This window comes from Onthophagus taurus, chromosome 5 (assembly GCF_036711975.1).
Source record: "Onthophagus taurus isolate NC chromosome 5, IU_Otau_3.0, whole genome shotgun sequence".
In the NCBI taxonomy this organism is placed as follows: domain Eukaryota; kingdom Metazoa; phylum Arthropoda; class Insecta; order Coleoptera; family Scarabaeidae; genus Onthophagus; species Onthophagus taurus.
The window spans coordinates 10,066,055-10,297,852 of record NC_091970.1 but is presented as its reverse complement, the minus strand read 5'-3'; the positions used below and the strand labels follow the sequence as shown (position 1 = coordinate 10,297,852).

Below are 231,798 nucleotides of genomic sequence, written 5' to 3'. Positions count from 1 at the left end.
GCTGTACGACGGCAATGTTGGCAATCACGGATGACATTATGGTGGCTACAGACAGGGGCGATGTAACAATAGTAACGTTGTTAGATTACAGTAAGGCGTTTGATACGGTGAACCATAGCACTTTATTAAAAATTTTAAATTACTTTGGGCTTGGCGTGTCTGCGCAGCAACTCCTTGGTGATTATCTGTCCAATCGTTATCAAGTGGTTCAAATAGATAATTTGTTGTCTACAGCTAGACTGGTCGAGCATGGTGTCCCACAGGGTTCAATTATCGCGCCAATTTTATACACGTTTTACACTTCCCTTATATTGGAGTGCATTAGGTTTAACAACTTTCATATGTATGCTGATGATACCCAGCTCTATTGTAGTTTTAAACCGGATGAATATATCACAGCACAAGAGAAAATCAACTTGGACCTTCAAACCCTGTGGGATATTTCAAATTTACACCAGCTGAAAATTAATCCTGGGAAATCTGCGGTTATGTTGTTCGGCAATCAGCGTATCTGTTCTGAGCTGAAGAACTTAATACACATTAATATTGGTGGTTGCACTCTTCCCTTTATAGACGAAGCTAAAAGTTTAGGTCTTTCTCTATCGAGTGACTTTAGATATAGAACTCAGGTCGGGCGGTACATTAGAAATGCTTATTTGAGTTTACGGATGTTATATCCTCACAGGGCGTGTCTGCCTCCTCACTTGAAGAAGGGATTATGCGAAGCTCTTGTGCTGTCGCAGTTTAATTATTTAGTACCGGTCTACCACCCTGCTATTTGTTCTTCTGAAGCAAAACGCATTCAGGTAGTGCAGAACAACTGCCTAAGATTTATTTATGGTATCCGCAAATTCGATTCTATAACTTATAAACTGACTGGGGCGGGGTGGTTATCAATGGGTAACAGAAGGCAGCTCCATGTACTCATATTTTATAACAAATTAATAAAAACGAAAACCCCTAAGTATTTATATGATAAAATACGCTTTAATTTTACAGTTCGTGATCGTGATACGAGAGGGAAACACCACATATATCCTCCTTATCATAGAACCTCAATGTTTAAGCGTTCCTTCTCGTATCACATATATAAATCATATAATGAACTGCCGGATGAACTTAAGTCCGTGGGGGCTGCGCGGTTTCGGAGAGAGCTCTATGCAAAACTTTTCGATAATCAGACATTAATTATTAATCAGCGTCAGAATCTGAGTGTGATGGGCGATCAGGTCAGATGGTGAGTCAAGTTCGGTTGTTGTTTACCGGTCTGGCAGTTATAACTACTTTATTGCTTTTGTATGAACCCGGAATTTAATTTTCTTAATTTTGTAATTTTTAATTTTTACTTTCCTAATTTGTTTTTTTTTTTTCCCTAACTTTTTTGTTTTAAAATTGTTTTTCTTTTTTTTTTCGAGGTGACAATGGAAGATCAGGTGTTGTTCCTGAATTGTCACCTCGCGGTTGTGCAAAGAAGAGAAGTTATTTTCTATTTTTGCTGTAGTTGAGATGTGTTCTTTTTTTTTTTTTTTTTTTTTTTCTCTCTTTATTTTTGTTATAACTTTTTTCGTTTCTATGATTATATTTTGATTTTGTTTATATATATATATTGTTTTTTTTTCTTTATACTTCTTTGTACAATAAATGATTATTTATTTATTTATTTATTTATATGTAGGTTTATTTCTTTGATTACAGGGTATCAATGATGTAGTGTTTTGCAGGTGGCACTTTTGTTTTTGTTTGTCAATCATTTTGTCAATTAAGTTTTCTGGGAAATTATTGTTTCTTGTTATCTGTTTGATAATGTTCAATTCCTTCTTTAAGCTTTCCGGTTTTAAATATGTATTAAAGGCTCTATGTAAGTATGTTCTAATTGCTGCCATTTTATGAGTGTTTGAGTGAAATGAGTTATAGGGAATAATTGAGTCTGTTTGTGTGGGTTTTCTGTAAATGTTGTAATGTATGTCATTGTCCATTTTATATATTTCGACATCAAGAAAGTTTATTTTATTATTATTTTCAATTTCTGTGGTGAATTTTATGTTGGGGTGTAGTTTATTAAGGTATGAGTGCATATTTTCAGCTATGGAATGGTCTCGGGTATCAAATATTACTGAAATGTCGTCTACATATCGTTTCCATGTTATGATCTTGTTCCTAAAAGGGTTGATACTATTTATTGTATGGTCGTTTTCTAGTTTATTGAGGAAAATGTCAGCTATTAGTCCACTGAGGGGTGAACCCATTGGTGGACCTTCGTTGTACATATACATTTTATCATTAAACAGGCAAAAGTTTTGTTCGATGCATAGTTTGAACAAATTATATATTGTGTCTATTTCTCCTTTATCCTTTAGTTTAGTTTCCAATATGGTTCTGATAATTTCCAATGATTCTCCAGTAGGTATGTTAGTGTATAGATTGGTTATGTCATATGAAACTAGAAGGTAAGTTTCCTTTAACGTTAAGCTGTTATGTTCTGTTAGTAAATCGTTTCTATTTTTAACTGTGTGATTTGCTTGAAATCGAATGACATTTTTCATGAAGGTTATAAGGAATTTTGCTATTTTATAAGTGCTAGAATCTATTGAGGTAATGATTGGTCGTATGGGATGATTTTCTTTATGCAGTTTAATGAGGGAGTATAGTCGTGGTATTTTTGGGTTCATCGGAAGTAACTTATTGGGGTATTTTTCATATTTAGATAGGGTTTCTTTTATTTTGTTAATATATCTCCTAACCTTATTATTAAAAGTGACAGTGGGATTTCTTTCAATTTGTCTAAAGTTATTTTCGTTAAGGAAAGTTTCAGTTTTAACATTATATTCGTTTTTATCAAGTATAACCAAACCTGCATTTTTGTCTCCCTTGGTGATTATCACTTGGTTGTTCTTTACTTTTTTCTTTATGTTTTGTATTGTTGTTGTTTCTTTCTTCTGCTCTTCTTTTAATCTTCTCTTCTTCTTGTTCCCGTTCTGGAGTTTTTCTCTACCTCTTTTAATTTCTTCCGCGATCAATAACTGTTGTATTTCTCTTGAAATGTCTCTTTCATTAGGTTTACCTTTAATTGTGGCCTCAATTTCCAATGCAGTTCTTCGTAAGCTTGGTTCTTTTTTGGGGGCATATTTGTTACTTTTGTTGAGCATTTTCCTGAAGATGAGGACTGGATCCTCGAAACATGTAGAATAGAGACCTTAAATAAATATAACATTGAAAAAGTATAGAAAAAAGTATTTTCATCTACATTACTTTAGTTCCACTACCAACCACTAGATGGCGCGACTTTTCCTAGTTACTTTTTAAAAAGTCACCAGATCTAGTTAGTTTTCCAATACCAACCTAAATCTTGTTGCTTTTTAACCCCCTAGATTTAAGTTGGTCACAAGAGGACCGTAATCCAGAACTCTCGTTTCTACACTACTAGTGACCTCGGTTATTTTTGCTCTAACGGCAAAGATATTGCACCGTGATTTTGATGCACAAGTAGTTACTGTGGTTTAAGACAGTGGAAATGTATTTGTAACATGTAGAGCCATGGAAGTAAGCGACCTCTGCATTTGAGGTGATTTGAGTTACGTAATGAAGTCCATTACCGCATTGGTTTCATTACGTAACGCATTTTTAGCCCAATCGGAACAGATTTAATTTATTGAAACGAGCAACAATACAAAAGAAAAAGTGCTACCTATTTAAAGAGAATCAATACTATTTATTATAAACATTAATTGTTATGTTTTTACATTTTGAAACACTTATTTCAGATGTGTAAACAGGTTATTGAAACTGACATTAATTCAAAATTGTCAACAATGACTTCAAAATATTTTTATACATGTCAAAATAGACGTTTGTAAAGAAATTGATTTTTAAGCAATTTTTGCAGTCAATTTAGAGCATAATTAGAATACTCGTGTGATTACACAACTCGGTCGTACAGTAATTATGTTTCTAGCCCACTTGTAATGTATGTATGCATACATGTAGGCTTTCGCATACAGCACCTAGTCCCCAACGGGCCCCTTGTACATTCTCCAGCACTCTCTCCGGCTACATCAACCAGCCTAAGGAATTTCCGAAGGCTAGGATACAGCTCAGATGTGTGTTCTTGTGTCGAACCATCTCCTCGCTCTCTTCACAGAGGCGAAAGAGAGGACTAACAGCAAGCTTAAGGTTATAAAGATGCTTGTTTAACTTACAATGACCCGTGCAGTACACCCCCTTGTGGACAGCCTCGAGTAACTCCTCCTTGGAAACTGACATCGCCAACCTTAAGCTTAACTATCCCATGCAGGAGTCGGTGGAACATTATGCTCTAACAAGGCTTCGTTAATACCAGAGAAAGTTGTTTTATCAAATCTCCCTCTATATCTATAAAAACACCCAGGGCGGACTCCTTTAGGTCCAGCGCTCCACCAACAAAGCTGGTCACTGAGTGAAGAGCTGTTAGTGTGGACTTGCCCTGAGTGTAGGCGTGTTGATTAGGATTTACTGGTTTAGTTGGAAGACAGAAATCTCTAATGTAGCCATCACACAGTCTTTCCAGAGTTTTCAAAAGAAAGGAGGAGAGACTGATTGGTCTAAACGATTTCGGTGTGAAATAATAAAGCTTACTCGGTTTTGGTATGAAGTTCACCGTGACCTCACGCCACCGACTGGGTACATAGCCCGGCATGCCTGGAAGATTTCCACTAGGTGAGGTACTAAGTCCTTCAAGCCTCATTGTAAAAGGGCTGGTATAATACCGTCTGGTCCTGGTGTTTTGAACTGTTGATGGCCCACCGTATTTTTTCCTCCCTGCAGATCTCTTCGGCTGAAATCCAATCATCTGCAGTAGGTTCATGGTTGGTGTCCTCCAATGAAGACTCTCCAAAAGGTTGTCAGCATTTTTTAGTAAGCCAATTCGTCGTTCAGGGTCTGAAGCCAGAACCCGATTTAGCCGAGAAACTTCGTTGCAGGAGGAAATTTCCTCCACGTTTCTCGTTTTCTATGACGAACGCTTTTTTTGAACTTCGCTAATTTTCTTATATAAAGTTTCCAGTCGGAATCTAATTTTGAGTTTTTAGCTGTATAAAAGGCTGTTCGTGCCTCCTTTTTGAGTTTGCCGAGCTCAGGACACCACCAAATGGTAGCACACCCAGAGACGGCCTCTGATCGGAGGAGACAGGCCTTTTTATAAGCTCTAATTAAGGAATCACTAATGGTATATAGGTACACCTCAACTTCAAAGGGGTTACGCTTTAGGTTCTTTCCAATCTTTATGGTTCCAAGATCGAAAGTGATCCATCTATGGTCCGACATTGAAACGTTGTCGGAAACCGGTCAATTGTGGATCGAAGATACCCATCGAAGCGAGTGTGATGTCGATGACTGATTGACCTCTAATGATAAAGGTCGGCTCAGAGCCTCAATTAAGCATATCTAAATTACTTCTAAAAATGAATTCAAAAAGGGACTTACCTCTTCCATTATCATCAGCACTGCCCCACGCAGTTGAGTGTGTATTAGAGTCACATCCGATGACAAGATTCCACTTACCTTTCCTCGCGTCCTTGGCCAGCCTTTCCAATCCTTGAGATGCCATCGTTATTTCCTTAACCTTTCGGTTGATGGTACACCGTACTCTAATCGACGTAACGTTCTTCCTGTGTGCTGACGCAACAGACACGTCGCAGCACGACTCGCGTTGGCACAAACACGTGCGGTGCGGTGGCAGTTGCACAATTTTTCTCGCAACATGTGCTATGTGTTGGATTAGTTGTGTAATGATTTTGGACATATCGATACTAGAACCATCAAGGAGTGGAAATTTGGAAAGTCAGGACGAGAGATAACGTAATAAAAACGCAGAGTTAACTTAACTGGATTGTAATGGAAAACTTTCAATGGATGGTGAAAGAACTGTCGGTGAGCAACCCCTAGGTTTTATTGGAGATAATGGTGATGGAAAAAGGAAGCGTGCAACTGTATTATCACCTCAGACTCCAAATTTAACAGCACAGACTCCGCGGAAAAGGAAAAAGCACGGTACATCGACATCTTTGATCTTATAACTCGATCGATTCAACAGCGAGAAGAAAGGGCACGACAACAAGCGGAGGAACTCTTGGAGGAAAACGCAAACACGGACGAACCTCTAATAACTGTTTCCTTTCCATGCACCAAGTAACAAAAGGAACGTCTCCCCTTTATCAGCTTAGGGTCAGATCGCAAGTTTTTCAGGCAGTGTCTAGAGCAGAAGCAGAAATTATACACTTCTACGTGCTCTTCTTTTTATGACTCAAGTGCAACACTACTTTCCATCCTCCATACACCTAAGATAAAACAGGAGCCTGAAGTTCTTCCAGTGACCTCTACTGAACCCAAGAGTTTGAGTGCGATAAGTAATTTGTAATACTTCAAGTTTTTCTTCAGTCCTTATCGGCTTTCAATACTATCTTGTTAGATAGTAGCCGAAGAAGTAGTGTGAGTTCTAAAAAGGTAAACGTTAAAGCTTTTATTTAAGTACTATTAGATAGTGATCGAGATAACAGCGTTGCCGAGGTAGTAAAGTATAATTAGATGATATAAAGGGTTGCTGTATTTAAGATGCAAAAGATTTTTTTTAAATATATTACAATAAAGACAAATTAAGTATACAAGGTTAGTAAAAAAGTTATGTCGAAACAAAGTCACCTTTTCGTTAATGGAACATCCTGTATATTATTCCATATTTCGGTTCATCTCGAAATTCTAAACAAAATTCATGTAGCACATCATAAAGTTAAATTTTAAGTGTCGTTTTCGAGATATTGATATTTAATTTGTCTTTATTGCAATAAATCACTTTAAAGTTTAACTATTTCAAATTTGTGGACATGATAAAAATAGCAGTAGTCATGAGTAACTATCTAAACCTAGCTACTTTACGGACACTCTGCATAATATACACTGTGTAAATTAATGTAAGAAATAAATCTGATTAGACTTTTCCTAAAAAAAATGAATTTTGATGATTTATTCTTTATTTTACGTATACAGTTTGTATATAATACAAGAAACCCTTATACCGTTTAATGAAATAAGGTGTTGTTTATAAATCTGCAATCAAATATCAATTCTCGTTTCATCATGGAGTCGAGTGCTACAAGAAAATTAATAAGCTAGATCATGTGCTGGGAAAGACGTTCAAACTATGAAGATGAAGGAATTTAATTGATTTGGTTTTGTAAGGTTAACTTATAGTTAAAACAAATTAAAATAAAGTATTGCTAATCTTATTGTTGTTAACTTATCTTGTTGTTATTACTGTTTCTTAAAAAAATCCTAAAAAAAAAAAGTAATATTCAGTTTTAAAGTCCCTAGATTTACAAAGTATCGCGGTTCATGACGCCTGTTTTCGAGCCAAAATGGCGGTTTGACATCTTGTCACTGCATCTCACCACTTATTTACAAAAATATTGCCGTCTTGTTGCCTTTGGAGTTGCAAAAATAGCAGTAAGAAGGGCTTTCGACTCTTAAGAGTACCACGAGAAAAAAGAATGCAGTTTTGGCGTAATGTTAACAACAGAACGACAGAGTTTTAAATTTCCCGCTAATAGTAGTGACATCATAGTCTATATCTAGTGACATCTATCATTCAATAACAGAACTATTCCGCTATTGGGTAACAGATGTCGCTCTATAATTGGATTTTTAATTCAAATCGTTAGTCTGCGCCGAAAAAATTCGATATATTCGAATATTATCATTTTCATCACTGATGTCTTCTTGTAAATTTATTATAATAGGTTCTTGCTCACTTTCACTGAGGAGTTCAAATCAAGGTCAAACCATTTCAATGAAAATTCTTTATTGATATAACAACCGAAAATACAAAATAATCAGAATGCGTGATACGCTACAATTACTAATTCAAGCGAATACCAACACCAAGCTATCCCAAATAACATAATACCCATAGAATATATTTGAAATAACATTATTAATGTTATTTTGATTCAATCCGAATGGAACGTAATATTCATAAATCAAGTTGTAAATAACCTTCCATATATGTAATTTTCAAGATTTTATCCACTTATTTATTATTCGGGATACCGAATTCGTTAAAATCACTCAATAAATCAACCATAAATTCATCTTGACATCTAAATAATATATAAACATAATAAATTATTTTTCACTCAATTATGTGGGGGTAAAATCCCCGAAATGAGGTTGGGACGAACCAAGATTGATATTTACGGAAATACTCTTCCAAAATATATAAACCATTTCGAACGCACTAACTGAAATATCTAATGATTTTTCGTGTAGAAATGAGCCGTTACTGCACCGACGCAGTATTAAAAATTTAAGCGCCATGATTGATTTGTATTTTAACCAATCAGAATATAGAATTATTAAGGGGGGAAATACATTTAGGAACATGAAAATGGAAATTTCTTCACGGAGTTTTGCTTAAATAACGATCTCTATATAGGTTATTCTCTCTTGTTATTTTATTATTTATAAAGCATTAAAGCTTCTTTCACCGATATATTTATGTTAGGAACAAGATCTTTTGAACTTGATGTCATTTATTGTTTTCAAACACGTTAATAGAACGAAGAATATTTAATATGATACCATGGTTTTTTATTTCAAATTTTGACGTGTTCCTGAAGATGAGTAAGTTAAGTCGAAACCGGTTGAACAAAATTTAATCCATTACAAAAAAGTGCAAATTTCATTAGCATGTTTTCATCGTTTCTTAAGGCTTTTATTTTATGTTTTGTTGATATGGTATTAAATGTAAGTAGTATAGCTATGTGCGTTCTAAATCAAAATCCCATAAGATTTAACATTGGGGTTGAAAAGTACTTTTTATCCCCACCACTACCCCCTTTCGAGGGTGTGGCCACGCCCACATTTTAAATTCATCCAATCAGAGCGCAGCATTATCTAAGAAATTTGAATGAGTCAACCAGTCAGAGCGCAGCATTCTCCAGCTCCCCCTGCTCCTTAAGGATCGAAGGATCAGTCGACGCCCTTTCAACCCCATCTTAGTGTCCTATTGACCCCCTTCAACCCAACCCAAGCCAACCCCATCTTAGTACCCTATTGATGACCCCCTTCAACCCCTTCAAATATTTTTTATCTCAAAAACGGTTTGGTTTTCGAGTATCAATAAAGAGTTCCATTTCTCTTTAAAAATCTGCGGGGAACTCAAAAATATGCACAAACCATAAATTGAAGCAGTGGCGTAGAAGATACAGCGATTAAAATGAAGCAATTCGTGTTTTTTCAGGTTTTACTACGATTTTATCAAAATATCTTTTATCTCAAAAACGGTTTGGTTTTCGAGTATCAATAAAGAGTTCCTTTTCTATTTAAAAGTGTTCGGGGAATTCGAAAATATGCTTAAACCATAAATTGAAGTAGTAGTGTAGAAGACACGACGATCAGAATGTAGCAATTTGTGTTTTTTACTTTTTTATACACTTTCATCAAAATGTCTTTTATCTCAAAAACGGTTTGGTTTTCGAGTATCAATACAGAGTTCCTTTTCTATTTAACAATCTTTGGGGAATTAAGAAATATGCTCAAACCATAAATTGAAGCAGTGGTGTAGAATCTAAGGCGTTCAGAATGTAGCAATTCGTATTTTTTAAATTTTTTTTTGTACTATTTCATCAAAATGTCTTTTATCTCAAAAACGGTTTGGTTTTCGAGTATCAATAAAGAGTTCCTTTTCTATTTAAAAATCTTCGGGGAATTCGAAAATGTGTCAAACCATAAATTGAAGCAGTAGCATAGAAGATACCACGATTAGAATGAAACAATTCTTGTTCTTTTTTGTACTATTTCATCAAAAGTCTTTTATCTCAAAAACGGTTTGGTTTTCGAGTATCAATAAAGAGTTCCCTTTCTATTTAAATATCTTCGGAAATTCAAAAATATGCTCAAACCATAAATCAGTAAATTCAGTTCTCAATAGGGTACTAAGATGGGGTTGGGTTGGGTTGGGTTGAAGGCGGTCAATAGGACACTAAGATGGGGTTGAAGGAGCGTCGACCGATCCTTCGATCCTTAAGGAGCAGGGGGAGCTGGAGAATGCTGCGCTCTGATTGGTTGACTCATTCAAATTTCTTAGATAATGCTGCGCTCTGATTGGTTGAATTTAAAATGTGGGCGTAGCCACACCTTGGAAAGGGGGTAGTGGTGGGGATAAAAAGTACTTTTCAACCCCAATGTTAAATCTTATGGGATTTTGATTTAGAACGCACATAGCTATACTACTAATGTAACATCTCGCCCGCAGGCAACCTCGACTTAATACAGTGAAATCCTACATTTTAGTCGAAACCGTTATTTGTTACCAGTCATGAGTTGGTGTCAAATGGTATTTACTGTGTAGCGGCTCGGCCGCAAATGACCTCGGCTTAATACAGTATTATACAAGTAACATAAACATGTATTTTAGTGTACTAACTCACCCTCTGCTTATGGCAGAGACGGTACTTTGTACGACCACTACGTCATACGACAAAATATGTCGTGCGGTAAATGCTCTAAGAAAATTTCTTGTTATGGAGACAACATCGTTTGTGAAAAGTGATATATCATTCAAAGTGTGTGAACATGAAAGAAGATGAATTGATGTCGATGAGAATGAATGGAGAAGTTAGAAATTGGCAGTGTGAATTGTGTATGTTATGATCGAGTAAGAGATGGCGACTCCGTCTGGCGCGAGAGTGGGGGGAAACGGCAAGTAATTCTAACCTCACTCTAATAACCGTTATAATTATGCTACTATCTGGTTAATCGTTAATTAAGAAGATATTTGTCTTCACTACAATCTCCTCCGATACAACAAATTGGCGACGAGGGTAAAAAAGAAATAAATACAGAGGAAATACATTTCAAGGATGGCTATAAGGTACCGTATTTACTTCATTACATGGGTTCGGAGGCGTATGATACATTATAATAATAAATTGGCTCCCGAACAACCCGAAAAGAAAACTTACAAGGAAATCAATTCTACAACCCAGCACCTTCGGAAATTGCTGAGACGTTCCGGGTTAAATGCAGGAAACAACAAGAAGGAGAAACTATCCAGGAGTTCCTGTACGCACTACAAAAATTAGCGGAAACTTTTTAAAATTAGCTTTAAAAAATCAATTTGTATACAAATTCGTTAAATTCTAAGATTAAGAAACAAAACGTTTGTAAAACCAAAACGTGATGTAAAAAAATGTTATCGTTGCTGATAAAATAAATTTTACTTGTAATTTTTGTAAAAGAATGGGGTATTTGCAGATAGTATGTTTTAAAACTAAAAATTCGAAATCTAATATAAATGTAGTGGAAGAAATAGAGAACCAAGAGGAGGAAATACAAGAAATATGTACCATAAATAATGTTAACGAAGCTAGCAAATTGCTAGTTATTGATAAAGCAATGGAAATGGAGGTAGACAGTTTAATGGGCACGGATAATTTTGGAGAGGTTTTCGGGAATTTGCAATTAAAACATACGTTGTTAAGACTTATTTCTTATTGTAAAGGGATATGCCAGAGTTAAAGTACAGCATATACAGACTCAGCAAAAATATTCACAAATTGACAAAGTTTTATCAATATTTGTGTGGTAGAGGTTTTGTTATGATTACTGATTACAGATCTTTTCATCAGAAAAGGGTTTACCGGTGTTACACGGATGCAACATTATGCGTTGTTTTTACAAGGTTTTAGATATGACATTTAATAGAAAAGTATAAAATTACATCTAATCATTATCCAGATTACCGATAAAATCAGAAGATCTTACAATATTTGATGAACCAGACGTTTTTGAGATTTCACAGATTGAAACGTCACCTATTACTGTAAAACAATTAGTGGACGCTACAGCTAACGATGAAAAATTAAAGAAATTAGTCAACGCTTTAATTACAGCTAAACAATTATCACCCCAAGACAGATTTCTCTGCAATCTAATTGTATAATGAGAAGACAACGAGTGGTTATACCGACAACATTACAAAAGAAGGTTTTAGAACAGTTTTTAAGAAGTTTTTTAGAATTATGTTGTATAATTTTAAAACTGCACAGGTTGTATCGGCCATTGATAAAGCTTAGCAGGAAGTTTTTCACAGAACAATGACTTCCGTTTGGAGAAATTTGTAGCCACAAGCAGTAACCGACAAAAATGTCGAGTTTAGGAGCTCTATAGTGAAGGATATTGTTCCCCAAGGTTTATATATTAAAGGTTGTCTAAGATTTGATTGATTTTAGTTTGTGGGCGAGGAGTGTTTCGTGACGTAAGCGATCACGGATTGCGCACGCAACCTCATGGCCATGTGGTGCTCCATGCATTTGTTTAATTTGAATTGCTTGGCGGTATTATTTTCCACATGTGACGTAATGCGCAGTATGGTTGTGTACGAACCTAGACAACCTTTTATACAGGGTGATTTATAACATATGGAGCAGATTAAAAGAGCAAGTACTAGGGGCCAAACTGAAGATATGTTCTTAATAATGTTTTGACCAGAACGTAATAATCACAAAGATATAGAGCATTAAAGTTGAATTAATTGCCCAGCATTTCTTACGATATACGGTATTACACTACGTTTAAATTCAAATTGCGAATATTTCGGGGTTACTTAAGCAATGCCTGATTACCACCAATAATAAAATCTTTGTAATATGGCAGTTACGGCTATTTAAAAATTTGTTAAATCATTCAAAAACTGGTGTTTGTTTTTTGAGAACCGCTGATACCATGTTTTTATTGCTGTCAATCCAGTTGACTTGGTTACCTAGCAACGGACATGTCATTTAATTTTAATAATCAATGTCATTTAACGTCAAAATTAGAATTTTTACTAATTAAAAAATACAATGGTAATATACAGTAACGAAGAATACGTAGATATGCGTATTATTTATGGAGCCGCTGGAGAAAACGCTGCACACGCAAGACGTCTGTATTTAGAACGATATCCAAATCGACAGATCCCTTCTGAAAACACTTTTCTTCGGTTAATCCAGCGGGGAAGAGAGACAGCAAATTTGCAACCTAAGAAAGGTCTTGGTGGCGGTAGACTAAACAGACATGGAGTGAATGTGGAAGAAGAAATTTTAGAAATTGTGGAAGCTGATCGAAGCACGAGTACTCGTCAAATTTCTCACCAACTCGAGGTATCCCAGAATTTTGTTTGGCGTACGTTGAAAAGTAACGGTTTACACCCCTATCATTTTCAAAAAGTGCAAGGACTGACTCCCGCTGACTATCCTTTGCGGTTGCAATTTTGCGAGTGGCTACTAAATCGTACCAACAGAGAAGCAGATTTTGCGGACAGTATACTGGTAACGGATGAATGGTGTTCTAAATGTTCACAATTCCCATGTGTGGTCGGACGAAAATCCACACGTTATTCCTCAAGGCTCTTTTCAACAACGATTCAGAGTGAATCTAAGGGCGGGAATTGTGAACAATACGTTAATAGGACCTTTCGAATTACCAGGAACTCTTAATGGAACTTCTTATTTACAGTTTTTACAAGAAAATCTGCCAGTACTCCTGGAAGATATTCCGCGTGAGATGTGGTTTATGCACGACGATTGTCCTGCACATTTTAGTCGTAATGTACGAGATTTCCTCGATAATGCTTTTCGGCAAAAATGGATTGGTCGAGGTGGACCTATTCCATGGCCACCACGTAGTCCCGATCTTAACCCATTGGACTTTTTTTTATGGTTAATACAATCGACGAACTACGACATCGCATCATTGCCGCTACAGAGGACATACGTCCACGATTTCCACGATTATCGTTAAATTGGATTCGTCGTGCGCAGTTGTGCGTCGAAATGCAAGGACAGCACTTTGAACATATGTTATAAAGAGATTATTATTATTATTATGTTATTTTCTTGTTTTAGAGATTTTGTAATTTTGCATTTAAAACATTATTATTATCCGTTTCATAAATTAACATCTATTATTTCTTTTCATAAATTACGTATTAAAACTAAACAATTGAATTGTCTACTTTGACAGCTCCTTCAAAAATGAGGATGGCGTTGACAAGTATTTTAATTGTTCTTTAGTGAATATCAGCGGTTCTCAAAAGTTGACGCTAACTTATTTAAAAAATTAACATGCGATATCTATGTAACTATTAAGATTTTAACAAAACATTATTAAGAAAATCTCTTCAGTTTGACCTCAAGTACCTACCCATTCAGTCTCCTCCGTATGTTATAAATCACCCTGTATATAAACCTTGATTGTTCCCTGGCCAGATCCATGGAACTGGATGTATGTGATGATGATGTAGAAGAATTATTGGAAGAACATAATCAGGAACTGACCACTGAGGAGTTACAGGAAATGGAAAACGATGAATATCAGACTAGGACTCTCTTCTGACTCAGATGAAGAAGAGGTTACTTCAACATTAATCAAAGAAATCCTTACAAAATGGATGGACGAGAAAAATTTGCAGAAAAATACCACCCTAATCATGTTCAAACAAGTAACAGCATCGCTTGGAAAGACCAGACAATATCACATTTTAGAGAAATTCTAAAAAAAGGAGAATCACAATGTTCTTTGGATTAATATCAGATTTTTAATAAAACTTGCTGATCCTAGTGTAAAGTGAAAGAAGATAGAAAAGTAGCAAAAACCCAGAATGAGGTTCTTCTTCTTTAGAATAGAAATTTTTTTTATATTTATACAGGGTCCGGCAGTGATAAGGAAAGATTTAAAGTAGGGTTTGCAGCACGCCGCGAAATTATGTGGAAGAAAGTAGCCAACTTGCCCAGACCTGCATAATTTGTCATTTAGTTTACAATGGAGCGTTGGACCTACGCAGTTAAAGCCTATTTTCAAAACGGTGAGATTTCGTCAAATCATCGGTCCATATTTTCTTGAAAATGAGGCTGAAAATGCCGTTACAGTCAATTCTGTACGATACGTTGCAATGATTCAGAATTATCTCACACCACAACTTGAAGGCCTTCCAGGGAATGAAGACACACTTTTTCAACAAGACGAGGCAACAAGTCACACTACAAGAATTTCAATGAATGCTGTAATTGAAGGGTACAGGGGAAAAACATACTAAGTCACAAAAGTCAAGTTGCGAGATAATTGAAGTTTAAAGTTCAAAATTCTATAACTTTTTAAATATAGATAATGCTATTAATTAGTTTGAATAAGAAAGTATAACAGATTAGCCTTAATAAATACCCTTAGTATCATTTTTTTTTGAAATTTCAAATTTGTAGAAAATTCAATGTTGACAATTTTTAGCAATCATTTTTATGTGAAGTCTATTACTAATTATGACCCAAAGCAAAAAATATGTGTTTTTTTTTAATTATATTTTTAACGAAAGAACTAAAGTTAACATAGAGATTACATATAGTACATTTTAATCAGTATAGCGTCTTGTTTTTTGATATGGAGATCTTGATATCTAATTAGCAATTATTCAAGGTTATTATAAAATAACTTACCTCTAGAAATACATCCTCGCCATCTTCATCGTTATCTTGGTCAACGATTTTGAGATTTTGGTAGAACAGTTTAGCTTCGGGTCCGCAGAAGCGACTTAAAAACATTATGTTATCGAATTTCTTTTTTGGAATCGGAATTAAAGTAGTTTTGGTTCCTCTGCTTCTCGGTTTCTGTTCTGTTCAACACTCGTCTTCTTCTTCTTCTTGTCCAGTATAATGTGAGATTCCCAGCTCCCAGAATAAGATTCCCGTAACTGTACTGTCCGTGGATGTTGTTTTTCAAAGAGAATCTCAATAATGGGTCTGGTCTGAAAAGAAGCTTTTTTTTGTAGGACGTGGTCAAAACGTATTTACTCCAATGTTTAAAGAGGCTCCTATCGCATTCGATTACTCTAAATGGGGAAGGTTTTGAGCGTGATGTTCGTACATGTTCATTCCACTCTGAAGGCTGCTCAATTCTAACTTTTGTGTTGATAAGGCCCATATTTTTGTCACACTCCATGTAACTACACTGTTGGACATAATTCACGAGCACACCTTATATAATCTGAACGCGTGAAGGTAAATCCATGATATTTGCGGAGCACAAAGGTTTACTGTAGACGAGTTTATTCAGCGAGTTTCGAGTTGTTCCGTCGCGGCATTGTTGACTGAGCCGCTCTTCCAAGTGGAACATTCCGTCGCTATGGAGACAGAAGTGGATGGAAAATACCGGTCGTTTTTGGTGTGGTGCGAGGAACCACATTGTTATCGTACTCTGTGCGCAATGGATGGGCGATCGCGTTACTTAAGCGAGTTTGAGCGAGGAATGTTTGAGGGTATACACATTGAGGGTGTATCGTTCTGTGAAATTGCGTGTCGTCTCGACCGGTCGTTGTCGGCAGTGCAACGGGCATGGCGAGAATGGTCTGAGGTAGGACATAGCCCTGCGTGACCCCAGCACACGAGGATCGCACTCTTGTACTCAGCGCTTTAGCGTCGTGTGCGTCCTCCTCAAGGCAACTTGGAGCTGTTTGGCCACCGGCAGGGGAAGGCGCACTTACTACGCGAACTGTATGGCGGCGTTTGGTAGATAGTGGACAGCGCGCGCATCGTGCGATACAGCGGATTCCAGTAACACCCGAGCACCGCAGCATACGTCATCAGTGGGTCGACGCTAGGCATTAGTAGGTTGCCGAGTAGAGGGACATTTTGTTTTCCGACGAAGCAAGATTCGAATTGAGCACCGGTGATGCGCGAATTTTAGTTCGTCGGAGACGTGGTGATGTCTACTCGAGCAGTGCGTGCAAGAATGCCCTATCCATCGACAACCGAGCATTATGGTATGGGGTGCTATTACACATGGTGAACGTACACGTCTGCTGCGTGTATAGCAGACCATGACGGGTCAACGATACGTAGATGAGGTGCTACGGTCCGTTGTGCTTCCCTACGTTCGGCGGCGCCCAGGTCTGCTATCGGGCGTATTGTACAGACCTTTGTGGAAGAGCACCGTATACGAATGTTTCCTAGGCCGGCTCGTTTTCCGCATCTGAATCCAATCGAACATGTTTGGGACATGACTGGTCGGAGACTTCTACGTTATCCGGCTTCCTCGGCTAACGTTGAGGAGCTATGGAGGCGAGTTGAGGTGGCATGGTTGGCCATCCCTCTTGCTACAATACAGCGACTTATAGACTCCATGCCACGTCGTGTAGCGATGGTACGCGAAGCTCACGGGGGATACTCTCGCTATTGATGTTTCTCCTCCCAGCAGAGTTGTGCCGCTCTCCTTGTGAGAATAAGTTACACTACTTTAGTACTACTTCCATACCAAATTTTATTGCGCTAGACACACGCGTTCAGATTATACAGGGTGTGCTCGTGAATTATTTCCAACAGTGTATTGGAAACGTAACTTGAACTGTATCGAAACGATCTAGGTCATGAACAAGGTGATGAAGAGATCTGAATAGCGTATAATTTTTATTTTGCCCGGCACAACTGTCGCAAAATATATCAAGGTGTCTTACTTCAGGTGGCAAAATGTTTTTGCAAACGTGGTAAAGCATATAGGCCACATCATCTGCTCCCTTTTTTGCAATGGTCTGATCATATGTGAAAAAGTAAGATTCGGCGGTAGAAAGAACATGGATATTGAACATATAAAATGACAACTGACGTTTATAATATACGTCATTTGTTGAAATATTAGGCACCGGCAGATTCTTCATAAAATCCATGTAGATGGATTCATAAGAGGCAGATTTTCTTGCTTTTTTCTTTGCTAATCTTTTCCTCTTATAAAACATTTTAGCTTTTCTCAAATGTAACTCGTTAAGTATTCCGTATATCCTTTTTTTTGCGATGCACTCTTCTGGTGTACAATTTTCTTTTTCTTTTTGAAGGCATGACACCTTAGCCTGGAATTCGTCGCAGTTCAAGCAGGTGTCTGTTCTTGGATACCCAAATGAAATATTATATTGGGTTGTTACGGTTTTATTAGAATTTAGATTTGTTTTCCTTGTTTACATATTTGTGGGGTTATGTTTGTTTGTTTTTCATATCAATTCATCCTTTTGTTGGTAAGAGGGCGTTGTTGCCAGAATAAATAGTAATTTTTATTTGATTTGGGATGAGTTGGTATGAATAACTTGTGTTTTCGTATAAAAATGTGTTCCTTCTTCGTCTCTTCCTCTGTTTGTGAGTAACCTTGGTGGTGTCCAGTAAAAGATCGGATTGCTTGTGGATTATCGAAAAGCGTGCTGATTCTGAGAAGTGAACGGCGTGAAGACCGAAACTCAATTATCTCAATTGGGGCTTCTCATCCGAAGTATCGGGATCCAACGTTTTTTTTGTGACAAAAGTGAGAATACAAAGTAAAAAGTATTTTCAAGCGGAATCTCTTTTTTTTCCGGATTATTTTTCCGACAAGCCATAGCGATCTTCTTTTTTAACACCCTTGAACACAGGCTTCCCGGAGTGGAGGTAATGTTGTGATGTTATTGTTAATGTTTGTCTAATGTGTTTTATTTCCGTCTAGGCCTTTTTTTTTCTATCCCTTTTTTTTTGTATCAACTAAAAAACAATATTACCAACAATCCCGTCTGGCCGAAGAAAAAAAAAGTGAACCCTGAAGCCGGTTACGACGCGGACGCTTGGGAACGGGGGGCCAATTTGTGACGTCCACGTGTGGGGAGGTGAGGAAGAAACTACGAACCACTGTCTCTTTATTGGACCATCTATTTTATTAAGGTTTCGTTTATCAATTGTGAAACATTAATGGTACGTACCACATTTTTGTGTCGACCGTAATTTTATAATTTTTTGTTTACATTCATGAGATTTGTAAGGTTTAATAAAGGAGAGGGAACACATTTACTTCTATCATTTAACCTTCACCATCCACTGCGGGAGGGCGTCGGGTTGGCACCTAGCGTGGTCGTGGCAGGTCTCAGCGGTGAGTTTACGGCTAGTGTCCAATTGTGGACCAGGAATCTGCTTCCCCTGAGATTTGGGCTGACCGGGTTGAGTTCAGGAAAAAAGTGGTAGCAGGGTATTAACAATGTTTCTGTAACATTCGTATGACACGGGATTTTCTGGATTTATATCAGTGTACATATTGTGCAATTTTTTAATCGAAAGATCATCAGGTAAATATAAACGTTTGGAATCATGCAAGCTATAGTGTGATTTCCTACCTTTTAGAGACTGAATATGGCAATGAATCCTTTCTATTGTTTGGTCTGACAGTTTGTCAGTTGTTTACCCTGTTGTCGATTGGAGGATTTCCTGTTGTAATGAGTGAATGTTGGATAGTCCTTATGATCTGAGAAGTTGTCCCAAAAATTGAAAGAAATGCCTTCCTGCATATTGGAACCTCAATCGCACCTGTTTCACGTACCAATCTAACTTTGTAACAAAATGCATGTTACTGTCTGCTTCATTTTTTCGTGGTCTTCTACGTTTTATCTGATTAATTGAAATTAAGCTAGCTAAATAAGCACTTTGATTGTTCTCTTTCTTTAACGGACACTGTTTCAAAACATTTTAAACGCTTGCAGGAGCAACTGTCACCACACTCATGGCTAGCAACACGTAACCTCTTATTAGCAGAACGTAATCTTCCTGTAACTTTCCTTTTTTTGTATTTCGTCCAAAACTTACAAACGTCTTATTTTCGTCTTCACTCGACATTATTAACACTGTATTAAACACGATCAGTAAGTCAATAAGAAAATAAAAACTTCAAGCACAAACACATTACAACGAAATAACTTGTCACACTGACGCAATCTGATGCAAACGTCACATTTATGCAAGCCTGGTGGACTTAGAATGTTCTTTCGTTGCACACTCAAATTTCAAAGCCGATTTCTATGGACTAGGATTGATATTTCATTATATGGACTTGATACAAAGCTAGAGTCATGTCGTCGCTAACAGATGGCACCAAAATCTAAATGAATTTTTGTGACTTAGTATGTTCTTCCCCTGTACCCTTCAATCGCTTTGAAATCAGTTAGCCCCCGACCTAACCCCCTGCGACTTCTTGCTTGCAGAGCTTCTTTATGCAAAACTTTCAGACATGACTCCAAGAATGCATAAATTCTAACGGAGGACATTTGGCAGATGTAGTATTCAAAAAGTAATTTTTGCTACTTTCTTCCCCATCACTTCGCGGCGTGCTACAAACCCTACCTTAAATCTTTCCTTTTACCGAACCCTGTATTTTAGTAGTAAGGTTTTAACCACAGTTTGTTTCGTTTTAATAATTATTACTGAAATAATTAATTTAATATCATAACTTTAAAAATCTATAATAAAGTTAAGTTTTTTGCAAACAGTGTCTTAATTAATTTTTACATTACTTTATATGGGAAAGGTTGGTTATACGTCTTATTCGGTATAAGTCTAAATATAAGCAACGGATTATAGTCATCACTGTATTTCTATTTACAAAATAAACATTACAGTGTCAAATGGTATTAACTGTGTAGCGATCACGGTTTAATACAGTGTCATACAATACAGTATAATCATGCATTTCAGTGTATTAAACCAAGTTCGCTTGTGGCTTTGTTATTTCACACCAACCTTGTGTTGATATGATATGAAATGTAGCGCCTCGGCCGCAAGCGACCTCGGCTTAATATTTACATTAACTTATATTTCAGCGTATTAAGCCATTTGCGACCGAGGAGGTACGTTGTTTGACACTAACTTTGTGTTAATATGACATTAACATGTATTTCAGTGTATTAATTAGGTAACTCAATTATGCACGATTTTGTAACATAATAATAATAAGCATTAAGTTATAAAAAATATTATTTTCCAAATTTCCTCCGTTATTTCTCTTTGCAATAATAGTTATTCGATTTTCTAAGTTAGCTTGAACGATTCCAGATAAACTAACATATTTTCTAACCACATCTAAATCGGTAACTTCCTCGTGGGTTCGTTCGAAATCATTAAATTGTAAAAAATCGTACCCATCTCCCCCCTTCGAAAGAAACGAATTCGTTATTACCGTATAACTCGAATTATTTTTAATCGGCTCGAAATATGGCACATCACATTTCGAACACCTCACCATAACCTTAACGACACGTTGATTCGGTTTTTTGTTCATATCATAAACAATTTTTAATCCAGAAACTTGTAAAAATTCCCCGTAGGTTGTTTCGCCGTTCGATTTTACGGAATTTTCAAGCATTTGAAGTAACGTTGATGTGTTTAGTTGCAAAGTAACCAGTTTATCTCCGAATGGTAAAGCTGCGTATAAATCGGCGATTGTTATGTTTCCTTCTTGTTTGGTGCAATTTATGCTGGCTGAGAATGTACCCGCGTTGACTAAAGCGATCGGGGAATCGGTCCAATACAAATTTGATCCGACAAATTTATCTGCTTTGTATTCACAAAACGCGTCTGTCATTAAGTTACCAAAATTACACTCGTTTAAGCGGCAGTAATAACCACCTTGAAGGAAAACTCGGCTGATTCCTAACACTTCATTTTTTAAATTTGTTATGTTTGATCTGAAATTAAAATGGGAATGAAATTTTTTAATTGTTAATTAATATTTATTTAATTATAAATAAAATTAATATTACTAAATAAATACATTTTCTTCTTGAGATCCAAGGACGGTAGAATTGGTAAATTGTTGTCATTTACCTCGTCATCGAAAATATCATCTTCTATGTTTAAGACAGTATATTGTCTTGTCTTCGGAGCTGGTTGATCTTCATCAAATGACACATTTCTTATCACTTTTCTTAAGTTGTCTGGAACGTGCATGTAGGCGGTACTTCCATATACTTTCAAGTGATCCAAAAAAACCATTCTTCCCGTCCATAGCTTGTATGGTGTTATATTCGGGTTTCTTTTGTTTGTTGTACTGTTCAGAATGTATACAGCTGCATTCACAGCTTCTGCCCACAGCTAAGTCGGCAAATCTTTTGTATATGTCATAGAACGAGCACTTTCTACTATTGTTCTATGTTCTCTCTCCGCTTTACACTTTTGTTCATGACAATAAGGTGAACATGTTTCAAACTCTATTCACTTAACATTAAGAAATCTTGAAACTGCTCGTTTGTGTACTCTTTGCCATTGTCAGCACGAATAGTTTTGAATCTGTATTCAAACTTTCCACAATATTGTACGAATGTTTTGAAATGATGAAATATATCAGATTTGTGTTTCATGAAGTACACTTTCCTAAAGCCAGTAACGTGATCTTTAAATAGAACAAAGTACAGATGTCCATTTACGGAGGGAACGGACATGGGACCATACAAGTCCGTATGTATGAACTCTCCTGGTTTTTGGCATGGCCTAAACGTTCATGCCAAGTTTTTAAAGAAGTTGAGGAAGTTAATTTCTGGAATTATAGTTCGGATTGCTAATTTGTACAGATTTATAACAATTCTGTTCGCAACGGCTTTTACCATATTTATTTTAGCTTCATTTCGGAACATACCATACATCGTTCATTACTCATCTCCTCCAGGTAGATCCAATTAGCAAAGAGCACTCTATGTTCACTCTTCCAATACCTTTTACCATCAACTGTTCTCCATTACCAAGTTTTATACTTAAATTATCTTGTTTTTCGCAGGACGTCTTGCAATTTTAGATCTACAGCTGAATTGAAAGCTCCAAAATTTTTCGAATTGCTTGCAGTTTCCTGCTTTGATGCTTTGTTTTTGCAATGGTTGGCAAAATGACCTTTTTGCCTACAATTGTAACAGGTAATTTTCTTTTTATCAAACTTCTTTTCTGGTTTTTTATTGGAGGTTGCAGCTAAGGCGTGTTCGGCAGTTTCTGTTGCGGCAAGGTTGGCTTCTTCATCAATCAACCTTGACGATAAATTTTGAAGAGTTTGTTTTGTTTCATCTACAAACAACCAAGCTTGTCTAAAAGTTCTATATTTACTTGGTAGTGTACTTAGAATCTTTGTTATGACAGCTATTTCACTTATGTTGTCTCCGCTTTCTCTGATTTCCCTGGCGATGTCAAAGGCAGAACTGCTCGTTTAGAATTAGCTGCTGCAGCATTATTGGTAAAGTTAATAACATCAGTAAAAGAAGCTTTAAATGTACCCATAGATAAGACGTGGTATTTTTCTGATTCAAAAATTGTTTGACACTGACAATTGGTTGCATATGTCATCAAAGGATAACCCAGCCGACCTGATTTCTAGAGGAACCGATTCAAAAAGTATCAAAGAAAACAGTTGGTGGCACGAACCACATTGGTTGGAGATGCCTGCCGAGATGACAGAAGAAATTCCTGAATTGAAAACTACGAATTTAATGATAACCCAAAACACTAATGTCGCACCAATTTTTAATAGATATTCTAGTTGGTCGAAGTTGCAGAGGTTGCGTTTTAAATCAAATTGTTCTGAAAATAAGGACACAAAAAACCGAGGAGTTTTGACTATTGAGGAATTGGAGAAGAGTAAAAAGTTATTGGTCAAATTAGCTCAAGAATTTAATGACGATATATCTAATTTAAAATTAAACTGACCAGTAAGTTGAAAACTTTAGATCCATTCTTAGACGAAGATGGTCTTTTGAGAGTAGGTGGTAGATTGGCAAACACATATCAAATAATCAAATAATTTTACCCTCTAAACAAGTTAACTGAATTAATCATTCGTCATAAACATTTGGAAAATTTACATGCGCCAACAGCAACGCCAGTTCAAACTCTTCTTTCAATTATAAGACTTAAATATTGGCCGAAAAATGTGATTAAAAAGATATTACGTTCATGCACAATTTGTTTTCGAGTACAACCTGGATTGATTTTTCCAAAGATGGATATGTTGCCCAAAGAACGAACAATACCATTTACGGATGTAGGTGTGGATTATGCAGGTCCTATACTAATCAAGGATGGTAAATTAAGAAACCGAAGGTTTATTAAGTCCTACGTTTGTTTATTTGTTTGTTTGGCTACGAAGACATTACATTTAGAGTTCTGACATGAAATCTGACACATTTCTGAATACATTTAAAAGGTTTGTGGGTAGACGAGGTTTGTGTCGATGCTTATATTCCGATAATTCTACTAATTTTAAAGGGGCTAAGAATTTAATAGAAGACTTAGCTAGCTTTGCACTGATTATGGATTGTTATTTGGCGTTTGAAGAGGCGGCAATACTAAACAGTGTCACACTGCAGTGGATAAAGGGACACTCGACTCACTCGGGGAATAAACACGCCGATAGGCTGGCAAAAAGGGCTGCTGGGAAAGTGCCCTGTTCCCCTTTGCCAACAGTTGTCCCTTCTATGATATCTCATATTGAGTTAATCAAAAGCCTAACTCGCAAAAAGTTCCTTGACTGGTGAGATAGAGTTAAAAGGTGCCAGTTAGCTAAGCGGTTATTATTTTATCCCTCAGCTGACGCAGCACAGAAATTATTACGGGACTTATTACAGGTCACTGTAAGGTAAACAAACACCTTTATAACATAAAGTCTGTTGACAACCCTCTGTGTCGTGCTTGTGAACAAGACGACGAGATGGTGTATTACATCTTGTGTGACTAACCCTCAAGGACCTCAGATTAAGAGTGTTCGGGGAAGAATGCCCTACTACGGAAAGGCTGTATCCTAGCCTTTGATAACTCCTTAGGCTGGTTGATTTAACCGGAGAGAGTGTTGGGAGGATGCACAGTTGGGGTCTAAGTACTGTGTGAGTACTCATTCCCGCAAGAAGTGCTCACTTTGGTGGGATTTGAGAAGCTGCGTTTAAACGGATTAAGTATCATTTGATGGGAACAATTGGTGATGAAAGACTAAGCTATGAGACCTTTCCCACAGTTTTAATCCAAATTGAGTCAATCGTAAACTCAAGACCTTCACTTCCTTTATCCTCTGACCCTCAAGATTTGGAATTATTGACTCCAGGACATTTTTGGATTGGCACGGCCTTATTGGGAAGTATAAATTCCTGCAAACCGATTAACAAATTACGAACAACTCTAAAAATTACACCAATCATTTTGGAAAAGGTGGTCATTGAAGTATGTGCATACTCTACAACAAAGGACGAAGTGGAGATTCGACCGAGAAGATCTTGTCAAAGTTGGAAGTTCTGCTTAAAGATGACAACCACCCCCCAATGCAGTGGAGAACAAGAAGAATAGAAGAACTCCATCCTGGTCCAGATCCTGTTCTTATGTTCTATATGTTCTTAAGTTTCTTTATGTACTATTTTTTTATTTTTTGAAAGATAACTCTTTCAAGGCGGGAGTTATGTTGCGACTCTCGTTCATAGATGTCGTTAGTGAGAGATCGAAAGGGACACACGTGTCGAGTTGTTACCCGCGAAAAAGGATCACAATTTAAATAAATCAAGTAAAGTAAGTGAGAGTGATTTAATTTTGTCCTTCTAACAAATTGTGTCAGTTTTATGGTAATATAGCATTAATTGTAGCACCTCGTCCGCAAATGACCTCAGCTTAATCGATCAACATCATGCAGCATTGGTTATACATTTCACTTTATTTGGCCGAGGCGTTGTAACATCGACTGTTCAGGTGTGAAACTATAATATATTATCTTATGTCCTTATTAAGTTTCAAATTAACAACATTATAAAACACTAATAGAATAAATTAAGCATTTTGCTAATTATGTATGAAATAGTAGCTGCCTACCAATGCGTGACGTCATTAATTCGAGGTGCACCTGGTCCCGAACTGTATATAGTAGTGATGGGCATAATCGAGATATATGAATAATCGATTATTTTATTATTAATCGATTATTTTACAAGGGAATAAAATAAGTTGGGATATCTTTGAAAAAGTTTACTGTATTGTAACAGATAACGCTTTAAATATGAGAAACGCTATCACTGTTCATCTCAATAAGACTCACTAACCCTGTATAGCACATACGCTGAACCTATATACTATGGACGCCCTCAAACATGCCGATCTACAGCAATTGCTCGAGAAATGCAAAAATATTGTGAGACACTTTAAAAGAAGCACTGTAGCATCTGGTGAACTGGCCAAAATGCAGGATCAAAGGAAACTTCCTCTGCTAAAAGTGAAACAAGACGTTTCAACAAGATGGAATTCTTGCTTGGCGATGATGCAAAGATTAGAGGAATTAAAAGTTCTGTTGTCAGCAGCAATGCCCAACTTTTGTCATCGAAAGACTGGGCACTAATTAAAGACTGCATATGTATTTTAAAACCTATTGAAGCTATGACTTCCGAGTTGTCGGGAGAAAAATATATAACATTGTCCATTATCATCCCCTTAATTCGTGGTGTCCAACACGCTGTTGAGAATGCACAACCAATAACATCCACGGGAAAGATATTGCAAACTAATTTTCATGATGTTGAATCTTCAAAAATTTGTGCAAAGGACCCCAGATTAAAGATATTGGCCTTCGATAAGGTAATAAATGGTAATCAAGCCCTTAAATGGATTACAGAAGAAGTAGAGGATTTGATTGTGACTATCACTCAGCATCTAGAAACTCCAAATTCTGAAATATCTTGTACTCATTTTCGTTAAAAGTTTTTTTTTTGTTTGTTATTGCAATACTTCGATAATAGAGTATATTTGAATATAAATTTTAGATTCCAGCAAGAACAACCAAGCTAGTTTACTTTGGGAGCATTTTGATATAAAGGCTAAGCAGGAATTCAGCGACACATTCTGCCGAAGCACAAATGAAGCAGTACCTAGACCTACCATTGGTAGATAGGAAGCTGAATCCTTTAGACTTTTGGGAGTCCAAGAAGGAGATGTTCCCGGAACTATATAAACTTGCAAATAAGTATCTCTGCGTGCCAGCAACATCAGTGCCATCTGAGAGGGTATTCTCAAAAGCAGGCGAGATAACAAAGGACGGAAGGACTAGGTTAAGCAATCATCTTTTTAAATAGTAATATGTAGTGCGATAAATATTTTCTTTGAAATATGTATTTTGACTGACTTTTTACTTCATATTAAACAACTAGTAATGAATACAATCATAAAACGTGGATTCTACTAATCATTTGAGTCTCTATTTAATTTAAATATTAAAGCGAGAACAACCAAGCTAGTTTACTTTGGGAGCATTTTGACATAAAGGCTAAGCAGGAATTCAGCGACACATTCTGCCGAAGCACAAATGAAGCAGTACCTAGACCTACCATCGGTAGATAGGAAGCTGAATCCTTTAGACTTTTGGGAGTCTAAGAAGGAGATGTTCCCGGAACTATATTAATTTGCAAATAAGTATCTCTGCGTGCCAGCAACATCAGTGCCATCTGAGAGGGTATTCTCAAAAGCAGGCGAGATAACAAAGGACGGAAGGACTAGGTTAAGCAATCATCTTTTTAAATAGTAATATGTAGTGCGATAAATATTTTCTTTGAAATATGTATTTTGACTGACTTTTTATTTCATATTAAACAACTAGTAATGAATACAATCATAAAACGTGGATTCTACTAATCATTTGAGGCTCTATTTAATTTAAATATTAAAGCGAGAACAACCAAGCTAGTTTACTTTGGGAACATTTTGATATAAAGGCTAAGCAGGAATTCAGCGACACATTCTGCCGAAGCACAAATGAAGCAGTACCTAGACCTACCATCGGTAGATAGGAAGCTGAATCCTTTAGACTTTTGGGAGTCCAAGAAGGAGATGTTCCCGGAACTATATTAATTTGCAAATAAGTATCTCTGCGTGCCAGCAACATCAGTGCCATCTGAGAGGGTATTCTCAAAAGCAGGCGAGTTAACAAAGGACGGAAGGACTAGGTTAAGCAATTATTTTTTTAAATAGTAATATGTAGTGCGATAAATATTTTCTTTGAAATATGTATTTTGACTGACTTTTTACTTCATCTTAAACAACTAGTAATGAATACAAACATAAAGCGTGGATTCTACTAATCATTTGAGGCTCTATTTAATTTAAATATTAAAATGAGACAATCGGAGAAGTCGGTAAATTCCAAATCTATTATTTTTTAGAATAATCGATATCTCAAATGATCGTGTATAATCGATTATGGTCATTCGATTATGCCCATCACTACTATATAGCAGTCCTCTTACAATTAAATTCTACCGTCCTTGACACCAAGAATTCTTTTACTATGCGTTCTTCGTTTCGTTCGAACTCTATCTTCTAAACTAGTATTAATCGCATTACTTTCTAAGTATTTAATTAATACTTCGTTTATCGTTTCATTTTCTTCGATTAAATCGGCTGTATCTTTCAAAACGTCGTAACCATCACCTCCCATCGCTAAATATTTCGAGGTTAGAACCCTATAAATCCCATCATTTCGTATTGCTTCGTAGCGGGGCACATCGCAATTCGCGCATCGAATCAACACCTTATCGACGCGGTTAAATGACGGTTTAAGCAGATTATAAATCACTTTTAATCCGGATACTTGTAAAAATTCTCCAAATGACGTTTCGCCGTTTGAGCTAACAGAAATTTCTAACATTTTTGTAAGACTCGTCGAGTTTAATGTGATTGTGATTAATTGGTTGGAAAACGGGAGTGCTGCTAATAAATCTGCTTTAGTGACGATTCCTCCGAATTTAGAAGCGTTTATGCTGTTTCTTATTGAACCCCCGTTTATGACAGCGATGGGGGTGTCAGTCCAAAATGGGCCATTATTTAAATCGGCTTTGTATAAGATCATTGCGTCTGTTAATAAGTTGCCTAAGTTGCATTCTAATCTGCGGCAAAATAATCCACCTTGCAGATAAACTCTGCTTTTTCCAATCGCTTCGTTTAATAACGATTCAACTCCTGGTCTAATTTGTTTTTGGGGAATAAGATTGGTGATGATTAATGATTTTTATAGTTACCTATAAATGTTTAATAATTCCACAGCTTCTTTATCATCCGGGATTTTATCATCAAGCAATACAGGCTTGCCAATAAATTCCAAAACATTTCCTTCTAAATCCAAGGTGAGGTTTAAAATCCCCAAATATTTTCCACCGTATCCTACTTGAACAACGGGAATTTGCGCTCCATTTAAATTTTGAATTACAACCGGATAATCGCCGTAGGCTACATCATTAGTAGGGGGATCCCCGGTGTATAAAAAAGTGTGGGAATGCCCCCCAACGACGACATCAACACCATCGATAACTCGCGCGATTTTTTTATCAGTCTCAATTCCAGAATGACCCAAAGCGATGATTATTTTAACCCCTTTCGATTTTAAAACATCAACTTCTTTCCTCACAGCTTCGATTTCATCGGAAAATTTAATTTTTCCCACTTTCGTTAACGAACCGGTTTTAGAATTTATGTAACCAATAACTCCAATTTTTAATTTGCTATTATTCGGGGTTATTATCACGCTTGGTTGGATACATCTCTTTATATTCACTTCTTGTGAGAAATCTCCGTTTGCACATAACAAGGATTGATTGATTTTATCGCAAAAATTCTCCAACCCATCGAGACCTTCATCAAATTCGTGATTACCTAGCGCCTAAAATCGAAAATGTTTTAAGAAATTTTTAAAAACACTAATTCTTTTTTTACAAAAGCATCTGCTCGCATTAATTTAACAAAATCGGCTGCTATATTCGTTCTATGGATGCTATACCAGATGGTTCCCGTGAAAATATCACCCGCGTTTAAGTAAATTATTGGGTTATCTTCCGTTGAAGTCGATTTTATTTGTGTCACTAAATGCAACGTTTTTGGAATCCCTCCAAATCCGTCATCATCACCGGCGAAATTACCGTGGATATCGTTGCTGTGTAAAATCGTTAAAAGAATCGTTTTTGATAAATTAATTCTAAAAATGTTAAATAAAATTATTAATTTTATAGCGTTCATTATTTTTTTAAAATTTGAACTGTCAAAATTCGTTTATTTTAAATTGTCAAAATGATATTTGATCTAATGGTCTTATTATCTAAAAATTAACGCGCCATCTATTACAGAATAGATGTACTTGATACTAATATAATAATTAATAACAAGTTAGTTGTAATGTTAATGAAAAAAGTTCAAATTGTCTCAAAATGTATTTACGTCAAAGTAAAATATATAAAAAGTGGGATTAAAAACGAAAAATAAGGTTCGTAAGAATGTTGGTAAAACAGATATCGTTGTAAACAGCTTGGATATCATAACAATAGAAAAAAAAACCGATTCATACCTTCAAATTTTTAATTAAACACCACTACTGCTGGTAATTAAATACCAGACTTAATCAAGAAATATTAATAAGTTTATTGGTACCAAATCAGCAATACATTCCACAAACAATTAAATTTTAACCATACTGCAATTACATATATCACATTACAATACAATACATTTTATTTCCTATCCTACCCCTCCCCATCTCCTCCCCGCATCTCCCTACGCTGCCTAGTCGCCACCACCTCCCTCATCCATTCTCTTCCCTCTGCCCCCTCCCCCAGCACCTGCTTCCAGCCGATCACCTCCTCTCTTAGCTCGTCACACTCCCTCAGTAGGTGCTCCAACGACTCCCACTCCCCCCCACATAGCCTACAACCCCTCTCATCCAATACCTATTCGCTCTCTCCTCATTGCCGCATCTGAATCTTGCCACCATCCTCTTCCCCTCCTCATCTCCCTCCACCGACAGGTACTTCGGCAATCCCTCCGTTATTATTTCCTCGTACTTAGGGTTGTACCTGCTCTCCCTTATCTGCCCCCTTCTTTCTTGCCTCTGTACATCTCTGTCCCTGCTCTCCAGCTCTTTCCACATCTCAATCCCTTCACTCCTTCTATCATCTATCGCTTTCACTGAGTACCCCACCCTTCTGAAATATTCCTCCCTCCCTCGTTGCCCGTAACCCCCTTTCCCTGCCTTAATCTCTTTCCAGCACTCCCCCAAAATTTTACATTGAGACCTCCCTTCAACCCTCTCCTCAAAACGTACCGCCCTTTTACCCGCCTCCACTCTTAACTTATCAACCTTCACCTCTTCTCTGACTATGTACTCCGGCGTCTCTTTTGCCAACCCCAAAACCCATCTCCAGTACCTAGCCTGTACGCCTTCCAACAGCCCTTGCTCTTTCCACCCCCAAAGCTCCGCCCCGTACATCATAATATTTCTAATCAAGCACTCGAATATCATCCTCCTTTTTCCCATATCCCTTCCAAATAATCTCTCTCCCCACCACCAGACCTGCCCCATCACCTTATTCGCCTTCTTTGCCATTGCCCTCACACGCGCGCCTTCCTTGTTGTCCTCTCTAAAGCTGTACCCCAAATATGTGTACTCCCTCACCTCCTCTATCTCCTTCCCTTCCCACCTCCAGTCTTCGCTCTTCCTTCTACCCCCTTTACAGAACTTCATAACCTTTGTCTTTCCTACATTCACCTCCAGAGCCTTCCCCCTAAAATAACTCTCCAAACTCCGCATCATCGCCTTCATCTCCTTCGCCTCTCTCGCCACTACCACCAAATCGTCCGCGTAAGCCAGTGAATGCACCTTCCTCCTCCCTACAACCACACCTCCCATCTGCCCACCGGTCAATCTGTCTTCCATGTCTGCGGTATACAAGGCAAACAGAGCGGGACTAAGTTCGTTGTCCAGAACCTATCCGTTAACTCGTCCCCCACCTTTACCCTAGCTATCGTCTCTGCGTATATCTCCCTCACCCTGTTTATTGTCCCACCAGTAATCCCTCTCCTCCTCATATCCTCCCATAACTTCCCTCTATTCACCTTATCAAACGCTGCCTTTAGATCTATGAATAGGGCGTAAAGCTTCCCTCCATTCCCTTCCAGTTCTTTATCCACCAAGTGCTTCAATATGTACACGTTATCTATCGCGCCCCTTCCCTTTCTAAATCCTGCCTGTCCGTCCGGTAAGATCCCTTTCTCTTCCATCTCTTCCTCCAACCTCTGCAGCAGCACCTTCGCATATATCTTGTACGCCGAGTCCATTAAGCTAATTTCCCTATAACTTTCCACTACTCCCTTCACTCCCTTCTTGTACAAGGGGCTTATTATCGCCGTCCTCCATCCAATCGGAAACCCTTCCCCTTCCCAAACTTTATTCAGCGCTTCCAACAACTTTCCCCTCACTTCTCCCGTTGCCTCAAGAAATATTGAAAAATCCATTGATCTTTGAATGTTCTGCGTTTATTGTCTGAAATAGTGCGCAAAGTCTGAAATTGCAATAGTTATAAACTAGACTTCAGCAAAAAAACAGGAGTCCACATGAAGTCTGAAATTACTAATCAGAGAAAACAAAAAATTTATTATATGAACAAGAAGCCAATGGACTTGTCTTGTTATTGCACAGGACAGGAAATCACCAATGCGGAAACTTTGCCAATGCAGGATAAGCACAAAAGCAAAGTAACAGCTTTAGAAATGAGGTACCGGGTGGTACAAGATCCATATAGATAATAAGAGGCTCCCAAAACGATGATGGTCTATACCCCCAGAAAGAAGTAGCTGTCAGTATGAAGAACAAAACATACATAACGTTGGCAGAAGATTAGATACTGCTTTCTGAAGACTAAAATTGCTTTGTGGAGACTAAATACTGCTTACTGAAGACTAGATACTGCTGACAGGTCTAAGTACTGCAAAAGAAAGATAAGATATTGTTGGAGAAAACATATATAACGTTGTCAGAAGACTAGATACTGCTTCTAAAAGACTAAATACTGCTTTCTGAAGACTATATACTTCCGACAGGTCTAAATACAGCGTCTAGAACACTAAATACTGCCTTCTAAAGACTAAAATTGCTTTGTGGAGACTAAATACTGCTTTCTGAAGAATATATACTACTAACAGGTCTAAATACTGCAAAAGAAAGATAAAATATTTTGGAGAAAACATACATAACTTTGGCAAAAGACTAGATACTGCTTCTAGAAGACTAAATACTGCTTTCTGAAGACTAGATACTACTAACAGGTCTAAATACTGCAAAAGAAAGATAAAATATTTTGGAGAAAACATACATAACTTTGGCAGAAGACTACTATCCGTGCAAAAAGTCAAGGCCCCTCACTTTATAGACCGATATCTTCGCAACCGCTCCATAAAAAAAATTGCAACAAAGTTTGTTGTAATCACTGAACATTTCTACGTAACTTATGTTAATCTGAAAATTTTCGGATCCACGGTTTTCTTTTTACCGCGAGTTAAATGAAAAATTTACCCGATTTTTTACGGAATTGGCAACTTTATCAACTTTGCGATTTTTTTTCTCGAAAATTATCGTACGAAAAAATTTTAATTTTGAACAGGGAGTAGTCTGATATGTTCTCAATGAGTGGCATATTTTATTTTTTCGATATTTCATACAGTTTCGCGGTTTAGTAAGACGCCGTTATGTCGAAAACGGTTGGGTGGATTTCCTCTCGGATTTGACCAAAATATGTCAAATAATGTCTATTTTTTTAAGAGCGATTTAATGTAATTACAAATTAAAAATAAACAGAAATAAGCTCTGCGGGGTGACGAGGGTTCCGGCCAATCGGAACAGATGGTGCGTCCCAGACAGGACGTCGCGCCTTATTTCTTTATGTAGGCAAGATAAAGGCGCGACGTACTGTCTGGGACGCACCATCTGTTCCGATTGGACGGATAACCTTTTAGAGTATTCGATAAATAAATAAATAATTACATACATTTTATTATAAATTAATATTAACGATTTTTCGCTCTTAACTTTTCCTAAATTTGACAATGTTTGACATATAATCTCCATTACTAACCCAACATACATTTAAATGTATGTGGTGAAATAATCTAAGTCGTACGTCCATATCTTGATTCATACCATTTTTAAACGTCAAGTCACTGCCAGCTCTCGTGGTTTCTACTATACACATATTTTTTTAATAATTAGAAATCGATCTTTAAATTGATAAAAAAATCACATCATAATTAAAAATATAATAAAAAATTTATTAACAATAAACACAACAATAAAACCACTGAAATAATCGTACTAAAACGACTAGAATCCTCAGTATACTCAATAAAAGTGATTCGTTCTTGAACCTCGGGAAAAATATCCTTTCTACTTTGAATGTACTCAATCAAATTTAAGGCCAAATTTGATGCGTACATCGGTTTGATGGTTCTCGCATTAATTGCAAGTTGCGTGTATCCATCTCCTCCTAAAGCCATAAATTGACTCGTTATGATCTTATAAATCATATTTGACGTGATATCCGAGTATTTTGGTACTCGGCAATGCGCGCATCTGACTAAAATTGACTCCGTATGATTGTAATCATAAATTGCATAAATTCCGGATACGGATAAATATTTTTGATTCATTTCTTTTTCTTCTTTGATCGAGTCCGATTTTAACATTGTTAAACCATAATTTAAAATTTCTCTTAGATATACACCTTCTAATTCGATTAAATATAATATTTCGTTGTTGGAAATCGATGAAAGGATGTCGATTTTTCTTAATTTATAATTATGCGAAGTGGTGTTTATACTTTGTTTTAATGAGCGCGCGTTTATTATCGCGATTGGGGTATCGGACCAATCTAAACCTTTATAACGAATTGAGCGATAATAAATCATTGAGTCTGCCAATAAATTTCCAAAGTTGCATTCTTGTTTCCAACAGTTTTCGCCGTCTAAAAAAACTTTACTCGTCCCTATAATTTCTTCGTTAAATTCTGTTACGTTATCTACAAAGGGTTGGATCATTTCAGTATATTTTTCATCTACTTTACTTAAAGCAACCTCATAAACTTCAGTAAAAACTTCATCATCCTTTATATTTATTTCAAAAAATCCTAAATTTGTCGCAAAACATCCATCAGGCATCGCAGTGTTATTCTTAAAAAATTGTGCGTGATAACAAATAACATTTTCATCTTCGGGATTTTTTAAATATTGACCGGAAATGACAGCGTTCACACCATCTAATGCGATAACTTCTAAATTAAAAGTATCCGATTCATGATTCATTACATGGCTTAAAACGATCACGATATCTACTTTATCGATCGTTTTTAATGCTTCCAAATGGGTTTTAATCGCATATACGGGATCTTCGAATTTTAATTCTTTCAATTTATAGATTTTGTTAACGTCGGGGTCGATAAATCCAAGAATTCCGACTTGTTTTGCCCCCATTTCCAAAACTAATTTCGTTTCAATCAACTTTTCAAACTCAGATGTTTGGTCGTCGTAGATAATATTTGAAACGATAACGGGAAACTCAATTTGTTCAAGATACCATTTTAAACGATCAAGTCCCAAATGGAATTCGCTAAAACCTAAAGTCTTCATAAAAATTAATTAAATAATTTTTAATTAATAATTTTGTAATTATTTACCACCGCGTCTGGTTTTAAATAGTTCATAACAGCGGATGTAACATTTATGCCGTGTACGAAGAATAATTCGGTGCCGATGAAAACACCTCCTGCGTCCAAATAAAGAGATGATTGGTTTTTAGCTCTCGTTTCGGTCAGATAGTGCGAAATCTTCGCCAACCCACCTTTCTCCTGATCGTCGAATCTTCCTTGAATATTACTCGTGTGGTAAACCGTTAAATTATACTCATCGCTCGTTTTATTCGTACCGAATTCTTTCATTGAACCCAACAGGAAAATTAAATGGATAAGATGAGGGAACATTTTTTTGAAACGATTTTAAAAAGGTATTTTTGACAATCATTTTTTCTATGGGGTTATATCATATTTAACGTCAAAAATTTCAATCTTAGTTTTAAAGAATGACGTTGTTCGTGATTGGTTGAATTTAAAAGTGTGGTGTGATACTTTAATTTAATTAAATGACATTCCTGGTATAAAAAGGATTCTTCCGAATCTTTTCCATCTTCCCACCCACTTGGCCAGCGTAAAAAATTATTATTTTTTTTTTTTTTTTTATTTATTTCATGTGGGTACAGAAACAGGTCGAACCCAATAATACTGTACCACAAACAACCAATTGTATACAAATAAAATAGAATTACAGTTCACAATAATAATAATAATGAATTAACATTAATAGTACAAAAGGGATTCAAAAGGAAAAAAAACTAAAACTAAGTTTAGGTGATATAAATATATCATATATCAAATGAACGCTCGAGGCAACACACCAACTGCAGCAAAGAGCAGTTTTTTAAATGCATAGAAAGAATGCTGAAACAGATCTATGTTAACACGATTTGCCGATCTTGCCATTCTCAATAAAGGAGAGTTTTGACAGGCATTGGTTCTAGGAGTAGGTGTCATAAATAGAAAATCAAAGCGAAGTAATCTCGGAGGAACGTGAACACATATAGAACCAACAAGCATTGGAGAATCACACTTGTTGTTCAAAAGTTTGTAAAAATATAATATATCCCCACAAAAGCGACGCTGGTTGAGGGTTAACATACGAAAACAAGTGCAAGTTGATTCGTAATCAATGTATTGAATGGAAAATTTAAAACAAAGGTATTTGAGGAATTTAGATTGAATACGCTCAATTCTAGATTTATACGAGAGATACTGAGGATTCCAAACAACGCTGCAGAAGTTAAGTGTGCTGTAAACATAGGCAAAATAGAGATTTCTAATTGCAGCAATGTTTGAAAAAGCTACCGTTGATCTCATAATAAATCCTAACATACGCCAGGCTTTGGAGACAACAGTATCGATATGTTTATCAAATAATAATTTATAATCAAATGTAACACCCAAATCTCTAATAAATGAGACACGTTGCAACCTCTCACCAGCGACGCTATAATTGTAGTGGATTGTGTTCACCCTCCTAGAGAAGGAAATAACATTACACTTTGATAAGTTTAATGAAAGGCGATTATTTAAGCAAAAAGCATGTAGATTGTTTAAGTCAGATTGCAGTTTAGAACAATCAAGAGGTGAGGAGATACGGAGAAAGAGTTTTAAATCGTCAGCATACATTAAACATTGGGCATAATTAACGACGTCAAATATGTCGTTAACATAAATATTAAACAGTAAAGGGCCCAGATGGCTACCCTGTGGAACACCAGAAGGAACCGACACAGGATTAGAGAAAAAACCATTAACCGAAACAATCTGGCATCTCTCCTTCAGATAGGAAGCAAGCCATTGCAGAAGATTTCCCTGAACACCAAACTTCTTTAGTTTGGACAGAAGTAAGTTGTGATCCACCCGGTCGAAAGCTTTACTAAAATCCGTATAAACTGAATCAACCTGACAAGAATCATCCAGAGTAGATAAGATATACTGGGTATATTCAAGCAAGTTACTCTCCACCGAGCGACCAGCAAAAAAACCATGTTGTCTAGAATTGATTTTAGACTTAAGGGCAAAGAATAGACGTGCATGAACTACTTTCTCCAACACTTTCCCAAATGCTGGCAAAATAGATATGGGGCGGTAATCGGATATAGCACCACGGTCCCCAGATTTAAAAATGGGAAGAATAAAAGCCCGCTTCCACAATAAAGGAAAGACACCCACTTTCAATGAAGCATTAAATAAAATAGTTAAAGGAAGGGACAGAGAGTGTGAACATTCCTTGATTAAAATTGATGGAATACCATCAGGGCCTCCTCAACCTCAATTCTGTCAAACTGCATCTGACTCAAAGGAAGGGTATCCATTTCTATACAATCGACATTCTGCTGGATTGGAGCAGGATCCACAAAAACCGAAGAAAAGAAATCAGCAAACAATGAGCATACTCTGACACCATCGCCGACAACAGTTCCATTCCATGACATCGTAGAAGGAATGACATCCGCGCGCTTCTTAGACTTAGTAAAAGCCCAAAACACCTTTGGATCAGATTGCATATTACTTTCAGCTCTTTTAACATACTCCATGTAATTGTGATGGATTAGATACGTTGCACGACTCCTTAGAATTGAAAAAGTGAGGTAGTCAAGTCGGTTTTTAAAACGCTTCCATCTACAGTGCGCCCTCCTTTTCTCTCGAATTACTTTAATGGTACTATATGAAAACCAACTGGGAAAACCCTTGATAGCTTTGCGTTTTAAAGGGACAAATTCGCGAATAGCAGTATTAACATAGTTATAAAAAATTTGAACAGCGTCATTGATATCACGACCAGCGAGCTTTGATTCCCAGTCAATTCCATTAAAGTACTCATTCAATTCAGGAAACTGGGCTTTTCTAAAACAAAAAGCATCACCATGATGTATAGATAATGAACGAGTAAATGAAATTGAGCAGGAAAACTTTAGAGTGGAGTGCGCACTGTCCTCAGGAAGCAATGGATCACTACAAAGAGATAATTGATGTACATCAGCAGAATTCGTAATAACAAGATCAAGTGTGTTTACATAAGAATTTTTATGATAATTTAGTTGGTTAAGTCCGCAAAGGGAAAGAACATCCAGAAATTCACTGGAGCGGGCGCTGACGGATCCGGAAGCAGTGGCGAAACCGGAATCCAAGTCAAGTGACCAGTTTAATTCAGGCAAATTAAAGTCTCCACAAATTATAAAACGATCATTAGGTTTACTTTCGATAGTTAAGGTTAATTGATTTAAAAAATTATTTAGGGAAGTAATATCGTGAGGGGGAATATAAACGCAACAAATATGAATCGTCGTGCATCCCGAGCGCAACGTTACACCGACAGCGTCAACACTAGTGAACCAGGCGGACTGAAGAATTGCAGGAAGATACGCTGCAACTCCAATAAGAACACCCCCACCGCGCAAACTGTTGTCGGCGACGTTCGGGCGATCGCATCTAAAAACATTAAAGGAGGAAGGAAACCCTTCAGAGGAATAAATACCGGGATGTAACCACGTTTCAGTGAGGCACACGACATCAAAATCCGCATTCAAGAGGTTATTATGCAAAGATTGCAGTTTGGTGCGAAGACCCCGAACGTTCTGATAATAAAAAGATAAAGCCATTGTACAAATAATATCATCGAGAAAAAATATACAGTAAAAAAGCAGAAAAATTAAAGTTTATCAACATCGGTGACTTTCCTAATTACTATAGGGCGCGCAGTTTCATTCTTACGGACGTAAACTCTACAATCACGCGTCCAGACAAACTTGTAGCCCTTCTCTCTGGCAACCTTCCTTACATTACTTAACAAAAACTTATTCGCAGGCGTCAGATGTTCGTTGATGAAACAGCGTTCAGAGACACCATCAATAGACAGGCCAGGTGGCGAACCCGGAGGACCAGAACGCTTCTTTAGCTTTGCAGCAGCCAGAAAGTTATCTCTGGTGAGACGACTACAAAACCTTACGATTCGTTCCACGATTTTGATTTTGATTTCCAGGACCGTGCGGGACACGATGAGCTGCGTCCACATCCGTTGAAGACACAGGAACCCCAATAAAATCACCCATGGTTTTCAACACCATCAAAAGGTCTTCATTATCTTTTTCCGGAACGCTCTGTAGTTCTAAGTTATTTCTTCGGGAGTACTGTTCCAGGTCACCAACACGACCAGACAAATCATCTACTTGTTTGCGCAGCGACATATTTTCGGCATTCAGCTTATCTATAATCTTCAATTGATCCTGAAAGCGTTTCACAGTCGCCTCAAAATCTGTTACCCGCTGACTACAAAATTGTACCGACTCAACCAATTCATCATATCGTGAAGTCATTCTCTGCATTTCTGTTCGCATTTCTCCAATCATCTCGCAAACAGTTTCAAGGGTGACAGAAGAAACATGATCGGCAGGAGTACCAGAAGGGGCACCAAAGGAATGAGATAGGCGTCGCGACGCCACCGGCGGTGGCGATCTGCAAGTGGAACACCTCCATGATGCGCCAGCGACCGATAAGGCGACCGCAGACTCTCTGGCGATATCCACGCATTTGGCATGAAACCACGCCCGGCAAGCGTCACACTGAACTCCAGGGGTGTCTCTCCCCACCAGTTGACTACACCTCCCACAAAATTTCTTCTTCACTGGCATAACGACCGGTTTTATCGAGAAACAAGATTTACCGAAAATGAAGGCGAAAACCTTAAAAACTTTACGCCCGTTTTAACGAAAACTCTCAAATTAGAGAAGATAATCACTAAATCACCGCAAATGCATACCAACTCATTAACGTATTTGTATACTCGCAAATCAAAACTACGCCGTCAAACGCTATAAATCATCCAAAAAAGACGGAGCACGAGAACAAACGTGTATTGAATCGCGAACTGTTTTCATTATGACCAATAAGCATTCCAAACATGCCGAAGATTAAAACTAGGGGAGGCAAAATTTCGCCCACAACTCCAAAATCACCGAAGTTTTAAGGAAGTGTTAAGTTACACTTTGGCCATCGGAAGTGTTAAGTTACACTTTGGCCATCGGAAGTATTAAGTTACACTTTGGCCATCGGAAGTGTTAAGGTACACTTTGGCCATGGGAAGTGTTAAGTTACACTTTTTCTATCGGAAGTGTTAAGTTACACTTTGGCCATCGGTGCGTGGTTACAATAACGCTGAGCAATAGAATTGTTGTTACAAATGAAATACATAAGTAGTCAATAATTCTAAGCGAAAAGAATTCGTAGCCACATAGTTACACAATTATGAACACAATAGAGATGTAATAAAGTAACATAAATTAGTATCATAAAAACTAAAAAGTGTTTAAATGATGTCGGAAATAAATACACTCTCATGTTAAAAGACGAATATTTTACTCTTCTTGGACAGGGAAATGATATCGCTTCCGGTTATGATCACATTACAAGGAAACTGCTAACAAGTCTAGATCTTAACATCCACGGCTTTATCAGGAAAATAATTAACTTTTGCCTTACGACTCAGCATTTTCCGCGCGACTGGAAGACGTCAATTATTACTTGTATTCCCAAGAAAGACTCTTCTCTTTCTGATCCAGTAAAATACCGCCCCATCTCACTGCTTCTCGTAGTTGGAAAATTTTTCGAAACGCAGTTGAAAAACAAGCTCCTGGCTGCTGTATCAAAAAAGATTCTGCCTTACCAATTTGGCTTCCAATCCGGAAAATCAACGTCCCAGCCTAACTATTCTGGTTTCCAACTTCGCAAGACTCTATACAATTCATTCTGCCACGATTTTTAACCTTTAATCCACCTTTAATCTCCGTACATACACACTACTTTATGCCGACGACACATCATTGATCTCATACGGTAAGGAAGTCGCTTCTTTGGTCTATAAGCTGCAGACGCTCATAAATGAAACGGAAAATGAAAGTAAAGACACGCGCGAAGCACTTTAAATCCCTCTCTTTCAGTGGTTGTGGAATCTCTACCTCATGTGCCTCACACATCTACAAGACCATATGCAGGCCCATCATAGAATATGGATCAATAGTGCTAAGCGACGCACCAAGAAGAACGAAGTACCACCTGTAAGTGGCGGAAAGATCTATCACCCGAATTAAGAACCCCCATAATCCCCTCTTTAACCCTAGCAATGAGTTCCTATATCAACTTACCGAAATCCATGGTAAGTTACCTACCAATGCCTTCCAACACATGCTTATATCGCCTCGATTACTCCACCCTGTCAACAATCCACATCTTCCACTATCATTACTCCACCCTCTCAACAATTGCATCAAATCAGATAAGGCATACCCGGGTGCGGACTTCTCAGTGGCGAGACACTGGTAAGATATAGAAAAGAAAACGGCAAGCTGTTTTTCAAGACCATAAAGAATTTTAGAAGTGGCAAAGCAGAGTACTTGAAACAAAAAAAGGACCAGGAGGGAAACATATTGGATACATAAATAGAGACAGTCAATAGCATGATTCCACGATGATAAAATTTATCTTATTTGCTGGCAAAACGCTGATCCAAGTGATTTTTTACCTCCTCATTTCAAGGAAAGGTTTTACCGACTAAGAAATTTTGTAGATTACATTACATTACATTACATTACATAGAATACATATCGGGTAGGCGGACCAACCAACCTTGCACCGCGACCCTAAGGATCTATTGTACCCCAATAGATATAGTTATCAAATTTCACCGTGCAGTCCAATGCTCTTAACGAACATTAATACCTTGCTCGGCGAAAGGTCATTCAGATCTTTTGAGGAGATAAACTTCCGGCCCCACAAACGCTTCAGCGCTGCTATCTCGTGCTAGCTTATCTGCCGCTTCATTGCCAGCAACCCCAGAGTGACCCGGGACTCAGATCAGAGAGACTCTGTTATCACAACTCAGTGTGTTTAATGTTCTCTTACAATCATTAACCAGAGCCGACACCGTTTTCACGGCTTGCAGCGCCTGGAGAGCGGCTTGACTGTCTGATAAAATTCGTACTGTCATGTTCTTCACCCCTCTTTCAAGAAGGATTTTAGCACCCATGTCAATAGCAAATACTTCCGCCTGGAATACAGTACAGTACGTACCCAGGCTGTAGGCTTGCTTAATTCGAGGTGTCTGGCAGTATACTCTTGTTCCTACCCCTTCAGGCGTTTTTGATCCATCTGTGTACAAGCAAATGTCTGCCCGAACCAGAGAATTTTCATTTTCGATCCAGGACTGCCGCTCAGGCAGTATAATCTGGTATCGAGCATTAATCACTGATAGTGATACCGCCAAATCTGACGGCATTGATAGCACAGTATCAGTGCTTATAATGTCTTGCGCAGCCCATTGGTAGGACATGTCGGAACAGTTTTTAGCATATTGCTTAAATCTGTAAATGGTTGTTCTAGCCACTTTCTATATATGCAAATGCAGAGGAGATAGGCCAAGCAGAACCTCCATTGCTAGAGTTGGCGTTGTGCCTATCGCACCAGAGATTGCCAATCCAGCTACTCGTTGAATTCGTGAAAGTTTACTGATAACTGAAGTCTGTCGGACTTTCCTATACCAGGCTGCTGCTCCGTATGTGATCATAGGTCTAACCACAGTCACATAGAGCCAGTACAGTCTTTCAGGGGTAAGACCCCAGTTTTTTCCACAAAGACTGCGACAAGTCCACAAGGATAGTCTAGCTTTGTGCAAAACTCCCTGCAAATGTCCATTCCATGACTGTCTAGGATTACTCCTAGATATTTGACTTCCTTTTAGAAAGGAATTTCTTCACCTTGGATAGTTGGGCGGATTAGTCCATCCAACTTTCGCTTCCTGGTGAAGGGCACAACAATTGTCTTTTGCGGGTTTATTGAGAGGTTCTCTCCCTTACACCAAGCGCAAATGGTATCTAGGGTCACCTGGAGGACTTTAGATATCAAATGTTGTAGATACCACTATCGCATATTGTATCATTTTGATGTTTTGCAAAATTTATGGAGGAACCTTTGGAGATGATTTTCGTTCTCTGCTATAATTAGTATTTAAATCGTCTGCATAGCAGATTATCTTTACCTTATTGATTCCCATTTTGCATCTATGCAGAATTTGACCTCATCTATTACCTTTTCCATAATTAGATTGAAAAGAAACGGGCTCAAAGTGGTATCGTTTGAAACGATTTGAAACTCACAACTTTATAAAATATAAATAAATTAATCATTTTGCTAACTTAAAGTTTGTGTAATAATGGTTGCCATCCATGCATGACGTCATTTGCATCATATTTACGTCCTTCTAGATTTACCACAAAAATAAAGTATTCAAAATCTTTAAACAGTACATCATGTGTTTTATCTATATATCTCCGAAACTAAAAGAGATAGATAAAAAGTAGCTTACATGTCATGATCTCGTTTTTCGAGAAAATGCTAATGCCGAAAACTCCGAACAGCTATCGTCTTTTGTTTTCGCCCTATCGGCAAAAACTGAAAATTTTGCAAAAACGACAATCGCGAATATCTCACTTATTATCAAAGATGGAGTATTATAAAGACAACATTATATGGGCAACTTTTTACGAAGAATTCAGTGGCGTAGGTAGAATTTTTTTCCCATCTTTTATTTTCGAGATTTTAGACGTAACTTTATTTTTTTAAATGGAAGCCATAGTTGGCTATGACTTAAAATAATTTATTATTTTCTTCTGATAACAAATATATATAGTTTGTGGGGTATATTTCTTATAGTTATTGAATAATTAACAAAAATTCATTTTGTTCCATCTAAATCTAAGGCACGCAACTTTTGTAACAAAAGGATACGATTTCCTCCCTCCACTTGTTCTCAGTGGCTTCCTAGAAAACAAACCCAGAAAACTAGCCAATGAGAACAAGTGGAGGGGGGAAATCGTATCGTTTTGTTACAAAAGTTTCGTGCCCTAGTGATAACCATACTATGATGGAATATAATGTATCAATTTTTTTTGTTCTTTCTAAAACTATTGTATGTATTTAAAACTTAATGTTGTTATGGTGATAACCATACTATGAGGGAAAGCATTGTTTCCAATTATTGGCAAAGTTTGTAGCAAGAACAGTAGAATCTAACAGGACTGCTACATCCATTGTATTTTTGTAGTCGACTACGGGTTGGTTGCCCGCATTCTACGTCACATTATTTGCCACGCCTGGTAGATAACTGTCTATGTTTTTAGAGGTTATATGATAGACATTAATACGTCTAAAAACATAAAACTTCAAAACTAATATGAATACGTCTAGGATATAACCTCTAAAAACACACAGCAAACGCATAGACCATAACAACAGCTGGGCGTGGAAAATGGTGTGACTTAGTTTGCGGGTAGGCTGTCACAACAATGGATATAGCAGTCCTGTTAGATTCTACTGTCCTTGAGTTTGTAGTAGTATTTAAAAATTCACTAACAACTCTGGCATTATGTGCTGGTGCTCCGTCATATTGAAAAATATATCATTTGAGACATATTTAGTGGCAAATTGTCGACCAAAGGCTCAATGTGCTGCCTTAATATATTGAGGTATTTCCCTGAGTTTAAGTTTTTATGGTAGATACTATATGCCAAAATTCTATTATCTAAAAGGGCACACCATACATTGAACCCCAATCTTCTTTGAACATTCAGAGACTTCATCGGTCCAGATAACATTTTGAACAAACAGCAGATTATTTAATTTTTTTAAATATCATCTACAAAATGTAAATAATGAGTTAGTCCCGCTTTGTATGGTTTATACTTATTTTTCTTTCATATTCGGGAGCAGCGGCTTTTGCGTCAGACGTCTTGTTGCAATTTCTCTTGCAGGTCATTTTGGTATGTTTTTGTATGTGGTTTGGGGAAGGACCAAATATCTATTAAATTTTCTGCTAACCGGCTGCAGGTTCTTACGTGCGGTTGTCTTCTTTCCGGATACCTTGTGAAATATAATTCCGCGAATAATGTCGCATTCTTATCTGATAACATATAGCATTCCATCATGTTACATTTTTCATAATTTTCGAAATTCATTGCAAAGTTTTATTTAGTTTTGTTATACTTTGACACTTAACATGCTGGTGCATCGTACCAGCACATAATGCCAGAGTTGTTATCGAATTTTTAAATACAAGCTTTGGCAATTATTTGATACATTATGTTCCATCATAGTATGTATTGTTATCACCATAGCAACAGTAACTTTTAAATACATACATTAATTTTAGATAGAACAAAATGAATTTTTATTAATTATTCAAGAACTATAAGAAATATACCCTACAAACTATATATATTTGTTATCAGAAGAAAATAACAAATTATTTTAGGCTATTGCCAACTATGGTTTCCATTTAAAAAAATAAAGTTACGTCTAAAATCTCGAAAATAAGAGATGGGAAAAAAATTCTACCTACGCCACTGAATTCTTCGTAAAAAGTTGCCCAAATAATGTTTTATTTATAATACTCCATCTTTGATAATAAGTGAGATATTCGCGATTGTCGTTTTTGCAAAATTTTCAGTTTTTGCCGATATGGCGAAAACAAAAGACGATAGCTGTTCGGAGTTTTCGGCATTAGCATTTTCTCGAAAAACGAGATCATGACATGTAAGCTACTTTTTTGCTATCTCTTTTAGTTTCGGAGATAGCCTATGCGGACATCGAAATTGGGACACCCTGTACATACGTTAATATGTTATAGATTTGTTCATTTTAAGCAGAAAAGTTCCTAAAAAAATGTGATCAATGGCCAGTTAATGCATAAATTGTGTCGACTAAGTTGTTGATAATGATATTGACTCATGCAGAATATGCTATTACGGTTTCTGCAATGGAAACTGGAGTATAGGAGACAACATTTACTCGAACATTCAACAGATTACATGAAACCGGTTCTGTTCCAAATACAAATATTCGTTCTCAACGTGCAGGTGTGCAAACTCTGAATGAAGTTGAACAAATTCTTCAGTCGGCAGAACGCAGTCCATCTACCAGTACAAGAAGACTTTCTGCTCGTCTTGGTGTTCCTCATGTAAAAGTATGGAGAACATTGCGTACTGATGACTTATATCCATTCCATGTTCAACCAACATTCCAACATTAAAGTTGGAATTTTGATATTTTATGTACACGTTTAAATAAATCAGTTGCTGCATTAACTGGCTGTTTCTCAGTTATCTTTGAGAATTGAGCACATGTTTTTAGGAACTTTTCTGCTTAAAATGAACAAATCTATAACATATTAACATATGTACCATTCCTCGTGAAACATCCTGTATAAAAATACCTAACTTGTCTTACTCAGTTTTTTTATCGAGTACATCTAGTCAGCAATAGATGGCGCTACATAACTTAATTTTATGGATACAATCTAATAAAATATTCCTCATGAAAAGAAAAATTACTAATAATTTTATTTATTGGTTCTGTATTGGGTTTTGTTAATAGAGTAATAATTAAGAGAACTTCTAAAAATAAATTCATCAGTTCAAAGAATTAAATTTTAAGTATTATAGTGAAACAATAGTTTAAAATAAACAAACACAAAACCTTAAACGTGAACTTGTATACAAATTTTTATAGTGTAAATTTCCTAGCGTCCTTTTGTATTTACTCCTACTAGTTTAAAAACAAGGTTGTTTTTATCTAGTAATGAAAAGACGACCTTATCTTTGTTGCACAATTGTGAAAGTCAATGCTAACGCATAAATCCCGCGATAAACTCGGATCAAATGTGGGTCAAATAAGATCGAGAAGAACTTCTTTTAAAACACCAAGAAAAATTGTGTTAAATTTTTAAATTTTGATGAGGCGAAGAAAATAAATATAAAGTAATCGTTATTGTTTCAACACCATGTGTGCTCTTATCGAAGTTTTGAAATATATGACATCACCATCTTCGTTGTGGAAAATATGAGGAATAATTAATCGAAGTTAATCAATAAATAACAGTTAAAAAAAAAAAAAACTAAAACTTTAACAGTTAAAAACACCAACGTCTATATCCTGTATTAAAATAAATCCTGACCCAATTAAAGTAGAAGACATGAATACGAACAAAATTATGACACAAAATCACTTAAATTAACAAAAAATAAAAAAAGCAACATGGATGAGGAATGGACATCATTTAGACGAGATGTCGAAAGAATCTCATAGATAGAAAGCCGGAACAGAAAAACGGAAAATTGAAGCCTATAATAAGTAAACGCATGGAAGGAAAAAGAAAGAGAGAGATAGCTTGAATAGGGAATTCCAGAAAATTGAGACACTCAGGAACCAATCAGAAAGCAGAAAATTCTGCCAGAAAATAAATAGTAGTAGAAGGGAATTTAAACCAAGCACAATACTTCTGATAGTATCTCTAGGGTACATCTAATTAGAGCAATGGCAGATCTTAAGATACCCCCTCACTTTATTTCATTAATCAGAGAAACACTCAATAGGGTGACCTCTATCATGCAACTTGTTCAACATCGTACTCGAGAAAGTCATAAGACTCGGCAATTAAAATAAGAAAGACTATAACAAAAATCAAAAAAAAATCAACAAAAATGTCCAGACCTTGGCCTTCGACATAATTGCTACGACGAGAAGGCATATAATAGAAGCTTTTAACCTAATAGAACAAGCAACGATGAAAAGTGGACTAAAGGTACACCAAGCAAAAACATAACGGTAGGCGAATACGGTTATAAACGTGTACAATTCGTATATTTGGGCTCATTGGTGACCTCCGAGAATGATACCAATGCAGAAGTTAAAAGACGGATACACTTGGCATAGGGCGTATAATCGTCTGATTAAGCACGTAAGATCGGACGGCCTAACAAGACAAAACGGACAGGATATAATATGGAGAGTTGCGCAGAAGATATAATTTCGAGCTTCACTCAATATACAGAAAGCCTGATGTTATTAACTTTATAAATCATTCGCCTGCGCCCTGAAGGGGATATTGAAACAAATTCCCGTCGGAACAAAGCATAGGGGGCGAACCAACACAAGATGGAGGACTACACCACAACCCATGGGCATCGTTAATTGCAGAAGGATGTTTTGTGACAGGTCGGAAAGGATTGTCGGGACTTTAGAGAGTAGATTGCAACCTCTTTTGATGGTAAACACATGTTGATTTTCAAGCCATTAACATGTATTCTCAACTTTGATGTCATTACAATGCGTCAACCTCAAGCAACCTCTAGTTTGTGAATTAATCCCATATACAGGGTGTCTCAGCGAGACCGGTCATTAGACGTTTCTGGGGTTCTGGCCAAACCAAAAATTTGAGAATGCAGACTTAAGTATTATCAATTACGTTCTCTTTATCTAAAATATTTTCAGATTTCTAGCACTTCCGGTTATACCGGAAGTCGCCACCTACTTTATTTTTTTAACTGGAACATCCTGTATATTTTTACATATTTGGATTTGTCTGTTTTCAAGGTTTATAAATAACTTTCCTTTTTGCAATTTGATTCGGCCGTTCTCCAGATATTTGATTTTTTCTAGAAAAATCTGCTCCAGCGGACATTTGTTTAAAAAATCATAGAACATTCAATTTTTGAGATATCAATTTAGGATTCAGAACATGCTTAAACAACATGATGGAGTATGTTTTGGTGCCGAGAACGGCTGTCTAGATCGTTTGGTCACTTTACTATGGCACGTTAACTTTTCGAAATTTGGAAGTACCATAACTTCATTTTTTTAAATGGCACCACCCATACTTTATTACTTAGTCGTCTTCGGCGTCTCATTTTACATCTTTTATATTCCATATGTCCTATGCCTAACATTAATAGTTTGAGAAATAATTAGGGTTTTTTGAAAAATGCTCACATATCATATGGATATTTAGCCTAGTGTGCCATGAAAAACAAGCCTTCTCAATGAGTTCTTGTCAAAGACTCACTTGTTTACGTCACTTGATGCATGTGAGCTAATAATTATCTGTTATGTCCCTTAATATTAGTACTCCATCATGTACTCCCCAAAAATACTCCATCATGTTGCTTAAGCATGTTCTCAATCCTAAATTGATATCCCAAAAATCGAGTGTTCTCTGATTTTTTGAACAAATGTCTGCTGGAGCAGATTTTTCTGGAAAAATTCGAATAACTCGAGAACGGTCGAATTAAATTGCAAAAAGTAAAGTTATTTATAAACCTTGAAAACAGACAAATCCAAATATATAAAAATATACAGGTGTTGCATTTAAAAAAATAAAGTTGGTGGCGACTTCCGGTATAACCGGAAGTGCAAGAAATCTGAAAATATTTTAGACGAAGAGATCGTAATTGATAATACTTAAGTCTGAATTCTCAAATTTTTATTTTGGCCAGAACCCCAGAAACGTCTAATGACCGGTCTCGCTGAGACACCCTGTATATAGGTTGCTTACGAGAGAGGCATTACAAAATGTAGTCATAAGTTTGATGTCAGTTTAGACACAGATTGGGCGGTTACCGAAATCTCACAACCGCAATAATCGTGGCCTAGTCGCTGCGGTTTGACCGCCAAATGCGTATCTTGCCTTAATGTGGAATTTATTGCAGATCCTCGACCGCAAACAACCTCGGCTTTGTAAAGTAACTCTATACATTTTTTGTTTTAAAGATTTGTAGAGGTTGCTTACAACCGAGGAACTACAACATGTGCTCAGCAGCTTGATGTAGATATGGAATTTATTGCAGTACCTTGCTCACCAGCTATCTTGGTTTAGCGAGACAAAATCACAGATTTCTTGTATTAATATTTGCCGAGGTCGCTTGCGGCCGAGGCAGTGCAACATGTGATCACCAGTTTGGTGTGGATATGGAAGTTATTACAGTGCCTTGCTCGCCAGTTATTTTGGTTTAGCGAGACAATATCACCGATTTCTTGTATTAATATTAGCCGAGGTCGCTTGCGGCCGAGGCAGTGCAACATGTGGTCACCAGTTTGGTGTGGATGTGTAAGTTATTGTAGTACCTTGCTCGCCAGCTATCTCGGTTTAGAGAGACATTATCACAGATTTCTTGTATTAATACAATATTTACCCACCAGTTTGATTTAGATATTGAAGTTTTTGCACTGCCTCGGTTTAGCGAGACAATATCATAGATTACTTGCCCTAATATTTGCTGAGGTCGTTTGCGGCCGAGGTGGTATGGATATGGAAATTATTGCACTGTGTAGCGTGCTGTGGCAGCAGCTCCATTTAAAAACATAAAATTGTATTTCATTTGTTATTATTTTTATATTTGCACACAATTGTTTTTGATGCAAAACACAACAGACGCAAAATAAAAGTCTGCCAAAAGTTAATTTTATAATTTTATTATTATGTTGGCTAATACCTCATAGATGTTTTTGAATCAATTAATCGTTTGTTTTTAACATCAACCAAGACACCGAATCAAGCCTTTCTGCAGCCAATGGTACTAAAATTAACACTTACGGAAAAAAATTACTCACGGTTTCGCTGAATTTAAGACGAAATTTTCCATTCGTCTTCACCATTGCGAACGTTAATAAACCAATAATTGGCGCAGACTTTCTTCATAAATTCGGTATCTTGGTTGATGTTAAAAACAAACGATTAATTGATTCAAAAACAGAATTATACTCAATTGGTACCAGTATCAAAACAAATGAACCAACACCAAAACTTTTTTCTTTCGAATCCATATATACAACCCTTTTAAAATCATTCCCAACACTAACCTCTACACCGGATTTTTCTTCACCAGTCAAACATCAAACAACACACAAAATTATAACTAATTCTCATTTACCGTTTTGTCGTCCTCGACGTTTAGATGTACATAAACACGCAATAGCCAAAAGGGAATTTGATCAGATGGTAGCCATGGGAATATATCGACCCTCTTCTTCTTCAACAGCATCGCCTCTACACATGGTCCCCAAAAAGGATTCCAATGATTGGAGACCATGTGGAGATTATCGACAATTAAATAACGTTACTATTCCGGACCGATATCCCCTTCCACATATTCAGGATTTCAACTTACATTTGAATGGATGCAACATTTTTTCAAAAGTGGATTTAGTAAGGGCATATCATCAAATTCCGGTGGAAGAAGAAGACATTCCCAAGACAGCTATCACTACTCCTTTTGGTCTTTTCGAGTTTATTCCTTTGCCCTTTGGCCTCCGTAATGCTGCTCAGACCTTTCAGAGATTCATAAATGAAGTTCTTTCGGGTCTCAACTTCTTATTCGTTTATTTAGATGACATTCTCATTGCAAGTCATAACGAAGAAGAATATTATGTACATCTCGAGAAGTTATTTGAACTGTTAAGTACATTCAATATCAACATCCAACCATCTAAATGTGTTTTTGGAGTTACTTCCATTGATTTTCTTAGCCATCATATCACTAGCGATGGTATTCAACCTTCTAAGTCTAGGATTGATGCTATTTCAAAATTTCCCAAACCAAAAACATTGAAGGAACTACAAAGATTTTTGGGCATAATTAATTTTTATCATAGATTTTTACCTATATATATTAGATTTTATATTTAGATCTTTCATCATCGCTTTATTCAATTAAACAAAAATTAATAACATCTTAGTCAGATGAACATGAAATTTCCTTCGTAACAGCTAAAGATCTTCTAACGAAATCTACCGTTCTGGCTCATCCATCTCCTCACGCTTCGCTGTCACTTACCACAGACGCTTCTAATACAGGTATAGGAGCAGTTCTGAGCCAAATTATTGATGAAAAACCGCAACCATTAGCATTTTATTCACATAAACTTTCTCCAAGTCAAGTTAAATATTCAACGTTCGACAGAGAGCTATTGGCAATATATTCTGCCATAAAAATTTTTAATCATTTCCTACATGGAAACAATTTTACAGTTTTCACCGACCACAAACCTATAACTACGGCAATATTTTCATCAACAGAAAAAACACCAAGACAAACCAGGTACCTAAATTACATAACACAACATACATCCGATGTGAGATACATTAAGGGAAATTCCAATATTGTTGCAGACGCTTTGTCCAGGACAAATATTGAATCCCTAAATTCTCAGTACCCCGACACACTTACACTTTACAAAGCTCAACTCACAGATATCGAATTGTCGAACCTACTACATAAACAATTTTCTCGCACTCACACTACAACACCCTATCAGTTATTGCTACAACCCACAACGCTACCTGATATCAAATTATGGTGTGAAATATCAACGGAATCTCCGCGAATCTACATTCCGCAGCAATTTAGAGAAATAGTTATACAAAAATTTCATGGTTTATCTCACCCTGGCATTCGAGCAACCATTCATTTAATAAAAACAAAATTCTTTTGGCCTCATATGTCGAAACAAATTCGTATTTGGACAAAATCATGTTTACAATGCCAGAAAGTTAAGATACAAAGGCATACAAAATCGCCAATTCTCAAAATCAAAGTTCCAAAAGTTCGATTTGAACACATTCACATTGATTTGGTTGGCCCACTTGTTCCATCTCTTGGATGTACTTATCTGCTCACAGTCGTTGAGCGTTTCACGCGGTGGCCAGAGGCTTTTCCTCTAAAAGATATCTCTGCAGCCTCTATTGCAGATACTCTTTTCAGGCATTACTTCAGCCGTTTCGGTATTCCTACCATGATCACTCACGATCAAGGACGACAATTCGAATCACTATTATTTCCAATTATTTTTAGGTACTCATCAAATACACACATCTGCTTATCACCCACAAAGTAACGGTATGATTGAACGATTTCACCGTACTTTGAAATCAGCGATTATTGCTCGAGGTAATTCTACTAGATGGAACAATGACTTGCCTTTGATTCTCCTAGGTCTCAGGTCATCCCTAAAGGAGGATTTAGGTTGCTCATCCGCTGAATTGGTTTATGGTCAGCAACTCAGATTACCAGGAGAATTTTTCTTACCTACCGAACCATCAATTGAAACTGAACCATTATTATCACGTTTAAAATCATCTTTTGCTGACATTAAACCAGTTCAGTCAACCATACATTCCAGCCAAAAACCTTTTGTTCACAAAGAATTATTCAGGTCAAACTTTGTATTTGTTAAAATTACTGGAATTAAACCTACGTTGTTTCCTAGGTACGAAGGTACCTTCAGAGTGTTGAAGAGATTTTCAAAATTTTTCGTTGTATTGAAAGACAGTAAAGAAATAAATTTAAGCCTCGATTTGCTGAAACCGGTTTTCTTTCTGAACGAAAACGTTTCTCCTGAAGTCAACAATTTAATAATTAATAAAACTAAAAAAGTACATTTTAAATTTTAATTCAAATTTTTGACTAAATGTTATCCCTCTTTCTGTTCTTTCTTTATAGGAGGGGAAGTGGATGTAGCGTGCTGTGGCAGCAGCTCCATTTAAAAACATAAAATTGTATTTCATTTGTTATTATTTTTATATTTGCACACAATTGTTTTTGATGCAAAACACAACAGACGCAAAATAAAAGTCTGCCAAAAGTTAATTTTATTATTATGTTGGCTAATACCTCATAGCCACACACTGCCTCAGCCACAAACGACCTCGGCTTAGTAAAGCAATCCCATACATTTGTTGTCTTAACATTTGAGGAGATTGATTGCGTCTGAGATAACTATGAGCTCACCTGTTTGGTGGAGATATAGAATTTATTGCAGTGCATGAACCGCAAGTCCCTTAATAAATAGATTTAAATAAAAATAGGTTCCCAGCAACCGTGTGTTTCAACCTACTTATTTCTTTTCTTCACTCTGCATGTGTAAGATTGATTTTAAATAGTTTAATTTTCGTATATAAAAGATACAAATGTAAATTCGTTATGATAGCCTAATATTTGGTACTCTATTTTCTATTGAACGGATAGTGGTTTCAAAGGAAAAGCTAATTAGGGTAAGGGATCGAATGAGAGAGTCTAGGAAAATGGGAATAGTCTCGTTTTATCAGAGTGGAAGCGGGTGGGTTATGGTTCTGCTGCTAGGGAATTTGAAAGGAAATAGTAGTTTTTTGTATAAGGCTGGGTATGATCTGGTCATTAAGAGTTTGTAATTGATTTTCTCTTAATACTATTTATATTCGTCATGTTAAAAATCGAAATTTTATCTTTATTAATCCTGAATAAAAGAGAATACGATAAGATGACGAGCCTTTTGGATCCAGCCACCTATAAAAAATAAAAAAGTCCCAACCAAGAAGATAGTAAGGAAAATGAAAGAATTGGTCAAATCTACAGGAATCCCAGCAGAACATTACTATCAGCTAGCCAAACACCTGTCCAAGATTCTGTCTTCTTTTACATGTAAAACAGAATCATATTTTAGAGATTCTACACATTTTGTGGAATCAATCAGGAGTATGAAGTTAGATCCCCAGGATATCGTAGTACCAGAGTACCAGTCCAAGATGCCGTGGATGGTCTTCGCCAAAAACTCATCATAAGGAGCTTGCCGGAGTATGTCCCAGGACTAGTGGAGTACTCGATATATTTTAGGTCGATTTAAAGTCATTGTTAGATGTATTGGTCACTAGGAAGATAGGAAGTGGGAGTGCATCGTAAGCAGACACATACGAACAAGTATCTGCAGGCTTTATCCCATCACCACCCACAATAGAAGAGGTTCAAACCATATTCCAGCGAGCAGAAAGGATATGGGACAAAGAGAACTTAAAGAAAGAATCCTACTAGAAGTACTGCAGAAGAAAGGTTATACGATGAAGGATATCGAGCGAGCAAACAAATAAAGCAAATAGAGAACCAATTTTATCTGCGTTATTTATATTTTATAGGTGAATTACAAGGTGCCTAAAGAAGAATGGTATCGTGGTACGATAGGAATGATGGGAAGTATCGCATCATGAGAGGGATTGCTACAATATCTATCTTATCGAAAATTTTTTACTCTTTCTAGTGGTGTCTAATAAGAAGGAAGACATAAGAAAATAGATAGGAGATTACGAGTGAACAGAGTATACAAGTTAACTCAACGAAATCTTCTCCGCCCGGATTTGTTTATCTTTTCATGTTCAAATTTTAACCGATTTCGTCACTTTGAACTTGTTTTTGAAGAAGGTTGCAACATGGCAGCCCAAACGTTAAACATTTTTGCAAAAGATTTAACCTAAGAATTTCTAGGTCTAGTGATAGTTTTAGTTTTAGGTTAATTAACACCGGCCGTGAAAGCCTTCGTACTTATTTTATCTTTATTAACCTTCCTATTTTTTTCTTCTCTCTTGATTATTCATGTAATTTCTCTTCTAATCATTTTTTCGATTTCTGTACAAGAAGCAGTGGGCTTCTAATCCAATGGCAAGGTGTAGTAATAGTATTTTTCTTCACTTGCTCTGTTGAATGATGTTGATGCAGTGCGTAAATTAAACAATACGAAAGTGTTATAAAAATGACACTACCCACACAAAAACCAAATATTCCTCAAAAATCTAATGGAAAAGAAAATGAGAAACCTGAAACGCAAACAAAAAAATGTTATAATTGTAATGAAAGTTGAAGACATGGGTTATAATGATGAGATAACTGAAGATCTAGAAACAATGAAACACCTGAAGCAGAAGAAAAAGATATCCAGGATAGAGCTATGTAATAGATGGTGACAGTTTGTTTAAAAAGTTGTAGAGATAGCGTTGATAGTGTTGTTATAGCAACCAAAAATAGTGTCGTCATGAACCAGGGCCATAATTAAAAACTTGCGCACCCCGACAGGAAACGGAACAGCACTCTCTAAAGACTTCTTATCTCGGTTGTTATCTCAAATGACTAATAACTGCCTGGAAATAAGAAATATTCTTTCCAAAAGGCTACCAGATGCTAGACACTGCTGCAAAAAGACTAATAACAAAGAGTAAAAGGACTAACTAACACTAAACCTAGAACTAGAAAGTTTCTACGTTACTAGAAAGAAGAATGAACGAGGTTCGTTATATCGAGGTATTACTGTATAATCAAAGTACTTCGTAAATTTACACCTAAAGAGTTAAAATTATATACAAGTATACAAAACTAGAACTACCCCTCTTGACTAACAACTGCTTGAAATTGCCAAAAACCACCATCTACTTCTAACTGCTTGGAAGAAGTAGATACTGTTTACCAAAGAACTACTTACTGCTTCCAGAACGTTAAATATTACTGGAAAAGACTACTATCTACTTGGAAAGGGAAGATACTGTTTCCTAAAGTTACCGTCTGCTTCCAGAATGGTAGATACTGCGGGCAAAAGACTTCTAACTGCTTGAAAGAAGTAGATACTGTTCCCCAAAAAACTACTTACTGCTTCCAGAACGCTAAATACTGCTAAAAAAGACTACTATCTACTAGGACTAATAATGATGACTAATAACTACCTGGAAATAAGAGATATTCATTCCAAAAGGCTACCTACTGCTTCCAGAATGCTAGACACTCCTGCAAAAAGACTAATAACAAAGACTAAAAAAACTAACTAATACTAGACCTAGATCTAGAAATTACTACGTTTTTCTTTCTTCGATTCTCTAAGTTTGTTCAGCTTCTTCATCTTTTTTCTCCATGCTTCTATACCACCATAATTGGGTTTCTTTATTATATTACGAATCTCTCTCCAAGTGATGTAATTTTTTCGTTACAGCTCCATGCTCTTTGGAGGTCAACGATCAAGACGTAATATGTTAACATTTTCGAATGGCAGGATCGTATAACTTTATATCATTGTATCATACGCAGCTGTCAAGTCCATAAAGACCACGGATAAGCTTTCCGATAAGGTACTTTTTGCTCCAGAGGTTTATTTGGTTTTAAAAAGGCTATTATTAAGGATCTGTTGAAAGGTTTTACGTGCCAGTAGTATGCGATCATAGAACTTAGGTAACCACCGTCCAAGGTTAACAAGAAATGCAGAATGCATCCCATCAAAACCTGGGACTTTACCTGATTTAATATCTTTCAGGGCCTCTCTTAGCTGATTTTATTTATTTATTTATTGATATCGGGGAGCAACAACAGGACAAACCCAATAAAGTTGCTCCACATAATTATTATATACGAAAACCTTAAAGTAATATTTAATATGATTACAAATATGTTGTTATCTTAAATTAACATTATTAACATTATTAAATATTTAAATTACACATGATGTGCGCAGTCTTCACAGCCTCGCGGACCGCAAACTTAATATTTCGTGGGTTACTTGAAAAAAGATCGCAACTCACCCGATCCGCGGTTCTTTCCATCCTCAGAATAGGCGAGTTACGATATGCGTTTGTTCGTGGAGTGGGCATATAAAAAAGGAAGTCGTACCGTAACTGACGAGGAGGAACATGAAAATCAATTCTCGCCATCAGCGATGGGGAATCAGTATGACCATTGACAAGCTTGTACAAAAATAAAACGTCATTATATGCTCGTCGCTGGGAGAGCGTTAGCAATCCGAACATTTCACAACCAGACGCATAGTTACTGTACACTTGTTGGGTTTTATAACACAAATATTTAATCAGTCGTTTCTGGATTCCTTCTAACCTAGTGATATATACGGAATACTGAGGATTCCAGATTACGCTACCAAAGTTTAAGATGCTGTTGACATATGCATTGTACATACTTATAATTGCGTTGTGGTTTGTGAAATCCTCGGAAGATCGCTTTATAAAGCCCAGCATTCTGTATGATCGAGCAACCACAGCAACCATCTACATGAACATCGAAACGTAGTTTTTGATCTAGTGTTACACCAAGATCAACTGTAGATGTAACTCGACGCAACTTATCATAGTCCTGGTGAATGTGATGGTGTGACACTTAGAAAAGTTTAAGTGTAATTGATTACTTGTACAGAAATTGCAAATCCTATCAAGATCTGCCTGTAATTTAACACAATCGTCGATGTTTCGAATAGAAAGGTAAATTTTTAAGTCGTCAGCGTACATCAGGCAACGCGAATTAAGAATATTATTAAAAATGTCGTTTATGTAAATTAAAAACAGTAAAGGACCGAGATGACTGCCTTGCGGCACTCCGGATGTAGTGTGAATTAAGCGTGACTTATAGCCACCAATATGTACAGACTGAGAGCGATCGGACACGTATGAACCAAACCAACGCAACAAATTGCCAGAAATACCAAAAAGTTGCAATTTACTTACCAACAGAGAGTGATCAACTTTGTCGAAGGCCTTACTAAAATCGGTGTACACTGCGTCCACTTGAACATTTTCAACGAGCGACGCAAATAGAAAATCGGTATATTCTAAAAGATTAGTTTCGACTGAACGCCCGGAAAAAAAACGTGCTGATTAGTATTAATACATCCACGAATTTGAAAAAATACACTGGCGTACACCAACTTCTCAAAGACCTTTCCAAGTATGGGTAATATAGATATTGGACGATAATTGACAACGAAGTGTCGATCACCTGATTTAAAAATGGGTGCAACGTTGGCTCGCTTCCACACATCCGGATACACTCCCAGCTTAATGGATTTATTATATATCAGCTGTAAAGGAACTGATATTGCCTGAGCACAGTTTCTGACCAGTATAGCAGGTATACCGTCAGCACCAGGACCCTTATTCAAAGCTACTTGACGCAATGCCCCCTCCACTTCAATGAGATCAAAGTCATGAATGAGTACGCGCGGAGAATCAACCGTCCCCACCGCATCATAATGGGGAGCAGACGGTGCTGCGAAAACTGCACTAAAATAATTCGCAAATAACGAACAGATGGCATCGCCGCTCGATGCCTCAACCCCATCCAGAATTACAGTTGATGGGATACCCGTACCGCCTCTTCTGCGTTTGAGATATGCCCATAACTGCTTTGCGTCCAATGCAACACCATCCTGCACACGTTTAATATACGCCTTATAATCCTGATCAATCAGGTATTTAGAGCGTCCGCGCAGAAGACGAAACGTTAAATAGTCTGATTTTCACAACGCTTCCACTTTTTATGCGCTTTATACTTTTCCTTTATTACTTTTATTGTGCTCTTAGAGAACCAAGCCGGGTAACCATTCACAGGATGGCATTTGTGTGGTACAAATTTTTTAATGGCTAAAGACAAATGATTATAGAAAATATCCGTAGCAGTGTTGACATTATTTACATCTGCAAATACGGTTTCCCAATTAATGTCATTAAGGTAATCACTGATATCATTAAAAGCAGCTCGTTTAAAGTTATAAGTAGTAGGAAGTCGTTCAGTGAGGTTGATTACAGGTGCAATACTGCACGCCAACTCAAGTGACGAATGAGCTACGTCTTCTGGAAGTAGAGAAGAATCGCTTAGTTGAATTCTAGATACAGTTACAAAGCGTTCCAAGACCAAATCTAACGTGTTGCCAGATATGTTTTTAAAAGAGTTATGCTGATTAAATTCACAAAGTGAAAGGACGTCTAAGAAATCAGTTGAACGTGGGCTAGCAGGAGAGGCAGTACACATTCCAAAACCATCGATATTCCAAACTATCTCGGGCAAGTTGAAATCGCCACAAATCAAAAATTTATCATCACGGAAGCGGTCAACAATGTGTCTCAATTCATTACAAAATACATTTAATGCAACATTATCATTAGGAGGAATGTAGATACAACAAATATGCAGTTTGCTTCATTGCAATAGCTTCATTGGCTGGAAACCAGTCTGACCTCTGAACACTGCGAAGACTCGCACTAACACCTATCAGCACACCACCCCCCCGAGACACACCACCCGGAACCGCACCAACACGATCTCTTCTGTAGATGTTGTAGGAAGTAGGAAGAACCTCGGCCGAATTGATACCAGGGTGGAGCCACGTCTCCGTTAGGCATAGCACATCGACGTTGGTATTTAGCGCATTATTATAAATAGTAATCAGTTTGGTACGAACGCCACGGACGTTTTGATAATATACTGAAAGGCCAACCATTTTTGAGCGTTTGTTTTATTAATTCTTTTTAATTATTATATTAAATTTCGATTTATTGTAAATTCTTTTGAAAACTGATTTTAAATGATTTTAAAATCTTCTTTGTATGTTGTAAGTGGCAAGGAGCTCTGGATAGTGTTCTTATTCTACTGCGGTTTGGTTTTTGAGTCATCAGTGATGATTTTGATATAACTCATCGGCTGTCGTTGAGTCCCCAGAATACAATCAACGATCTAGCAACATCGCTCGCTACTTTCTCTGAACCCCCTCCATCCTCGATCATTCAATGTTTGTATATTCTGACATTACCAGATCGTTAAGTCCATTATTCTTTCTGGTATCTTCTAGGCAATTTCTTCTTGGCTATTGTTATAACTGCATTCACAAAATTATCGTAGTTCTCGATAGTTATAGTTTCTTTACTCTTTTACAGGTTTCCACCTAATTAGCAACTATGTATGATGTTATAGTACTCTAGTGATGTATGTAGTTATTAGTCAGTGTCGCATATCGTACCTCCTCTGATGCTCTCAACAATTCTACATGTACAGAGGTTGCTCTCCTTCAAACCGAGACGATGTAGGTTCTGACAGATCGGTCCATCAACACCGTTCATTCTTTAAGTTTTAGTATAGACTTCCTCTTAGTAACATCATGCTCGTCTTGGTTCTTGAAATTTCTAGTTTATTGATATCGATCCATTCGTTGTACAGCCACATGAACCCCACTCTCCAATACCAGGATGTCATCAGCGTCCACTTCAACCTTGCCAAGGTCCAACTCTAGCAACTCATCAACGATCACATCCTAAAAGCGCAGAACCAGAGCAGATTCCTGAGGGCATCCCCTGGTCATTCTTTGCGTTACACTATCAACAATCGCCGATATTTCCGAGAGATTAGCCTATACCACTTAAAATTCTGCGGTGCGTTCTTCTTATTTTTAAGTAGCCGCCTGAACATACACTTTCACATATTGTACAGATCTCTTAAATCTCTTTACTGCCAAGGAGCACATTTGTCCTCGCAGTGCCAGCTATCAAAAGAAGTTATCGCCACATGCACGCTAGGTTGTCCGGAGTCTGATGGTTCATGTCTTGGGCAGGCTGTTCTGGATCGGGGACGGTGTAGGATTGTTTTCCACGTCATCTCTTTTGCTCAGCTTGTATTCCTCCACTCTAGAAAGATGATACCATCTTATAAAGGACCGTATCTAGTAAACACCGTTCTGGGAAATGATAGATATCATTTAATCGACATACCAGGCGAAAGTTCAGCTAAATTTTTGCTGCAGATCTCATGAAACCATGATGCTAAATACCGGATGACATCGACGATGGAACCGAGAACAATTGAAGATTCTGGTGCAAGAATGGGATAAGTAACAATATGTAAATTGTTCAGTAAAGGCAACAAATTTTCTACAAACGTGTTTTTCTTGACAACTATTGCTGTCATCAAAATTTTGTAAGAGACCAATTGATAGATAATTGATCACTTTACACGCGTAGAGAGCAATGGCGTAGACAATATTTTTAAAAAAGTGTTTTTTATTGCAGATAATGTTTAATTTTAAAGAAACATTGATCCGCTATATCTCGCCAACAAGACATTTGCGACCCCATGTATATTAAGTCTATTCATGTACTCTAGAAGTCTGTCAGCGGTTTTTTGAATCATCCTGTATAACTTTGTTTTGTTTTTCTCTTTCATCTTTCTTCTCCACGCTTCTATACCACCATAATTGAGTTCTTTTGCTTTCTCTATTATACAGGGTGATTCACATAAGAACCGACACAGAGCAGGGACATGTGGAAGACAATAAATTAAGATGATTTATAACTTACCTCTATACTAAATTGTACACCTCAGGAGTTATAGGCCTTCAAAGTTGGCTCTTAAATTTTTAAAAAGTTCAATATCTTCGTAATACATTAAGGTAGAAAAACCAAATTTGGTACACGGTTTTTTTAGTTCATAATAAACAATTTATTCCTAAAAAACTTTTCTCCATCACCTTTCATCCTTGAGTTATGATCAATTTTAATACCAAAAGTACTCAATTTTGATATTTCGATGATTTTTTCTTTATCACTAGAAAATCATTATACCTAAACTGAATTTGTTTATGGATGATGTTTTTTAGTTCATAATAAACAATTTATTCCTAAAAAACTTTTCTCTATCACCTTTCATCCTTGAGTTATGATCAATTTTAATACCAAAAGTACTCAATTTTGACATTTTGGTAATTTTTTCTTTATCACTAGAAAATCATTATACCTAAACTAAATTTGTTTATGGATGATGTTTTTTTAGTTCATAATAAACAATTTATTCCTAAAAAACTTTTCTCCATCACCTTTCATCCTTGAGTTGTGATCAATTTTAATACCAAAAGTACTCAATTTTGATATTTCGATGATTTTCTCTTTTTATCATTAGAAAATCATTATAACTAAACCAAATCTGTTTATGAGTAATGTCCTTTTAGTTCATAATAAACAATTTATTTCAAATAAACTGTTCTCCATCACCTTTAATTTTTGAGTTATGATCAATTTTAATACCAAAAGTACTCAATTTTGACATTTTGGTGATTTTTTCTTTATAACTAGAAAATCATTATACCTAAACTAAATTTGTTTATGGATGATGTTTTTTTAGTTCATAATAAACAATTTATTCCTAAAAAACTTTTCTCCATCACCTTTCATCCTTGAGTTATGATCAATTTTAATATCAAAAGTATTCAATTTTGATATTTCGATGATTTTCTCTTTTTATCATTAGAAAATCATTATAACTAAACCAAATCTGTTTATGAGTAATGTCCTTTTAGTTCATAATAAACAATTTATTTCAAATAAACTTTTCTCCACCACCTTTAATTTTTGAGTTATGATCAATTTTAATACCAAAAGTACTCAATTTTGACATTTTGGTGATTTTTTCTTTATCACTAGAAAATCATTATACCTAAACTAAATTTGTTTATGGATGATGTTTTTTTAGTTCATAATAAACAATTCATTCCTAAAAAACTTTTCTCCATCACCTTTCATCCTTGAGTTATGATCAATTTTAATACCAAAAGTACTCAATTTTGATATTTCGATGATTTTCTCTTTTTATCATTAGAAAATCATTATAACTAAATCAAATCTGTTTATGAGTAATGTACTTTTTGGTCATAATAAACAATTTATTTCAAATAAACTGTTCTCCATCACCTTTAATTTTTGAGTTATGATCAATTTTAATACCAAAAGTACTCAATTTTGACATTTTGGTGATTTTTTCTTTATCACTAGAAAATCATTATACCTAAACTAAATTTGTTTATGGATGATGTTCTTTTAGTTCATAATAAACAATTTATTCCTAAAAAACTTTTCTCCATCACCTTTCATCCTTGAGTTATGATCAATTTTAACACCAAAAGTACTCAATTTTGATATTTCGATGATTTTCTGTTTTTATCATTAGAAAATCATTATAACTAAACCAAATCTGTTTATGAGTAATGTCCTTTTAGTTCATAATAAACAATTTATTTCAAATAAACTTTTCGCCACCACCTTTAATTTTTGAGTTATGATCTATTTTAATACCAAAAGTACTCAATTTTGACATTTTGGTGATTTTTTCTTTATCACTAGAAAATCGTTATACCTAAACAAAATTTGTTTATGCACGATGTTTTTTTAGTTCATAATAAACAATTTATTCCTAAAAAACATTTCTCCATCACCTTTCATCCTTGAATTATGATCAATTTTAATACCAAAAGTACTCAATTTTGACATTTTGGTGATTTTTTCTTTATCACTAGAAAATCATTATACCTAAACTGAATTTGTTTATGGATGATGTTTTTTAGTTCATAATAAACAATTTATTCCTAAAAAACTTTTCTCCATCACCTTTCATCCTTGAGTTATGATCTATTTTAATACCAAAATTACTCAATTTTAACATTTTGGTGATTTTTTCTTTATCACTAGAAAATCATTATACCTAAACTAAATTTGTTTATGGATGATGTTTTTTTTTTAGTTCATAATAAACAATTTATTCCTAAAAAACTTTTCTCCATCACCTTTCATCCTTGAATTATGATCAATTTTAATACTAAAAGTACTCAATTTTCATGATTTTCTCTTTTTATCATTAGAAAATCATTATAACTAAACCAAATCTGTTTATGAGTAGTGTCCTTTTAGTTCATAATAAACAATTTATTTCAAATAAACTTTTCTCCATCACCTTTAATTTTTGAGTTATGATCTATTTTAATACCAAAGGTACTCAATTTTAACATTTTGGTGATTTTTTCTTTATCAGTAGAAAATCATTATACCTAAACTAAATTTGTTTATGGATGATGTTTTTTTAGTTCATAATAAACAATTTATTCCTAAAAAACATTTCTCCATCACCTTTCATCCTTGAATTATGATCAATTTTAATACCAAAAGTACTCAATTTTGACATTTTGGTGATTTTTTCTTTATCACTAGAAAATCATTATACCTAAACTAAATTTGTTTATGGATGATGTTTTTTTAGTTCATAATAAACAATTTATTCCTAAAAAACTTTTCTCCATCACCTTTCATCCATGAGTTATGATCAATTTTAATACCAAAAGTATTCAATTTTGATATTTCGATGATTTTCTCTTTTTATCATTAGAAAATCATTATAACTAAACCGAATCTGTTTATGAGTATTGTCCTTTTAGTTCATAATAAACAATTTATTTCAAATAAACTTTTCTCCATCACCTTTAATTTTTGAGTTATGATCTATTTTAATACCAATAGTACTCAATTTTGACATTTTGGTGATTTTTTCTTTATCACTAGAAAATCATTTAACCTAAACTAAATTTGTTTATGGATGATGTTTTTTTAGTTCATAATAAACAATTTATTCCTAAAAACTTTTCTCCATCACCTTTCATCCTTGAATTATGATCAATTTTAATACTAAAAGTACTCAATTTTCGTGATTTTCTCTTTTTATCATTAGAAAATCATTATAACTAAACCAAATCTGTTTATGAGTAGTGTCCTTTTAGTTCATAATAAACAATTTATTTCAAATAAACTTTTCTCCATCACCTTTAATTTTTGAGTTATGATCTATTTTAATACCAAAAGTACTCAATTTTGACATTTTGGTGATTTTTTCTTTATCACTAGAAAATCATTATAACTAAACCAAATCTGTTTATGGATGATGTCTTTTTAGTTCATAATAAACATTTTACTTCAAAAAAACTTACCTATCTCCATCACAATTAATTTTTAAGTAATGATCGATTATTAGTTTCACTATGCATAGTCATTTTCAAGGTTGTAAATAACTTTTTTGTGCTGCTCCATGGAATAAATTTAGGAGTGTTCCTGCAACCTGTTGAAGCAAATTTATTCTCATCTTGAATAACTCAAATCGTTTTATGGAATCGCCAAGCTGGGTGATCACTTTAAGTAGTGAACAAGAAATCGGTTTAAATTGTGAAACGAATCTTACCGTTTATAACGTTCTCTGCTGGCGATTACAGAGTTAGTACGTCGAGAACCTCGGTCGAGGCCGCTTTAACAAAATTAACTTCATCTTTTAAAACTAAATAGAAAATGTTATTGTAAAATCGTTTCTTATTAAACTTAACAGTTTTATTTCGACGCCCCAAATTAAATTTATTTCAAATTTTAATCAATTAAGTTTAGTGTCCGGATTTCAAATTTGGTTCGCAACAAAACCAACAGACAAAAGTAAGTTTAACCTTCAATTAAAATATGACCAAAACAACATTTATTATTTATTTATAGATTGTATTCGTGTCGCTAAATTCGCGTGCCGCATTTTCCTCTCGCGTTATTCTATTTATTTGGCCGTTTTTAGTTAGGTCTAATTTAAATTTAATCTTTCTTAATAAAATTCGTTATTAATCGAACTAAATGAAAAAAAACAGAAAATTTATGTTCCTATTACAATGGAAAACGAGGAATTGCGCAAATCTGTAATATCACGATAAGTTTTGTGTGATTACGTAATTTCGTACGATTTTTAATCGTTTTTGCAAAATACTTAAACTTAAGAATGTCTTACGTGGTCGTTATTTTTTTGCTACGAAGTCATATTGCATAATATTTAACGTGTATTTTCTTTTTTAATAATCAAAACATTAATAATTCATTGTCAATGTCAAAACATGAAATTTCTTCTTTTCTTATTAATGTTATTAATTAAATCATCGAAAGGAGCCTCTCATTTTCGATTAACACTGCATCACAATACCGACATGTATTCGCATTTCGAAGAAACGTTCGATTATAAAATGAATAAAATAATCGGGGGGTTTTCTGGGTTAGAAAAGATACTGAAAATGGCTCGAAAAAACGATATTTGCAAATTTGACAATGTTTTCTTTAATACTGGTTTTCAGGAAATTTTATTAATATTATCATATACTTTTTATATCATATCATAAACTACAAACTCCAAGCTTCAATTTAACATATATATCATATCGTTACCACCAACAATAGACATGATATGATTTCTTGAAAATATGTCGTTTTATATTTACAAATTTGACAATGTTTTCTTTAATACCTTTTTTCAGTAAATTTTATTAATATTATCATATAGTTTTTATATCATATCATAAACTACAATCTCCAAGCTTCAATTTAACATATACTATATCATATTATTACCATTAAAAATAGAGATATGATTTTTTGAAAATTTGACGTTATTTTATATTTGCAAATTTGACAGTGTTTTCTTTAATACCTTTTTTCAGGAAATTTTATTAATATTATCATATAGTTTTTATATCATTATCATATACATTATATCATTATCATTAAAAATAGAGATGATACGATTTTTTGAAAATATGACATTTTATATTTGCAAATTTGACAGTATTTTCTTTAATACCTTTTTTCAGGAAATTTTATTGATATTATCATACAGTTTTTATATCACATCATAAACTAGAATCTTCATGCTTTAATTTAACATATACATTATATCATTACCATTAAAAATAGATATGATATGATTTTTTGAAAATTTGACGTTATTTTATATTTGCAAATTTGACAATGTTTTCTTTAATACCTTTTTTCAGGAAATTTTATTAATATAATCATACAGTTTTTATGTCACATCATAAAGTAGAATCTTCATGCTTTAATTTAACATATACATTATATCATTATCATTAAAAATAGAGATGATATGATTTTTTGAAAATTTTACGTCATTTTATATTTGCAAATTTGACAATGTTTTCTTTAATACCTTTTTTCAGGAAATTTTATTAATATTACCATATAGTTTTTATATCATATCATAAACTACAATCTCCAAGCTTCAATCTAATATATATATCATATCATTACCATTAAAAATAGAGATGATATGATTTTTTGAAAATATGTCATTTTATATTTGCAAATTTGACAATGTTTTCTTCAATACCTTTTTTCAGGAAATTTTATTAACACTATCATATAGTTTTTATATCATATCATAAACTAGAATCTTTATGCTTTAATTTAACATATACATCATATCATTACCATTAAAAATAGAGATGATATGATTTTTTGAAAATATGTCATTTTATATTTGCAAATTTGACAATGTTTTCTTTAATACCTTTTTTCAGGAAATTTTATTAATATTATCATAAAGTATTTATATCACATCATAAACTAGAATCTTCATGCTTTAATTTAACATATACATCATATCATTACTATTAAAAATAGCGATGATATGATTTTTTGAAAATATGACGTCATTTTATATTTGCAAATTTGACAATGTTTTCTTTAATACCTTTTTTCAGGAAATTTTATTAATATTACCATATAGTTTTTATATCATATCATAAACTACAATCTCCAAGCTTCAATCTAATATATATATATCATATCATTATCACCAAAAATAGGGATGATATGATTTTTTGAATATATGACGTCACTTCATATTTGCAAATTTGAGAGTGTTCTCTTTAATACCTGCTTTCAGGAAATTTTATTAATATTATCATAAAGTTTTTATATCACATCATAAACTAGAATCTTCATGCTTTAATTTAACATATACATCATATCATTACCATTAAAAATAGAGATGATATGATTTTTTGAAGATATGACGTCATTTTATATTTGCAAATTTGACAATGTTTTCTTTAATACCTTTTTTCAGGAAATTTTATTAACATTATCATACAGTTTTTATAGCACATCATAAACTAGAATCTTCATGTTTTAATTTAACATATACATTATATCATTACCATTAAAAATAGAGATGATACGATTTTTTGAAAATATGACTTTATATTTGCAAATTTGACAGTGTTTTCTTTAATACATTTTTTCAGGAAATGTTATTAATATTACCATATAGTTTTTATATCATATCATAAACTACAATCTCCAAGCTTCAATTTAACATATATATTACATCATTACCACCAAAAATAGAGATGATATGATTTTTTGAAAATATGTCATTTTATATTTGCAAATTTGACAATGTTTTCTTTAATACCTTTTTTCAGGAAATTTTATTAATATTATCATATAGTTTTTATATCATATCATAAACTACAATCTCCAAGCTTCAATTTAACATATATATCATGTCATTACCACCAAAAATAGAGATGATATGATTTTTTGAAAATATGTCATTTTATATTTGCAAATTTGACAATGTTTTTTTAATACCTTTTTTCAGGAAATTTTATTAATATTATCATATAGTTTTTATATCATATCATAAACTACAATCTCCAAGCTTCAATTTAACATATATATCACATCATTACCACCAAAAATAGAGATGATATGATTTTTTGAAAATATGTCATTTTATATTTGCAAATTTGACAATGTTTTTTTAATACCTTTTTTTAGGAAATTTTATTAATATTATCATATAGTTTTTATATCATATCATAAACTACAATCTCCAAGCTTCAATTTAACATATATATCATATAATTACCACCAAAAATAGAGATATGATTTTTTGAAAATATGTCATTTTATATTTGCAAATTTGACAATGTTTTCTTTAATACCTTCTTTCAGGAAATGTTATTAATATTATCATATAGTTTTTATATCATATCATAAACTACAATCTCCAAGCTTCAATTTAACATATATATCATATAATTACCACCAGAAATAGAGATGATATGATTTTTTGAAAATATGTCATTTTATATTTGCAAATTTGACAATGTTTTCTTTAATACCTTTTTTCAGTAAATTTTATTAATATTATCATATACTTTTTATATCATATCATAAACTACAATCTCCAAGCTTCAATTTAATATATATATCATATCATTACCACCAAAAATAGAGATGATATGATTTTTTGAAAATTTGACGTTATTTTGTATTTGCAAATTTGACAATGTTTTTTTTAATACCTTTTTTCAGGAAATTTTATTAATATTACCATATAGTTTTTATATCATATCATAAACTACAATCTCCATGCTTCAATCTAATATATATATATCATATCATTATCACCAAAAATAGAGATGATATGATTTTTTGAAAATATTACGTCATAAATATTTGCAAATTTGACAATGTTTTCTTTAATACATTTTTTCAGGAAATGTTATTAATATTATCATATAGTTTTTATATCATGTCATAAACTACAATCTCCAAGCTTCAATTTAACATATATATCATATCATTACCACCAAAAATAGAGATGATATGATTTTTTGAAAATATGTCATTTTATATTTGCAAATTTGACAATGTTTTCTTTAATACCTTTTTTCAGGAAATTTTATTAATACTATCATACAGTTTTTATATCACATCATAAACTAGAATCTTTATGCTTTAATTTAACATATACATTATATCATTACCGTTAAAAATAGAGATGATACGATTTTTTGAAAATATGACATTTTATATTTGCAAATTTGACAGTGTTTTCTTTAATACATTTTTTCAGGAAATGTTATTAATATTATCATATAGTTTTTATATCATGTCATAAACTACAATCTCCAAGCTTCAATTTAACATATATATCATATCATTACCACCAAAAATAGAGATGATATGATTTTTTGAAAATATGTCATTTTATATTTGCAAATTTGAAAATGTTTTCTTTAATACCTTTTTTCTGGAAATTTTATTAATATTATCATACAGTTTTTATATCACATCATAAACTAGAATCTTTATGCTTTAATTTAACATATACATTATATCATTACCGTTAAAAATAGAGATGATACGATTTTTTGAAAATATGACATTTTATATTTACAAATTTGACAGTGTTTTCTTTAATACCTTTTTTCAGGAAATTTTATTAATATTATCATACAGTTTTTATATCACATCATAAACTAGAATCTTCATGCTTCAATTTAACATATACATGATATCATTATCATTAAAAATAGAGATGATACGATTTTTTGAAAATATGACATTTTATATTTACAAATTTGACAGTGTTTTCTTTAATACCTTTTTTCAGGAAATTTTATTAATATTATCATACAGTTTTTATATCACATCATAAACTAGAATCTTTATGCTTTAATTTAACATATACATTATATCATTACCGTTAAAAATAGAGATGATACGATTTTTTGAAAATATGACATTTTATATTTACAAATTTGACAGTGTTTTCTTTAATACCTTTTTTCAGGAAATTTTATTAATATTATCATACAGTTTTTATATCACATCATAAACTAGAATCTTCATGCTTCAATTTAACATATACATGATATCATTATCATTAAAAATAGAGATGATACGATTTTTTGAAAATATGACATTTTATATTTACAAATTTGACAGTGTTTTCTTTAATACCTTTTTTCAGGAAATTTTATTAATATTATCATACAGTTTTTATATCACATCATAAACTAGAATCTTTATACTTTAATTTAACATATACATTATATCATTACCGTTAAAAATAGAGATGATACGATTTTTTGAAAATATGACATTTTATATTTACAAATTTGACAGTGTTTTCTTTAATACCTTTTTTCAGGAAATTTTATTAATATTATCATACAGTTTTTATATCACATCATAAACTAGAATCTTTATGCTTTAATTTAACATATACATTATATCATTACCGTTAAAAATAGAGATGATACGATTTTTTGAAAATATGACATTTTATATTTACAAATTTGACAGTGTTTTCTTTAATACCTTTTTTCAGGAAATTTTATTAATATTATCATACAGTTTTTATATCACATCATAAACTAGAATCTTCATGCTTCAATTTAACATATACATGATATCATTATCATTAAAAATAGAGATGATATGATTTTTTTTAAATATGACGTCATTTTATATTTGCAAATTTGACAATGTTTTCTTTAAAACCTTTTTTCAGGAAATTTTATTAATATTATCATATACTTGTTATATCATATCATAAACTACAAACTCCAGGCTTCAAGTTAACATATATATCATATCATTACCACCAAAAATAGAGATATGATTTTTTGAAAATATGTCATTTGATATTTGCAAATTTGACAATGTTTTCTTTAATACCTTTTTTCAGTAAATGTTATTAATATTATCATATAATCTCCAAGTTTCAATTTAACATATATATCATATCATTACCACCAAAAATAGAGATGATATGATGCTTTGAAAATTTGACGTTATTTTATTAATTCATTGTCAATGTCAAAACATGAAATTTCTCCTTTTCTTATTAATGTTATTAATAAAATCATCGAAAGGAGCCTCTCATTTTCGATTAACACTGTACCACAACACCGACATGTATTCGCATTTCGAAGAAACGTTCGATTATAAAATGAATAAAATGATCGGGGGGTTTTCCCGGTTAGAAAAGATACTGAAAATGGCTCGAAAAAACGATAAAAACAACGTCCTCTTTTTAAACGCGGGAAATACGTTCGGAGGAACTTACCTTTATCACGTTCATGGGTGGAAAATCGTTTCAAAAATGCTAAAAATCTTAGAACCAGATGCCATCGTAAGTATTTATTATTTCCCAACGAATTTGTTTTAAACAAATTACTTTTAAGACGTTGGGGAGTCAAGAATTCGTCGACGGGTTAAACAATTTAGAACAATTTTTACAAGACATCGATTTCCCAATCGTATCATGCAACATCCTCCCAAAAGTGGGTTCAATTTTCGAAAAGAAAGTGAAACCCTCCATGATTTTAAACATCTCAAACGTCGAAATTGGTTTAATTGGGTACACCGGAAAAGACACAGCGACGAAATACCCCGTTGGAGATTTAGAATTTAAAGATGAATTAGAATCGGTTAAAAGCGAATGCAAAAAATTAACCGAAAAAAACGTTAAAATCATAATCGCTTTGGGAAATGCGAATCTCGAAACGGATTTATCCATAGCAAAAGAAGCCGATTGCGTGGACGTTTTAATCGGAGGCGATTCAAGTCTATTTTTATGGAACGATAATCCCAACAAACTCTTAGAAGATAATCCATCATCAACGTACCCCTTAATAATTCAAAACGATAAAGGAAAAATCATCCCAATTCTCGAAGGATTCTCCAAAACCCGATACATAGGAAAAATCGATTTAAAATTCGACATCGACGGCGATTTAATCGATTACAAGGGGAATCCCATGTTACTCGACGCAATTATCCCAAGATCCGGAGTTGCAGATAAAATTTTACTTAATTTTACCGCAAGTTATGAAGGTAAAGGTAACGATAACGATATTTTAGGCGAAGTTCCCGTTTATTTAAGTGCTTCGAAATGTCGCGAACGCGAATGTAATATCGGAAATATGATAGCGGATGCGTTAATTCATTACAAAGCGACGAAATACAAAGGAAAGTATTGGACCGATACCCCAATTGCGATTTTTAACGCGGGATCGATTCGTAAATCGATTAATACTACAAAACGCGATCATAAAATTACCCAAAAAGATTTGTTGGAGGCTTTACCGTTTCATGAACCTTTAATAACCGTCGTTTTGGATGGACGAGATTTGAAACATACTTTAGAAGTTGGGGCTAGATATAATGGTGAGACGAAACGTGGAGAATTTTTAATGGTTTCCGGTTTAAAAGTGATTTATGATTTTCATCGGCCCCCTTATTCGAGGGTTTTGAGTGTTTCGTGTCGTTGTGGAAATTGTAAAACACCGAGTTATTCACCGATCGTTTATAATGAGTATTATAGAATTGTAACGACTGTTTTTTTGGCGAATGGAGGCGATGGACATACTGTTATAAGGAGTGCTTCGCTTAGTTTTGTCTTGGAAGGTGTCACCGATTTGGTAGCGACTAAAAATTATTTACTATCGCAGGGTAAAATTCGACCGGAATGCGATGATAGAATCGTTCATATGAGGTTTATGCCGACGACGTCAGGAAAATTAAATGTTTATAATCATCAAGATTGCATCATTTCATTTTTTATTATTAGCCTAATTTATCTTATCTCTCAATGAAATATAAATACGTTAATTCGAAAGTTACTAATAAATTCCGGTTGCAATGTCAAAGATTATTACACTTATTATTTAATATCAAATATGTGGATGGGCAAATTTGGGTGTTATTATGAAACTATAAAGGTGTGCCCAAACATTTTTTAAATACAAACTAGGATAGGAGCACCGTTTTTGGCCGTAAGTGCATTACAGGGCTCTATCACACCATAATTCAAGACAAACGATGTTAGATGGCGCTTCAATTGAACCAATTTGAAAATGTTGTGTTTCTGTAAGTTGTGACATAAATTTAATCACAAATACTAGAGTCAAAATGATGAGTTTGATTAATTATTATTTATTATATTTTATATTATTATTTTTTAATATTAAGAAACTTGGGAAAAATTCAAGAATCATTTTAGTCTATTATATGATAACTAACTTCAAGTGAAAATGCCAACCTCAATTTTGACATATTTGCAATCTTCATTAAAAATCCTTTAAAATGAGTACAAACATGACATATTTCCTTCATTATATTTTCAAAAAATCATATCATCTCTATTTCTAATGGTAATAATATGATATATATGTTAAATTGAAGCTTGGAGATTGTACTTTATGATATGATATAAAAAGTATATGATAATATTAATAAAATTTCCTGAAAAAAGGTATTAAAGAAAACATTGTCAAATTTACAAATATAAAACGAAATATTTTCAAAAAATCATATCATCTCTATTTTTAATGATAATGATATGATGTGTATGTTAACTTAAAGCATGAAGATTCTAGTTTATGATGTGATATTAAAACTGTATGATAATATTAATAAAATTTCCTGAAAAAAGATATTAAAGAAAACATTGTCAAATTTTCAAATATAAAATGACATAATATTTTCAAAAAATCATATCATCTCTATTTTTGGTAGTAATGATATGATATATATGTTAAACTGAAGCTTGGAGATTGTAGTTTATGTTATGATATAAAAACTATATGATAATATTAATAACATTTCCTGAAAAAAGGTATTAAAGAGAACATTGTCAAATTTGCAAATATCAAATGACATATTTTCAAAAAATCATATCATCTCTATTTTTGGTGGTAATGATATGATATATATGTTAAACTGAAGCTTAGAGATTGTAGTTTATGATATGATATAAAAACTATATGGATATATTAATAACATTTCCTGAAAAAAGGTTTTAAAGAAAACATTATCAAATTTGCAAATATAAAATGACGTCATATTTTCAAAAAATCATATCATCTCTATTTTTAATGATAATGATATGATGTATATGTTAACTTAAAGCATGAAGATTCTAGTTTATAATGTGATATAAAAACTGTATGATAATATTAATAAAATTTCCTGAAAAAAGGTTTTAAAGAAAACATTATCAAATTTCCAAATATAAAATGACGTCATATTTTAAAAAAATCATATCATCTCTATTTTTAATGATAATGATATGATGTATATGTTAAATTAAAGCATGAAGATTCTAGTTTATGATGTGATATAAAAACTGTATGATAATATTAATAGAATTTCCTGAAAAAAGGCATTAAAGAAAACATTGTCAAATTTGCAAATATAAAATGACATATTTTCAAAAAATCATATCATCTCTATTTTTGGTGGTAATGATATGATATATATGTTAAATTAAAGCTTGGAGTTTGTAGTTTATGATATGATATAAAAAGTATATGATAATATTAATAAAATTTCCTGAAAAAGGTATTAAAGAAAACACTGTCAAATTTGCAAATATAAAATGACATATTTTCAAAAAATCATATCATCTCTATTATTTGTGGTAATTATATGATGTATATGTTAAAGTAAAGCATGAAGATTCTAATTTATGATGTGATATAAAAAGAATATGATAATATTAATAAAATTTCCTGAAAAAAGGTTTTAAAGAAAACATTATCAAATTTCCAAATATAAAATGACGTCATATTTTAAAAAAATCATATCATCTCTATTTTAAATGGTAATGATATAATGTATATGTTAAATTAAAGCACAAAGATTCTAGTTTATAATGTGATATAAAAACTGTATGATAATATTAATAAAATTTCCTGAAAAAAGGTATTAAAGAAAACACTGTCAAATTTACAAATATAAAATGACGTAAAATTTTCAACAAATCATATCATCTCTATTTTTAATGGTAATGATATGATGTATATGTTAAAGTAAAGCATGAAGATTCTAGTTTATCATGTGATATAAAAACTGTATGATAATATTAATAAAATTTACTGAAAAAAGGTATTAAAGAAAACACTGTCAAATTTGCAAATATAAAATGCCATATTTTCAAAAAATCGTATCATCTCTATTTTTAATGATAATGATATAATGTATATGTTAAATTAAAGCATGAAGATTCTAGTTTATGATGTGATATAAAAATTGTATGATAATATTAATAAAATTTCCTGAAAAAAGGTATTAAAGAAAACACTGTCAAATTTGCAAATATAAAATGACGTCATATTTTCAAAAAATCATATCATATCTATTTTTAATGTTAATGATATGATGTATATGTCAAATTAAAGTATAAAGATTCTAGTTTATGATGTGATATAAAACCTGTATGATAATATTAATAAAATTTCCTGAAAAAAGGTATTAAAGAAAACACTGTCAAATTTGCAAATATAATATAATAATTGTAATATAATAATTGAATGTTTCTAGTTTTCGTTCTAGACCGTTTTAGACCTAGAACTAGAAAGTTTCGGATTTAGCCGTGCGTCTTCAGACGATACATCGATACTTCAGATGATACATCATAACATTAGCATTAAAAATAGAGATGATATGATTTTTTTTGAAAATTTTACGTCATATTATATTTGCAAATTTGACAATTTTTTCTTTAATACCTTTTTTCAGGAAATTTTATTAATATTATCATACAGTTTTTATATCACATCATAAACTAGAATCTTCATGCTTTAATTTAACACATACATTATATCATTACCATTAAAAATAGAGATGATATGATTTTTTGAAAATATGATGTCATTTTATATTTACAAATTTGACAGTGTTTTCTTTAATATCTTTTTTCAAGAAATTTTATTAATATTATCATACAGTTTTTATATCACATCATAAACTAGAATCTGCATGCTTTAATTTAACATATACATTATATCATTACCATTAAAAATAGAGATGATATGATTTTTTGAAAATATGATGTCATTTTATATTTACAAATTTGACAGTGTTTTCTTTAATATCTTTTTTCAGGAAATTTTATTAATATTATCATACAGTTTTTATATCACATCATAAACTAGAATCTGCATGCTTTAATTTAACATATACATTATATCATTACCATTAAAAATAGAGATGATATGATTTTTTGAAAATTTCACGTCATTTTATATTTGCAAATTTAACAGTGTTTTCTTTAATACCTTTTCTCAGGAAATTTTATTAATATTATCATAGAGTTTTTATATCACATGATAAACTAGAATCTTCATGTTTTACTCTAACATATACATAATACCATTACCATTAAAAATAGAGATGATATGATTTTTTGAAAATATCATGTCATTTTATATTTGCAAATTTGACAATGTTTTCTTTAACACCTTTTTTCAGGAAATTTTATTAACATTATCATACAGTTTTTATATCACATGATAAACTAGAATCTTCATGCTTTACTTTAACATATACATCATATCATTACCATTAAAAATAGATATGATATGATTTTTTGAAAATTTGAAGTTATTTTATATTTGTAAATTGGACAGTGTTTTCTTTAATACCTTTTTTCAGGAAATTTTATTAATATTATCATACAGTTTTTATATTACATCATAAACTAGAACCTTCATGCTTTAATTTAACATATACATCATATCATCACCATTAAAAATAGAGATGATATGATTTTTTGAAAATATAACGTCATTTTATATTTGCAAATTTGACAATGTTTTCTTCAATACCTTTTTTCAGGAAATTTTATTAATATTATCATACAGTTTTTATATAACATCATTAACTAGAATCTTCATGCTTTAATTTAACATATACATTATATCATTACCATTAAAAATAGAGATGATATGATTTCTTGAAAATATGTCATTTTATATTTGCAAATTTGACAATGTTTTCTTTAACACCTTTTTTCAGGAAATTTTATTAACATTATCATACAGTTTTTATATCACATGATAAACTAGAATCTTCATGCTTTACTTTAACATATACATCATATCATTACCGTTAAAAATAGAGATGATATGATTTGTTGAAAATTTTACGTCATTTTATATTTGTAAATTTGACAGTGTTTTCTTTAATACCTTTTTTCAGGAAATTTTATTAATATTATCATACAGTTTTTATATCACATTATAAACTAGAATCTTTGTGCTTTAATTTAACATATACATTATATCATTACCATTTAAAATAGAGATGATATGATTTTTTGAAAATATGACGTCAATTTATATTTGCAAATTTGACAGTGTTTTCTTTAATACCTTTTTTCAGGAAATTTTATTAATATTATCATACAGTTTTTATATCACATCATAAACTAGAATCTTCATGCTTTAATTTAACATATACATCATATCATTACCATTAAATATAGAGATGATATGATTTTTTGAAAATATGATGTCATTTTATACTTGCAAATTTGACAGTGTTTTCTTTAATACCTTTTTTCAGTAAATTTTATTAATATCATCATATACTTTTTATATCATATCATAAACTACAATCTCCAAGCTTCAATTTAACATATATATCATATAATTACCACCAAAAATAGAGATGATATGATTTTTTGAAAATATGTCATTTTATATTTGCAAATTTGACAGTGTTTTCTTTAATACCTTTTTCAGGAAATTTTATTAATATTATCATATACTTTTTATATCATATCATAAACTACAAACTCCAAGCTTCAATTTAACATATATATTATATCATTACCACCAAAAATAGAGATGATATGATTTTTTGAAAATATGTCATTCTATATTTGCAAATTTGACAATGTTTTCTTTAATACCTTTTTTCAGGAAATTTTATTAATATTTTCATAAAGTTTTTATATCACATCATAAGCTAGAATCTTCATGCTTTAATTTAACATATACATCATATCATTACCATTAAAAATAGAGATGATATGATTTTTTGAAAATTTTACGTCATTTTATATTTGCAAATTTGACAGTGTTTTCTTTAATACCTTTTTCAGGAAATTTTATTAATATTATCATATCAACATTTCTTCCTTTTATGACTAATCTTGTGTAATTATGGCGATTAGGTATACTATAAGTTTATTACTAAATTATTGCATCTTAACACCTGTAGACTTGGCAAAAACTTGTATGGGAGCTGTTTTTAGTAATAAATTAATTTCTCGAATGCAATTTTACTTGTTTCACTTTAAATTAAACTTTAAAATTGGAAAATCAATCCTTAGTTGAGGTTTAGCCCCAATTTTATTGCAATTCTTAATTTTTCAATTTTAAAACCTTTAAAAGTAAAATAACCCGCCGGTAAAATAGAAATCTAAAAATTGTTACAAACCAATAATCAAAGTTTTTTATGATGTGTTCATTTCAATTAAAAGTAGTAACATAATGATATAAATAAATCCTATTTTAGTAGGTGTTTAAATATATCCTACGTTTAATTTAATTAAAAGTGGTTTGGAAAATATTGTAGGTTGGCACCTCTGAAATTTGACAATTTTTTAGTCCGATGTTTATGTCATTCAAGGTTTAGAGGTTATAATGACTTCTTGTATAGTTTACCGTTTATTTCGTAATAAGTAACTTAAATCAGCTCGTTTTATGACTTATTATAGCTTCTCAGCGATTAATTAAACACTTTTTTAGTTTGGAAGTTATTTTCAACGTGAAATTAAAGTTGGGGGAGTTAGGTTATGTTGTTTCAAGATTGTTTATAACAAATTAAAATGCTTTGCATAATAATTAATGGTATTCTGAAGAAACTATGAGTTCTAAAGCAGTTAATCGAACCTATAAATGAATGAGTTGGTAACGATTTGTTGGATTATAACGATGTAATCCTATTTTTATTACTTTTTTACAAAGTTTAATAATTACAAATGAATTTTAGATTAAATGTGGATCAATACCATACTGAAATTGTATTGGTATAAATAATCTTTATAATGACAAATTGGAAAATGATTTATGTTAAAAATTATAATTTACAAGATATTCTGCAATAAATTTTAGAGAAATTTGAAGAAAATGTGGTGTTGGGGTCTTAATGGAAGATTAATAAAACGACAAAAACCTCTTCTTTGTTATTTATTAATATATATGGGGCTAGATTTGAGCTAAATACCCATCTTTACCCAAATCTATAGACACAACATATAAAAGATTATACAAAAACCCAATTAATATGTTCATTCCTTACTTATTGTCAAAAATTAACTAATGGTAAAAATATCTTGGATTTAGATGTCATAAATTTGGCTGAAGATGGGTATTTAGCCCAAAATTTGGCTCATAATATATTAATAAATACCAAGGAAGAAGTTTAATACTTATTAATTTGCAAGATGGATACAAATATTAATTAGGTAATGGAAGATGTGCAACAAATTTTATTATAAAATTTAAAATAAATTTGGTATATTATCTTAATCCCCAATCTTTTATTATTAGATAAAACAAAAAATCATTACTTAATCTACCCATTATAATTTAATTAGTAACTAATTTGTATTAAATTTCTTTTTCAGAATGCTAAAATTTTTATTAACATCACTATTTATTCATCAAACGCTTTCAAACACAATACATAAAAGGGATGTAGGTGATTTTGAATTTTTAATTCTTCACAACAACGATATGCACGCTCGATTCGAAGAGACGCGCGAATCATTAGGAGGTCGATTAGTGGGGGGATTTGCTCGAACTTCCTATTTGATTCAAGAAGCACGAAATGCCAGCAACGAAGGAAGAGGTCCGCCGGTTCTTTATTTAAATGCTGGAGATACTTACACAGGAACGGTTTGGTTTACTGTACACAAAGATAAAATCGCTACCGATTTTATGAACGCGTTAATGCCAGATGCTATGGTAAGAAACTTTAATTTAATTAAATTAAATATCATATCTGATCCTTATGCCTGATGGTGTTGTATAAATCTTTTCTTATTCCTCCATCCACGTCTATTTTCTTTTTAATGATATTTCGGATTATCCCATGCGGTTTTATATACAGGTGTCCCACGTAACTGTTTATTTTTAAAACTTTTTTAGTTTCCACTATTCCATTTTTATTCCACTATTATTAGAGATTTGAAACTTTTGACAATCTTTTCTTTAATACCTTTTTTCAGTAAATTTTATTAATATTATCATATACTTTTTATACCATATCATAAACTACAAACTCCAAGCTTCAATTTAACATATACATTATATCATTATCATTAAAAATAGAGATGATACGATTTTTTGAAAATATGACATTTTATATCTGAAAATTTGACAATGGTTTCTTTAATACCTTTTTTTCAGGAAATATTATTAATATTATTATATACTTTTTATATCATATCATAAACTACAAACTCCAAGCTTCAATTTAACATATATATCATATCATTACCACCAAAAATAGAGATGATATGATTTTTTGAAAATATGTCATTTTATATTTGCAAATTTGACAATGTTTTCTTTAATACCTTTTTTCAGGAAATTTTATTAATATTATCATACAGTTTTTATATCACATCATAAACTAGAATCTTCATGCTTTAATTTAACATATACATTATATCATTACCATTAAAAATAGAGATGATACGATTTTTTGAAAATATGACATTTTATATCTGAAAATTTGACAGTGTTTTCTTTAATACCTTTTTTCAGGAAATTTTATTAATATTATCATACAGTTTTTATATCACATCATAAACTAGAATCTTCATGCTTTAATTTAACATATACATTATATCATTACCATTAAAAATAGAGATGATACGATTTTTTGAAAATATGACATTTTATATCTGAAAATTTGACAGTGTTTTCTTTAATACCTTTTTTCAGGAAATTTTATTAATATTATCATACAGTTTTTATATCACATCATAAACTAGAATCTTCATGCTTTAATTTAACATATACATTATATCATTACCATTAAAAATAGAGATGATACGATTTTTTGAAAATATGACATTTTATATCTGAAAATTTGACAGTGTTTTCTTTAATACCTTTTTTCAGGAAATTTTATTAATATTATCATACAGTTTTTATATCACATCATAAACTAGAATCTTCATGCTTTAATTTAACATATACATTATATCATTACCATTAAAAATAGAGATGATACGATTTTTTGAAAATATGACATTTTATATTTACAAATTTGACAGTGTTTTCTTTAATACCTTTTTTCAGGAAATTTTATTAATATTATCATACAGTTTTTATATCACATCATAAACTAGAATCTTCATGCTTTAATTTAACATATACATTATATCATTACCATTAAAAATAGAGATGATACGATTTTTTGAAAATATGACATTTTATATCTGAAAATTTGACAGTGTTTTCTTTAATACCTTTTTTCAGGAAATTTTATTAATATTATCATACAGTTTTTATATCACATCATAAACTAGAATCTTCATGCTTTAATTTAACATATACATTATATCATTACCATTAAAAATAGAGATGATACGATTTTTTGAAAATATGACATTTTATATTTACAAATTTGACAGTGTTTTCTTTAATACCTTTTTTCAGGAAATTTTATTAATATTATCATACAGTTTTTATATCACATCATAAACTAGAATCTTCATGCTTTAATTTAACATATACATTATATCATTACCATTAAAAATAGAGATGATACGATTTTTTGAAAATATGACATTTTATATTTACAAATTTGACAGTGTTTTCTTTAATACCTTTTTTCAGTAAATTTTGTTAATATTATCATATACTTTTTATATCATATCATAAACTACAAACTCCAAGCTTCAATTTAACATATATATCATATCATTACCACCAAAAATAGAGATGATATGATTTTTTGAAAATATGTCATTTTATATTTGCAAATTTGACAATGTTTTTTTTAATACCTTTTTTCAGTAAATTTTATTAATATTATCATATACTTTTTATATCATATCATAAACTACAAACTCCAAGCTTCAATTTAACATATATATCATATCAGTACCACCAAAAGTAGAGATGATATGATTTTTTGAAAATATGTCATTTTATATTTGCAAATTTGACAATGTTTTCTTTAATACCTTTTTTCAGGAAATTTTATTAATATTTTCATAAAGTTTTTATATCACATCATAAGCTAGAATCTTCATGCTTTAATTTAACATATACATCATATCATTAACATTAAAAATAGAGATGATACGATTTTTTGAAAATATGACATTTTATATTTACAAATTTGACAGTGTTTTCTTTAATACCTTTTTTCAGGAAATTTTATTAATATTATCATACAGTTTTTATATCACATCATAAACTAGAATCTTCATGCTTTAATTTAACATATACATTATATCATTATCATTAAAAATAGAGATGATACGATTTTTTGAAAATATGACGTCATTTTATATTTGCAAATTTAACAGTGTTTTCTTTAATACCTTTTTTCATGAAATTATATTAATATTATCATACAGTTTTTATATCACATCATAAACTAGAATCTTCATACTTTAATTTAACATATACATTGTATCATTATCATTAAAAATAGAGATGATACGATTTTTTGAAAATATATCATTTTATATTTGCAAATTTGACAATGTTTTCTTTAATACCTTTTTTCAGGAAATTTTATTGATATTATCATACAGTTTTCATATCACATCATAAACTAGAATCTTCATGTTTTAATTTAACATATACATTATATCATTACCATTAAAAATAGAGATAATACGATTTTTTGAAAATATAACATTTTATATTTGCGAATTTGACAGTGTTTTGTTTAATACCTTTTTTCAGGAAATTTTATTGATATTATCATATACTTTTTATATCATATCATAAACTACAAACTCCAAGCTTCAATTTAACATATATATCATATTATTACCATCAAAAATAGAGATGATATGATTTTTTGAAAATGTCATTTTATATTTGCAAATTTGACAGTGTCTTCTTTAATACCTTTTTGCAGGAAATTTTATTAATATTATCATACAGTTTTTATATCACATCATAAACTAGAATCTTCATGCTTTAATTTAACATATACATTATATCATTACCATTAAAAATAGAGATGATATGGTTTTTTGAAAATTTTACGTCATTTTATATTTGCAAATTTGACAATGTTTTCTTTAATACCTTTTTTTCAGGAAATTTTATTAATATTATCATATCAATATTTCTTTTGAATCTTCTGCCTGCTCTTCTAATTTCCTTTTTATCTTCCCAACCTCGTTCCATATTCTCTCCTTTTGCCCGATATCTTTGTTCTCTTTTTGGACTTACTCACTACCTCTTTTTGGTCTATTTCTTCAATTATCAGTCTTACTCCTTTCTATTTTTTGTCGATTCTATTCCAGTTTTGCTTGTTTCTCTGAGTCTTTTCACTTTCCATCTCTTTCTTGTTTTAGAGCCTCACTTATTGCCTTTCAGTCTTATTTCTTTTCTGATCAATCTCCTCCTCTCTGTCTAGTTCCCATCTTGCCTTTTCAGTCTCTTATAAGTTTCTTTTCGTTCTGTTCCATCTCTTTGATTCATATTAAATTAAGTCTTTTAAGAGACACTGTTTAGTCTGCCGCCTCATTACCTAATTTTTTCCTTCTCTATCTAGTTTTCAGTCAGATCAATCCTCAATTAGCTGATCCTTTCCAGTTATCTGCCTCCTTGTCTTGTTTCTTTCTTGATTTTTCAGTCATCTTCCTGTTTCTGTTCACTTTTTTCTTACTAAATTTCTTCTTTTCTTTATCTTTCTGATTTTCCTTCCTTTTTCTTGCAAACTATTGCAAAATGGTTTCTTCCACCACATTCTTTACAGGTTAGTCTCTTTTTGCTATACTAAGGGTGTTCAATCATCAAATCTTTCTGAACTTTCTTAGAGTAGTCCTCATCTATCCATATAATCGTTCCTTTCAACTCTTTAGCATTTTTTAGGATATCCATCCTTCTGCCTTCCTTTGCATCCTTCCTTTTCTCTCCATTCATCTCCATTCTGATGTCTTCCTTTATGTCTCTGAACATATTTTCAATTTTTTCCATATCTGATCTATCAAAAATCTATGAAATATCTTTATCATCATTTATTTTTCTTTTTCCAGTCTTTTGGCAACCACGAATTTGATAATGGAGTAAAAGGAGTAATCCCTTTCTTAGAAAACATAAAATTTCCTTTAATAGCATCAAATCTTGATTTGTCCAAAGAACCCCAATTGAAAAATTTAGTTCAAAAATCGATAATTTTAAATTTACACGGTCGAAAAATCGGAATAATCGGATACGTAACTCCGGAAACTCGTTTAATGTCTTCAGTTGGCAGTATAGGATTTAACGACGAGATTCAATCGGTTAGAAAAGAAGCGGAACGTCTCACGAAAGAAGGGATCAACATCATCATAGCTTTAGGACATTCCGGGTTCAAAATGGATAAGAAAATTGCTAAAGAAGTGAAAGAGGTCGATATTGTAATTGGTGGGCATACAAATACTTTCCTTTGGAATGGTGTTGAACCGGATAAAGAGAAGGCAGAAGATGCTTACCCGGCGGAAGTGGTTCAAAAAAGTGGCAAAATAGTTCCTGTTGTACAAGCATACGCTTACACTAAATATTTAGGAAAATTATCTGTAAATTTTGATCGAAACGGTGTTTTAAAAACATTTAGGGGGCAACCAATTTTTATCGACGAATCCGTTCCTCAAGATCCTCAAGTATTAAAACTTTTAGACAAATATCGCCCTGATATAATCGCATTAAACACAACTATGATTGGAAAAACGAAAGTGTTTTTAGAAGGAGATACTTGCAGAGAACGTGAATGTAATTTTGGAAACCTCGCAATGGACGCTTTTATAAATTACAGATCATCGCGTTATCAAGGACTTTATTGGACGGATACTGCCATAGCCTTAATGAATTCAGGTTCAATCCGTCAAAGTATTAATTCAACATTACGAGATCATCAAGTTTATAAAGCTGACATTCTCGGGTCGCTTCCCTTCGGCCAATTACTTTATTTAATCGAATTAAAAGGTGAAGATTTATTGAAATCGTTGGAAATCGGGGCAAGATCCAACGGGGAAACTTCGAAGGGTGAATTTTTATTAACTTCAGGTTTAAAAGTGGAGTATAATTTCAAAAAACCTGTAGGAAATCGCGTGATTTCCGTTAAAGTGAGATGTGCAGCTTGTGATGTGCCCAGTTATTCCCCGATTTCAAAGAACGAATATTATAGGATTATAACAACGTTGTTTTTGGTGAAGGGCGGCGATGGGCACTCTATAATTAGGGATAAACCGAGGAATTATATTCCTTTGGATGCGGTTGAAGCGGAAGCTGTGATTGAATATTTCCAAACGGTGAATGTTGTTACTCCAGAATTAGATGAAAGGACAAGAATAGTGATGGGTTCTTCCAAAGGGGTTAAATTTGATTATAATCTGTTTGTTGTAGTGATAGGATTAGTTTTAAACTGTTTTTGAAGTTGTGAAATTAAATTTGATTTGATACAAAAAGTATTAATTTGTCTCCAAAAATAAATCTTGTATACATAACCTCACTTTATTAATAATTTTATTGTAATTATTAATTCTTCCTTAAAAGATTAGATTCAAATATAAATTTGAAAAGAATTTCTTACTCATTAAATTTCAATTAATTCTTATTGATTTTCAAATTATTTAATTTTTTAATTAATTACAGTTTTCTTTTTGACTGTCAAAACTTGTTTTTGATCCAAGTAGGCGATGCTCAACTGTTTCAAAATAACCTAAAAAAACAGCTGTCATCGCCTGATCAAAAAGTGCTCGGTTTTTGATGTAATTTTTCGTTAATTAGTATAATTGTTAATTGAATTGAGTGAAAATTTGTGTGGAATGAATTGAACTCTCCGAATTCATCAACATTTCGATCCTGATTAATAAATCCAGAGCAAAATCAAACCAAACAAGGTAAGTTGTATTATTGTATAAGTTGTTTATTACGAAAGAGCTACGTATAATCTTTTTTGCGCATTTCACGAACGATATAACGGGTTTACCCCTAAAACTAATTATTTTACTATTAAAGTTGTCAAAATTGACATTTATTTTATAGGTTAAATTTAATTGAAACGTCAACTTTTAAGTCTTAAAATTAACTAATATACAGGGTGTAACAAAAGGAAATACGCCATGTGTGATTTATTTATGACATTTTCGAGATTATCTCAATAATTATTGATCGTATCAAAAAATTTTATGAACAATATTTGTACAGAATCCAATTATAAACAACTTTTAATAGCAATATTTTTTAAAATAACACAATTAAAATTTCCCTGTGAACAGTACGGTTTTAAAATTTTTGTTTTTTCAAAAAATGTTTGGAGCAATATATGCTTAAACTGTGATTTGAAATCGATTATTTTAATAAAAAAAATTGATATCTCTACTAGGTGGCGCTGTATACTAATATATATAACATATTTATGACATTTTCGAGATTATCTCAATAATTATTGATCGTATCAAAAAATTTTATAAACAATATTTGTACAAAATCCAATTATAAACAACTTTTAATAACAATATTTTTTAAAATAACACAATTAAAATTTCCCTGTGAATAGTACGTTTTTAAAATTATTAATTTTTCAAAAATTGTTTGGAACAATATATGCTTAAATTGTGATTTAAAATCGATTATTTTAATAAAAAATTTTGATATCTCTACTAGGTGGCGCTGTATACTAATATATATAACATATTTATGACATTTTTGAGATTATCTCAATAATTATTGATCGTATCAAAAAATTTTATAAACAATATTTGTACAGAATCCAATTATAAAAAACTTTTAATAACAATATTTTTTAAAATAACACAATTAAAATTTACGGTTGTGAAGTTAGCCATAGATTCTAGCCATAGATTTAAAAATCGAAAAATGATCGATTTTTGCAACTCGAAACGCAAATTAAAATTCATATTTGAGTTTAGCGGTCTTAGAATAACTCGTATACAAAAATTTACGGGGGGGTGTTTTCATTTAAGGGAGTAAAAAAATCCCAAAGTTGTGAACATTGCGTGCGCGCGTATACTGTTCGACCAAAATCGAAAAATGACTAATTTCTGCAACTCGAAACGCAAATTAAAATTCATATTTGTGTTTAACGGTCTTAGAATAACCGGTATACAAAAATTTAAGGGGGGTGTTTTCATTTAAGGGAGTAAAAAAATCCCAAAGTTGTGAACATTGCGTGCGCGCGTATTCTGTTCGACCAAAATCGAAAAATGACTAATTTCTGCAACTCGAAACGCAAATTAAAATTCATATTTGAGTTTAGCGATCTTAGAACAACCCCTATACAAAAATTTATGGGGGGGTAATTGTAATTAACGTTTTTAAAACATATGCTTCGTTTTTGATTTTTTCTATTAATTCATCCTTAGAGTTGACTTGTGTAAACATAGGGTGTATGTTAGGTGTATGTTCTTTCATGTGGCCCCACACATAAAAATCAAGGGGCGTCAAATCAAGACTCCTTGCAGGCTATGGAATTAGATCTCCTCTCCCAATCCAACCATTAGGAAACATTTCATTTAATGAATTTTCAACATTTTGGGAATAGTGTGCAAGGCATTCATCTGGAAAGCCACATTACATCTGTTTTCTAAAGGTACATGGTCAAGCAGGCCTATTAAATTGTTATGTAAAAATTCATTGTATGCTGCGCTAGTTAAACCATCCGGCAAAAAATAAGGACCAATTAAATTATTTCCAATGAGCCTCATCCACAAGTTTACGCAAAATTTTCTTTGATTGTTCATTTCCCTTGTTAGATGCGGATTTTGAATACGGTGAAAATGATTTAAGAATACAGTTCATTAATGGATGTCCGAGAATTGTTAAGAAAAACTAGTAACTTCCCAACGAAAAGAGTACAACATATACTATCAAAACAAATTTTTTACTTTGGTCGATGCATCAGACTTTGATATTATTGCTCTCAGTGAAACTTGGGTCAAGAAGAGCGTCCTAGACTACGAGATCTTTCCAGACAGGTATGACGTTTTTAGATGTGATCGATCTTTCCATAAGGGTGGAGAGATGTTACTGGCTGTTAATTCCGGAGTTGCTACTTCGAATATCATGATTGCCTCCTGTCCTATTGAATCAATTGACTTGAAAGCTGTACGGATTGACTTTAAAAAGACGAAATCGGCCTTTAACATTGTTGTCTGCTATTTCCCACCTGTTACACCTGGAGGAATGTATGTATAGTTACACCTTCGATTACATTGAATCAATGTTGGATATGTCTTTGGATACCATAGTCATGGGTGATTTTAATATTGAAGTAATAATGACTTTCTGCAATTAAATAATGTAATGAATATCATTGATAGAACTCTTGATTTGATACTTGCTTCCTCAAACTTGAGTTTCAAATTAAACAGTGAGACTTTACATTGGTATGAGAAGATAATTACCAATCGGCATTACTACTTACTATTTCGGTAACGGTGCCTACACATTTGATAGCTCGAGATGTTATCTTATCTGCCTGACATGTACGAGGTACTGCTTAACATCGACTGGACTCATCTATTTACGTTATCATCGGTTGAACAATACTGTAATGTTTTTTATGAAGCATTATACAACGGCCTGGACGCTCACGTACTTAAATCTGAGGGCAAGCATGCAAGCTCGAAATATCCTGTATTGCATTCAATTAACCTAATAAGAATGCTTAGATTAAAAAAACACCACCATAAATTGTATAGAAAAACTCATTGCAGATATCATCGCACAAGTTTATGTCAAATCTCTGAGGGACATAAGAAAAGAACCAAAAAACGTTTGGCGTTTTGTTAACATAAGCAGAAACAATATAAGATCTCCAGGCTCTCTTAAGTGTGTCCGATTTGCCAACAGTAGTTAACTTATTTGTCGATCATTTTGAGGCTATGTACTGTCCTGCATCATTTGGTAACCTACTGGTAACGATCACGCTGTTTATGATACTTATTCTGTCACCTTTGGTATCTCCGAAGTCAGTTACGACGAAGGGTTGAATCTTTCAAAAAATTCAAGACAAAGGCTACAATTGGCCCAGATGAGATTCCTACATTTTTAGTCAACGATTGCGCCCCTACACTCTCACATCCGTTCTTACATATTTTCAACCTAATAATCAAAAACTCTGAATTTCCAAGCGCGCAGGCGATGTTCAGAACTTTGTGATTTTTTTACTCCCTTAGATGAAAACACCCCCCCGTAAATATTTGTATACGGGTTGTTCTAAGACCGCTAAACACAAATATGAATTTTAATTTGCGTTTCGAGTTGCAGAAATTAGTCATTTTTCGATTTTGGTCGAACAGTATACGCGCGCACGCAATGTTCACAACTTTGGGATTTTTTTGCTCCCTTAAATGAAAACACCCCCCCGTAAATTTTTGTATACGGGTTATTCTAAGAGTGCTAAACTCAAATATGAATTTTAATTTGCGTTTCGAGTTGCAAAAATCGGTCATTTTTCGATTTTTAAATCTATGGCTAGAATCTATGGCTAACTTCACAACCGTTTAAAATTTCCCTGTGAACAGTACGTTTTTAAAATTATTAATTTTTAAATAATTGTTTGGAACAATATATGCTTAAATTGTGATTTGAAATCGATTATTTTAATAAAAAATTTTGATATCTCTACTAGGTGGCGCTGTATACTGATATATATAACATATTTATGACATTTTCGAGATTATCTCAATAATTATTGATCGTATCAAAAAATTTTATAAACAATATTTGTACAGAATCCAATTATAAACAACTTTTAATAACAATATTTTTTAAAATAACACAATTAAAATTTCCCTGTGAACAGTACGTTTTTAAAATTATTAATTTTTAAATAATTGTTTGGAACAATATATGCTTAAATTGTGATTTGAAATCGATTATTTTAATAAAAAATTTTGATATCTCTACTAGGTGGCGCTGTATACTGATATATATAACATATTTATGACATTTTCGAGATTATCTCAATAATTATTGATCGTATCAAAAAATTTTATAAACAATATTTGTACAGAATCCAATTATAAACAACTTTTAATAACAATGTTTTTTAAAATAACACAATCAAAATTTCCCTGTGAATAGTACGTTTTTAAAATTATTAATTTTTCAAAAATTGTTTGAAACAATATATGCTTAAATTGTGATTTGAAATCGATTATTTTAATAAAACGTTTTGATATCTCTACTAGGTGGCGCTGTATACTGATATATATAACATATTTATGACATTTTCGAGATTATCTCAATAATTATTGATCGTATCAAAAAATTTTATAAACAATATTTGTACAGAATCCAAATATAAACAACTTTTAATAACAATATTTTTTAAAATAACACAATTAAAATTTCCCTGTGAATAGTACGTTTTTAAAATTATTAATTTTTCAAAAATTGTTTGGAACAATATATGCTTAAATTGTGATTTGAAATCGATTATTTTAATAAAAAATGTTGATATCTCTACTAGGTGGCGCTGTATACTGATATATATATAACATATTTATGATATTTTCGAGATTATCTCAATAATTATTGATTGTATCAAAAAATTTTATAAACAATATTTGTACAAAATCCAATTATAAACAACTTTTATTAACAATATTTTTTAAAATAACACAATTAAAATTTCCCTGTGAACAGTACGTTTTTAAAATTAACTAATATACAGGGTGTAACAAAAGTAAATACGCCATTTGTGATTTAAATGAAAAATGTTTCAAATACAAGTTTCCTGGTTAATTATGAGACATATTCTGGCTAAATTTGTTTATTTGTATTGCTCTTAGTTTCGTTTCTATGGTAACCAACATTGTTGTCTTAACACTTTATCGTCACCCTAATTACTCAAATTAGCAAAGCTCGGGTGAAAAAAATGATAGAAATAGTTTTGTTGATGATCAGTGTTTACTTATTTAAAATTAAACAAAAAGGTACTTCAAGATAATATAAAAAAACATATATATTTCTCAGAAATAGCATTAATTTACTTAAAATTAAATATGTACCTACACACTCGACCATAAACTGTACTACGAGTAAACTCAAAATGAATTACGTAAAGCATACTATGAAAAACAAAATTTTAAAGATGATAACTTACAGCTATTATAGAATGCGTGGTAATCAGACAACATAGTGGTTTTTAATGCCTGGAGATGTTGAAACTCTCATTAAATTGTATGCCTAAAGGTACCTTTTTGTTACCTCTAATTGGGGGAGGCTGCTAGTCCTCAGTGTATCGAAGCTTAAATTCAAGTGTACCATTTGGGTTATAAATAACGTAATTCACGCAAGTCAGTTACAGTAGGATCTCCTGATCTTTTTCCTGGCCTAATAGAAAGTATAGACTGTATGCTGTTAAAATTTCGGAAAAAACTGTACTCTAAATATTTTACTTGATATGGTTCTGGTCGTTAAATTAGTTCTTGTCCAGATTGAAGATGTGGCAGCCGGGTTTCTGCAAAATAGCAAATTATTGTAGAAAATTCATTTGCACCCACCGTTCCTTCTATTTCGCTCCATAAGAAGCAATATCCAGCATGTGTTTTAATATCGAAAATAGTGAAGTTGTGTGCAGCTAACTTTGTTTTATAATACAAGCTTGAGACGATTGGTGATTGATTTTGGGAACAAAAGAACTACCTGCATGTCCATAGTATACACTTTGTTGCCCTCACTGCTTTTATCCTACTCCTATTTCCGGCTTCTTTTTTCTTTTCTTGATGCTTTATGTATTCTTCTTCTCAAATATTATTCGCATTTTTAGCCACACATAAGCCATATTCGTCCTTCTTTCTTTGAAATAGACTCAAATTCATGTCGTTGAAATAGTGGTCAAAATAAGTAGTAGAAAATGGCTCCACGTTCCTTTGATGACACCAATCTTTACTGTAGAGTTCATACAATTGTTGTTTGGACTGCCATTGTGGTTCCAGATATAATTTCTTAGATGTTGATCTACAATAATGCGACTTAATTTTTGGTAGAGTTTTTTCGTAAATAGTCTTCTTTTCGATCTCTGTGTCGTTGAGTTTCACTCAATTTCATATTCAGCTGCACAAAAAGTATCTATTCATTCCAACTCAATTTCCAAAAACTGTCGAATTCTGATTTTCTGTCCTTCTCAGAAAATAAATAACATTTTGAAGTAGGCTTTTTTGCTAAACCTTGATTTTTGGTAGATATTTTGCACGAATATGTCTTTCAGAACTCGCTGTTGCTTTGGAATGCTGTATTCCCATTTCCCATTAACTATCTTTTTTCCTTTATACGAGTCGCCTAGCTCTCTTGTTGTTTTATTCTTCTCCCTCTTCCAGTTGCCTTCTTTAACGTATCTTCTTTTAGTCTTTTTCTTCTTAAAGGCTCTTGGTTTTCCGCATTTTCTTCTTCGCTATGCAAGTCTTCAGTAGATCGATCATATCTGTTCCATAGATCACAATTTCTTCCATAGAAATATCTTCCGATGAGTTAGGCAGTAGACTTTGAACTACAATTGATAATCTGTGTCTTCAATTTGTAACGCCTCTTTGGAATTTTTCTCAGTAACTTCTATGTTTTCGTCTTCCAAAGTATCTTCAGATAAGAAGTATAACTTCACTAGCTTCTACCTCCACATCTTGTAAATTCCTTGCTGTGTTCTGTTGATTAGAATTAGAATTTATCTCTGTTGTACTGTGTTCTTGAACTACAGTATATTCCACATTGTTAGGTAGTTGAGAATCTACGAAAATTCAAGAGCCATGTCTAGAATTTTTCGTGCATGGGAGTTGGCACTTTACAAAAGTAAATAAATTAAAAAAAAAAACAAGCTATAAACTCTTCTGGAGTAATGCTGAAGACTTGGGTCTTCACTCAGGAGATTTTGTCATATTTGCAGCTATACAAGCTATACAAGTTCCGTCCGTATTTTGAAACGCTTAACCGTCAGCTCTTCAGTTATTATCATGGCACTAGGCAGTTGGGTGTGTACGAATCCATGATAATCTTCAAAGGGAGGTCAAGTATGAAACAATTCAATCCCATGAAGCATTATTACAAATGGAAGGATAGTGAGTGCGTGAAATTTTGCTCTCATTTTCATGGAACAGAAGAGACCACCAGTTTCAAGAGAACGAAAATTAATGATTACAATAAAAAGATGGGTTTAGTAGATTATGCCGATCAACTATGAGCCACAGATGACGATACCATATTAAATGAGCTCTTGGCTGTTCAAGAACAACCTCAAAATTCTACAAAAGCAAGTCCTTCCTCAAATTCAATGATTAAAAAAAAACAAATTAATGATTTTATTATTATTGCAATTCTCTCTCTTAAGTCATTTAGGTTTCACGATCGATTTCTATACACCGTGTCTTTTAAGTAACCCCACAAAACAAAGTCCAATGGAGATAAATCAATGTCTGCCAATCCATTTTCCAGGAACACGTACATTTACGTACTGCCACCTGAACACCATAATGCAGAGGTGCTCCATTTTGTTGGAAGATGATATCTTCATCGATTCGACCATATTCTTCTGATAATAAAGTTTCAATCGCAGACATTATTTCATTTTGCAGTAGACTTAAATGACTTTCTGCATTAAGGGTAGTATTTATAAAAAAGGCCCTATAACCTGTCCACGAAAAATGCTAGCCCAAACATTTATTTTGTATACTAGCTATATTCCATACTTTTTGATGACAAACCTCTTCATCATCTCCAAGAATTTAGATTCCACAACAGTTTAGACAAGCAATTTTCGACAAAATTCATAGCTTATCTCATCCCGGAATACGTTCCACCATTCATGTAATCTAAACTAGATTATTTTGGCCACACATGTCAAAGCAAATTAATATTTGGACCAATGCCTGCTTAAAATGTCAACATGCAAAGATCCAAAAACATACAAAATCGACAATCATCAACATCAAAATACCTAAAATTAGATTTGATCATATACATATCGACTCACTCCGTCCCTAGGTTGTACTTATAGTTATCGAACGCTTCACTCGATGGCCAGAAGCTTTTTTAGGATTAAGAACGACTCTAAAGGAAGATCTAGGTTGCTCCTCAGCAGAACTGCTTTACGGATAACCATTAAGATTTCCTTGAGAGTTCTTCTTACCTACTAATCCATCTATAAAATATGAGTCTTTCCTCTCCAGTTTAAGAGACACTTTTTCCAAATTAAAGCCTATCAATACGTCTTGTCAGTCTATTTAAGACTTGCATAAATCAAATTTCGTTTTATTGTCATTATTTTGTTTTTGCTCATCCTTCTCAGCTGTCCATGCCACTTAAGTTGTTTTTTCTCTTTGGAATCTTGCTATACTTGTGCTCTAATACTTTTGTTTCACCACGTCTCGTTTTTCCTGCTACCCAACGTAGGTACTTCATTTCTGACTCAGTTTTTGTATTTATTAGTTGATCTTAGTCTCCTAATATCAATGTTATCTTGTAACTTCTTGCCTGTTTACATTTTCTACAAGTAAATATACCTGTATAAGTCCTACTTTCTCTTTCAGTTGTAGTTACAGTGTTATGATTCTTGAGTTTGTGGGTTCTCATCACTGTTACCCTTGTTTCTAGTGCTTCGTTTAGGATTATGCCAACTTCTACTGTTGCTGAGAATCTTAATGCATATCCCTTATCTAAATGTTTTGTTAAACTTTATATTTTTCCATCTCATCCACTTCTTTCCCAGTTAAGGTTGTGATATTCAATGTTCTAAATTCCGTTCATTTGATTTCTCTAAATCAATACTATCTACAGTGTGTTAATTAATTATCGTACTCGACGTCATCATTGCAAGTATGCAACCAATATCACAGTATTGGTATTGCAATACGCAAATCGTGATATTGGTTGCATACCTGCAATGACTCCATTTATTCTAGTTTGTGAAAAACAGAGTTTGGGTCAAATGTTAGGCTCATAATGACTGAGTTTCTTGTTGTTCTTATTTATTATAAATTCTTTTGAGAACTTGGAGCTGGTGCTATGTAGGATCTACCTAAAATAGACCAATTCAACTCAACCCAACCCCATCATGTTTGTACTCGTTGTAAAAGATTTTCCATGGAGATGGTTATTTTAATTTTAATATTTGAAGTAAAATTGCAATTGACAACGTCAAAAATGAAACGATATCATTTACTCATTTTACTTTATTATCTTTTTATTCTTTCAAAAAAAACTTACCAAGAAGGAGAAACAACAATAAGCAATGTCGAAGATTCAGATTCCCATTTACAACAACAATCAACAACCGAAGATGAGCCAGAACCGCAATCAAAATCATCAAACGAAGTAACTCTAATTCATTTTGGAAATATGAGATTGATTTTTGATGACCTCAAATTACCGAAAGACCAAGAAGGTACTTTGACGCGTTTACACGATTTTTTGGAAACCGAGCGATCGTTGAAAAAGAACGTTTATCTTTTCAACGTTGGTAACTCAAACGTTGAAACGTTTCTACATAAAGCTTTAAGTTTTCACATATTATCTCAAATAATGAATCTTTTAAAACCGGATGCGACGACAGTCGGGGCAAAATCTTTTATGGGGGCCCACGAAGAAATTTTCGAGTTTATCAAAAAATCGAATCAAACTTTTTTGAGTTGCAACACAAATAATTTAACAAATTTTTTACCATACAAAATTATACAATTAAAACACGACAACGACGTTAATTTAGTTGTAATCGGGTACATTTCCATGATTATTAACGATTTAAAAATACCAATACTCGCGAGTGATCCAATAAAATCGATTAAAGATACATTAAAAAAAATTGATAAAGAAAAAAAGATTAAAAATAAAATAATCATCATTTTGGGGTGGTCGCACGACGACCTCGAAGAGAAAATGGCCAAAGAAATCCCAGAAATCGATTTAATAATCGGCGAAACATCGGTGGTCGAAAAATATCCAATCGAAATTAAACAAAAATCGAAATCGACGTTTATTTTGAAGACTTTTAAAAAATATTTGGGAGTTTTTAATTTCACGATAAATAACGAAGGTAAAATTGCAACATTTAAAAGTGGTTTAACAAACATGACGTTTCATAACGAAAATAGTAAGAAATTAAGTCAAATGTTAAAAGTTTTTAAGCCGGTTATGGACAAATACGATGGGGAAATCATTGCAAAAGCAAGAGTTAATTTCAATCCGCAGTGTAAACGATATGAGTGCAATTTGGGTAATTTAATAACGGATGCTTTTGTTGAATATAAAGCTTCAATTTACAAAGGACCTTATTGGACTGATACCGCAATAGCTATTGTGAATGCTGGATCAATTATGGAAGGTATAAATTTAGATATGAAAAATGGTGAAATCACGCGAGCTGATATTATGGAAGTTTTACCAAGAAAGGAATATTTAGTGACTTTAACAATAACGGGAGAAAATTTATATAACATTCTCGAGCAAGGTATGAAAAATTGGGAAACTCAGGACGACAAGGGTTCTTTTTTGCAAATATCCGGCTTGCATATAATTTGTAATAAAACGATGCCACCCGGAAATCGAATTCAATTTATTCGAGCTCGTTGCGCTAAATGCGTGGTGCCCTCTTATGACCCCGTCGACCCCAAAGCCGAGTACAACATCGTAACGAACGAATTTTTAGCCAAAGGTGGTGATGATTACAAATTGTTAAAAGAAGGTAAAAATCACGTTTACGAATCGATAACGGATGTTGACGCCGTGATGCAATATATACAAGAACATAGAGTTATCACGACAGAAGTTAATGAGCGAATAGGATCGATCGTTTTATTAGAAGGAAATTTTTATCGCCCGAATTGTTATGTTGTTATGATTTTATGTGTCATCATTTACTTCATTTAAAGAGAAATAAAATTATTTTGTAATTCGAATCTGTAGAAATTTCTGAAAATAAAAGTCTAAATTTGGAATTTGGCAAAGACTTAAGCAAAATTAAGTGATTATCGCAAAGATTATATTATTTATCAACACCGTTTTGAGTTGTATGTAGTATGTATGTAGTTTCACGTGGGGGTGAGTTACTCACAGCACTTAGGCCCCAGCGGACCCTTTGTACGTCCCCACAGTTTACTGTTCATTCAAGGGTCAGAAAACAAGCTCAATCTTTTCATGAACGTTAATATAGAACAGAAAGGTATGTTCCTTATATCCGAAATTTGGAGCCATGGTACTCCGAAAATAGATTCCCTTAAGTACACGAGGTTTGGACAGTCACAAACAGTATGACTTACCGTCTCGTCTTCCATTTCACACCCTCTACAGAGGGGTGTATTTGTTAGAATAATTTAGTTGATAATTATTTTGATCAACGTTTATTTTATAATAAGTATTTAGATCACTTTACCTGTTGATAATTTATATGTTGTAAGCATAGTGATATAAAAAAGTTGTTGTTTACGATTTTGTCATATACAAGATGTACAAGATTCTGCTTTAAAATTGGCAAAAATAAAATTCCCGCAAAAGCCATAAAGTTCGTTTAATTATTCAAGAAAGTCCATCAGGTTATGGGCCCAGATCGCGGGTTATAAAGATTGAAATATTTATATAGTATAATATATAATAAGGAGATATAACAGAAAGATTTCAAGATGGAAAGCGGAAAGCATATGGGTCAAATAAAGCTAGGCATATATTAAGATTAGCTGTCCCTCTTAAAAATCGATGAATTTTTTTTTAATCGGTAGGAAATGACTCAAAAGATGTGTTAATGATAAAAAAAAAGTGCGGAAAAGTGTAGTACTTACCGAAAAATCACTTTAAAGTTGCGATTTGACGTTTCTTTTTGGAAGTTAAAAGCAATGTTAAAATTGAATTTTCGTATTAAATTCTAACCTGAAATTGTTTAATTTATACCCACGCACAAAATAAAAAGTTATTTTCACTAAACTTGTTGAGATTACAACATATTTTCGGATGAAAACCTTGTTTCTTAGGCTATCGATGCAGAACGACAATTAAATGGCGTTAGATAGAATTGTTTCTACCAAATGTGTATTAATAGACTTTGTGTTAATGGATTGTGTATTAATTGATCTGTCAAATGACTGAAAGCTCTTTACAATCTTTATGTTGTAAATATAAATGATAAATAAGTATAGTAGCTTATTTAATAGTAGGTTAGTTAAATTAAAATAGTTATTAAAAAAGACATGGTTACAAAATAAAAATAAATAAATGGCCCGTGTGACGATAGCAACAAACTGTGTATTTAACCAAATGACAATTACAACTGACAACACAAGCAATGTTAACCATGTATTTTCTCGTATTAAATCCTAACCTCAAATTGTTTAATTTATACCCACGCACTAAATAAAAAGTTATTTTCACTAAACTTGTTGGGATTACAACATAATTATTCATAATGACACCTATGTGAAGTTAGCCCCCAATTAAACAGAATTTTACATGTATAGTATTTTAATTATAACATGAGAACCAGTGAACCGATTTCGATAAACAATGTCTCATTCGAAAGCTTAATCCTTGGCCAATACGAAAGTGGAAATTCCCGATTGACGATGTGACGATAGCAACAAACCTTCCAACAACAAATTTTTATCCGCAATTTCCTATCTATTTCTTAGCTGATATCTTTCTTATTATTAGATATAGCAGAACACTAAATGCACCATATGAAAGCTTGATTCTTTCTTTACGAAATCGTCGGTCCTCGTTTGCCGATATGTTAATATTAAAATCAATAAGAGATGAAGAACACCGCTCTGTACGTAAAATTGCTTAATATTACCAAACTTCAAGCCCTTGTTTGTTGTTATCAAATCGAATTTTAAAAAACTGTGTTCACAATCAGAAAGAACGCTCCTTCAAATATCTTAATCCGGGTTTTTGTCGGTCAATATCTATTAGCATCATGGTTAAATCACCTTTAATATACATCTCTATATACAGAAACATTTAATTGCTCTACCTTTAAACAACTTTCTTATTTGATATGAGGAAAACTATAGAAGTATATCATGAAGTTATAGACTTACACAAGGACGTTTTTGGTCAAAAAATTGTAGATAAGATAGATCTATACTTCTATAGTTTTTTCCCTATCAAATAAGAAAGTTGTTTAAAGGAATAGTAATTAAGCGTTTTTGCGTGTAGGGATGTATATTAAGGGCGATTTAAGCATGACGCCGATAGACATTTACCAACGAAAACCCGGGTTAAGATAGTTTAAAGAGCGCTCTTTCCGAGTGTGATAATAGTTTTTTAAAATTCGGTTTGATAACAATTGCACAAAGGCTTGAAGTTTGGTAATTTTAAGCTATTTAATCTAAGTACAGAGCCACCGCTTTGTAGTTTAAGTACAGATTGATCCTAGTATTAACTATCGACAGACAAAGACCGGTTTTAGATAGAGAAAGAATCTCTAATTATTATCTCGAATTATCTTTAATAATAAGAAAGATATCAGCTAAGAAAGTAGATAAAAAATTACGGATACAAGTTTGTTGCTATCGGACAAATGTGGAGGAGGCTGAAAACTAGAAACATAAAACTAAAGAAAATTCCAATATTTTTAAGCACCACATAAAGACTGAACATAATATAAATTATGGAGGAGTTGAGCTTTTTCATTCGTGTAACAAATTATAAAAATAATAATAACTATCTACTTATGAATGAACAAGTTCAACTTTCCCATATGGGTTTATACCCATCTTCGTATAATTTTACAATATACATGTTGCTTAAAAATCGTCAATCTTGTAATTATCGATGTAATATCGCCCAAATAAGAATTTTGTGTAGAAATTAGATTTTGAGTTAGGTTAATTTACGTTTAAACTAGCGAACATTTCCCAAATGTCAGATTAGATATGGAGAAGGGTGTGGGTCAAATATAAACACCAGCTATAAAAATAAGAATAACTATTTATAGGAACTCAATCTGTTTTTACAATTGATGACTATTGTTTATTCTGTTCTTAAGGTGGTCCCACACGACTGGTGTAATTGGCAAGTACGCAAGTAGGCAAATATTTGTGTAAACATTGGATGGATACTCATTTGCGATTTCCTCGAGGTCCCGTTGCTCAGCTGGCTTCATAGGGTCATACTTACATAATCGCAGCTATTCGATAAAATTCCGCCGCCTTATCAAGCTTCTTCGCTGTGCACGATTTGTGGAAAATATATCTGGCAAGATTCCCTGGGAGATGACTTTTAGTACGGCCAGATGTTGACATATGTACTACCCTTCGCATGACGCCAGGTGGATTCGATGGATTTGTAACTTAAAATATGCAAAAAAGTTGCCTTTTCGAAACGATACAACCTTACAGCACCTTCCATCTTTTTTGTTTCCGAGTGGAAACGTGCCCATTACACACCCACAAGTACCCATCAATTGCATTTCTACCTTAATCTTTTGAATTTCTCCAAAATAAGGTTTATTATTCTTCTCTTTCAGATTTGACCAAAGGATTTGACGAATATTTCACCCTACGTTATGACCTTTTGATGTTAAAACTTTGTAACTACTAATGCCCGACTCGAAATCTCTCGCGGGGTAATTTCAATGGTTGTACGTACATAATTAGTAAATTTTGAAATCGGGCATTTCCACCTTCGCATTCATTGCAGATCATACTTTCGACCGAGATTTTGATGACTAAAATTGGTCAATTAGTTACGGAGATAATTGATGTGTTTAATTAATTCGTTTGTTGTGTTTTAATCAAAATCCTTAAATATTTCGAATCGGGCATTTCGACAATAGCATTCAGCCAGACACAAACTTTCGATTGAGATATAAAACATTAAAATCCGTCAAACTGTTCTCTAATTATAGTCGATTTAGTTTAAATTAATTTTTTAGCACGAGCGTTCACACGTGCATAAACAACGAGCCGAAGACGGTGTCATTCCGAGGGCTGTATAAACTTAGCAGGAGAGAATTGAAATCGAGCATTTTGTAATTTCCATAGAAGACACTATGACGAATCGAGTGACGTATAGATCTTGATCATCGGGTACATTGTTTACGAGTTATCACCACTTAAAGAAGGTCAATTTTGTGTTATTTTCGTGTATCTTCGCATTATTTTGGCGTTTTATCGAAATTCGAAAGAGTTTTCAAATCGGGCATTTCCACTTTCGTATTGGCCAAGGATGAAGCTTTCAAATGAGACATTGTTTATCGAAATCGGTTCACTGGTTCTCATGTTATAATCAAAATACTATACATGTAAAATGCTATTTAATTGGGCGCTAACTTCACATAGGTGTCATTATGAATAATTATGTTGTAATCTCAACGAGTTTAGTGAAAATAACTTTTTATTTTGTGCGTAGGTATAAATTAAACAATTTCGGGTTAGGATTTAATACGAAAATACATGGTTAACATTGCTTATGTTGTCAGTTGTAATTGTCATTTGGTTAAATGCACAGTTTGTTGCCATCGTCACACGGGTTATTTTTTTATTATTATTTTGTAACCATGTACACGTCTTGTTTAATATTAATTTTTAATTAATTAACTATTTTAACTTATGTAAGGTACTATTAAATAAGCTATTATACTTATTTATCATTTATATTTACAATATAAAGATATTTCAGTCGTTTGACAGATCAATTGATACACAATCTATTAACATAAAGTCTATTAACACACATTTGGTAGAAACAATTCTATCTAACGACAGGTAATTGTCGTTTGCATTGATAGCCTAAGAAATAAGGTTTTCATCCGTAAATATGTTGTAATCTCAACAAGTTTAGTGAAAATAACTTTTTATTTTGTGCGTGGGTATAAATTAAACAATTTCAGGTTAGGATTTAATACGAAAATGCATATTTAACATTGCTTTGAACTTCCAAAAAGAAACGTCAAATCGCAACTTTAAAGTGATTTTTCGGTAAGTACTACACTTTTCCGCACTTTTTTTTTATCATTAACAAATCTTTTGAGTCATTTCCTACCGATTAAAAAAAAAATCATCGATTTTTAAGAGGGACAGGTATTCTTTAATTATTCCTAAAGCTATTATCTAACAACAATTATCAGACATGGAAATTTCGAGTTGAGATGTTGTTAATTCGGGAAAATCTTTGGGAAGTTGTGACAAATGAACCACCAACTCCAAAAGAAGACATGTGGGACCTTACAGATAAAAAGGCTCGAGCAACAATTGGATTATTAGTGGATGATACCCAACTGAAGCTTATAAAAGGAAAACCAACGGCGAAAGAAATGTGGTTGTCATTAAAAAACTTCCATGAAAAGTCTACATTAGGAGTGACAACCAGACTACTCAAAAAGTTATGTAAAAGGGAACTCTCAGAAGGTGGTGACATGGAGATTCACATAAGGGAAATGGAGGAACTATTGGAGCAATTAACAACTGCTGGACATATTTTTCCTGAAGAAATGATTGTTATATTTTATTTACAAAGTTTGCCAGCTAGTTATGATCATCTTATAATTGCATTAGAAAGCAGAACGGACACGTTGACAGCGGAATTTGTGAAACAAAGACTTCTGGAGGAGTATGAAAAACGAAAAAATCGGGACGTCGACGAAACTTCAAAGGCCATGAAGACACTGCAGTATTCTAGAGGTATAGAGAAGAAAAATATTGAATGTTTCTTTTGCAAGAAAAAAGGACACATGAAGAAAGATTGTCGAAAGTATATAACTTGGTTGAAGAAACACAAAGCCAAGATAGCAGAAGACAAGAAAGAAAATTCAGACAATGAAAAGGAAGAGTATTTGAGTTATATAGCGAAGGAAAATACCATAATTCATCATTGCAATAAATCCAACACTATAACAGGACAGCGAGACGACCAAATGTGGTACATAGATTCTGGAGCAACGGCCCACATGTGTAACAATCCAGAATTATTAGAACATATTAATAAAAACGGTGCCACAGTAGTTAGTGTAGCAGACGGTCGTAAGTTAAATGTCAGGGGTACAGGTACGTGCGTTATTAGAAGCTAATGATAATAGTAATATGGTTATAAAGTTAAACAATGTTTTATATGTACCGAATTTAGATAGCAATTTAATTTCAGTTAGTAATCTAGTAAGTAAAGGGTTAGAAGTTATATTTAATGAAAAGGGAGGTTTTGTTAAATGTAAGGATAATATAATAATGAAATTTAATAAGTTAGGTAAACTATTTGTGTTAGATTTTGGTGAAAAAACATATAAAATATCATTGCCAATAATTAAAAGATGCGTACATGAATGGCATAAGGTTTTAGCCCACCGAAATTTAACTGATATAAAGAAATTACAGGTATTATATCCTGAAAAGATTAATATTACAAATTGTAACTGTTCAGATTTATGTGAAGAATGTTTAAGAGCAAAGATGACGCGACAGTTATTTATTAAAAGTAATAAAACCGAAAAAACAAATCCGATAGATTTACTTCATTTAGACGTTTGTGGTCCAATAGAAGTTGTAACGAATCAAGGTTATAAATACATACTCAGTTTAATTGATGATTGTACAGACTATACAACTGTTTACTTAATAAAGGAAAAGAGTGATGTAGCAAACATAATTAAAGAACATATTAGTATGTTGGAAAATATATTTAACAGAAAACCAAAAATAATACGAAGTGATAGAGGCGGAGAATATATGTCTAAAGATCTGAAACATTATTTTAGACAAAAAGGAATTTTACATCAGACATCTTGTCCTCGAACACCTCAACAGAACGGTAAAGCAGAAAGAAAGAATAGAACCTTAATGGAAGCTGTTAGATGCTTACTTATTCAATCAAAGTTAGATAAGTGTTATTGGGGTGAAGCAGTTAAAACTGCTTGTTATATTTTGAACAGAATAATTTCAAATAATAATAAAACACCGTATGAACAGTGGTATAATCAAATGCCAACATATAATGATATGATTTCATTCGGAAGTACAGTTTATTATTATAATGATCATTTAGACAGACGAAAACTTGATGATAGAGGAGAAAAAGGTATATTTACTGGATATGAAGAGAACACAAAGGGTTACAGAATACTTGTTAATAACAGAAATGTAAAGATTACGAGAAATATAATTTTAGCCGACGAAAAATGTAATAAACCAAAGATAACCATTGAAAAACCTTGTAATGAAAAGAATATAATTATGATAAATCTGGAAAATAATGAAGATCTACAAGAACCATTTCGAATTCAAAAAAATTTGAATGAAGAGGTACAAGAAGAAAAACAACAAACCGAAGAGGAACATAGATACCCAACAAGGAAAAATAGAGGTATTCCACCTAAGAGATTTATTGAAAGTGTAAAGTATGCAGAAAATATATTCGAAGATGATCCAAAAACCTACGAAGAAGCGATAAATTCAAAGGATAAAGATAAATGGGTACAGGCTATGAATGAGGAATTGGCAGCTTTTCAGAAAAATAACACATGAATTTTAATGGAATTGCTATTGGTACAAAATGAGTGTATAAACGTAAAACTAACGAAAGTGGAGTTAAAGAACGTTTCAGAGCACGATTAGTAGCACAAGGTTGTTCACAAAAATACGGAATTGATTATGATGAAGTATTTGCACCCGTAACTAGATCAATTACTGTAAAAACGCTTCTTGAATTAGCTAGTAAAAAGAATTTACAGGTAAGACATTATGACGTTGAAACAGCATATTTAAATGGAGACTTAAAACACGAAGTATATTTAAAACCACCGCTTGGTTTAAATACCACTAAAGTTTGCAAATTGTTAAAAAATTTGTACGGATTAAAACAAGGTGCTAACGAATGGTTTAAAAAATTACAGAAAATTTTGATTGAAAATAATTTTAAACAAAGCGAAAATGATCATTGTTTATATTTTAAAGAAGTTAATGAAGATATGTTATACTTAGCTATCTATGTAGATGATATATGTTGTGTAGCAAAATTTGATAAAACTTTTGATAATATGGAGCGAGCACTAAATAATTATTTCAAAATTAAATTGTTGGGAGAAATTACAGAATTTCTAGGTGTTCAAATAGAAAGAGATGGTCAGCATTTTCAACTACACCAAAGAAAATATATATCAAGAAAATTAAAAGAATTTGGCTTAGAAGACGCTAAGAATAGTGATATACCAATGAACACAGGAAAAAAAAAAAGATGATTTAACCGGAAGCGAAAAATTTGACGAAAAACAGTACAGAAGTGCAATTGGAGCTTTACTGTATATGGCAAATAATACTCGACCAGATATTTCGGCTTCAGTACCTATTTTAGCACAGAAAGTGACGAATCCAATGAAAAGGGATTGGATAGAAGTGCAACGAGTATTTAGATATTTGAAAAATACCATTGATTTAAAATTACAAATAAAATCAAGCCCAGATCAATCAACGGATCACCTAATTGCATATGTGGATGCAGATTGGGGATCGAATTTAATTGATAGGAAATCAAATAGTGGATATTGTGTATTCTTAAATGGCAATTTAATGACTTGGAGCAGCACAAAACAAAAATGCGTAAGCTTATCGTCTACTGAGGCGGAATATGTTGCGCTAACTGAATTAACTACAGAGCTTGAATGGTACACGAGATTATTATCAGAAATAGGCATTAATGTAACACCGATAATCTTCGAGGATAATCAAAGTTGCATAAAACTTACCAAAAATGACCAGTTAAAGAAAAGAACTAAGCACATAGATACGAAATACCATTATATAAGGGATTTAGTAAATAAAAATAAAATAAATATAAAATATTTACCTACTGAAGATATGATAGCTGATATACTGACTAAACCGTTAGATAAAATAAAACTTAGGAAGTTTAGGAAAGGTTTAGGATTAATTTAATTAGAATATTCATTATAAACGTTGAGGGAGGGTGTTAGAATAATTTAGTTGATAATTATTTTGATCAACATTTATTTTATAATAAGTATTTAGATCACTTTACCTGTTGATAATTTATATGTTGTAAGCATAGTGATATAAAAAAGTTGTTGTTTACGATTTTGTCATATACAAGATGTACAAGATTCTGCTTTAAAATTGGCAAAAATAAAATTCCCGCAAAAGCCATAAAGTTCGTTTAATTATTCAAGAAAGTTCATCAGTATTCTCCAGCTTCATGTAAAACATGTGCTTACGTAACCTGCAGTATCCGGTCAGGAAGTGGGTAAGAAGCCTCAAGTCACTTTTCGATTTTCCCAGAAACTGAGTAGATGTCTTCCGGTCAGGGTAGAGCAGAGTTTTCTTAGCAAAGGCACCTACTGCCGTCCCATCCCATCTATCGCAAAAAGCTCGATGGGAGATGGAGTTTATCAGTTTTGATGCTGTATTAACAGCTAGTGGTACAAACGGTTCAGGGGAGATCGGTGACTTGTTAGCCGCCCGTTTCATCATGTCCTTTAATTCCGATGTGTCCTTTTCGCCATTTTATTGTGACGTTGTTGTATACGTTTGTCTCTTCGAGTGATTGCCGACAGGACTTCACCAACGATGATGCAGTATGATGCCTGCCAACCGCCAACATAGCCTGTCTGCTATCAGTACAGATTACAACGTTTCTGCCGACTTTTTTGGAGTCGATAATCGCATCGGCTGCTATATTTATAGCAATTAATTCGGCTTGAACAGTCGTGCAATACGATCCTAACGAAGTGGAAAGGTGCAGCTGGAGATCGTGCGAGAAGATTCCCGCTCCGGAACCTCCAGCCTTCTTTGATCCATCAGTGTAGATGGTCAGCGTTTTGCCCGAGCTTGAGTTGCTCTGGGGTATCGTTTGAATGCTAAAGTGTGGCTTGCCGAAGAAAGTAGATGCGAGCTTTAAGGAGGGGTTGTTTACTAACAGCCTCACTCCAGAGCTTGCTCCGGACTATTCCCATTTTAACAACCTGCTTTTCATTTACTGATCGCAACCGAAGCAATACCATCACGGCCACCTCCCTGATAAAAATATCTAGGGGCAGCACGTTTAACATAGTCTCCATTGCAATCGTAGGTATAGATCTCATAGCGCCTGTGATTCCAGTCGTTGCAATTGATGCAGCAATGTAGCTTTATATGCATGTTTTAGTGCTGAGCACCAGACTATGGCTCCGTGAGCTACCATGGGTCTTATCACAGAAGTGTAGATCCACATTGTAACTTTCGGATTTAATCCCCAAGTATTCCCAATAGCCCTTCGGCACTGGGTCAGTACAATCGTTGCTTTTTTGATTTTGCAACTAATGTGTGATGTCCAAGTTAGTCCTTTGCCCAAGATAACACACAGATATTTCACCTCTGGAGCAATGGTTAATGGATTATTGCAGAAATTGGGTGGCGTTAAGCGTCACAGTTTCTTCTGTTTAGTGAAGAGAACAGTCTCTGTCTTTTTAGGATTGACAGAGAGGGTATGTTCTTCACACCATCGTTCAACGAGTTTAAGTGCCTGCTGCATTCTGTAACAAAGAAAATTGTCAGGTTTACCTCTTAACAAAATAGCCACGTCGTCTGCGTAACCAACTGTGAAGAGATATTTATTATTTAACTCACGAATGAGATCATCAACTATTAAGCACCAGAGAAGCGGTGAGAGTACCCCACCTTGTGGGCAACCCTTAACCACAGCTCTCTGTACTGTGTGTCCTTTCGCCTTAGTCTGAACAAGTCTGCTTGCTAGCATTGTTTTAATCCAGCCCGCGATAACCGATGGCACTCTTCGAGATTCCAGTGCCAGGTTAATGCTACTAAAGGTGGTTTTGTCAAACGCTCCCTCTATGTCAAGGAAAGTTCCCAGAATGGACTCTTTCCACTACCATGTGTAGGGCGCTATCCACAGATTTACCTTTGATATATGCATGTTGGTTGAAATGCAAAGGAAACGCTTTAAGTACATTCTCTCTAATGTAATGTTCACATAGTCTTTCAAGCGTCTTTAAAAGAAATGATGAGAGACTAATTGGTCGAAAGGCTTTATTCCATTCTTTGGTATAAAGGTTACTGTAACCTTCCTCCAGCTGATGGGAACGTAGTTAAAGGCTAAGCAGGCCTTAAAAACTCTCATCAAGTGTATTTTCATATCCTCTAGACTCCATTGAAGAAGAGCAGGAAATATACCGTCGGGTCCGGGTGTTTTGAAGGGCTCAAAACTGCCGACGGCCCACTCTACCAACTCATTCCTTACAACCTGGTTAGCTATCTGCCAGTCCTGGCTGCTAGGAGAGTTGTTAAATTCCACTTGGTGTAGAAGCATTGAAAAATCTTGCAAAGAACCTGGAAAATGAACATCCATTAATAAATGCAACGATTCTTCTGAATCCTTGGCAAAACTGCCATCAGACTTTTTTAGAATGTCATGACTTATGTCATGACTGTGCTTTTGGCCGCGAGATAGTATTTTGTTTAGGCGTGAGGCCTTACGTTGCACACTGGGCTGAATACCGATTCTAGCTGGACAAAATTATTTTATGGGTAAATATCCGGGTAAATATGTATTATTGAACAGTGTACAAACTTTACTTTAAGTGCGTTTTGCATCACCTGCATCGTACCCATACATTATTAATATTTGGATTCTTTGTCGTTCGCTTAATTGCGCCATATTTGTTTAAACTGTCAATTTTTTTACATTTAAAGCTGTCAACGGCGTTATTTCGGCGCCTACTTTGATTGTAATTTGCTGATTTAAGACTCAAAAAACGCATTTTTTCTCAAAACCATATGATTTGATATGTTCATCGCGTAGAGGGATGTATGCTCTATTCAAATGTGCAAAAAAACATATGCATCCCATTTAAAATAACAATGTTGGTTGCCATAGCAACGAAACAAAGAACAATGTAAACAAGCAAGTATTGCCAAAAAATGCGCCCCAACTAATAAAGAATTTTTTATTTGAAACATTTTTCTTTAAAACCACAAATGGCGAAGTTATTGCCTATATTTCAGACATTTGACACACCTTGTATAAAGTGATATATGTTTAACCAGCGAGCCATTGTAACACTGATGTTAGAACGGTTATTACTCTACATTTAGTAATAATTAAGTTTTTTACAGTGTCTTATTTGCGTATACTGCGACGTACCATTTCTGGTAGCATGCAATTTTTATAGAATGATACCAATTTTGGCAACATAACATCTCGCCACAATTTCACATCGCGTTCGATGACTTCAACAAATAGAGGTTCTTTAACGTTGATGTACACGATGAAATAACAGCGATCCTTTTTACAAACATTTAATTGACCCTGTATCTAAAGTAGAGTGCGGAAATTCGCGGTTTAGTAGGATGCGGTTATTTCGAAAACGACATGGCGGATTTCAACGCGGTTGAAACAGAAATAAACTATTCGGGGAGAGGAGGGTTCCGTCCAATCGAAACAGACGGTGCGTCCTAGACAGTACGTCGCGCCTTTATCTTACCTACATAAAGAAATAAGGCGCGACGTCCTGTATGGGACGCATCATCTGTTCCGATTGGACGGAACCCCCGTCATCCCGCAGAGCTTATTTCTGTTACTCATTAATTTGTAATTCCATTAAATCGCTCTTAAAAAATTAGGGAGCTTTAATTTTGAAAAACTGATAACGGAATCCTACAACCGACATTATTTGATATATTTTGGTCAAATCGGTCGCGAAGATATCGATCTCAAAGTGAGGGGCCTTAACTTTTTGCACTGATAGTAGTAGTGGGAAGAATCGCTTCCAAATGCGAATTTTATTTATTTCCTCAAATCTGGCTTGGCGCGACATCTGTGAACGACAAGATTCCTAGTCAAACCGATCTCGAGTTTTAGAGGTCATCTCACGAACGTTCAACGTTTCACGTGGTCTTAACAAGGGCTAGAATAGCTTAAAAAAATATATGAAGGAAAAACTAGATGTTTTAGTTCTCAGAACAGAATTTTGAGGTTTTACACATATCTTTTAGAGAAAAATTAGTATAAAATAAAATAGAAAGAAAATAAATGCTAATTTAGTTTCTAGTAAAAAGAAGAACTATTCATTTTATTGTGTTTTAAGACATCTTCCTTTACACTAGTCATGGATTACTTAGTGTTAACAAAAACCTCGTTGAGACTTTTGTAATCTGCAAAAATTAGTCCGAATATCATGCTTGCCTTTCGTGTCATAATGATGAAAATTAGAAGAGATATCATTGGAGTGTTTATTCTTATTGGCATATAAAATTGCTTCAAATATAAATTCTGATGGAATAGTTAAAATGTTTTGCAGTTCTCCGTAAAACCGACCCCACCAAGCACACGGATAACTCTACGCTGGAGCTTGAAAATATGACTACTAGCTGGAGTATTTCCCCATGCCAATATATAATATGTCAATAGCGAGTGGACTAAAGCATAGTATGCCATTCTCGCAGTTTCAGGAGGAACCGTATCAACTACACGTTTCAGTGCGTAAATGTTTCGGCTCACCCTGGCCACTACAGCTTGAGCATGCTCGTCAAAACTTAATTTTGGAGCAGTTACAATTACGCCTAAAAACTTAGTGCCGCTGGGATTCTGAGGGGGAAGATCTCTAAGGCCAAGTGACATATGTACCGTTTTAGAGTTATTAAGAGAAAGTTCATTTGCCACAGTCCAATCATGAACTCTACGCATCATATTATCCGATATACGGTGTAAATCATTAATGCATGGATTACGGATCAACAGGGTAGCATCATCAGCATAAAGAAAGCATTCAACATTGTTCCCAACATACGATTACCTTCAACGTAATCATATATACGGTTAAAGACTATACGCTCAAAAATTTTAGAAAAAGCAAGTAAGATACTAATTGGCCTATAATTGCCAGCATCCTGCACATCAATTGATTAGCTTTGTTAATGGAAAAATTTTTCTTTAAACATCGCATTGAAACGCCATAGATATCTTTGGTACTACTATTTTTCGAGGATTGCAACAATTGACGCACCTCAGTTTGAGAAACCTCATCCAGCCCCAAACATTTTCTCGTGAATAGAGGCATATTGATATTACACATGTTTAAAGCTGAAGATGATACAGTTGGAAGAGACTCAACTAACTTTTCCGGTAAATCAACCAAGTACCTATTTAATGTATGAGGATCAAAGGTAGCTGAAGATTTCTTTCGATGGCCTATATTTCCATTTATTACATTCCAGTTAGCCTTCATCCTATTGGTTGATTGTTTTATATACTGTGAAGCTGCCTGTGTTTTGGCAGCCCCTAAGGCTGTCCTGTATTGAGAGCGAATTTGATTTTTCAGGGTTAGCAAATTACCTGTCTTGTCCTTTTTATATAAATTGCAAACAAATTGAAAGCTTTGTCTCATTTTTCTTAAAGAGTCATTAAACCACAATACCATTATCTCTATTTCTCGATTGGCATTGGCGTTCAGGATAGCTCGTAGTAAAGCATTCCATAAATTTAAGATGAAAAAGCTCGAACTTGGCATTCATTTCTAAATATTATTATTATTATTAAGAGTTTATTGTATACAGTAATTGTTTACAATTCTTTACATTATTCAAATATTACTTTCACTCTCTACCCTCTTCCTCCATTTCCACGCCCTCGGCTCCTCGGCCCAATCATCCCCTCACCCATCCCTTTGTCTCCTCACCCCCATCACCATTCTCATCCATCGTTTCCCCTCTCCCCCCTCTCCTAAGATCTGCCTTCGGTCCATCTCCTCCTCCCTCAACTCACTGCACCCATTCACCATGTGTTCTAACGTTTCCCATTCCTCCCTGCACAGCCTACACCACCTCTCCTCATCGGCCATCCAGTATTTGTTGGCTCTCTCCTCGTTTCCACAACGGAACCTAGCCACCAACTTTTTCCCTTCCTCATCTCTTTCCAATAACAAGTATCTAGGCAGCCCCTCTGTAATTATGTCCCTGTATCTTTCGTTATACCTTCCCTCTTTTATTTGTGTCCTTCTTTCCTGTCTCTGCACATCTCGGTCCCTGTCTCTCAACTCCCTCCACATCTCCCTACCCACCCTTCGTCTACTATTTATCTCCGTTACCGAGTAGCCCGCTCGTCTATAATAGTTGTCTCTGTGTCCTTTCCCATATCTGACCTTTCCCTCTCTAATTTCCCTCCAACACTCCCCCAGGATCCCGCAGCTTGGCCTCCCTTCTATTCTTTCTTCATATTTCACTGCCCTCCTGCCCGCCTCCACCCTGACCTTATCCACCTTTACCTCTTCCCTCACTATATACCCCGGTGTTTCTCTCGCAACCCCAAGCACCCATCTCCAATATCTAGCCTGCACGTCCTCCAGCGGTCCCTGCTCCCTCCATCCCCATACCTCTGCCCCATACATCATCACACTGCTAACCAGACCTTCAAACATAATCTTCCTCGCTGCCACATTCCTTCCAAAGACTCTCTTCCCCCAACCCCATACTTGTCCCATCACCTTATTCGCCTTTTTTGCCATAGCTATCACATGCGACCCCTCCCTGTTATCCTCCCTAAACACATACCCCAAGTAAGTATACTCCCTAACCTCCTCGATCTCCTTTCCCTCCCATCTCCAGTTTTCTGTTCTTTTTCTCCCACCCTTACAAAACTTCATCATCCTTGTCTTCCCCACATTCACTTCCAGCCCCTTCCCCCTAAAATATCTTTCCAATGTCTTTATCATCTCCTTCATCTCCACCGCTTCTCTCGCCATGACCACGATGTCATCCGCGTATGCTAACATATGCACCTTTCTACCTCCCACCACCAATCCTCCCATCTGCCCCTTCCCCAATCTTTCCTCCAGGTCCGCCGTATACAGTGCAAACAGACTTGGGCTCAGCGGACATCCCTGCCTCAGTCCCTTCGTCGTCCAGAACACGTCGCTCAACTTATCTCCCACTTTTATCCTAGCCATCGTCTCCATGTATATTTCCTTCACTCTAGCAATTAGGTGTTCCGTTATCCCCCTCCTCCCCATCTCCTCCCACAACTTCCCCCTATCCACCTTATCAAAAGCCGCCTTCAAATCTATAAACAGGGCGTACAATTTCCCTCCCTTCTTATCCAGCTCTCTATCTGCCAAATGCTTCAACACATACACGTTGTCGATTGCTCCCCTTCCCTTCCGAAAGCCTGCCTGCCCATCCGGCAAAATTCCCCCCAACTCCATCTCCTCCTCCAATCTTCCCAGCAGTATCTTCGTGTATACCTTGTATGCCGAGTCTAGTAGGTTAATTCCCCTGTAGCTCTCTACACTTCCCTTATTACCCTTTTTATATACTGGGCAAATTACCCCCACTTTCCATCCCTCTGGAATCCCACCCCCTCTCCATACGATATTCATCCCCTCCAACAACTTCACTCGCACCACCCTTGATGCTTCCAACCATGCTTCGTTATATATCCCATCTTCACCTGGCGCCTTTCCCTTCTTCAATCTCCTAAGCACCGCCTCCATCTCCTCTCCTGCTATCTCCTCTCCCCCATCTCCCTCATATCCTCCCAACCTCGTTAGCCTCGTTTCAACCCCTCCCAATAATCCCATAAAGTAACTCTTCCATTCTGTCATGTGTATTTCGCTGGTTATCGTCTCCCTACCCTTCTTTCTTTTTTTCAGATACCTCCAGACCTCCCCTTCCCTTGTTATCCCCCTAATCTCTGCCGCCTCCTTCTCCCTCAATTCTGTTTTCTTTCTACTGCATAACTCTCTGTATTCTCTCCTGGCTTCCCTATATCTATCCACCCCTATCTTCCCCCGTCTCCACAGCCTCAACCTCCTTCTCGCCTCCCTCTTCGCCTTCTTGCACTCGCCATCATACCAGTCGTTCCTCCCCACTTTGTCCCCCCTACGTACACACTCCCTTTTCAGTGTTGCCTGCCGCACTACCTGGGTAAGCTCTTCCAACCCGTTGATCTCTTGTATCCTCTGTTGCCAAGTGTCGAGGTTTCCCTGTAGAATGCTACCCCTTCTTCCGACCAATCTGTCCTGATGAACTTGCTACCCAGTTCCGCTCGCCTTCTGCCGCCCACCCCCTTTACCTCCACCTCCAACGGTTGGTGATCCGACTCTACCGCTTCTCCCACTTTAAACCTTTCCACCATTTCTAAATAATCGTCATTCAAAAAATCCCAGCACTAAATTAATTGAAAAAACTTATAGTTCCAGCCTCAGTTATTGGCCGAAACATCAACTATATCCTCTTCCACTGAATTCGTAATTGCCTCAAGACTCAGTGCTGGGCTCTGAATCGCCTAATGTCCTAATTCTTTGCCTCTATAAGCTGCCCTATTGTAACCAGGGTCGCCCTCGGGATAACATCAAAGAACAAATAACCAATTCAATTTTTATTATATATATTATATACCTAATTGTATCTTAATTACATATTAAAATCAAAAATTAAATGTACGCGATTTTTGGCTAGCAAATTCTTCAATCGCTTCGTGAATATTTAAAGAATAAGCGATTTCACTTTCAATTGCAATAATTGAAAGATTGGTCAAACGTTCTTGAATCATTGACGTTCGTAAGTAATTTTTAATTGTGTTTAATTTCGAAAAACTTCGCTCTCCAAACTACTGGAATTGTCAGTATAAGTTTTAAACTTGTGGCCACATTTGGGAAAGAATTTTCTAAGTTGTGCTTATATAAATACTTTATGAGTTCTTCGGGCTGCTTTCTATCTTTTATGGTTATTTTCAAAGAAATCAACTCTTCATATAATTCTACTCCGTTGATATCGGATGATCCATCTTTGAATTTATTATTGTCAACAAATTTGTATATAAATCCAAAAGATTGTTCATAACTTGGGTGATAACAGATGAAATGGCTGTATCTCATATGGTACGTACTCACCACGTGCTCACGCATGCCTCTTGAGTACAGTGTGTTAATTAATTATCGTACCCGACGTCATCATTGCAAGTATGCAACCAATATCACAGCATTGGTATTGCAGTACGAGATTTGCGATATTGGTTGTATACTTGCATTGATGACGTCGGGTACGATAATTAATTAACACTGTGTAGAATAGACATCACTGAGACAGATGTATATATATCTCCACTCTAGCCTTGACACTCTTTTGCTGCCGTATTCAGCGATATAGGAGATAGTATACAGGGTGATTCTCAACCTATACGCATAAACTTCGGGATTTATTTCTTATGATAAATAATGACTAATAGGTGATAAAAATTGTAGTAAAAGATTTTAGTTTCCTAGATATCCAATATAATCGGCGACATCTAGATAATGGGTTTTGGTGATCGCCCAACCTTAATCCTCTTGATTTTATTTTTGGGGTCACTTAGAAAGTATAGTGTATGCCACGGAAATTAATACTGAGCAATATTGCAAAATCGGATACATGCTGCTTCCGCGCTTTTTGGCCGCGCTAGTGGGAGATCGTAGATTCGGGGAGCCCAATTGTGTATAAAAAATATCGGAAATAAATTTGAAAACTTGCTGTGTTGTTATTTTAAAATGTTCTATGTATTCTTGATTTGTTGAGAATCACCCTGTATATATGGGTACGATAATTAATTAACACACTGTAGCTCCACAAACAGTTTGTTAGTTCTTTTTTTTTTTCTTATCATAGTCATAGTGAGCAACTTGAGGAAGTTTGTTTTATAAATACCTGAAGAATACTTCCAAATCTAGATATTAATCACTTATCAACTCCTGTCTCTGCAGCGGTTTCACTTGCATGCTTAAAAAATCGGCTTGACTCGCTCCCAGTGTTGGGCATCCCACTTCCTTGAACTACTTTGTCCACTTTTACAGTGTGCGCTGGAAGGCTTCCTATATCGGCCATCAATGACCTCAAAAACTCCTAAGATATCAAGTTTTGCGTAAATTATCCTTTTTCTTGCAATTTTAGTTCTCTATGCACATAAGGAAACGGTCAGTTATCTCTTAAAGTAAGATAGCTAACGAAAAATGTTAAGATACAAAAGTTTTAGTAGTTTTTTAAAGCTATAAAAACAATAAAGACAAATTAAGTATACAGGGTCAATCAAAAAGTTATAACGAAATAAAATTACGTTTTCTTTAATGAAACATCCTGTATATTATTCCATATTTCAGTTCATCTCGAAATTCTAAACAAAATTCATGTAACACATCTATGTCTATGATGTGTTTAACTTAATGGGTGTAACTTAACCGTTTTCTAGATATCGAACTTTTAAAAGTTTACGAATTTATTTCATTACGTAATTAATCTTTGGGCGCAAATTATTTAAACTAAGATTAGAACTAACACTAGAAACTTTCGGGTTTTGCCGTGCGTCTTTTAATAAAAGGTTTGACGTTTCGGATGCCATGTTGCAACCTTCTTCAGAAACTGGTTCGAAGTGACGAGATCAAAAAATCGGTAAGTATACATAAGTCGGAAAAACTAATTAATAATCAGTTAACGCTAATTACAAACTAATTAATAACTAATTGCGTCGCGTTCGGTGTGAGGCGGGAAGAGGTCTTCGTGTTCACCACCATCTTCCATGTTCTACTAAGCTCCCAGCCATCCTCTCTGTTGACGTTATTTTTATGTCGGTGAATCTCTATGGCTTCTCTTGTCAGTCTTTGGTAGTATCTGTTGTCCCTAGCCAGCACCTTTGATTGTTCGAAGTCTATTCGGTGCCCCTCTGCATGGCAATGTTCCGCAACCGCCGACTGCTGGATCTTCTTCAGCCTTACATCCCTCTCATGCTCCTTGATGCGGCACTCGACGTTGCGTCCAGTTTGGCCAACATAAACCTTCCCACAACTACACGATAGTCGATAGACTCCCGCTCCTTTTAATGGAGTTAGTTTGTCCTTGGCTATCGGGAGTGTGTTCCGAATTTTGCTGACCGTACCGTACCGCACTACGATGTCGTTCTTCTTGAGGTGCCTAGCAATTTGTTCCGTTACACCTGAAACATAGGGAAGACAGATAAATCCAAGTGGTTTTGTACTTACCGTGTCCTCTTTCTGCTTTCGCTGCTTGATGGCCTGGTTGATGTCCCTCGAAGTGTATCCATTCTTCTGCAGCACGCCTCGTAGAAAGTGTTGCTTCTTCTTCAAGTTCTCTCCTTCACATAGTATCGCTGCTCGCTGAAATAATGTACGGACCTCTTCTGTTGGGGATGATGATGTGAACATGCCTGTAAATACCTGTTGGTATGGGTCTTCTTTCGGTATACACCAAGTTCTATATCTCCATTTGTCGTCCTGGTGACCAACACATCTAGGAAAGCTAGGTTTTTGGCAGTTTCTATTTCCATGGCGAACTTAATCATAGGATGTTGAGAGTTCAAGTGATCCAAGAACTCTTGGAGCCGTTTTTGACCATGTTGCCATATCACAAACGTGTCATCCACATATCGGAGCCATAGTTTTGGTTTCCACTGGCTCTTCTTCAAAGCGTCCTCTTCGAATAATTCCATGTACAAATTAGCTATAACTGGCGATAGTGGAGATCCCATGGCTGCCCCTTCAAACTGCTCGTAAAATTCTCCTTTCCAGCTGAAATACGTCGACGATAAGCAATACTCCACCAGATCTGGCACGTATCCTGGTAAACCCTCCGGAATGAGTTTTCGGCGAAGACCCTCTACAGCATCCTTAACTGGTACCCTAGTAAAAAGGGATTCCACATCGAAACTTACCAACATATCCCCAGCATCCAGCTTTACACCTTTTACCGATTCCACAAAATGTGTAGAATCCCTGACATACGATTCCGTGTTACCTGTAAAGGGGGACAGAATCTTTGCAAGATGTTTAGCCAGCTGGTATGTTGGGGAGTTGATGGCGCTGACGATAGGGCGGAGGGGAACGTCTGGTTTGTGTATCTTCGGTAGTCCGTAGATTCTTGGTGGTACCGGCGCCTGCACAAACAAACATTTCTGTTGTTCTGCTGGAATTCCTGTGGATTTTATCAGTTCCTTCATTTTTCTAACGATTTTGTCTGTGGGGTCCTTCTTGATCTTCCTGTAGGTGGCTGGGTCCAGTAAGTTCATCATTTTGTCGTCGTATTCTTTCCTGTCCATAACAACGGTGGCATTCCCCTTGTCTGCTGGTAACACGACGATTTCTGATTTTTCTTTTATAGATCGGAGTGCCTTCTTTTCACCAATCGTCAAGTTGGATTTTGGTGGTTTTGCTGACTTCAATACTCTCGCAACTTCTTGTCGGATCTCTTCGGCTTTCAGTGCAGGCATCCCTCGAACAGCTGCTTCCACTTCGCAGATGATTTCCTCCTTTGGGACCTTCTTCGGGGCGCTTGCGTAGTTCAATCCTTTGGCGAGCACAGAGGTTTCGTCTTTCGTTAGTGGGACATTCGATCTGTTAATGACGATTGTTTCTACTGGTAAACTATTACCTTTCTTCTTTTGCGACCGGCGTTCCAGAGATTCAAACTTCTTGATGTGTGTGTCACGGGTCTTCTGAAATTCGCGATTAGCCTTCTCCATTGTTAGTCTGTCCACTTTGTCCCAGTCTTCTCCGGATATACAATTGGAAAGTGAGAGGTGGAGTCGTAGTAACTTCTCACTTATTTTTTGTAGATCATTGAAGGTCTTGTGGATTCTTTCTCGTAGCAGTGCTTGTTCTGTCCTAATCAAAATTCTACGTGCTGCAGCGGAGTCGATGTGGTGCTTCACCTTCAAGAAGGTTGGCGTTACTTTCTTCTCTCTGCATCTTCGTAGAAAGGCCAAACTGCTCAACAACTTGCGTTGTCTAATTCGTGAGTTATCCAAATCCTTGATTTGTTTGTTGATATCCTCCCCATAAAGGTTAATAATATAAGTACGAAGGCTTTCACGGCCGGTGTGAATTAAACTAAGATTAGAACTAAAGTCTTCGTACTTATATTTAAACTATTTTTGTATTTTTAATGTGTTATGTCATTGCGTTGTTATAGAGGTGAGAAACATTCAAAGGTAACTTGATGGAATTATGAACATAATCGACAAAAATATTTTTGTGTAATTTATAAGTGTAAATTTCAAAGTTCAATATCTTGAAAACGGTTAAGTTTATGTTTACGATGTGCTACATTAATTTTATTTAGAATTTCTAGATGAACCAAAATATGGAATAATATACAGGGTGTTCCATTAAAGAAAACAACTTGGTTTCGTCATAATTTTTTGACTGACCTATAGATTTTAAAAAACACTAAAATTTTTGTATCTTAACATTTTTCACTAGGCTATCTTACTTTAGGAGCCTTACTCCAAGCTTTACATTACTACACAATGTAAAGCTTGGAGTGAGAAAATGTTGTTCCATAATTATAGCAAATTTCAAGTAAATCAGCTTTTAATAACTGAACTTCACCCTCGACTTCGTCAGTATCAATCTCTTTATTATCATAAACTGCCATTAATTCGATTAAATCATCCTCATCTAAAGGACTTTCTCGCAACTTTTCATGGATATCGGCCTCTTGCATGTTGTTAAAATCTTTGCCACCAATTACATTTGGTAAAGTTATAATTTCTGAACACTCAGCTGACTTTTGTACAACGAAAATTCCACTTTTAACACATGCTGCCAAATTTTGTTTCCAACAAGTACAGTCATCATTCCAAGTATGCAACCAATAACGCGATTTGCGTATTGCAATACGACTAATGTAATATTGGTTACATACTTGCAATGATGACGTCGAATACGATAATTAATTAACACAGTGTACATATTTATTAACGCAAAATTTGATGTCAAAAGAAGCATGTGTAATATTCTTCAATGTATTTATAATAATAATAATAATAATAAACTGCTTTATTGTTCTCCTAGCATACCAAAAAAAAAAAATCATTGCAATAAATCATTGAAGAAAAAACAAAAAATAAACAGTAAATAAAATTAAATAATTGCCAATAAAAAACATAAAAGATTCATACATGAGAACAATCTTATGGCATGGTTCAACTAATGTTGTTCTTCCACCATACCATAAAGAATTTAAACATTAATAGAATGCGCATTAACTGTAACATACAACAAAAAAAAAAACATTATGCAGATGTAAAGCCATTTTTACAAACGTGAAGGTCACTGCCATCCATGCAAATAATTTAGCACGTGTCTTTTAAAAGTTATTGATGATGCACACACTGTCCACTCAAGAGGAAGTTCATTCATTGTCTTAGCGATCTGATAGGAAAATGACTTTTTGAAAAAAGCTTTATGAAAAATAGGTGGAGATAATCTCCCTTTAAATCTAATATTTACAGTGTGTACATCCCCGCGAAAACTTATTTTGTTATAGAGGTAAGGTGGCTTATAAAGATGGAGGACCCGGTGGTAGAGACATACAGAGTGCAGCACCCTCCTTCCCTGCATGTTTAACCATTTTAATTCCGGCAACTTATCACTTACATGTTCACTTCGGTGAAGACCAAACAGTAAACGTATACAGGAATTTTGTGTTTTTTGAATTTTTTCTTTTAAGACATAGGACAAAAAAGGAGAGTACAGAACATCTGCATAGTTAAAAAGTGAGAGGACCAGACTTTCACAGAGATATTTCCTTGTTTTATGGTTCAAATAATGTCTGTTCGAGTAGATAACCTTTTGTATGCATTTGTTGATGTGATCATTAAAAGTCAAATTCTCGTTTATTAAGACACCCAAGTTTCGTACTGTTTTATGGAATTGTAACGGTTCATTGTTCACAAATAGATGGAGGGTGTCTGCAACTTGCTGTCTGAGGCTCTTTGGACCGAAAACAATGGCAAGAGACTTACTCTGATTTATATGAAGCCCATGGCGGTCGGAAATATCACATAAAGCTTGCAAATCACTATTTATATCTATACCCGCTTTAACCACCTCAGACGGAGGGAAGGCATAGTACAGCTGGGTGTCGTCTGCGTAAAAGTGCGCCTTACAATGTGAAATGGATTTGATAAAATTTGATGTGTATAATGCATACAAAATAGGCGAAAGAGTCGATCCCTGCGGCACCCCCGATCTCACTTCCAGAAAATCAGAGCAATCAACCCCTACCGATACTGCCTGTTCTCTACCTGTCAGAAAATCATTTAACAACTTTTTTGCATTATATTCAAAACCAATATAACCTAGTATTGCTGAGAGTGTTTCATGATCAACTGTGTCAAATGCCTTGGAATAATCCAGCAAACAGAGTACCGTCATCCTACCCCTATCACTTTCCCGCAGGATATCATCGATAATGTGAATTAGTGCTGTAGCACAACTAAATCCCCTTCTAAAACCGGACTGATTTACGGGTAGAATATTATTATCTTCCACATAACTATTTATTTGTTCAAATAAAATTCGTTCCATAACCTTTGACAACACCGGCAGCACACTTATTGGCCTCAGATCACTTAAAGCAGTTGGTGCGTTCGATTTAGGCAAGGGCTTTATCAACGCTTTTTTCCAGATGGTAGGGAATACACCACTAACAATACAAGTATTAATGAGATTACAAAGGTAAGGTGTAATATGTGAACAACACAAATCAATACATTTAATATTGAGGTAGTCATATCCGGAAGCTTTACTTTTGATAGTGCTGATAGCCTTTTCAATTTCGAACTCATCAACAGTATGAAAACCGAAGGTTAAATCATTTAGTTTATTGCAGTTATAAAAGTTTAATAATTCATGATCAGGACTATGACTTCTGGGTATTGCATTGACAAAAAAGTTGTTAATAGCGTTTGGGGAACCAAGGTGTTTAGGTATTGAAATAATATTTCTTTTAAACATTCCGGCATTTCTCAATGAATTCCAGCTGTTATTTGTAATTCCCAATTGAAATTCAAAGTATGCCTTACGTTCTAGAATTATTGATTTATTAACCAAATTACGCAACGACTTGTAATAATCCCATTTAGCAGATGTTTTATTTGACTGATAATTTGTAAAGGCTTTATCTCTTAAGCTTTGCATAAATTTTATATTCTGTGTTATCCAAGGTGACGGGGGACCAGTATGTGTACTTACTTTGACAGGTGCATGGAGATCTAAGATATTAGTTATCTGTTCCATTAAGAATTCGGCTTTGACGTTAGACTCTTCTATATCAAAGATATAAGAAAAAGGAACTTGCCGAAGATCATTTAGAAAACTGTCGTAATGAAAGTTTCCGAATGACCTGGCTATATTTTGAAAGCTTGATTTGATATGTGTTGCGCCCTTAAGGTTAGAATAAATTATATTGTGATCTGAGATACCATGGGTGGTATACACACCACTTACGTTGACTATATGGGGTTTCGAAATATAAAAAACGTCAATTAATGTAGAAGTCTGGCCCGTCACCCTTGTGGGGTCATTTATAAGCTGTACCAAACCAAAAGAATCACAAACATCTGTTAAAGCCATGGTTGACACGTTGCCCGGTATTAATAAATTAATATTCAAATCACCAGTAAACACAACAGTGTCCACTGTCGGCACCACATTTGCAAACGTATTCTCCAACTCATTTAAGAATGATCTATAGAAAAACTTAGGTGGCCGATAAGCAACGCCTACAGCAAAAGCGGTACCACCCAAGCGAAATGACAACCATAGCTGTTCGATAACATCAGTAGTATCAAGCACTCTATATTTGTAGTTTATAGTACTTCAACAAGAGACAAATTTCTTTCTTCTACTTATCGATAATATACAGGCTGTCTCACGTAACTGGTTCGTTAAACTTTTTTAGGTTCCACTATTCGTACAGTTTTGAAATTTTGGTAGCATGGATTGTTTATTCGGAACTTTCGATCTACAATATTTTCAAGATGGCTGCTACTTCCGGTCTACCGGAAATAGACCATAACTTCGTTATTTTAAATGAAATGCTATAGTTTTTATTACACCTTTTTCGTCTTTCGTTTTCGAGTTATTTTGATTTTAAGTTTTTTCTTTGGCAAATTTCACCATGCTCTTTAAAACCCCATATCCCATGCTCTCTCTTTGACTATCTAGTCCTTGAAAAAGCAGGGAAATGTTTAGGCCACTTATAACGATTGCGACCATAATAGTATTGTGGAGTAGTTTCACTGTTATCAACTTGACTTTGACTTTCCTTATTTGATTTAACTTGCTCCATCGCTCAAGTCGTCATCATATTCACGAGGCAAAAGATATAAGGCAAAAACTAGTGTCTGGGATGCCAAAATATCCCACGCTAGTACTTAAGGGTTAAACGATTTCTCATTCAAGTGTTATAAGTACATTTGGTTCACTTTCCAATACATCAAATCAACGTTATTATCTAGTGTCGTCGAGATGGCTTCCGAACATGACGGTGCATCTCATATCATAGCTCCTAAATGGAAAACCCCGTTAAGTTGAGGTTTGTATTCATAATGTATCAGTTACTTCGGCGTAATTTTTTATTTATTAATTTAAACAACTGTCTAAATGTTTTAATAAAAATACAATGTCCAGATTATTTATACATACAGAAATAAGAATTAATAAATTTATTAAAACGATTTTGGTAATGCCACATCAACCGAACTAACACTTTATGAATATTAATCTGAACTCAATGAGGTTTTGCATTTAAGACCTATGATATCAGTTCCAGCGGTCAATGACACATTGTGCTCTACTTTTTCGTAATAACTAGAACAAATCGAAGAATTTTTCCTAAATCGATGTTAAAAGATCGTATTGTCAAGTACAGTGTGTTAATTAATTATCGTACCCGAATACGCAACCAAATAGGCAAATCGTGTATTGCAATACCAATACTGTGATATTGGTTGCATACTTGCAACCACGATAATTAATTAATGCAGTATAGTTGTACATTGATGTATTGATGAAGACAGACTTTATACATATAAATCCGCATTTTGCATGGAGTATTTACGATTATCTGCAGTACTTTACTTTGCCACGTCTATAGATCATCTTCACGTTGCTATTACTTGAGCATTCCCAAAGTTAAATACCATATACCCAGATCGACACCTTCTATTTCAAAGGTTCTACATACCATTATCGGTACCTGGCCTCCCTCAATTTTTTTTCCAAGCCACCAGTTTCTGGACCAAAGCATATCTCTGGCGTATTTGTCCGTCGCGTCCTTCCATCTTCCTTTCGGCTTTTCGCTCCAGTTTTTGTGAAATAGTTGCTGCAGTATCCTTCCCTCCGTCATTACGACATAGTCCTGGCCATTGTAAGCTTTGGATCTTGATGTACTTTATGAGCATTGGTTCCATGTAGGAGTTGTAGGTTTCTCCTGATTCTTCTTCTCCATATATTAAGCTTACAATCCTTCTCGTCGAAGACGATCTTCCTCTTAATGCTGTTTACCAGTTTCTGAGTTAGTGTCTAGAACAAACAGCCATTTGTCACTATAAGCCTTGAAATTGTTTTATAGATCCGAAACTTTATCTTCCTGCCATCCCTCGCTAGCTCCATTCCAAGAATACGAATTGTAAGACCACCTCTTTATCATTCTTCATGTCACCACCCACGAATCTGCCTGATTAGTATTCTCTATATTTCGTTTATCTAGTAGATAGTCTATGTCATTATCTTCTCCTTTCTTCCAACGTGTAGTAGGTAGGCTCTGCCTGTTTTCTTCCTATACTCCTTCAAATGTAGACTTCATCCTTTCCAAAAGTGGTCAGGCTACCAAAACGCTTTTGATAACTTGACTCTTTCATGTTTTTCTGTTTACGTGCTTGTTTCAGCAGTTTCTTCGGCTTCTTGTCTATTTTATCACGTCTTGTATGTTGCCCTGTTGTCGTCGGTCTTCACTTTTGACTCTGTCATATAGTGATTTTTATTTCACTACATATATGGCACTAGAACGCTTCTGCATTGGCGATATTTAGTTTTATGGCAGAGATATTTAGTCTTCTATCAAACAGTTTCTGGCATTTCGTGCATATTTTGATAAATTTCGCAATATAAAGGAAACTACAATAAATAAGCATAGACCATGTTTATAGAGGATTTGTAGAGAATTAAATTGTCACCCTGTATAAGATACTCTGCTACAACAAATAACAATCTACGTATCTCGTCTTTGATAACATCTCAAGAGTAATCGTACCAATTTAAAGCTTGAATGAACGTCGGATTCGTTTAAATTCAAATCTCGTTTTCGGTGGCTTTCAAAGACCCTATTTCAAATGTAAAATATTACTGAAAACAGGAGCCTTTAACCCCGGAAACAAATCCGGCACCGTTATAAATCCCAGAGAAAATCCGCCCCACGTCAGATGATACATGTAATTATTACATCCTATCTCGTATTGTTGAAATTGAATGTTTTTTAACCCCTCATCGTTTTAAGTAAACAAACAGAAAAAAATTGATTCATTTTAAACGAACAAACAGTAAAAATAATATCTCAGACGATTTTTAATTAAAAATTCCGGAGTTCGTAGAAAAATAGAAACAAAAAGAACTAAATTAAACGTTAAGATAAAAATTTTTATTTAATACGATACAAAAATCAATGTTTCGAATGAGCTTTAACTGGTTGAAAAGGAACGTTTTGGTGCAATTCGTAACAAAGGGTGACTGGGGAGGGGGTGGGGAGCATCGAAACACCCACAGATGTCGACGACGTGTGCTTAAAATAGGGGTGTCCAATTGTTCCACAACGTTCCACCCTCAGTTGACATCATATTCTGCTGGGTGTACCTCATTTTTTTTTCAAAGCATGGACTCGATAAAACAAATCAAAACCAACGAAAACCCAACTGAAATTGTTTTCAACAACGCTTTAATAGAAGAAAATCAAGTATTGTTGGCCGAAAATGTTTGGAAGAAAATTTTGATTGAGGGAAAAATCGAAAATCACGAAGATTTGAAGTTGATGTATTTAAAATGTTTTCAAGGGTGCGATTTGAAATATTTAATGAGTGAAAAGTGATTTTAAATAATTATTTTTGTTTTCTATAATAATTCTATACAAAAAAATAATTATGTTTTATTTGAAATTGTTTATTTTTATTTGCAATAAAATTTTTTTAAAAACTCGAATTATCTAATCTTAATAGTTTCTTAGGAAATGAAAAATCCTTTAAAATGAGCCCAAACTCGATATATTTAGGTGTTATCATACTCAAGATATCTTTTTTTATAAAAATAAGATGGCGGAAATTAAAAAAAAATAATTAGCCATCTATTTGGCAAAATCTTAATCTCCATTGAATTTCCTTTAAATTAACTCCAAACACGATCAAGTTATCTCAAAAAACAACCAAGATAATCTTATTACAACATTATTTTGACAGTTGATGTTTGACGTTTGACATTTTTAGGTTAATTTACAAAAACAAATATTTTTAAAGATAAACGAGTCGTGTTTGGATTCATTTTACAAGATTTCTTTTTCTTAATAACTTGCTAAAGATAAAAAATAATATTTATCCAATTCCGGTTTTTTAAATTTAAAGTTTTTTAATTAAAATTCTTAATCTCCATTAAATTTCCTTTAAAATAACTCCAAACACGATCAAGTTATCTTTAAAAGCAACCAAGATAATCTTATTACAACATTATTTTGACAGTTGATGTTTGACATTTTTAGGTTAACTTACAAAAAGAATTATTTTTAAAAATAAACGGGTCGTGTTTGGACTCATTTTACAAGATTTCTTTTTCTTAATAAGTTGCTAAAGATAAAAAAAATTTTTCTCCTCTTCCGGTTTTTAAAATTTCAAATTTTTTAATAATAATTCTTAATCTTCATTAAATTTCCTTTAAAACAACTCCCAACACGATCAAATTATCTTTAAAAACAACCACGATAATCTTATTATAACATTATTTTGACAGTTAATGTTTGACGTTTGACATTTTTAGGTTAACTTACAAAGAAAATTATTTTTAAAGATAAACGGGTCGTGTTTGGACTCATTTTACAAGATTTCTTTTTCTTAATAAGTTGCTAAAGATAAAAATATTTTTCTCCACTTCCAGTTTTTAAAATTTCAAGTTTTTTTAATAAAAATTCTTAATCTCCATTAAATTTCCTTTGTAACAACTCCAAACACGATCAAATTATCTTTAAAAATAACCAAAATAATCTTATTATAACATTATTTTGACAGTTAATGTTTGACGTTTGACATTTTTAGGTTAACTTACAAAAAAAAATATTTTTAAAGATAAACGGATCGTGTTTGGACTCATTTTACAAGATTTCTCTTTCTTAATAAGTTGCTAAAGATAAACAAAAATTTTCTCCACTTCCGGTTTTTAAAATTTCAAGTTCTTTAATAAAAATTCTTAATCTCCATTAAATTTCCTTTCTAACAACTCCAAACACGATCAAGTTATCGTTAAAAACAACCAAGATAATCTTATTATAACATTATTTTGACAGTTGATGTTTGACGTTTGACATTTTTAGGTTAACTTACAAAAAAAATTATTTTTAAACATAAGAGGGTCGTGTTTGGACTCATTTTACAAGATTTCTTTTTCTTAATAACTTGCTAAAGATAAAAAATAATATTTATCCGCTTCCGGTTTTTGAAATTTCAAGTTTTTTAATTAAAATTCTTAATCTCCATTAAATTTCCTTTAAAACAACTCCAAACACGATCAAGTTATCTTTAAAAACAACCAAGATAATCTTATTATAACATAATTTTGACAGTTGATGTTTGACGTTTGACATTTTTAGGTTAATTTACAAAAAAAATTATTTTTAAAGATAAACGGGTCGTGTTTGGACTCATTTTACAAGATTTCTTTTTCTTAATAACTTGCTAAAGATAAAAAATAATATTTATCCGCTTCCGGTTTTTGAAATTTCAAGTTTTTTAATTAAAATTCTTAATCTCCATTAAATTTCCTTTAAAACAACTCTAAACACGATCAAGTTATCTTTAAAAACAACAAAGATAATCTTATTATAACATTATTTTGACAGTTAATGTTTGACGTTTGACATTTTTAGGTTAATTTACAAAAAAAAACATTTTTAAAGATAAACTTGTCGTGTTTGGACTCATTTTACAAGATTTCTTTTTCTTAATAAGTTGCTAAAGATAAAAAAAAAATTTCTCCACTTCCGGTTTTTAAAATTTCAAGTTTTTTAATTAAAATTCTTAATCTCCATTAAATTTCCTTTAAAATAAGTCCAAACACGATCAAGTTATCTTTAAAAACAACCAAGACAATGTTATTACAACATTATTTTGACAGTTAATGTTTGACGTTTGACATTTTTAGGTTAATTTACAACAAAAATTATTTTTAAAGATAAACTTGTCGTGTTTGGACTCATTTTACAAGATCTCTTTTTCTTAATAAGTTGCTATAGATAAAAAAAAATTTTTCTCTACTTCCGGTTTTTAAAATTTCAAGTTTTTTAATAAAAATTCTTAATCTACATTAATGTTCCTTTAAAACAACTCCAAACACGATCAAATTATCTTTAAAAATAACCAAAATAATCTTATTATAACATTATTTTGACAGTTAATGTTTGACATTTGACATTTTTAGGTTAACTTACAAAAAAAAAAATTTTAAACATAAACGGTTCGTGTTTGGACTCATTTTACAAGATTTCTTTTTCTTAATAACTTGCTAAAGATAAAAAAAATTTGTCTCCACTTCCGGTTTTTAAAATTTCAAGTTTTTTAATAAAAATTCTTAATCTACATTAATTTTCCTTTAAAACAACTCCAAACACGATCAAATTATCTTTCAAAACAACCAAGATAATCTTATTATAACATTATTTTGACAGTTAATGTTTGACATTTGACATTTTTAGGTTATGTTAAAAAAAATTATTTTTAAAGATAAACGGGTCGTGTTTGGACTCATTTTACAAGATTTCTTTTTCTTAATAACTTGCTAAAGATACAAAAAATTTTTCTCCACTTCCGGTTTTTAAAATTTCAAGTTTTTTAATAAAAATTCTTAATCTACATTAATTTGCCTTTAAAACAACTCCAAACACGATCAAGTTATCTTTAAAAATAACCAAAATAATCTTATTATAACATTATTTTGACAGTTAATGTTTGACATTTGACATTTTTAGGTTAACTTACAGAAAAAAATATTTTTAAAGATAAACAGGTCGTGTTTGGGCTCATTTTACAAAATTTCTTTTTCTTAATAAGTTCCTAAAGATAAAAAAAAATTTTCTCCACTTCCGGTATTTAAAATTTCAAATTTTTTTAATAAAAATTCTTAATCGCCATTAAATTTCCTTTGTAACAACTCCAAACACGATCAAATTATCTTTAAAAATAACCAAAATAATCTTATGATAACATTATTTTGACAGTTAATGTTTGACATTTGACATTTTTAGGTTAACTTACAAAAAAAATTATTTTTAAAGATAAACGGGTCGTGTTTGGACTCATTTTACAAGATTTCTTTTTCTTAATAAGTTGCTAAAGATAAAAAAAAAATTTCTCCACTTTCGGTTTTTAAAATTTTAAATTTTTTAATAAAAATTCTTAATCTACATTAATTTTCCTTTAAAACAACTCCAAACACGATCAAGTTATCTTTAAAAACAACCAAAATAATCTTATTATAACATTATTTTGACAGGTAGTATTTGACGTTTGACATTTTTAGGTTAACTTACAAAAAATAATATTTTTAAAGATAAACAAACTTAATCTCCATTAAATTTCTTTTAAATCGGTCAAAACATGTCACGTTATTAAAAACACCCGAAATGTCACTTTAAATTTATTTTGACATTTGACGTTTCAATTTTTAGGTTAACTTTTTTATTTTTTAAGATAACCATGTCATGTTTGGGCTCATTTTAAAGGATTTTTCATTTCCTTTAAGAAAATGATTAAAAGAATTAATGATATAGAATTTGCTTATTTTTATTTATAATAAAATTAATTAATTTTTTTTTAAATTACTTATTGGAACGTAATGCTCATTAAAAATCCTTTAAAATGAGTACAAACTCGACGGGGGTATTTTTAAAAACAATCGAGATACAATCAATTAAAAAATGGCGTTCGTCGATTGTTTTTGGTTAATTTTTGTTGTATCTTTTTTGTTTTTTGAGATAAATGGGTCGTGTTTGGGCTCATTTTAAAGGATTTTTTATTTTCTCCAAGAAAATAAGGTTTAAATTAAAAAAAAAATAAATTTTTAAATTATTTTTTTTTATTTTACAAAAAATTTCTTAATAAAAATGACTAGTTCGTTTTTAATTTCTTAAATCTACTGATATAAATGACTAGATTAAATCGAAATTCTAATAAATCCTTAAGCAGTCTCTAAATAAATGACTAGAATACAAAAAAAGACGATGATAAATTATGGTTTTGGGTTTAAAAATTTTTCTACTAAATTTTGCATGATGGGGTGATTATTTGGGAGTCCTTGCTCGGTTAGAAACCTCATTGCTTCATTCGCGCAAGCAGAATAGCCCTGCTCAAAAGTATCCTCAAATTCGTCTTTTTCCAAATCTTTTTGTAACTCGCAAACTTTTTGTAAACAAATTCTCAGTAATTCATCCACTTTTTCTTTGCTATTGTTATCTTTATTTCCATGTTTTCTCGTCTGAAATTAATCATTTTTAAATAAGTCTTAAAAATGAACTCGAATTAACTCACTCTTTGCCGACTAGATTTACTCGAACAATTTGGTTGTTGATTTTTTTTAGGCACTTTCATTTCGACGAACAATTCACCCGGATTAAAAAATAATTATTAATTAATTTAGTTCTTTTTTAAGGTTATAATCCGCGAGGTGTACACTACAACACGAAAACTAAAGACTATTCTGCTCCTAAAATGTGAGGCGTAACTGGGCAGATGTTTACCTTCTCGAAAACAAAAAAAAATGTAAGGTATTCTGACCAATGAGAGCGCGATTTATGCTGTTGATCGCCGGCAGATGTTTCCCGAACAGATGCCTACCGTCAGCGACGGTCAGCTGTTGCTAGATTTCCTATCTTTGTCATTCAAGAAGACAGGTGTTAATACTTAATAGTTTTGATTATTTTAAAATAATAATTTTATTTTATTTTTTATTAAAAATTCGTTATCGTTGTGAGAAATCGCGTGAAATGAGCCCAAACACGATGGGGTTATCTCAAAAAACAACGGAGTTACGACAATCTTTAAAAAAGCGATCGTCGATTGTTTTTAATTTTTTGTTGTTGTATCTCGGTCGTTTTTTGAGATAAATTAGTCGAGTTTGGAGTTGTTTTAAAGGAAATTTAATGGAGATTCCGAAATTTTATTAAAGAACTTGAAATTTTAAAAACCGGAAGTGAATCCATTTTTTTTTAATTTTTAGTAACTTATTAAGGAAAAGAAATCTTTTAAAATGAGCCCAAACACGACCCGTTTATCTTAAAAAAATAATTTTTTTATAAGTTAACCTAAAAATGTCAAATGTCAAACATTAACTGTCAAAATAATGTGATAATAAGATTATCTTGGTTGTTTTTAAAGATAACTTGATCGTGTTTGGAGTTGTTTTAAAAGAAAATTAATGTAGATCAAGAATTTTTATTAAAAAACTTGAAATTTTAAAAACCGGAAGTGGAGAAAAATTATTTTTTGTCTTTTGCAACTTATTAAGAAAAAAAAAATTGTAAAATGAGTTCAAACACGACCCGTTTATCTTTAAAATTAACTTTTTTGTAAGTTAACCTAAAAATGTCAAATGTCAAACATTAACTGTCAAAATAATGTTATAATAAGATTATCTTGGTTGTTTTTAAAGATAACTTGATCGTGTTTGGAGTTGTTTTAAAGGAAATTTAATGGAGATCAAGAATTTTTATTAAAAAACTTGAAATTTTAAAAACCGGAAGTGGAGAAAAATTATTTTTTGTCTTTAGCAACTTATTAAGAAAAAAAAAATTGTAAAATGAGTTCAAACACGACCCGTTTATCTTTAAAATTAACTTTTTTGTAAGTTAACCTAAAAATGTCAAACGTCAAACATTAACTGTCAAAAAAATGTGATAATAAGGTTATCTTGGTTGTTTTTAAAGATAACTTGATCGTGTTTGGAGTTGTTTTAAAGGAAATTTAATTTAGATTAAGATTTTATATAAAAAAACTTTAAATTTTAAAAACCGGAAGTGGATGAAAATTCTTTTTTATCTTTAGCAACTTATTAAGAAAAAGAAATCTTGTAAAATGAGTCCAAACACGACCCGTTTATCTTTAAAAATAATTTTTTTTGTAAGTTAACCTAAAAATGTCAAACTTCAAACATTAACTGTCAAAATAATGTGATAATAAGATTATCTTGGTTGTTTTTAAAGATAACTTGATCGTGTTTGGAGTTGTTTTAAAGCAAATTTAATGGAGATTAAGATTTTTTATTAAAAAACTTGAAATTTTAAAAACCGGAAGTGGATGAAAATTCTTTTTTATCTTTAGCAACTTATTAAGAAAAAGAAATCTTGTAAAATGAGTACAAAAACGACACATTTATCTTTAAAAATAATTTTTTTTGTAAGTTAACCTAAAAATGTCAAACGTCAAACATTAACTGTCAAAATAATGCGATAATAAGATTATCTTGGTTGTTTTTAAAGATAACTTGATCGTGTTTGGAGTTGTTTTAAATGAAATTTAATGGAGATTTAAAATTTTCATTAAAAAATTTGGAATTTTAAAAACCGGAAGTTGATAAAAATTCTTTTTTATCTTTAGCAACTTATTAAGAAAAAGAAATCTTGTAAAATGAGTCCAAACACAACCAGTTTATCTTTAAAAATAATTTTTTTGTAAGTTAACCTAAAAATGTCAAACGTCAAACATTAACGTCAAAATAATGTTATAATAAGATTATCTTGGTTGTTTTTAAAAATAACTTGATCGTGTTTGGAGTTGTTTTAAAGGAAATTTAATGGAGATTAAGATTTTTTATTAAAAAACTTGAAATTTTAAAAACCGGAAGTGGATGAGAATTCTTTTTTATCTTTAGCAACTTATTAAGAAAAAGAAATCTTGTAAAATGAGTCCAAACACAACCCGTTTACCTTTAAAAATAATTTTTTTTGTAAGTTAACCTAAAAATGTCAAACGTCAAACATTAATTGTCAAAATAATGTTATAATACGATTATCTTGGTTGTTTTTAAAGATAACTTGATCGTGTTTGGACTTGTTTTAAAGGAAATTTAATGGAGATTAAGATTTTTTATTAAAAAACTTGAAATTTTAAAAACCGGAAGTGGATGAGAATTCTTTTTTATCTTTAGCAACTTATTAAGAAAACGAAATCTTGTAAAATGAGTCCAAACACGACCAGTTTACTTTTAAAAATAATTTTTTTTGTGAGTTAACCTAAAAATGTCAAACGTCAAAGATTAACTGTCAAAATAATGTTATAATAAGGTTATCTTGGTTGTTTTTAAAGATAACTTGATCGTGTTTGGACTTGTTTTAAAGGAAATTTAATGGAGATTAAGATTTTTAATTAAAACACTTGAACTTTTAAAAACCGGAAGTGGAGAAAAATTATTTTTTGTCTTTAGCAACTTATTAAGAAAAAAAAAATTGTAAAATGAGTTCAAACACGACCCGTTTATCTTTAAAAATAATTTTTTTTGTAAATTTACCTAAAAATGTCAAACGTCAAACATTAACTGTCAAAATAATGTTATAATAAGATTATCTTGGTTGTTTTTAAAGATAACTTGATGGTGTTTGGAGTTGTTTAAAAGGAAATTTAATGGAGATTAAGATTTTTTATAAAAAAACTTGAAATTTTAAAAACCGGAAGTTGATAAAAATTCTTTTTTATCTTTAGCAACTTATTAAGAAAAAGAAATCTTGTAAAATGAGTCCAAACACGACCCGTTTATCTTTAAAAATAATTTTTTTTGTAAGTTAACCTAAAAATGTCAAACGTCAAACATCAACTGTCAAAATAATGTGATAATAAGATTATCTTGGTTGTTTTTAAAGATAACTTGATCGTGTTTGGAGTTGTTTTAAAGGAAATTTAATGCAGATTAAGATTTTTTATTAAAAAACTTGAAATTTCAAAAACCGGAAGTGGATAAATATTATTTTTTGTCTTTAGCAACTTATTGAGAAAAAGAAATCTTGTAAAATGAGTCCAAACACGACCCGTTTATCTTTAAAAATAATTTTTTTTGTAAGTTAACCTAAAAATGTCAAACGTCAAACATTAATTGTAAAAATAATGTTATAATAAGATTATCTTGCTTGTTTTTAAAGATAACTTGATCGTGTTTGGAATTGTTTTAAAGGAAATTTAATGGAGATTAAGATTTTTTATTAAAAAACTTGAAATTTTTGAAACCGGAAGTGGATGAAAATTTTTTTTATCTTTAGCAACTTATTAAGAAAAAGAAATTTTGTAAAATGAGTCCAAACACGACCCGTTTATCTTTAAAAAATTTTTTTTTTGTAAATTAACCTAAAAATGTCAAACGTCAAACATTACCTGTCAAAATAATGTGATAATAAGATTATCTTGGTTGTTTTTAAAGATAACTTCATCGTGTTTGGACTTGTTTTAAAGGAAATTTAATGGAGATTAAGAATTTTAAAATAATAATTTATTTTTCATTAAAAATTTGTAATGTTTATATAAAATCGCGTTAAATGAGCCCAAACTCGACTAATTTATTTCAAAAAACAACAATTTTAATTTTTTTTTGTTGTATCTCCGTTATTTTTAGAGATAAATTAGTCGTGTTTGGGCTCATTTAAGGCGATTTTTCATTTTACACTCAATTTTTTTTGCTAAAACAACTTTGGCTTGAATATAAATTAGTTTATGTTTGCTGAAGTACCTAACTCGTCTGGTAAATATTGTCGGGCCACTGTACTATATGAAATTAACGTCAAAGTTTCGCGAATACACGAGTTTATTGAAGTTGTAATTAGAAGGAACTTTGACAGGAAAACTTTAATATAACTTTTACGTCTTGATGATGTTTTTGTGTCACTTCTTTCGCGGATAATCTTTTTTTTTGATTTCCCATTACGACTTCTCGTTACCATTTCTTGGAAAATTGCTAAAGTTTGATTTCAATCGTCTCCCGGGAAATTATTCGATCGATTTCGATTAATCTCATCCGGTTATTACAATGACGTAATCTTATTGAATTAACGGTTGAATAAATAAGAACAAAACTTTTTAAGTTGAAGATTCAAAGCGATTAATTTCCGCCAAAGAAAGTTTTAACGAGTTTTTGAACGAAATCAAAACATTTTTTTCGTGATGGCACAATAAACGAGTCCCTTTACCATAAAATAAATATGGTAATAGTTGGGGTTTTCTAAAACGCGTTGGGATCTTGTGTTGGAAAGGTTTAGAAACTTAGATCATTCTTTCCTGCTTGGGCAGCTTTTCCACGTTCCGATCAATCAATAAAATTGATAGGTTTCAGTGCTGGACAAAACCTTCGGCGTCCTTGTTCCATTTTTGTTCTCTTCTTTGCACTATTTTTTGCTTTATCTGGCTTCACAGAGAACGCGGGTTAAAATTGATGAAGAACCACCTTCTTATTAAAGCAACGATGTAATTAGAATTAAAAAAAAATAATTTTGTTACACTTTTTTATTAAAAATTGATAATAATAATAAAAAGAGACGTATTGGAAGCGTTAAATTCGCGTGGCAACATTCTGAAATAATAATAAAAATGTTCATAAAATCGCTATATCGACCGGATGTATCACTGTATATCATCAGTTTATGAGGAAACGCGTTGCAATAAATCCGATACCGAAAACCTTTTAAATTTAGATAGTATTAGGAAAAAAATGGTTTAGAAATTCTTTAATAATTTCGTTTAAAATCTATAATCCGCGTGATGAATCCTAAAAATGCTGTTTTGATATAAATCCGAGGATGAAATCTGAGAACGAAAGATATAAACACGTTTCGATAACATTTTCCAATATCGCTTTCAATCTTTCGCTTTCAATTCTTGTGGCAAAAAATGAACGAAAATAAACACCGGTATTTCTTTTTCTTTAGAAATCGCTTTTCGCATTCTGCACAACAAAATATAATATCGATCATATATATGAAATTTCCTATAAAATTGCATCAATATCTTTGAGATATGATTTTTTCAAATTTAGTACTTATAACTTCAAATTGTCAAAAGTGGAAATGAATTAAAAATAAAGAATTGATTTTCTACCCATTAAATGTTAATTAAATTTGCTTTAAAATGGCTTTTATGTTATCATGATATCTCATTTCGTTCTTGAGATACGATTATTTAAAAGTCATCTTTATCAATATAACCTCAACTATTCCATTGAAAGAATCGTATCGTCGAAAATTATAGGAACGAAGGAATTATTTTTGGTGCATTAAAACTAGATTAAATTTGCTATAAAACTGTTTTTAAATCGCATCGATATCTCAATTACTTTTTGAGATATGATTTTTTTAAATTTAGTGTTATAACCATTATAACCTCAACTTGTCAAATGTGGATGTAGAGATGAATTTAAAAAATCATAACTGCGGGGTTTATAAACATAAAGAAACGAGTTTCTTTATATTAAATATTAAATAAATTTGCTTTAAAATGGCTTTCATTTCATGATGATATCTTGACTCGTTCTTAAGATACGATTTGTTAAATGTCATGTCATGTCAAAACATTAATTTTTGGATATTTTTTGATTTAATCACCCATAACTTTTTTAATCCAACTTTAATAATAACTTAGCTTTAGAATCTTAGAATCTACACTGTTTTTATTGCAAGTTATGCAAATTTCATAATTCCAACACAATTTTCCAAAGACTTAGAAACTTTCATTTCCTTTAAAACATTCATTTTTGTACATTTTTTGATTTAATCACCCACAACTTTTTGAATCCAACTTTAATAACAATTTTGCATTATTTATTAGAATCTACACTCTCTTTATAACAACTTGTCCAAATTTTATGATTCCATCCCGAGTTTCCAAAGACTTGCAAACTTTCATTTCTCTAAAATATTAATTTTTAGACATTTTTTGATTTAATCACCCATAACTTTTTTAATCCAACTTTAATAATAACTTAGCTTTATTTATTAGAATCTACATTGTTTTTATTGCAATTTGTCCAAACTTCATGATTCCAACCCAATTTTCCAAAAACTTAGAAACTTTCATTTCTCTTAAAACTTTTATTTTTGGAGATTTTTTGATTTAATCAACCATAACGTTTTTAATCCAACTTTAACAATAATTTAGCTTTATTTATTAGAATCTACACCCTTCTTATTGCAAATTATGCAAATTTCATGATTCCAACCCAATTTTCCAAAGACTTAGAACCTTTCATTTCTTCCAAAAACGTTCATTTTTGGACATTTTTTGATTTAATCACCCACAACTTTTTTAATCCCACTCTAGCAATAATTTAGCTTTATTATAGAATCTACACCTTTCTTATTGCAAGGTATGCAAATTTCATGATTCCAACCCAATTTTCCAAAGACTTAGAAATTTTCATTTCTCCTATAACGTTCATTTTTCGACATTTTTTGATTTAATCACCCACAACTTCTTTAATCCAACTTTAACAATAATTTAGCTTTATTTATTGGAATCTACACCCTTCTTATTGCAACTTGTCCAAATTTCATCATTCCAAGCCGATTTTCCAAAGACTTAGAACCTTTCATTTCTCTTAAAACATTCATTTTTGGACATTTTTTGATTTAATCACCCATAACATTTTTAATCCCACTCTAACAATAATTTAGCTTTATTTATTAGAATCTACACCCTTTTTATTGCAATTTGTCCAAATTTTATGATTCCAACCCAATTTTCCAAAGACTTAAAAACTTTCATTTCCCTTAAAACATTCATTTTTGGACATTTTTTGATTTAATCACCCACAACCTTTTTAATCCAACTTTAACAATAATTTAGCTTTATTTATTGGAATCTACACCCTTCTTATTGCAACTTGTCCAAATTTCATCATTCCAAGCCGATTTTCCAAAGACTTAGAACCTTTCATTTCTCTTAAAACATTCATTTTTGGACATTTTTTGATTTAATCACCCATAACATTTTTAATCCCACTCTAACAATAATTTAGCTTTATTTATTAGAATCTACACCCTTTTTATTGCAATTTGTCCAAATTTTATGATTCCAACCCAATTTTCCAAAGACTTAGAAACTTTCATTTCCCTTAAAACATTCATTTTTGGACATTTTTTGATTTAATCACCCACAACCTTTTTAATCCAACTCTAACAATAATTTAGCTTTAATTATTAGAATCTACACTCCTTTTATTGCAACTTGTCTAAATTTCATGATTCCAACCTAATTTTCCAAAGACTTAGAACCTTTCATTTCTTCCAAATACATTTATTTTTGGAGATTTATTGATTTAATCACCCACAACTTTTTTAATCCAACTTTAATAATAATTTAGTATTACTTATTAGAATCTACAATCTTTTTATTGCAAGTTATGCAAATTTCATAATTCCAACCCAATTTTCCAAAGACTTAGAAACAGTCATATCTCTTAAAACATTCATTTTTGAACATTTTTTGATTTAATCATCCACAACTATTTTAATCAAACTTTAATAATAATTTAGCATTACTTATTAGAATTCTACACTCTTTTTATTGCAACTTGTGCAAATTTCATGATTCCAACCCGTTTTTCCAAAGACTTAGAAACTTTCATTTCTTCTAAAACATTCATTTTGGAACATTTTTTGATTTAATTACCCATAACTTTTTTAATCCACGTTTAATAATAATTTAGCATTATTTATTAAAATCTCCACCCTTTTTATTGCAACTTGTCCAAATTTCATAATTTCTAACCCAATTTTCCAAAGACTTAGAACTTTTCATTTATTCCAAAAACATTTATTTTTGGAGATTTATTGATTTAATCGCCCAACTTTTTTAATCCAACTTTAATAATAATTTAGCATTACTTATTAGAATCTACAACCTTTTTATTGCAAGTTATGCAAATTTCATAATTCCAACCCAATTTTCCAACGACTTAGAACCTTTCATTTCTTCCAAAAACATTCATTTTTGGACATTTTTTGATTTAATCACCCACAACTTTTTTAATCCAACTTTAATAATTATTTAGCATTGTTTATTAGAATCTACACTCTTTTTATTGCAACTTGTCCAAATTTCATGATTCCAACCTAATTTTCCAAAGACTTGGAAACTTTCATTTCTCTAAAACATTAATTTTTAGACATTTTTTGATTTAATCACCCACAACTTTTTTAATCCAACTTTAACAATAATTTAGCATTATTTATTAGAATCCACACTCTTTTTGTTGCAACTTGTCCAAATTTAATGATTCCAACACGATTTTCCAAAGACTTACAAACTTTCATTTCTCTTAAAACACTCATTTTTGGTTATTTTTTGACTTAATCACCCACAACTTTTTTAATCCAACTCTAATAATAATTTAGCTTTATTTATTAGAATCTGCACCCTTTTTATTGCAATTTGTCCAAATTTCATGATTCCAACCCAATTTTCCAAAGACTTAAAAACTTTCATTTCTCTTAAAACAGTCATTTTTGGAGATGTTTTGATTTAATCACCCATAACATTTTTAATCCAACTCTAACAATAATTTAGCTTTATTTATTAGAATCTACATCATTTTTATTGTAACTTGCTCAAATTTCATGATTCCAACCCAATTTTCCAAAGACTTAGAAACTTTCATTTTTCTTAAGACATTCATTTTTGGACATTTTTTGATTTAATCACCCACAACTATTTTAATCCAACTTTAATAACAATTTAGCATTGTTTATTAGAATCTGCACTCTTTTTATTGCAACTTGTCCAAATTTCATGATTCCAACCCGATTTTTCAAAGACTTACAAACTTTCATTTCTCTAAAACATTAATTTTTAGACATTTTTTGATTTAATCACCCACAACTTTTTTAATCCAACTTTAACAATAATTTAGCATTATTTATTAGAATCCACACTCTTTTTGTTGCAATTTGTCCAAATTTAATGATTCCAATCCGATTTTCCAAAGACTTAGAACCTTTCATTTCTCCCAAAAACATTCATTTTTGGTCATTTTTATATTTAATCACCCACAACTTTTTTAATCCAACTTCAATAATAATTTAACATTAATTATTAGAATCTACTCCCTTCCTATTGCAACATGTCCAAATTTCATCATTCCAATCCGATTTTCCAAAGACTTAGAACCTTTCATTTCTCCCAAAAACATTCATTTTTGGACATTTTTAGATTTAATCACCCACAACTTTTTTAATCCAACTTTAATAACAACTTAGCTTTATTTATTCGAATTTACACCCTTCTTATTGCAAGTTATGCAAATTTCATAATTCCAACCCAATTTTCCAAAGACTTAGAACCTTTCATTTCTTCCAAAAACATTCATTTTTGGACATTTTTTGATTTAATCACCCACAACTTTTTTAATCCAACTTTAATAACAACTTAGCTTTATTTATTAGAATCTACACCCTTTTTATTGCAATTTGTCCAAATTTCATGATTCCAACCCAATTTTCCAAAGACTTACAAACTTTCATTTCTCTTAAAACACTCATTTTTGGTTATTTTTTGATTTAATCACCCACAACTTTTTTAATCCAACTCTAACAATAATTTAGCTTTATTTATTAGAATCTACACCCTTTTTATTGCAACTTGTCCAAATTTCATGATTCCAACCCGATTTTTCAGACTTACAAACTTTCATTTCTCTAAAACATTAATTTTTAGACATTTTTTGATTTAATCACCCACAACATTTTTAATCCAACTCTAACAATAATTTAGCTTTATTTATTAGAATCTACACCATTTTTATTGCAATTTGTCCAAATTTCATGATTCCAACCCAATTTTCCAAAAACTTAGAAACTTTCATTTCTCTTAAAACATTCATTTTTGGACATTTTTTGATTTAATCACCCAAAACTTTTTTAATCCAACTTTAATAACAATTTAGCTTTATTTATTAGAATCTACACCCTTTTTATTGCAATTTGTCCAAATTTCATAATTCCAAGCCGATTTTCCAAAGACTTAGAAACTTTCATTTCTCTTAAAACATTCATTTTCGACATTTTTTCATTTAATTACTTTTTTAATCCAACTTTAATAATAATTTAGCTTCATTTATTACAATCCACATCCTTCTTATTGCATTTTGTGCAAATTTTCCCGATATTTTTTAACTTTTTATTTTTATTTCATTTTTCTATATTACAACAAATAGTTTAAAAATTAAACTTTTAAATAGTACAAAATTGAATTATAATTTAAATTTCAATGAAGCACGGTCGATTAATATAACGATATCCGTTCAGGCGCGAAAATTAATATTCTAATTACTTGGTATCCCAAATTGAATCGATTTCAATGAATATGTTGATCAACTCAAACTTTGACTTGACTTTTTAACGTTTTTCTTTTTTAATCAATAAAGGACAAATAAAAAACAAATTACGATATAGACAACATTTATAATTATTTACGAACCATATAAGTTATTAATTAATTATAAATTAAAATTATTTTCATTTTTCGTGACGAAACGATATGTTTTTTTCTTTTCCTTATTATTTATTTTTTATTTAACAATCATACATTTTATTTTTTCCAATAACTTCCTTATTTTTTACATTACTTAGTGGTTCCATGCTAACAATCGTTGCTTCACAACATTTTTTGTTCGTCAAAATCGTGTTTTTACGCTTTATACAAAAAGATTCGACCGTCGTTCCCTAAAACAATCAAAAAGAATTTCTTAATTTAACCCCCAAACAAATTAATTCATTTAATCTTAAAAAAATTATGTTACAACGTTTACCAAATCCCACAACAAGCTCGGAATTAACAGAGATAAAGCCCATTGAAGTGGTTTCTCGTTGTTTACTAACCCCTTCGATTCACAACCACGAAAGGTTTATTAGTTTATGATTCAAAATTACCTGCGTGGTGTTTTTTCTGTAAGTTGAGTTAAAACTTGTTTCGCAATTACCAAGTAAGGATGAAGGTGTCGTTCTTTGCAGTCTTCTTTGGTCCTTGCAGAATAAGTAGCGGTTAAAATATTGTCGGAAAACCCCACTTACGCAGTATAAAGCGACTGGGTTAACACAAGAACTAGAAAAACTACAACAAAGAATTATTAGGATAAAAAGATTGTTTTAAATTTTTACCTCAAACAAAATCCAACGATTTTGAGAGTGTGCCAATATTCGTTATAATCAGATTCCGCCGTTGGGTGGAAAAAAAACCATAAGAAAAAGACGTGGTAGGGAAGAAAACATATAAAAAACACTAAAAAAATTAAAAATCAATCATTTGTGATTCCATGATTTGAATGCTTACAAAACACAAAACATAAAACCATTCTAGCCACATTTCTTCTAGCTCGTATTTGAGATAAACTCTGCCCCTGTAATTGACCGGGGATTTCGTTAACGCTCGCGTGAAGTTTTTTGGCCATCAAAATGTAAAAGGAAGCGATTACAAAAAGCGGCACGATGTAAAACACCAACGCTTTTCCTGCAATTATGTATTTTTTGTAAGCGGTCGTTACCGTTGCGGGAAATGGGGTGCAAATGTGAATCGCATTCGACGAAGAATTTTCAGTGTACGAAGTAATATCGGTAAAAATACCATCGGGAATTGATAAAATTATAGCTAAAATCCATATTAACACCGCAATCATCACCGTTAAGGGTTTCGTCTAAAAATAAACCAAAAAAAAAAGATTAAAAATTAATTAATTTAATTTAATTTTACCTGCAATCGTCTTAAAGGATTTACAATAGCACAATATCTTTCAGCTGATAAAGCTGTGAGTGTAAAAACGGAAACGCCCGTTGAGATATCTTTAACTACCTCGGAAGTTTTACATAAAATAACCCCCCATGGCCAACTTTCCACCGTGTAAATAGTCGAAGTAAATGGGACACAAGTTAAAATTAGTAATAAATCAGCCAAAGACAACGAAAGAATATATCTAAAAGAAATAATTAAATAAACCGAATTAATTAATTGATTAATTAATATTTACGTATTTGGTACATTTCGCATCGGTTTGTGTCTTAGAAATACAACGACCAAAGTTCCATTTCCGAGAACTCCAACCACAAATATCATGAAGAACAGCGCCGGAACTATGTACGTTTCAGGGCGTTGATCATATGGTACATATTCGGAACCTGGGGTTGTTACTAGGGGTGGTAGAGATGATAATGATGTGTTTAAAACGGACTCATCCATTTCTAAAAAAAATGGGTTAAGTAATATTATGAAGTAGCTTATAAAGATTTTTAGAGATTTGGAAATATGAAAATCTTTGCGGAAAAACTATTCGGAAACGAGGTCACAAGGAGATATGAAAATGACGAAATAACTGGTCTAGGTATATCTAGGAAGGAGATAGAAAAAGGAATTTAAACTAGAAAAATTTCTTTATGTCAACTGTTTAGCACAATTTATGATATTGGTGCAATCCTTAACAATGGCTATAATTTATCATTATCGCAGTACGTAAAGTAAGAACTTGAACCCTAAAAATCTTCTTAAAATAATTCATCATTCAAGCAATTAATGGTAATATTCTGGAATCGGAGTATGTTACAAAAAAACTTTTAGAGCAAAAGTTGTAGCAAATTTTATTCTTAACAATATTGCTCTCTTGCATTTTTGCTCTAAGATGTGTAAATATCGAGAAAAATACGAAAATATGAAAATTTGATGAATTTCGTTTTTTTTTTTACAAGCAATGGTAATACTCGGGAATCGGAGTGTGTTACAAAAAAACTTTTAGAACAACAATTGTAACAATTTTTATTGTTAACAATATTGCTCTCTTTCATTTTTGCTCTCAGATGTGTAAATATCGAGAAAAATACGAAAATATGAAAATTTGATGAATTACGTTTTTTTTTATAAGCATTGATAATACTCGGGAATCGGAATATGTTACAACAAAACTTTTAGAACAACAATTGTAGCAATTTTTATTCTTAACAATATTGATCTCTTTCGTTTTTGCTCTAAGATGTGTAAATATCGAGAAAATACGAAAATATGAAAATTTGATGAATTTTTTTTTACAAGCAATGGTAACACTCGGGAATCGGAGCGTGTTGTAAAAAAACTTTTAGAATAAAAGTTGTTGCAAATTTTATTGTTAACAATATTGCTCTCTTGCACTTTAGCTCTTAAATGCGTCAATATCGAGAACAGTACGAAAATTTGATGAATTTGTTGCTTTTTCAAGTTATTAAAGGTAGCACTTCAGAATCGGAGCTTGCTATAAGAAAACTTTTATAACAAAAATTGTTGCAAATTTTATTCTTAATAATATTGCTCTCTTGCACTTTTGCTCTCAGATGTGTAAATATCGAGAAAAATATGAAAATTTGATGAATTTCGTTTTTTTACAAGCAATGGTAATACTCTGGAATCGAAGTGTGTTACAAAAAAACTTTTGGAACAACAATTGTAGCAATTTTTATTCTTAACAATATTGCTCTCTTTCGTTTTTGCTCTAAGATGTGTAAATATCGAGAAAATACGAAAATATGAACATTTGATGAATTTCGTTTTTTTTACAAGCAATGGTAACACTCGGGAATCGGAGCGTGTTGTAAAAAAACTTTTAGAATAAAAGTTGTTGCAAATTTTATTGTTAACAATATTGCTCTCTTGCACTTTAGCTCTTAATGCGTCAATATCGAGAACAGTACGAAAATTTGATGAATTTGTTGCTTTTTCAAGTTATTAAAGGTAGCACTTCAGAATCGGAGCTTGCTATAAGAAAACTTTTATAACAAGAATTATTGCAAATTTTATTCTTAACAATATTGCTCGCTTGTACTTTTGCTCTCAGATGTGTAAATATCGAGAAAAATATGAAAATTTGATGAATTTCGTTTTTTTACAAGCAATGGTAATACTCTGGAATCGGAGTGTGTTACAAAAAAACTATTGGAACAACAATTGTAGCAATTTTTATTCTTAACAATATTGCTCTCTTTCGTTTTTGCTCTAAGATGTGTAAATATCGAGAAAATACGAAAATATGAACATTTGATGAATTTCGTTTTTTTTTACAAGCAATGGTAACACTCGGGAATCGGAGCGTGTTGTAAAAAAACTTTTAGAATAAAAGTTGTTGCAAATTTTATTGTTAACAATATTGCTCTCTTGCACTTTAGCTCTTAAATGCGTCAATATCGAGAACAGTACGAAAATTTGATGAATTTGTTGCTTTTTCAAGTTATTAAAGGTAGCACTTCAGAATCGGAGCTTGCTATAAGAAAACTTTTATAACAAGAATTATTGCAAATTTTATTCTTAACAATATTGCTTTCTTTCGTTTTTGCTCTCAGATGTGTAAATATCGAGAAAATACGAAAATATGAACATTTGATGAATTTCGTTTTTTTTTACAAGCAATGGTAACACTTGGGAATCGGAGCGTGTTGTAAAAAAACTTTTAGAATAAAAGTTGTTGCAAATTTTATTCTTAACAATATTGCTCTCTTTCATTTTTGCTCTCAGATGTGTAAATATCGAGAAAAATACAAAAATATGAAAATTTGATGACTCGTTGTTAATGGTAACACTCGGGAATAGGAGCGTGTTGTGAAAAAAACTTTTAGTGTAAAAGTTGTTGCAAATTTTATTCTTAACAATATTGCTCTCTTGCACTTTTGCTCTCAGATGTGTAAATATCGAGAAAGATACGAAAATATGAAAATTTGATGAATTTCGTTTTTTTTACAAGCAATGGTAATACTCGGGAATCGGAATATGTCACAACAAAACTTTTCAAACAACAATTGTAGCAAATTTCATTCTTAACAATATTGCTCTCTTTTATTTTTGCTCTAAGATGTGTAAATATCGAGAAAAATACGAAAATATGAAAATTTGATGAATTTCGTTGTTAATGGTAACATTCGGAAATCGGAGCATGTTGTGAAAAAACTTTTGGAGTAACAGTTGTTGCAAATTTTATTCTTAACAATATTGCTCTCTTGTACTTTTGCTCTCAGATGTGTAAATATTGAGAAAAATATGAAAATTTGATGAATTTTCTTTCTTTTACAAGCTATTAATGGTAAGATTCGGGAAACGAAGTATGTTACAAAAAAACTTTTAGAACAACAATTGTAGCAAATTTCATTCTTAACAATATTGCTCTCTTTCATTTTTGCTCTCAGATGTATAAATATCGAGAAAAATACGAAAATATGAAAATTTGATGAATTTCGTTTTTTTTTTACAAGCTATGGTAATATTCGGGAATCGGAGTATGTTACAAAAAACTTTTGGAACAACAATTGTAATAAAATTCATTCTTAACAATATTGCTCTCTTTCATTTTTGCTCTCAGATGTGTAAATATCGAGAAAAATTCTAAAATATGAAAATTTGATGAATTTCGTTTTTTTTTGACAAGCAATGGTAATATTCGGGAATCGGAGTTTGTTACAAAAAAACTTTTACAACAACAATTGTAGCAATTTTTATTCTTAACAATATTGCTCTCTTTCATTTTTGCTCTCAGATGTGTCAATATCGAGAAAAATACGAAAATATGAAAATTTGATGAATTTCGTTTTTTTACAAGCAATGGTAATACTCTGGAATCGGAGTGTGTTACAAAAAAACTATTGGAACAACAATTGTAGCAATTTTTATTCTTAACAATATTGCTCTCTTTCATTTTTGCTCTCAGATGTGTAAATATCGAGAAAAATTATAAAATATGAAAATTTGATGAATTTCGTTTTTTTTGACAAGCAATGGTAATATTCGGGAATCGGAGTTTGTTACAAAAAAACTTTTACAACAACAATTGTAGCAATTTTTATTCTTAACAATATTGCTCTCTTTCGTTTTTGCTCTAAGATGTGTAAATATCGAGAAAATACGAAAATATGAACATTTGATGAATTTCGTTTTTTTTACAAGCAATGGTAACACTCGGGAATCGGAGCATGTTGTAAAAAAACTTTTGGAATAAAAGTTGTTGCAAATTTTATTGTTAACAATATTGCTCTCTTGCACTTTAGCTCTTAAATGCGTCAATATCGAGAACAGTACGAAAATTTGATGAATTTGTTGCTTTTTCAAGTTATTAAAGGTAGCACTTCAGAATCGGAGCTTGCTATAAGAAAACTTTTATAACAAAAATTGTTGCAAATTTTATTCTTAATAATATTGCTCTCTTGCACTTTTGCTCTCAGATGTGTAAATATCGAGAAAAATATGAAAATTTGATGAATTTCGTTTTTTTACAAGCAATGGTAATACTCTGGAATCGAAGTGTGTTACAAAAAAACTTTTGGAACAACAATTGTAGCAATTTTTATTCTTAACAATATTGCTCTCTTTCGTTTTTGCTCTAAGATGTGTAAATATCGAGAAAATACGAAAATATGAACATTTGATGAATTTCGTTTTTTTTACAAGCAATGGTAACACTCGGGAATCGGAGCGTGTTGTAAAAAAACTTTTAGAATAAAAGTTGTTGCAAATTTTATTGTTAACAATATTGCTCTCTTGCACTTTAGCTCTTAATGCGTCAATATCGAGAACAGTACGAAAATTTGATGAATTTGTTGCTTTTTCAAGTTATTAAAGGTAGCACTTCAGAATCGGAGCTTGCTATAAGAAAACTTTTATAACAAGAATTATTGCAAATTTTATTCTTAACAATATTGCTCGCTTGTACTTTTGCTCTCAGATGTGTAAATATCGAGAAAAATATGAAAATTTGATGAATTTCGTTTTTTTACAAGCAATGGTAATACTCTGGAATCGGAGTGTGTTACAAAAAAACTATTGGAACAACAATTGTAGCAATTTTTATTCTTAACAATATTGCTCTCTTTCGTTTTTGCTCTAAGATGTGTAAATATCGAGAAAATACGAAAATATGAACATTTGATGAATTTCGTTTTTTTTTACAAGCAATGGTAACACTCGGGAATCGGAGCGTGTTGTAAAAAAACTTTTAGAATAAAAGTTGTTGCAAATTTTATTGTTAACAATATTGCTCTCTTGCACTTTAGCTCTTAAATGCGTCAATATCGAGAACAGTACGAAAATTTGATGAATTTGTTTCTTTTTCAAGTTATTAAAGGTAGCACTTCAGAATCGGAGCTTGCTATAAGAAAACTTTTATAACAAGAATTATTGCAAATTTTATTCTTAACAATATTGCTTTCTTTCGTTTTTGCTCTCAGATGTGTAAATATCGAGAAAATACGAAAATATGAACATTTGATGAATTTCGTTTTTTTTTACAAGCAATGGTAACACTTGGGAATCGGAGCGTGTTGTAAAAAAACTTTTAGAATAAAAGTTGTTGCAAATTTTATTCTTAACAATATTGCTCTCTTTCATTTTTGCTCTCAGATGTGTAAATATCGAGAAAAATACAAAAATATGAAAATTTGATGACTCGTTGTTAATGGTAACACTCGGGAATAGGAGCGTGTTGTGAAAAAAACTTTTAGTGTAAAAGTTGTTGCAAATTTTATTCTTAACAATATTGCTCTCTTGCACTTTTGCTCTCAGATGTGTAAATATCGAGAAAGATACGAAAATATGAAAATTTGATGAATTTCGTTTTTTTTACAAGCAATGGTAATACTCGGGAATCGGAATATGTCACAACAAAACTTTTCAAACAACAATTGTAGCAAATTTCATTCTTAACAATATTGCTCTCTTTTATTTTTGCTCTAAGATGTGTAAATATCGAGAAAAATACGAAAATATGAAAATTTGATGAATTTCGTTGTTAATGGTAACATTCGGAAATCGGAGCATGTTGTGAAAAAACTTTTGGAGTAACAGTTGTTGCAAATTTTATTCTTAACAATATTGCTCTCTTGTACTTTTGCTCTCAGATGTGTAAATATTGAGAAAAATATGAAAATTTGATGAATTTTCTTTCTTTTACAAGCTATTAATGGTAAGATTCGGGAAAGGAAGTATGTTACAAAAAAACTTTTAGAACAACAATTGTAGCAAATTTCATTCTTAACAATATTGCTCTCTTTCATTTTTGCTCTCAGATGTATAAATATCGAGAAAAATACGAAAATATGAAAATTTGATGAATTTCGTTTTTTTTTTACAAGCTATGGTAATATTCGGGAATCGGAGTATGTTACAAAAAACTTTTGGAACAACAATTGTAATAAAATTCATTCTTAACAATATTGCTCTCTTTCATTTTTGCTCTCAGATGTGTAAATATCGAGAAAAATTCTAAAATATGAAAATTTGATGAATTTCGTTTTTTTTTGACAAGCAATGGTAATATTCGGGAATCGGAGTTTGTTACAAAAAAACTTTTACAACAACAATTGTAGCAATTTTTATTCTTAACAATATTGCTCTCTTTCATTTTTGCTCTCAGATGTGTCAATATCGAGAAAAATACGAAAATATGAAAATTTGATGAATTTCGTTTTTTTACAAGCAATGGTAATACTCTGGAATCGGAGTGTGTTACAAAAAAACTATTGGAACAACAATTGTAGCAATTTTTATTCTTAACAATATTGCTCTCTTTCATTTTTGCTCTCAGATGTGTAAATATCGAGAAAAATTATAAAATATGAAAATTTGATGAATTTCGTTTTTTTTGACAAGCAATGGTAATATTCGGGAATCGGAGTTTGTTACAAAAAAACTTTTACAACAACAATTGTAGCAATTTTTATTCTTAACAATATTGCTCTCTTTCATTTTTGCTCTCAGATGTGTAAATATCGAGAAAAATTATAAAATATGAAAATTTGATGAATTTCGTTTTTTTTGACAAGCAATGGTAATATTCGGGAATCGGAGTTTGTTACAAAAAAACTTTTACAACAACAATTGTAGCAATTTTTATTCTTAACAATATTGCTCTCTTTCATTTTTGCTCTCAGATGTGTAAATATCGAGAAAAATTATAAAATATGAAAATTTGATGAATTTCGTTTTTTTTGACAAGCAATGGTAATATTCGGGAATCGGAGTTTGTTACAAAAAAACTTTTACAACAACAATTGTAGCAATTTTTATTCTTAACAATATTGCTCTCTTTCATTTTTGCTCTCAGATGTGTCAATATCGAGAAAAATACGAAAATATGAAAATTTGATGAATTTCGTTTTTTTTTTACGAACAATGGTAATACTTGGGAATCGGAGTGTGTTACAAAAGAACTTTTGGAACAAAAATTGTAGCAAATTTCATTCTTAACAATATTGCTCTCTTTTATTTTTGTTCTAAGATGTGTAAATATCGAGAAAAATACGAAAATTGAAAATGTTATGAATTTCGTTGTTAATGGTAACACTCGGGAATCGGAGTGTGTTGTGAAAAAATTTTTAGAGTAAAAGTTGTTGCAAATTTTATTCTTAACAATATTGCTCTCTTGCACTTTTGCTCTCAGATCTGTAAATATCGAGAAAAATACAAAAATATGAAAATTTGATGAATTTCGTTTTTTTACAAACAATGGTATTACTCGGGAATCGGAATATGTTACAAAAAAACTTTTAGAACAACAATTGTAGCAAATTTCATTCTTAATAATATTGCTCTCTTTTATTTTTGCTCTAAGATGTGTAAATATCGAGAAAAATACGAAAATTTGATGAATTTCGTGTTTTTACAAATTTAAAAATACATAAGCTGTTATGTATCTTCAACAAACATTTAGACTAAAAGATTATAAAATTTATTAAGACAGTTGAAAATAGCAGGTGCAATATGATAAGAATTTGGCTGAGTTTGGACATTTTATGGCAATGTATTTATTAAAGACAAATAGTTTGTATAATAGAAGTTTTGTCAGAAACAGATTGTCAGATCTGTGTGTAGATTTAGCAATTTTGTGTTATAACCTTCTGCATTTCGTGGGGAAGAAGATGATTTTTTTAATTTTCCTGCAACAACTTAAAACTATTCTAAATACTTGGAGTAGGAATCTGAGGTTGCACTATGTCGTTCGAGTAGCTCCTCTAGTACAGATCGATATCCCCTGATTGCTCTGAAACTTTTAGTGATATTTAGAGAATAACCTTTCAAGTATATTCTCAACACAATTAAATTTGCTCCAGATTGTAGAAGTTTTGAATTAAAACGATTTTTTATACATAAAAGACGTAGAATTTTTTTCTCAAAAGTTAGAAACTGTGGCAACCTAAATATGCTTTAGATAGTTTGAGGATTAGGAACATAACTTCAGCCTAATTTCGTATTTGAGAATCAGATGTCGAAGATGATCTTGATAGTTATTGGGAAAGAAGTTAAAAGAGAGTAGGAGAGGATTGAGAAATGTTCAGGATAACATTCCGGGGAATAATTAAATAAAGTTTTAACTGGTTACACTCTACAAAAATAATTCTCAATCCCTAGAAAGGGCGATGTCGCACGCTTTTTATACAGATTAAGATCCCTTCGTTTTGTTTTCATCATAAAATCTGAATTAATCTAACTCTTTAAACTTTTTTTCAATAATAAATTTTAATGTATTATAACCAAGAAAGGGAATTTCTTTGGATTTACTTTAAAGCTGTAAGTTCTTGTTAACAGAGACAGGATTTGTATTCTTACAAGGATCAGCACTTTATCTGTCTTTTAAACCTGAAAAGAATTGAATTGAATGGAAAAATTGTTGGATTTGAATCTAGTTAAAAAGGTTTTTTATTTTATAACTCGGAATGTTTAAAAATTCATTTTAACCTTTTTCTCGATAAAATTTGTTGTTATTCCAACAAATAATTTAAATAAATAAAATTTTCTTACTTTATATTAGAAATTTTCCTTTCGATTTTTTCTTTTCTTCCAATTCAATAATCACTTCAATTTTAAATAAATAAATAATCCACAATTTTTTAAGACAAATCACAGAACGATAAATTTTTTTATTCGTATTCAAAAAAGGGGAAAAATAAACACAAATAAATTAGAATTGTATCCCGAGATCCTTCTATTCGCGATGTTTCCGGGATACTGGAGTGTTCCGGGACGGACAAGAGCAACTCTGGGTATGGTTACTGCACACGAATTCAACCATAGAAAATTGGGTAGAGGGGAAATCAACTCAACAAATCACCCCATTAAATCAAAAAAGAACTTTTATTATACTTTATTATACTAAAAAGTGTTCATTTTTAACTAATTAATTTTAAATTATTTCATAAAATTGTAATCTTAAAGAAAAGAGAGAAAGAAAGAGAAACTCTCTGTAGGGATGATAATTTAAAGTGAAATTTTCCCTCGAATTCAGGAAGATCTCCATCAAGCGTGTCTTTATTACATTCGACGGTTTCATTCGACATAGAACGTAGAGGTTGCGAGAATTCAAGTTCTCTTAAATGTTTATGTTTCGAATTACACGTGAAAATTGTTTTATTCTTTTTTCTTCCTAAAAGAATAAAAGTTAAATCTATAAATTAAAAAATCTGTCTGTTGGGGATTGGTCCTTCGAGCCGGATCGCATTCCGGATTTATTTTCGTTATCATTTTCATTTATTTTTCTTATTATTTTCATTATTTTTCGTCATTACGCTGTTCATTTCACGTTTCCTTCTTTCATCCAAGCGTTTTCTTTTGATCCTCCACGTTCGACGTTTCGAACATCTGGCAACTAAAAACTTGGATACAGCTATTTTTAGCATTACCTTTTATGGTAAACAATTTGGTCCCTTACCTCATTGGTCGCAATCGTTTCGTTTTAAATCGTCCTTACGAAAATCATCCTAAGTATTTTATATACGTATACCTCGTTCCTTCCACAAGTCTCTCTCTCACTCTCTCTCTCTAGGCTTTCTTTCACTCTCTCAAACATTCTCTCTCGCTCTCATCAATCGAGTTACGAATCATTAAATAAATTTTGTTTCTATTCTATTTTTAAACAAAATTACTTTATTATCTCATTATGAGCGAAAAACTTACAAAACTCACTTTACGCCGTACTGGTTTCTATAACCACCTACTTGAATGCCTAGCCCTGGGTCAAGATACCTCTTCCGATCCTATAAAAAATAGCATTTTTCTTGAACGAGCACAAGACATTGATGGCATTTATAAAGATTTCCAAACGGCTCATAATACAATTATTGGACTGATTGAAGAAGCTGACTTTGACGAGCATGATAAAGTTAGAAAAACAGCAGCTACTGCATACTATACAATCAAAGCTCTCTTTCATCAACGTTCACCACCACCAGCCACAACTAGTAACGTTTCTGCACCATCGTCACCAAAATTGAATAAAATTTCGTTACCTACTTTTGATGGTAATTATAAGGAGTGGCATACATTTTATGATTTATTTCGTTCTCTGGTCCATGAAAACAATTCTCTGTCGTCTATCGTTAAATACCAGTATCTGCTTACATCCTTAAAAGGAGAAGCCTTTAATCTTTTAAAAGGATTGCCTGTTACAGAGGCTAACTATGAAACGGCCTATAAAACCTTAAAAGGAAGATATCATAATAAACGGCATTTAGCCACTTTGTATTTTCTTGAAATCCTTCATGTGAAACCATTGAAGGACGAGTCTGCAAAAGGTTTTCGATCACTAATTGATACCTTTCATGAAAACGTTGAAGGTTTTCGTACCTTGGAATTCCCCGTTGACAATTGGGATTTCTTACTTTTCAATTTAATGTTGCAAAAATTAACAGACGCCATCCGAACAGCCTTTGAAGCGGAATATTCTCATGTAGATATTCCAACCTATGTACAGCTGATGTCCTTCCTTGAAAAAAGAGCAAAGGCAATAGAGTCAGTTTTATTAACGTCGGGAGATAAAACTTCCCTTGGGCGTTCAAAACCCACCACTCGATCAGTGAATTTAAAAATTGAAAATCATTCGAAGACTTCATCGCTGAAATGTATCTTATGCTCAGACTCTCATCCTATATATCGCTGTCACGTTTTTAATGGCAAGTCAGCTCTGGAAAGATTATCAGTTGCAAGAGAACACAATTTGTGTCGGAATTGTCTCAGTCAAAAACATGCAACCCACAATTGCACCTCTACTCGTACCTGCCGTCTATGCAACCAACATCACCATTCATCCTTACATCTGAAGGGTCAAGGTTCTTCATCTGTTCACGTCGGGACATCCTTCCATGAAATGTCTTCTAATATAAAAGAAACAACTCACAAGGTTATTCTACCCATTATTCAAGTCAACACTCCGGATCAATTTGGAAAACTACATACCGTAAATGCTTTAATTGACTCCGGAAGTATGTCAAACTTTATTTCTGAAAGACTCTCAAAGAAATTACATCTTCCTCGAGAATATACATCATGTGTAGAGATTCAAGGACTAAACTCGATGACATCTCTATGTAAAAAGGGATCAATTCATTGTTCCGTTCAACCCATCCATTTCATCCATTACCTCCATGTATTCACACCTAAAACACTTAAACATAAATCCAGATAAAAACCTTACCACGATATCCGTCGATCTCTTATTGGGAGCTGAGCTGGTGCCTCAAATATTTACTGATGGTCGCATTCAGGGCGGACCTAATGAGCCTATTGCGGTTAATTCCGTTTTCGGGTGGATCATAATGGGAAAATCTTCTATTTCCAATCCAAATCATCACTCAACTTGTCTTTCAACCACCAATGCCTCGCTTGAAAAATCGATTCAAAGATTTTGGGAATTGGAATCCATACCAAAAGAAACATCATTATCAAAATCAGAAGAAATGTGTGAATCTCATTTTAAAAAGAACTGTCAACTTACCTCCTCTGGTCGGTTTATGGTTTCGTTGCCATTCAAAACAAAGGAACCTGTTCTTGGAAATTCTTATACTATGGCGTTAAAACGTTTTTTGTCATTGGAAAATCGACTCCTGAAAAATCCTGCATTAAAAGATGATTATGTTAAATTTATGAAGGATTATCTTGAATCTAATCACATGACACGTCTGTCATCATTAAAATCTCCTTCTGAAAAATCCTATTATATACCACATCATTGTATTGTTCGACCAGAGAGTCTTTCTACAAAACTTAGAGTGGTTTTTGACGCCTCTGCCATAACGTCTAATGGCATATCATTAAATGATAATTTATTAATTGGGCGCAAGCTTCAGCAGGATATCGTAAAAATCTTAATGTCATTTAGATGTTTCAACTATGCATTCATCTGCGATATTAAGCAGATGTATCGGCAAATTTTGATATCCCCTTCTGATCGGCCGTTTCAGAAGATCTTATGGCGGTTCTCTCCTGCAGAACCGATAGAGGAATATTGTTTAAACACAGTAACGTATGGCGTAGCGTCGGCACCTTTTCTGGCTTTACGGACCTTATTGGAATTGGCCAACAAATATGAGAATTACTATCCTAGAGCAGCTACGGTTTTACGCAACCATGTGTATGTGGATGACATCGTTGCAGGGGCCCAATCGATAAATGAAGCTTTGAAAGTACAGCAGGAATTGATTGATCTATTGGGAAGAGGAAGCTTTGAGCTAAGAAAATGGGCGAGCAATTGTAAAGAAATATTACGTTCTGTGTCTAATACTGACCTTTCAATGCCAATATCCTTGGATTATGATGACACTCATTGCGTAAAAGTGCTTGGATTACAATGGAATCCTACCTCCGATCAATTCCAGTACTCTTTCTCCTCTCGTCCGGCTCCTTGTACCAAAAGATCTATATTATCAGAGATCGCTCGAATATACGATCCCCTAGGGTTTCTTACTCCATGTACCCTCAAAGCAAAAATTTACATGCAGCAGTTATGGCAACTAAAAATATCTTGGGATGAAACTCCTCCGCTCCATGTAACTGAAAATTGGAAAACATTTAAAAACAATCTTCCAGTGTTATCCGAATGGAGTTTACCTCGATTAATGATTCCAATTAAAACTCAATCGGTGCAACTTCATTTATTCTGCGACGCTTCTCAACAGGGGTATTGCACAGTTGCCTATTTACGCTCTCAAACTGACACCTCCATAACCACATCTTTCATATGTGCTAAAGCTCGTGTCGCACCTCTGAAGACGATTTCAATTCCACGTTTGGAATTGTGTGGCGCAGTTCTTCTTGCAGACATGTTGCAAAATATTAAGGAAACATTGTCTCCACTTATAGAATTTAAATCAATTACCGCCTGGTCGGATTCGCAAGTCACCTTGGCGTGGATTGCTTCCACCCCAAGTCGTTGGAAGGTTTTCGTCGCCAATCGTGTGTCTCATATAAATAACATTCTGCCGTCAACTTCTTGGAGATACATTCCCTCGTCCTCTAATCCCGCTGACTGCGGATCTAGAGGCATGTTCCCAGATCAACTAATTGCCACAGAATTGTGGTGGAAAGGTCCCTCATGGCTTAATAAATCCCCAGAATATTGGCCATCTATCAATAAAATTCCTGAAACAGAAGATATTCTACGTGAACAACAACAGAAATTCGTTCAAACAACTGAAATTAAAACTAATATCATTGATATTCTTTTGAATAAATTTTCCTCACTATCAAAAATTCAACGTATCCTAGCATACATTCAAAGATTCCTAAGTCTATGTCAAAGGCAAAAAGGATGTTCTGGTATAAACTTATCTTTGTTTGAAGTTCAGCAGGCTTTAACCACTATGCTCCGCCACGTTCAGAATCAACACTTTTCGTCACTGTTCATTTCCATAAAAAATAACCAATTACCCCCTAAACCTCTTCGAAAATTGGCTCCGTTCATTGATAGAGAGGGTTTAATTAGGGTGGGCGGGCGTTTAAAATATGCAGTGATACCATTTGATCATAAACACCCAGTGTTGTTACCAAAAACTAATCGGGTCAATGAACTGTTGGTGGAAGAACTTCATAAAAAACATCTTCATGTGGGTCAAAGAACCTTACAATCGCTGGTGATGCGACAATATTGGATTCTTGGATCGAGAAGTTTAGTGCATCGTGTTGTATCCAGATGTATCCGTTGCGTAAAATGCAAGCCTCGTTCATATGCACCATTGATGGCGGACCTGCCAGCATTTCGAGTAGCTGAAGCTAAGGCCTTTTCCAGGGTAGCTGTGGACTTCGCAGGACCCCTTTATACCACAATCAGTCGATGTAGAGGAGCGAAGTGTATCAAATCTTATATTTCTGTATTTGTGTGTACGTCTACAAAAGCCATACACTTAGAATTGGTTTCAGATCTCTCCACAGAGGCCTTTATTGCGGCTTTGAGAAGATTTACATCCAGAAGAGGTCGATGTACACTCATTCTATCGGACCAAGGAACCAATTTCGTGGGCACATATAATAGACTTCAAGAAATGGCAAAGATTTCAGGTCAAAGGCTAGAACTCACGTGGCAATTCCATCCGCCAGGGGCTCCGCATTTTAATGGATTGGCTGAGGCGGGTGTAAAATCGGTTAAGTCACATTTAATCAGAGTCATCGGAGATCAGAAACTTACCTTCGAGGAGGTCTATACAGTTCTTACACAGATCGAAGCTATTTTGAATTCGAGACCGCTTTCGGCGATCACCAAAGATCCAAATGATCTTCAACCATTGACTCCCGCCCATTTTTTATTACTCGAACCTCAAAATACTTCTGTTTTAGATTTAGATTGTACTCAATTACCCCTCAATCGCTTGGACCGTTGGAAGCTATTACAAAGAATGGTCCAGGATTTTTGGAAACGATGGCACGTTGAATACTTACATTCGCTTCAACAAAGAAGAAAATGGAACACTCCTGATTCGAGTCCGTCTGTTGGGGATCTCGTCACCATTAAAAATGAATTGCGCCCTCCGTTGCAGTGGGAAATGGGTAGAATCGAGGCGCTTCATCCTGGAGTTGACGGCGTCATACGTGTGGCGACCGTTAAAACAACACGTGGTCACGTGACTCGACCGTTGGTGAAGATTTGTCCGTTGCCCACTTAAATTGAAATACGTAACTTACATTTAATGTCGATTAATTTCTGGTTAACTAATTACCAATTATCATTACTTACCTGTTTATTTCCATGTTCATTTAACTAAAACTTTCACGCTATTATAAAAAAAAAAAAAATATCTATATTCCTGTACTCTGTTTATATTTTTGTTGGTGGGCGGAATGTGTGAGCGCCATCTTTTGGGCGCCGGTAGAAATTGAACGTTAAAAGGATAAAATTGGATCGATCTTTTGGATCGATCTCTTATCGTCGCCACCCTCAATGCGATAACACGCGAGTTGTTAGATTTTGTAATTTGTGAAAGTAAAACCTTTGTGTGATTTGGGGAAGGGAAAGAGAATTGGGTAAATATAGCAAGAATTTCTTTAATTCAGTTTATTTTTTATTATTTCTATTAATTTTGCTTTGAATCAGCACCCCTCTTTTTTTTAATTTTGTCCCGGCATTTATTGCTGCGCGAACAAATTCCTCTATTTAATGTTAATTTTAATTTCAATTATGATTGGATAAGTGGAACATTATATACGGAAATACATACTCCCATTACATCCATTATTCGAGTACAAGTTTCATCATTACCAGCTATTATAGCTGCAATCGACGCCTCCACCAAGCTTCGGCAATCAAAACCACACCATTCACATATATTATCTCTTACTCCTCCTTGTTACAAGAAATTGAAGTTGCATTTGGTGAATTATTGATTCTGTAAACGTCCAAAACATTTCATATTACTAGTTATTGTGACTAGCTACTGATAAAAATGCTTTATTGCTGTCAGAATAGGTAATATGCAAGATAATAATTTTCTGCGTGGTGATTTGTATAGTGGCTGCAACGTTTTAAAGTATTCCAAAAAAAAAAGGATGTAGAAAATAGGTGGGTGAATTTGGATTAGAGGTCCTTCTTTTACAAGCAATGGTAATACTCGGGAATCGGAGTGTGTTACAAAAAAACTTTTAGAATAATAATTGTAACAATTTTTATTCTTAACAATATTGCTCTCTTTCATTTTTGCTCTAAGATGTGTAAATATCGAGAAAAATACGAAAATATGGAAATTTGATGAATTTCGTTTTTTTTATAAGCAATGGTAATACTCGGGAATCGGAATATGTTACAACAAAACTTTTAGAACAACAATTGTAGCAATTTTTATTCTTAACAATATTGCTCTCTTGCACTTTTGCTCTCAGATGTGTCAATATCGAAAAAAATACGAAAATATGAAAATTTGATGAATTTCGTTTTTTTTACAAGCAATGGTAATAATCGGGAATCGGAATATGTTACAACAAAACTTTTAGAACCACAATTGTTGCAAATTTTATTCTTAACAATATTGCTCTCTTTCATTTTTGCTCTAAGATGTGTAAATATCGAGAAAAATACGAAAATATGAAAATTTGATGAATTTCGTTTTTTTTACAAGCAATGGTAATACTCGGGAATCGGAATATGTTACAACAAAACTTTTAGAACCACAATTGTTGCAAATTTTATTCTTAACAATATTGCTCTCTTTCATTTTTGCTGTCAGATGTGTCAATATCGAGAAAAATACGAAAATATGAAAATTTGATAAATTTCGTTCTTTTTACAAGCAATGGTAATACTCTGGAATCGGAGTGTGTTACAAAAAACTTTTAGAACAACAATTGTAACAATTTTTATTCTTAACAATATTGCTCTCTTGCACTTTTGCTCTAAGATGTGTAAATATCGAGAAAAATACGAAAATATGAAAATTTGATGAATTTCGTTGTTAATGGTAACACTCGGGAATCGGAGCATGTTGTGAAGAAACCTTTAGAGTAAAAATTATTGCAAATTTTATTCTTAACAATATTGCTCTCTTATACTTTTGCTCTAAGATGTGTCAATATCGAGAAAAATACGAAAATATAAAAACTTTATGAATTTCGTTGTTAATGGTAACACTCGGGAATCGGAGCGTGTTGTGAAAAAACTTTTAGAGTAAAAGTTGTTGCAAATTTTATTCTCAACAATATTGCTCTGTTGCACTTTTGCTCTCAGATGTGTCAATATCGAGAAAAATACGAAAATATGAAAATTTGATGAATTTCGTTTTTTTTTACAAGCAATGGTAATACTCGGGAATCGGAGTGTGTTACAAAAAAACTTTTAGAACAACAATTGTAGCAATTTTTATTGTTAACAATATTGCTCTCTTTCATTTTTGCTCTAAGATGTGTAAATATCGAAAAAAATACGAAAATATGAAAATTTGATGAATTTCGTTGTTAATGGTAACACTCGAGAATCGGAGCGTGTTGTGAAAAAACTTTTAGAGTAAAAGTTGTTGCAAATTTTATTCTTAACAATATTGCTCTCTTGCACTTTTGCTCTCAGATGTGTAAATAACGAAAAAAATACGAAAATATGAAAATTTGATAAATTTCGTTTTTTTTACAAGCTGTTAATGGTAATATTCGGGAATCGGAGTGTGTTACAAAAAAACTTTTAGAACAACAATTGTAGCAAATTTCATTCTTAACAATATTGCTCTCTCTTATTTTTGCTCTAAGTTGTGTAAATATCGAGAAAAATACGAAAATATGAAAATTTGATGAATTTCGTTTTTTTTACAAGCAATGGTAATAATCGGGAATCGGAGTGTGTTACAAAAAAACTTTGAGAACCACAATTGTTGCAAATTTTATTTTTAACAATATTACTCTCTTGTACTTTTGCTCTAAGACGTGTAAATATCGAAAAAAATACGAAAATATGAAAATTTGATGAATTTCGTTGTTAATGGTAACACTCGAGAATCGGAGCGTGTTGTGAAAAAACTTTTAGTGTAAAAGTTGTTGCAAATTTTATTCTTAACAATATTGCTCTCTTGCACTTTTGCTCTAAGATGTGTAAATATCTAGAAAAATACGAAAATATGAGAATTTGATGAATTTCGTTTTTTTTACAAGCAATGGTAATAATCGGGAATCGGAGTGTGTTACAAAAAAACTTTGAAAACTACAATTGTTGCAAATTTTATTTTTAACAATATTGCTCTCTTGTACTTTTGCTCTAAGATGTGTAAATATCGAAACAAATACGAAAATATGAAAATTTGATGAATTTCGTTTTTTTTACAAGCAATGGTAATACTCGGGAATCGGAATATGTTACAACAAAACTTTTAGAACCACAATTGTTGCAAATTTTATTCTTAACAATATTGCTCTCTTTCATTTTTGCTCTAAGATGTGTAAATATCGAGAAAAATACGTCGAAACAAATTGCTAGGCACCTCAAGAAGAACGACATCGTAGTGCGGTACGGCACGGTCAGCAAAATTCGGAACACACTCCCGATAGCCAAGGACAAACTAACTCCATTAAAAGGAGCGGGAGTCTACCGACTATCGTCTAGTTGTGGGAAGGTTTATGTTGGCCAAACTGGATGCAACGTCGAGTGCCGCATCAAGGAGCATGAGAGGGATGTAAGGCTGAAGAAGATCCAGCAGTATAACTATAGACTTCGAACAAACAAAGGTGCTGGCTAGGAACAACAGATACTACCAAAGACTGACAAGAGAAGCCATAGAGATCCACCGATATAAAAATAACGTCAACAGAGAGGATGGCTGGGAGCTTAGCAGAACATGGAAGATGGTGGTGAACACGAAGACCTCTTCCCGCCTCACACCGGACGCGACGCAATTAGTTAATAATTAGCTTGTAATTAGCGTTAACTGATTATTAATTAGTTTTTCCGACTTATATATAGTTACCGATTTTTGATCTCGTCACTTCGAACCAGTTTTTGAAGAAGATTGCAACATGGCATCCGAAACGTCAAACCTTTTATTAAAAGAGTTTTAATTTAATTCACACCGGCCGTGAAAGCCTTCGTACTTATATAATATATTACACTGTTCAAAAGATCTGAAAATATTGAGAATTACACTGACCAACCTTAAAACTGCCAGAAAAAGTTCATGATAATATTGGCCAAACTATACATTGTCAGAAAATGTCTATGATTATGCTGATCAAACTCAAAATTATCAGAAGAAGATCAAAATTATATTGGTTGAACTGTATACTATCAGAAAGTATTCAAAATTATATTGGCTACACTCTAAATTGACAGAAAATGTTCATAATTATATTGGTCAAACTGTACACTGTCAGAAAATGTCTGGGATTATACTGACCAACCTCAAAACTGCCAGAAAAAGTTAATAATTATTTTGGCCAAACTGTACACTGTCAGAAAATGTCCAAGATTATGCTAATCAAACTCAAAACAGCCGGAAAAAGTTCATGATTATATTGGCCAAACTATACATTGTCAGAAAATGTCTATGATTATGCTGATCAAACTCAAAATTATCAGAAGAAGATCAAAATTATACTGGTTGAACTGTACACTATCAGAAAGTATTCAGAATTATATTGGCTACACTCTAAACTGACAGAAAATGTTCATAATTATATTGGTCAAACTGTACACTGTCAGAAAATGTCCAAGATTATGATAATCAAACTCAAAACAGCCGGAAAAAGTTCATGATTATATTGGCCAAACTATACATTGTCAGAAAATGTCTATGATTATGCTGATCAAACTCAAAATTATCAGAAGAAGATCAAAATTATACTGGTTGAACTGTATACTATCAGAAAGTATTCAAAATTATATTGGCTACACTCTAAACTGACAGAAAATGTTCATAATTATGTTGGTTAAACTCTATACTGTCAGAAAATACTTGGGATTATACTGACCAACCTCAAAACTGCCAGAAAAGTTAATAATTATATTGGCCAAACTATACACTGTCAGAAAATGTCCAAGATTATGCTAATCAAACTCAAAACAGCCGGAAAAAGTTCATAATTATACTTACCAAACTCTAAACTGACAGAATAGGTTCATAATTATGTTATCGAAACTATGCACTGTCAGAGAGTTACTGGAATGTTTATTGCATAAAAATAATAAAAAATGTTTTATTCAAAGTAATGCCATCGCTAGCTAGCTATACATTTTTTACCATAAGCTTGGGAGAACAGCCAAAAGCACCAAGTTTAATTAATTTTCTTGCCATATATTGGAGATATTCTTCGTTCTGGGCTGCTATCACCTGGTCGTCAGCAAAATTTAGGCTGTACAGCGTTGTTTGTTTATCAAGTTCCAAATTACTCTACATTTCTTTATAGAGCAATCAGCACTTTTTGATTGTTTATGTATACTGTTTCTTCTACTCAGGGCCTTCTATTCTATGTGTTTCTGCGGTTTGCGTTATGAACTGAAGTCTTTGTTCTGTCAAGTCGCTTAATAAGGAAGGATGTGTCTAGTTTTTACACTTTTTGTCTCATGTATCATTTTTTTTTAAATATTTTTCCCTTGTTCTCTGGTCTAACCTGATTCGGCCATATCTGGTATGCTTTTTGTTGTATCTTTTTTTGTTTTTGCAGATCTTCGTTCATATAATTTTGCTTTCTTTACTTTCTTAGCTGCTGTGTGTTGCGTTAAGGAGTTCTAAATATATATGCACTGCGTTTTGCAGCCTTTACATTTTTTTTTGTATTTTGCCTAATCTTTTTTGGTATAGAGTAGGTTGGTTTGTCTCTGAGCCTTCCTTTTTGTGTGTGTTGTATAGCTTCTTGATTATTATTAATTTAGTGTTCAGAAAATGATGATCTGATCCGCATTTTAGGTTTCTGCAAACTTTTATATCTTGAGTTGCTTTGTTTTTTGATGCCACATGTATTTATGTATTTCGTTATGTTTAAAGAAACCATTTTGAGCTTATTCGCTATTTTTCAATTAATAAAAAGAAGAGTTTTAGAAAGGAATGCACCAAGTGATTAAACTATTTAATATGCATGGGGCGAAAAAGCTTTGAGCTTATTTTTTTTGAATGAATATTTAAGGTAACCCCTAATTGCCTGGAAACCCCTTCCATTTATTAAATATACATCATATAATCCATATATGATAAAGTTTCAAAGTTTTTTTGTTCGATAGTTTGGTAACTTTTTAATCAAACTTTCTACCACGAAATTATTATTTAAACAAAAAAAATCCTCGTGAAATCGCCATTCTCGTACATTAAAATGGAGAAGGAAGATCGCGATTACTTCAAGTTACAAAAAATCATATTAAAAGCGATGGGAATTTCTTTGTACAAAAACAACGGATTTTTATACAAAATTTATTCGATTCTGAGCTTAATCATCGTGGTTTGTTTTTACACGTTAATTGAATCGTACGGAATGTACGTTTTTTTCGATGATATCGATAAATTGGCTTCGTTGGTTTCTTTGGGAGTAACCCACATTCTTGGTAAATAAATAAAATAATTTATAAATCAAACTAATCCAATTATTTTAGGAGCAATAAAAGTGTTTGTGCTATTAAAAAATAAAAAGAAAATTCAAAAAACGTTGGAAAATTTAGAAGAGGGCATTTTTAAGCCAAATAAAGAACGCGGTGGGGGTTATTTCGAAAAAGAATTAATTTCAAATTGTATTAAAATCACTCAAAAACAAAGTTTTGCTTATTACACCCCCGCAACGATCGTTTGGGCTTTCGTAATGATTCGGCCGATTGTTACAAAGATAAAATATGAAGATTATAAGATGTGGCAAACTCCGGGGGTGCCGTTTTCACTTTTCGAATTAAAAAAGAGCCCTGATTTTGAATTGGTTTCGATTTTTCAAGGGATTTGTTTGACGATTTTCTCTTACATAATTAGTTCGACTGATCTTTTAATCGTCGGGTTTATAGCACACATGAAAACGCAACTTTTAATGTTACGAAATGCGATTAAAAGGGTTACTCTTCATGCGGCAACTTTAGCCTTAAAGGTTTTTAAATCCTCTTTTATTATGAAAATTAAATTAAAGTCTTTCTGACGTTACGTAACGTCACTTTTTTTATAACTAGTGGTGTAATGATTTCATTACAACACTAGTGATGTAACTGTCACTAATAGAATAAGTCAAGTTTTGAACAAAAATTGCTTTTTTAATGGAGTTAGAAATGATAAATATTACGTTCGTCAAATAAAATTAGTCTTTTCATAACAGGTTACGTAAATAACTATTATCTACGACTGCATGGATAAGTCATCATTACCGCACTCATTTGAGTTACGTAATGAAGTTCATTACCGCACTAGTTTCATTACGTAACGCATTTTTAGCTTAATCAGAACAGACTTAATTTATTGAAATGAGCAACAATACAAAAGAAAAAGTGCTATCTACTTACAGAGAAACAATACTATTTATTATAAACATTAATTGTTATGTTTCGAAACTGACAATTCAAAATTGTCAACAATCATTTCAAAATATTTTTATAAATGTCAAATAGACTTTTTTAAAGAAATAGATTTTTTAGTAATTTTTAGCAGTCGTAGATAAAATGCTGTATATCACACGTGGGTTAGAATATAATTACAGTACGAGTGTGGAGAATTGACACGAGTTTCTAGCCCACTTGTAATATAAATAACTATTGTGCATAATAAATAGGGCACGGAACTTTTGTAACAAAACGATACGATTTTCCCCCTCCACTCGTTCTCAGCAAGAAAATCTTGATTAAAAGAACAGCATACTATTCAGAGGGAAATTAAAATTTCAAGTTAACAAAAAATTGTATTAACAAACACTGTTCCTGTAGTAATTCTAAACAAATTTTGTTTACAAAATTTTTTGATTAAATCAACAATAAGGATATAACCTCAAAAATATTAATTTTTGTACCATACTGTTCAGTGGGAAATTAAAATTTCAAGTTACAAAAAAATTGTATTAACAAAAATTGTTCCTGAAACAATTCTAAACAAACTTTGTCAACAGTTTTTTTTGATTTAGTTCATAATTAAAGAGGTAACCACAAAATAATAATTTTTAAATTTTTATCATAATTATACTTAGATGCTTAATTAATAGAGATGTAAAAAATTTTTATTAAGATAATTGATTCAAAATCGAAATTGAAACAAATTTTATTTAAAACATTTTTTGATAAAAACAATAATTATTGAGATAATTAATTTTGATAGCATGCTATTCAGAGGGAAATTAAAATTTCAAGTTAGCAAAAAATTGTATTAACAAACACTACTCCTGAAGTAATTCTAAACAAATTTTGTTTACAAAATTTTTTGATTAAATCAACAATAAGGATATAACCTCAAAAATATTAATTTTTGTACCATACTGTTCAGTGGGAAATTAAAATTTCAAGTTACAAAAAAATTGTGTTAATAAAAATTGTTCCTGAAACAATTCTAAACAAACTTTGTCAACAATTTTTTTTGATTTAGTCCATAATTAAAGAGATAACCACAAGATAATAATTTTTAAATTTGTATCATAATTATACTTAGATGCTTAATTAATAGAGATGTAAAATTTTTTTATTAAGATAATTGATTCAAAATCGAAATTGAAACAAATTCTATTTAAAACATTTTTTGATAGAAACAATAATTATCGAGATAATTAATTTTGATAGCATACTATTCAGAGGGAAATTAAAATTTCAAGTTAGCAAAAAATTGTATTAACAAACACTGCTCCTGAAGTAATTTTACACAAATTTTGTTAACAACATTTTTTGATTAAATCAACAATAAGGATATAACCTCAAAAATATGAATTGTTGTACCATACTGTTCAGTGGGAAATTAAAATTTCAAGTTACAAAAAAATTGTGTTGACAAAAATTGTTCCTGAAACAATTCTAAATAAACTTTGTCAACAATTTTTTTTGATTTAATCCATAATTAAAGAGATAACCACAAAATAATAATTTTTAAATTTGTATCATAATTATACTTAGATGCTTAATTAATAGAGATGTAAAAATTTTTTATTAAGATAATTGATTCAAAATCGAAATTGAAACAAATTTTATTTAAAACATTTGTTGATAAAAACAATAATTATCGAGATAATTAATTTTGATAGCATACTATTCAGAGGGAAATTAAAATTTCAAGTTAGCAAAAAATTGTATTAACAAACACTGTTCCTGAAGTAATTCTAAACAAGCTTTGTTAACAAAATTTTTTGATTAAATCAACAATAAGGATATAACCTCAAAAATATTAATTTTTGTAGCATACTGTTCAGTGGGAAATTAAAATTTCAAGTTACAAAAAAATTGTGCTAACAAAAATTGTTCCTGAAACAATTCTAAACAAACTTTGTCAACAATTCTTTTTGATTTAATCCATAATTAAAGAGATAACCTCAAAATAATAATTTTTCCGTTTTTATACATAATTATACTTAGATGGTTAATTAATAGAGATGTAAAAATTTTTTATTAAGATAATTGATTCAAAATCGAAATTGAAACAAATTTTATTTAAAACATTTTTTGATAAAAACAATAATTATCGAGATAATTAATTTTGATAGCATACTATTCAGAGGAAAATTAAAATTTCAAGTTAGCAAAAAATTGTATTCACAAACACTGTTCCTGTAGTAATTCTAAACAAGTTTTGTTAACAAGATTTTTTGATTAAATCAACAATAAGGATATAACCTCAAAAATATTAATTTTTGTACCATACTGTTCAGTGGGAAATTAAAATTTCAAGTTACAAAAAAATTGTGTTAACAAAAATTGTTCCTGAAACAATTCTAAACAAACTTTGTCAACAATTTTTTTTGATTTAATCCATAATTAAAGAGATAACCACAAAATAATAATTTTTAAATTTGTATCATAATTATACTTAGATGCTTAATTAATAGAGATGTAAAAATTTTTTATTAAGATAATTGATTCAAAATCGAAATTGAAACAAATTTTATTTAAAACATTTTTTGATAAAAACAATAATTATCGAGATAATTAATTTATATAGCATACTATTCAGAGGGAAATTAAAATTTCAAGTTAGCAAAAAATTGTATTAACAAACACTGTTCCTGAAGTAATTCTAAACAAGCTTTGTTAACAAAATTTTTTGATTAAATCAACAATGAGGATATAACCTCAAAAATATTAATTTTTGTACCATACTGTTCAGTGGGAAATTAAAATTTCAAGTTACAAAAAAATTGTATTAACAAAAATTGTTCCTGAAACAATTCTAAACAAACTTTATCAACAATTTTTTTTGATTTAATCCATAATTAAAGAGATAACCTCAAAATAATAACTTTTCCGTTTTTATACATAATTATACTTAGATGGTTAATTAATAGAGATGTAAAAATTTTTTATTAAGATAATTGATTCAAAATCGAAATTGAAACAAATTTTATTTAAAACATTTTTTGATAGAAACAATAATTATCGAGATAATTAATTTTGATAGCATACTATTCAGAGGGAAATTAAAATTTCAAGTTAGCAAAAAATTGTATTAACAAACACTGCTCCTGAAGTAATTTTACACAAATTTTGTTAACAACATTTTTTGATTAAATCAACAATAATGATATAACCTCAAAAATATTAATTTTTGTAGCATACTGTTCAGTGGGAAATTAAAATTTCAAGTTAGAAAAAAATTGTGTCAACAAAAATTGTTCCTGAGACAATTCTAAACAAACTTTGTCAACAATTTTTTTTGATTTGATCAATAATTAAGGAGATAACCTCAAAATAATAGTTTTTCCGTTTTTATATATAATTATACTTAGATGCTTAATTAATAGAGATGTAAAAATTTTTTATTAAGATAATTGATTCAAAATCGAAATTGAAACAAATTTTATTTAAAACATTTTTTGATAAAAACAATAATTATCGAGATAATTAATTTTGATAGCATACTATTCAGAGGGAAATTAAAATTTCAAGTTAGCAAAAAATTGTATTAACAAACACTGTTCCTGAAGTAATTCTAAACAAGCTTTGTTAACAAAATTTTTTGATTAAATCAACAATAAGGATATAACCTCAAAAATAATAATTTTTGTAGCATACTGTTCAGTGGGAAATTAAAATTTCAAGTTACAAAAAAATTGTGTTAACAAAAATTGTTCCTGAAACAATTCTAAACAAACTTTGTCAACATTTTTTTTTGATTTAGTCCATAATTAAAGAGATAACCACAAGATAATAATTTTTAAATTTTTATCATAATTATACTTAGATGCTTAATTAATAGAGATGTCAAAATTTTTTATTAAGATAATTGATTCAAAATCGAAATTGAAACAAATTTTATTTAAAACATTTTTTGATAAAAACAATAATTATCGAGATAATTAATTTTGATAGCATACTATTCAGAGGGAAATTAAAATTTCAAGTTAGCAAAAAATTGTATTAACAAACACTGCTCCTGAAGTAATTCTAAACAAATTTTGTTAACAACATTTTTTGATTAAATCAACAATAAGGATATAACCTCAAAAATATTAATTTTTGTACCATACTGTTCAGTGGGAAATTAAAATTTCAAGTTACAAAAAAATTGTGTTAACAAAAATTGTTCCTGAAACAATTCTAAACAAACTTTGTCAACAATTCTTTTTGATTTAATCCATAATTAAAGAGATAACCACAAAATAATAATTTTAAAATTTTTATCATAATTATACTTAGATGCTTAATTAATAGAGATGTAAAAATTTTGTATTAAGATAATTGATTCAAAATCGAAATTGAAATAAATTTTATTTAAAACATTTTTTGATAGAAACAATAATTATCGAGATAATTAATTTTGATAGCATACTATTCAGAGGGAAATTAAAATTTTAAGTTAGCAAAAAATTTTATTAACAAACACTGTTCCTGAAGTAATTCTAAACAAATTTTGTTAACAACATTTTTTGATTAAATCGACAATAAGGATATAACCTCAAAAATATTAATTTTTGTACCATACTCTTCAGTGGGAAATTAAAATTTCAATTTACAAAAAAATTGTGTTAACAAAAATTGTTCCTAAAACAATTCTAAACAAACTTTGTCAACAATTTTTTTTGATTTAGTCCATTATTAATGAGATAACCACAAAACAATAATTTTTAAATTTTTATCATAATTATACTTAGATGCTTAATTAATAGAGATGTAAAAATTTTGTATTAAGATAATTGATTCAAAATCGAAATTGAAACAAATTTTATTTAAAACATTTTTTGATAAAAACAATAATTATCGAGATAATTAATTGTGATAGCATACTATTCAGAGGGAAATTAAAATTTCAAGTTAACAAAAAATTGTATTAACAAACACTGTTCCTGAAGTAATTCTAAACAAGCTTCGTTAACAAAAATTTTTGATTAAATCAACAATAAGGATATAACCTCAAAAATATTAATTTTTGTACCATACTGTTCAGTGGGAAATTAAAATTTCAAGTTACAAAAAAATTGTATTAACAAAAATTGTTCCTGAGACAATTCTAAACAAACTTTGTCAACAATTTTTTTTGATTTAATCCATAATTAAAGAGATAACCACAAAATAATAATTTTTAAATTTTTATCATAATTATACTTAGATGCTTAATTAATAGAGATGTAAAAATTTTTTATTAAGATAATTGATTCAAAATCGAAATTGAAACAAATTTTATTTAAAACATTTTTTGATAAAAACTATAATTATCGAGATAATTAATTTTGATAGCATACTATTCAGAGGGAAATTAAAATTTTAAGTTAGCAAAAAATTGTATTAACAAACACTGCTCCTGAAGTAATTCTAAACAAATTTTGTTAATAATATTTTTTGATTAAATCAACAATAAGGATATAACCTCAAAAATATTAATTTTTGTAGCATACTGTTCAGTGGGAAATTAAAATTTCAAGTTACAAAAAAATTGTGCTAACAAAAATTGTTCCTGAAACAATTCTAAACAAACATTGTCAACAATTTTTTTTGATTTAATCTATAATTAAAGAGATAACCACAAAATAATAATTTTTAAATTTTTATCATAATTATACTTAGATGCTTAATTAATAGAGATGTAAAAATTTTTTATTAAGATAATTGATTCAAAATCGAAATTGAAACAAATTTTATTTAAAATATTTTTTGATAGAAACAATAATTATCGAGATAATTAATTTTGATAGCATACTATTCAGAGGGAAATTAAAATTTCAAGTTAACAAAAAATTGTATTAACAAACACTGTTCCTGTAGTAATTCTAAACAAGTTCTGTTAACAAAATTTTTTGATTAAATCAACAATAAGGATATAACATCAAAAAAATTAATTTTTGTACCACACTGTTCAGTGGGAAATTAAAATTTCAAGTTAGAAAAAAATTGTGTTAACAAAAATTGTTCCTGAAACAATTCTAAACAAACTTTGTCAACAATTTCTTTTGATTTATCCATAATTAAAGAGATAACCACAAGATAATAATTTTTAAATTTGTATCATAATTATACTTAGATGCTTAATTAATAGAGATGTAAAAATTTTTTATTAAGATAATTGATTCAAAATCGAAATTGAAACAAATTTTATTTAAAACATTTTTTGATAAAAACAATAATTATCGAGATAATTAATTTTGATAGCATACTATTCAGAGGGAAATTAAAATTTCAAGTTAGCAAAAAATTTTGTTAACAAACACTGCTCCTGAAGTAATTCTAAACAAATTTTGTTAACATCATTTTTTGATTAAATCAACATTAAGGATATAACCTCAAAAATATTAATTTTTGTACCATACTGTTCAGTGGGAAATTAAAATTTCAAGTTACAAAAAAATTGTGTTAACAAAAATTGTTCCTGAAACAATTCTAAACAAACTTTGTCAACAATTATTTTTGATTTAATCCATAATTAAAGAGATAACCACAACATAATAATTTTTAAATTTTTATCATAATTATACTTAGATGCTTAATTAATAGAGATGTAAAAAATTTTTATTAAGATAATTGATTCAAAATCGAAATTGAAACAAATTTTATTTAAAACATTTTTTGATAGAAACAATAATTATCGAGATAATTAATTTTGATAGCATACTATTCAGAGGGAAATTAAAATTTCAAGTTAACAAAAAATTATATTAACAAACAATGTTCCTATAGTAATTCTAAACAAGTTTTGTTAACAAAATTTTTTGATTAAATCAACAATAAGGATATAACCTCAAAAATATTAATTTTTGTACCATACTGTTCAGTGGGAAATTAAAATTTCAATTTACAAAAAAATTGTGTTAACAAAAATTGTTCCTAAAACAATTCTAAACAAACTTTGTCAACAATTTTTTTTGATTTAGTCCATTATTAATGAGATAACCACAAAACAATAATTTTTAAATTTTCATCATAATTATACTTAGATGCTTAATTAATAGAGATGTAAAAATTTTTTATTAAGATAATTGATTCAAAATCGAAATTGAAACAAATTTTATTTAAAACATTTTTTGATAAAAACAATAATTATCGAGATAATTAATTTTGATAGCATACTATTCAGAGGGAAATTAAAATTTCAAGTTAGCAAAAATTGTATTAACAAACACTGCTCCTGAAGTAATTCTAAACAAATTTTGTTAACAACATTTTTTGATTAAATCAACAATAGGGATATAACCTCAAAAATATTAATTTTTGTACCATACTGTTCAGTGGGAAATTAAAATTTCAAGTTACAAAAAAATTGTGTTAACAAAAATTGTTCCTAAAACAATTCTAAACAAACTTTGTCAACAATTTTTTTTGATTTGATCAATAATTAAGGAGATAACCTCAAAATAATAGTTATTCCGTTTTTATACATAATTATACTTAGATGCTTAATTAATAGAGATGTAAAAATTTTTTATTAAGATAATTGATTCAAAATCGAAATTGAAACAAATTTTATTTAAAACATTTTTTGATAAAAACAATAATTATTGAGATAATTAATTTTGATAGCATACTATTCAGAGGGAAATTAAAATTTCAAGTTAGCAAAAAATTGTATTAACAAACACTGTTCCTGAAGTAATTCTAAACAAATTTTGTTAACAACATTTTTTGATTAAATCAACAATAAGGATATAACCTCAAAAATATTAATTTTTGTACCATACTGTTCAGTGGGAAATTAAAATTTCAAGTTACAAAAAAATTGTGTTAACAAAAATTGTTCCTGAAACAATTCTAAACAAACTTTGTCAACAATTCTTTTTGATTTAATCCATAATTAAAGAGATAACCACAAAATAATAATTTTTAAATTTTTATCATAATTATACTTAGATGCTTAATTAATAGAGATGTAAAAATTTTTTATTAAGATAATTGATTCAAAATCGAAATTGAAACAAATTTTATTTAAAATATTTTTTGATAAAAACAATAATTATCGAGATAATTAATTTTGATAGCATACTATTCAGAGGGAAATTAAAATTTCAAGTTAACAAAAAATTATATTAACAAACAATGTTCCTATAGTAATTCTAAACAAGTTTTGTTAACAAAATTTTTTGATTAAATCAACAATAAGGATATAACCTCAAAAATATTAATTTTTGTACCATACTGTTCAGTGGGAAATTAAAATTTCAATTTACAAAAAAATTGTGTTAACAAAAATTGTTCCTAAAACAATTCTAAACAAACTTTGTCAACAATTTTTTTTGATTTAGTCCATTATTAATGAGATAACCACAAAACAATAATTTTTAAATTTTCATCATAATTATACTTAGATGCTTAATTAATAGAGATGTAAAAATTTTTTATTAAGATAATTGATTCAAAATCGAAATTGAAACAAATTTTATTTAAAACATTTTTTGATAAAAACAATAATTATCGAGATAATTAATTTTGATAGCATACTATTCAGAGGGAAATTAAAATTTCAAGTTAACAAAAAATTGTATTAACAAACACTGTTCCTGAAGTAATTCTAAACAAATGTTGTTAATAAAAATTTTTGATTTGATCAATAATTAAGAACATAGCCTCAAAAAATTTTTTTTATTGAGAAAATTGTTTTAGAATTTAATTTAGAACAACTTTTGTATGAAATTTCCTGCTGAGAACGAGTGGAGGGGGGAAATCGTGTCGTTTTGTTACAAAAGTTCCGTGCCCTAATAATAAATTAATAATTAATTTGGATTTAGGATGGTTTTGGTGTTGATTTGGAGGATCCCTCAACAATTCCAAAAAATTATCTCAAACTCGCTTTGAAAAAGATTGTAATTTACCACCAATCGATAATAAAATTAGCGTACGATTTCGAAGATCAATTCAACGTGTTAGTTTTAACCGTTTTCTTGGCGAACACCGCAATATTATGTTTCACAATGTACCACGCATCGTTATATCCGATAACGAACGAACGTTCGTTGCAAGATTTCGCTTTTATCGTGACGATTTCCACTCAAGTTTTTCTTTATTGTTATTGGGGAAATGAATTGGCGTTGGAAAGTGAAAAGGTAGCGTGGACTTGCTATGAAAGCGATTTCGTCGGGGCGGGATGTTCGTTTCAAAAATCGCTGGTTCTAATTATGAATCGAAGTCAAAAACCCATTTTATTAACTGCCGGAAAATTTACAAATTTAAGTTTGATGACTTTCGTTGGGGTAAGTCAAAAATAAAATCGAATTAATTGCGGTTTTGGTGGATTAAATTTAGTAACTGATTGTGAAATTGGAATTAATTAATTTACGGTGCGATGAAATTCGATAATAATCAATCTTCTCCTATTACTGTTTGATTGACTTCATTTAGGGTTAAATTATGAATTTTAATAACATTTTTTTTGTAGATTTTGCGACTTTCTTATTCGTATTACATGGTTTTAAGAAGAAATAATGAGCAAAATTAATAATTATTATTGTTTTGGGTAGAAAGAAGGAATTTATTATCTATTTGTTAATAAAACTAAATTATGCAATGAATTAATGATTAAATGAATTTAATAAAATCAATCGAGTACAAAACTCGAGTAAAATCAACCCGCATTTCATTCTTATTCCACAAGAGAAATCTCTAAACCGCATAGAACTAGTATTAAAATGGGCTGAAATTCAAAATAACTATGTTATTTCCTTTAATAGAGGAGAATTTTTCTTAAAAAGCAAGGCTACGAAACCTCATGTAAAAATCTTACATGAAGAAATAAAAGATACACCCTGTATATTGCTATACAGGTGTTTCTAAATTGATGCGAAAGATTTCAAGGGTGATTTTTCAGCAAAAATTAAGGAGTGTCTTTCATATAACTTTTTGTTCAAAATCCCTTCTCTTCCAAATTATAGCCCCTCTAAATTTAAGCGAAAAAATCTGTAACTTTCTTATCTCTTGAGTTTGATCACAAAAAATAAAATAAAAATGTAGACGCATTAAAAAGTTCTGATACAAAGTATTATAGTGTAATAATGTAATAACATTTTCGGGTTATAAAAGTTGCATTTTATTAGAAACAGTTATCTGCTAAATTTCATTCTTCTAAATTCCTATATAGTGGATTTATTAAATAAAATTAAATAATTATTCGTGAGACCATCTTTTTTATAATAAGAAACTATTTTATTTCATACTAATATTTCGATCTTCGTCAGATGATACAAAAGCAACTACAAATAACAATGTTACAATAAAAGTTAATTACTCACAAATTATGTTTCTTAAGGAAATAACATAAATGAAGCCATAAAACGTTTATAACAATAATTGGAGATGTAAAAAGTTTATGAAAAATAAAACGTGAAAAGTGACAACTATATTAAAATAAACAAATCAGTACTCGTCAAATATATTACGTCACAAATAAAATTCATTTATATATACAGGGTGTCCCGTTAAGCGTACGGAGCGGCTGTATCTCTAGAACGGTAAGGCCAAGAGGTTTGGGAAAAAAATCCTTATAAGCAAAGTGACCAAGAGAAATAGCTAGAAATTATTTTGAAGTTCGTAATTCGACCGCTAGGGGGCGTAACTGCCATTGAGAAACATAAAGTTGCCGCTATCTCAGAAACTTAGACGATGCGCTATAACTTTGACAACATCATTTAATAGCTTGGATAATACCGCATCGTTTTTGTTTTGCGATATTTCTCATATCTGTCATAATAAGGCGTTTTCATATGTTTACATTTTAATATCTCCTAGACCATTCAACCGATTTGAATGTTTTCGGTGTTGTTTGAAAGAGCATTTTATGCTCTTTTTAAAGATATTTTCAGTAAGACCGTCTGCTTTAAAACAAATGAGCTAGAGGACGTTATCTGCAGCGATTACATATTTTTGTGATTTTTGAAGAAAAGTTAAATAGAACGATACTATTTACTTCACAGACCCTTAATCACCTTAAAATTTGCTAAATTTTAGTGAAAACCGCATCTCGATATCGCCACCCGTTCTCGAGTTATAGAAGAAAATGTTAAAAACTCGAGTGCCATCAATCGGATTCAGTTGCCTCATCGAGAAAAGCAAATCATATTACCATGGTAACTGTAAGCATGTTATTTACTAACATGAAGCGTATGATAGAGCGTATGATGATTTATTTTCAATGTTTCGAATACGATGCAACTGCATGGCAAAAATGTGCAATGCAATTACGACAAAGAAAGACATTTTTCTCTAGAAGTGTTTTTAAGATTACGGAAAACTGGCAACGTGTAGCCCATTCAGACGTCTCTATGAATTCGTAAATCATATTGGTGCGCAATGTGATCTGATCCCACATAATCTGGGAACTCCGAAAACAATTGTCCACAAGAGTTCTCAAGAGAATAATATCTCCACCACGTTGTTTTACATCAGGCCTTAAAAGATACCGATTATGATAACAGACTGAACTATTACCATAATGGTAATGAAGAGCAGACTTTCTATATGCATTTTGTCCAAAATTTGAAATTTTTAACTAAAGATGGTGTAACAATCTAGAAACAGTTTGCTATCATTTTATATATGATAGGACTTTCTAAAAGCATTATCTCCCAAGTAAAATAGATTATGAAAACCGCTTGGACTATCTATATGCTGTATGTCCATATGCAGTGGACAAACCAATGGTAGTTTGTCCTATGCTGTGGACTAACTGCTATTTGATTGTCGCTATCCGTTAAATGTCACTCGTTAGTATTCTGTTTTCGTTTATTAACCCTTAATTAGCTAAGTTGATCGTTCACATAATGAATGAAACCGGTGAAGCACAGCATGTAGTCGGTGATGTTGACCGAGGAACCAGAAAGCGACAAAGAAATATTACTGCAAAACAGCGTAAAAGTGAAATTAGGTAAGTTTTAATAATTTTGTTGGTTATGTTTTTATTAAATATATTGTTTTTTTTTATTTTTATCATTTGTTAAGGCATTCAGACCATTTCCCTAATTTGGAACACATTAACTTTTCCTGTACCCATAAACGTAAAGATTTTCGATGTCATGAAATAAGCAAAGACGATATTATAAAAGAAATTAGAAATAATTTTTTTAAAACTAAAAATAAAAATCTTCAAGATAATAAACTAGGAACTTTTATAGCTATTGATAAACCAAGGAGAGTTAGAAATCGAAAACCTGAAAAAAAGATATCTCATAATTTCACTATAAAATACTTTGTAAGTTTTATTTCGTATTCTTTTTCCATCTGCAAGATGGAAAAAATACTATTAATACTTTTTGTAGGTTTGGAAGGATCAGGAAAAAATTAACATTTGCCAAAAACTGTTCCTAAAAGTATTCAGTGTAACTCAGAGACGTGTTAATACTATTGCTGAGAAAATTCAGTCTGGTTGTGGTATTGTTGAAAAACGTGGGGGAGACAAACGCTCTTTCAAGAATGTTGATAGACTTGAAAATGTGAAAAAATTTATAGCCGGATTAAAAGGACATGAGAGTCATTACGGGCGGGCTAAATCTCGCCGAATTTACTTACCATCAGAACTGAATATCACTGTGTTATGGAAACTGTACAACGCAAATACGGTAGAAAATTTAAAAGTAAATTACAAGTACTTTAGCAGAATATTCAGTAATAAGTTTAACATTGCATTCGGAAGCTCTGCCACAGACGTGTGTGGTTTTTGTGTTAGAACTCAAACTTCTATTACCAATTGCAAAGTTAAAAATGAGATAGAGAACTTGAAAATTGCCCTACGTGTACATAAAGTGCGAGCTAAAGAATTTTTTAAACTAATGAAGGAAAAACCTACTCACAGTGCTTCATATTGTTTTGACCTCCAACAAGTACAAGTTTTACCCAAAGTTCCTATCCAAGCAGCATTTTATGCTCAGCAATTATCTTTTTATTGTTTTTGTGTTACTGACGTAGATATTAAAAAACCAATATTCTACACGTGGATGGAACACCAGGCGAAAAGGGGATCTGCAGAAACAAGTTCGGCTTTACACGATTTCCTTAATAAGGAAGAATTTGGGCCAGATATTAAGCAAATAAGGCTATTCGCAGATGGATGTGCCGGACAAAATAAAAACGGGCTTATGATGCACATGCTTATGCTATGGTTATACAGGGATGCTCCGAGATCTGTTGAATCAGTGGTAGTGATATTTCCAATACGGGGACATTCGTATTTGCCAGCAGACCGTGTTTTCGGGCAAGTTGAAAAAGTTATACGATCGTACACCACAATAAAGTCTCCTTTAAAATACTATGAAATTTATTCAAAAAAGGGAGAAGTTCGAAAGCTCGGTACAGACTGGATTGTTTCCGATGTCAAGGTCGCATTAAATTCTTTAAAGAAAATTGAAGGGATTAGTGCTGCAAAACGAATAATTATCAAGCGATCTAAAAATGATAATATTATTTTACTTAAAACCGAGTTGTTTTATAGAAATGATGATCCTTCTAAACCATTTCAGACGCTATTAAAACGTGGAAAGAAGTTGAGTACTATACAATTACCGAATGTTGCACTTCAAAATACTATTAAACCAAAAAAGCTTAAGAGCCTTTCAAATCTATTAGTGGAACTCTCAGGGGCAAACTGGATCAATGATCCTGAACTTACATGGTTACAGTCAGTTTTCTCCTACCAGGGCGGTGAGACTGATAACGTTGATGGGCAAACGGGCAACTCATTGGCGGCTCGTCACCTTACGGTAGAGACTCGGGCCACATCACGCCACACATAGTATACTACGCCACTGGTTGAGTTTTAGTCGGACAATCGGCCAAACACGTATTGAACGCAGCACCGCAGAGAACCCCCCCAAATTTTACATAGGCCAGCATTCAACCAGTATCGTTACGTTGCGGCACATCGATGTGCTTGATAGAAGCATGTTACTACTACACTATAACCCGTTCGCTGCTCTATACAGATGGTGACATCAACAGCCCGAAACATCGCGGCTCTGATGATAACCAACTAGATGCTGAAGAAGATAATGGTATTGAAGAGGGTGATATGTTATGCGATTGCAATAACGAGGAAGAAGAACCTTACGGCGTATAGTATGCGATTCGTTTATTTTCTTGCTAGTTTTTATAAAAATAAATAAAATATTTTTATTCCAAATGAATTATTATCTTCTTCTACCATTATTAAGTTTTAAGCTTTTTTGTGTTATTACACCTCTTCAGTCCGGTTTTATAAAGCTCAATAAAATTTAATTAACATTCGATTAATTTCCATGATTAAACATATTTCCGGTGAACCCAATGGTTAAAATATGCGTATCCATGGTAAATAATCGCACGCTAATATAATTTGAGCCTTATAAAACTAGACCACAATAAATCAGAATGGATTTTGTTTCTGAGTGACAACCTAAATGCAGTTAGTCCAAGCGTTTTTCAACTTTTTTGGGAAATAATTGAAACTAGATTTTTTGCATATAGGTATCGTATTTACACGATTTTTTATATGTTTTTTAAGAATATTCATTTATTACTAAATGATTCAGCAGGGATGCAACAAGTTTTGTTTATTTTGGAAAAATGTAAATAATGGACAAAATGCATATAGAAAATCTGCTCCTCCATTGACTTTTAAATATGATTTGGGCAAATCCAAACCTTTTATCACAAATTCTATGGATGCATGAAGCATCTGTCCACAAGCTGATGTAAACTTGCATAATACGCATTCTTGGTTCGAGAAAAACCCACATTGCTTTCACCCCTTTATCTATTAGGTAGACTAAACGACCTGACTTTTCAAGAAAAACCAATAACCAGGGAAAATATGACATAACACTAAATACCAGTAGAAACGTATCTAGGGTCGAGACTTAAGCAGCGCTTTTTTTTTCGTCGAAACTACATTAAATAAATGCATCGAGGTTTATGAAAGGCATTTAGCACATTAGTGAGTTATTTTTGCCAAAAATTTAAGTTATTCTAAGTGTTTTGGTTTATTTTGTTTTATTATCATTGTTGATGTTTCATTGATCCGTTGGCTTTTCAACACGCCTCAAAAGTAGTTTTGAAGCAGTTCTAAGCTTGGATAAACTGTTCTAGAAGGTTCTAGATAATAAAATTATTTGTTTCTTAAGGTAACTTGATCCGATTAAGATATACGAATTTTTAACATTTTCTTTTATAATTCGAGAATGGATGGAGATATCGAGATGCTGTTTTCACTAATATTTAGCAAATTTTATGGTGATTAACGGTCTGTGAAGTAAATAGTACCGTTCCATTTAATTTTTTTTCAAAAATCACAAAAATATGTAACCGCTGCAGATAGCGCCCTCTAGCTTATTTGTTTTAAACCAAGCGGTCTTTCTGAAAATATCTTTTAAAAGAGCATGAAATGCTCTTTCAAACAAGACCAAAAATATTCAAATCGGTTGAATGGTCCAGGAGATATTAAAATGTAAACATTTGAAAACGCATGGCCTCCCTTCCCTTATTATGACAGATATGAAAAATATTGCAAAACAAAAGCGATGCGGTATTATCCAAGCTACTAAATGATGTTGTCAAAGTTATAGCTCATCGTCTAACTTTCTGAGATAGCGGGAATTTTATATTTCTCTATAGCAGTTACGCCCCCTAGCGGTCGAATTACGAAGTTCAAAATAATTTCCAGCTATTTCTCTTGCCCACTTTGCTTATAAGGATTTTTTTCCCAAACCTCTAGGCCTCACCGTTATTGAGATACAGCCGCTCCGTACGCTTAACGGGACACTCTGTATATAATAAATATAATAGATATGAATAAATGTTACTCAAATTTACAATATTATTTTCAGCGTTAATATGAAACATTTCATGCAATAATCTATTATGATAATTTGATTCTTTCTCCAAAATTATTGTGTTTTCAAAATTGAAGATATGGTTATGGTCGACATGATGTTTTTTTTTTAATTTAGTGTCACTTTTGTGTTTATTAACTCTACTTTTTAAGCATTGTTTAGTTTATCCATTACAATCTTTACAAGTAATGCAATATATAAGTTCCGACTCTCAAAATTTTTCTGTTTTATCTTTTAAAGTTGAGAAATGTTTATTTAATTTTTTTGGGTATATATTAATGAATGTTAAATTCTGTCAATTCGGGGAGTTATAGAATTTTTTTTATATTGTTTTAATTGTACCGATGTATTAAAATTTTTACTGATGTTATGTTGTAAATTAGTGAAAAATAGTAATTTATTAAAGAGTTTTCTTGGATAACCATTATTTTCAAACATATTACGTAAGATTTTTAGATTTTTATCTTTAAACTGTGGTTCGACTATAGTACATATTCGATGTTTCAAAGTAAGCACCGTAGCAAAAGAAAAATAAAAAAAATATTATTATGAAATAAAATAGTTTCTTTTTATAAAAAAGAGCCTGTATACAGGGTTGTGCAAATCTCTTTGCATTTATTTCTTCTGCTGCTGTATAAATATTGTGGCGCAGTTCGGCACGATTTTTAATCGGTTTTTAATACACTGTTTTTTTATGCATTCCTAATAAAAAAATCAAGGAGATTTAGACCCAGAGAATGAGGAGGTCACGTAATCGAACCACGACGCCCAATCCATTTTTCTGGGTATTCTGTATGTAATCCCGTACAGGACAAGCATAATGAGCTGGGCAACCATCTTGTTGAAACCACATTTCTCTGTAGATATTGAGTGGCACATCTTCTAACAAAGTTGTTAAATCATTTTGGAAGAAATACAAATAACACGAAAGTATGATTTTTTTAAATAACGCGTTTTGGCAGAAATACAGGCAATAATATTTTTTAGGAAAAAAGAAATGGTAAGTGTTATACCATTTTGGAATCTTGACTAAACAGGCTATCTTTCAAAATAACTTGCCAAGGGTGTTGTACTAGTCCTTTGTTTAGAAATAGTGTATGAAACTTAATAAACATAAATTCTTTCAACCTTATCTCAATCAAACTAATACATTTTCTTGCAAAACTAACGACTTTTGTTGTTCGATTTCTGACTGCTATAGTAGCATAGTTCATGTGGAGTACATTATTAAAAAGATCACTATTAAATTGCGAATATTTCTGACCGTAGTATCTAAAGATATGATGTACGAGAACGATTTTTAACATTTTCAAAAATATGTCTATTACGTCCCGAAACTCAACGTCCGCTTGACGTTGAGTTTCGGGACACCTGTATATTGATGAACTCAACAAACCTACCAACTCAGATAGACAAGAATTGCGGCCCAGGCGATAGTTATAATATGTGATAATAAATTTTGTGTTAATATGTTATCAATAACACTGCCTCGACTGCAAGTGGCTAATATGTTGCTTACTCCAATCGTTGATTTTAGTAGATGATAATTAATTTTAGGGTGATATGGTATCAATAGCACTGCCTCGGCCGCAAGCGACCTCGGCTTTATCCCACCAAGATAGATTTTCTGCTCTAAATTTACTAAGGTGCTGATTTTAGTAGCTGGTAATCACTTTTGGGTTGATATGGTATCAATAGCACTGCCTCGGTCGCAAGTGACCTCGGCTTAATCCCACGAAGATAGATTTTCTACTCTAAATTTACTCCAGGCGCTGATTTTAGTAGTTGCTAATCACTTTTGGGTTGATATGGTATTAATAGCACTGCCTCGGCCGCAAGCGACCTCGGCTTAATCCTACGATGACAGATTTACCGCTCTAAGTTTACTTCAGGCGCTGATTTTAGTAGCTAGTAATCACTTTTGGGTTGATATGGTATCAATAGCACTGCCTTGGCCGCAAGCGACCTCGGCTTAATCCCACGAAGATAGATTTTCCGCTCTAAATTTACTCCAGGCGCTGATTTTAGTAGCTGGTAATCACATTTGGGTTGATATGGTATCAATAGCACTGCCTCGGCCGCAAGCGACCTCGGCTTAATCCCACGAAGATAGATTTTCCGCTCTAAATTTACTCCAGGCGCTGATTTTAGTAGCTGGTAATCACATTTGGGTTGATATGGTATCAATAGCACTGCCTCGGCCGCAAGCGACCTCGGCTTAATCCCACGAAGATAGATTTTCCGCTCTAAATTTACTCCAGGCGCTGATTTTAGTAGCTGGTAATCACATTTGGGTTGATATGGTATCAATAGCACTGCCTCGGCCGCAAGCGACCTCGGCTTAATCCCACGAAGATAGATTTTCCGCTCTAAATTTACTCCAGGCGCTGATTTTAGTAGCTGGTAATCACATTTGGGTTGATATGGTATCAATAGCACTGCCTCGGCCGCAAGCGACCTCGGCTTAATCCCACGAAGATAGATTTTCCGCTCTAAATTTACTCCAGGCGCTGATTTTAGTAGCTGGTAATCACATTTGGGTTGATATGGTATCAATAGCACTGCCTCGGCCGCAAGCGACCTCGGCTTAATCCCACGAAGATAGATTTTCCGCTCTAAATTTACTCCAGGCGCTGATTTTAGTAGCTGGTAATCACATTTGGGTTGATATGGTATCAATAGCACTGCCTCGGCCGCAAGCGACATCGGCTTAATCCCACGAAGATAGATTTTCCACTCTAAATTTACTCCATGCGCTGATTTTAGTAGTTGATAATCACTTTTGTGTTGATATGGTATCGATACCACTGCCTCGGGCGCAAGCGACCTCGGCTTAATCCCACGAAGATAGATTTTCCGCTCTAAATTTACTCCAGGCGATGATTTTAGTAGTTGATAATCACTTTTGTGTTGATATGGTATCGATACCACTGCCTCGGCCGCAAGCGACCTCGGCTTAATCCCACAAAGATAGATTTTCCGCTCTAAGTTTACTTCAGGCGCTGATTTTAGTAGCTAGTAATCACTTTTGGGTTGATATGGTATCAATAGCACTGCCTTGGCCGCAAGCGACCTCGGCTTAATCCCACGAAGATAGATTTTCCACTCTAAATTTACTCCATGCGCTGATTTTAGTAGTTGATAATCACTTTTGTGTTGATATGGTATCGATACCACTGCCTCGGGCGCAAGCGACCTCGGCTTAATCCCACGAAGATAGATTTTCCACTCTAAATTTACTCCATGCGCTGATTTTAGTAGTTGATAATCACTTTTGTGTTGATATGGTATCGATACCACTGCCTCGGCCGCAAGCGACCTCGGCTTAATCCCACGAAGATAGATTTTCCGCTCTAAGTTTACTTCAGGCGCTGATTTTAGTAGCTAGTAATCACTTTTGGGTTGATATGGTATCAATAGCACTGCCTTGGCCGCAAGCGACCTCGGCTTAATCCCACGAAGATAGATTTTCCGCTCTAAATTTACTCCAGGCGCTGATTTTATTAGCTGGTAATCACTTATGGGTTGATATGGTATCAATAGTACTGCCTCGGCCGCAAGCGACCTCGGCTTAATCCCACGAAGATAGATTTTCCGCTCTAAATTTACTCCAGGCGATGATTTTAGTAGTTGATAATCACTTTTGTGTTGATATGGTATCGATACCACTGCCTCGGCCGCAAGCGACCTCGGCTTAATCCCACGAAGATAGATTTTCCGCTCTACGTTTACTTCAGGCGCTGATTTTAGTAGCTAGTAATCACGTTTGGGTTGATATGGTATCAATAGCACTGCCTCGGCTGCAAGCGACCTCGGCTTAATCCCACGAAGATAGATTTTCTACTCTAAATTTACTCCAGGCGCTGATTTTAGTAGTTGCTAATCACTTTTGGGTTGATATGGTATCAATAGCACTGCCTCGGTCGCAAGTGACCTCGGCTTAATCCCACGAAGATAGATTTTCCGCTCTAAATTTACTCTAGGCGCTGATTTTAGTAGTTGATAATCAGTTTTGTGTTGATATGGTATCGATACCACTGCCTCGGCCGCAAGCGACCTCGGCTTAATCCCACAAAAATAGATTTTCCGCTCTAAGTTTACTTCAGGCGCTGATTTTAGTAGCTAGTAATCACTTTTGGGTTGATATGGTATCAATAGCACTGCCTTGGCCGCAAGCGACCTCGGCTTAATCCCACGAAGATAGATTTTCCGCTCTAAATTTACTCCAGGCGCTGATTTTATTAGCTGGTAATCACTTATGGGTTGATATGGTATCAATAGTACTGCCTCGGCCGCAAGCGACCTCGGCTTAATCCCACGAAGATAGATTTTCCGCTCTAAATTTACTCCAGGCGATGATTTTAGTAGTTGATAATCACTTTTGTGTTGATATGGTATCGATACCACTGCCTCGGCCGCAAGCGACCTCGGCTTAATCCCACGAAGATAGATTTTCCGCTCTACGTTTACTTCAGGCGCTGATTTTAGTAGCTAGTAATCACGTTTGGGTTGATATGGTATCAATAGCACTGCCTCGGCTGCAAGCGACCTCGGCTTAATCCCACGAAGATAGATTTTCTACTCTAAATTTACTCCAGGCGCTGATTTTAGTAGTTGCTAATCACTTTTGGGTTGATATGGTATCAATAGCACTGCCTCGGTCGCAAGTGACCTCGGCTTAATCCCACGAAGATAGATTTTCCGCTCTAAATTTACTCTAGGCGCTGATTTTAGTAGTTGATAATCAGTTTTGTGTTGATATGGTATCGATACCACTGCCTCGGCCGCAAGCGACCTCGGCTTAATCCCACGAAGATAGATTTTCCGCTCTAAATTTACTCCAGGCGATGATTTTAGTAGTTGATAATCAGTTTTGTGTTGATATGGTATCGATACCACTGCCTCGGCCGCAAGCGACCTCGGCTTAATCCCACGAAGATAGATTTTCCGCTCTACGTTTACTTCAGGCGCTGATTTTAGTAGCTAGTAATCACGTTTGTGTTGATATGGTATCGATACCACTGCCTCGGCCGCAAGCGACCTCGGCTTAATCCCACGAAGATAGATTTTCCGCTCTAAGTTTACTTCAGGCGCTGATTTTAGTAGCTAGTAATCACTTTTGGGTTGATATGGTATCAATAGCACTGCCTTGGCCGCAAGCGACCTCGGCTTAATCCCACGAAGATAGATTTTCCGCTCTAAATTTACTCCAGGCGCTGATTTTAGTAGCTAGTAATCACATTTGGGTTGATATGGTATCAATAGCACTGCCTCGGCCGCAAGCGACCTCGGCTTAATCCTACGATGACAGATTTACCGCTCTAAGTTTACTTCAGGCGCTGATTTTAGTAGCTAGTAATCACTTTTGGGTTGATATGGTATCAATAGCACTGCCTCGGCCGCAAGCGACCTCGGCTTAATCCTACGATGACAGATTTACCGCTCTAAGTTTACTTCAGGCGCTGATTTTAGTAGCTAGTAATCACTTTTGGGTTGATATGGTATCAATAGCACTGCCTTGGCCGCAAGCGACCTCGGCTTAATCCCACGAAGATAGATTTTCCGCTCTAAATTTACTCCAGGCGCTGATTTTAGTAGCTGGTAATCACATTTGGGTTGATATGGTATCAATAGCACTGCCTCGGCCGCAAGCGACCTCGGCTTAATCCCACGAAGATAGATTTTCCGCTCTAAATTTACTCCAGGCGCTGATTTTAGTAGCTGGTAATCACATTTGGGTTGATATGGTATCAATAGCACTGCCTCGGCCGCAAGCGACCTCGGCTTAATCCCACGAAGATAGATTTTCCGCTCTAAATTTACTCCAGGCGCTGATTTTAGTAGCTGGTAATCACATTTGGGTTGATATGGTATCAATAGCACTGCCTCGGCCGCAAGCGACCTCGGCTTAATCCCACGAAGATAGATTTTCCGCTCTAAATTTACTCCAGGCGCTGATTTTAGTAGCTGGTAATCACATTTGGGTTGATATGGTATCAATAGCACTGCCTCGGCCGCAAGCGACCTCGGCTTAATCCCACGAAGATAGATTTTCCGCTCTAAATTTACTCCAGGCGCTGATTTTAGTAGCTGGTAATCACATTTGGGTTGATATGGTATCAATAGCACTGCCTCGGCCGCAAGCGACCTCGGCTTAATCCCACGAAGATAGATTTTCCGCTCTAAATTTACTCCAGGCGCTGATTTTAGTAGCTGGTAATCACATTTGGGTTGATATGGTATCAATAGCACTGCCTCGGCCGCAAGCGACCTCGGCTTAATCCCACGAAGATAGATTTTCCGCTCTAAATTTACTCCAGGCGCTGATTTTAGTAGCTGGTAATCACATTTGGGTTGATATGGTATCAATAGCACTGCCTCGGCCGCAAGCGACATCGGCTTAATCCCACGAAGATAGATTTTCCACTCTAAATTTACTCCATGCGCTGATTTTAGTAGTTGATAATCACTTTTGTGTTGATATGGTATCGATACCACTGCCTCGGGCGCAAGCGACCTCGGCTTAATCCCACGAAGATAGATTTTCCGCTCTAAATTTACTCCAGGCGATGATTTTAGTAGTTGATAATCACTTTTGTGTTGATATGGTATCGATACCACTGCCTCGGCCGCAAGCGACCTCGGCTTAATCCCACAAAGATAGATTTTCCGCTCTAAGTTTACTTCAGGCGCTGATTTTAGTAGCTAGTAATCACTTTTGGGTTGATATGGTATCAATAGCACTGCCTTGGCCGCAAGCGACCTCGGCTTAATCCCACGAAGATAGATTTTCCACTCTAAATTTACTCCATGCGCTGATTTTAGTAGTTGATAATCACTTTTGTGTTGATATGGTATCGATACCACTGCCTCGGGCGCAAGCGACCTCGGCTTAATCCCACGAAGATAGATTTTCCACTCTAAATTTACTCCATGCGCTGATTTTAGTAGTTGATAATCACTTTTGTGTTGATATGGTATCGATACCACTGCCTCGGCCGCAAGCGACCTCGGCTTAATCCCACGAAGATAGATTTTCCGCTCTAAGTTTACTTCAGGCGCTGATTTTAGTAGCTAGTAATCACTTTTGGGTTGATATGGTATCAATAGCACTGCCTTGGCCGCAAGCGACCTCGGCTTAATCCCACGAAGATAGATTTTCCGCTCTAAATTTACTCCAGGCGCTGATTTTATTAGCTGGTAATCACTTATGGGTTGATATGGTATCAATAGTACTGCCTCGGCCGCAAGCGACCTCGGCTTAATCCCACGAAGATAGATTTTCCGCTCTAAATTTACTCCAGGCGCTGATTTTAGTAGCTGGTAATCACATTTGGGTTGATATGGTATCAATAGCACTGCCTCGGCCGCAAGCGACCTCGGCTTAATCCCACGAAGATAGATTTTCCGCTCTAAATTTACTCCAGGCGCTGATTTTAGTAGCTGGTAATCACATTTGGGTTGATATGGTATCAATAGCACTGCCTCGGCCGCAAGCGACCTCGGCTTAATCCCACGAAGATAGATTTTCCGCTCTAAATTTACTCCAGGCGCTGATTTTAGTAGCTGGTAATCACATTTGGGTTGATATGGTATCAATAGCACTGCCTCGGCCGCAAGCGACCTCGGCTTAATCCCACGAAGATAGATTTTCCGCTCTAAATTTACTCCAGGCGCTGATTTTAGTAGCTGGTAATCACATTTGGGTTGATATGGTATCAATAGCACTGCCTCGGCCGCAAGCGACATCGGCTTAATCCCACGAAGATAGATTTTCCACTCTAAATTTACTCCATGCGCTGATTTTAGTAGTTGATAATCACTTTTGTGTTGATATGGTATCGATACCACTGCCTCGGGCGCAAGCGACCTCGGCTTAATCCCACGAAGATAGATTTTCCGCTCTAAATTTACTCCAGGCGATGATTTTAGTAGTTGATAATCACTTTTGTGTTGATATGGTATCGATACCACTGCCTCGGCCGCAAGCGACCTCGGCTTAATCCCACAAAGATAGATTTTCCGCTCTAAGTTTACTTCAGGCGCTGATTTTAGTAGCTAGTAATCACTTTTGGGTTGATATGGTATCAATAGCACTGCCTTGGCCGCAAGCGACCTCGGCTTAATCCCACGAAGATAGATTTTCCACTCTAAATTTACTCCATGCGCTGATTTTAGTAGTTGATAATCACTTTTGTGTTGATATGGTATCGATACCACTGCCTCGGGCGCAAGCGACCTCGGCTTAATCCCACGAAGATAGATTTTCCACTCTAAATTTACTCCATGCGCTGATTTTAGTAGTTGATAATCACTTTTGTGTTGATATGGTATCGATACCACTGCCTCGGCCGCAAGCGACCTCGGCTTAATCCCACGAAGATAGATTTTCCGCTCTAAGTTTACTTCAGGCGCTGATTTTAGTAGCTAGTAATCACTTTTGGGTTGATATGGTATCAATAGCACTGCCTTGGCCGCAAGCGACCTCGGCTTAATCCCACGAAGATAGATTTTCCGCTCTAAATTTACTCCAGGCGCTGATTTTATTAGCTGGTAATCACTTATGGGTTGATATGGTATCAATAGTACTGCCTCGGCCGCAAGCGACCTCGGCTTAATCCCACGAAGATAGATTTTCCGCTCTAAATTTACTCCAGGCGATGATTTTAGTAGTTGATAATCACTTTTGTGTTGATATGGTATCGATACCACTGCCTCGGCCGCAAGCGACCTCGGCTTAATCCCACGAAGATAGATTTTCCGCTCTACGTTTACTTCAGGCGCTGATTTTAGTAGCTAGTAATCACGTTTGGGTTGATATGGTATCAATAGCACTGCCTCGGCTGCAAGCGACCTCGGCTTAATCCCACGAAGATAGATTTTCTACTCTAAATTTACTCCAGGCGCTGATTTTAGTAGTTGCTAATCACTTTTGGGTTGATATGGTATCAATAGCACTGCCTCGGTCGCAAGTGACCTCGGCTTAATCCCACGAAGATAGATTTTCCGCTCTAAATTTACTCTAGGCGCTGATTTTAGTAGTTGATAATCAGTTTTGTGTTGATATGGTATCGATACCACTGCCTCGGCCGCAAGCGACCTCGGCTTAATCCCACAAAAATAGATTTTCCGCTCTAAGTTTACTTCAGGCGCTGATTTTAGTAGCTAGTAATCACTTTTGGGTTGATATGGTATCAATAGCACTGCCTCGGTCGCAAGTGACCTCGGCTTAATCCCACGAAGATAGATTTTCTACTCTAAATTTACTCCAGGCGCTGATTTTAGTAGTTGCTAATCACTTTTGTGTTGATATGGTATTAATAGCACTGCCTCGACCGCAAGCGACCTCGGCTTAATCCTACGAAGACAGATTTTCCGCTCTAAGTTTACTCCAGGCGCTGATTTTAGTAGTTAGTAATCACTTTTAGGATGATATGGTATCAACAGCACTGCCTCGACTGCAAGTGGCCTCGGCTTAATCAGACTTGAGACATACATTCTCCGTCCTAACTTTACCTGAGGTTGCTTGCGGTCAAAGCGCTATTTTTATTTTTGGTAACCAATTTTGAGTTGGTGGTAGTACCTGATAATAATATTTTGGATTAGTATATCAATAGGACTGCCTCGGCCGCAAGCGACCTCGGCTTGATTAGGCGAGATCAATCATATTGCCGTCATGAACGAAAGAGTAGGGTTCGTTGTCGCACGTAATGAATCTCATTCTTTTTTCTACCATCCGGGCTTGCTCATATCCAGTTTCTCTGCTTGATTTTTAAATAGGTGTTGAGGCAGTAGAAGTTTTTCTTGTTTAGATAGCTTGCTAATACCTGAACACGTTGGTTTAGAGTGCCAAGACTAAAATTTCTAATGTTTCCTTAATATTAATGATCTCAAATTTGCATGTTTTTGCTTCTATTGCTTTAGATAGGTCTTCGAGAAACGTTCCCTTCTTCGTTGTCCGATGTTTTTGTAAATTCGTACCGATCTGTTGTTTAGTTTGATCATAATGTAATTAACTCTGTCAGAGATAGATTTGAAGTTGCTTACTAGTAAGATCACATCTACCTGTCCATTTCTATTATCGGCGTTCTTTTGATACAATCTATAGCCCGATTTCAACAAGGTGGTTTTTTCTTCTATTAGCGTTGTTTCTCGCAGTACCTGGATATCCCATCTAACATGGCCAAGATCTTTCTCAAGTCTGACAAGTTGTTCTTGCGGTCACATTGTTCTGATAGATTTTCGTCTATTATGGGTATTTGTAATCGAATTTTTACCTCCCTTAGAATACGATTTGTACTGCTGACTTAGAGTTTTGTCTTTAAATTCGACATCTCATATATACACAAAAATGAAAACGTCGTTAAAAGTCATCATTGTAACGTCTCGCCCGCAAACGACCTCCGCTTACTTTTTTAATGATTCTGATTGTACTATCTTTGGCTTGATGTATGACTATGTGAGTGGTGTGGTCTGTTTTCTTCCGGTTTTATAACAATCTACGTTCTTTTCAATAGCGCTACAGCCCAAATTCAGCTTTTCTCTCTTTTTAATAGAGAGGTATCACAATGATACGCGATCAACTTCCTTTTAGGAGGAAAGAGTAGTTTGCTACTAACGACACCAGAGATGTTCGACTGGTGTTAGGACCGACAGCTTAACGTCCAGCTGGGTAAAATGGCTTAAACCGGGAATCAAACCGAGGATACCCGTACGCAAGCGCAATGATTCTAGCTTCCTCGTCTCAGGTTCTTCTAGGATATTTTTTTCATTCTCTTTCTGTCCCCACTGGGAAAGAAGTTGTGGAATTCTTAGCCATACCAGATGAGCTGTTTTTGTTCGAGTATTCTCTATTATTATTTTATCCACCTTCATTATTTTCCCATATTTTGTCGTTTTTTACTCTATCTATTCTAGCTCACTTCCATAAAAGATGATGCTTTTTAAAAACTATGGAATATATACATATAACGTTTCTTTTTAGATAATATACTTTTGGACTAGTATCTAGAACAGTATCGAGTTTATATATCTAATAGTTGTTTTTATTTTGCCTATTCTGCTTTCTATTTCCGTTCGTTTTCTGCCATTCGTTATTATTTTTGTTCCCAAGTAATTATGCTCATCACCAATGCACATAGTCTTCTTAAAATTTACTGAAAGATACCACTTTTTATATTCCTCGAAAAGTTTCCTTGACATAAATTCCAGATCCTCGTTATCCTATGCAATGACTAGATGGTCATCAGGAAAATGAAGTGTATAGAGTTATATCATCTGTGAGCATTTTTCAGATGCATTTTAAAAAGTGTTGAGAACAGACCACGACTCTTCATATAATTATTATTTAATTGCATTTATTATTATTACGGTGCTGTTGATGTCGTATGCTTTGGTAAGGTCTACAAACAGTAGATGGACTTCTCGATTAGTTACTTTTTCCCCACTTATGTCATTTATACTAAAGATGTTATTTGCACACTACTTTCCGGTTCTGCAAGCCGATTGTTGTTGCATATTATTTGGCTTCACCTAGATAGATACTTTCCAGTCCTGCAGCTTTTCTATTATTCATTGATTTAACCTTTTCCAAACTATCTCCTCACTAACTTCCATATATTAGCCTTAAATGTACATATGTAGTATGTATGTAGTTTCATGTGGGGGTGAATGCCTTCACTGCACTTAAGTCCCTGTGTAAATTCCAACAATTTACGTTTTATTTAGTTCAGGGGTCAGAAAACCAGCCCAAGGTTTTTCCTTAACAGTACACGAGGTTGGGAATCTGGATAGCATTGAAGTTGCGATGGCCTGATGACACCGATGCTACTTCCAAGTCGTGATGGAGGTCAGTGTTTCTTATATATATGTTTATATGTCTATCTGTTTTGGAATCTTTGAATCAGACTTGCATTTGTCTTGCAGGTACAACCCCACAGTTGGATTCCGTATGTCCATTTTGATTTTAATACTTGCTTCTATATTAGTAACTTGTGTCTTAGTGGTAACGTAGATTTTCTGCCAATAAGCCAATATAGTTGTCTAAATTTGATATCAAGTTTTTCTGTTTTTTTTTCTTGACGTGATCTTTCCATTTGAGTCTGGCATCAAGATATTTTATGGTGTTGGCATAAGGAACTGCATTGCCATTTATGTGTACTGGGGCTTAATTTACTTTCTTACAAGTAAAGTTTATGTATATCGGTCCTGATATTGAATTTAACGCCAATTGTAACTTATTTGCTGCAACTACTTCATTTTCTGTAACAGACAAAATCGCTATGTCATGTGCGAATGCAGCTGTTCAAGTTTCTGGTATCTGACGAAGTTTGTCGCCAGACCATTGCTATTTTAATAGTATTCGTTATTCTATGCAATTGGTCTATTGTTGCATTATTATTGTTTAAGCTTTCTGGTTGGTTTCCACAGAGAATAATCAGTACAGTCATCGTCAGTAAGACTTTTTAAGTAATTATTTGATTTAACTTAGTTTTATCACTAGGAATTCTATCGGTTTGCAATTTTTTTCTTGCTTTCCATTTTTCTGCAATTTTGCCTTTAATGAATTTAGAATACACAGTGTGTGTAGCATGCTGTGCACACGACATGTACAAAACAAAAAGAACGTTACTATATAAAATTATTAATATTATTATCATTCAAAATAATCAATCGATTTTATCAGTCCTGTGAATGTAGTTCGTATTATTATTTATTAAAATATTAATTTATATTGTGGATACATACATATATATCCACTACCTCGTGTTGTTTCGGTTGCACTCCTCGCTTCTAGTAAAGAGGACGTGGTGGACATTCTTTCCATTGCCGACAAGGTGTGGGAATCAATGAATTTGACGTCGACCTCAACACACCTCTCGGAAGTTCAAAAACATCGCACCACAAAAACACCACCACACGACGAATTACTAACAACAATCCAAAATCTGACGTTAACGTGTCAAGCACTAGTGACTACCATTACACAACAACAACAACAACAGGACAACAGGACAAAAAATTTGGAAAATCAAATAAATTCTTTGACTACCCAATTTCAAAACATACCAACAAATACGTCGAAGAATTGTAATTGTAATTGTTTTCACAATTCTCGAGATAGACATCGTTCTTCGTCACGTCACTCGCGGAATAGATCTAATTCTACGAGTTATTCGACTATTTGTTGGTATCACCGTAAATTTGGAGACAACGCGGTTAAATGTGGAGGAACATATTGTAAATTTTATAATTCCTTCACCGACAAAAACAAAAATTTTCCATCGACATCAAAAAACTAATAAAGGTTTCAAAAGAAAAACAAAATTTTTCCAAACTCAAAATTTTGACAAAAAGTCAACCTCAATTTACTGTAAATTCTGTCAGTTCGCGACTTTTCATTTTTGACAATCAAAATAACCTAAATTTTTTAATTGACACTGGAGCTGACATTTCGGTTCTACCTCACAAATTATATCCGAAACGTAACCAAGATACCAACTCAAACCTTTCTGCCGCTAATGGTACTACAATTACTACATACGGTAAAAAAATGCTTACAATTTCATTAAATCTAAGAAGGAATTTCCCATTCGTATTTACTATAGCTAATGTTAGTAAACCAATCATTGGTGCGGATTTCCTTCATGCATTTGGTATCTTGGTGGATATAAAAAAGAAGCGATTGGTAGATTCGAAAACCAATCTGTTTTCAATTGGTTCCATTGTCAAAAATACTATTCCAACTCCCAAAATTTTTTCTTTTGAAACCAAATATACAACACTCTTAAAAAAAATTCCAAAATTAACGTCTACACCGGACTTTACAAAACCAGTTGGACATAACACTCGACACAAAATTGTTACCAACTCACACTTACCGTTTTGTCGTCCCCGACGTTTAGACGTGCACAAACACAACATCGCAAAGAAAGAATTCGAACAAATGGTGGCATTAGGAATCTGCCGACCCTCTTCTTCTTCTACAGCGTCGCCTCTTCACATGGTTCCTAAGAAAGATTCCAACGATTGGAGACTACCGACAACTCAACAACATCACAGTTCCAGATCGTTATCCTCATCCGCACATTCAAGATTTTAACTTACATTTACACAATTGCAAAATTTTTTTGAAAATTAGATCTGGTACGAGCTTATCACCAAATTCCTGTAGAAGAGGACGATATTCCTAAAACGGCTATCACTACACCATTTGGTCTGTTCGAATTCACGAGAATGCCTTTCGGTTTACGTAATGCGGCACAAACCTTTCAAAGGTTCATAAACGAAGTTCTATCTGGCTTAGATTTCCTATTCGTATATCTAGATGATATTCTAGTAGCCAGTCGCAATGAAGAAGAACATTATCTTCATTTACAACAATTGTTTGAGAGGTTAAGCTCTTGTAATATTAATATACAACCAACAAAATGTGTTTTTGGAGTTACAGATTTAAATTTCCTAAGTCATCAAATTTCTGCTGAAGGCGTTCGCCCATCGCAATCTAAGGTTAATGCCATAACTGAATTTCCAAAACCAACCACACTAAAACAATTACAGCGATTCTTAGGAATGATAAATTTTTATCACAGATTTTTACCAAACATCTCAAACATTTTAGCTCCTTTACATCATTTATGCAAAACACTTTATTCACAAAAACTTAAATCAATCACTTCTTGGACACACCATCACGACATTTCCTTCACTAAAGCCAAAGAACTTTTATCAAAATCCGTCACTTTTGCACACCCATCACCACAAGCAACTCTTTCACTGACGACAGACGCCTCAAGTAAAGGTATAGGAGCAGTTTTATCACAGACTATAGACAATAAAACACAACCTTTAGCATTTTTTTCTCAAAAATTATCTTCAAGCCAAATAAATTATTCAACTTTTGATAGAGAATTGTTAGCAATTTACACTAGTATCAAATTCTTTAAACATTTTTTACATGGACATCAATTTGTAGTTTACACTGATCACAAACCTCTAATCAACACAATTTTTTCTAACACAGAAAAAACTCCGCGTCAGACACGATATCTTACTTACATAACACAATTCACATCAGATATCAGGTACATTACAGGAGAATCAAACATTGTAGCGGACACGTTGTCCAGAACAAATATTGATTCTCTAAATTCACAGTACCCTGACACACAAACCTTAAAGAACGCGCAATTTAACGATACAGAATTAACACATTTACTAAACAAACGATACTCAAAGTCGCAAACTACTAAATATAACCTATCGCAACAAACAACATCACATTCAGATGTAAAGCTTTGGTGCGACATTTCAACAAACAATCCTCGAACATACATACCACAAAAATTTCGTAAAACAATTTTCAACAAATTTCACAACTTAACACATCCTGGTATTCGCGCTACTACACACATCATCAAAACACGATTCTTTTGGCCTCACATGACAAAACACATTCAGTTATGGACAAAAACCTGTTTGCGATGTCAACAAACAAAAGTTCAAAAGTACACAAAATCACCTATTAGTAAAATTGATTTGGTCGGTCCTCTCACTCCGTCCCTTGGCAGCACATATGTGCTCACCGTAATAGATCGTTTCACGCGTTGGCCAGAAGCTTTTCCTCTCAAAGATCTTCTATTGCGGATACTTTGTTTCGGCATTATTTCAGCCGATTTGGCATTCCTAGCACTATAACCCATGATCAGGGACGACAATTCGAATCAAAACTCTTGTCAAAATTTCACACCCTTCTAGGAACACGTCAAATTCATACATCCCCAAAGCAACGGAATTTTAGAAAGGTTTCACCGTTCTTTAAAAACAGCCATAACTGCCAGAGGTAACACTACGAGGTGGAACAATGATCTTCCCTTGGTTCTCCTAGGCCTCAGATCATCTCTTAAGGAAGACCTAGGTTGTTCATCTGCTGAACTTGTATACGGTCAACCACTTAGGCTTCCAGGAGAATTTTTTGTTAATATTCAACACCCTTTGGAATCTGATCCATTGCTATCTAGTTTACGAGAAACATTCTCTTGTTTGAAACAGTTTTTCATTCCAACCAAAAACCATTTATTCATAAAGATTTATTCATTTCAAAATTTGTTTTTGTCAAAATTAATGGGATTCAACCCTCTTTAACACCAAGATATGAAGGCCCATTTAAAGTGATAAAAACATTTCCGAAATATTTTGTAATTTTCAAAAATAACAAGGAAGTAGTTGTTAACATCAACAACCTTAAACCAGCATTTCTTTTAAAAGAAAATTACATATGTCACCACAGCGAGGCAATCAATTCTCATAATATAAAAATTCAAAAAAAAGTTACTTTCAATTTTTAAATATGATTTATTTTTTCTTTAACCACCATATTCCTCTTTTTATTAATCTTTATAGGAGGGGAAGTGGCTGTAGCATGCTGTGCACACGACATGTACAAAACAAAAAGAACGTTACTATATAAAATTATTAATATTATTATCATTCAAAATAATCAATCGATTTTATCAGTCCTGTGAATGTAGTTCGTATTATTATTTATTAAAATATTAATTTATATTGTGGATACATACATATATATCCACAGTGTGTTAATTAATTAATTATCGTACCCGACGTCATCATTACAAGTATGCAACCAATATCACAATATTTTTATTGCAATACGCGATTTGCGTATGATGCGTATTGCACTGTGATACTGGTTGCATACTTGCAATGATGACGTCGGGTACGATAATTAATTAACACACTGTATGTTAGATTTAGGTTTTGGTGTTAAAATAGGTGTTGAGGTCCAGGCTAAGTTTATTGCTGGTTTATACTGATTATTGACATTTTTGCTGATTTATGTTTTTTCCATTGTTTTAGCAATAACATTTCATATTAAGGTAAGATTGACTTGTCATGCTTAGCTTAGAAATGAGGCAGAGTAGTGTATGATCTATGAAGTCGATGAGATAGCTGACTTTACTATATTAGGGACAATTTATCAAGTAACTTTCTTAATTTTAGCATTATCTTGATGATTATAAAAAAGAAAGAAAATTTTAATTTAAAATGAAATGAAATATAATTATTTAATAGTAATTATTAAGTATTATTTGGAGTGGAAAACTGAGATGGGAGAATTTTAATGAAATAAAAGGGAAAGCAGAAATTTAATTAGAACCCAACGAAACACAAACGTTCCTGTTTTATCGTACAAAGACATAAACCAAACTTGAAATGTCTCTTTTCGCTTCGAAAATGTTCCAATTAAAGGATTATTGAATCATTATTTTTCGATTGGCGGATTCGAATGTTTTCCCTTTTCGCGATAATGGGATGCAAACAACTTCTTTGTCAAACCACCATATCACATCATATCGCAGTTTGTTTAGCCGCTAAAACGAAAATAAAAAGAAATTTACGATACAAGATTCTTTTTTATGGGGGTACTTTTTAATTGGAAAACTTAAAAATTAATTATGTTCGCGATGGTGGTTTTTAATGTTTATTGGCGGTAAAAAGAATTTAACAAAATTCGCTCGTGTTCTCGTTCCAGAAGCGCTCTAGAATCGCTTTACAAATCCCATAGGAACGAGTTCATAACTCGGTATTTGGAGGCGGTATGCGAAATTTAATATTCTCAACTCGCAGACCGAAATTGACTGATAAATTACGTCATCGAATAAAATATTATTGGACTTATATGTTCGTTCTTTTATTCGATTCAATTTTTCGAACAATTTGATGGGTAATTTATAATTATTAAAATAATAGCGAAGATTGTTCACGGGTTAATGAATAATACAGGTTGGAAATGAAAACATTAGAAGCTATAATTTCAACACAGTCGAGAATGTTGGAAATTGTGGAAACTGTTTGTAATGGAATTCGATTCCGAGTTCCCGGAAATTTACTACGCTTTGGGTGGTGGTGAATTTCAGATAATGTGATGTTGGTTATTGTTGTTTTCGGTAAATACTGAGTGTGTTCTTGCCTGATAATTCACAACAAAACGTAATAATAATAATAATAATATCTCTACGTAGAAGCTTATACTGTACATATTTCACTTTTTAGATTTTCCTTCCCTTTTGTTTTCACGAGCTCCAGAAGCTTTAGGGGCTTTATATTAATATTTCGAAGCTGTACCATATTCCATTTCTCATCGCCGACGCTAAATTGCCTCCAATTTCATAAACGGACTTGAACGCATATTAATTAAAATAAATTTGTAAACTAGATTTTATTTAAAAAAGAAATAATCCATCCGGATTTGTAAACAAAGATATCCCATTATTTCCTTAACGGCTCATATAAATTATGGAAGCGATAAACATCTTCTTAAACAAAGTAATAAAAATTATCTGGGGCGGCATTTACTTCCGGTTGTACGGTTTGATTTAAAAAGTGTTTTTACTATTCGAGGCAACGCCCAGTTTAAAGGTGGAATTCGCTCATTACGTATAACAAATAGTTACTCTATTTCTGGTATGCTTAGTCTTCTTTAAATTCCAACTGTTAATGGGTGCGTGTCTTTTAATGATAAAGGAAAAACGAATAGCTCACAGAATCTAATATTGAAATTCTAAAGTAAAATGGACTATCCAATTATAATACGTTCAATTTCCATTAATTTGAAAAGGAGGGTAGATGCGATATGGTATATCAGATGAACCAGTTAACTGGAAAAGAATACCAAATGATTGCCAAAGTATACCAGTTAACTGGAAAAGAATACCAAATGATTATCAAAGTATACCAGTTAACTGGAAAAGAATACCAAATGATTGCCAAAGAACACCAGTTAATTGGAAAAGAATACCAAATGATTATCAAAGTATACCAGTTAACTGGAAAAGAATACCAAATGAGTGCCAAAGTATACCAGTTAACTGGAAACTAATACCAAATGATTACACTGATCGACAAAGTTTTTGCCACACTCATTGATTTTTGCCCACCTATGATTTGACTGTATTTTCGCTAATATTACTGTACGTAGTGTCAAATTGTATCAAGTTATCCTTTAAAACAGTGTCAAATTGTGAGTTTAGCATACATAAGATAATCGTTGTTAGCTTCTCAACATACAAATGAAGTGTATTAATCATCCTAACAGTTTTTGCTACATATGTGGTCAATTGAGAAAAATCTTACAGGTTGAGCTAAAGGAACGTGATTGTGGATATATATGTATGTATCCACAATATAAATTAATATTTTAATAAATAATAATACGAACTACATTCACAGGACTGATAAAATCGATTGATTATTTTGAATGATAATAATATTAATAATTTTATATAGTAACGTTCTCCTTTGTTTTGTACATGTCGTGTGCACAGCATGCTACAGCCACTTCCCCTCCTATACAGATTAATAAAAAGAGGAATATGGTGGTTAAAGAAAAAATAAATTATATTTAAAAATTGAAAGTAACTTTTTTTTGAATTTTTATATTATGAGAATTGATTGCCTCGCTGTGGTGACATATGTAATTTTCTTTTAAAAGAAATGCTGGTTTAAGGTTGTTGATGTTAACAGCTACTTCCTTGTTATTTTTAAAAATTACAAAATATTTCGGAAATGTTTTTATCACTTTAAATGGGCCTTCATATCTTGGTGGTAAAGAGGGTTGAATCCCATTAATTTTGACAAAAACAAATTTTGAAATGAATAAATCTTTATGAATAAATGGTTTTTGGTTGGAATGAAAAACTGTTTCAAACAAGAGAATGTTTCTCGTAAACTAGATAGCAATGGATCAGATTCCAAAGGGTGTTGAATATTAACAAAAAATTCTCCTGGAAGCCTAAGTGGTTGACCGTATACAAGTTCAGCAGATGAACAACCTAGGTCTTCCTTAAGAGATGATCTGAGGCCTAGGAGAACCAAGGGAAGATCATTGTTCCACCTCGTAGTGTTACCTCTGGCAGTTATGGCTGTTTTTAAAGAACGGTGAAACCTTTCTAAAATTCCGTTGCTTTGGGGATGTATGAATTTGACGTGTTCCTAGAAGGGTGTGAAATTTTGAAAAGAGTTTTGATTCGAATTGTCGTCCCTGATCATGGGTTATAGTGCTAGGAATGCCAAATCGGCTGAAATAATGCCGAAACAAAGTATCCGCAATAGAAGATCTTTGAGAGGAAAAGCTTCTAGCCAACGCGTGAAACGATCTATTACGGTGAGCACATATGTGCTGCCAAGGGACGGAGTGAGAGGACCGACCAAATCAATTTTACTAATAGGTGATTTTGTGTACTTTTGAACTTTTGTTTGTTGACATCGCAAACAGGTTTTTGTCCATAACTGAATGTGTTTTGTCATGTGAGGCCAAAAGAATCGTGTTTTGATGATGTGTGTAGTAGCGCGAATACCAGGATGTGTTAAGTTGTGAAATTTGTTGAAAAATGTTTTACGAAATTTTTGTGGTATTTGGTACGCACCAAAGCTTTACATCTGAATGTGATGTTGTTTGTTGCGATAGGTTATATTTAGTAGTTTGCGTCTTTGAGTATCGTTTGTTTAGTAAATGTGTTAATTCTGTATCGTTAAATTGCGCGTTCTTTAAGGTTTGTGTGTCAGGGTACTGTGAATTTAGAGAATCAATATTTGTTCTGGACAACGTGTCCGCTACAATGTTTGATTCTCCTGTAATGTACCTGATATCTGATGTGAATTGTGTTATGTAAGTAAGATATCGTGTCTGACGCGGAGTTTTTTCTGTGTTAGAAAAAATTGTGTTGATTAGAGGTTTGTGGTCAGTGTAAACTACAAATTGATGTCCATGTAAAAAATGTTTAAAGAATTTGATACTAGTGTAAATTGCTAACAATTCTCTATCAAAAGTTGAATAATTTATTTGGCTTGAAGATAATTTTTGAGAAAAAAATGCTGCGGATTTTGATAAAAGTTCTTTGGCTGTAGTGAAGGAAATGTCGTGAAGGTGTGTCCAAGAAGTGATTGATTTAAGTTTTTGTGAATAAAGTGTTTTGCATAAATGATGTAAAGGAGCTAAAATGTTTGGTAAAAATCTGTGATAAAAATTTATCATTCCTAAGAATCGCTGTAATTGTTTTAGTGTGGTTGGTTTTGGAAATTCAGTTATGGCATTAACCTTAGATTGCGAAGGGCCTTCAGCAGAAATTTGATGACTTAGGAAATTTAAATCTGTAACTCCAAAAACACATTTTGTTGGTTGTATATTAATATTACAAGAGCTTAACCTCTCAAACAATTGTTGTAAATGAAGATAATGTTCTTCTTCATTGCGACTGGCTACTAGAATATCATCTAGATATACGAATAGGAAATCTAAGCCAGATAGAACTTCGTTTATGAACCTTTGAAAGGTTTGTGCCGCATTACGTAAACCGAAAGGCATTCTCGTGAATTCGAACAGACCAAATGGTGTAGTGATAGCCGTTTTAGGAATATCGTCCTCTTCTACAGGAATTTGGTGATAAGCTCGTACCAGATCTAATTTTGAAAAAATTTTGCAATTGTGTAAATGTAAGTTAAAATCTTGAATGTGCGGAAGAGGATAACGATCTGGAACTGTGATGTTGTTGAGTTGTCGGTAGTCTCCAATCGTTGGAATCTTTCTTAGGAACCATGTGAAGAGGCGACGCTGTAGAAGAAGAAGAGGGTCGGCAGATTCCTAATGCCACCATTTGTTCGAATTCTTTCTTTGCGATGTTGTGTTTGTGCACGTCTAAACGTCGGGGACGACAAAACGGTAAGTGTGAGTTGGTAACAATTCTGTGTCGAGTGTTATGTCCAACTGGTTTTGTAAAGTCCGGTGTAGACGTTAATTTTGGAAAATTTTTTAAGAGTGTTGTATATTTGGTTTCAAAAGAAAAAATTTTGGGAGTTGGAATAGTATTTTTGACAATGGAACCAATTGAAAACAGATTGGTTTTCGAATCTACCAATCGCTTCTTTTTTATATCCACCAAGATACCAAATGCATGAAGGAAATCCGCACCAATGATTGGTTTACTAACATTAGCTATAGTAAATACGAATGGGAAATTCCTTCTTAGATTTAATGAAATTGTAAGCATTTTTTTACCGTATGTAGTAATTGTAGTACCATTAGCGGCAGAAAGGTTTGAGTTGGTATCTTGGTTACGTTTCGGATATAATTTGTGAGGTAGAACCGAAATGTCAGCTCCAGTGTCAATTAAAAAATTTAGGTTATTTTGATTGTCAAAAATGAAAAGTCGCGAACTGACAGAATTTACCGTAAATTGAGGTTGACTTTTTGTCAAAATTTTGAATTTGGAAAAATTTTGTTTTTCTTTTGAAACCTTTATTAGTTTTTTGATGTCGATGGAAAATTTTTGTTTTTGTCGGTGAAGGAATTATAAAATTTGCAATATGTTCCTCCACATTTAACCGCGTTGTCTCCAAATTTACGGTGATACCAACAAATAGTCGAATAACTCGTTGAATTAGATCTATTCCGCGAGTGACGTGACGAAGAACGATGTCTATCTCGAGAATTGTGAAAACAATTACAATTACAATTCTTCGACGTATTTGTTGGTATCACCGTAAATTTGGAGACAACGCGGTTAAATGTGGAGGGTGTCCCGTTAAGCGTACGGAGCGGCTGTATCTCCAGAACAGTAAGGCCAAGAGGTTTGGGAAAAAAATCCTTATTAGTAAAGTGACCAAGAGAAATAGCTGGAAATTATTTTGAAGTTCGTAATTCGACCGCTAGAGGGCGTAACTGCCATTGAGAAACATAAAGTTCCCGCTATCTCAGAAACTTAGACGATCAGCTATAACTTTGACAACATCATTTAGTAGCTTGAATAATACCGCATCACTTTTGTTTTGCGATATTTCTCATATCTGTCATAATAAGGGAGGGGGAGGCCAATGCGTTTTCATATGTTTACATTTTAATATCTCCTAGACCATTCAACCGATTTGAATGTTTTCGGTGTTGTTTGAAAGAGCATTTTATGCTCTTTTTAAAGATATTTTCAGTAAGACCGTCTGCTTTAAAACAAATGAGCTAGAGGACGTTATCTGCAGCGATTACATATTTTTATGATTTTTTAAGAAAAGTTAAATGGAACGATACTATTTACTTCACAGACCCTTAGTCACTTTCAAATTTGCTAAATTTTAGTGAAAACCGCATCTCGATATCGCCACCCGTTCTCGAGTTATAGAAGAAAATGTTAAAAACTCGAGTGCCATCAATCGGATCCAGTTACCTCATCGATAAAAACAAATCACATTACCATGGTAACTCTAAACATGTCATTTACTAACGCAGAAGCGTATGATAGAGCGTATGATGATTCATTTTCAATGTTTTGAATACGATGCAACTGCATGGCAAAAATGTGCAATGCAATTACGACAAAGAAAGACATTTTTCTCTAGAAGTGTTTTTAAGATTGACTTAGCGATTACGGAAAACTGGCAACGTGTAGCCTATTCAGACATCTCTATGAATTCGTAAATCATATTGGTGCGCAATGTGATCCCACATAATCTGGGAACTCCGAAAACAATTGTCCACAAGAGTTCTCAAGAGAATAATATCTCCACCACGTTGTTTTACATCAGGCCTTAAACAGATACCGATTATGATAACAGACTGAACTATTACCATTGACTTTTAAATATGATTTGGGCAAATCCAAACCTTTTATCACGAATGCTATGGATGCATGAAGCATCTGTCCACAAGCTGATGTAAACTTGCATAATATGCATTCTTGGTTCGAGCAAAACCCACATTGCTTTCATCCCTTTATCTATTGGGTAGACTAAACGACCTGACTTTTCAAGAAAAACCAAAAACCAGGGAAAATATGACAATTCACTAAATACCAGTAAAAACGTGTCCAGGGAAGAGACTTAAGCTGCGCTTTTTTTTCGTCGAAACTAGATTAAATAAATGCATCGAGGTTTATGGAAGGCATTTCGCTCATTAGTGAATTATTTTTGCCAAAAATTTAAGTTATTCTAAGTGTTTTGGTTTATTTTGTTTTATTATCATTGTTGATGTTTCATTGATCCGTTGGCTTTTCAACACCCCTCAAAAGTAGTTTTGAAGCAGTTCTAAGCTTGGATAAAGTGTGAAGGAGTAATAAAATTTTTGTTCTCTCTTATTTGTTTCCTAAGGTAACTTGATCCGATTAAGATATACGAACTTTTAACATTTTCTTTTATAATTCGAGAATGGATGGAGATATCGAGATGCTGTTTTCACTAATATTTAGCAAATTTTATGGCGATTAACGGTCTGTGAAGTAAATAGTACCGTTCCATTTAACTTTTTTTCAGAAATCACAAAAATATGTAACCGCTGCAGATAACGCCCTCTAGCTTATTTGTTTCAAATCAAGCGGTCTTACTGAAAATATCTTTTAAAAGAAAATGCTCTTGCAAACAAGACCAAAAATATTCAAATCGGTTGAATGGTCCAGGAGATATTAAAATGTAAACATTTGAAAACGCATTGGCCTCCCCCTCCCTTATTATGACAGATATGAAAAATATTGCAAAACAAAAGAGATGCGGTATTATCCAAGCTACTAAATGATGTTGTCAAAGTTATAGGTCATCGTCTAACTTTCTGAGATAGCGGGAATTTTATGTTTCTCTATGGCAGTTACGCCCCCTAGCGGTCGAATTACGAACTTCAAAATAATTTCCAGCTATTTCTCTTGCCCACTTTGCTTATAAAGATTTTTTTTCCAAACCTCTAGGCCTTACCGTTGTTGAGATATAGCCGCTCCGTACGCTTAACGGGATACCCTGTATAGCTTTCGGAAAACCCATGATTTGGACAGAGCCTGTAGATCACGTATCTGATTGCTACTTAGCGGTCATGACTGAAAAACAGAAACATATTGTCGAAATCATCAATACTGCAACCGATAAACAAAAGCAAAGAAATTGTATAACTAGAAGCAGCATTGCCTATCTCCGCCCGTATACGAGATTGAAGCCAACGTCGAGTGTTTGTTTTGGTATTGGTCCACTGACAGTGGCGTGTATAGTTTCGGTAAAATCAGACATACACAGTGGCGTACACGAAGAAATGTATATTATCATTATTTTTTTTTTATTGAGCATGGTTGAAATGTTTATTAAGGACTGTAAAATTTCAGTTCTTTTATAATTAATTAATTTATAATTGCAACCGTATAAATTGTGAACAGTTTATTTCTTACAAATAAATTAAACATGATATAATTAGAATTTTACAGTACTTTCATGGTATTTGTATTAATAACAATTGTATTTTACTTAAAAATTTTTATTACATAACAAAAAACTTAAAACTTAACTCATAAATATAAATAAATAAATAATATTTGTTTGCTTAACATATGTCAAAGCCTAGGTTCTTGATTTATTAACTTGGTTTCATTAAATAACTTTACGTTAATAAATTTTGTTATTATTAACTTTATACATTGTATTTCATCCCCATCAATAACATGCATCATCATATGCATGATCTCTAAAAAGATCATAAATGTTTTGAGGTAAACTTAATAAAATGGAATTACTTAACTTTAAAGGTATGTTCTTGTTATTGACTAACACATTTTGTCGTTTATAGTCTCTAATTAAGTAAAGTTTGACTACAAACTCAGAAGCTTTAGTCATAAATCCCATATGTCTTTTGTATCTATAGCATTGAAATATTACTAGTTCCTTCTACTATATTTAAACAAAATTGACAAGTAATATTAGTTTTTAGAAAATAGTAGTTAGGTAGTTAAATGCATGTTGTCTAAGTTCGCAACGTCTACATATATGTGAGGAATTCCTTGGATGAACACCCCTCTGATGCGTCAGATGGATCCTCCTAGTCGTATGAGCAAAAGAACGATACGTTTCCGCAGCGCTAGTCGAGTAAGGTACGACGATCAGGGAACATCGACTTGGTCTACTTCAGTTAAACATTGGGGTTCCCAAACCATATAGAATCGATAGGAAATTGTTTGCTCTTCACGTTAGCATATAATTTTAATCGATGCCTTGATTGCACAAGCATCTTCTTCCTCTAATACTTAGAAAACTTCATATAATTGTCGTATTTCAATATTTATGACGTCATAACTTTCTTATAAGATTCGGACAAAACTCCCAAATCATATAAAATCGATAGGAAATTGTCTGCTCTTCGTGGTAGCATATAATATTAATCGATGCCTTGATTGCAGAAGTATCTTCTTCCTCTGATACTTAGAAAACTTCATATAATTGTCGTATTTCAATATTTATGACATCATAACTTATTTATATGATTCGGACAAAACTCCCAAATCATATAGAATCGATAGGAAATTGTCTGCTTTTCGCGGTAGTATATAATATTAATCGATGCCTTGATTGCACAAGCATCTTTTTCCTCTAATACTAAGAAAACTTCATATAATTGTCGTATTTCAATATTTACGACGTCATAACTTTCTTATATGATTCGGACAAAACTCCCAAACCATATAAAATCGATAGGAAATTGTCTGTTCTTCGTAGTAGCATATAATATTAATCGATGCCTTGATTGCAGAAGTATCTTCTTCCTCTAATACTAAGAAAACTTCATATAATTGTCGTATTTCAATATTTATGACGTCATAACTTTCTTATATGATTCGAACAAAACTCCCAAACCATATAAAATCAATAGGAAATTGTCTGCTTTTCGCGGTAGTATATAATATTAATCGATGCCTTGATTGCAGAAGTATCTTCTTCCTCTGATACTTAGAAAACTTCATATAATTGTCGTATTTCAATATTTATGACGTCATAACTTATTTATATGATTCGGACAAAACTCCCAAATCATATAGAATCGATAGGAAATTGTCTGCTTTTCGCGGTAGTATATAATATTAATCGATGCCTTGATTGCACAAGCATCTTTTTCCTCTAATACTAAGAAAACTTCATATAATTGTCGTATTTCAATATTTACGACGTCATAACTTTCTTATATGATTCGGACAAAACTCCCAAACCATATAAAATCGATAGGAAATTGTCTGTTCTTCGTGGTAGCATATAATATTAATCGATGCCTTGATTGCAGAAGTATCTTCTTCCTCTAATACTAAGAAAACTTCATATAATTGTCGTATTTCAATATTTACGACGTCATAACTTTCTTATATGATTCGGACAAAACTCCCAAACCACATAGAATCGATAGGAAATTGTCTGCTCTTCGTGGTAGCATATAATATTAATCGATGCCTTGATTGCACACGCATCTTCTTCCTCTAATACTAAGAAAACTTCATATAATTGTCATATTTCAATATTTATGACGTCATAACTTATTTATATGATTCGGACAAAACTCCCAAACCATATAGAATCGATAGGAAATTGTCTGTTCTTCGTGGTAGCATATAATATTAATCGATGCCTTGATTGCACAAGCATCTTCTTCCTTTAATACTAAGAAAACTTCATATAATTGTTGTATTTCAATATTTATGACGTCATAACTTTCTTATATGATTCGGACAAAACTCCCAAACCATATAGAATCGATAGGAAATTGTCTGCTCTTCGCGGTAGCATATAATATTAATCGATGCTTTGATTGCACAAGCATCTTCTTCCTCTAATACTAAGAAAACTGCATATAATTGTCGTATTTCAATATTTATGACGTCATAACTTTCTTATATGATTCGGACAAAACTCCCAAACCATATAAAATCGATAGGAAATTGTCTGCTCTTCACAGTAGTATATAATATTAATCGATGCCTTGATTGCACAAGTATCTTCTTCCTCTAATACTAAGAAAAGTTCATATAATTGTCGTATTTCAATATTTATGACGTCATAACTTTCTTATATGATTCCGACACCATATAGAGTCGATAGGCAATTATCTGTTCTTCACGATAGCATATAATATTAATCGATGCCTTGATTGCACCAGCATCTTTATCCTCTAATACTAAGATAACTTCAAATAATTGTAGATATTAATTGGACATATCAATATTGGACACTCAACAACTTGGCCAAGATTAAAGGAATTTAATATATCTAAAAGCGCAATCGTGTCACATCATCATTGACGTTACGTGCGAAAGGGATGGCTAGATAGATCGCTCTCATCCAAAACCGAACGATTTCTAGGAAGTCTTTTTGACCCAAATTCACGTTTCAGTGTCTTATATACATTTCCGTTTCTATAGTGTAAAAATGGAGAGGGAGAATGACAGTTTTTTATTTATTATTTATTATAGACAGCAAACAAAAACAATATTAAAACTAACTCTACTTAAAGTCTACATTCGTCTGATTCGTTGTGTTAATCTGTAAGATCACTACTTGTTCTTAAAACCATGTAATACGAATAAGAGAGTCGTAACATCTAAAAGAAAAACGAATGAGGAATTTTCGCTGAAATAACAAAAAAATTTAACCTACCCCCACAAACGTCATCAAAGTTAATCTTGTAAACTTTCCGGCTGTTATTTCAATAGGTTTTTGACTTCTCTGTATAATTATAACCAAAGATTTCTGAAAGGAAATATGCGCCCCTACGAAATTAATTTCGTAGCACGTAGAAGCAACCTTTTGACTTTCCAACGCCAACTCGTTACCCCAATAACAATAAAGGAAAACTTGCGTGGTTATCGCAGACATAAACATGAAATCTTGTATGGACTGTTCGTTGGTTATCGGATATAACGAAGCGTGGTACATAGAAAAGCACAAAATCGGCGTGTTCGCCAAAAAAACAGTCAAAATAAGAAGATTAAATTGTTCTTCAAATTCGTATGCCAAATTGATTATTGCATGATGATAAATTACGATTTTTTTTAACACCATATCAAGATGGTTTTTAGGAATCGTTGATGGGTCGTCGAAATCTACGGAATAACCATCCTAAAAATATTTAATTATCGTATCCGACGTCATCGTTGCAAGTATGCAACCAATATCACAGTGTAATACGGAAATCGCGTATACTGTGATATTGGTTGCATACTTTAAATGATAAATTTTAAATATTAAGGGAATTACATTTTTAGCTGATGTAGCCGCATCAAGAATGATTCGTTGTATTGAATTTCTTAACATTTCCAGTTGCGTTTTAATATGTACGATAAATCCGACGATTAAGAGATCGATCGATGCGATTATCGATGCGAAAATCGTCAAACAATACAGTTGAAAGATACAAATCAACTCGAAATCGGGACTTTTCTTTAATTCGAATAACGAAAATGGCACGAACGGGGTTTGCCATCGCTTATAATCGTCGTAAATGATTCTCGTGACGGTCGCACGTATCGTTACAAAACACCAAACGATTACAGCCGGGGAATAATAAGCGATACTCTAAAAAAATATATAAATTTGAGGTTAAAATTAGATTATGTGTATGTCAAACATAAATTTTAAATTTCAATTTGGGTGTCTAACGCATTTGGGTAGTTGAGGTGTACAGAGTAAGTAGTAGCGGAGCTAACAAAGACCTTCACCAGCCTTCACAGAAAATTCCTCATCCAGTCTCACCACCTGAACTCGGCCAGATAAGCTATTTATAAGAGACACTGCCGAATCAGATATACCAACATAATGCAAGAGGGATAACAGCAGTTGGTGGTTGACTTTGTCGAAAGTGTTGCTGTAATCTAGGAGCATAACCACTCCACTCTGACCATCATCGCGAGTCTTCAAGAGATCATCAGTGGCATTTAATAAGGCAGTGGCTAGGTCGAAAACCGGATTGAATCGGAGGGAATACATCGTGTTCATCCATATATGTAAGCAGCTGAACCTCGATACACCTTTCTAAGACTTTGGAAAGAACTGGAAGAATACTAATAGAAGATTTCCAGGCATCAGCTCCAGCAGCTGTCGATTTGATTCCGTTTAATGCACTTATTATTGTAGGATTCGGCAATATTTACCCAGACCCTGTTCTCTGAACTTCATCATTATTTTAATATTGGGCGTTATCCATGAAGTAAAAGACTACTTTTTGATTAATATAGTAAACAAGCGAGATCATGCCTTAAGTCGGAGTCATCTATGCCAGATATATTCCTGCACAATCTGACCATCGGAGCTGACTTCAAGGCTATATCACATTGGATTAGGTTATGATCTGATATATCTAGAGGTCTGTTTATCTGGTTTGTCTGGAATCAAAGACAATTTGTCTAAGAATATATTAAATCTCATTGTGGCTCTTCTATCAAAATCCAACATATTAATATTCATAACCCCTATATAAAACAGGAAGTCAGAGACATCCTGTATATGACACAACGCAGAACCCAGCTTGTCTAGGAAGGCAGATACATTTGAACTTTGAGACCTATATACACACCCGAAAGCAAAAGTTTTAGACATGATTGACCACAAAACCCAAAGCTTTCCAAAGCGTTTTTGCCCAACGTCATTATCAATAAATCTGTACGGTGCTACTGGTATCTGGTCTACTCAGTCGCCACCAGTATGCTTATCAAGCGGGAAAATCAGCAAAATTGGCTCTACACAACTTGGTTGGTAGAGTATCCAGGATAAAGAGATCTTGATTTGTGCGTTTCTGGACATAGAAACTGCGGTCAACAACGCAATACCACAATCTCTTGAAACAGCTGCTCTTGACAGGGGAGTGGAATCAACTATAGTTGTTTGGATCCGCAATATGCTTGATAACAGAATAGTTTCCAGTTTACTCAACGGTGACACAATGCATTTCAGGCCGGGAAGTGGCTGTCCGCAAGAAGGAGTGATCCCTGATGATATTGTCGTTATGGTCAAAGGAATCTGTTTGTCGAGGATATCCAAAGTCCTCCAAGTTACCCTAGACACTATTTACGTTTGGTGTAAGGGAGAGAATCTTTCAATAAACCGTATTCCGTATACCGTATACGGAATATTCTAGATGGTCTTGTGCACTGCATTATGTCGTATTTATCTAACAGAAGTCAGACGGTCAGAATAGGTAGCTTTGGATCTAGTGTGCTTCAGGGCAGTCATCTTGGACCCTTACTATTTGTAATGTACATGTCATGTAGAAGTTTTTACTCTATGCTGACGATAATAAAATATTCATAAGGATCGGGTCCAATCTGAACTTTCTTAGACTACAGGAGGATCTTGACCACCCGCATGAGTACTGATTTATGACAAATCGCAAAAAATTACATTTACTTAGAAACGTTATCCTCTCCACTTTTCTTACAATTTTCCGGTCCATGTATAAAGTAAAAAATCTTGGCATTATATAGGATTCCATTTCGATCATCATCATATTGAATATATGGTAAAGAAGGCTCTATGTAATTTGGGGTTTGTTATCAGACCAGTTAGAATTTCACGAATTTTTTGTGTATAAAAACCCTCTATTTGGCATTTGTCAACATTGGGTTATGTTATGGTGCCATAATATGGACCCTAAGTATGCTTTGTACGTTATTTGGCACATAAAGTTCATCTTCCTTACTTATTGTCTCTGCAGCAACACCGAGTTGTTTCTGACTTGATCTTTCTTTTCTTTTGTTAATGTCGTTCTGAATACCACCGATCTTCTGCGTGACTTGAGCTTCAAGGTATCACAACGACTTACACGTTACAACACCACATTTCGTTTTAATGTATCTAAAACCAACCTTTATCAAAACTCGCCATTAGTACGAATTCTTAATTCCTATAACCAGAGCTTCAATCATGTATCCCTCTTTGACGTTTCTTTACGCTCTTTTACAGAATGTGTACTAACTAACGTATAGTGGATGTTTATGTCACAATTTTTATATTAATTTTCGTTTTTACGAGGATGTTTTGTTGGGGATATTCTTCCTGTATGCATTCCGAATAGGTAATAAATAAGGCTAGGCCGCGACCGACCTCGGCTTAACTTAAAAAGAAAATTGTATGATATTGCCTGTTAAACCAATATTGGTGAACATATCCTGACTGCCTCGGCTTAACTTAAAGAGGAAAGTGTATGATATCGCCTGATTAAGCCACAATTAATAAACATAGATAAACTGCCTTGGCCGCAAGCGACCTCGGCTCAACTTAAAAAGAAAGTTATATGATATGGCCTGTTAAACCAATATTGGTGAACATATGCTGACTGCCTCGGCTTAACTTAAAGAGGAAAGTGTATGACATTGCCTAATTAGGCCAAAATTAGCAAAGATACAAGGACTGTCTCGGCCGCAAGCGACCTCGGCTTAACTTAAAAAGAAAATTGTAGAATATTGCCTGTTAAACCAATATTGGTGAACATATGCTGACTGTCTCAGCGTAACTTAAAGAGGAAAGTGTATGATATTGCCTGATTAAGCCACAATTAGTGAACATACATGACCTGCCTCGATCGCAAACGACCTCGGCTCAACTTAAAAAGATAATTGTGTGATGCCTGTTGAACCAATATTGGTGACCATATGTTGTTTGCCTCGGCCGCAAGCGACCTCGGCTTAGGTTGGAAATGAAAATGTATGACCATGCCTGATTAAGCCACAATTAGCGCAGATATAAGGACTGCCTCGGCCGCAAGCGACCTCGGCTTAACTTAAAAAGGAAATTGTATGATATTGCCTGTTAAATCAATATTGGTGACCATATGTTAACTGCCTCGGTCGCAAGCGACCTCGGCTTAGGTTGGAAATGAAAATGTGTGACTTTGCCTGATTAAGCCACAAGTAGCACAGATATAAGGACTGCCTCGGCCGCAAGCGACCTCGTCTTAAGTTAAAAAGAAAATTGTATGATATTGCCTGTTAAACCAATATTGGTGAATATTAGTGGTCGTTCTTGTTCCTTTTCATATGTATTTATATTATAAAATGAACACTGTGCTTTCGTTATGTATTCAAAATACGCGTTCAGAATTTTAGAAAGCCACTGACACAAATTTAGTAAAATAATACATTCATAAAACTGAAACTAGCAAACTAAAACTTGCGCAAATGTTACTGCGCACGCATGAACAAGATCCGATAATTCCGTAAGACCGATGATCAAATTTGATCACGCCAGGTCTGACGTTAAATATTTACCGTAGATGGAATTTACGTGTAAATTATTAAGCAACTATTAGTTTATTATTAAGCTTGGAATAATAAAATAAGATAACCGAGGCTACAAAACAGTTGAATTTTTTATAGGCTTGTAACGGGCTTATAACAATTGACTACTGACGGGTTAAAGAGGAAATTGTATGATATTGCCTGTTAAACCAATACTGGTGAACATATGCTGACTGCCTCGGCTTAACTTAAAGAGGAAAGTGTATGATATTGCCTGATTAAGCCAAAATTAGTAAACATACATGAACTGCCTCGGCCGCAAGCGACCTCAGCTCAATTTAAAAAGGAAATTGTATAATATTGCCTGTTAAACCAATATTGGTAAACATATGCTGACTGCCTCAGCGTAACTTAAAGAGGAAAGTGTATGATATTGCCTGATTAAGCCAAAATTAGTAAACATACATGAACTGCCTCGGCCGCAAGCGATCTCGTCTCAACTTAAAAAGGAAATTGTATGATATCGCTTATTAATCAATATTGGTGACCATATACTGACTGCCTCGGCCACAAGCGACCTCGGCTTAGGTTGAAAATGAAAATGTATGACCTTGCCTGATTAAGCCACAATTAGCACAAATATAAGGACTGCCTCGGTCGCAAGCGATCTCGGCTTAACTTAAAGAGAAAAGTGTATGCTATTGCCTGATTAAGTCACAATTAGTAAACATACATAAATTGCGTCGGCCGTAAGCGACCTCGGCTCAACTTAAAAAGAAAATTGTATGATATTGCCTGATTAAGCCACAATTAGTAAACATACATGACCTGTATGCGTTGCACATATTCCCTGCCATATTGATTTTAATTACTTTTTCAAAAATCAAGAAATCAGTTATTCTTTTTACGTTACTATGTATAAATTCCTTTATTATTATTTTTCAATAGACTTCAGCCAAAGGAAGTCAATTTTTCATTTTTCGAATACAAAATCAATTTTCAAAAATACTGATTATTTTATTTATTATATGTGAGTAAAGTCCCCACATATTTTGAAAAATTGTTATTAAATTTTGAATTATAAAATGTTGAAACCCTCATGTGACTTTGACATTTCAACGCTTTATCTTTGAATCTGTAGTGATAATAACAAAGTGAAGAAGAAGATTGATTTTCATTTGAACGATTTCTAGAGTTGGAACGTGATCTATATCTTTATTCACAATTTTGACAACTAAAATGAGGTCTATAATTGTCTCTATCTTTAACTTGATTTTGAAGGTCGGTAATTTGGATTTCCATAATTGCTTGTTTTTGAGAAATATTAGTAATCAGTGATTGACAAGAAACGTTTAGATCACTAATTGCTTTTATTAAAGATGTAACTGGGTCACAAACCACCTTGCTCAACTTAAAAAGGAAATTGTATGATATTGCCTGTTAAATTAATATTGGTGACCATATGCTAACTGCCTCGGCCGCAAGCGACCTCGGCTTAGGTTGGAAATGAAAATGTATGACCTTGCCTGATTAAGCCACAATTAGCACAGATATAAGGACTGCCTCGGCCGCAAGCGACCTCGGCTTAACTTAAAAAGAAAATTGTAGAATATTGCCTGTTAAGCCAATATTGGTAAACATATGCTGACTGCCTCAGCGTAGCTTAAAGAGGAAAGTGTATGATATTGCCTGATTAAGTCAAAATTAGTAAACATACATGAACTGCCTCGGTTGCACGCGACTTTGGCTTAACTTAAAAAGAAAATTGTATGATATTGCCTATTAAACCAATATTGGTCAGCATATATTGACTGCTTCGGGTTAAATTAAAGAGGAAAGTATATGATATTGCCTGATTAAGCCACGATTAATAAACATACATAAACTGCCTCGGCCGCAAGCGATCTCGGCTCAACTTAAAAAGGAAATTGTATGATATTGCCTGTTAAACCAATATTGGTGACCATATGCTGACTGCCTCAGCCGCAAGCGACCTCGGCTTAGGATGGAAATGAAAATGTATGACCTTGCCTGATTAAGCCAAAATTAGCAAAGATACAACGACTGCCTCGGCCGCAAGCGACCTCGGCTTAACTTAAAAAGAACATTGTATGATATTGCCTGTTAAACCAATATTATTGAACATATGCTGACTGCCTCGGTTTAACTTAAAGAGGAAAGTGTATGACATTGCCTAATTAAGCCAAAATTAGCAAAGATACAAGGACTGCCTCGGCTGCAAACGACCTCGACTTAATTTAAAAAGAAAATTGTAGAATATTGCCTGTTAAACCAATATTGGTAAACATATGCTGACTGCCTCAGCGTAACTTAAAGAGAAAAGTATATGATATTGCCTGATTAAGCCACAATTAGTAAACATATATGACCTGCCTCGATCGCAAACGACCTCGGCTCAACTTAAAAGGATAATTGTGTGATGCCTGTTGAACCAATATTGGTGACCATATGTTGACTGCCTCGGCCGCAAGCGACCTCGGCTTAGGTTGGAAATGAAAATGTATGACCATGCCTGATTAAGCCAAAATTAACAAAGATACTGCGACTGCCTCGGCCGCAAGCGACCTCGGCTTAACTTAAAAAAAAATTGTAGAATATTGCCTGTTAAACCAATATTGGTAAACATATGCTGACTGCCTCAACGTAACTTAAAGAGGAAAGTGTATGATATTGCCTGATTAAGCCAAAATTAGTAAACATACATGAACTATCTCGGTCGCAAGCGACTTTGGCTTAATTTGAAAAGAAAATTGTATGATATTGCCTATTCAACCAATATTGGTTAGCATATGCTGACTGCTTCGGGTTAACTTAAAGAGGAAAGTATATGATATTGCCTGATTAAGCCACGATTAATAAACATACATAAACTGCCTCGGCCGCAAGCGACCTCGGCTCAACTTAAAAAGGAAATTGTATGATATTACCTGTTAAACTAATATTGGTGACCATATGCTAACTACCTCGGCCGCAAGCGACCTCGGCTTAGGTTGGAAATGAAAATGTATGACCTTGCCTGATTAAGCCAAAATTAGCAAAGATACAGCGACTGCCTCGGCCGCAAGAGACCTCGGCTTAACTTAAAAAAGAATTGTAGAATATTGCCTGTTATACCAATATTGGTAAACATATGCTGACTGCCTCAACGTAACTTAAAGAGAAAAGTGTATGATATTGCCTGTTAAATCAATATTAGTGACCATATGCTGACTGCCTCGGCCGCAAGCGACCTCGGCTTAGGTTGGAAATGAAAATGTATGACCATGCCTGATTAAGCCACAATTAGCACAGATATAAAGACTGTCTCGGCCGCGAGCGACTTCGGCTTAATTTAAAAAAGAAATTGTATGATATTGCCTTTTAAACCAATATTGATAAACATATGCTAACTGCCTCGGCTTAATTTAAAGAGGAAAATGTATGATATTTCCTGATTAAGTCAAAATTAGTAAACATACATGAACTGCCTCGGCCGCAAGCGACCTCGGCTCAACTTAAAAAGGAAATTGTATGATATTACCTGTTAAACTAATATTGGTGACCATATGCTAACTACCTCGGCCGCAAGCGACCTTGGCTTAGGTTGGAAATGAAAATGTATGACCTTGCCTGATTAAGCCAAAATTAGCAAAGATGCAGCGACTGCCTCGGCCGCAAGAGACCTCGGCTTAACTTAAAAAAGAATTGTAGAATATTGCCTGTTATACCAATATTGGTAAACATATGCTGACTGCCTCAACGTAACTTAAAGAGAAAAGTGTATGATATTGCCTGTTAAATCAATATTGGTGACCATATGCTAACTGCCTCGGCCGCAAGCGACCTCGGCTTAGATTGGAAGCGAAAATGTATGACCATGCCTGATTAAGCCACAATTAACACAAATATAAAGACTGCCTCGGCCGCAAGCGACCTCGGCTTAACTTAAAAAGAAAATTGTATGATATTGCCTGATTAAACCACAATTAGTAAACATACATGACCTGCCTCGGCCGCAAGCGACCTCGGCTTAAAGTCAGATTAAAAATTACGCATTGCCAACATAAAAAATAATTTCGCCTTATTAATTAATTAAATAATTACTTGAATATAAGTTGTTTTAATGCAACTTTTAATCAATTTAGTTTCAAAGTTTCCTCCCCCTCTTTGAGGATTCGGTTTGAAAATACCCTTTTCTAAATTTTCCAACTTTTCCTCAATGTTCTTTTTATTTTTCAATAAGACGAAAACTTTAATTGCACCTAAAACGTAAATTTTTACTTCTCCTTTATTTCTTAATCAATTTTTTTGATCTTACCAAGAATATGAGTAACCCCAAGGGAAACTATCGAAGCTAATTTATCGATATCATCGAAGAAAACGATGAACCCATACGATTCGATCATCGTGTAACAAACAACGACGATAATCATGCTTAAAACGGTATAAATTTTATATAAAAAGCTGTCGTTTTTATATAAAGAGATTCCGCACATTTTCAAAAGGATTTTTTGGAGCTTGAAATAATCGGGTTGGATTGCTTCTTCTTCTTTTTCTTCCATTTCTTTTTTTTAATATTAACCAAGAAAGCTTTAATATTGAAATCAATTACATCGTGAATTCAATACATTTATATATGAAGGGCGATCTTGTTAATTATTAAAATTTTCAAAGTTATTTAATTACATAGTTAGAATATAAAGTTAGAAATATATTAGTTTAGATGTTAAATTATTAACGCGGAATAATCCACAATTTCAATTACAACAAAAAAAGGAATTTTTTTAAATCTTTTTTTACCCTACATTTGAATCAACATTTGTACTTGTTTGCTTTTGGAATTATAATCGGGTCGTTAGGTGCAGCAGCTTCGAGATTTGATTGCGCCCATTCAAAACGCATAACACGTGTTCCAAATGGATATTTGTGCACGGTCAAACGATAAGTTGAGGGTTTTCGCAAAGACATAATTTTATACGTCAAAGTCAAATTTGAATTCGAATCTTAAAGTTGTAATAATAATCGCACGAAAGTTAAGAAAATTAGTTGTTTTAAATGCTCGAACGTGGATCGTTTTGCTCGAGATTAAAATGAAACGAAACGATACAAAGCAATGCAGGAGCTAGTTAATGAAATTCAAACTGTTGGTGCTGAAAATTCGTATGCAAAGTACATCGTTGGCAAATGTCTTGTTGAATATTGTTTGAGATCTTCGGAGTCTTGCAGCTCGTACTACCATTTCTAGGGCAATGTTAAAAAGCATGGACCTCCTTGTGTTTTGGCTTTACAAGAAACCTTCCTGAGAGTTAAACCTACCTGATGAGTAGGTATTGAATTGCGACATATTTTTGTTCTACTAAATTTTATTAGACAAAGATCTATTTTCTATTCGCATACATTATGTGGACTCAATAAGTACCACAGGACCAGAATCGCACAACCACGCATTTTGACCCCCCCAAATCAAAACGGCATAATCGCCAACATGGTCACTTTGTACTTAGCTACATTTTATATCTGCATCAACAATTAAATCGACATAACCACAATTAAACTTAAATCGCTATCATATTGGTGTAAAATTTGCACAAAATACTTATTTCAATACGATGCAATGAAAGTGGCGTATAAAAATGATACAAAATATTACTCTCAAATTTTTAAACTTACTTGAAATATGATTCTCTCAATCTAAATAGCATCCACCTCGATCAGCAGATCATCTACATACGTCAATAATTGTTTCAGCAAGTAGACAAGTTTGTAGTATAATAATGAGAGTTGTGGATCAAAAATTACTTTCCATGCTCCCCCTGTGACGTCACACTCCAATGTTATAAGTTATAAGTATAGGGAGCGGTGCAAACCTAAACTTGGGGAAAAAAATTACATTGGTATTGGAAAAGTAACTAGATTTGGTAACTTTTTCAAAAAATAATTAAAAAATTTTAATAAATTTGCGCTACTTAGCGATGGGGTAGTGGAACTAATCCCAACAGAGTTCTGTCCGGCGTGCGAGTTGTTGGTTGCCTACCTCGTGTGACGTCACCTAACGGCGGGCAGTGGAAGCTGACGTCGCATATAAAAAAAGGAAGTGTCTAGGTACATGCTAACGTGTACGTAAATCAAAAAATTACGTACACGCTAAACGTCATCACAGCGATGACGTCACGTTTAACGTGCACATACGCAATAGTTTTCGGTGCACGTTAGAACTTCATAATTTTGAGGTTGGTATTGTCGATCTAAATATTTTTCGGTGCACGTTAGAACTTTATAATTTTGATGTTGGTATTGCTGAATTTTCTCGGGAAAGCATAAGGTAATGTCACTTCATTTAATAAAATGGTGTGTTACCCTGTTTCGAACAACGATACATATTTATTTGAACTAAAATTAGAACTAACACTAGAAACTTTCGGGTTTTGCCGTACGTCTTTTAAGAAAAGGTTTGACTTTTCGTTGAAGGTTTGATGCCATGTTGCAACCTTCTTCAGAAACTTCAAAGAGAACTTCGAACAAGATTCTGAAGAAGGTTGCAACATGGCATTCGAAACGTCAAACCTTTTCTTAAAAGACGCACGGCAAAACGCGAAAGTTTCTAGTGTTAGTACTAGTTTTAGTTCTAATTTTAGTTCAATTAACACCGGCCGTGAAAACCTTCGTACTTATGATACATATTTAGTTGTTAAAAATTATTAAAAATGAAGTGTGGCCAACTATTTCATTCTTTTAACCTTTAGAGGACCGAGACCACCACTTAAGTGTGTATATGTTATCAGTACTTTGTATATGATAAATATATCATATGAAGTCATTTTGTATCGATTTTCTTCAGACAATATGTTACCTAAAATCCCGGCCCGCTAAAGGTTAATGACTTCATTAAAAGTTTGAGACAATATGAAATAGAAAAAATACAAAAATATGTTATTAAATATTAAAGTAAATTAAACCAAAACCTTAAATATTATGAGGTTCAATACGTTTGCGTTCATGGTGGTATGGTAAGGGTCGTGGAAAAGGTTTACGTAAAACAAGGTATGTATAATAATTAAATAAAAATATGTATTTATCATATCGTCAACGGCGTTTGATATAACACAAATATTAAATATCAATTATTTATATGAATGTTTTAGTACTTTGATGAAGTGTCCTGCTATCATTAAAATTCGAGTTACTAAAGAAGGTGATTGCCTACAAATTAAACAATTATTAGAGAAACATGAAAATCATGATATGTTATCAATAAGTAGGCATGATTATGTATATTTTATAGTGTATTCAATAATTCCATATTATCTAACCATGTTGCTTATACACCCATCACTTTTAGGTGGTGTTTAATCATTTACCATCTAATCGTAAATTAACTTCTGATAAAAAATGTATGGTCGAGGGTTTGTTGGATGTTTGTGGAAATAAAAAGCTGATTCAGCAAGAAATATTGAATTTAACTGGAAAATTAAGTACATTAAAAGATTTATCAAATATTTCATATGGTATGAAAAACGTTAGCAACGATTTGATACATGCTGTGACGGAATTGAAAGACGTTCACAGTGAGTATATAGATAACTATTAGAAGTATAACATAGAATAGTAACAATGCAATAAAATTGTTATAAACCAAGGACAGTAGAATCTAACAGGACTGCTACATCCATTATATTTTTGTAGTCCACTACGGGTTGGTTGCCCGCACTCTACGTCACACTATTTGCCACGCCTGGTAACTGTTTGTGTTTTTAGAGGTTATATGATAGACATTAATACGTCTAAAAACATAAAACTTCAAAACTAATATGAAGACGTCTAGGATATAACCTTTAAAAATACAGTAAACGCATAGACCATAACAATAGCTGGGCGTGGAAAATGGTGTGACGTAGTTTGCGGGCAGGTTGTCACAACAATGGATGTAGCAGTCCTTTGGTAATAAACCACTTTTTTTGCATAATGTAACATATTATACATCTTACATGATTCTGAAAATCATTTTAAAGTCCTTAAAAATTATACCTATTTATTGTTGCTGATGCAGAAATATGACAGAAATTTTATTATTACATATAGGAAAAGCGGTGAACAACTCAAAAGTATTTATTTTGTGAGTTATGCGTAAAAACTGTAAATTAACAAAGAATGAATTTTTATAATTTTTTTGATAGTGCGACTATTCTCGCCGGGGTGCGATGTAATATACTCTTTTGTTGAAAGAAAATGATTAAATTATCACCTTAAGTTAGTAAGAAGAAATCGACAATACTTATATAAGGTTAAAACTTCCAAGTTATTAACGTGTACCGAATAATATTCAGTATACGCACGCTAAACGTGACGTCATAGCTGTGATGACGTTTCGCGTGTATATAATTTTTTAATTTGCGTACAGGGTGTCCCAATTTCGATGTCCGCATAGGCTATCTCCGAAACTAAAAGAGATAGAAAAAAAGTAGCTTACATGTCATGATCTCGTTTTTCGAGAAAATGCTAATGCCGAAAACTCCGAACAGCTATCGTCTTTTGTTTTCGCCCTATCGGCAAAAACTGAAAATTTTGCAAAAACGGCAATCGCGAATATTTCACTTATTATCAAAGATGGTGTATTATAAATAAAACATTATATGGGCAACTTTTTACGAAGAATTCAGTGGCGAAGGTAGAATTTTTTTCCCATCTTTTATTTTCGAGATTTTAGACGTAACTTTATTTTTTTAAATGGAAACCATAGTTGGCTATGACTTAAAATAATTTGTTATTTTCTTCTGATAACAAATATATATAGTTTGTGGGGTATATTTCTTATAGTTATTGAATAATTAACAAAAATTCATTTTGTTCCATCGAAATCTAATGTATGTATTTAAAAGTTAATGTTGCTATGGTGATAACCATACATACTATGATGGAATATAATGTATCAATTTTGTTTGTTCTTTCTAAAACTATTGTATGTATTTAAAACTTAATGTTGTTATGGTGATAACCATACCATGATGGAAAACATTGGGTACGTTCAGCAGGTGTCAACAGTTGATTTAAATCAGTCAGCTAGTTGTATGAGCTTTAATACAGCGGAACGAAATCGGCTGAACAAGCAATTGAGAATTAGCAGTTCAGCATAACCTAAAACTATGGCCAACAATAATATTTTTGAAAATTTTGTGTTATTACAAGAGATAATGGATGATGATGTTGATTTTAAGGCTCATTTCATTTTATACAGTTCTGCCAGTTTTCAAAATTAAAGGGGAGAAACAAAAAATATTAATCCTAACCTAGAATTTCACAACCGCTGACAAACTAAGCGCAGATTACTTACGCTGAGATATTTACTAAATTGCTGCGTAACAGCGCTGACTTAGCATATCGTTCAGCCGCGACTGCTAATATAGCAACTTAACAGTTGACACCGGCTGAACGTGCCCATTGTTTCCAATTATTGCCAAAGTTTGTAGTAGTATTTAAAAATTCACTGACAACTCTGGCATTATGTGCTGGTGCTCCGCCATATTGAAAATATATCATTTGAGACTTATTTAATGGCAAATTGTCGACCAAAAGCACAATGTGCTGCCTTGATATATTGAGGTATTACCTGAGTTTAAGTTTTTATGGTAGATACTATATGCCAACATTCTATTATCTAAAAGGACACACCATACATTGAACCTCAACCTTCTTTGAACACTCAGAGACTTCATTGGTCCAGATGACATTTTGAACAAACAGCAGATTATTTAATTTTTCTAAATATCATCTACAAAATTCTAATCTTAGATTGACATCTCCTGAACGTAAATAATGAGTTAGGCCCGCTTTGTATGGTTTATACATATTTTTCTTTCATATTCGGAAGCAGCGGTTTTTGGGTCAGACGTCTTGTTCAATTTCTCTGCAAGATGTTGATGGATTTATCGCAAGTGAAGCCAACACATTGACTTCATCCTCTTGCAGGCCATTTTGGTATGTTTTTGCACGTGGTTTGGGGATGGACCAAAAATCTATTAAATTTTCTGCTAACCGGCTGAAGGTTCTTACGTGCGGTTGTCTTCTTTCCGAATATCTTGTGAAATATAATTCCGCGGCTAACGTCGCATTCTTATCTGATAACATATAGCATTCCATCATGTTACATTTTCATAATTTTCGAAGTTCATTGTAAAGTTTTATTTAGTTTTGTTATACTTTGACACCTAACATGCTGGTGCATCATACCAGCTCATAATGCCAGAGTTGTTAACGAATTTTTAAATACAAACTTTGGCAATTATTTGATACATTATGTTCCATCATAGTATGTATGGTTATCACCATAGCAACATTAACTTTTAAATACATACATTATGTTTAGATAGAACAAAATGAATTTTTGTTAATTATTCAATAACTATAAGAAATATGCCCCACAAACTATATATATTTGTTATCAGAAGAAAATAACAAATTATTGTAGGTCATAGCCAACTATGGTTTCCATTTAAAAAAATAAAGTTACGTCAAAAATCTCGAAAATAAAAAATGGGAAAAAAATTCTACCTACGCCACTGAATTCTTCGTAAAAAGTTGCCCATATAATGTTTTATTTATAATACTCCATCTTTGATAATAAGTGAGATATTCGCGATTGTCGTTTTCGCATAATTTTCAGTTTTTGCCGATAGGACGAAAACAAAAGACGATAGCTGTTCGGAGTTTTCAGCATTAGCATTTTCTCGAAAAACGAGATCATGACATGTAAGCTACTTTTTTTCTATCTCTTTTAGTTTCGGAGATAGCCTATGCGGACATCGAAATTGGGACACCCTGTACACGTTAGCGTGTACCTAGACACAGCGATAAAAAAATTATTTAAAAATTGTAGAACTGATTGAGGTGATCCACGTATTATTTTTAAGTGGTTCGGTTAAAAAAAGAAATAGAAAAAAAGGTTTCGATGATGTAAATTAACGGAATATACAGGGTGAGTTATTCGATAATTATTAAACCATTTGAAAAACAAAAAAATATTTTATACAAAAGTTGTTTGACTCATCACTTTCTATCAGTGTTGTTAAATACCCGGGTATTTATTTTCAAGGGTAAATTTCCTGGATATATACCCGGGGGTGTTTACCCAAGATGGGTATTTAGAGGTATTTATAAAATTTAATTTAAATTGAGTTGATGGCGGTTTTGCAAGCACTTCAAAAATGCAGAGTCGATTATCGATATACCAAACTTATTTATAACATCTACAACAATGCTACAATGACGGTAAAATTGCATGAAAGTACTGAAAAGCGTAGAAGTAGCAAAGTACTGATCAGAGTGCATTTAAACAACTGGATTGGACCCAAAAAGGCATAAACATTGATTGCAAATAATTTGCGCTACGTGGACGATATAGTTCTTATATCGGATAGTAATAATAATCAAAATTTATAATAAATCTTGAGATTGAGCTATGTATATCTTGGCTATGAGGTTCTAGCCTAAATAAGCTAAACTAGCCATAATGATATGGTCAACATTGTGGCAAAGCTTAAGTGTAACTGTCGCGCGAATGAAGAATGAGCAGTGGACAAAACGGTTGCTTGAGTGTCGAACAGTCGAAGTAAACGTCAAAAGAATGACCAACAATTGGATTCAGACAGCACAGAATAGAATCGAATGGAACAGAATAAGGGAGGTCTATGTCCAAAAATGGGCGCAGAGGGCTACTTGATGATAATAATCATAATAACTTGATCTAATCCAAATTACGACAGATTCGTCTAATGATAATACGTCCTTGATTGTTGACAATTCCTCGTCTTCAACGTCCTCATCATCTTCCTCTTCATTTTTTTTGGAATCTGATATATTTTTACTGGTATCACTTTTATACTCACTGTTTGGGTATTTACCCTGGGCCGGGGTAAATACCCGGATTTTACCCAGCACCCATCACTGCTTTCTATTACGTAAAATTGTTTTCACTTATACAGGGTGTTGCATTTAAGCGTAACGGAGAGTACGTAAACGTATTTAAATGAAACATCCTGTATATTTTATCATATTATGAATATAACTAAATTTGTTTATACAACCGTATATGTTACTATTTCACAGCGTTCATAGTTCATAGTTAGAGATATTCAAGTGTTTTTCCAAAATGTGCTATTACAGGATCTTTTTGAAAACGATATAAAAACGACATTTTTTTCCGATTTTGCCTTGAAACTACGTCAAACAATAGTCAAAGCCAGTAGGTAGATGATAGTATTCAAAGATATTAGATACACTATACAGGGTGTTTAAAAAGCTCAGTTACTTTTGATGTTTTTCAAATGGCTTTTTCTTAAATTTTATGGAATAGCCTGTATGTTGTGTGCTAATTGAATTGCTCATCAAGTTCCCTTTAATTAATGATAAATATGTCATATGTCTAACTTTAATAGTTTTCCTGATATTGAGAATTTAAAGAAAAATGTGTAATAAAATGTCATTATTGTACTTAAAAAAGTGATAGAATGTAATATATTCTGTCCTTTTTTTGACACTTTTTTTTTTGTTTATTCTTTTTTGTTTGTCTGTCATTTGTAAATCAGTAATGTTATATCAAAATACAATTTAAAAAAAAAACTTTAACAAATAAATAATCAAAACATGATAAAACTACAAAAAATATAATTAAATGGTAAAACAATAAATCTCTTTTTTAATTACTAAATTATTTGATGGAAATGCAGCAACAAACTATAAACAATCTAATATATTTATTTAATATTTAGAAGTTGTTCAAAATGTCATCCATTTTCTCTTCCACAAGCATTAATGCGCTGTATAAAAGATCTTGAGGTTTCTTAACATGTGCATCTTATTTTCTCTAAAGTCGTAAATTATCTTATAAATCTTTTTAAATCTCATAAAGTACCAAGTCGCATTAAAATTTGATATATGGCAACAAAATTATTTTACATTATAAAATATTAATCAAATAATAAAAGGAAGAACAAAAAAAAACTGATAAAAATAGACAGAATATAATATTAAGTACAATAACGTATATTTTATTACACATTATTCTTTAAATTCTAAATATCCATGTTCCATTTAAAAAACTTATGAAAAAGCCATTTGAAAAACATCAAAAGTAATAGCTTTATGAACACGCTGTATAGTGTATCTAATATCTTTGGACACTATCATTTATCTATTGGCTTTGACTATTATCTGACATAGTTTCAAGGCAAAAATGTCGTTTTTACATCGTTTTTAAAAAGATCCTGCAATGGACACAATTTGGAAAAACAATTGAATATCTTAGGAACAATGAATATGCTATGAGTTAGTAACATATACGGTATCATATAGTATACCAGATAGTATCATATGCATATTCATTATATGATAAAATATATAAGGTGTTCCATTTAACAAAATCTACATACTTTCGATTACGCCTAAATGGAACACCCTATATAAATAAAAATAATTTTACGTAATAGAAAATGGTGAGTTAAACAACTTTTGTATAAAACATTTTTTTCTTTCTCAAACGGTTTAACAACTATCGTCCGCCGGGCTACTAATAACTCACCCTGTATAATACTTCCTTTTTACGTTTCGGCAAACTGCTAGTTATATAGGAAATGAAAGTGTATGATATTGCCTGATTAAGCCAAAATTAGCAAACATACAAGGACTGCCTCGGCCGCAAGCGACCTCGGCTCAACTTAAAAAGGAAATTGTATGATATCGCCTGTTAAACCAAGATTGGAGAACATATGCTGACTGCCTCGTCCGCAAGCGACCTCGGCTTAAGTTGGAAGTGAAAATGTATGACATTGCCTGATTAAGCCAAAATTAGTAAACATACACGAACTGCCTCGACCGCAAGCGACCTCGGCTAACCTTAATAAGGAAATTGGTGAACATATGCTGACTGCCTCGGCCGCAAGCGACCTCGGCTTAAATTGGAAATGAAAATGTATGATATTGCCTGATTAAGCCAAAATTAGCAAACATACAAGCACTGCCTCGGCCGCAAGCGACCTCGGCTCAGCTTTAAAAGGAAATTGTGTGATATCATCGCCTATTAAATCAATATTGATGAACATATACTGACTGCCTCGGCCGCAAGCAACCTCGGTTTGACTTAAAGAGGAAAGAATTTAACTTCAGCAGTCTTTCACATACCATGTTTATAAATCTTACAGGAGTTTGCTAGTGTCGTTTCAAGAATTAAGTATGCCGGGTTTTAAAAGGCAGGTAGCTAAGAGATTGTGAGCCAAAGAGGATCTGTGCATTACTTAATGTGCATTAATCTGTGATATACTTTTATATATTCACAACTCTACTTTATATAATTTTTTTAGTTTACATTTAATTTTATTTTATTTCTTTTCAAAGTTGACTGGGGAACAGCCTAAAGTCCAGAAAAAATCTATGGGGGAAGAAAAAAGGTAAGTATGTCTAAAAAATACGATTTCTTCATTTTAATTTAAATAGTTTATAGGTTTACTAAAAAAAATTATGAATCTGCCAATGAATGGGACCATAAAGCATTTCCATTGAAATGGTTTGATTTTGGCTGGAACTCCTCACCGAAAGTGAAGAAGAACCTATTATAATAAGTTTACAAGAAGACATTAAGTCGAATAAGACACAATGATAACATTTATGAAATAAATGAATGATAAATAAATAATTCAAATATATGTATTACAAATAGCAATTGCTTTTTTTTTCGAGTTTTTCGTGGCAGACTAACGATTTGAATTAAATTTAAAATAAAAGAAAAATTCAATTATAAGGCGACATCTGTTACTTAATAGCGCAATTAATACATATTAATTAGAAAACTGTAATCGAGCGTTTTCGATTTATAGGATTAGTTCAGTTATTGAATGATAGATGTCGCTAAGTAAATATTTTTATTATATTTACTTCTTTATTATTCTTATTTTATTTTATTTATTTATTCTTATTTACTATCTTTATTTTATTTATTTATTCTTATTTACTATCTTTATTTTATTTATTTATTCTTATTTACTATCTTTATTATATTTACGGTAAATCACCATATGCAATTTTCCATTAGTGTTAAAAAAAAATAAACTAAGTGATGACATTTCAAATGACATTTTTTGGCGATTTATCTTAGCAACTGTGGTTAGCAACGAAATTGTTTGGAGTCAGTATAAACTCCGCCCACGTCTATGACGTCAGACTTAAGCAGTCTATTGTTTGGAGTCAGTATAAGCTCCGCCCATCGCTGTGACGTCAGACTTAGGCAGTCTATTTATGTCGATGTAATACATTGAGAACAGTACTTTGACTCAAATTCATTTCTAAACCTACAGTGTGTTAATTAATTATCGTACCCGACGTCATCGTTGCAAGTATGCAACCAAATACGCAAATCGCGTATTGCGCTACCTATACTGTGATATAGGTTGCATACTTGCACTGTACTTCACGAGAAGCCGTATGAGGATTATCAGCAACTAAATCGATGAAGATGAGAATCATCGCTTGTGGGACGACCAGATCTTGGCAAGTCACGCACATGCTCATGGTCTCTGTATTTAGCAAGAATTTTTCTCATCGTAGATCGTGATGATATTGCTGGACGATCGTCATGTACTTCATTAAAAAGTAAAATGTTTAACAGTAAAATGATCAAAATTACCAAACAACTATTTATTTGTAAAAATATCATTCAACGTAACCATAGCTACGAACAAGGCAAAGCCATCATTCATGCCATCGCGATAGTTTGAAAGCATTTTCAATTATTTTCAGCGTCTACTAGAAATTTTTCTAAATCAAACATTTATTAATAAAAAGAATTTTTCTAATTTAAAATTTGCTCTAAGATACTCAAAAAAGTGTGTTCTATCAGATTATCGAATAAAAAATTGGGGTTGCCATTTAAAAAAATGTTGCCCCCTTTGACCCCGAAAATATACGCCACTGTAAAAACAATTTAGTCATAGGAAAAGACGACAAATTTATTATAGTCTTTGACACCTGCAAGGATTCTTTCAAAAAGAATCTAGTTTTGAAGATATTTCAGGTGTTCCAGACTTTTTATTCACCCTGTATACTGACTGCCTCGGTCGCAAGCAACCTCGGCTTAAGTTAGAAATGAAAATGTATGATCTTGCCTGATTAAGCCAAATTAGCAAACGTACAAAGACTGCCTCGGCCGCAAGCGACTTCGGCTTCAGTTGGAAATGAAAATGTATGATATTGCCTGATTAAGCCAAAATTAGTAAACATGCAAGGACTGCCTTGGCCCCAAGCGATCTCGGCTCAACTTATCAAGGAAATTGTATGATATCGCCTATTAAACCCATATTGCTGAACATATACTGACTGCCTCGGCCGCAAGCGACCTCGGCTTAAGTTAGGAATGAAAATGTATGACCTTGCTTGATTAAGCCAAAATTAGCAAACATACATGGACTGCCACGGCCGCAAGCGACCTCGGCTTAAGTTCGAAATGAAGGTGTATGATATTGCCTGATTAAGTCAAATCCAAGTCATATTAACTGCCTCGGCCGCAAGCGACCTCGGCTTAAGTAAGAAACGACGATGTATGATATTGGCTGACTAAACCAAAAT

At 33.1% G+C, this 231,798-nt stretch overlaps 10 protein-coding genes and 2 long non-coding RNA genes across 13 annotated transcripts; 7 read left to right on the top strand and 5 right to left on the bottom strand.

Moving 5' to 3' along the window:
- The first annotated feature begins 16,466 nt into the window (after positions 1-16,466).
- On the top strand, positions 16,467-18,856 carry LOC139429865 (uncharacterized). The gene is made up of 2 exons (XR_011640449.1): positions 16,467-18,467; positions 18,523-18,856. It is a non-coding gene; the product is annotated as an uncharacterized lncRNA (long non-coding RNA).
- A 1,444-nt stretch (positions 18,857-20,300) lies between these two features.
- Positions 20,301-29,844, bottom strand: LOC111413968 (snake venom 5'-nucleotidase-like). Its single transcript, XM_071196005.1, has 5 exons — positions 29,538-29,844; positions 28,847-29,484; positions 28,089-28,792; positions 22,760-22,883; positions 20,301-21,520 (listed from the first exon to the last, which is right to left on the bottom strand). Exons 1-5 carry the CDS (start codon positions 29,835-29,837, stop codon positions 20,758-20,760), a joined length of 2,529 nt encoding a protein of 842 aa, XP_071052106.1. The 5' UTR covers positions 29,838-29,844; the 3' UTR covers positions 20,301-20,757.
- A 4,049-nt stretch (positions 29,845-33,893) lies between these two features.
- LOC111423281 (protein 5NUC-like) lies at positions 33,894-35,656 on the bottom strand. Its single transcript, XM_071196004.1, has 2 exons — positions 35,315-35,656; positions 33,894-35,261 (listed from the first exon to the last, which is right to left on the bottom strand). The coding sequence occupies exons 1-2, from the start codon at positions 35,615-35,617 to the stop codon at positions 33,894-33,896; spliced, it is 1,671 nt and encodes a 556-aa protein (XP_071052105.1). The 5' UTR covers positions 35,618-35,656.
- Positions 35,657-65,724: 30,068 nt separating this feature from the next.
- On the top strand, positions 65,725-86,630 carry LOC111421670 (protein 5NUC-like). 2 transcript variants are annotated; one of them, XM_023054849.2, is made up of 5 exons: positions 79,532-79,614; positions 79,682-79,869; positions 79,926-80,400; positions 80,563-80,902; positions 85,177-86,630. In XM_023054849.2, the coding sequence occupies exons 4-5, from the start codon at positions 80,564-80,566 to the stop codon at positions 86,551-86,553; spliced, it is 1,716 nt and encodes a 571-aa protein (XP_022910617.2). In that variant the 5' UTR covers positions 79,532-79,614; positions 79,682-79,869; positions 79,926-80,400; position 80,563; the 3' UTR covers positions 86,554-86,630. The 2 variants fall into 2 exon arrangements, with proteins under 2 accessions (XP_022910616.2, XP_022910617.2); XM_023054848.2 differs by lacking the exons at positions 79,532-79,614; positions 79,682-79,869; positions 79,926-80,400 and adding an exon at positions 65,725-65,942.
- LOC111421671 (apyrase-like) lies at positions 71,917-73,792 on the top strand. Its single transcript, XM_071196163.1, has 2 exons — positions 71,917-72,273; positions 72,326-73,792. The coding sequence occupies exons 1-2, from the start codon at positions 71,965-71,967 to the stop codon at positions 73,736-73,738; spliced, it is 1,722 nt and encodes a 573-aa protein (XP_071052264.1). The 5' UTR covers positions 71,917-71,964; the 3' UTR covers positions 73,739-73,792.
- A 211-nt stretch (positions 86,631-86,841) lies between the features above and the next one.
- LOC139429878 (uncharacterized) lies at positions 86,842-229,896 on the top strand. Its single transcript, XR_011640464.1, has 3 exons — positions 86,842-87,021; positions 229,576-229,628; positions 229,682-229,896. It is a non-coding gene; the product is annotated as an uncharacterized lncRNA (long non-coding RNA).
- On the top strand, positions 96,273-98,034 carry LOC111421672 (snake venom 5'-nucleotidase-like). The gene has a single exon (XM_023054851.2). The coding sequence runs from the start codon at positions 96,284-96,286 to the stop codon at positions 98,003-98,005; it is 1,722 nt and encodes a 573-aa protein (XP_022910619.2). The 5' UTR covers positions 96,273-96,283; the 3' UTR covers positions 98,006-98,034.
- LOC111420689 (uncharacterized) lies at positions 127,122-131,902 on the bottom strand. Its single transcript, XM_023053734.2, has 2 exons — positions 131,666-131,902; positions 127,122-131,612 (listed from the first exon to the last, which is right to left on the bottom strand). Exons 1-2 carry the CDS (start codon positions 131,723-131,725, stop codon positions 131,367-131,369), a joined length of 306 nt encoding a protein of 101 aa, XP_022909502.1. The 5' UTR covers positions 131,726-131,902; the 3' UTR covers positions 127,122-131,366.
- LOC111420690 (neuropeptide CCHamide-2 receptor-like) lies at positions 142,544-153,086 on the bottom strand. The gene is made up of 7 exons (XM_023053735.2): positions 152,888-153,086; positions 144,123-144,333; positions 143,849-144,068; positions 143,432-143,792; positions 143,260-143,380; positions 143,032-143,212; positions 142,544-142,824 (listed from the first exon to the last, which is right to left on the bottom strand). Exons 2-7 carry the CDS (start codon positions 144,329-144,331, stop codon positions 142,675-142,677), a joined length of 1,242 nt encoding a protein of 413 aa, XP_022909503.2. The 5' UTR covers positions 144,332-144,333; positions 152,888-153,086; the 3' UTR covers positions 142,544-142,674.
- LOC111422978 (odorant receptor 82a-like) lies at positions 165,122-175,869 on the top strand. Its single transcript, XM_071195972.1, has 4 exons — positions 165,122-165,350; positions 165,399-165,874; positions 175,112-175,573; positions 175,759-175,869. Exons 1-4 carry the CDS (start codon positions 165,122-165,124, stop codon positions 175,816-175,818), a joined length of 1,227 nt encoding a protein of 408 aa, XP_071052073.1. The 3' UTR covers positions 175,819-175,869.
- Positions 177,820-180,423, top strand: LOC139429790 (uncharacterized). Its single transcript, XM_071195971.1, has 4 exons — positions 177,820-178,239; positions 178,314-178,563; positions 178,631-180,067; positions 180,193-180,423. The coding sequence occupies exons 1-4, from the start codon at positions 178,136-178,138 to the stop codon at positions 180,421-180,423; spliced, it is 2,022 nt and encodes a 673-aa protein (XP_071052072.1). The 5' UTR covers positions 177,820-178,135.
- Positions 210,501-212,425, bottom strand: LOC111423353 (putative odorant receptor 92a). Its single transcript, XM_071195970.1, has 5 exons — positions 212,358-212,425; positions 212,276-212,282; positions 211,220-211,537; positions 210,620-211,081; positions 210,501-210,563 (listed from the first exon to the last, which is right to left on the bottom strand). Exons 1-5 carry the CDS (start codon positions 212,423-212,425, stop codon positions 210,501-210,503), a joined length of 918 nt encoding a protein of 305 aa, XP_071052071.1.
- Positions 229,897-231,798: the final 1,902 nt, after the last annotated feature.

Excerpts from the sequence above, each read along its gene's own strand:
- LOC111413968 (XM_071196005.1), bottom strand. The coding sequence starts at position 29,837 with ATGAACGCTATAAAATTAATAATTTTATTTAACATTTTTAGAATTAAT. Across the intron at positions 28,793-28,846 it reads GAATTATTAAACATTTATAG|ACCAGGAGTTGAATCGTTAT; the intron begins GTAACTATAAAA and ends AAAACAAATTAG. Across the intron at positions 21,521-22,759 it reads AATAAAAAACCAGAAAAGAA|ATCAAACATAACAAATTTAA; the intron begins GTTTGATAAAAA and ends TTTTAATTTCAG.
- LOC111423281 (XM_071196004.1), bottom strand. The coding sequence starts at position 35,617 with ATGTTCCCTCATCTTATCCATTTAATTTTCCTGTTGGGTTCAATGAAA. Across the intron at positions 35,262-35,314 it reads ATTTAAAACCAGACGCGGTG|ACTTTAGGTTTTAGCGAATT; the intron begins GTAAATAATTAC and ends ATTTTTATGAAG.
- LOC111421671 (XM_071196163.1), top strand. The coding sequence starts at position 71,965 with ATGAAATTTCTCCTTTTCTTATTAATGTTATTAATAAAATCATCGAAA. Across the intron at positions 72,274-72,325 it reads TCTTAGAACCAGATGCCATC|ACGTTGGGGAGTCAAGAATT; the intron begins GTAAGTATTTAT and ends ATTACTTTTAAG.
- LOC111421670 (XM_023054848.2), top strand. The coding sequence starts at position 80,564 with ATGCTAAAATTTTTATTAACATCACTATTTATTCATCAAACGCTTTCA. Across the intron at positions 80,903-85,176 it reads CGTTAATGCCAGATGCTATG|TCTTTTGGCAACCACGAATT; the intron begins GTAAGAAACTTT and ends TTCTTTTTCCAG.
- LOC111421672 (XM_023054851.2), top strand. The coding sequence starts at position 96,284 with ATGAAACGATATCATTTACTCATTTTACTTTATTATCTTTTTATTCTT.
- LOC111420689 (XM_023053734.2), bottom strand. The coding sequence starts at position 131,725 with ATGAAAGTGCCTAAAAAAAATCAACAACCAAATTGTTCGAGTAAATCT. Across the intron at positions 131,613-131,665 it reads GTAAATCTAGTCGGCAAAGA|ACGAGAAAACATGGAAATAA; the intron begins GTGAGTTAATTC and ends GATTAATTTCAG.
- LOC111420690 (XM_023053735.2), bottom strand. The coding sequence starts at position 144,331 with ATGGATGAGTCCGTTTTAAACACATCATTATCATCTCTACCACCCCTA. Across the intron at positions 144,069-144,122 it reads ATGCGAAATGTACCAAATAC|ATATATTCTTTCGTTGTCTT; the intron begins GTAAATATTAAT and ends TATTTCTTTTAG. Across the intron at positions 143,213-143,259 it reads ATCGTTGGATTTTGTTTGAG|TTTTTCTAGTTCTTGTGTTA; the intron begins GTAAAAATTTAA and ends TCTTTGTTGTAG.
- LOC111422978 (XM_071195972.1), top strand. The coding sequence starts at position 165,122 with ATGGAGAAGGAAGATCGCGATTACTTCAAGTTACAAAAAATCATATTA. Across the intron at positions 165,351-165,398 it reads GGGAGTAACCCACATTCTTG|GAGCAATAAAAGTGTTTGTG; the intron begins GTAAATAAATAA and ends CAATTATTTTAG. Across the intron at positions 165,875-175,111 it reads CGGCAACTTTAGCCTTAAAG|GATGGTTTTGGTGTTGATTT; the intron begins GTTTTTAAATCC and ends ATTTGGATTTAG.
- LOC139429790 (XM_071195971.1), top strand. The coding sequence starts at position 178,136 with ATGAATGAAACCGGTGAAGCACAGCATGTAGTCGGTGATGTTGACCGA. Across the intron at positions 178,240-178,313 it reads CAGCGTAAAAGTGAAATTAG|GCATTCAGACCATTTCCCTA; the intron begins GTAAGTTTTAAT and ends TCATTTGTTAAG. Across the intron at positions 178,564-178,630 it reads ATTTCACTATAAAATACTTT|GTTTGGAAGGATCAGGAAAA; the intron begins GTAAGTTTTATT and ends TACTTTTTGTAG.
- LOC111423353 (XM_071195970.1), bottom strand. The coding sequence starts at position 212,425 with ATGAATATTAATATGTTGGATTTTGATAGAAGAGCCACAATGAGATTT. Across the intron at positions 211,082-211,219 it reads CGGCTACATCAGCTAAAAAT|GATGGTTATTCCGTAGATTT; the intron begins GTAATTCCCTTA and ends AAATATTTTTAG. Across the intron at positions 210,564-210,619 it reads CTTTGATGACGTTTGTGGGG|ATGTTACGACTCTCTTATTC; the intron begins GTAGGTTAAATT and ends TTTTTCTTTTAG.